This window comes from Oncorhynchus mykiss, chromosome 5, assembly GCF_013265735.2.
Source record: "Oncorhynchus mykiss isolate Arlee chromosome 5, USDA_OmykA_1.1, whole genome shotgun sequence".
In the NCBI taxonomy this organism is placed as follows: Eukaryota; Metazoa; Chordata; class Actinopteri; order Salmoniformes; family Salmonidae; genus Oncorhynchus; species Oncorhynchus mykiss.
Window position 1 is genome coordinate 14,009,891 of NC_048569.1, and position 261,438 is coordinate 14,271,328.

At 42.9% G+C, this 261,438-nt stretch overlaps 9 protein-coding genes and 4 long non-coding RNA genes across 26 annotated transcripts in view; 2 read left to right on the forward strand and 11 right to left on the reverse strand.

Moving 5' to 3' along the window:
• The window catches only part of scai (suppressor of cancer cell invasion), a 39,092-nt gene extending 18,594 nt beyond the window's left edge, over nucleotides 1–20,498 (reverse strand). For 2 of the 3 annotated variants that reach the window (XM_021601772.2, XM_021601769.2), the window contains exons 1-3: nucleotides 20,268–20,498; nucleotides 19,389–19,467; nucleotides 12,887–13,011 (exon numbers count right to left, since the gene is read on the reverse strand). In XM_021601772.2, the coding sequence (XP_021457447.1) occupies nucleotides 12,887–12,993 (107 nt within the window). In that variant the 5' untranslated portion in view covers nucleotides 12,994–13,011; nucleotides 19,389–19,467; nucleotides 20,268–20,498. The remainder of the gene's footprint in view (nucleotides 1–12,886; nucleotides 13,012–19,388; nucleotides 19,468–20,267) is intronic. The other variant, XM_021601771.2, reaches the window with a different exon arrangement.
• Nucleotides 20,499–29,487: 8,989 nt separating this feature from the next.
• On the reverse strand, nucleotides 29,488–42,411 carry LOC110523246 (serine/threonine-protein phosphatase 6 catalytic subunit). Of its 4 annotated transcripts, none has more exons than XM_036976838.1 (7): nucleotides 42,322–42,411; nucleotides 39,598–39,693; nucleotides 39,307–39,372; nucleotides 39,044–39,185; nucleotides 31,758–31,837; nucleotides 31,439–31,648; nucleotides 29,488–31,018 (listed from the first exon to the last, which is right to left on the reverse strand). In XM_036976838.1, the coding sequence occupies exons 1-7, from the start codon at nucleotides 42,394–42,396 to the stop codon at nucleotides 30,770–30,772; spliced, it is 918 nt and encodes a 305-aa protein (XP_036832733.1). In that variant the 5' UTR covers nucleotides 42,397–42,411; the 3' UTR covers nucleotides 29,488–30,769. The 4 variants fall into 4 exon arrangements, with proteins under 4 accessions (XP_036832733.1, XP_021457449.1, XP_036832734.1 ...); XM_021601774.2 differs by lacking the exon at nucleotides 42,322–42,411 and adding an exon at nucleotides 40,867–41,079; XM_036976839.1 differs by lacking the exon at nucleotides 42,322–42,411 and adding an exon at nucleotides 40,717–40,845.
• Nucleotides 42,412–47,674: 5,263 nt separating this feature from the next.
• Nucleotides 47,675–50,826, reverse strand: si:dkey-220k22.3 (uncharacterized protein LOC796870 homolog). Its single transcript, XM_021601775.2, has 4 exons — nucleotides 50,644–50,826; nucleotides 50,081–50,123; nucleotides 49,593–49,646; nucleotides 47,675–49,382 (listed from the first exon to the last, which is right to left on the reverse strand). Exons 1-4 carry the CDS (start codon nucleotides 50,743–50,745, stop codon nucleotides 48,967–48,969), a joined length of 615 nt encoding a protein of 204 aa, XP_021457450.1. The 5' UTR covers nucleotides 50,746–50,826; the 3' UTR covers nucleotides 47,675–48,966.
• A 2,303-nt stretch (nucleotides 50,827–53,129) lies between these two features.
• Nucleotides 53,130–70,724, reverse strand: p2rx4a (purinergic receptor P2X, ligand-gated ion channel, 4a). The gene is made up of 12 exons (XM_021601776.2): nucleotides 70,083–70,724; nucleotides 69,648–69,795; nucleotides 69,158–69,229; nucleotides 61,311–61,383; nucleotides 58,146–58,242; nucleotides 57,963–58,043; nucleotides 56,385–56,526; nucleotides 55,217–55,353; nucleotides 54,957–55,050; nucleotides 54,752–54,817; nucleotides 54,480–54,575; nucleotides 53,130–54,335 (listed from the first exon to the last, which is right to left on the reverse strand). The coding sequence occupies exons 1-12, from the start codon at nucleotides 70,223–70,225 to the stop codon at nucleotides 54,315–54,317; spliced, it is 1,170 nt and encodes a 389-aa protein (XP_021457451.1). The 5' UTR covers nucleotides 70,226–70,724; the 3' UTR covers nucleotides 53,130–54,314.
• A 10,023-nt stretch (nucleotides 70,725–80,747) lies between these two features.
• Nucleotides 80,748–83,017, reverse strand: LOC118964564. Its single transcript, XR_005051645.1, has 3 exons — nucleotides 82,879–83,017; nucleotides 81,722–81,872; nucleotides 80,748–81,001 (listed from the first exon to the last, which is right to left on the reverse strand). It is a non-coding gene; the product is annotated as an uncharacterized LOC118964564 (long non-coding RNA).
• Nucleotides 83,018–92,436: 9,419 nt separating this feature from the next.
• LOC110523249 (prostaglandin E synthase 2) lies at nucleotides 92,437–94,918 on the reverse strand. 2 transcript variants are annotated; one of them, XM_021601778.2, is made up of 7 exons: nucleotides 94,583–94,918; nucleotides 94,070–94,231; nucleotides 93,906–93,961; nucleotides 93,652–93,804; nucleotides 93,206–93,400; nucleotides 92,954–93,071; nucleotides 92,437–92,729 (listed from the first exon to the last, which is right to left on the reverse strand). In XM_021601778.2, the coding sequence occupies exons 1-7, from the start codon at nucleotides 94,907–94,909 to the stop codon at nucleotides 92,598–92,600; spliced, it is 1,143 nt and encodes a 380-aa protein (XP_021457453.1). In that variant the 5' UTR covers nucleotides 94,910–94,918; the 3' UTR covers nucleotides 92,437–92,597. The 2 variants fall into 2 exon arrangements, with proteins under 2 accessions (XP_021457453.1, XP_021457452.1); XM_021601777.2 differs by having other exon boundaries at nucleotides 94,070–94,315.
• A 956-nt stretch (nucleotides 94,919–95,874) lies between these two features.
• On the reverse strand, nucleotides 95,875–118,662 carry LOC110523251 (protein zer-1 homolog). 2 transcript variants are annotated; one of them, XM_021601779.2, is made up of 16 exons: nucleotides 118,517–118,662; nucleotides 117,413–117,751; nucleotides 116,931–117,081; nucleotides 112,747–113,210; nucleotides 112,227–112,394; nucleotides 111,901–112,015; nucleotides 111,511–111,657; nucleotides 111,077–111,250; nucleotides 105,426–105,641; nucleotides 104,061–104,102; nucleotides 103,619–103,738; nucleotides 103,348–103,463; nucleotides 102,850–103,038; nucleotides 102,506–102,603; nucleotides 102,097–102,199; nucleotides 95,875–99,333 (listed from the first exon to the last, which is right to left on the reverse strand). In XM_021601779.2, exons 2-16 carry the CDS (start codon nucleotides 117,577–117,579, stop codon nucleotides 99,276–99,278), a joined length of 2,328 nt encoding a protein of 775 aa, XP_021457454.1. In that variant the 5' UTR covers nucleotides 117,580–117,751; nucleotides 118,517–118,662; the 3' UTR covers nucleotides 95,875–99,275. The 2 variants fall into 2 exon arrangements, with proteins under 2 accessions (XP_021457454.1, XP_021457455.1); XM_021601780.2 differs by having other exon boundaries at nucleotides 117,413–117,754; nucleotides 118,517–118,655.
• Nucleotides 118,663–118,668: 6 nt separating this feature from the next.
• Nucleotides 118,669–132,576, forward strand: LOC110523252 (TBC1 domain family member 13). Of its 3 annotated transcripts, none has more exons than XM_036976843.1 (13): nucleotides 118,669–119,027; nucleotides 119,212–119,258; nucleotides 121,625–121,698; nucleotides 121,854–121,894; nucleotides 122,020–122,081; nucleotides 123,395–123,494; nucleotides 123,670–123,752; nucleotides 124,030–124,189; nucleotides 126,220–126,430; nucleotides 130,357–130,520; nucleotides 130,823–130,980; nucleotides 131,234–131,315; nucleotides 131,431–132,576. In XM_036976843.1, the coding sequence occupies exons 2-13, from the start codon at nucleotides 119,236–119,238 to the stop codon at nucleotides 131,494–131,496; spliced, it is 1,224 nt and encodes a 407-aa protein (XP_036832738.1). In that variant the 5' UTR covers nucleotides 118,669–119,027; nucleotides 119,212–119,235; the 3' UTR covers nucleotides 131,497–132,576. The 3 variants fall into 3 exon arrangements, with proteins under 3 accessions (XP_036832738.1, XP_036832736.1, XP_036832739.1); XM_036976841.1 differs by having other exon boundaries at nucleotides 118,902–119,027; nucleotides 130,820–130,980; XM_036976844.1 differs by having other exon boundaries at nucleotides 118,922–119,027; nucleotides 130,820–130,980; nucleotides 131,258–131,315.
• A 5,965-nt stretch (nucleotides 132,577–138,541) lies between these two features.
• On the forward strand, nucleotides 138,542–219,418 carry LOC110523253 (ral guanine nucleotide dissociation stimulator). Of its 4 annotated transcripts, none has more exons than XM_036976848.1 (17): nucleotides 138,542–140,416; nucleotides 184,938–185,269; nucleotides 189,891–189,959; nucleotides 190,511–190,704; nucleotides 191,310–191,431; nucleotides 192,084–192,299; nucleotides 192,738–192,926; nucleotides 200,722–200,799; nucleotides 207,623–207,709; nucleotides 207,822–207,854; nucleotides 207,961–208,082; nucleotides 208,267–208,359; nucleotides 208,572–208,797; nucleotides 209,104–209,178; nucleotides 215,917–216,174; nucleotides 216,296–216,410; nucleotides 216,733–219,418. In XM_036976848.1, exons 1-17 carry the CDS (start codon nucleotides 140,390–140,392, stop codon nucleotides 216,906–216,908), a joined length of 2,412 nt encoding a protein of 803 aa, XP_036832743.1. In that variant the 5' UTR covers nucleotides 138,542–140,389; the 3' UTR covers nucleotides 216,909–219,418. The 4 variants fall into 4 exon arrangements, with proteins under 4 accessions (XP_036832743.1, XP_036832742.1, XP_036832740.1 ...); XM_036976847.1 differs by lacking the exon at nucleotides 138,542–140,416 and adding an exon at nucleotides 162,673–162,765; XM_036976845.1 differs by lacking the exon at nucleotides 138,542–140,416 and adding an exon at nucleotides 165,215–165,741.
• Nucleotides 160,531–162,584, reverse strand: LOC118964565. The gene is made up of 2 exons (XR_005051646.1): nucleotides 162,212–162,584; nucleotides 160,531–160,989 (listed from the first exon to the last, which is right to left on the reverse strand). It is a non-coding gene; the product is annotated as an uncharacterized LOC118964565 (long non-coding RNA).
• On the reverse strand, nucleotides 212,299–215,455 carry LOC118964566. Of its 2 annotated transcripts, XR_005051648.1 has the most exons (5): nucleotides 215,419–215,455; nucleotides 214,822–214,882; nucleotides 212,592–212,652; nucleotides 212,385–212,506; nucleotides 212,299–212,347 (listed from the first exon to the last, which is right to left on the reverse strand). It is a non-coding gene; the product is annotated as an uncharacterized LOC118964566 (long non-coding RNA). The 2 variants fall into 2 exon arrangements; XR_005051647.1 differs by lacking the exons at nucleotides 214,822–214,882; nucleotides 215,419–215,455 and having other exon boundaries at nucleotides 212,385–212,530; nucleotides 212,616–212,728.
• Nucleotides 219,419–233,163: 13,745 nt separating the features above from the next.
• Nucleotides 233,164–233,845, reverse strand: LOC118964567. Its single transcript, XR_005051649.1, has 2 exons — nucleotides 233,783–233,845; nucleotides 233,164–233,572 (listed from the first exon to the last, which is right to left on the reverse strand). It is a non-coding gene; the product is annotated as an uncharacterized LOC118964567 (long non-coding RNA).
• A 12,064-nt stretch (nucleotides 233,846–245,909) lies between these two features.
• Nucleotides 245,910–249,242, reverse strand: chchd10 (coiled-coil-helix-coiled-coil-helix domain containing 10). The gene is made up of 4 exons (XM_036976849.1): nucleotides 249,044–249,242; nucleotides 248,237–248,474; nucleotides 246,543–246,684; nucleotides 245,910–246,148 (listed from the first exon to the last, which is right to left on the reverse strand). Exons 1-4 carry the CDS (start codon nucleotides 249,088–249,090, stop codon nucleotides 246,129–246,131), a joined length of 447 nt encoding a protein of 148 aa, XP_036832744.1. The 5' UTR covers nucleotides 249,091–249,242; the 3' UTR covers nucleotides 245,910–246,128.
• Between the last annotated feature and the right edge of the window lie 12,196 nt (nucleotides 249,243–261,438).

Below are 261,438 nucleotides of genomic sequence, written 5' to 3' on the forward strand. Positions count from 1 at the left end.
GTGGCTTCTGTCTGACCACTCTACCATAAAGATCTGATTGGTGGAGTGTTGCAGAGATGGTTGTCCTTCTGGAAGGTTCTCCCATCTCCACAGAGGAACTCTAGAGCTCGGTCAGAGTGACCATCGGGTTCTTGGTCACCTCCCTAACCAAGGTCCTTCTCCCCCGATTGCTCAGTTTGGCCGGCGGCCAGCTCTAGGAAGAGTCTTGGTGGTTCCAAACTTCTTCCATTTAAGAATGATGGAGGCCAGTATGTTCTTGGGGACCTTCAATGCTGCAGAAATGTTTTGGTACCCTTCCCCAGATCTGTGCCTTGACACAATCCTGTCTCGGTGCTCTACGGACAATTCCTTCGACCTGGCTTGGTTTTTGCTCTGACATGCACTGCCAACTGTGGGACCTTATATAGACAGGTGTGTGCCTTCCAAATCATGTCCAATCAATTGAATTTACCACCAGTGGACTCCAATCAAGTTGAAAAAACATCCAAGAATTATCAATGGAAACAGGATGCACCTGAGCTGAATTGAGTCTCATAGCAAAGGGGTCTGAATACTTATGTATATAAAAAGGTGTGTTTATTTTTAATACATTTTAGGCAAAAATGTTAAAAAAAATCTGTTTCACTTTGTCATTATGGGGTATTGTGTGTAGACTGAGGATAAAAATGAATGTAATCAATTTTAGAATAAGGCTGTAACGTAACAAAATGTGGAAAAGGGGAAGGGGTCTGAATACTTTCCGAATGCATTGTAATTACAAAGTATTTTCTATTGTGAATGGAAGGGTCCTTATTTACAATGTGTAAAAAGGCAAGCTTTGTTGCATTTGACATGTCTGCAGTTACCATATATAAAATGATAAATCCCCTATGTTATTCATAACAATTCCAATTATTTAATTGAAATCAGACACAGGGCACCAAACAAGCTAAGTCCCAAAGAAGAACTAGGACACTGATCCCAATCTTTGGTCTGATTCTAATAACCAAACCTCTGTAATTAGCGTGGAGGAACAGAGCACTGCAGCAGGGCTGGCTTTGGTTCATTCCAGGATGGGACCAAGCCTCCAGAGACAGGGTCACTGTGCCCCAGATTTCACACGCAGGCCTCGTCCAAAAAGCTACGCTGCCTGGACCCATCAGGATGATAAGAATCCTACCACAGGAGGCTCCATGAGGGGAGGACGGCTCATAATAATGGCTGGAATGGAATGAAGCACGTGGAAACCATGGGTTGGATGTGTTTGATACCGTTTGATTTATTCCATCCCAGCCATTACTCCTCCTCAATGAATTAAGGTTCCACCAGCCACCTGTGAATCCTAACAATTACAAAAGGTTTCCAGGTACAGGGCTACAGGCATCACACTCCATGTGGAACCAAGTCTGGAGCTATAAAAGACAACAGCTGTCTTTGAGCCTTTGAGTTAATGTGATCAAAATAAAAAGAGAGACACCAAAGCTGGAGGGAAATTGCCACGCTCTACAGCAATATGAGTTTGTTTCTTTCTAAATAATTTGCAATCCTATACTGGAAACATACATACTGATCACATGGAGTGCAACTTAAAATAATGTGATTTCTTTATTTTTTAAACATCCATGTCAACATTTAGGCCAATCAATTCCATTAGTTATCGTTCCATCCTCATCTCTTCGCATGAGTCATAGATTCTACGACACACACAAACCCTTGGAGCAGTTTCCCTGGTAACTCCCAAATTCTAAGGTGGAGGCTGTTTGTCGTGTGTTAACAAATCGCCCAGTGTGACGGCTACTATAGGACCAGTGTGCAGAGTAGGGATGGGCATTTGACATTATTTCACTATTCAAATAATATCATATTTTTTTCCAGATATCCGGATAGTCAAAATACACTGAGTGTACAAAATATTAGGAACACATCCCCCTTTCGCCCTCAAAACAGCCTCAATTCGTCAGGGCATGGACTACAAGGTGTCAAGTGTTCCACAGGGATGCTGAACCCATGTTAACTGCAATGCCTCCCACAGTTGTGTCAAGTTGACTGAATGTCCTTTGGGTGGTGGACCATTCTTAATACACACGGGTAACTGTTGAGTAGAGGTCGACCGATTATGATTTTTCAACACCGATACCGATTATTGGAGGACCAAAAACAATCTGATGCCGATTTCTAAAAATGTATTTGTAATAATGACAATTACAACAATACTGAATGAACACTTATTTTAACTTAAATAATACATAAATAAAAATCTATTTTGCCTCAAATAAATAATGAAACATGTTCAATTTGGTTTAAATAATGCAAAAACAAAGTGTTGGAGAAGAAAGTAAAAGTGCAATATGTGCTATGTAAGAAAGCTAACGTTTAAGTTCCTTGCTCAGAACATGAGAACATATGAAAGCTGGTGGTTCCTTTTAACATGAGTCTTCCAATATTCCCAGGTAAGAAGTTTTAGGTTGTAGTTATTATAGGAATTATAGGACTATTTCTCTATATGATTTGTATTTCATATACCGTTGACTATTGGATGTTCTTATAGGCCCTTTACTATTGCCAGTGTAACAGTATAGCTTCCGTCCCTCTCCTCGCCCCTACCTGGGCTCGAACCAGGAACACATTGACAACAGCCACCCTCGAAGCAGCGTTACCCATCGCTCCACAAAAGCCGCGGCCCTTGCAAAGCAAGGGGAACAACCACTCCAAGTCTCAGAGCGAGTGACGTTTGAAACGCTATTAGCGCGCACCCCGCTAACTAGCTAGCCATTTCACATCGGTTACACCAGCCTAATCTCGGGAGTTGATAGGCTTGAAGTCAAACAGCTCAATGCTTGAAGCACAGCGAAGAGCTGCTGGAAAAATGCACGAAAGTTCTGTTTGAATGAATGCTTAGGAGCCTGCTGCTGCCTACCGCTGCCTACCATTGCTCAGTCAGACTGCTCTATCATAGACTTAGTTATAACATAATAACACACAGAAATACGAGCCTTAGGTCATTAATATGGTCGAATTCGGAAACTATCATCTCGAAAACAAGACATTTATTATTTCAGTGAAATACGGAACAGTTCCATATTTTATCTAACGGGTGGCATCCATAAGTCTAAATATTCCTGTTACATTGCACAACTTTCAATGTTATGTCATACTAACGTAAAATTCGGGCAAATTAGGCAGCCCAAACTGTTGCATATACCCTGACTCTGCGTGCAATGAACGCAAGAGAAGTGACAATTTCACCTGGTCAATATTGACTGCTAACCTGGATTTATTTTAGCTAAATATGCAGGTTTAAAAATATATACTTGTGTATTGATTTTAAGAAAGGCATCGATGTTTATGGTTAGGTACACATTGGAGCAACGATACGCACCGCATCGATTATATGCAACGCAGGACACGCTAGATAAACTAGTAATATCATCAACCATGTGTAGTTAACTAGTGATTATGATTGTTTTTTTATAAGATAAGTTTAATGCTAGCCACCTTGGCTTACTGCATTCACGTAACAGGAAGGCTCCTCGTGGAGTGCAATGGAATCAGGTGGTTGGAGCGTTGGACTAGTTAACTGTAAGGTTGCAAGATTGTGATTCTGCCCCTAAACGAGGCAGTTAACCCACCGTTCCTAGGCAGTCATAGGGCAGTCATAGGAAATAAGAATGTGTTAACTGACTTGCCTAGTTAAATAAAGATTAAATAAAGGTGAGGAAAAAAGAAAAGAAAAAAACGGCCAAATCGGTGTCCAAAAATACCGATTTCAGATGGTTAAGAAAACTTGAAATCGGCCCTAATTAATAGGCCATTCCGATTAATCGGTCGACCTCTACTGTTGAGTGTGAAAAACCCAGCAGCATTACAGTTTGACTCAAACCGTTGTGCCTGGTACCTACTTTAATACCCCATTCAAAGGCACTTCAATATTTTGTCTTGCACACTTACCCTCAATTTCACACATACACAATCCATGTCTCAAGGATTAAAAATCCTTCTTTAAAATGTTTCCTCTTCATCTGCATGGATTGAAATGGATCTAACAAGTGACATCAATAAGGGATCATAGCTTTCACCTGGATTCACCTGGTCAGTCAATGTCATGGAAAGAGCAGGTGTTCCTGCTGTTTTGTATAATCAGTGTACATGTGTTTTAATGTATGTTTGTGTTTTAAGTAACTTTAATGGAGACTTGCTTGCACGACTCAAGAGATCCGGTGAGCTACACTCTGCTTGTTTAAGCTGGAAGGTGGAGGGGGTGCGAGAGAGGAGCAGGGGCCGGTGTACGTGACAGTGTGTGGGGCATGGAGGGAGAGAACAAAAGTAGCCAAACCAAATAACACGTTAGAGACAAACTTGTTGATCCCATAGGTTATGAAACCATTCCATCTGGTAGTGCCTGTCGTGAATGCATCAAATCGTTGTAAAGAAGGTTGATAGCTAGTGACCATATCCCCCGTGCATCCCGCAAAGGCGGAGGTGTTGCTAACATTTACGATAGCAAATTTCAATTAACAAAAAAAAAGACGTTTTCGTCTTTTGAGCTTCTAGTCATGAAATCTATGCAGCCTACTCAATCACTTTTTATAGCTACTGTTTACAGGTCTCCTGGGCCATATACAGCGTTCCTCATTGTGTTCCCTGAATTCCTATCGGACCTTGTAGTCATAGCAGATATTCTAATTTTTGGTGACTTTAATATTCACATGGAAAAGTCCACAGACCCACTCCAAAAGGCCTTCGTCCAACATGTCTCTGGACCTACTCACTGTCAGTCATACTCTGGACCTAGTTTTGTCCCATGGAATAAATGTTGTGGATCTTAATGTTTTTCCTCATTATCCTGGACTATCGGACCACCATTTTATTACCTTTGCAATTGCAACAAATAATCTGCTCCTACCCCAACCAAGGAGCATCAAAAGTCATGCTATAAATTCACAGACAACACAAAGATTCCTTGATGCCCTTCCAGACTCCCTCTGCCTACCCAAGTCAGAGGACAAAAATCAGTTAACCACCTAACTGAGGAACTCAATTTAACCTTGCGCAATACCCTAGATGCAGTTTCACCGATAAAAACTAAAAACATTTCTCATAAGAAACTAGCTCCCTGGTATACAGAAAATACCCGAGCTCTGAATAAAGCTTCCAGAAAATTGGAACGGAAATGGCGCCACACCAAACTGGAAGTCTTCCGACTAGCTTGGAACCGTGCAGTCATTTTTTAGTACTATATCTCTTGACACAATGATGAAAATAATCATGGCCTCTAAACCTTCAAGCTGCATACTGGACCCTATTCCAACTAAACTACTGAAAGAGCTGCTTCCTGTGCTTGGCCCTCCTATGTTGAACATAATAAACGGCTCTCTATCCACCGGATGTGTACCAATCTCACTAAAAGTGGCAGTAATAAAACCTCTTGAAAAAGCCAAACCTTGACCCAGAAAATATAAAAACCTATCAGCCTACATCGAATCTCCCATTCTACAAAAAGGTTAGAAAAGGCTGTTGCGCAGCAACTCACTGCCTTCCTGAAGACAAACAATGTATACGAAATGCTTCAGTCTGGTTTTAGACCCCATCATAGCACTGAGACTGCACTTGTGAAGGTGGTAAATTACCTTTTAATGGACAAGGACAAGTTCTGGCCTGGTTTAGATCTTATCTGTCGGAAAGATATCTGTTCGTCTCTGTGAATGGTTTGTCCTCTGACAAATCAACTGTAAATTTTGGTGTTCCTCAAGGTTCCATTTTAGGACCACTATTGTTTTCACTATATATTTTACCTCTTGGGGATGTCATTCGAAAACATAATGTTAACTTTCACTGCTATGCAGATGACACACAGCTGTACATTTCAATGAAACATGGTGAAGCCCCCAAATTGCCCTCGCTAGAAGCCTGTGTTTCAGACATAAGGAAGTGGATGGCTGCAAACTTTCTACTTTTAAACTCGGACAAAACAGCTTGATCTAGGTCCCAAGAAACAAAGAGATCTTCTTTTGAATCTGACAATTAATCTTAATGGTTGTACAGTCATCTCAAATAAAACTGTGAAGGACCTCGGCGTTACTCTGGACCCTGATCTCTCTTTTGACGAACATATCAAGACGGTTGATGTGATCTTCCTGTCTGGGTTGTGGCGGAGATCTTTGTGGGCTATACCCGGCCTTGTCTCAGGATGGTAAATTGGTGCTTGAAGAATCCCTTTAGTGGTGTGGGGGCTGTGCTTTGGCAAAGTGGGTGGGGTTACATCCTTCCTGTTTGGCCCTGTCTGGGGGTATCATTGGATGGGGCCACAGTGTCTCCTGACCCTTCCTGTCTCAGCCTCCGGTATTTATGCTGCAGTAGTTTATGTGTCAGGGGGCTAGGGTCAGTTTGTTATATCTGGAGTACTTCTCCTGTCTTGTCCTGTGTGAATGTAAGTCTCTCTCTCTCTCTCTCTCTCTCAGCCATAGGACCATGCCTCAGGACTTCCTGGCATGATGACTCCCTGCTGTCTACAGTCCACCTGGCCGTGCTGCTGCTCCAGTTTCAACTGTTCTGCCTGCGGCTATGGAATCCTGACCTGTTCACCGGACGTGCTACCTGTCCCAGACCTATTATTTGACCATGCTGGTCATTTTTGAACATCTTGGCCATGTTCTGTTATAATCTCCACCCGGCACAGCCAGAAGAGGACTGGCCACCCCTCATAGCCTGGTTCCTCTCTAGGTTTCTTCCTAGGTTTTGACCTTTCTAGGGAGTTTTTCCTAGCCAACGTGCTTCAACACCTGCATTGCTTGCTGTTTGGAGTTTTAGGCTGGGTTTCTGTACAGCACTTTGAGATGTCAGCTGATGTACGAAGGGCTATATAAATACATTTGATTTGATAGCTAACTAAAGTAGCAAGGCTAATTAAGGCAATTTTGCTGCGCTCCCCTTAGCTACAACAACGCAATTCATATGAAACAGAAGCCTACCTGTTGGTTGGTCATTGTAGCCTACTCCTTCTCACTTAGCCAACCTAATCCCTTATTTTTTTTACTTAATGGTCTATCCCTGTAGGCTATGTAGCAAAGTCACACAGATCATTTTATTTAAATTTAGACATTTTCATTATGCCTATTTTTTATGTATACAGTGCTTTCGGAAAGTATTCAGACCCCTTCCCCTTTTCCACATTTTGTTACGTTACAGCTTTATTCTAGAATGTATTAAATTAAAACATTTCCTCAATCTACACACAATACCCCACAATGACAAATTAAAAACAGGTTTTTAGAATTTGGGCAAATTTATAACACACAAAACAGAAATACCTTATTTACATAAGTATTCAGACCCTTTGCTATGAGACTCAAAATTGAGCTCAGGTGCATCCTGTTTCCATTGATCAACCTTGAGATGTTTCTACAACTTGATTGGAGTCCACCTGTAGTAAATACAATCTACTGGACATGATATGGAAAGGAACACACCCATCTATATAAAGGTCCCACAATTGACAGTGCATGTCAGAGTTAAAACCAAGCCATGAGGTCGAATTAATTGTCTGTAGATCTCCGAGACAGGATTGTTGAGGCACAAACCTGGGGAAGGGTACCAAAAAAATGTTTGCAGCAATGAAGGTCCCCAAGAACACAGTGGCCTCCATCATTCTTAAATGGAAGAAGTTTGGAACCACCAAGACTCTTCCTAGAGCTGGCCACCTGGCCAAACTGAGTAATCTGGGGAGAAGGGCCTTGGTCAGGGAGGTGACCAAGAACCCGATGGTCACTCTGAAAGAGCTCTAGAGTTCCTCTGCGGAGATGGGAGAACCTTCCAGAAGGACAACCAATCAGGCCTTTATGGTAGATTGGCCGGACGGAAGCCACTCCTCAATAATATGCACATGACAGCCTGCTTGGAGTTTTCCAAAAGGCACTTAAGGACTCTCAGACAATGAGAAACAACATTCTCTGGTCTGATGAAACCAAGATTGATCTTATTGGCCTGAATGCCAAGCGTCACATCTGGAGGAAACGTGGCACCATCTCTACAGTAAAGCATGGTGGTGGTAGCATCTTGCTGTGGGGATGTTTTTCAGTGCCAGGGACTGGGAGACTAGTCAGGATCAAGAGAAAGATGAACAGAGCAAAGTACAGAGAGATCATTGATGAAAACCTGCTCCAGAGCACTCAGGACCTCAGACTGGGGCGAAGGTTCACCACCCAACAGGACAACAACCCTAAACACACAGCCAAGACAACACAGGAGTGGCTTCGGGACAAGTCTCAATGTCGTCGAGTGGACATTATTTTTCCAAAATGCTCTCCCAATTAATCTAATACTAACGTCAGTTCAGATATTTTGAATAACAGTGCCCATCCCTAGTGCAGAGAGCTTATTGCACAGTGCAAGATGCTCCAGTCCTTTGGGGTCATTTGGGATTGGTGAAACCATGGTTTGTTGAGTGATAAATCTTGTTGATGTTGGCTTGAGAGGACAAGCACAGGCAATTATCATAAACACACCCCCGTAAAGCCCCCCCATGTCAACACAAAGGGCTTCTATGCAGGACAACGCTGATGCAGTGAGACAGATTTCACCAATGCGTCAGCCAAAACAGTCATGTTTGACAACATTGTTGAGATGCATGTTTCTCAATTACTACCAGCCACAACACTTTTGTCTGACAACACCGTTGCAGTGAGTCGAGCTGCAATTAGAGTATGCAGTGTTTCCCGTCTCTTCTAGGAAAGCGTTTGTTTCATAGTGGGATGCCAGTCACGCCACTTCAGTTTCTAGCCATACATCCCAGGGACGAGCGGAATGGAGAAGTAATGAAGCGACCAATTCCAAGCTCTCAGACAATCATTCAGGCACGCGCTGTTACTACTGTACACACTTGTTAGGGACAGAGGGATAGAGCGGGGGAGGGAGACAGAGAGAGAGAGCGAAGGGAGGCCTGCAGCTACTGACATACCCAGACTAAAAATAGACGAGAAATGACTGATTAACTCAAACACAACCCGTTGGCCACATGGGATATGGCGAACACATGGTCTGACATGAATATTTTTCCATTTTAATGTATGCGTGATTGCATGCGTGTATTCTGTGTATGTGATGTATTGAAAAGAAAACATCTTAACCCAACAGTAAGGGTTGGCAAAACAGACAAAGTGACACATTAGAAATCACATGGTTCCACTCTTCAAATTGGGGTTGATACAAAGAAATTGTGTAATGCAGCTTCATATTTTTATTCACCTTAATTCTAAGTGTGTGGACCTTATTTTCAACACTGATCATTTCAGGTCTAAGAGCCATTTACTAAATATAACGTGTGCAGGTGAGGGATTGGCATTTGACATTTTACTATTTAAATAATATCATGGCATGTTTTTGGATATCCGAAATGCAAAACATTTTTTTAAATAAATATTGTTCAACAAATCAAAACGAAGCAAATGCACATGGCAGAGGTAAATGGGAAAGACTGATTTAATCCGGTAGTTTTGGCTAACAGCAATGTGACAAATTTTAATGCGAATACTCTAAAATCTGCATTAAAAAATATGCCCATTTTCCTACCAGAGGTGTGTTTCAACTAAACTGACCTGGTGCACATAAAAAGCACTTAATCGTATAACGTTTACTTTATCGAAAAGGGAAAAAAAGAAAGTTGTTTCCATTTGATTTTTTATCGCCGTTAATGATTTTGGCACAAAAAGTCTGCCATAAACAGCAAATGTGCCCATGCTGATCTTGGTACTTGAGCTCCAGCCAACCACTTGCAGATACAGTGCAGACGGTACATGACGAGATTATGGATAAGAGCAAGATCATTTTTACTTCTCAATTGGCAGCTAAGCAACGATCATCATTTCACCACCACCTCAATAGTTTGGAAAGGAGCACCAAGCTCATCACTGTGCACTTTCACCACCCTGTGAAGTTGTTCACAACTTCTTTTGTCTGTGGCCTAATAAACTGTTCGTGCTTTTCCAAGTCGCAGTGGGAGGACCACACAACATAACTTGCAGTAACACGATGCTTACTTCGCCGTGATGGTTATGTCAATCTTTGCATACAAAAGCATTTCCACCTCAATTGTAGCATAATCTATTTCCTCAACAAAAACATGATCCCACCTTGTCTACAGTTTTGTTTTGTCAACATTTGGAAAGTTTACCCTCAAATGATCTGTTTCCATCAGGCCTGGCGTGACATTCTTTAACTGACGTACTTTACTTGCAAAAAAAGGTTGGATGGAAACCTGGTTATTGACAAGAGAAGTCTCGGTCTCGAGACAAGACTGCATGGCTAAATGCACAGAAGAAGCTCAATGCACTGTTATAAAAACTACATTCAAAAGTTTATTTTATTATACACTGCTCAAAAAAATAAAGGGAACACTAAAATAACACATCCTAGATCTGAATGAATGAAATATTCTTATTAAATACTTTTTTCTTTACATAGTTGAATGTGCTGACAACAAAATCACACAAATTATCAATGGAAATCAAATTTATCAACCCATGGAGGTCTAGATTTGGAGTCACACTCAAATTTAAAGTGGAAAACCACACTACAGGCTGATCCAACTTTGATGTAATGTCCTTAAAACAAGTCAAAATGAGGCTCAGTAGTGTGTGTGGCCTCCACGTGCCTGTAATGACCTCCCTCCGACGCCTGGGCATGCTCCTGATGAGGTGGCGGATGGTTTCCTGAGGGATCTCCTCCCAGACCTAGACTAAAGCATCCGCCAACTCCTGGACAGTCTGTGGTGCAACGTGGCGTTGGTGGATGGAGCGAGACATGTCCCAGATGTGCTCAATTGGATTCAGGTCTGGGGAATGGACGGGCCAGTCCATAGCATCAATGCCTTCCTCTTGCAGGAACTGCTGACACACTCCAGCCACATGAGGTCTAGCATTGTCTTGCATTAGGTGGAACCCAGGGCCAACCGCACCAGCATATGGTCTCACAAGGGGTCTGAGGATCTCATCTCGGTACCTAATGGCAGTCAGGCTACCTCTGGCGAGCACATGGAGGGCTGTGCGGCCCCCCAAAGAAATGCCACCCCACACCATGACTGACCCACCGCCAAACCGGTCATGCTGGAGGATGTTGCAGGCAGCAGAACGTTCTCCACGGCGTCTCCAGACTGTCACATGTTCTCAGTGTGAACCTGCTTTCATCTGTGAAGAGCACAGGGCGCCAGTGGCGAATTTGCCAATCTTGGTGTTCTCTGGCAAATGGCAAACGTCCTGCACGGTGTTGGGCTGTAAGCACAACCCCCACCTGTGGACGTCGGGCCCTCATTACCACCCTCATGGAGTCTGTTTCTGACCGTTTGAGCAGACACATGCACATTTGTGGCTGCTGGAGGTCATTTTGCAGGGCTCTGGCAGTGCTCCTCCTGCTCCACCTTGCACAAAGGCGGAGGTAGCGGTCCTGCTGCTGGGTTGTTGCCCTCCTACAGCCTCCTCCACGTCCCCTGATGTACTGGCCTGTCTCCTGGTAGCGCCTCCATGCTCTGGACACTACGCTGACAGACACAGCAAACCTTCTTGCCACAGCTCGCATTGATGTTCCATCCTGGATGAGCTGCACTACCTGAGCCAGTTGTGTGGGTTGTAGACTCCGTCTCATGCTACCACTAGAGTGAAAGCACCGCCAGCATTCAAAAGTGACCAAAACATCAGCCAGGAAGCATAGGAACTGAGAAGTGGTCTGTGGTCCCCACCTGCAGAACCACTCCTTTATTGGGGGTGTCTTGCTAATTGCCTATAATTTCCACCTGTTGTCTATTCCATTTGCACAACAGCATGTGACATTTTTTGTCAATCAGTGTTGCTTCCTAAGTGGACAGTTTGATTTCACAGAAGTGTGATTGACTTGGAGTTACATTGTGTTGTTTAAATGTTCCCTTTAATTTTTTTGAGCAGTGTATTAAGAATTTTAAATATCATGGTATAACATTGAGTGGCTGCTGCCAACACACTGACACTGACTCAACTCCAGCCACTTTAATAATGGGAATTGATGGGAAATTATGTAAATATATCACTAGCCACTTTAAACAATGCTACCTTATATAATGTTACTTACCCTACATTATTCATCTCATATGCATACGTATATACTGTACTCTATATCATCGACTGTATCCTTATGTAATACATGTATCACTAGCCACTTTAACTATGCCACTTCGTTTACATACTCATCTCATTTGTACATACTGTACTCGATACCATCTACTGTATCTTGCCTATGCTGCTCTGTACCATCACTCATTCATATATCCTTATGTACATATTCTTTATCCCCTCACACTGTGTACAAGACAGTAGTTTTGGAATTGTTAGTTAGATTACTCGTTGGTTATTACTGCATTGTCGGAACTAGAAGCACAAGCATTTCGCTACACTCGCATTAACATCTGCTAACCATGTGTATGTGACAAATAAAATTTGATTTGATTTGATTTGATATCCTTGAAGGTAAAAATGTCACAAGGATCATTTACATTTAGAGCTTTTTCAATGTTAATATAGGTCTACCATGTACAGCTTTTTCAATGTTAAAATAGGCCTACCATATAGAACTTTTTCAATGTTAATATAGGCCTGCCATGTAGTGCTTTTTCAATGTTAAAATAGGCCTACCATTTATTTTCTTCAAAGATGAACACTCACTCAAGTAATCTAATACTAACGTCCGTTCGGATATTGGATTGATCAGTTAACCGTGCCCAAACCGAACGCATTTTTAAAAAAAATAAATAAAAAAAAATTATACCTTACTGCATTGAATGTCACATAACTTAAGAGTATTCCATTGAGAAGTAAACATTTAGAAACGACTCAGCCATAAATCAAAACACAATACAGAAACCTCAAGAGACAGACAGACAGAGACTGACCTTAGACCATTGAAGAGTTGTTTGGACTTGTCCAGCAGGTAGCAGAAGTCTGTGACCGTCTTCCTTTCACCCAATGGGATGTCATCCTCAGCCCCAGCTCCAGTCATGTCACCTGCTTCTCTCCCCTGAAAATCCACAGAGCATCTATGACTTGATAGAAGCCATAATATGTATGTTAAAACTAAAGAGCATTTTGTCATGTATCATTCTTTGTTGTAGATAATATTCATCTGACAAAAATGGCTGTAAGCTAAAACTAAAATCAAGCCTGCAAATGCCATGTCTGTGGAATACATATTGTTTGGAAGACTACAAAAAAAGGTGGGAACTTGTGTCTTTTAGACAACTGTGGAACAAGGTAAAACCACACCATAGGGAAGAACTGCAAGCCTCATCACAGTGAGTAACCTATTATGAGAGGTTTGGTCCTGGTTAAAATGAAGGTTGTGTGGGAGGCCAGTGGGGCCAGAGGCTAAATAGGCACTGTTCATCTGCTAAGTCATGCAACTGAAGAGGGACAAATCAACATGCACACTGTCCCTCACACAGACACTGAAATATCCTCTGTGTGTGAGCCTTTTCTGCATCACCAGAAAACCCAAGGGCTCTACACTGTCCAACAATTCACTGTCAAGCTCTGGTAATCACACTCTGGCAAACAGCATGTAACTTGCTAACCAGCACATGCATTCAAGGTGTGTGTGTGTAAGATTGGGTCATACACGCACACTGAAATGTAGCATGCAAGCATCTTTTCTGCATCACCATATGACCAAAGGGCTCTACACTGTCCAACACTTAGGCTAACTGCTGTCAAAGCCAACCAGCTCAAGCATTTTACTCCCCCTTTTGCAGAATAGGAGCAACCAATTATAAACAATTTAACAGAAAAATATATTGGATTTTTTAAAAGAAAAAGTATATATAAAGCCACTAATTAATGAACTTGTGCGAGAATACAAGGCTTGCCAAACTCTAGACCAACTGTACTCCACACACAGACGCACACGTCCAAAGCTCTCCCTCGGTCTTAATTTGGCAAATCTGAACATAATTCTATCCTCCTGATTCCTGCTTACAAACAAAAGGAAGCACCAGTGACTCGGTCAATTAGGAGGAGGTCAGATGAAGCAGATGTTAAGCTACAGTACTGTTTTGCTAGCACAGACTGGAATATGTTCCGGGATTCTTATTAGAAAGCTTATAAGAAATACCGCTATGCCCTCCGACGAAACATCAAACAGGCAAAGCATCAATACAGGACTAAGATTGAATCATACTACACCGGCGCCGATACTCGTCGGATGTGGCAGGGCTTGCAAACTACTACAGACTACAAAAAGGGAAGCACAGCCGCGAGCTGCCCAGTGACACGAGCCTACCAGACGAGCTAAATTACTTCTATGCTCGCTTCGAGGCAAGTAACACTGAAGTATGCATGAGAGCATCAGCTGTTCCGGATGACTGTGTGATCACGCTCTCTGTAGCCGATGTGAGTAAGACCTTTAAACAGGTCAACATTCACAAGGCCGCAAGGCCAGACGGATTACCAGAATGTGTACTCCGAGCATGTGCTGACCAACTGGCAAGTGTCTTCACTGACATTTTCAACCTGTCTGAGTCTGTAATACCAACATGTTTCAAAGAGACCACCATAGTCCCTGTGGCCAAGAACACGAAGGTAACCTGCCTAAATGACTACCGACCCATAGCACACACATCTGTTGCCATGAAGTGCTTTGAAAGGCTGGTCAAGGCAATTTGAAACAGATCATCAGATGATGCAATCTCTACTGCACTCAACACCCTTTCCCACCTGGACAAAAGGAACACCTATGTGAGAACGCTATTCAAATGCTGTTCATTGACTACAGCTCAGCGTTCAACACCATAGTGCCCTCAAAGCTCGTCACTAAGATAAGGACCCTAGGACTAAACACCTCCCTCTGTAACTAGATCCTGGACTTCCTGACAGGCCGCCCCCAGGTGGTAAGGCTAGGTAACAACTAGAGGTCGACCGATTATGATTTGTCAACGCCGATACCGATACCGATTATTGGAGGGCCAAAAAAGCCGATACCGATTAATCGGCCACATTTTTTATTTACTTGTAATAATGACAATTACAACAATACTGAATGAACACTTATTTTAACTTAATATAATACATAAATAAAATCAATTTAGCCTCAAGTAAATAATGAAACATGTTCAATTTGGTTTAAATAATGCAAAAACAAAGTGTTGGAGAAGAAAGTAAAAGTGCAATATGTGCTATGTAAAAAAGCTAACGTTTCAGTTCCTTGCTCAGAACATGAGAACATATGAAAGCTGGTGGTTCCTCTTAACCTGAGTCTTCAATATTCCCAGGTAAGAAGTTTTAGGTTGTAGTTATTATAGGAATTATAGGACTATTTCCCTCTATACCATTTGTATTTCATTAACCTTTGACTATTAGATGTTCTTACAGGCACTTTAGTATTGCCAGTGTAACAGTATAGCTTCCATCCCTCTCCTCGCTCCTCCCTGGGCTCGAACTAACAACACAACGATAACAGCCACCATCAAAGCAGCGTTACCCATGCAGAGCAAGGGGAACAACTACTAGAAGGCTCAGAGCGAGTGACGTTTTAAACGCTATTAGCGCGCGCTAACTAACTAGCCATTTCACTTCGGTTACACCAGCCTCATCTCAGGAGTTGATAGGCTTGAAGTCATAAACAGCGCAATGCTTGACGCACAACGAAGAGCTGCTGGCAAAACGCACAAAAGTGCTGTTTGAATGAATGTTTACACGCCTGCTTCTGCCTACCACCGCTCAGTCAGATACTTAGATACTTGTATGCTCAGTCAGATTATATGCAACGCAGGACACGCTAGATAATATCATCAACCATTTTTTATAAGATAAGTTTAATGCTAGCTAGCAACTTACCTTGGCTTACTGCATTCGCGTAACAGGCTGTCTCCTTGTGGAGTGCAACGAGAGAGAGGCAGGTCGTTATTGCGTTGGACTAGTTAACTGTAACTGTTGCAAGATTGGATCCCCCGAGCTGACAATGTGAAAATCTGTCGTTCTGCCCCTGAACGAGGCAGTTAACCCACCGTTCCTAGGCCGTCATTGAAAATAAGAATGTGTTCTTAACTGACTTGCCTAGTTAAATAAAAGGCATAAAAATAATAATACATTTGAAAAAAATCAGCACCCAAAAATACCGATTTCCGATTGTTATGAAAACTTGAAATCTGCCCTAATTAAATCGTCCATTCCGATTAATCCGTCGACCTCTAGTAACAACATCCACCACGCTGATCCTCAATACGGGGGCCCCTCAGGGGTGTGTGCTCAGTCCCCTCCTGTACTCCCTGTTCACTCATGACTGCATGGCCAGGCACGACTCCAACACCATCATCAAGTTTGCCAATGACAACAGTGGTAGGCCTGACATCGACGAGACAACCTATAGGGAGGAGGTCAGAGACCTGGCCGTGTGATGCCTGGACAACAACCTCTCCCTCAACGTGATCAAGACAAAGGAGGTGATTGTGGACTACAGGAAAAAGAGGACCGAGCACGCCCCCATTCTCATCGATGGGGCTTGAGTGGGGCCGGTTGATAGTTTCAAGTTCCAAACTATCATGGTCCAAACACACTAAGACAGTCATGAAGAGGGCACGACAAAACCTATTCCCCCTCACAAACCTGAAAAGATTTGGCATGGGTCCTGAGATCCTCAAAAGGTTCTACAGCTGCACCATCGAGAGAATCCCGACTGGTTGCATCACAGCCTGGTATGGCAACTGCTCGGCCTCCGACCGCAAGGCACTACAGAGGGTAGTGCGTACGGCCCAGTACATCACTGGGGCCAAGCTTCCCGCCATCCAGGACCTCCATACCAGGCGGTGTCAGAGGAAGGCCCTAAAAATTGTCAAAGACGCCAGCCACCCTAGTCAGACTGTTCTCTCTGCTACTGTACCTAAGTCTAGGTCCAGAAAGGCTTCTTAACAGCTTCTACACCCAAGCCATAAGATTCCTGAACAGCTCAAAGGCTACCCATACACCTCTTTTATGCTGCTGCTACTCTGTTTATTATCTATCCAGTCACTTTAACTCTACCTACATGTACATATTACCTCAACTAACCGGTGACCCCGCACATCGACTCTGTACTGGTACCCCCTGTATATACAGTGCCTTGCGAATGTATTCGGCCCCCTTGAACTTTGCAACCTTTTGCCACATTTCAGGCTTCAAACATAAAGATATAAAACTGTATTTTTTTTTGTGAAGAATCAACAACAAGCGGGACACAATCATGAAGTGGAACGACATTTACTGGAAATTTCAAAAAATTTTAACAAATCAAAAACTGAAAAATTGGGCGTGCAAAATTATTCAGCCCCTTTACTTTCAGTGCAGCAAACTCTCTCCAGAAGTTCAGTGAGGATCTCTGAATGATCCAATGTTGACCTAAATGACTAATGATGATAAATACAATCCACCTGTGTGTAATCAAGTCTCCGTATAAATGCACCTGCACTGTGATAGTCTCAGAGGTCCGTTAAAAGCGCAGAGAGCATCATGAAGAACAAGGAACACACCAGGCAGGTCCGAGATACTGTTGTGAAGAAGTTTAAAGCCGGATTTGGATACAAAAAGATTTCCCAAGCTTTAAACATCCCAAGGAGCACTGTGCAAGCGATAATATTGAAATGGAAGGAGTATCAGACCACTGCAAATCTACCAAGACCTGGCCGTCCCTCTAAACTTTCAGCTCATACAAGGAGAAGACTGATCAGAGATGCAGCCAAGAGGCCCATGATCACTCTGGATGAACTGCAGAGATCTACAGCTGAGGTGGGAGACTCTGTCCATAGGACAACAATTAGTATTATATTGCACAAATCTGGCCTTTATGGTAGAGTGGCAAGAAGAAAGCCATTTCTTAAAGATATCCATAAAAAGTGTTGTTTAAAGTTTGCCACAAGCCACCTGGGAGACACACCAAACATGTGGAAGAAGGTGCTCTGGTCAGATGAAACCAAAATTGAACTCTTTGGCAACAATGAAAAACGTTACGTTTGGCATAAAAGCAACACAGCTCATCACCCTGAACACACCATCCCCACTGTCAAACATGGTGGTGGCAGCATCATGGTTTGGGCCTGCTTTTCTTCAGCAGGGACAGGGAAGATGGTTAAAATTGATGGGAAGATGGATGGAGCCAAATACAGGACCATTCTGGAAGAAAACCTGATGGAGTCTGCAAAAGACCTGAGACTGGGACGGAGATTTGTCTTCCAACAAGACAATGATCCAAAACATAAAGCAAAATCTACAATGGAATGGTTCAAAAATAAACATATCCTGGTGTTAGAATGGCCAAGTCAAAGTCCAGACCTGAATCCAATCGAGAATCTGTGGAAAGAACTGAAAACTGCTGTTCACAAATGCTCTCCATCCAACCTCACTGAGCTTGAGCTGTTTTGCAAGGAGGAATGGGAAAAAATGTCAGTCTCTCGATGTGCAAAACTGATAGAGACATACCCCAAGCGACTTACAGCTGTAATCGCAGCAAAAGGTGGCGCTACAAAGTATTAACTTAAGGGGGCTGAATAATTTTGCACGCCCAATTTTTCAGTTTTTGATTTGTTAAAAAAGTTTGAAATATCCAATAAATGTCGTTCCACTTCATGATTGTGTCCCACTTGTTTTTGATTCTTCACAAAAAAATACAGTTTTATATCTTTATGTTTGAAGCCTGAAATGTGGCAAAAGGTCGCAAAGTTCAAGGGGGCCGAATACTTTCGCAAGGCACTGTAGCCTCACTATTATTATTTTACTGCTGTTGTTTAATTACTTGTTACTTTTATTTCCTACTTATCTAAAAAATATATATACTTAACACAATTCCTTCTTAACTTCTTAAATCATTGTTGGTTAAGGGCTTGTAAGTAAGGATTTCACTTTAAGGTCTACTACACCTGTTGTATTCGGCCCAAGTGACAAATATATATTTTTTTACTAGCTACACCTCCTTGTTAAGGGAAGTGTCGATGGTATCACTAATGTAGCCTAGTATATTGTGGCAGCATTGAGAACTTAGCTAGTGTCTGGGGCAATCAAACATAATTGTTGATGTTATTCACATATTAAAGCATGCGATGGTAGCATCATGTTATTGGTATGATTATTATTGCCAATAACTGGGGACAGGACCAAGAGGAGAGTTGATTGTCAAATCATTCTGGTCCATAAGACAACCAAAAGGGGCTGTATGCTTTCAAGGGGCACTGTATAGTCCAAAAAGTAGGTTATATTTAAATGAATGACTCTCTCCCCAGACTAGAGCTGGAGGTAGTGGAAAAATCGTCACAATTTGCTTCATTGCCATCATTTCTTTTCAGTGGACATTTTGGACGCAATTGCATTTCAAATCCCCAGAGTATAACGTGGATCATATCATCATCCAGCTACAGAAATCATATTAAATGTACTCACCTCTCAGAACAGGACAGGCTTGTGTCAAGTCCGAATCCACTTGAAACAGTAGAGGTTGACCCTATAGGTGCCTATACGTCTTAAAATGAGACATTGGTTTGACATCAGTGAAGAGGTATTGATTAAAACGACAATCTGTGCACAAATTAACCGGCCACAGTGACAACGCACTGCCAGTTACTAGCGTGCTAAGCTATCGTAAATTCACGATTTTATGTGGGCAATTTAACGTTGTGCAAAAAACTACATAGCTAGCTAAACAGCTTTTAAGGTATAGGTGCACTCATGGCGGCAGGTAGCCTAGTGGTTAGAGCGTTGGGCCAGTAACTGAAAGGTTGCAAGATCGAATCCCTGAGCTGACAAGGTAAAAAATCTGTCGTTCTGCCCGGAACAAGGCAGTTAACCGCTGTTCCTAGGCCGTCATAGAAAATAAGAGTTTGTTCTTAACTGACTTGCCTTAAATAAAAGGTCAAATAAAATTCAGCAAATTAATAATGCATGTACCTGTAAACTAGATAAATAGCTAGGTAGCTAGTTGGTAACGTTGAGGTGTTAAGGTTATTAGCTAGGTAGATTTGGAAACGTGCATGAATAAAATTGCCTTTCAACTACTTGGCAATGCAAATCCGTTACTGTATCTCGATTCTTTTGTCTTTACAATCAATGCATGTAGTTAGCTAGCTATTAGCAATGCATCAACCTAAGCAGCTTGCTAATGATGTGCAACCAATTTCACCCAGCTACTAGTTAGCTGCGTAAACAGCTGGACAGTTGGATACGTAGCTATTGTAGCTAGCCAGCTAAAGAAAATATAGCTAGCTAGCCATTTCTCGACTTCTCCAAATATACTAGCTATCGTTAGCTAAACTGGCTAACTACCTGACTCAGTCCTGATGTCTCCACCCTGTCGTCCTGAGAGCAACCGTATCCAGGTGTAAATGTATGAACCCTTTTAAGTCAGAGCCTCCAATGCAGTGCCGCACTGTCATTTACAGCGGTTTTACACTAGGAAAAAGAAACGGAACCGTGGTGCACCAAGCCGATGGCAGTCAAACTAACTGCGGGTGGTTGTATATGTGTGTGCTCAGACTGTGGAAGGAGGAGGGTGAATGGAGAAAAAACGTCAACGTTCTGCACGAGGGGCACGTTCAGTCAGTCGTCTTTGCTACCTGGTTAAAAGTCTGTCTGTAAGAGTTCCAGTCATTTCAATAAATGAAATAAACACCTTGATTTTGAAGTACGAACTTGTACTTTCATTAGATACTTGAATTAGTCAAATTGCCGAAGGTTATCATAATCATAAACACAAGGATATAATATATTCCTTTAATTTTGATAGCTTCAAATCATGTATGAAAGTAAATTATAACCAAAGTGTAACTCAGTGTAACCACTGCAGGGCTAAAACCCTGACTTCAAATCAACTGAAGTATGCTAACCACAATCAAAAGAGAGTTCGCACTGTTGCAGGTAGTTGCGCCATCCCACTTCTGACATCCCAATCGAATTGTATTTGTCACATGCTTCATAAACAACAGGTGTAGGCTAATAGTGAAATGTTGAATTAGAGCCCCATCCCTACAAAGCAGAGAACATTTGGAAAAATAATAGAAAAAGAATAACATGAGGAATAAATAACACTCAGAGTAATGATAACTTTGGTATAATTAATATACAAATATATATATATATACACACACACACACACACACACACAAGCTACCTGTACTGAATCGATGTAATTGAGGTAGATACAGTATGTATCCAACTTAGGTTGGAGTCATTAAAACTCGTTTTTCAACCACTCCACAAATTTCTTGTTAAACTATAGTTTTGGCAAGTCGGTTAGGACATCTACTTTGTGCATGACAAGACCTTTTTCCAACAATTGTTTACAGACAGTGAAATAATCTATCACAATTCCAGTGGGTCAGAAGTTTACTTACACTAAGTTGACTGTGCCTTTAAACAGTTTGGGAAATTCCAGAAAATAATGTCATGGCTATAGAAGCTTCTGATAGGCTAATTTGAGTCTATTGGAGGTGTACATGTGGATGTATTTCAAGGCCTACTTTCAAACTCAGTGCCTCTTTGCTTGACATCATGGGAAAATCCAAAGAAATCAGCCAAGACCTCAGAAGAAAAATTGTAGACCTCCACAAGTCTGGTTCGTACTTGAGAGCAATTTCCAAACATCTGAAGGTACCACGTTCATCTGTACAAACAATAGTACGCAAGTATAAACAGCATGGGACCATTCAGCGGTCATACAGTTCAGGAAGGAGACGCGTTCTGTCTTCCAGAGCTGAAAGTACTTTGGTGCGAAAAGTGCAAATCAATCCCAGAACAACAAAGGAGCGTGTGAAGATGCTGGAGGAAACAGGTACAAAAGTATCTATATCGACATAACCTGAAAGGCCGCTCAGCAAGGAAGAAGCCACAGCTCCAAAACCGCCAATAAAAAGCCAGACTACGGTTTGCAACTGCACATGGGGACAAAGATCATACTTTTTGGAAAAATGTCCTCTGGTCTGATGAAACAAAAATTGAACTCTTTGGCCATAATGACCATCGGAGGAAAAAGAGGGAGGCTTGCAAGCCGAAGAACACCATCCCAACCGTGAAGCACGGGGTGGCAGTATCATGTTGTGGGGGTGCTTTCCTGCAGGAGGGACTGGTGCACTTCACAAAATAGATGGCATCATGAGGGGGGGGAATTATGTGGATATATTGAAGCAACATCTCAAGACATCAGTCCGGAAGTTAAAGCTTGGTCGCTAATGGGTCTTCCAAATGAACAATGACCCCAAGCATACTTCCAAAGTTGTGGCAAAATGGATTAAGGACAACAAAGTCAAGGTATTGGAGTGGCCATCACAAAGCCCTGACCTCAATTCTATAGAAAATACACGGGTAGAACTGAAAAAGCATGTGCGAACAGGGAGGCCTACGAACCAGACTCAGTTACACCAGCTCTGTCAGGAGGAATGGGCTAAAATTCACCCAACTTATTGTGGGAAGCTTATGGAAGGCTACCCAAAACATTTGACCCAAGTTAAACAATTTAAAGGCAATGCTACCAATACTAATTGAGTGTATGTAAACTTCTGACCCACTGAGAATGTGATGAAAGAAATAAGCTGAAATAAATCACTTATGCTGACATTTCACATTCTTAAAATATAGTGGTGATCCTAACTGACCTAAAACAGGGACGTTTTACTAGGATTAAATGTCAGGAATTGTGAAAAACTGAGTTTAAATGTATTTTACTAAGCTGTATGTCAAACTTCCGACTTCAACTGTATATGTATGGGTAAAGTGACTAGGAACCAGAATATTTAAATAAATCAACAGTAGCAGCAGCATATGTGATGAGTTAAAAGAGCAAAAAAGGTCCATGCGTAGCTACAGTGCCATCAGAAAATATTCACACCCCGTGACTTTTTCCACAATTGGTTGTGTTACAGCCTGAATTTCAAATGGATTACATTGATGTTTTTGTCACTTGCCTACACACAACTCATGTCAAAGTGGAATTATGTTGATCAAAATTGACAAATTAATTAAAAAAAAGTAAGATGTAAAGCTTAAATGTCTTGAGTCCATTAGTGTATTCAACCCATTTGTTATGACAAGCTTAAACAAGTTCAGGAGTAAAAATGTGCTTAACAAGTCACATAATAAGTTGCATGAACTTACTCTGTGTGCAATTATAGTGTTTAGCATGATTGTTGAATAACTACCTAATCTCTGTACCCCACACATACAATTATCTGTAAGGTCCCTCAGTCGAGCAGTGAATTTCAAGCACAGATTCAACAACAAAGACCAGGAAGGTTTTCCAATGCCTCAAAATGAAGGGCACCTATTGTTAGGTGGGTAAAAATAAACAGACATTGAATATCCCTTTGAGCATGGTGAAGTGAATAATTACACGTTGGATGGTGTGTATTAACACACCCAGTCACTACAAAGAAACAGGTGTTTTTCCTAACTCAGTTGCCTGAGAGGAAGGAAACCTCTCAGGGATTTCACCAGGCCAATGGTGCCTTTAAAACAGTTACAGTTGAATGGCTGTGATGGGAGAAAAGTGAGGATGGATCAACAATGTAGTTACTCAACAATACTAACCTAAATGACAGAGTGAAAAGAATGAAGGCTGCACAGAATACACATTCCAAAGCATGCATCCTGTTTGCAACAAGGCACTAAAGAAATACTGCAAAGAATTTGGCAAAGCAATTCACTTTTTGTCCTAAATACAAAGTGTTATGTTTGGGGCATATCCAATACAACACAGAACCACTCTCCATATTTTCAAGCATAGTGGTGGCTGCATCATGTTGTGTATGTCACTCGTCATTCAGGGCACCTTTAGGTAAAAACTTTTTTTTTTTTTCCTGTTTTGCTTGTTATTTTGGCATTAATACAAGTCACATATCAGTTTGCAAAAAAAATGTTAAAGTCTGAGTTAATAAAGCCGCATACAAACATGGTCTCATTTTTGCTTTCTTGAGTAAGGCAGCTCCAAAATGCAGGTGTTTCAGCCTAGCTCAGTACTTTGTGGTGGTGGGGCTGGCCAGCAGAAAATATGGTGTGGCTTTCAGGATATACAGTGCCTTGCGAAAGTATTCGGCCCCCTTGAACTTTGCGACCTTTTGCCACATTTCAGGCTTCAAACAAAGATATAAAACTATTTTTTTGTGAAGAATCAACAACAAGTGGGACACAATCATGAAGTGGAACGACATTTATTGGATATTTCAAACTTTTTTAACAAATCAAAAACTGAAAAATTGGGCGTGCAAAATTATTCAGCCCCTTTACTTTCAGTGCAGCAAACTCTCTCCAGAAGTTCAGTGAGGATCTCTGAATGATCCAATGTTGACCTAAATGACTAATGATGATAAATACAATCCACCTGTGTGTAATCAAGTCTCCGTATAAATGCACCTGCACTGTGATAGTCTCAGAGGTCCGTTAAAAGCGCAGAGAGCATCATGAAGAACAAGGAACACACCAGGCAGGTCCGACATACTGTTGTGAAGAAGTTTAAAGCCGGATTTGGATACAAAAAGATTTCCCAAGCTTTAAACATCCCAAGGAGCACTGTGCAAGCGATAATATTGAAATGGAAGGAGTATCAGACCACTGCAAATCTACCAAGACCTGGCCGTCCCTCTAAACTTTCAGCTCATACAAGAAGACTGATCAGAGATGCAGCCAAGAGGTCCATGATCACTCTGGATGAACTGCAGAGATCTACAGCTGAGGTGGGAGACTCTGTCCATAGGACAACAATCAGTCGTATATTGCACAAATCTGGCCTTTATGGAAGAGTGGCAAGAAGAAAGCCATTTCTTAAAGATATCCATAAAAAGTGTTGTTTAAAGTTTGCCACAAGCCACCTGGGAGACACACCAAACATGTGGAAGAAGGTGCTCTGGTCAGATGAAACCAAAATTGAACTTTTTGGCAACAATGCAAAACGTTATGTTTGGCGTAAAAGCAACACAGCTCATCACCCTGAACACACCATCCCCACTGTCAAACATGGTGGTGGCAGATTCATGGTTTGGGCCTGCTTTTCTTCAGCAGGGACAGGGAAGATGGTTATAATTGATGGGAAGATGGATGGAGCCAAATACAGGACCATTCTGGAAGAAAACCTGATGGAGTCTGCAAAAGACCTGAGACTGGGACGGAGATTTGTCTTCCAACAAGACAATGATCCAAAACATAAAGCAAAATCTACAATGGAATGGTTCAAAAATAAACATATCCAGGTGTTAGAATGGCCAAGTCAAAGTCCAGACCTGAATCCAATCGAGAATCTGTGGAAAGAACTGAAAACTGCTGTTCACAAATGCTCTCCATCCAACCTCACTGAGCTCGAGCTGTTTTGCAAGGAGGAATGGGAAAAAATGTCAGTCTCTCGATGTGCAAAACTGATAGACATACCCCAAGCGACTTACAGCTGGAATCGCAGCAAAAGGTGGCGCTACAAAGTATTAACTTAAGGGGGCTGAATAATTTTGCACGCCCAATTTTTCAGTTTTTGATTTGTTAAAAAAGTTTGAAATATCCAATAAATGTCGTTCCACTTCATGATTGTGTCCCACTTCATGATTGTGTCCCACTTGTTGTTGATTCTTCACAAAAATATACAGTTTTATATCTTTATGTTTGAAGCCTGAAATGTGGCAAAAGGTCGCAAAGTTCAAGGGGGCCGAATACTTTCGCAAGGCACTGTATATATTTTTTTACAATAAGCACATACGAAAACCTAGTTCAGTCTGTTTTCCACCAGACACAGGTAGATTAATGAATATTTCAGCAGGACAATAACCTAAAAAACAGGGCCAAATCTACAGTGCATTCAGAAAGTATTCAGACCCCTTGACTTTTTCCACATTTTGTTTCATTAAAGCCTCATTCTAAAATTGATTAAATTATTTTCTCAATCAACCTACACACAATACCCCATAATGACAAAGCGAAAACAGGTTTTTTAGTAATGTTAGCAAATGTTTAAAACATTTAAATCAGAAATACCTCATTTACATCAGTATTCAGGCCTTTTGCATGAGACTCATTATTGAGCTCAGCTGCATCCTGTTTCCATTGATCATCCTTGAGATGTTTCTACAACTTGGAGTCCACATGTGGTAAATTCAATTGATTGATTTGGAAAGGCACACACCTATCTCTATAAGGTCCCACAGTTGACAATGCATGTCAGAGCAAAACCTTGAGATTGAAGGAATTGTCCGTAGAGCGCAGAGACCGGATTGTATTGAGGCACAAATCTGGAGAAGGGCACCAAAACATTTCTGCACCATTGAAGGTACCCAAGAATAGTGGCCTCCATTTTTAAATGGAAGAAGTTTGGAACCACTAAGACTCTACCTAGAACTGGATGCCCAACCAGTGAGCAATCGGGGGAAAGGGGCCTTGGTCGGGGAGGTGACCAAGAACTCACTGTGGAGATGGGATAATCTTCCAGAAGGACAACAATCTCTGCAGCACTCCACCAATCAGGACTTTATGGTAGAGTGGCCAGACGGAAGCCACTCCTCAGTAAAAGGAATATGACAGCCCACTTGGAGTTTGCCAAAAGGCACCTAAAGGACTCTGACCATGAAAAACCAGGTTTATTTTGCCTGAATGCCAAGTGTCACATCTGGTGAAAACCTGGCACCATCCCTACAGTGAAGCATGGTGGTGGCAGCATCATGATGTGGGGAGGTTTTTTAGCGGCAGGGAATGGGAGACTAGTCAGGATCAAGGGAAAGAAGTATGGAGCAAAGTACAGAGAGATCCTTGATGAAAACCAAACCGGCTCCTGAGTGCTCAGGACCTCAGTCTGGGGTGAAAGTTTACCTTCCAATAGGACAACAACTCTAAGCACACAGCCAAGACAATGCAGGAGTGGCTTCGGGACAAGTCTCTGAATGTCCTTGAGTGGCTCAGCCAGAGCCCGGATTTGAACCTGATCAAACATCTTTGAAGAGACCTGAAAATAGCTGTGCAGCCACGCTCCCCATCCAACCTGACAGAGCTTGAGAGGATCTGCAGAGAAACTCCCCAAATACAGGTGTGCCAAGCTTATAGCGTCATACACAAGAAGAATCGAGGCTGTAATCACTGCCAAAAGGTGCTTCAACAAAGTACTGAGTAATACTTAAGTAAATGGGATATTTCGGGGGGGGGGGGGGGGGGGGTATACAATTGCCAACATTTCTAAAAACCTGTTTTTGCTTTGTCATTATGGGGTATTGTGTGTATATCGATGAGAAAAAAACGATTTAATCCATTCTAGAATAAGGCTGTAATGTAACAAAATGTGGAAAAGGTCAAGGGGTTTGAATACTTTCTGAATGCACTTGTTGCTTACCAGGAAGACAGTGAATGCTCGAGTGGCCTAGCTACAGTTTTGACTTAAATCTGCTTGAAAATCTATGGCAAGACCTGAAAATGGTTGTCTAGCAATGATCAACAACCAATTTGACAGCGCTTGAATAATTTAAAAAAAGAAAATGTTGCATAATCAAGGTGTGGAACGCTCTTAGAAACTTACCCAGAAAGACTCACAGCTGTAATCGCTTAAGCTAAACACTTATCTAATAGAGATATGTTTTTCAAATGATAGAATCTTTCTTCCACTTTCACATTCAAGTATTTTGTGTAGATCGTTGTAAAAATAAATAAAGACATACATTTTAATCACATTTTGTAAAATTTTTTGGGGGAAAAAGTCAAGGGGTGTGAACACTCTGTAGGCACGGTATTTGGTGAACTATTTAGCAGTGTTATTGCTTGGGGATAGAAGCTGTTCAGGGAAACTGTTTGTTCCAGACTTGGTGCATCGGTACAGCTTGCCATACGGTAGCAGAAAGCAATGACAATTTCAGCATGCAAATCTGGGTGGGGCAAACTCAACAACAATTGATGCATGCCAGCAAAGCCACTAAACAATAAATTAATTGCACTATAGCGGTGACAAATGCTGCCCACACTGTTAGGACCCACATAAAGCTGTCCCAACAGCAGAGCTTTCTTTTCAGCACCACAGAGTGAATCCTTGTCTGGCAGCGAAACAGTTCATTCAGCCTCATTTACTGCCCCCCCCAAAAAAACATGGCTGATTTGCTTAAACAAATGTGGTTTCTACTAACAATTCAGATGTACAAACTATGGCATAAGGGGACAACAAGCGGACAAGAGATAATCCGTAATTTCGATTGATAATGATCGAGCTAGGACGGACATAGTCAATATAACTATTAGTTCAGCACTTTTGAAATATACAGCAATAGAATTCAGAACATGGGCCGTTCTTACAGTATTCTCCCTGTACACCAAGTCAGAACCGTAGGATAAATAAAGGGGGCATATAAGCAATGAAAGCTATTACAATATTTTATGATTACATTTCTCTAAAACAGGCTATAGGCTACATGTGCACCACCAACCAAGTCAGAACAGTAGGCTAAGTTATGTGGGGGAAAGTGACCAAATTATTAGGGTGAGGCACATGGGTTACTAACAGCTTACTACACAACATACACTTAGTATTATTTTCTTAGCTACAGTATACATATCTCCCTGGAATATTACATCATTTATGCAGCAGCAAGACATTTTTGGACTCACCTCACTTGAACAGGAACGTGGCGCAGCGGTCATTCTGGGCAAAATTTGTCAAACTGTCATCAGTCTGGCATTCTCTGGACTTATGGTGCTTTCAAGACAACTGGAAACTTGATGGCAGGGACCTAGCGAGCTCCCTGCCCCAGTGATGTACTTGGCCATACGCACTACCCTCTGTAGTCCCTTGCAGTCAGATGCCAAGTAGTTGCCATACCAAGCGGTGATGCAGCCAGTCAAGGTGCTCTCAGTGTTGCAACTGCAGAATTTGAGGATCTGAGGGCCGATGGCAAATCTTTTCAGCCTCCAGAGGTGGAAGGGGCATTGTCGTGCCCTCCTCATGACCATGTTGATGGGTCTGGATCAGGAAAGAGCCTTAGGGACGTGGACACGGATTTCAGTTTCCCTGCATTAAAATCACCGGCCACTAAAAGCACCGCCTCTGGGTGTGCATTTTCTTGTTTGCTTATGGCCCTATACAGCTCGTTGAGTGTGGTCTTAGTGACAGCATTGGTTTGGTGGTGGTAAAATGGACAGCTACAAAAAATAGATGAAAACTCTCATGGTAAATAACATGGTCTGCAGCTTATCATGAGGTTTGGGGACTCAAGCATGCAAAAACATTAACATTAGAGATCATGCACCAGTTGGTTAACAAAGAGACAGACCCCCCCATCTTACCTGAGGATGCTGACCAGTCTTGACAATGCATGGAAAAGCCAGAAGTATATTATCCATGTTCTTGTTCAGCCAAAACGCCATAAAACATAGAATATTAAAGTTCTTCAGGTCCCGTTGATAGAATAGTCTCAAACGGAGCTCATCCAGTTTGTTCTCTAGTGACTGGCGGTTTATTTGCACACCAACGTATTCTAGTCAGGATGCCAGCTGGTCTGCCACAAATGCAGCAACCACCGTTGGATATTTTAACAAAATAAACAGGTACTTAAGTTAAAGGCTTTTTATTTTCAATTGGTAGGTTGATTGCGGTCTACAATAATAAAATACAACAAATCAGAAAAAAAATAGGAGAAATAATCAATACAATTATTTCAATGTACAAAAGCCTAATCGCCCACTCAGTCCCCAAGACTTATCCCCTCCCCAATCACCCTGATCTGGTTTAAAAAACAGCAGCAGCATACTTAAGTTGCTGTCTTCTGTGGAAATAATATCTGTGAAGAAATTACGGCATGAGGAGAAAACTGTTTTCTTCTATAGATTACAGCTGAGAGTTCATAGTATCAGGTCTGACATGCCTTTAGCGTAATTGCAATATCGACCCAGTTGGAACGATAAAACTCACATCACTGAATTCCATTCAATAGTTAACATGGAATTCTGAGACACAGTGCAATTCAAGGAATTCATTCCGTGACAGCCTATGATAATATCCTTATAAAGAAGCAGAGTAGATGAATGACCGTTGAATGTGCACAATGCTGCAAAAACATATTCATACAAATACACTGTTGGCTACAATTACATTTAATAGGAACAGCGTGTCCCATTTACTCACATCAAATAGAATTTGAGGGAGTAGAAATTAAAATCAGGAGTATTGGGGTGAAGTATAAAGATAGGGCTTCAATTGAAATGAAGGGCCAACAGTACTATTGAGTCAATTCATCCAATGCAACAATGTTAATCTACAAAAACAAATATGCATTTGGCAACATCAAATACTATCAAGGGAATGAGGCAGGACTGAGGTGGGATATTTCAAGAAAGAAAATGTTCAATAACAGATCGAGAAATGCAAGTCCCGTTGGGAGAAGCTTGGGGGGTGGGAGGGGGTTGTTGACAGTGGGGACAATAGCCCAGTCCCAAAACCACTAACCCTTTGCAGATGACAACAAACCAGATGGGTTTAAGAAATATAGATAGATCCCCTAAACGTATTACAAGATTCAGTCCAGAAGCATCAATCACTTAGGTTTTTGCAGATCTAAAGGGATGAGACGGATGTAAACAAACTAGTGACAGCTCAACCTTTCAATGAGGCTTAGGGGAGCTTACATCATGTTGCTTATACACATCTCATTCCTTCAGATCTGTAAACACTGAAGAGGTAAGAGCTATGATTAGTTCTGGACCAGACCAAGGTGAAGCCATTGTATTGTCATTTCTTAGTTACACCTATCCACTTCCTTAAGACTGCAAACGGGAAATGGGTGAGGGAAAGAGGCAACAGGCTATTTTTGGAGTGAACAAAATGGCTCCTGTGATTAGAGGAAATAAGGTGTTGTTGTTCTGGGAGGGATGACCCGCTCCGAGTCGGGCACGGCGCGGAACAGCTTGGGCTCCCGGGTGTTCACGTCTTTGAAGACCATGATGGAGGCAATGTTTCCACAGCGGTAACAGTAGTTGGGCGCGGACCACACCGTCACCAGCTTCTCGTCAAACATGAACTTGTAGCCCTCGTGGACCAGCTGGTGTGCACGGCAAATCAGCTTCAGATTATTGATGTGAACAAACTGAAATGGGTCAAACAGAACCACAGATGAGCTCAGTATTCAACATAGGTCTCTCTTTCAAATTGAAAAAGAAAAAATGCACAAAACAAATAGGGCTTGATCCAGGAGGTGATCGTCTCTGCTATAACCAAGAAGCTTGAGCTTACAAGCTAGCAAGTTAGAGAACCAAATGCATAACTGTAGCCCTGAACTGGAGATAATTTATTTGGCACATCTTAGATAGTTAACTTATATTTTATAAGCAGTGGCGTAGCATGCAAACCCCGAGCATTTTTACTGTATTGAAAATCATACCTTTGGTATTTCAAAATATCCCGGTATACTGTATATACCACCCAAGCCTACCGTCTAGGTCTATTCATATCATCATTATAAGCTGTAGTAGTTAGCCCTCTACTCAGGACAATTTGATGCGTTTACCTCATTAGTGACCTTGGCGCCAAACAGCCAGCCTGCACCTCGCGGACTGATGGCCCAGGTGTCCACATCCTCTGGGTCCGACCACACCAGGTCACAGAAGGCCCCCTTGTGGGGAATCTCTTGGTTGCGCTCGATTGTTCGGATCTGGTCCAGGGTCTTGATGTCAGGTGAAAGACCACCATGCACACAAAGGACCTGCTCGTCTATCAACTGTGGTAAGAAACTCTGTAAGTGATTGATTCATATGTGTGGGAAAATGTAAGATAGATAAAGCACATGTATTCAAAGAAGTGTGAATGGTCATGGTGATTGGACTTACAGCCGCTACTGTTAGCATGTCAAACACTTTAGTGCAGTATCGCCACGCATTTGCATTCCCATATTTAGTTTGGCACTCATCTGCAAAAAATAACAGGTAAAAATCGAGAACACTTTACAAATCTGCCAGCACTTATTTTTATTTTATTTTTTTACACTGAACAAAACTATAAGCATAACACGCAACAATTTCTAAACTTTAACTGAGTTACAGTTCACATTTATGTGTTCCCTAGTGGCACAGAGGTCTAAGGCACGGCATATCAGCGCTAGAGGCGTCACTGCAGACCCTGGTTAGATTCCAGGCTGTGTCACAACCGGCCGTGATTGGGAGTCCTATAGGGCGGCACACAATTTAACCAGCATTGTCCGGGTTAGGGTTTGCTGGGGTAGGCCGTCATTGTAAATAAGAATTTGACTGGAACTGACTGGCCTAGTTAAATAAAGGTTAAATAATAAAATGTAGGGAAATCAGACATTTGAAATTAATTAATTAGGCCCTAATCTATGGATTTCACTCGACTGGGAATACCGATATGCATCCATTGGTCACAGATAACTTTAAAAAACAATTGGGGCGGGGATCAGAAAACCAGTCAGTATCTGGTGTGACCACCATTTGCCTCATACAGTGCAAAACATCTCCTTCGCATCGAGTTGATCAGGCTGTTGATTGTGGCCTGATGAATGTTGTCCCACTCTTTTTCAATGGCTATGTGAAGTCGCTGGATATTGGTGGGAACTGAGACACGCTGTGGTACATATTGATCCAGATCATCCCAAACATGCTCAATGGGTGACATGTTGGGTGAGTACGCAGGCCATGGAAGAACTCCAAGAATTGCAGTGTTCGTACAGACAGTGTCAAATCAAATTCAAGGACTTTTTCAAGCACTAATATTTTCAAGGGCCATCAATTTGTAATACTTAATGTTATAGAATTGTTTCTGGTCACCACCAGATGGCAGTATATCGCCACAACCGCATGAAGAAAAAAAACAACTACCATAGTATTTCTCACTACCCTATAAGTTCTACTCAATAATACATTGTTTCACTACTTATTTACTCAATACGTGAGTGGTAAGTCAGTACGGATTATTTTGGCATCTGAATAGTGACGAATCTACACTTGCCCGGCACTTTAGCCATTGATGTGAGGTTTGGCAGCGTCGAATCAAATCTAATTTTAATAGTCACAGTGAAATGCTTACACAGACTCTTAACCAATAATGCAGTTGAAAAAAAAAAACAGATAAGATTTTTTTTTTTTGTAAAAAGTACTTAAAAAGAGCAGCAGTAAAATGACAATAGCGAGACTATATAGAGGGGGGGTACCGGTACAGAGTCAATGTGCGGGGGCACCGGTTAGTTGAGGTAATATGTACATATAGGTAGAGTTAATAAAGTGACTATGCCTAGATGATAACAAAAGAGATTAGCAGCGGTGTAAAAGAGGGGGAGAGGTGGGACAATGCAAAAAGTCTGGGCAGCCACTTGATTAGGTGTTCAGGAGTCTTATGGCTTGAGGGTAGAAGCTGTTTAGAAGTCTCTTGGACCTTGACTTGGCGCTTCGGTACCGCTTGCCGTGCGGATGCAGAGAGAATAGTCTGACTAGGGTGGCTGGAGTCGAACAATTTTTAGGGCCTTCCTCGGACACTGCCTGGTATAGAGGACCTGGATGGCAGGAAGCTTGGCCCCAGTTATGTACTGGGCCATTCGCGCTACCCTCTGTAGTGCCTTGCGGTCGGAGGCCGGGCAGTTGCCATACCAGGCAGTGATGCGCAACCAGTAACCAGATGCTCTTGATGGTGCAGCTGTAGAACCTTTTGAGGATCTCAGGACCCATGCCAAATAAGTTCAGTCTCCTGAGGGGGAATAGGTTTTGTCGTGCCCTCTTCACGACTGTCTTGGTGTGCTTGGACCATGTTAGTTTGTTGGTGATGTGGACACCAAGGAACTTGAAGCTCTCAACCTGCTCCACTGCAGCACCGTAGATGAGATGCTTGGTCCTCTTTTTCCTGTAGTCCACAATCATCTCCTTTGTCTTGATCACGTTGAGAGAGGTTGTTGTCCTAGCACCACACGGCCAGGTCTCTGACCTTCTCCCTATAGGCTGTCTCGTCGATGGTCAGGCCTACCACTGTTGTGTCATAAGCAAACTTAATGATGGTGTTGGAGTCGTGCCTGGCCGTGCAGTCATGAGTGAACAAGGGAGTACAGGAGTAGTCTGAGCACACACCCGCGGGGCCCCTGTGTTGAGGATCAGCATGGTGGATGTGTTGTTACCTACCTTTACTACCAGGGAGCAGCCCGTCAGGAAGTCCAGGATCCAATTGCAGAGGGAGATGTTTAGTCCCAGGGTACTTAGCTTATTGATGAGCTTTGGGGGCACTATGGTGTTGAACGCTGAGCTGTAGTCAATGAATAGCATTCTCACATAGGTGTTCCTTTTGTCCAGGTGGGAAAGGGCAATGTGGAGTGCAATAGAGATTGCATCATCTGTGGATCTGTTAGGGCGGTATGCAAATTGGAGTGGGTCTAGGGTTTCTGGGATAATGGTGTTGATGTGAGCCATGATCAGCCTTTCAAAGCACTTCATGGCTACAGATGTGAGTGCTACGGGTCGGTAGTCATTTAGGCAGGTTACCTTAGTGTTCTTGGGCACAGGCACTATGGTAGTCTGCTTAAAACATGTTGGTATTACAGACTCGGACAGGGAGAGGTTAAAAATGTCAGTGAAGACACTTGCTAGTTGGTCAGCGCATGCTTGCAGTACACGTCCTGGTAATCCATCTGGACCTGCGGCCTTGTGAATGTTGACCTGTCTAAAGGTCTTACTCACACCGGCTGCGGAGAGCATGATCACACAGTCTTCCGGAACAGCTGGTGCTCCCATGCATGTTTCAGTGTTATTTTCCTCGAAGCGAGCCTAGCTCGTCTGGTAGGCTCGTGTCACTGGGCAGTTCACGGCTGTACTTCCCTTTGAAGTCTGTAATGGTTTGCAAGCCCTGCCACATCCGACGAGCGAGCGTCAGAGCTGGTGTAGTACGATTCAATCTTAGTCCTGTATTGACGCTTTGCCTGTTTGATGGTTCGTCAGAGGGCATAGCGGCATTTCTTATAAGCTTCCGGGTTAGAGTCCCGCTCCTTGAAAGCTCAGTGTGGATGTTGCCTGTAATCCATGGCTTCTGGTTGGGGTATGTATGTACGGTCACTGTGGGGACGACGTCATCGATGCACTTATTGATGAAGCCAATGACTGATGCGGTGTACTCCTCAATGCCATCAGAGGAATCTCAGAACATATTCCAGTCTGTGCTAGCATCTGCTTCACCTGACCACTTTTTTATTGATCTAGACTGGTGCTTCCCGCTTTAATTTTTGCTTGTGAGCAGGAATCAGGAGGATGGAATTATGGTCAGATTTGCCAAATGGAAGGCATGGGAGAGCTTTGAATGCGTCTCTGTGTGTGGAGTAAAGGTGGTCCAGAGTTCTCCCCCCTCTGGTTGCACATTTAACATGCCGATAGAAAATTTGGTGAAACGGATTTAAGTTTTCCTGCATTAATGGCCCCGGCTACTAGGAGTGCCGCCTCTGGGTGAGCGTTTTCTTGGTTGCTTATAGCGGAATACAGCTCATTCAATGCTGTCTTAGTGCCAGCCTCTGACTGTCGTGGTATGTAAACAGCTATGAAAAATAGATGAAAACGCTCTAGGTAGATCATGTGGTCTAAAATACATAACCTTCTGCCCCTTGTCTTACCAGACGCCGCTGTTCTATCCTGTCATTACAGCGTATAACCAGCCAGCTGTATGTTGATAGTGTCATCATTCAGCCACGACTCTGTGAAGCTTAAGATATTGCTGTTTTGAATGTCCCGTTGGTAGCTTAATCTTGCGCCTAGGTCATCCGTTTTATTCTCCAAAGATTGCACATTTGCTAGCAGAATGGAAGGAAGTGGGGGTTTATTCGATCGCCTACGAATTCTCAGAAGGCAGCCTACCCGTTGGCCCCTTTTTCTCCACCTCCTCTTCATGCAAATCACAGGAATCTGGGCCTGTCCCCGAGAAAGGAGTATATCATTTGCGTCTGGTGCATCAGACTCGTTAAAGGAAAAAAAGGATTCTGCCAGTCCGTGATGAGGAATTGCAGTCCTGATGTCCAGAAGTTATTTTCGGTCATAAGAGACGGTACCGGCAACATTATGTACAAAATAAGTATTAAAAAAAACAAAGTCAGTTCAGCCCGAATTAGAATTAGCAAAACCAATACATTTTTCTAATGTTTTTCATAAATGTATTTGAAAAATAAAAACTATAGCTTACCCGCTCCATTGCAAGCTGATCTATCCGCACTAATTGGTGAAGTAATTTAATGTTGGCATAAATAAAAAAGAATAAATCAAATGTTTAAAAGGGAACAGTAAGGAATCTGTTCTCCTCATTTTAATTCAAGTACCAACTTGAGAAAATGTCTGAGTACTTACATTTCAGAATGCCAAATTCACATACTTTAAGCACCTCAAGCTCCTTTTGCAAACCCTGGAATTGTGTACAGATCCTTGCGACATGGGACCGTGCATTATCATGATAAAATATGTAATGGCGGCGGATGAATGGCACGACAATGGCCCCAGGATCTCGTCACGGTATGTCTGTGCATTCAAATTGGCATTGATAAAATGCAATCATGTTTGTTGTCCGTTGCTTATGCATGCCGCTGCCATAACCATAACGCCACCATGGGGCACTCTGTTCACAATCTTGATATCAGCAAACAGCTCGTCCACACGACACCATACACACGGTCTGCCTGGTACAATTGAAACCGGGATTCATCCGTAAAGAGCACACTTCTCCAGCATGCCAGCGGCCATCGAAGGTGAGCATTTTCCCACTGAAGTCGATTACAACACTGAACTGCAGTCAGGTTAAGACCCTGGTCTCAGAAGAGCATGCGGATGAGCTTCCCCGAGAAGGTTTCTGACAGTATGTGCAGAAATTCTTACATTGTACAAACCCACAGTTTTATCAGCTATCCGGGTGGCTGGTCTCAGACGACCCCGCAGGTGAAGAAGCCAGAAGTGGAGGTCCTGGGCTGGCGTGTTTACACGTGCTCTGCGGTTGTGAGGCCGGTTGGAAGTATTGTCAAATTCTCTAAAATGACGTTGGAGGCGCTTTATATTAAAGAAAGTAACATTCAATTCTCTGACAAAAAATCTGGTGGACATTCCTGCAGTCAGCATACCAATTGCACACTCCCTTAAAACTTGAGACATCTGTGGCATTGTGTTGTGAGACAAAACTGCACATTTTAAAGTGGCCTTTCATTGTCCCCAACCCAAGCTGCACCTGTGGGATGATCATGCTGTTTAACGTTTTTGGGATAGGGGGCAGCATTCTCACTTTTGGATGAATAGCGTATCCCAGAGTGAACTGCCTCCTACTCCGTCCCAGATGCTAATATATGCATATTATTATTAGATTGGATAGAAAACACTCTGAAGTTTCTAAAACTGTTTGAATGATGTCTGTGAGTATAACAGAACTCATTTGGCAGGCGAAAACCCGAGAAAAATCCAACCATGAAGTGGGAAATCTGAGGTTTGTAGTTTTTCAAAGCTTGGCCTACCGAATACACAGTGTCTATGGGATTAAGTTGCACTTCCTACTTCTTCCACTAGATGTCAACCGTCTTTAGAAACGGGTTTGAGGATTCTACTATAAAGGAGGGGCACATGAGACCAGTTTGAGTCAGTGGTCTGACAGAGTGTCTCAGGCTCGTGACGCGCGCTCCCGACAGAGTTACCTCTCGTTCCAGTGCTTTTCTTCAGACATAGGAATTCTTCGGTCTGAATATTATTGATGTTTTATGTTAAAAACATCCTAACGATTGATTCCATACATCGTTTAACTTGTTTCTACGACCTGTAACAGAACTTAGAGTTTTTGTCTGGATGAAGTGCTCGCGCTTCATAAAGATAAATTACTGGGCTGAACACGCTAACAACAAGTGGCTATTTGGACATAAATGACGGACTTTATGGAACAAATCAGTAATTTATTGCCGAACTGGGATTCCTGGGAGTGCCTTCTGATGATCAAAGGTAAGTGAATATTTTGTGTGTTATTTCTAACTTCTGTTGACTCCAAAATTGCAGATATTTCTCTGGCTGGATTGGTCTCTGAGTGCCATTCTCAGATTATGCTTTTTCTGTAAAGTTTTTTTTAAATCTGACACAGCGGTTAAGGAGAAGTCTATCTATAATTCTGTGAATAACACTTGTATCTTTTATCAATGTTTATAATGAGTATTTCTGCAAAATCACAGGATGTTTTGGAATCAAAACATTACTGCACGTAACTCCGCAATGTAAACTGAGATTTTTGGATATAAATATGCACATTATCGAACAAAACATGCATGTATTGTGTAACATGATGTCCTATGAGTGTCATCTGATGAAGATCATCAAAGGTTAGTGATTAATTTTATCTATATTTCTGCTTTTTGTGACTCCCATCTTTGGCTGTAAAAATGGCTGTGTTTTTTTGCTTGGCGGTGATCTAACATATACATACAGGTGTTGCATCTCAAGAAGCTGATTAACCTTTCTAGCGCAGGCGTTCCGCTAGCGGAACCCCTCAACAACATTCCACTCGAAATGTAAAAATATTTTTTTTAAATATGTAACTTTCACACATTAACAAGTCCAATACAGCAAATGAAAGATAAACCCATCGTGTCCGATTTAAAAAATGCTTTACAGCAAAAGCACAATGTTGCTGTAAAGCATTTTTGAAATTGGACACGATGGGTAGATTAACAAGAAGTGTATCTTTCGTTTGCTGTATTGGACTGGTTAATGTGTGAAAGTTAAATATTTCTAAAAAATATTTTTGAATTTCGCACTCTGCCTTCTCAGCGGAATGTTGTCGAGGGGTTCCGCTAGCAGAACGCCTGCGCTAGAAAGGTTAATCAGCTTCTTGAGATGCAACACCTGTCTGGTGGATAGATTGTCTTGGCAAAGGAGAAATGCTCACATTGATAGAAATAAGCTTTTTGGACATATGAAGAATTTCTGGAATCTTTTATTTTAGCTCAAGGTTAAATGGTAATTACACCATAATAACTTTACTTAAATTCAGCTACTTGTTTGCTTCTTGGTACCAGGTTAGTTACCAATTGTTCCCTATAACTATGGCACGATACCCTACAAGGATACATATCGTCTTATGTGTTGTTAGTGTTAATGTCCCCCCAGCAATTAGGCATGTTGCTCACCGTAAAAGCCGTACACCTGTGTTATCTGCCTGCTTTCGTGATTTCCTCGTAGAAGCGTGATGCGGTCCGGCCACTTGGCTTTTAAGGCTAGCAGGTACGTGAATGTCTCCAAGCTGTAGTATCCCCTGTCCACAAAGTCTCCCTGGGCAAAACAGACAGGCATTGGCCAGGGTTCAGATCAATCGCAAGTCAGATCCAGCTTATGTTCTAAATTCCATTTTTTTTATGCAGAGCATAACAATATAATACAACTTCACACTTACCATAAAAATGTAGTTTGTGTCTGGAACTTGTCCGCCAGTTCTGAAGAGTTCACATAGGTCATAAAACTGGAGACAGTGTTCAGAAAGAGAATTTCACATTTACTATAAATATGGGGATATTCAGAATGTGCACAGTAGATAGATTTGTTTGATCATTTAAAACAAAACAACCACACATTGGGATAATGCATTTAAAATCATGGACGATGATTTTTAATGTAGAAACAAAACAAAAAAAGTTAAAGAACCAATTCATTTGGGAATGGTATCAAAAAGAACATTGGATATTACCTGGCCATGAATGTCTCCACAAACAGTGACTGGAGTGGATACTGGTTGAACATTTGATTCCTCGAGTAGCAAATCACATACATAATCACATAATCTCTGAGAGGGATGAGACATGACAAAATTATTAGGCTGAATAATAAGGCTTGCACACTGGACCTACTTCTATTTCTAAACGAACATCTTTGAATTGGCCAATTTTCGAATATTTGGCCATATCATCAGAAACTCTCTCTAAATGGGAGGCATCTTCATAGGTATCCAGGTTTCTCAACCCAGTTTTAACAATGGTAGTTAGCTACAACTTCCTGGGCCCTGATTGATACGTCTCACATTAGCTAACCAATACTGAAATAATTTTGTGGTTTCAGGTCACAACGTTACGTTTTCGAAAGACACCAATATTTGCTCTGTACTATACTAAGCTGGCTAGCTGACTATAAATGTATGTGCTGAAAGCTAGTATCCTTCCTATATAGTAATCTGCTACATAGCTAACGCGTTAGCCTGTTAGTTCACAAACCATGGCTGTAACTGACATTAGCCCACGAACGTTAGCTACCATTAACGTTAGTCATCTGCATATCTAGTTCACAGGTTGAACTAGTTAGCAAGATCTCTAATGGCAATAATATACATCTATTCTATCGTGGTTATCCCAAGGTTTGACGTGTTCGGCTAACAGGCAAGCTACTGTACTGGCTAACGTTAGCTGCTTTCATTTAATTGAATTCGGAAATCATGCTAGCTTAGCCAGCCATATTGATGTCGCAATATGATTGATATAGTCAGAGCGAATGTACTAACATATGGGCATTGGTTAAGTACACGAATAAAAATAATATTAATGCTCACCTTTAAGTCGTTTTCTGGTAAATATTTGCACTGTCTTGCAATCTCAACATACTTATCCAAGTCTAACGGCGCCATTTTAAAAACAAGAACTTCAGAAAAATAGGAAGTATATGCGCATCTCGAGCAATGGGCCAGGGTTCCGGTCTAAAGGACGGTTTCGACTGCTCCTACAGTTTTGCTTCGGTACTGCGGTTTAATTGACGCCCGGCCAAGAAATACAATTTCCAAAAACAGTCACATAGAGATTTAAGACACTTTAGTCATCACCTGTGTGCACAAATCATCCATTGAATAATTCAAATAATTGTCGCTGAGGGCGACTTGTTTCCATCACTCACAACCGAAGATGCTAACATTTTATTTTTATCCAATGTCTGCAATGTTTTTGGATGACTTGACAACGTAGACGCTGCTCACCATGCTCCCTGTGCACTGTGCTAGTGCGCATGTGATGTTTGTCTGTATAAACAGGTCTCCCACCAGCAAGTGGCGCTTTTGTTGTTTCGTCCACCAAGTAAGGATTCAAGGAGAGTGTTGAATTTGGTCAACACATTTTTTTGTATATCTTACATGCTACTTGAGGTTTATTTGATCGAATATACGTTTTGCAATGCTTAACTTGTTACGAGTGTACTGATATAAGTAGGCCATTTTGAGAAAAAGCTATTTATATCGGAGTTCTCGCGAGATGGCTATACATATTCATGAATGGGCTAGTAGCATATATTCTCTCTCCATTGAATACAGGCGTTTGACGTCAACAACCCTCATCGCATATTCAAAATGAGATTACAATAATGAGATGTATCCACCAATCCAAAGAAAATAAAGGTATGAGCTGGACAGCCTGCCCGGGGGGCTCGGGTCAGTCTGTCATATCTGGTATGATTCTCTTATCTTATCTGGTGTCCTGTGCGATCTTAAATTAAGTATGCTCCCTCTCTACCCCGTTGCACCCTCTATAACAGTGATCACCAACCCACTATTCAATCTCCAAGGATTTCCTAGTCGATCACCAAACATTTATGTGGGGGAAAAAAAGCCTTGCGTTCCTATTTTTCGCACTATTGGCAGTCTGTGCACTTGATTCAGCAGTCCTAGTGCCGGGAAGGCAAAGTGTTCCCAATTTTAACAATTTCATGTGTCTGAAGGTAGATCTCTGCCTACCCAGCAGGCTCAGAGAGCAAATCATGTGCACTTTTAGGCCTACGGCTACAACCAGCACTGCAGCTGCAAAGAGCTCCGATAAGCTTGCGTTGATATTATTAGCTGCTTGTGTCTTTTTTAATATCGATGAATTGGTGCATGAAGCAGAGATACTCAGTGGTGTGTATTCATGGATGCCAAAGGAAGCCAGGCTTTCCCAAAAAATTGACCAAGAAAATACATTTTCTTTAGTTTCTCTGTGTTTTCATGATTTTCCTTCCAATTCCCAAGAGGCTGAATGTATCTCACAAGAGAAAGCATTCCGAGCGAGCGGGGAAGTTAGTTTGGATTTGCGTTCACTCCTATCATATCGCATCAAGATAAATATATAATTGACAGAAACAACTTGAATTCTTGCATCTCATTGTGTTGTTGTCCTCCGGTGTCTAGCTACCTAGCTAAAAGTGTCCCTTTCCTAAATTAGCCATGGGTGGAGATAGGGATTTGGACTTGTGGTTTTACTTAATTCTCTGTACTGGCCGGTGATTGTAATCCAACCATAAATTCATACATTGTGCCCTTGGATTTAGAGGATGGAAGTTCAATAGGATGGAAGTTCAATATGTAGCTAGATGTAGAAGGCTACAGATTCATGGATGCCAAGGGAAGCCAGGCTTTCAACAAAAAATGACCAAGAAAAAACATGTAAATAAATAAATAATTTACCTTTCCTCTCTCTGTGTTTTCATCATTTTCCTTCAATTCGCTAGAGGCTCGAATGTATTTTACCAGAGAAAGCATCAGAGCGAGCAAAACAGCGCCCCTCTGTCTCTGTACGTGTAGCCCTATCTGATGCACTCTGGTCATAAAGAGTATGACATTGTTGCCACCCATAGCAGAGGGAGGGAGAGTGGAAGCCTCACCACTGTTCCCTCCCCTCACACATGCTTCCTCCCCTCAGACTGACCATCAGATGCAGGCAATACTGCCCTTTCCCACTTGGACAAAAGGAACACGTACGTGAGAATACTGTTCATTGACTACAGCTCAGCATTCAATACCATAGTGCCCACAAAGCTAATCACTAAGCTAAGGACCCTGGGACTAAACAACCCTGGGACTCCCTCTGCAACTGGATCCTGGACTTCCTGACAGGCTGCCCCCAGGTTGTAAGGGTAGACAACAACACATCTGCCATGCTGATCCACAACACTGGGGCCCCTAAGGGGTGCGTGCTTAGTCCCCTCCTGTACTCCCTGTTCACCCACGACTGCGTGGGCAAGCATGACTCCAACACCATCATTAAGTTTGCTGACGACACAATAGTGGTAGGCCTGATCACCGACAAGGATGAAACCGCCTATAGGAAGGAGGTCAGAGACCTGGCAGAGTGGTGCCAGGACAACAACCTCTCTCTCAATGTGTGCATGATAAAGGAGCTGATTGTGGACTACAGGAAAAGGAGGGACGAACAAGCCCCCATTAACATTGATGGGACTGAAGTGGAGCGGGTCGAGAGTTTCAAGTTCCTTGGTGTCCACATCACCAACAAACTATCATCGTCCAAACACACCAAGACAGTTGTGAAGAGGGGACAACAACACCTTTCCTCAGGAGACTGAAAAGATTTGGCATGGGTCTCCAGATCCTCAAAAAGTTCAACAGCTGCACCATCGAGAGCATCCTGACTGGTTGCATCACAGCCTGGTATGGCAACTGTTCTCGGCATCTGACCGAGAGGCAATACAGAGGGTAGTGCGTAAGGCCAAGCTTCCTGACATCCAGGAAATATATACTAGCCAGTGTCAGAGGAAGGCCCAAAAAATTGTCAAAGACTCCAGTCACCCAAGTCATAGACTGGCTATGACTTGGGTGACTGGAGTCATAGCCCTTTGTTTTTACACTGCTGCTACTCGCTGTTTATTGTCTATGCATAGTCACTTTACAAATGACCTCGACTAACCTGTACCCCCGTAAATTGCCTCGGTAATTCCTTTTGTCCAAATTGCCCCTGTACAGAGCCTTGTTATTTTCATTTACATTTATTGTGTTACTTTTTGATTGATTAGATTTGTTTTAAACTTTATTTAATGGCTCAAGATATTTCAGCTTTACATTTTTTATTAATTTGTAAACATTTCATAAACCATAAATCCACTTTGACATTATGGGGTATTGTGTGTATGCCAGTGACCACATTTAAAAAAATATATATATATATATATACAGTGGGGCAAAAAAGTATTTAGTCAGCCACCAATTGTGCAAGTTCTCCCACTTAAAAAGATGAGAGAGGCCTGTAATTTTCATAATAGGTACACTTCAACTATGACAGACAAAATGAGAAAAAAAATCCAGAAAATCACATTGTAGGATTTTTAATGAATTTATTTGCAAATTATGGTGGAAAATAAGTATTTGGTCAATAGCAAAAGTTTATCTCAATACTTTGTTATATACCCTTTGATGGCAATGACAGAGGTCAAACGTTTTCTGTAAGTCTTCACAAGGTTTTCCACACACTGTTGCTGGTATTTGGCCCATTTTGGCCCATTCCTCCATGCAGCCACCACCAACGTCACCATTGGCCTCACATGCTGACCACACCGCTCGCTTTGCAAAATAAATGTACACATACTATTCAATCATGTAATCTAAACTGCTCATGCTCGTCAACGAGCGTATGCGTAGCCAAGCACTAAAATATAACTTGGTTCTATTTTTGACACTTGATGTGGCTGCAAGTCCCACCCATATGGGTGATTGAAAGCTGAACTGAGGTCTACATTCCAGTCCTATTGGTGGTGGTATTATTTATATAGCCCTTCGTACATCAGCTGATATCTCAAAGTGCTGTACAGAAACCCAGCCTAAATCCCCAAACAGCAAGCAATGCAGGTGTAGAAGCACGGAAACCCTAGACCCATTCCAATTTGCATACCACCCCAAGAGATCCACAGATGAGGAAGTCTCTATTGTACTCCACACTGCCCTTTCCCACCTGGACAAAAGGAACACCTATGTGAGAATGCTATTCATTGACTACAGCTCAGCGTTCTACACCACAGTGCCCCCAATGCTCATCAACAAGCTAAGGACCCTGGGACTAAACATCAACAGTGGTAAATCTGATCACTGACAACAACGAGACAGCCTACAGGGAGGAGGTCAGAGACCTGGCTGTGTGGAGCCAGGACAACAACCTCTCCCTCAACGTGATCAAGGCAAAGGAGATGATTGTGGACTACAGGAAAAAGAGGACCGAGCACACCCCCATTCTTCTCGACGGGGCTGCAGTGAAGCAGGTTGAGAGCTTCAAGTTCCTTGGTGTTCACATCACCAACAAACTAACATGGTCAAAGCACACCAAGATAGTCGTGAAGCGGGCACGACAAAACCTATTCCCCCTCAGGAGACTGAAAAGATTTGGTATGGGTCCTCAGATCCTCAAAAGGTTCTACAGCTGCACCATCTGGTTGCATCACTGCCTGGTATGGCAACTGCTCGGCCTCTGACAACAAGGCACTACAGAGGATAGTGCAAACGGCCCAGTACATCACTGGGGCCAAACTTCCTGCCATCCAGGACCTCAATACCAGGCGGTGTCAGAGGAAGGCAAATTGTCTAAGACTCCAGCCATCCTAGTTATAGACTGTTCTCTCTGCTACCACACAGCAAGCGGTACCAGAGCGCCAAGTCTAGGTCCAAGAGGCTACTAAACAGCTTGTACCCCCAAGCAATAAGACTCCTGAACATCTTGTCAAATGGCTACCCAGACTGTTTGCATTGACCACCCCTCCCCTCTCCACACCACTGCCACTCTGTTGTCATCTATGCATAGTCACTTTAATAAACTCTACCCACATGTACAAACTACCTCAACTAACCTGTGCCCCCACACATTGACTCTGTACCGGCACCCCCCTGTATATATTGTTATTTTTTACTGCTGCTTTTTAATTACTTGTTACTTTTATCTCTTATTCTTAGAAACTGCACTGTTGGTTAGGGGTTCATAAGTAAGCATTTCACTGTAAGGTCTACTATACCTGTTGTATTCGGTGCATGTGACTAATAACATTTGATTTGATTTGAAAATGGTGTGCAAAAATAAAACAGCCAGAATGCAATACCATCAACCAACCACACCATGTCAGTCAAGTACCATAAATGAAACCTGTCAATTGGCATAATTGAAACTAAGACATGTTGAAACCTGAACTCAATAACATGAATTCAATGCTGATGACATTTTTTTGGCAAAATTCACAAATAAAACAGGATATATTTTCCTACTCTGTTACATATGCACTATTAGAACCTGGGTGGTTTGAGCCCTGAATGCTGATTTGGCTGACAGCCGTGATATATTAAGCAATAAGACCCGAGGAGGTGTGATATATGGCCAATATACCATGGCTAAGGGCTGTTCTTGCGCACGACGCAACGCGGAGTGCCTGGATACAGCCCTTAGCCGTGGTATATTTGCCATATACCACACCCCCTCGGGCCTTACTGCTTAAGTATACCACAGGTATGACAAAACATATATTTTTACTGCTCTAATTAAGTTGGTAACCAGTTTATAATAGTAACAAGGCACCTCGGGGGTTTGTGGTATATGGCCAATATACCATAGTAAGAACAGCACTTAGCAGCGGTGTATTGGCCATATACCACACCCCCTCGGGCCTTATTGCTTAAGTGTAAAACTGATGTTACAGTCAAAAAGAAGCATAACCTATGAAGGTGCTATGATGACGTTCTGTGGTCAGATCCATGGCACTTGTTGCAAGAAGGGTGTCCTGGCAACATTCCCAACTCAGCCCATCATATAGGGTGTATGATATGTTTTAATACATGCAAATATATATACACTACCGTTCAAAAGTTTGGGGTCACTTAGAAATGTCCTTGTTTTTGAAAGAAAAGCAAAAAAATTGTCCATTAAAATAACATCAAACTGATCAGAAATACAGTGTACAGACATTGTTAATTTTGTAAATTAATATTGTAGCTGGAAACGGCTGATTTTTAATGGAATATCTACATAGGCGTACAGAGGCCCATTATCAGCAACCATCACTCATGTGTTCCAATGGCAAGTTGTGTTAGTTAATCCAAGTTTATCATTTTAAAAGGCTAATTGATCATTAGAAAAACCCTTTTGCAATTATGTTAGCACAGCTGAAAACTGTGGTTCTGATTAAAGAAGCAATAAAACTGGCCTTCTTTAGACTAGTTGAGTGTCTGGAGCATCAGCATTCGTGGGTTCGAATACAGGCTCATGTAGATATTCAATTAAAAATCAGACGTTTCCAGCTACAATAGTCATTTAAAACATTAACAATGACTACACTGTATTTCTGATCAATTTGATGTTATTTTAATGGACACAAATTGTGCTTTTCTTTCAAAAACAAGGACATTTTTAAGTGACCCCAAACCTTTGAACGGTAGTGTATATACACACTGAACAAAGAAGTTTGGAACCACCAAAACTCTTCCTTGAGCTGGCCGCCTGGCCAAACTGAGCAATCGGAGAAGAAAGGCCTTGGTCAGGGAGGTGACCAAGAACCTGATGGAGAACTTCCAGAAGGAAAACCATCTCTACACCACTCCATCAATCAGGCCTTTATGGTACAGTAAGTGGCCAGACGGAAGCCACTCCTCAGTAAAAGGCATGACAACCCGTATGGAGTTTGCCAAAAGGCAACTAAAGGACTCTCAGACCATGAGAAACAAGATTCTCTGGTTTGATGAAACCAAGATTGAACTCTTTGGCCTGAATGCCAAGTGTCACGTCTGAAGGAAACCTGGCACCATCCCTACGGTGAAACATGGTGGTGGCAGCATCATGCTGTGGGGAGGTTAATCCGCAGCAAGGACTGGGAGACTAGTCAGGATCAAGGGAAAGATGAACGAATCAAAGTACTGAGAGATCCTTGATGAAAACCTGATCCAGAGCGCTCAGGACCTCAGACTGGGGTGAAGGTTCACCTTCCAACAGGACAACGACCATAAGCACACAGCCAAGACAACACAGGAGTGGCCCAGCCAGGGCCCATAGCACTCTCTCTCTCACATTTATTATATGTCAATCACTACTAAACAACATTATAAGAATTGGTAAAAGATGGGTGTCAACAGAAGTTGTGTAGTGTGGTCAGGTACTTTATTTTTCTGCAACAATAATTTGTTGAGCATATAAAAATGTTACCTGATATATAAAAGGCGTAGTCAGATTTTTTAGGCCAAATAAAATGCCTTTTTTTTTTTTACTGTAGTCCTGCTATTGAGATGCACCATGCTAGAACCCTTAACCGTGTAACTCTTTTGTCTTCAATCCAGACATTCAGATATTGTGAAGACAAATTAGTCAGCCAAATTAAGAAGATGAAATGAGGTAATTGGCTGGTGGACATCCTTTACCCCCATCCTGCTTGCCCCCCTTCTCTTGTCAGAAACCGTGTCCATGACTGTCACCACTGAGCCCACCTACAGTTTCTCCATCCCCTACAAAAGCATATAAACAAGCCAGCAGTGATGTGCAGACAGCTCATAAAATCACAGGGTTTGTTTTTTTAAGATTCTAATCTCTTATGGAAGGATACACGTCACGTCCTCTCTCCTCGTCTCCCTCTCAAAATCCATTGGAGGTCAGAGGGTAGGGACCTCTGTTTTCTCATCCAATTAGTTTTGAGCAGGGGACCTGAGGTGTATACAATTGAGTCCTTCCCTAGGTCTCTGGTTTCATACAGGTAATTGCCAAAAATAAATGGAAACACTTTGAGTAAATGAGGGATACAAAGCATATTGAAAGCAGGTGCTTCCACACAGGTGTGGTTCCAGAGTAAAACAGCAATTAACATCGCATCATGTTTAGGGTCAAGTAAAAAAATGCTGGGCAGGACATTCATTTGCCCATTATTTTGGCTACTATGTCTAAGCCCCAATAGGATGACAATGCCCCCCATCCACAGGGCACAAGTGGTCACTAAATGGTTTGATGACAATGAAAACGATGTAAACCATATGCCATGGCCATCTCATGTACCAAATCTCAACCCAATTTAACACTTGAGAGATTCTGGAGTGTTGTGTGAGATAGCGTTTTCCACCACCATCAACAAATAAAACAAATGATGGAATTTCATATGGCATCCCTCCAATAGGTCCAGACACGTGTAGAATATATGCCAAGGTACATTAAAACTGTTCTGGCCCAACACCCCAAATAAAACACTTTATGTTGGCGTTTCCTTTATTTTGGTAGTTACCTGTACATACCACCTTAATGGATACGTGTGGCATACAGACACTAACTCAAAAGGTATTAGACATTGGCCCTCTCCTCAGGCTCCAGTTTGGCTAGTCAGAGCATCTAATGATAGTAATGAAGGTAGAGACTGGTCTTCTCTCATAATCAACCCGCTGCCTGTGGCTTGCCATCACAGACAGTCTATTCTCCGGCTCCATCCGCAAAAGGACAGAGAAACTCAATGGGGCGTCTTGCTCCTCTTCCAGCAACTGCCGCGTGTCAAAGGCACTGGCAAACTGGTCCGTACGCTCCTGGTAGGTGAAATCCAGCCGTAGCATTAGGTCCCTGGTGTCATTCCCTGCTGGCAGCTTAAAGGTGGCTTGGACAAAGACCACATACCAGCCTGCCATGGTCACCTGGATGTGGGTCCTGTTCTTGGTCAGGAACATGCTGCCAATCTCCTTCCCCTCCTCTTCCCACTCCAGCTCACCAAATATCTGTTTGGTCTGTTTGGTGGGGTGAGAGGCTGTTGGGAACCAAACAATAGAGACAGCAAGGTCAACAAACGGAAGTAAAAAAATTACTAAAACAATCAAACGGTCTGGGTCAAACAACAACATCCAAGGTAAGTAGAAAAGGGTAAGTAAAGAACATCTGTATTTATATTTTCCTTTTTTAGTTACTTATGAACTGACGCAGTAGGCCTATCAACAATGCAAAGTAATGGCTGGATCACCTTTAAGGAACAAACTGGAATTGGAGGAGGGACTTCTGAGAAATTTCCCCAAGTCTGTGGGACATGGAAGACGGTTTTTGTTAAAATTTTTCACAACAACAAAAGACACAAACATGCTCACTCAAAATATATTGTTCTTCTGCCAATGAGGCTTCATCAAGCTTCCAAAGTATGGGTCATTCCCTAAACTTGAATACTGCAAACAGGTGCATTCACAAAATCTCACACAATCATCAATTGTCACACCCCCACAGTATGATGTAAATATACGCAATCACGCACACACACAAACACTTCCTGCCTTAGTGTGGGGGTGCAGTTTCCTGTAACTCCAGGCTCAGTAATAAACATGTTAAGTGTCAGAGAGGAATGCTGTAGCATCGTTTTGACAATAAAATATCTGTGCCTTCATACAAAAATGATGGTTGTCTTTTTAAATGGCTGTATATATGTCTAACTTTCATTTCCATCCACAGAATGAAGCTTACCATGAATTAGACCTCCACCAGCTCCTGACGGTGATTCAACCGGCTAAAATTAAAAACAGGAAAACCAATTTAACATCCTCTCATGTACCGTTACACCTCAAATAATATAACAATTATAACCTAAATAGGAAAACATGTTGATGGAATATATTGTAGACAATTCTCAATGTTTTCCATTATTTATTTTAAGTGTAACGTTTGAATCAAACTAATCTTTTGATTTTGCTGTTTTGGCATATAGGCTATATAGAACCCTAATCATTTTAACAGATCTGTGCTCAAATACAGCTTTGTATGTCTTGAGTCTGACTCTGGGCTTTGAGATGTTAAAAATAGTTCTCACCTCAAAGCCCAGTCAGGCTTAAGACATGCAGTAACAAAGCTATTTTCTTTTCAGACTGAGCAAAAACAGTAAACTATCCAGCACTAGAGAAGTAACTACATAGAGTAGATACTGTAATACTTATAACCCACTGTCCTCTAATTGAAAATGAATTCAAATAAATATCCGTTCCATGTTGGAAGTATATGGTCTGTACAGCGTTACTCAGCATATAATTTACCTTAGCAGAATAAATCCAGATCAAACATGCTGCATTGACAATCAATGCTGCAAGGACAACCCCGGCAAGTCGAAAGCCTGTGAGACAAGTGTCTTGTGCCATCCCCTCCAGCCAGGCTTTTGCAGAACTGTTGATGTGACTGGAAATGAACCAGTTGTGATCAGGTCTCTGACTTTAAGCTGCTATAGGATTTCCTATTCTGTGTTGGGGATTCCAGTAAGAGAGAGAACTGACGCATGAGGGGGGCGTGTTGCAAGTGTGATCATGTCAAATGCATGGGGGGGGGGGGGGGGGGGTGACTCTTATTTTTTGTATTAATGATGTATTATTTTTTAGTCTTGCGCAATCTGATTGGGTGGGCCTGGCAGGGTCTGTGTCCACTCAGGCCTATGCCCCTAGGTGACTCCAATGCTTCCCACATCTAAGTTGGCTGGATGTCCTTTGGGTGGTGGACCATTGTTGATACACACAGGAAACTGTTCAGCGTGAAAACCCCAGCAGTGTTGCTGTTCTTCACACAAACCAGTGTGCCTGGCACCTACTACCATCCCCTGTTCAAAGACACTTAAATATTTTGTCTTGCCCATTCACCCCCTGAATGGTACACATACACACTCCATGTCTCAAGGCTTAAAAATCCTTCTTTAACCTGTCTCCTCCCCTTCATCTACACTGATTGAAGTGGATTCAACAAGTGACATCAATAAGGGATCATAGATTGACCAAGTGAAAGCTATGTCATGGAAAGAGTGATTTTAATGTTTGTATACTCTGTGCAGACCATGCCTTCAGGGTTGTTCGTGGAACATCTTTCTGGTGAACAATATTTGTTAAAGTTGCCAATGTGGTTAACCCTCATCCCATCAAGAGAATAAGGTCATAACATATCAGTGTCTAAATCTATGTATGACCTGACAGGTGTGGGTGTAAGCAAACACTTGCATCGTACATGTTGTTGTTGGAAGACCGTCACAATGAAGTGACTCATATTGGTCACAACAACCATGTCAACTTTCCCCTCTGGAGGGAATCTATAAAAAGTAACCCACCAACGAAGCCCTTTCTTAAGTAACCCATTGTGGTTTTCCACTTGCTTTTTCCTTAAGTACTCTATAACAGTAGTGATGTCAATAAGCCCGTTCCTGTGATTATTTAAATAATAAACATGAATTTATAACATGCAGGAAGTTACTTAGTGGTTATGAGGCGCTAACCACACAAAACAGTAGATGGGTGGGCTTTGCCAGGAAATAAGATAATGGGGTTAAATGCATTTACACATACAGTGCCTTCGGAAAGTATTCAGATCCCTTGACCTTTTCCACATTTTGTTATGTTACAGCCTTATTCTAAAATGGATTAAGTTGTTTTTTCCGCTCATCACCACACACAATACCCCATAATGACAAGCAAAAACTGGTTGAGAAATGTTTGCTAATTTATTGAAAATTAAAAATTGAAATATGACATTTACATAAGTATTCAGACCCTTTAATCAGTACTATGTTGAAGCACCTTTGGCAGTGATTACAGCACTGAGTCTTCTTGAGTATGACGCTATAAGCTTGGCACACCTGTATTTGGGGAGTTTCTCCCATTCTTATCTGCAGATCCTCTCACGCTCTGTCAGGTTGGATGGGGAGCGTTGCTGCACAGCTATTTTCAGGTCACTCCAGAGATGTTCGGTCAGGTTCAAGTCCAGGCTCTGTCCGGGCCACTTAAGGACATTCAGAGACCTGTCCTGAAGCCACTCCTGCGTTGTCTTGGCTGTGTGCATCTTTGCCTTGATCCTGACTAGCCTCCCAGTCGCTGCCACTGAAAAACATCCCACAGCATAATGATGCTGCTGCCACCACCATGCTTCACCATAGGGATGGACACTTGGCATTCAGGCCAAATAGTTCAATCTTGGTTTCATCAGACAAGAGAATCTTATTTCTCATTCTCTGAGTCTTTAGGTACATTTTGGCAAACTCCAAGTGAGGGGTGGCTTTCCCCAGATCTTCCCCAGATCTGTGCCTCGACACAATCCTGTCTCAGAGCTCCTACGGACAATTCCTTCGACCTCATGGCTTGGTTTATGCACTGTGGGACCTTATATAGATGGGTGTGTGCCTTTCCAAATCATGTCCAATCAATTGAATTTACAACAGGTGGACTCCAATGAAGTTGTAGAAACATCTCAAGGATGATCAATGGAAACAGGATAGACCGGAGTTCAATTTCCAGTCTCATAGCAAAGGGTCTGAATACTTATGTAAATAAGGTATATGTTTATGTTAAATAAATATACAAAAATGTCTAAAAACCTGTTTTTGCCTCGTCATTATACGGTATTGTGTGTAGATTCTGTAGACACACAAGAATGTAACGTAACAAAATGTGTGAAAAGTCAAGGGGTCTGAATACTTTCCGAAGGCACTGTATAACACAACCACTCAATGACTGAAATAATACTATAGGCTACACCAAGGCAGAAACAAGAGTTATAGAAAAATGTACAATGTTTATTAAAGTACAACACAGGTGCACCTGAATGTCCTCAAATAAAGAGGATTGTTATTTGCACTGGGCCTTCACAGCAAGCAGTGAAAATGTTCTCATTAGCTAGGTTTCCATCCAATAGGCGACAGATTTTCATACGAATATTGAAAAATCCACAAAAACAATATGCGCATTTTCCCACCAGAGGTGTTTTCATCAAATTGACTTGTTGCAGATGAAAGGCTGTGTGTGATGACGGAGAACACATAATACCTTCTGTGGATATATTTCCATGTACCGAATTAAAAAAAGAAGTTAAATTTCCATCACATTTTCAACTCTACTGATGGTTTTCTCACAAACATTTTGGCCTTATATAGAGAGTGTGTCCACCATATGCACGCTGTTGGGTAGAGCTCACATTTAGCCTACATGATAACATTATTATGAACAAAAGAACAAAAAATATATATTTGTCAAAATGGCAGCCAAGCATCGATGATCATGTCACCAGAATAAGACCCTCAATATTTATTGGAAAGAAGCATCAAGTTCATCACCGTGCACTTTCACCTCCCTGTGAAGTTCATCGTAACTTATTTCATCTGTAGCCTAATAAATTGCATGCTTTCCCAATCGAGTCGTAGTGAGAGGGCCACACAACATGTAATCGTGTGACTTCAAGTTTACTTTTATATGATGGTTATTATATCAATATTTGAGCATAAAGGCGTTTTCACAGATGTTTCTCGTATAATTGATTTTACAGACACAAAAATATCCCACTTTGTCTAGCGTATTTTGTTTTGGCAACATTTGGAACATTTACAAAAACATTTTCCGTTACCATTAGGCCTGTCATTATGTTTTTTATCCAACATGTAATTTATGCAGAAAAGGGTTGGATGGAGACCTAGTTAATGAGTGAATGTGATGATTCTCGGCTCCAATCAGAGTTGATTTAATAAAATAGAATGCCACACCAAATGTTCCGTCCCTACAGCTCTGAATGGTTTGCCGAAACAAGACATTTTCAGGATCGTTAGCGAGTTGCAAGCCTGTGGAAGACTGTAGTATGTGGATCATGAAAAGAGTGCTGGAATCCATCCAGAAAAATGCAGTTTCACATTTCCATCTTGATGTGCTGTCTACACAGTTGTTTCTGCTCAACATGATTTGTTGTGGCTTTATGGTGTTTCATTTGAAAGCTTAAAAACAGAAAATGTCTATTATAAGGGGATTGAAAAAACAGGACTATAATCAAGTATGATGAATTTTGGCCAAAAGGGCTGAACAGGTACAATTAACAGTATTGAACAGGTCATTCTTAAATTAGAAAAACTATTACTCACCAATTGAAAGTCATCAACATAAGAGTATTTCTCTTCGTTATATATGTTTTTTTTCGTCATGCATGTCAGCACAATCCAATCACAAACAACAGTCACCTTCAAAGAGTATAAACTTGCAATTAATATAAATAAACAATCGTATGCAACGGACCATGTTCTAGTGATACCATCTATAAACCCTTTATAAAGGGTAACATTTTACCCATTTAACATATGTATACTGTTGCCATAACGACAACACATACAGCATGTGATAGAAGTACTATATTTACCAAGCCAAGGAGGGCAAGACCAGCACCAACATTCAGCAGTGTTGGCACTATGTTAAATTTTCCAGCCTGAAGCAGAGACATTTAACCAGTTTAACTAGAATACCAGGATTTTATAACTATAACACCATTTCATTCATTATTTTATGACATTAAAATAATCATATCAAAGTTAAAAATGGCTTAGATTGTTTCTATGAAAGCTCACCTGACCAAAAACCATGACATCAAAACGTATTCCGAATCCTTTGATTAATGTCCTTGTCTCTTCATTGTTACCATTTTTGTAATATTTGGCAAATCTGTGGGAAAAGAAAGGCACACAGAGTGTTGCCAAAAATCGTCTTAAAAAACAAATGGACATCAATATTTACACTACCTATGGTTGTAATAATTTGTGGTCAGAGATAAATCTGATAAATCTATCGATGTGGTTGTAGTCTAAAAACTAAAGTTCAACCCCTATACCTGAAGTTGTATCCAGGCGCCACATTGTTCACTGGGTCCTTGTTGTCCAGGCGACGGAAGGTGTACCTAGGCACACACCAGCTGCTTGGCATGTCCAGATCACATTCCCAACGGATCTGGACACCCATAACCCCACCCTAGACAAAGACAATCAATGTAGATAAGGAGTATACAGTTTACATGGATTTTACAAATGAAAACCAGCTGAGACATAAGATGCTATGATGCATGTTAGATAACTCCACATGCATCAAAATGCCATAAGATATATCATGACATTTTTACTAATATACACTGAGTATACCAAACAGTAGGTACACCTTCCTAATACTGATTTGCAACCCCCCCCCCCCCCCCCCCCCCCCCCTTTTTCCCTCAACACAGTCTCAATTCGTCGGTGCAAGGACTCTACAAAAAGCATGTGGAAAGCATTGCGCAGGAATGTTGGCCCATGTTGACTCCAATGCTTCCCACAGTTGTGTCAAGTTGGCTGGATGTCCTTTGGGTGTTGTACCATTCTTGACACACACGGGAAACTGTTGAGTGTGAAAAACCCAGCAGCGCTGCAGTTGTTGACAGAAACCGCCGTGCCTGGCATCTACTACCAAACCCCATTCAAAGGCACTTCAATATTTTGTCTTGCCCATTCATCATATTAATGGTACACATACACAATCCATCTATCAATTGTCTCAAGGCTTAAAAATCCTTCTTTAACCTTTCTCCTCCTCTTCATCTACACTGATTGAAGTGGATTTAACAAGTGACATCAATAAGGGATCATAGCTTTCACCTGGATTCACCTGGTCATTCTGTCATGGAAAGAGCAGGTGTTCTTGATGTTTTGTACACTCAGTGTAGACCATGCCTTTAGGGTAGTTTGCAGAAAAATATTCTGGTGAACAATATTTGTCAAAGTTGCATCATGTGGTTAACCCTCATCCCATCAAGAGAATACGGTCATGACATATCAGGGTCTAAATCTACGTATGACCTGACAGGTGTGGATGTAAGCAAACACTTGCATCGTACATGTTATGGGAAGCCGTTTTTTAGGCTGAAAGACAGTAAGTAACAATGTTCTTAATGTTTTGTCTACTCAGTGTATATCCCCATTTTACCAAATGTTAAATAACTTGGGAGTTTTTAAAAAGAAGCAGGCACTTACATGGACAGCCATGGTCTGAAAGTCCTCATTGGCCTCTGTGACCATGTCTTTGAGTCTGAAGATCGGGCAGTCTGGGTCAGTGATGCGATTGAATACACATTGTTCCAAGTAGGTCTTGTTGACATAGGGTAAGATATTCCTTCTGTATAACAGACAAAAATATCATAGTTATAGTGTTACATGCAGTTGTTCTGACTGCAATTCCACATGGTTTATTACTGGATGGCCCAATGCAACAAATCTTGGTATTGCTTTATTTGGATAGTCCATCTGTAGATCCTCTACAGACTATCAGTAACATTTCAACTACACTATATATACAGAAGTATGTGCACACCCCTTCAAATTAGTGGATTCGGCTATTTCAGCCACACCCGTTTATGACAGGCGTATAAAATCGAGCGCACAGCCATACAATCTCTGTTGGCAGTAGAATTGCCTTACTGAAGAGCTCAGTGACTTTCAATGTGGCACAGTCATAGGATGACACCTTTCCGACAAGTCAGTTGGGCAGATTTCTGCCCTGCTAGAGCTGTAAGTGCTGTTATTGTGAAGTGGAAATGTCTAGGAGCAACAAGGACTCAGCCGTGAAGTGGTAGGCCACACAAGCACACAGAACGGGACTGCCGAGTGCTGGAGCACGCAGCGCGTTAAAATCGTCTGTCCTCGATTGCAACACTCTCTACCAAACTGCGTCAGGAAGTACTGTTCGTAGGGAGATTCATGAAATGGGCTTCCATGGCCGAACAGCCGCACACAAGCACCATTGGACTCTGGCGCAGTGGAAGCATGTTTTCTGGAGTGATGAATCACGCTTCACCATCTGTCAGTCTGACAGACAAATCTGGGTGTGGCGGATGCCAGGAGAACGCTATCTGCCCCAATGCATAATGGTAACTGTACAGTTGGGTGGAGGAGGAATGATGGTCTGTTTTTTTTTTGTGTGTTTTTTTTTTCATGGTTCGGGCTAGGTCCCTTAGTTCCAGTGAAGGGAAATCTCATCGCTACAGCATACAATGACATTCTTGACGATTCTGTGTTCCTACTTTGTGGCAACAGTTCGGGGAAGGCCCTTTCCTGTTTCAGCATGCACACAGCAAGGTACATACAGAAATTTGTCGAGATTGGTGTGGAAGAACTTGACTGGCCTGCACAGAGCCCTGGCCTCAACCCCATTGAAAACCTTTGGGATGAATTGGAATGATTGGGGGACCAACTCCATATTCATGCACAGGATTTTGGAATGAGATGTTTGACGAGCAGGTGTCCACATACTTTTGGTCATGTAGTGCATCTACTTAGCCTAACCCTAAACTTAACCCTTATCCTAACTTTAACCCTCACACTTATTCTAAACCTAAACTTAACCCTTATCCTAACTTTAACCCTCACACTTATCCTAACCCTAAACTTAACCCTTATCCTAACTTTAACCCTCACACTTATTCTAAACCTAACCATAACCTTAGCAAGCAGTTAATTATCCAGAATATGCAAATAAAATGTGACCCAAATCTTAAATGGAATTTAGCTCGTAACATATTTATCAAGTCACAGAAATGTAAAACCTTGACTTACTTATTGAAGTTGAATTTGGGGTACCGGATGCTGTTCTTTATAAGCACTGTGAAGTTCTCTGCATCTGCCAACATTGGAGGACTAAAGAAAATTATATTGTGAAATTATTAAAACATTCTATATGGATTATGTAAAATGAAAGCAAATACAACCTTTTCCACCTTGGTACTCAATAGTTCTTACTTGGGAGGTTCCTTATCTAACTCCAGCGGGCACCAAGCGAGAACCTCACATGTCTTATCCACAGCTGAGTACTTCACACATTTCCCAGTCTGAACACCTGAGGGGAGACAGTCACTTTAAAGGAGAACGTCAGTGAAAAACAATAATGTGGCTCTCATTCTACAAGTAAGTGGTAGACTGTCTTTAAATCTAATTAACACATTGAGAGCTTGGGACTATAAGGTTCTATCTGCAAAAATATGACTGAGATAATTGGCTTTACATTTCCAATGTTGTCAGCAATTTGTATAATGTATTATTTTGAACTTAACCTGAATTGGGGTATTTAGAGTACTATATATAGTTGAATTCGGAAGTTTACATACACTTTTATACTTTTAAACACAGTTTTTCACAATTTCTAGTAAAAATTACCTGTCTTAGTCAGTTAGGATCACCACTTTATTTCAAGAATGTGAAATGTCAGAATAATAGTAGAGAGAATTATTTATTTCAGCTTTTATTTCTTTCATCACATTCCCAGTGGGTCAGAAGTTTACATACACTCAATTAGTGTTTGGTAGCATAGCCTTTAAATTGTTTAACTTGGGACAAGCGTTTCGGGTAGCCTTCCACAAGCTTCCCACAGTAAGTTGGGTGAATTTTGGCCCATTTCTCCTGACAGGTGGGTGGGATGACCTGAAATATTCTGCTTTTACAAAATGTAATGCTGTTTTCAAATGAAACACAATACCTTGCTCTAAATCAATTCTAAAAGCTTTAACAAGAGCATGGTAGTGTGTTTCATTTGAGTCAGGTTTGTAGGCCTCCTTGCTTGCACACGCTTTTTCAGTTCTACCCACACATTTTCTATGGGATTGAGGTCAGGGCTTTGTGAAGGTCACTCCAATACCTTGACTTTGTTTTCCTTAGGCCATTTTGCCTTTGGAAGTATGCTTGGGGTCATTGTCCATTTGGAAGACCCATTTGCGACCAAGCTTTAACTTCCTGACTGATGTCTTGAGATGTTGCTTCAATATATCCACATATGTTTGAAGGTAGGCCTTGAAATACTTCCAGGTGTATGGAATTTTCCAAGCTTTTTAAAGGCACAGTCAACTTAGTGTATGTAAACTTCTGACCCACTGGAATTGTGATACAGTGAATTATAAGTGAAATAATCTGTCTGGTAACAAATGTTGGAAAAATTAATTGTGTCATGCACAAAGTAGATGTCCTAACCAACTTGCCAAACTTTAGTTTGTTAACAAGAAATTTGTGGAGTGGTTGAAAAACTAGTTTTAATGACTCCAACCTAAGTGTATATAAACTTCCGACTTCAACTGTAGGTAGAGAACATTGAACAGAACAAGGCTATGTCCCCCCAAAATTGTTTTAAAAAAAATGCAGATAGAACCATACAGTGCCTTCAGAAGGTTTCACACCCCTTTACTTTTTCCACATTTTGTTGTGTTAGACTGAATTTTAAATATATTAAATTGAGATTTGGTGTCACTGGCCTACACACAATACCCCATAATGGCAAAGTGGAATTATGTTTTTAGAAATGTAATTTTAAATGAAAAGCTGAAATATATTGAGTCAAAAAGTATTCAACCCCTTTGTTATGGCAAGTCTAAATAAGTTCAAGAGAAAAATGTGCTTAATAAGTCACATAATAAGTTACATGGACTCTGTATGCAATAATAGTGTTTAATAATGATTTTTGAATGACTGCCTCATCTCGGTACCCCACACATACAGATAATTGTAAGGTCCCTCAGTCGAGCAGTGAATTTCAAACACAGATTCAATCACAAAGATCAGGGAGGTTTCCCAATGCCTAGCAAAGAAGGGCACCTATTGGCCGGTAAAAAAAAAGCGTACATTGAATATCCCTTTGAGCATGGTGAAGGTATTAATTACCCTTTGGGAGGTGTATCAATACATCAAATCACTACAAAGATACAGGCGTCCTTCCTAACAGTTACAGAGTTTAATGGCTGTGATAGAAGAAAATTGTCACTAAAGTAAAACTGCAAAAAAATGTGGCAAATAAATTAACTTTATGTTCTGAAAAGAAAGCATTATGTTTGGGGCAAATCTAACACAACACATAAATGAGTAGCACTCTTCATATTTTCAAGCATGGTGGTGGCTGCATCATGTTATGGGTATGCTTGTCATGGGCAAGGACTAGGGAGTTTTACTAAGCACAGGCTAAATCCTAGAGGAAAACCTGGTTCTGTCTGCTTTCTAACAGACACTGGGAGACAAATTCATTTCACCAGGACAATAATCTAAAACAGTGTTTCCCCAACCCTGGTCCTTGAGTACCCCCAACAGTACACAGTTTTGTTGTAGCCCTAAAACACAAGGCCAAATGTACACTGGAGTTGCTTACCAAGACATTGAATGTATGGCCTAGTTACAGTGTTGACTTAAATCAGCTTGAAAATGTATGGCAAGACTTGAAACTGGCTGTCGAGCAATGATCAACAACCAACTCGACAGAGCTTAAAGAATGTGTGCAAAGCTCTTAGAGAGACTTACCCAAGAAGACTTACAGTTGTAATCACTGCCAAAGGTGATTCTAACATTTATTGACTCAGGGGTGTGAATACTTATGTAAATTAGATATTTCTGTATTTCATTTTCTATAAATTTGCAAAAACGACTAAAACATGTTTTCACTTTGTCATTATGGGGTATTGTGTGTAGATGGGTGATTTTTTTATTTATTTAATCCATTTTGAATTCAAGCTGTAACACAACAAAATGTGGAATAAGTCAAGGGGTATGAATACTTTCTGAAGGCACTGTAGTACCAAGATCTCAACATATGACATGGTACTGTAATGATTATTGAATGGTAATGCTCAGTTGGTAGATCATGGCACTTGCAATGCCAGGGTTGTGGGTTCGATTCCCACGGGACCAGTATGAAAAAAGTATGAACATGTATGCAGTCATTACTGTAAAGTCGCTCTGGATAAGAGCGTCTGCTAAATGACTAAAATGTCAAATGTAATGCTACCCTCTAGTGACAACACAAGGCCTTTTTCTTTTACAGAAAGCCTTATGGTCTACATCTCAAACGTAGAACAAGGATTAGATCATAATATATGATAACTCAGATATAGATCAATTACGATTTTCCCAATGTCAAAATCTTAATATCCTTACCATTGCCTCGGGTATCACGTGAGCCAGCCTTGCAGTCCCTGTCTGAGGTGCAGTCAAAACCAGTTTTTGGGACCTGAACGCATGACAGCATGAGTGTAATTTTTTAAAGCTTAAAAATACATCTTAGACACAGTACAGAACTTCAACCTCTATGAGAACCAAAAACGGGTCCCCTAAAAATGTTGTCCAGAAATGACCTCAATGGACAGAAAGACCCTAGACCCAAGAACAAAAGCATGTTTTCCTAAAACAGGATGTGTGATTTAATGAGACACAACATAAAGCTAATAATACATTGCTTATGTATATAAATCATACAGCCAATTTTCTAAGAAAAATTTGACGTAAAACATTTGCAGATAGACAAGTTAAAGATACACTATAGAAATCTATCATGCACATGACTCGAGGGCTGGACTTCATCCAATAGAAAGCATTAGTAATGGTGTCTTTTTGTAGGCACTAAATGGAGGCTTACTCGTTGGCCAAAACCTATAGATTCTGACCGGTCAGATAGCAAACAACAATGACAAGAAGCTGAGGAATCGTAGGTGGCTCGTTTCAGCTCTTATTATTTATACCATGTCTTGTTATGGTGTTTTTATTTATGTCCAGACCCGGTGTCAGAACCAAATCAGTTGGACGGGCATTTGATTTCCAAAGGTGGGCCCGTTTCCATTTCACGGGACCTCCTATGTGTGCACACACTTTTTACATGAGTGTTATAGTAAAGTCCATAGGCAGCTCATGAGTGTTATAGTAAAGTCCATAGGCAGCTCATGAGTGTTATAGTAAAGTCCATAGGCAGCTCATGAGTGTTATAGTAAAGTCCATAGGCAGCTCATGAGTGTTATAGTAAAGTCCATAGGCAGCTCATGAGTGTTATAGTAAAGTCCATAGGCAGCTCATGAGTGTTATAGTAAAGTCCATAGGCAGCTCATGAGTGTTATAGTAAAGTCCATAGGCAGCTCATGAGTGTTATAGTAAAGTCCATAGGCAGCTCATGAGTGTTATAGTAAAGTCCATAGGCAGCTCATGAGTGTTATAGTAAAGTCCATAGGCAGCTCATGAGTGTTATAGTAAAGTCCATAGGCAGCTCATGAGTGTTATAGTAAAGTCCATAGGCAGCCCATGAGTGTTATAGTAAAGTCCATAGGCAGCTCATGAGTGTTATAGTAAAGTCCATAGGCAGCTCATGAGTGTTATAGTAAAGTCCGTAGGCAGCTCATGAATGTTATAGTAAAGCCCGTAGGCAGCTCATGAGTGTTATAGTAAAGTCCATAGGCAGCTCATGAGTGTTATAGTAAAGTCCATAGGCAGCCCATGAGTGTTATAGTAAAGTCCATAGGCAGCTCATGAGTGTTATAGTAAAGTCCATAGGCAGCTCATGAGTGTTATAGTAAAGTCCATAGGCAGCTCATGAGTGTTATAGTAAAGTCCATAGGCAGCTCATGAGTGTTATAGTAAAGTCCATAGGCAGCTCATGAGTGTTATAGTAAAGTCCATAGGCAGCTCATGAGTGTTATAGTAAAGTCCATAGGCAGCTCATGAGTGTTATAGTAAAGCCCGTAGGCAGCTCATTAGTTTTGGGTCGATGGTGGAAGTGGTTGATGAGTTCGAATTAAGCAGCGTGTTGAGTAAATTTGGTAAAGACGAATGTTCTGAATGGACAATAGTAGTGTCGAAAACTGGAACAAAAAGTTAATTGTCTAAAATTACAGTGGAGGATACGTGTTGTGGCGTACAGCAGGTCAGCCACCAGGGAGAGACTCGTCGAGGCCTGGTGACAGACGGAGTATACATCACGAGGCGATGGCTCCCTCTGCTGGACGTGCCAGGTCCTGAAGCAGGAAGTGGAGGCTATGCTGAAGATGGGGGTCGTTGAAGAGTCCCACAGTGCATGGTGCAGCCCCATCGTGTTGTTGCCCAAACCGGACGGTAGCCTGCGCTTCTGTAATGATTTCCGGGGTGTGAACAAAATCAGCTTGTTCGACGCCTACCCCATGCCTAGGGTGGATGAGCTCATCAACCGATTGGGAAAGGCCTGGTACATCAGCACTCTTGACCTGACCAAAGGATATTGTCAGGTACCGTTGGCAGCCTCCTCCGGGGAGAAGACGGCGTTGTCGACACCGGACGGATTATATCAGTACTGGGTGCTCCCGTTCGGTCTCCACAGAGCCCCGCCCACATTTCAGCGCCTGATGGACAAAGTACTTCGACCCCACCAGCAGTACGCAGCGGCCTATTTTGGATGATTTCATCATCCACAGCCAAGGTTGGGAAGTGCTCAGGCAAGCCAGCGAACCCCAAGAAATGCAAAGTTGCGTTGGAGGAGGTGGAGTACCTTGGGTATTTGATCGGATGGGGGAACGTCAAGCCCCAGGAGAGGAAGGTTCACGTGGTACTTGACTGGCCCGTTCCACGCACCAAGACACAGGTCAAGTCCTTCCTGGGACTGGCAGGATACTCTAGCCGGTTTATCCCCAACTTTGTGGCTATAGCTTCCCCCCTCACCGATCTAACCAGGGCCCGCCTCCCGAAAACAGTGAAATGGACGGGCGAGACAGAAGCGGCGTTCAGGCACCTGAAGGAAGTGCTGTGCTCCCATCCGATTCTCGTAACGCCTGATTTCCAGGTGCCGATGTTGGTCCAGACGGATGCATATGACATGGGACTAGGGGCCATTCTGTCCCAGATGCACGATGTGGAAGAGCACCCCCTCATGTACATAAGCCAAAAGCTGATACTCAGAGAGAAAAAGTACTCTATTGTTGAGAGTGTCTACCGGTGAAGTGGGTGCTAGACAACCTCCAGTATTACCTGCTAGGTACCCATGTCACCCTGGTTACAGACCAAGGGGTCTGGGGCACAAACGATCGGGTCACCAAGTGGTTCTTGTCCCTTCAACGCTTCTCCTTTTCTGTTGTGTACAGGTCAGGGGCGAAGCATGGAAACACACTGTACAGGTCAGGGGTGAAGCATGGAAACACACTGTACAGGTCAGCGGCGAAGCATGGAAACGCACTGTACAGGTCAGCGGCGAAGCATGGAAACACACTGTACAGGTCAGCGGCGAAGCATGGAAACGCAAATGCCCTATTGAGAAGGGAGACATATGTCGCACTGATGACAGCCCCCTCCCTGACAGAGCTAAGGGGGGGGGGGTGGAGTACAGCAGGTCAGCCACCAGGGAGACTCGTCGAGGCCTGGTGACAGACGGAGTCTACATCACGAGGCGATGGCTCACTCTGCTGGACGTGCCAGGTCTCGACGGGCTCTCCGGCCAGGACTAATTGAGGCTGATTGTGGTTTGTGAGTAATCAAGGGCTGATTTCTCACCAGCTGGACGAGTCCCACAAAGCTGCTAGAAGGGCAGCACACGGGAGAAGGGACTGGGAGAAGGGACTGGGGGAAGAAAGGTTACTCACGTATAGTTGGGGACGGTACGAGAGATAAAAGTAGAGAGCTCAGTTTTTGTTCCCCACAGGATACAGCAAGACCCGGAGCCCAGAAGACGGTATCCCGGAGAGGGTCTCATATGGGAGACCTACTCTTTTCTTTTGGTTTGTTATTCAAATAAACACCCTTGAAACCGGGCTAATCCTACTCTGTCCGTGTCTGATCTGTGTAAACGTTTTGACCAAACCCCCTGGTCTGCCACAGTGTGTAAATTATAATGAATCGCTTCTTGTTGGGAAGCGGTTGTTGAGTAACTGAGGCTTGGTGAAAGAGCAAAATATGATGTTGGAAAAACTAATTAAATACGGAGGAACTACAGTATCATTCACAATGGATGTAAAAAAACAGACTTTGTTGACTTGTGTGAGGCGAAGAAAAAATGTGTGGTGTATGTGGTGAGTTAAGACAATCAGAAATAAGATATATGCAATGCATTCTGCAGACTCACCATGTCTTCGCCACACCCCCTCCCCTTCTTCTTGATGCAATATTTTAAATTATGCTCAAGACACGTTATCTTCACACGCTTTTCACAGACAGCCACAACTCAAATCAGCTAGACCTATTCAGCTAGACCTATTGCCCAGCGCAATCCCCAAATAGAGGATTCCTAAACACACTTGTGATTTGAAATTATCCACAGCTATTTATTTTTTTAAAGAAGGTAATAATACTATGTGGCTAAGTCATGCTTCCTGGTGAAGTATTTTGAATGATTTTACTTAGACAAGAGTAATTATATATATATATATGTTTGGTGAAACATCACTTTACATCAGGGCAATCCAGCATCCTAACAGTGCACTGTGCACCTGCCAACTTTCTTTTCTAGAGGCTGAAACCAGAGATCTGTATATAATGATGACAAGCTCATGTCTCCGGCATTTGTTCCAAAGGAGGGAAGGCTGGCGACAAGCTTAGGTCTGCATATTATTTCCATAGAAGCCCATTGAGCTTATAAAGGACAGATTTTGGTGCGAGTGAGCCCTCTCACTTCGCCTCTTCCTCTCTGCTGAAACTATATTACTGGAGAAAGCGTCAGAGCGAGTAAAACAGCGCCCCTCCCGTATATTTAGCCCATGAATCTGATGCTGTCTGGACAGAAATAGTATGACATGCTATACTCTTTTGTTCCAGACAGCATCAGATACATGTTCTACACATAACAAGACAGAGGCGCTGCTTTGCTCACATGGTGCTTTAACTGAGATTGATGAGTCTTTCTGTTGGCGCACGTCTTGGCCATCATCGACTCAGTGGGTTTTGTCCAACATGTCTCCGGACCTACACTACAGGTCAAAAGTTTTAGAACACCTACTCATTCAAGGGAATTTCTTTATTTTTACTATTTTCTACATTGTAGAATAATAGTGAAGACATAAAAACTATAAAATAACACATACGGACTCATGTAGTAACCAAAAAAAGTATTAAACAAATCAAAACATATATTTGAGATTCTTCAAATAGCCACCCTTAGATCTTATCTGTCGGGAAAGATGTCAGTTCATCACTGTGGATGGTTTGTACTCTGACAACTTGACTGTAAGTTTCAGTGTTCCTTAAGGTTCTGTTATAGGACCACTATTGTTTTTATAATATATTCTACCTCTTGGTGATGTCATTCAGAAACACAATGTCAACTTTCACTGCTATGCGGAGGACACATCTGTACATTTCGATGAAACATGGTGAAGCCCCAAAATTGCCTACGCTGGAAGCCTGTGTTTCAGACATAAAGAAGTGGGTGGCGGCAAATATTTTACTTTTAAACTCAGTCAAAACAGAGATGCTATTTCTAGGTCCCAAAAAACAACAATATCTGCTGTCGGATCTGAAAATGAATCTTGATGGTTATACAGTCATCTCAGATAAAAAACTGTGAAGAACCTTGGCGTTACTTTGGACCTCTCTCTTTTTATAATCATAAGCTCTACTGTCTGGTTACCCAGATAAAGCACTAAATAAACTTCAGTTAGTGCTAAACACGGCTGCTAGAATCTTGACTAGGACCCCAAAAAATTATCATATTACTCCAGTGCTAGCCTCTCTACACTGGCTTCCTGTTAAGGCTAGGGCTGATTTCAAGGTTTTACTGTTAACTTACAAAGCATTACATGGACTTGTGCCTACAGTACCAATCTCTCCAATTTGGTCCTGCCATACATACCTAAAGGTAGACTACTGTCACAAGACGCAAGCCTCCTTATTGTCCCTCAAATTTCTAAACAAACAGCTGGAGGCAGGGCTTTCTCCTATATAGCTACATTTTCATGGAATGGTCTGCCTATCCATGTGAGAGATGCATGTGAGAGACGCAGACTCTGTCTTGACCTTTAAGTCTTTCCTTATATTTTGTTGTTGTGCTTTTTCCCCTTTTTCTCGCCAATTTCGTGATATCCAATTGGTAGTTACAGTCTTGTCCCATTGCTGCAACTCCCCTACAGACTCGGGAGAGGCAAAAGTCGAGAGCCATGCATCCTCCGAAACACGACCCTGCCAAGCCGCACTGCTTCTTGACACACTGCTCGCTTAACCCGGAAGCCAGCCGCATCAGGAATACATGGCCTGATGACTCCTGGTTGTGCCCAGTCCACCTGGTTGTGCTGCTGCTCCAGTTTCAACAGTTCTGCCAACGGCTATGGAACCCTGACCTGTTAACTGGACATGCTACCTTGTCCCATTAATTTCTCCCATAAGAATGGCCAACGAACCAGAGGTAGAAAATGAAAATTTAAAAAAATTAAATTTTCTAGGACTAAAAGCTGTCCAGCAAAATTACAAGACAACAAAACAATATTGAGTAATGACTAGCTGCTATGAAAACCTTAGGAATGCATACTGTTAGCCAAATAGAGGCTTTCTGTTATCCAAGTCACACATAAAAATGTTGGCTTTAGCCATTGTCCTTGAAAATATCCATTCCGGGTGCACACAGGCACAAGCACTCAGACATTCTCACTTCCCCAAAGTCATTGGACAACTTATCCTAGATCCCCAAAGTCAATTAGAAACTACATTCTTATAGCGCATCTTTAACTTCTCTATCATGCACATGACTTGAGGGTTGGACTTCATCCAATAGAGAGCATTAGTAATGGTGTCTTTTTGTAGGCACTAAACGGAGGCTTACTCCGCTATGGCTCGTTGACCAAAGTATATAGACGAATTGGCTGACCAACATCATGACAATGAAGGCACACATCGATGTGGCCCGGAAGGCGTGTATTGTTATGATTCTGAACGGTCACATAGCTAGCAACAATGACAAGAAGCTGCCATGTGGGGAATAGTAGGTGTCTCGTTTCAGCTCATTGTATCTTGTTATTGATACCATGTCTTGTTTTGAGGCATTTTGACTGACGTCATGTCTATGCTAATATGGCTAAAATTGGCTAGCTAGCTAACCAACAACTGTAATTAAGTATTTGAGAGACAAAAAGTGCTCATTGTACAAATTTATTTAGGTTTTCAATAAACATTTGGACATGAAATATAGTTTACATGTTGTCGAAATTCTAAGCCAACCCTGTCTGTTTTGCCCCATAGCTGTGCACGTGTCGGTTTAGTTGCTAAACAACCAACCAGTCTATTGGGAAATGAATGGGTTTTTGTAGGATTTGGGGATAGGACACCGAAAATAAAGTCTATGGTAAACACAGGCTAGGAGATCTTATATGTTTTGTTCTATGAGATGATCTTAATCAACTAACACCGCTTTTTGTGCTTATTTTGAAGCGTTGAATCAAAATAAGCACAAAGCACATAAAGGCTTCAAAATTCATGAAGGTCATGTTAACTGACTGATATTATCTCATAGAACAAAACATATAAGATCTACTAAGCCTGTGTTAACCTCAGACCTTATTTTCTCTGTTAATCCCAAAACCCATTCTTTCCACATTAATTTCCCCCAAAAGGAACGGCCAACAAACCTGAGTTAGAAAATGCAAAAAAATTTATAATAATTTAGGACTACAAGCTGTCGAGCTCTATTACAAGACAATAAAACAATAGTGAGTTGCAATAAAATCCTTTAGGAATGCATACTGTTAGCCAAATAGAGTCCTTCAGTTATCTAAGTCACACACATACATTTAGGCTTCAGCCATTGTCTTTGAAAATATCCATTCCGTCTGCACACAGGCACAAGCACTCAGACATTCTCACTTCCCCAAAGTCATTGTACAACTTATCCTAGATGTTGTAATAAAATTGAAGTTTTAGATCAAAATGTATAAAGTAGAGCCTTTTCCATTAACATTAACGTATCTTCAGGTGGATGGGATATTCAGTATGTTAGATAGGCCGTCATTGTAAATAAGAATTTGTTCTTAACTGACTTGCCTAGTTAAATAAAGGTTCAATTTTAAAAAATGTCTTACCTCTGGACAGTGCGACTGAGTTTGGTTCAGAGTGATGAGCAGGTTCGTCAACACAAAGAAAGAGTTCTCCTCCTGCCACAAATCAAAAAACTCAAATTACTTCTCTCAAACATACAATCTTCAATGGGTTTGGCCTATTCACATGGCTTTTACTTGAAATAAAGTTAGTAGGACACAGTTGTTTCATCTCTGACACACATTCCATGTTTTAGTCTGAGCAGGGGTATACCACTCCCAATGGATTTTCTATTTTATTTTTGTACAAGGTCACCCCAACTGACCCAAAAGCCCAAATGTGCACAAAGCTAAAGTGAAACAAGCAGGAACCATAAAACACCACTGTGCCAGTGAAGTTGAGGTCACACCCACCATGATGGGTGTCAGTCAGCCTGGCATCAGGTGACTGGGGGAAGTAAGGGTCCCCGTATTTGGTGGTGGTGATTGCAATAGATCAGGCCTATACCTCATCTTCTATACGTATGGGTGATACCTGTGGTGGGATGACATAGTCTGCCACATCCCAGATTCGCAGGCCCAGGTCAGAAGTGTTGGTCAGGGCGATGCCCTTCACCTTGGTCGTGACAGAGCTGAGGACTGCATCCGTGTCCTGGTAGCCTTTGTTCAGCACACAGACATACCTGCATAGGTGTGCAAGGGGGATGCAAAGAGGTGGTCAATGCATTATGGGCTTACTTTTATTCCCAGGTCCATGGGGCTTAAAAGTATAACATGGGGTGAATCACAGAGATATCATTGTATTTTTTAAATATAAAATATATGAAAATAAGTGAAATATTGCCCAAAACATATTGTGGCTATGATGGCAGTGTAGGAATGGGTACTGACGAAACCACTTTGTTTGATTAGTAAACATAGGTCAATATGAAATTGTTAGAATGTCATGTGGTCTTTATGCGACACTTACCCGATCACATATGCAATCACTAAAGCCTGCGTGATTCTGTTGAGGGTTCCAACCTTGAAGCTCCTAATTACAAGAATTTTCGGTGTTGAATATTCGAAAAAACATTGACAGATGGACGCACAACATCCCCTCGTTTTCATCATGTTTGCTGCCTCCGAAAAAAAGGGATTAAAAACGCTATTTTGTATCCTCTTAAAAAAACGAGATAGCCCGACCGGTTTAAGGATATCTTCCCTGTATGTCACGGGTTTTCGAAAAAACAACAGGCAAGTTAAACAACTTTCACGGTCCGTACTACCCGGGATCCTTGGGACGTCCCGAACCCCAGTGAAGTTGAAATGTAAAATGGTTGAGGGTTATGCTTAGGTAGCCTAAAGGTTGTGGTTAGGGTAAGGGTTTATGGTTAAAGTAAGGGTTTAGTGTAGGGAAGTCCCAAGGATCCCGGATAGCACTAACCGAACTTTAACCCCACTGTAATTTCCTTGTCTTCCGCACACGTTTAGATTGAAGCGGTTCCTTTTTTATTTCCCAATAATGAAACAAGCTACTTTGAGCTGACGCATAATTTTTCATATTTAGACCTACCACCTAGTATGGCAAATGCCAAATGAGTTCACAGAGCAGTACAAGCAGAGAGTTCATTCGTTTTTTTAATACTCTGGTAAAAGTCCGACCTTTGGTACCTTTTGCCAAACTGTTGGTGGCGGTAGGCAGGGGCGCCACTTTGGTTTCAGAAGTGGGGGGCACATAACCTGGCGGGGGTTCCTCCTACCGAATTTTTGGGGCCATCTAAAGCTAATTTCCTGCCTGTTTACACAGGCCAATATGCCATCTCCATTTAGAACAAAAAGTAAGCAAAAATGCCCACAGTCATCAAGCTAGGTAGGAGATTGTTATTAAATATGTTTAAGTGGTTAATAAGACTGAACTAGATCAGAGGTAATTCAATAATATGTGTTGCTGTGTTGCACTTTTAACCAATAGCCTAACAAATGAATACCTCTTGAACAAAAAAAAAACTTTGCATGTCTTCATTGAGACAACATCTATATCAAATTTCAGCCAGACCGACCAGCCAGCTCGAGCTGCCTGCACACCCGACCCCCACCAGTCTAGTCAATACCTCAACTCTCTCCCAACACAATTTCCTTCCCAGTTTACACCTTAAATGTTTTTAATTCCCAAGGGAAAGGTTTGGAAACAAAAAAATAAACAAAAAACCCATACACCTAAAATATACATTATCACAAAGAAACATCAAATTCTCAATATAATTAATCTCATAATAGTACTGTAGAGCCATTTTTAATTGCACACAATATTGCTGGGTCGCCCCATCCTGTCCCTAGGGGTCCACCACCCTGTAGCACCTCACTCAGATTTAGGATCTTAGTGAAACATTCAATATTGGTTTTGGGTGTGTTAGGCCAAGGCCAGATTGTCAACCCACAGGACAGCAGACCCCCAAGGCCAAGAATGAGCAGCCAAGCCTCTAGGGATTGCCTACATAGGTATCTCCCCCAATGAGGGCATGTTTTCAATACAAGTTTCTTATTCCATATAAGGCAACCAGACCCTATGAAAGTTGCCCGGTATACATTTAATCTTGTAATAAATCAAATCTAGTAATAAATAACTTGACATTGTGGGAGGAAAACCAACCTTACAACTAATGGCAATGCATTTCTTAGCCGCTATAAATAATTGGTTACACAGTTTCTTCAGATAACAGTCTCCACTATCAACATTTCCAAGTAAACTGAAACAGGGAGAAGGGATAATCTATAGACATGCTGAGATTAAAGAACATTCTCTTTGCCAGAATTCAGCCAGCCTTCACAAGAACATTAACATATGCAAATATGTCACATTTTGTGTTTTACACCTCCAGCAGAGGAATTACATTTCTGAGTGCATGTAATTCAGTTTCACTGACATATAGTACATTCTATGGATGGCCTTAAACTACAGGGATTTATTTCTGAGATGATATGAACATGACTGGTGTCGTGGCTTGACTTTAAGATTAATTTGAAGACTGTTATTTATCTAATAACCTAACTATGTTTAATTGTTACCCGATTAAATTAATAATGTAACAATTAACTCATTAGGATCTAGGGCACCACGAAAGCGGTTCTAGAGTTACCATCTCCCGAATTAAATCCTGAAAGGTCTTTACCTATCACATTCATAAACAGTCAACTTATTAATCATAACCTGCAAAAACCAAAGTCTTACTTATGATTCAGTACTACACAAATTGGTTTAATGATTTATTTACTAACTAATTAAATGGGAACACAGAATAAAAAAACACACTTTGCATCGGTTATTGACTAGAGACTTAATACGCTAAAACAGGTCCCTAGCGGAATGACAACAACATGGCTGCTTGTTAAAGAAGAGATGGAGATCTGATCTGACCTATTTGGATTCTCGTGGACAGTCACGACACTGGACATTCAAACATATCAGTGTCCATTGATCATCATTAGCTTCTACTAGGTCTTCCTCACATTTTTGTTTTACATGTTTTGTGTCATCAGGAAAAGCCTCTATCAACCATAGATACAGTTTGGAAATCAGCTTTGGAGGCCTTAAAATAGCATCTGGCTTGTCCAGTGTTTGCTGCAGAGAGAATACAGTGTATTTGCAAAAATTCACCTCACCTTCATCACAGACGGGTCTTCCCTGACTGCCTGACCCTACTGAGACCCCTGTGATCCTCCTAAAATGAGGCCTTAAAAATAATTAGCAATGGTTCAATAATTGAAATGACCATTATTCCCAGATCCCAGACTGTAGCTTTAAAACTGCTGTACTGTAGCTACTATAGGTATACCCATCAATTCAAGATGGAACTTTGTATCATTCACTGATATTGTTAATATAGGCCTACTGCAAAATTCACATGAGCTCTGTAGACTGGTCTTCCCTGGCTGTCTGATCCTGCTGCGACCCCTGTCACCATCTGACATTACGAGCATAGTATTGTGTACTGACTGCACTAGAGGGCTGCATTTCACATTATTCACAAACTCAGAATTTGCTGCTTCAACTTCAGTAGCTTTCTTCTCCTAGTTGAGCGTGAGAGCTCAGGTGTGCCTAGTACAGCATGTGTGGTCTCATTGACATAGAGTAGGCTGCCTACATGGGTGGAGAATCAAGTGGCAGTTAACTTGAATATGAAATTAACTTAAATACCAATAGACTGTTGTTTACTACAGTGTCTTTAAATAAATAATAAAGAAACTCACTAACATGAGTCAAAGTGCAATCAAAAAATGTAATCATTGAAAAGGAAAAGGCACAACGCGCACATAGTTTAGGCCACTGATTCAGAAGGGTTGTGTTAAATTCAGAAGACACATTTCAGTTGAATGCATTCAGTTTTACAACTGACTAGGTATCCCCCTTTCCCTTAGTATGGTGAGGGAGCATAGTGCCTTTTCATTTTCAATAAATATTGATTACCCATTTATTTCTCTGCATGCAAATCACCCCCCTTAAGGGTAGGCTATATCCTATAGGACTATGCAAAATGTAGCAAATATTGCTGTCATCATTCTTGCTGCATCCAGTTCAGTAGCCATACCTGCGAGATCAGGTGCGAATGTGGTCTCAATTAAATAGAGTAGACTATAGCCTATGCATGGGCGGAGAAGCACGGGGCAGTTATCTTTCCAAGGAAATGTACTTCCTAAATAGGCCTATGATTAGGCTATAGTTCACTACATTGCCCAGAAATAGGCCTAAATATTGATCACCCATATTTCTCTGTCTGAAAATCTTCCCACTCCTAAAAGGTAGGCTATAAAAATAGCTCAAGAGAAAGTGCAAGTCTCTCCAACTCTACTCTCTTCAAACTACATCTAGTATAGTGGCTGATATATTGTATTACTGGGCTATAAGGGCCATGTGAGAATCTCTGGTAATTTAACCTATTTCGTACTTTTTTTGCGCATATTGCCTATAGGGTGCAAAATTGCTAGAACCATGGTTGGCAAGTGAGCTGCATCACATTGCAAATAACATTGTGGTACTGCGATTGGGTTTGGGACCAGGGGTGGGAGTCAGACTGAAAGTCAACAGGTGAAGGCGGGAATTTATTACTGTGTCAGTGTGAAATGTAGGGAATTAGCTATTATTGACAGATCAATAATGTAACATTGCCATACTGACTAACAAAACTCACATTGCACTGAAAAAACGTCAGACTATAAGACTATCAATGGTTTCATCGTTTGATTCAGGTCGAGTGTGATTGGATTGAGGCAAAAAGAATAGCTAACATTAGCCAACTTTTGGCCAGCTCTCTCTCTCTAACGTTACATCAATTCGTGAAAGCTTGCCAAGTTCATTTACTTCTGAAACGGGACAAAATAAAGGCTACAAAACATTTCCATACAAATAACAGCTGTTAGATAGTAATAATAGCCACCTCATATCACTATCTGACAGATAACTACAGGCTAGAGCTGATCTGGCTGTGGTACCTACTAGCTAGCGTAGCTTATTCATTCACCTCAGTTGAGATGGGATGAAACAGTAGAGAGGGGATGAAACATTAGCTAACGTTACATGTCAGTTACAATACTAACTCAGCTCTGTGAATAAACACTAGTTTAGATTTTTTCTGTTAAGTTAAACAGCAGTTACCTTGCCAGCTACATCAGTCAACTAAAGAGTAGCCAGTTTCTGCTCTGCTTGCTTTTACAACTCGGTGAAACAGTGCAACAGATTCACTCTGAACTATGCTCAACTCTCCCGTGCTGGTCCAGCTAGACTTCTAGAAGCTTTGCCTTCACACAGCCTGTCATCGCACAGTCCTAAATCCAGCTGAATGAACATGCCAAACAGCCTACCCGACCGCTCGGAGGCTTCCGCATAGGCCTAAATCACACTGATGCCACACGGACAAAAATACCATTTCTGAATGTGTGGGGACATGAAATGGTTTGTTGAGATCGGTGTGGAAGAACTTGACTGGCCTGCACAAAGCCCTGACCGCAACTCCATCGAATACCTTTGGGATGAATTGGAATGCGCCAGGGAAGGGAACCTTCTGCTAATATTGAAGCATTGCATTTGTTATTTATTTATTTATTTATTTCACCTTTATTTAACCAGGTAGGCTAGTTGAGAGCAAGTTCTCATTTGCAACTGTGACCTGGCCAAGATAAAAGATAGCAATTTGACACATACAACAACACAGAGTTACACATGGAATAAACAAAACATAGTCAATAATACAGTAGAACAAACGAAAACAAAAAGTCTATATACAGTGAGTGCAAATGAGGTAAGATTAGGGAGTTAAGGCAATAAATAGGCAATGGTGGCGAAGTAATTACAATATAGCAATTAAACACTGGAATGGTAGATGTGCAGAAGATGAATGTGCAAGTAGAGATACTGGGGTGCAAAGGAGCAAGATAAATAAATAAATAAATACAGTATGGGAATGAGGTAGGTAGATAGATGGGCTGTTTACAGATGGGCTCTTTACAGGTGCAGTGATCTGTGAGCTGCTCTGACAGCTGGCGCTTAAAGCTAGTGAGGGAGATATGAGTCTCCAGCTCCAGAGATTTTTGCAATTCGCTCCAGTCATTGGCAGCAGAGAACTGGAAGGAGAGGCGGCCTAAGGAAGAATTGGTTTTGGGGGTGACCAGAGAGTTATACCTGCTGGATTGCGTGCTACAGGTGGGTGCTGCTATGGTGATCAGCAAGCTGAGATAAGGGGGGACTTTACCTAGTAGGGTCTTGTAGATGACCTGGAGCCAGTGGGTTTGGCGACGAGTATGAAGTGAGGGCCAGCCAACAAGAGCGTACAGTTCGCAGTGGTGGGTAGTATATGGGGCTTTGGTGACAAAACGGATGGCACTGTGATACACTGCATCCAATTTATTGAGTAGGATATTGGAGGCTATTTTGTAAATGACATCGCCGAAGTTGAAGATCGGTAGGATGGTCAGTTTTACAACGGTATGTTTGGCAGCATGAGTGAAGGATGCTTTGTTGCGAAATAGGAAGCCAATTATAGATTTAACTTTGGATTGGAGATGTTTGATGTGGGTCTGGAAGGAGAGTTTACAGTCTAACCAGACACCTAGGTATTTGTAGTTGTCCACATATTCTATGTCAGACCCGTCCAGAGTAAGTGATGCTGGACGGGCGGGCAGGTGCAGGCAGCGAATGGTTGAAGAGCATGCATTTAGTTTTACTTGTATTTAAGAGCAGTTGGAGGCCACGGAAGGAGAGTTGTATGGCATTGAAGCTCGTCTGGAGGGTTGTTAACACAGTGTCCAAAGAAGGGCCAGAAGTATACAGAATGGTGTCGTCTGCGTAGAGGTGGATCAGGAGGCTGAAGAAATTTGGCTTGTTACCAAAAACACTCACACACTTCTACAGATAAACAATCGAGAGCATCCTGTCGGGCTGTATCACCGCCTGGTACGGCAACTGCTCCGCCCACAACCGTAAGGCTCTCCAGAGGGTAGTGAGGTCTGCACAACACATCACCGGGGGCAAACTACCTGCCCTCCACCTGATGTCACAGGAAGGCCATAAAGATCATCAAGGACAACAAACACCCAAGCCACTGCCTGTTCACCCCGCTATCATCCAGAAGGCGAGGTCAGTACAGGTGCACCAAAGCTGGGACCGAGAGACTGAAAAACAGCTTCTATCCCAAGGCCATCAGACTGTTAAACAGCCACCACTAACATTGAGTGGCTGCTGCCAACACACTGACTCAACTCCAGCCACTTTAATAATGGGAATTGATGGAAATTGATGTAAAATATATCACTAGCCACTTTAAACAATGCTACTTAATATAATGTTTACATACCCTACATTATTCATCTCAAATGTATATGTATATGTACAGTGGGGCAAAAAAGTATTTAGTCAGCCACCAATTGTGCAAGTTCTCCACTTAAAAAGATGAGAGAGGCCTGTAATTTTCCTTATAGGTACACTTCAACTATGACAGACCAAATGAGAACAAAAATCCAGAAAATCACATTGTAGGATTTTTAATGAATTTATTTGCAAATTATGGTGGAAAATAAGTATTTGGTCAATAACAAAAGTTTATCTCAATACTTTGTTGTATACCCTTTGTTGGCAATGACAGAGGTCAAACATTTTCTGTAAGTCTCCACAAGGTTTTCACACACTGTTGCTGGTATTTTGGCCCATTCCTCCATGCAGATCTCCTTTTCACAGAATCGCCCACGCACCATAACTTACAGCAAACCACATGAACTGTGATTGCATTCCACACAGGGAGGGAAAAGTAGTGTTATGCAATAGCTGGATAGTGTTACGTAATAGCTAACAAAGCACTATATTGCATGCTAGCTAGGAAAGCACTGTTGCGTTCCAGACTTTTCCAGTCATGGTATATTGTTGTGGGAGAAGAGCCAGTGCAAGGAAGTTGCAGACAGATCCATATGAATGTAGAAAGCAAAGAATGGACATACCCTATAAGGCGAGACCCAGATTCAGACACAGGAGGCAGATGGTTTGAGTCTTGATATTTATTAAACAATCCAAAAGGGGTAGGCAAGAGAATGGTCGTGGACAGGCAAAAGGTCAAAACCAGTTCAGAGTCCAGGAGGTACAGAGTGGCAGGCAGGCTTGAGGTCAGGGCAGGCAGAATGGTCAGACAGGCGGGTACGGAGTCCAGAAAACAGGCAAGAGTCAAACCAGGAGGACTAGCAAAAGAGAATAGAAGCAGGAGTACGGGAAAAACACTGGTTGACTTGAAAAGCATGCAAGACAAACTGGCACAGAGAGACAGGAAACATAGAGATATATACACCAGGGATAATGTTTTATTTATTTAACTAGGCAAGTCAGTTAAGAACAAATTCTTATTTTCAATGACGGCCTAGGAACAGTGGGTTAACTGCCTTGTTCGGGGGCAGAACGACAGATTTTTTACATTGTCAACTTGGGGATTTGATCTTGCAACCTTTCGGTTACAAGTCCAACGCTCTAACCACTAGGCTACCTGCCACCACATAATAAGCAACACCTGGAGGGGGTGGAGACAATCACAAGACAGGTGAAACAGATCAGGGTGTGACAGTACTCCCCCTCTAGGGGCGCCACCATGGCATCCTACCTGGGCGCATACCTGGTTGACCGGGGTGTCGGCGGTGGAAGTCGGCAATGAGGGCTGGAACCAGGATGTCCCTAGCGGGAATCCAGCACCTCTCCTCCGGGCCGTAACCCTCCCAGTCAACCAGGTACTGGAAACCCCTGCCCCGTGTTCGAAAACCCAAGAGATGTTTCCCCGTGTATGCCGGATGGCCATCAATGTCACAGGGAGAAGGTGGGCCTGGGGACAGAAGACTGAGACACAGGCTTAATCCTAAACATATGGAATGTAGGGTGAATACGGAGGGTACGGGGTAACAAGAGATGGACAGCAGTGGAATTAAGGACTCTAGAGCTGGGAAACGGACCAATGAAACAAGGGGACAGTTTGCGGGACTCTAAAGAGGCAGGTCCCGTGTGGACAGCCAATGTGGTAGCGGGGAGCTGGAGTCCAGCGGGGAGCTGGAGTCCAGCGGCAGTCCGCTGGAGTTGGTCTTGAGAAGTGCTACCCGAGCTCTTTTCCAGGTACGTCGACAGTGGGGGACGAACATCTGGGCCGAGGGTACATTGACTCCCGGTTCTTGTTCTGGGAAGAGTGGAGGTTGATACCCCGTGGAGCACTCAAAAGGTGAGAGTCCCGTGGCTGAACAGGGAAGGGTGTTCCGGGCATACTCCACCCAGACCAGTTGTCAGCTCCAGGTAGTGGGGTTGGTTGAGACCAGGCATCTTAGGGTGGTCTCCAGGTCCTGGTTAGCTCACTCTGGCTGGACGTTTGACTGGTGATGGAACCCGGAATTTAAGCTGGCCGACGCCACAATAAGGGTGCAGAACACCTTCCAGAACTGAGACGAGAACTGAGGACCCCAGTCAGAAACCATAGACACCGGGAGTCCATGGATCCTGAAGACGTGCTGCACCATGAGCTGGGCCGTCTCCTTGGCAGAAGGTAGTTTGGGGAGAGGGATGAAAAGAGCGGCCTTTGAGAATCAATCCACCACTGTCAGAATGACGGTTTTGCCATCAGACGGGGGAAGCCCAGTGACAAAATCCAGAGAGATATGAGACCAGGGACAATGAGGGACTGGTAGTGGCTGAAGGCCAGAAGGAGCTTGCCGTGGAGTCTTGTTCTGGACAACGTGCATGCGGAAACGAAGGCAGCGACGTCAGGAACCATTGTGGGCCACCAGAAAAGTTGTCAGAGGAATGCTAGGGTACGGCGGGAACCGGGATGACAGGTCAGCCTGGAGGAATGAGCCTATTCCAGAACCGGACTGAGTTAGGGACAAACAGCCAGGTTCTCAATGTCCCAACCCACTGAGACTGCAAGGCATGAGGTAGGGAGAATGGTTTCGGAGACTGAGTGTTTGTCAGAGGAACTGTATAGGTGGAAGGAGCGTCAGACTTCACATTCTTGGACCCTGGGCGGTAGGAAATGGTGAAGTTAAATATTGTAAACAGGAGAGGCCACCAGGCCTGCCTGGAGTTAAGGCGCTTTGCTGAACGGAGATATTCCACATTTTTATGGTTGGTCCAGACCAGGAATGGCTGTTCTGCTCCTTCCTCCAGGAGGACGGCAGGGAAATCAGAGACTTGACTTAAGCCCTGAGGAGGCCGTCTCGGAGAATGCTGCGCTGCTTTGAGGCAATGGGAATGGCAGAACGGACTCCAACCCAGGCTTGAACTTGTGGTCCAGTCAATAACGGGGTTGTGTTCTTTGAGCCAAGACAATCCCAAAACAGGAACATGGGGAGACTCAATGAGGAGAAACTGTATAGCCTCACTGTGATTTCATGAAACCCCGCAGATTAACAGGAACAGTGCTGTGGGAATGGAGCGACCGTGCAGTGCTCTAGCGTCCATAGGAACAGAGAGGAGTTGAGTGGGGATACCGTATTCAGAAACTAGGGTAGCGTCCATAAAACTCTCATCCGCCCCAAAGTCAATGAGCACCGGAGAGATTTAGACTGGTCTCCCAACAGCAGTATCACAAAAAAAAGGAGTGCGGTTGATGGGATTTAGATGATTCCCAGTCTGGCTCAGTTAGCTCATCTTTTACCACCTCAGATAATCCGTGAAGAAAAGTATCGAAATGTGTAAAAGTCAACAGCGTAGTCTGCCACACTACGGGAGTCTTGACGTAATTCAATACGTTTTCGGGACGCCTCTCTCCCAGATACCAAAGAACCGAACACATTTCGGTGTTCACCATTTCACACCATTTCACACCATTTCCCTCATTAAAATGCAAGTCAATTTATAACATTTTTGACGTGCGTTTTTCTGGATTTTTTTGTTGTTATTCTGTCTCTCACTGTTCAAATAAACCTACCATTAAAATTATAGACTGATCATTTCTTTGTCAGTGGGCAAACGTACAAATCAAATACTTTCTCCCCTCACTGTGTATTGTTTGTAAACGTTAAACACAGTTTAATAAGTTATTAATTCAATCAAAAACAGTAAAAGGTTAAAACGTTTGATAAAAACAGCTTTTAGAACATTAGAATAATAAGGAATGGATATAAATGTGTTGTACTAACAGGGAGTGTCTGAATTTCCATAGAGAATGTTTTATTTTGTTATTATGTTACATGGTGCATAGTGGCTGAATAACAGATCCAGCTTGATTATTTCACAGAGGACCAGCTTCACTGCACTGTCACTGGAGAATTCAGAAGAACAATCTCAAGATCTTGGGCTTGAAGACCTGCCGTCCATGTTCTCGACCAGCCCTCCAGGTCCTCCAGGGCTCTATCCATCTTGTCCTTGGGGACTTCCACACCCATGATCTTTGGTATCAACAGCTGAAACACAAAGACAGCCTTTTGTCATGTACAACCCAAATGTGTTGGATTCAGAAACATGATATTATGCCATGAAAAATGAGAAGGCATGAGATCAGACAACCTCCTCTCCCAAAATTGAACATAACAAGATACTTGGACACTGAGACACAAAACAGCTCTGTATCAAACGCTTATAACATTGCTTGTTGCAATGCAGAAGAAGAGTGGGATGTCAATTTCCTAACCTGTGAAAATCGAAGAGCCACATTCAATCACACCTGCTTTGGCAATGTGTACGCTGCAGTCTAACCACTGACACACACATCTAACATCGAAAACATTTATCTGTTTAAAATAATACCATTATAATTTAACTAGGCAAGTCAGTTAAGAACAAATACTTTTATTACAATGACCCCAGCCAAATCCGGACGACGCTGGGCCAATTGTGCGCCGCCCTTCGGGACTCCCAATCCCAGCCGGATGTGATGCAGCCTAGATTTGAACTAGGGCCTGCAGTGACACCTCTTGCACTGAGATGCAGTGCCTTAGACCTCTGTGCCACTCGGGAGCGATTACCTGAATCAACTTGGTGCATGACTATTTGACCACAGGAAAAAGGTATGCTTAAACTACTGAGTCAATATTGCTATCCGGGTTTACTGAATGAAGTCCAAAGTTCTTCAAAGTATAATTTGAAAACAACTCTACATTCGATCTTGTAGTAGCGTCACCTACCCTGAGCCAATACATCTTGGAGCCATGCATACGTATTCCCATGTGCTGCCAGGACAGTTCTTCATTGACACGGGTGAGCTTCTGCAGGTCGGCTGGATTCCCGTGGTCTGCGGTCTTGTGCTTCTATGCCAGGTACTTCATAATGGCAATGCTGCAAAGGTGATTGATCAGTTTGTCACTGAAACTCTTGGCCTGGCCACTGTGTTGCAATTGTTACTAAAAATCAGAATGGGGATTTGTTTAGTTACTCTAGGCATCACAAAGGATTTGTTAAGTAGTCTTATTACATTGCCTCATCAAATAAGTAGAGATGATTGATCTCTCAACTGAACTCAATGTTTTCATTCCCACATTTCAGCCGAACAGAGATGATCTGTCCGAAATCTTCTCCATACTGCTCTCCTGCAATGTAGTGAATCACAATACCAACATTGTCCAGTTTTGCTCCCAATGGTTAGGCCTACATCTCTGAAAACACAACTGGGGTGCAATCAAGGGAGTGCCTACTACTGCTCTACAGACTACCTGCATGCAGTGGAGAATAGTAGCCTACCCTACCTGACTTGAACGTCCACCTGAAGTTGTCAGTTGGAAGTTCAAGGAATGACACCTACTTCTGTAAATAACTTTTGTATTCATTAAGCTTTAGATAACCTTTCATTATGTGCACCCATAGGATTAGGCTCACCAGTATGGTAGGCTAAAACAATACTTATAGCATCCAGGCGAATTAGGATGCAGTTTTAATGCATTGTAAGACTTACCCTTTATAATGTCTTTATAATCAATTTTATGCAAAGAACAAAATGTGTCCAGATTCAAAATAAAAAATGTAAAAGTGGAAAGAATTGTGTAGCCTACGCCAAAAGAACAGCCTCTAAAAGAAAGGTTTAGTCTCTCAACGATCGCATTTTTTTGTGTGCAAAATCAACAATTCCCAGTGTATTATGCAAGGGCTTGCAAATGTTACCAATCGCACTATTTCTGCATAAAACAGTCAATCCATCAAAATATTATCACATAAAACTGATCTATCACCACAGTACAAAAAGAGGACTGTCAATTTCAACCATTCACCTCACATTAAACACATAATATGGTTCAATCAAGCCACACATCAACCAATTTTCTCCATCAACTTTATAAACAATACCTACCTTCCATAAGTGAAACAGTTTTGAAATCAAAAGGAATGTTGTTCTCCTTGAAAAGGTCTAAATACATTTCTAAAGCCATCTTCAATAGTCGCTCTCCCAACTGATTCCTTGAATTTATTGGACAGTTCTACCCCTAAACCACATACCACGCCTGTCCCTGGGGCGTGAGAAGAATTCCCGACCCTTCTCCCAAGAACACTCCCTAGAAATCGCATGCAAACCAATGATTCATATTCCAGTCAAAGGTTTGGAGACACCTACTCATTCCCAGGTTTTTCTTTTTTTGTACTATTTTCTACATTGTAGAATAGTAGTGAAGACATCAAAACTATGAAATAACAGATATGGAATAATGTAGTAACCAAAAAAGTGTTAAACAAATCAAAATATATTTGAGATTCTTAAAAGTAGCCACCCTTTTCCTTGATGACAACTTTGTACACTCTTGGCATTCTCTCAACCAGCTTCATGAGGTAGTCACCTGGAATGCATTTCAATTAACAGGTGTGCCTTGTTAAAAGTTAATTTGTGGAATTTCTTTCCTTCTTAATGTGTTTGAGCCAATCAGTTGTGTTGTGACAAGGTAGGGGTGGTGTACAGAAAATAGCACTATTTGGTAAAAGACGAAGTCCATATTATGGCAAGAACAGCTTAAGTAAGCAAAGAGAAACGACAGTCCATCATTACTTTTAGACATGAAGGTCAGTCAATGCGTAAAATGTAAAAACCATCAAGCGCTATGATGGAACTGGCTCTCATGAGGACTGCCACAGTATATACATATGAGATGAGTATGTAAACAAAGTGGCATAGTTAAAGTGGCTAGTGATACATGTATTACATAAGGATACAGTCGATGATATAGAGTACAGTATATACGTATGCATATGAGATGAATAATGTAGGGTAAGTAACATTATATAAGGTAGCATTGTTTAAAGTGGCTAGTGATATATTTACATAATTCCCATCAATTCCAATTATTAAAGTGGCTGGAGTTGAGTCAGTGTCAGAGTGTTGGCAGCAGCCACTCAATGTTAGTGGTGGCTGTTTAACAGTCTGATGGCCTTGAGATAGAAGCTGTTTTTCAGTCTCTCGGTCCCAGCATTGATGCACCTGTACTGACCTCGCCTTCTGGATGATAGCAGGGTGAACAGGCAGTGGCTCGGGTGGTTGATGTCCTTGATGATCTTTATGGCCTTCCTGTGACATCGGGTGGTGTAGGTGTCCTGGAGGGCAGGTAGTTTGCCCCCGGTGATGCGTTGTGCAGACCTCACTACCCTCTGGAGAGCCTTACGGTTGAGGGCGGAGCAGTTGCCGTACCAGGCGGTGATACAGCCCGCCAGGATGCTCTCGATTGTGCATCTGTAGAAGTTTGTGAGTGCTTTTGGTGACAAGCCGAATTTCTTCAGCCTCCTGAGGTTGAAGAGGCGCTGCTGCGCCTTCTTCACAATGCTGTCTGTGTGAGTGGACCAATTCAGTTTGTCTGTGATGCTTTCCGAATGCACTGTAGTTACAACAATGGTTAATGGTTAAAATAAATTACAACGATTTGGTTACCCATTTACTTGTGCTTGTGCTTTGGTTACCCATTTACTTGTGCTTGTGCTTTGGTTACCCATTTACTTGTGCTTGCCAATATCATACAGTCTGGCTGCTTGTTGGCTACATCTGCTGGCCAAATAGGGGAGCAACAGCCTAACAGCCCACACACCTGAAGCATATTATCGTCAGGCAAGCTTTATCAAGCTGGCTCTGCTACTCTACATCAAAGTGATTGATACTGGAGCTCCGAGTCAGATTTCAAAGCGCTATTGATCTAACACAATGTACCGATTTGAAGCTTTGTTTGATCACGTGGTTTTAACCAATCAGCTTCCAGGATTAGACCAACCCATTGTATAAATGGCAATTATAAACTGGGTGGTTCGAGCCCTGAATGCTGATTGGATGACAGCGGTGGTATATCAGACCGTATACCACGGGTATGACAAATCAAGTATTTTTACTGCTCTAATTACGTTGGTAACTAGTTTATAATAGCAGTAAGGCACATTGCGTCGTGCTTGAGAACAACCCTTAGCTGTGGCAAATTGGCCATATACCACACCCCCTCAGGCCTTATTGCTAAACATACCAAGGCTAAGGGATGTATCCAGGCACTCCGCATTGTGTCGTGCCTAAGAACAAACCTTAGCTGTGGTATATTGGCCATATACTGTTGTGTGTTAATGTGACATACATGACGTCACCACGTCATTAAAGGAATGGAGGGTTTGATACACCGACAGTGATGGAGTAAAGACATCTTGAAGTTTACCTCTGAGTCTGGTTGATTCAATTCAGTATCACATCCAAACTTAGCACAATTCGTAAGTATAGGATTGAACATATACCATGATTCAAATAATCAAAGCTTGATAAGTTGGTTATTTTAATCAGTTGTGTAGGCCTAGGGCAAAAACCAAAATGTGCACCCAGTCTCAGGACTGAGTTTAGGAAACACTGTTCTAGAGTGTGGAGTATTTAAGTGATAATGCCCTCGAAGCCGGTGTTTGGAGGAAATATTGGCACAGGTGTTGTTAGGCCCGAGATGAAGTCGAGGTCAGGCAAACCGTGTCGATATATCCTCCAAACACCGGCTTTGAGGGCATTATCAGTTTTATACAACTGGTTACCAACATATTCAAATAATGATTGACATATTTTCATGAAAAAATATATTTTGATGAATTCATTCATAGTATTTCATCCTTCCACAAGATAAAGTCCCGGCACAAATCTAGGGTTGCTACTCAAACTGGCTGGTCGTTCGTTCTATCGGTTCAGTTGCTAGAGACGTGACATACTGGCTGGCAATGTTCGTATCCCTTGCTTGCTAGCTAGCCAACTATGGATAATTTACAGTCATGTGAAACAGTGCAGCCAGAATAACAGCAAATTAGCTGCATTTGCGTTTGTTTAAGCTGTTTTCTAGTGACATTTATTTTGACACATCCATAACAATGAGCTAATGATGCACGATTTCGCGTGTAGAAAATGTGCTCTCTTGTCAGGACACTGTTGTTCAGAGGAGCTAACCAACAACACAGCTAACACAATGACTTCAAGCTGAAGCTGGAAAGACAGCAAACTAGCTGCACTTTGTTTCTTTGACCTGTTTTCTATTGATAGATCTTTGTATATATCAATTAAAATTATTCTGATTCGACTAGCTGAGAAAAGCTGCCTGCCTGTTTGCTCATCCCGACTACTGACATGTTCATTACTATGGGACAGCTGGAGATTAGATTTGAATATTGAAACAATGTTGCAAAAGTCAGAGAGACAGACAGCAAGGTTTATACAAATCTCAGCAGTTGAAAACGTAATGATAGTCTAAAAGAAATGTGAGATAATGTCTAGATGCTTTTTATCATGGAGATCAAGTTCATGGCTGGCTGGGCTGATGAGACATTGGATTGCGCAGTCAGATGGAACAGAGTAAATAGGCATTTTAACGTCATAGATTTAGCCAGTGACAACTTGCGGAATAGACACCGGGTGGAATGCATTTTTAACCAATCAGCATTCAAGATTAGACCCACTCGTTGTATAAAACCTGTTAGTTCATATGCCTTGCAACCGTGATACACAGGCCTAAAGGCAGAGACAATAAGAAGAAGGCACAGAATAAATTCAACCACACCTTTGTTTCATCACAAAACCGGAGAGCAACCTCTGCCATAATCTCCACCCGGCACAGCCAGAAGTGGGCTGGCCACCCCTCATAGCCTGGTTCCTCTCTAGGTTTCTTCCTAGGTTTTGGCCTTTCTAGGGAGTTTTTCCTAGCCAACGTGTTGCAACACCTGCATTGCTTGCTGTTTGGGGTTTTAGGCTGGGTTTCTGTACAGCACTTTGAGATATTAGCTGATGTAAAAAGGGCTATATAAATCAATTTGATATTGCATGTAACAAAACAGTTACATGACCTACAGCATGGTCAAGCAAGTTAATGTTTCCAACATCTTCGGACGACAAAACAACTATTTAGAACCACAGAGAGTTACCGCAAATCGCAAAGAAAACAAGACCTACCTCCACTATTCCAGTACTACTTCAATTTCAACATCATCAAATCACTTATGCTTAGTCTAATACATTGACAACTAAAAGATACCAAAAACAATTAAGTCCAATCAACATAAGCTAAATATGATGTGGCTGTCCATGGTTCTGATTTCTGTGTGCGTGTCTGTGTGTGCGTTCGCGCAAGTAGAAAAAACATATTGCCATCCTCCTTTCTTTCATGTTGACGAAACGGTCTATCACACAGTCATACAGTACATACTTTTATTTTTTGTTGTCCTCCTAGGCTACCTGGCTAAAATGCTTCCTCGCTAGCCTAACTTCCATAAATGGGCAATGTCAGCTAGTTAACATTAGCTTTCTACATCTAGCTACAGTTGAAGTCGGAAGTACATATACCTTAGCCAAATACATTTAAACTCAGTTTTTCCACAATTCCTGAAATTGAATTTAATTGAAATTCCCTGTTTTAGGTCAGTTAGGATCACCACTTTATTTTAAGTGAAATGTGAAATGTCAGAATAATAGTAGAGAGAATGATTTATTTCAGCTTTTATTTCTTTCATCACATTCCCAGTGGGTCAGAAGTTTACATTGTTAGGTTCTTATTTTTCAGAGGAAATAACCCACAGACACTAGAGAAGCTTTAACCAAGTGTAATCATTGGTTCTGTACAGCTGTAATCAGACAGCAAAACATTTCAGACATCACAGTTATATACATCCTACTTAAGACACTCCCTCTCTCCATCCTTAGTTTATGCCCAAGAGAAAGAAGGTAACCAGATACTAACCCTGATTACTCCCTTAAGGGGAACTGACCTCACCCCTCACCTCCTGACCTCAACCCCTCCTTCACCTAATCCACAGCTCTCCTCTCCTCCATCAAACACATTCCAAAGCCTTCTGGGTTGCTACAGACTCTTTCTATTCAAGGCTTCGTCTCTATCATTTATTTCATATCTCAATGCTCAAAGTTTAGCCGATTCCAACAAGGCCAACAGTCAGTGTCCAGAATTCAGTTACTTTATAGGCCAGCAGTCAGTGTCCAGATTTCAGTTACTATATAGGCCAGCAGTGTGTCCAGATTTCAGTTACTTTATAGGCCTGCAGTCAGTGTCCAGATTTCAGTTACTTTATAGGCTTGCAGTCAGTGTCCAGATTTCAGTTACTTTATAGGCCTGCAGTCAGTTTCCAGATTTCAGTTACTTTATAGGCCTGCAGTCAGTGTCCAGATTTCAGTTACTTTATAGGCCTGCAGTCAATGTCCAGATTTCAGTTACTTTATAGGCCTGCAGTCAGTTTCCAGATTTCAGTTACTTTATAGGCCTGCAGTCAATGTCCAGATTTCAGTTACTTTATAGGCCTGCAGCCAGTGTCCAGATTTCAGTTACTTTATAGGCCTGCAGTCAGTGTCCAGATTTCAGTTACTTTATAGGCCTGCAGTCAGTGTCCAGAACTATTACTATTCAATTTAACCCATATTAACTTAAATTAGGACTATTCTGTTTATTCATGGATACAGGGATACTCTTGAATGGGATATCAAAAGTGTATGTACACAGGTTATCCCCAATAAGACCTTAAGTGGGATATGAGCTACTATCCGGAATACTGTGCACGTGTAAACGTGGTCAGTGTGAGTTGCTATGGCTGCGTTTACACAGGCAGCCCAAATCTGATTGAAAAAAATCGGAATTGGGCTGCCCATAGTAATGACCATCAAGAAGAGGTATATCATTGGTAAAGATATTTTTGTAGCTGTTAAGTTGTACGTTATTTTTGTTCTCCAGGGGAAACTAACTTCTAAGGATGTGTTTAGACAGGCAGCCCAATTCTGATATTGTTTTCATTAATTCTTCTTTTGACCAATCAGATCAGCTCTGAAAAAGATTGATAAAATCATTTCACATCAGGTCAAAAGACCAATTAGTGGGCAAAAATATCAGAATTGGTCTGCCTGTGTAAACACAGCCTAACATCCCCTCCCACCATGCCAGTGATAAAGCAAAAGGGAAGGGGACTCTTGTGTGGTCTACTAAATAAAAAAACGTGTCAGTTGGGGATATATTTTGTGGTCCTATAAAAAAAAAGTTGTGGTCTACTACATATGGAAAAACAAAGCAAATTGTTAAAAACAAAAAGATAAAGGTAATCAACACAAAATACCTTTTTTACAATTATCGTAATGTATTTCTTTTTTATTATTTTACATTCTGCTTATTCTCCAATCTTCATGTCATTAATTACAATTCAAATGCTTTATTAACACCCTTAAGAGTTTGACATTTGAAATGAGATGGTCCCAATCCAAAGGCCATGTTGGTTGCTTCAGATAAATACCTTGTTATAAAGGGCCTTGATCTAGCCAATTCTTCAATCATAATCTCAGTACAGTTAACCAGATAATTATGCTACAGTTTGTGTACATCTGTGATGCAACATTTTGTATCAAATGTGAATAAAATCCAGTATTGGAAGAAGGCATGATCAACATGGCGGTAGATGCTAGCCATTATCCTCAATTTGCTCTATCCCCAATTCTAGAGGGAGTCGGCCCCTTTAACAGTGGTGAGGCGCAACTTCTACCAAGCCTTGTCCCACACTATGTGCTGAAATCAACTCTTCTATTGTTGTAATGCCACACTTTAATCAGAGATTTGACTTATACCTGAGCAACTAGTCGTGGCTAAATGTTTCGAGTATGACACAAATATTAATTTTCACAATTTGCATAAACTCCAGAATGTTATGAAGAGTGACCAGATGAATTGCAATTAATTGCAAAGTCCCTCTTTGCCATGCAAATGAACTGAATACCCAAAAAACACTTCCACTGGATTTCAGCCCTGCCACAAAAGGACCAGCTGACATGTCAGTGATTCTCTCGTTAACACAGGTGTGAGTGTTGACGAGGACAAGGCTGGAGATCACTCTGTCATACTGATTGAGTTCGAATAACAGACTGGAACCTTCAAAAGGAGGGTGGTGCTTGGAATCATTGTTCTTCCTCTGTCAACCATGGTTACCTGCAAGGAAACACATGCCGTCATCATTGCTTTGCACAAAAAGGGCTTCACAGGCAAAGATATTGCTGCCAGTAAGATTGCACCTAAATCAACCATTTATCGGATCATCAAGAACTTCAAGGAGAGCGGTTCAATTGTTGTGAAGAAGGCTTCAGGGCGCCCAAGAAAGTCCAGCAAGCGACAGGACCGTCTCCTAAAGTTGATTCAGCTGCGGGATCGGGGCACCACCAGTACAGAGATTGCTCAGGAATGGCAGCAGGCAGGTGTGAGTGCATCTGCACGCACAGTGAAGCGAAGACTTTGAGGATGGCCTGGTGTCAAGAAGGCAAGCAATGAAGCCACTTCTCTCCAGGAAAAACATCAGGGACAGACTGATATTCTGCAAAAGGTACAGGGATTGGACTGCTGAGGACTGAGGTAAAGTCATTTTCTCTGATGAATCCCCTTTCCGATTGTTTAGGGCACCCGGAAAAAAGCTTGTCCGGAGAAGACAAGGTGAGCGCTTACCATCAGTCCTGTGTCATGCCAACAGTAAAGCATCCTGAGACCCTTCATGTGTGGGGTTGCTTCTCAGCCAAGGGAGTGGGCTCACTCACAATTTTGCCTAAGAACACAGCCATGAATAAAGAATGGTACCAACACATCCTCCGAGAGCAACTTCTCCCAACCATCCAGGAACAGTTTGGTGACGAACAATGCCTTTTCCAGCATGATGGAGCACCTTGCCATAAGGCAAAAACTAATTGGCTCGGGGAACAAAACAACAATACTTTAGGTTCATGGCCAGGAAACTCCCCAGACCTTAATCCCATTGAGAACTTGTGGTCAATCCTCAAGAGGCAGGTGGACAAACAAAAACCCAAATTCAGACAAACTCCAAGCATTGATTATGCAATGGGCTGCCAATGGGCTGGCCCAGAAGTTAATTGACAGCATGCCAGGGCAGATTGCAGAGGTCTTGAAAAAGAAGGGTCAACACTGCAAATATTGACTCTTTGCATCAACTTCATGTAATTGTCAATAAAAGCCTTTCACACTTATGAAATGCTTATAACTATACTTCAGTATTCCATAGTAACATCTGACAAAAATATCTAAAGACACTGAAGCAGAAAACTTGTGGAAATTAATATTTGTGTCATTCTCAAAACCTTTTGCCACGACTGTATGTATAAAATATCTGGCCTATGACACAGCTTGACCAACAAAGTGCCAGGGTAATACAACACCAGCAAATAAAACGAGTGAAATTGCAGGTATGCATACGGATAAAATAATTAAACATGCTTAGTGGTCTACTTCGCAGATTCACAAAGAGTGAATAACAGTCTATTACTGCAATACATTAACTGTTAAATAGTCATATATATATATATATACACACACACACACACACATACATTTATTTTAATACATACATAAAATGACTACTGAGCTACCTTTTCTCTGGGAAACTAAGACTGTATCCATAAAGTTGGTGGTTGAAGATATCCCTCTAGTGGTGTGGGGGTTGTGCTTTGGCAAAGTGGGTGGGGTTATATCCTTCCTGTTTGGCCCTGTCTGGGGGTGACCTCGGATGGGGCCACAGTGTCTCCTGACCCCTCCTGTCTCAGCCTCCAGTATTTATGCTGCAGTAGTTTATGTGTTGGGGGGCTAGGGTCAGTTTGTTATATCTGGAGTACTTCTCCTGTCCTATTCGGTGTCCTGTGTGAATCTAAGTGTGCGTTCTCTAATTCTCTCCTTCTCTCTTTCTTTCTCTCTCTCGGAGGACCTGAGCCCTAGGACCATGCCCCAGGAATACCTGACATGATGACTCCTTGCTGTCCCCAGTCCACCTGATCGTGCTACTGCTCCAGTTTCAACTGTTCTGCCTTATTATTATTCGACCATGCTGGTCATTTATGAACATTTGAACATCTTGGCCATGTTCTGTTATAATCTCCACCCGGCACAGCCAGAAGAGGACTGGCCATCCCACATATGCTCTCTCTAATTCTCTCTTTCTTTCTCTCTCTCTGAGGACCTGAGCCCTAGGACCATGCCCCAGGAATACCTGACATGATGACTCCTTGCTGTCCCCAGTCCACCTGATCGTGCTACTGCTCCAGTTTCAACTGTTCTGCCTTATTATTATTCGACCATGCTGGTCATTTATGAACATTTGAACATCTTGGCCATGTTCTGTTATAATCTCCACCCGGCACAGCCAGAAGTGGACTGGCCATCCCACATAGCCTGGTTCCTCTCTAGGTTTCTTCCTAGGTTTTGGCCTTTCTAGGGAATTTTTCCTAGCCACCGTGCTTCTACACCTGCATTGCTTGCTGTTTGGGGTTTTAGGCTGGGTTTCTGTACAGCACTTTGAGATATCAGCTGATGTACGAAGGGCTATATAAATACATTTGATTTGATTTGATTTAAAGATATTTGAAAGAGGCTTTGATTGTACAGAGAACATGAAACATGGTAGACTGTCCGTTCATTCACATATAAAACTGTCACCTGTAACATGTTATGAAAGTGTGCTGACTGGTAGAGAACCTTTGCATCCAGCTGTTCTATGTGCAGTGGTAGCCTGAATCAGCAACCTAGAACTCAGTTATGTCATGATAGTTCTGCAGTGGTTTTATAGGTTCCGACCACCTTGCTCCTTCACTTGTTTCTCTGTGGCCAGATACCACTTCTTCACCTTGGTGTTTTCCATCACGTCGTAAAAGGCCTCCAGGTCCTCCATGGATCGGAGGACTCCATACACCGCCTTCAGAAAGAAATAGTCATTATTTACACTGCTGATAACCTATCAAATAATTAAGTCAAGAGTTGGGTGTCTTGAAAAACTCTTAAAATAAAATGTATTTTTATTACTAAATTGAGGTCCCTTGTCAACAAGTGTATTCAATTTAACATGTCAATCAATGTAAATTGTACCCAACTGAAATGGAATTTCCTTTCAAAATGTCACAACAACCCAACAAATCTTACCAGATCAGCGAGGTTGGGTTTGTCACCACCCATGAATTTCCTCTTCCTCCCAATAGCTGTTATCCACTCATTCACAGCCATGTACAAATCTTCCCTTACATCGTCCTGTAACTTGTACCTATGTGGGGGCAGGAACAGAGGGGAAGACCAGGCACAAACTCACATTGACCAGCATACTGAAGAGAATGAAATTGAAAACATTCCATATAAAATCTAGTAATTTGCAACGATTGACAGCAATCTGAATCTCACCAGATTTTCAGGACCTTGGAGGCCCAGAACATATAGAAGGCCCCTCCGTACTTGGCAAAAGGAACAGAACCAAAGTTGCCCTCACGCACTATGTGGTCATAGGTGGCTAAGGCCTCAGCGGGAGTCCTGTACACATTAGGCTTTATCCGGTTCACTAGCCAGTCATCGGCCCACTGACGCCATCGTACCTCCTCCCTGGAAAAAAAGAACAGAGATTTGCCTAGTCCAAAAACTACCTCTAGCTAGCCCATACCCCCTATGAAGTTACATAGATCTGAAAGAACTGGAATCAATTTGGAGGGTAGCTCCACCCTGTGAAATGTGACATTTTTCAGCTATATTGCTTATACCCATCACTTTACAGTTGTACTCTAGCGCATGTAGAAAATATTGAACAAATCACAACAATCAAATTCTTAGATCAATACAACATAGAGCTAACTTACTTTCTGGCATTTTTAGATGTGTACACCTCAGTGATCTTAATCTCATTCAACATCACCCAGTATTTGTTAGTGTACTCCAGAACTTCATTCCCCCAGGCATTGGTAGACGGGAGTCTCGGAAAGTACTTTACAACCTCTGACATCGTTCTTTCTCTGCAAAGTAAAAGAGAACAGAGGTATAGAAATAAGTGATATTGTAGGGTTGAAATGCAATAGGTCATTCTGCTTTTTATTTAATTACATTATTTACTTACTTGTCAATCATGCACGTCTTCATTGCACTGATAATGACAGATGAGTTGTTCAGTTGCTGTTTGACAAGCAATTAGAGAAAGATGGTTTTATTAAACAAAAGGTCAAAAAATTGAGTACTTGCTTGAAACACTTTTTCTTCAAGTTTGAGATCTACTCTGCTTACCACAATTTCTTTCCCCTCCACCATAAGAATGGGCACCGTTTGGTACTCCGATGACCATTTGATCTCCGTGTGCATGACAGGGTTGACTTCCACAACCTTATATTGAAAACCATAGTAGTCGAGGAATGCCCGCACTTTGCTGCAGTATGGACAGGTCTTGTACTGGTATAAGGTAAACGTTAAGTCGGTGGCAAACGTCAGATCAGAGCCGTGGTTTGTGGGGATGCTATTTTGGAGATTGGGGAGCTGTGGGTAAATATACGATTGCATACAGTGTTTATCCCAATATCATTATTTCTGATCCGTTGCAGCAAAACATGAGACATACTTTCAAAAGTACAGTGCAACTACATCAAGTTTTGTGGACATCCATGGAAAAGCTGTAGACCGTTAGAGAGAGCGACAGATACATTGTAATAAAGAATGCATGAGCCACAATGAATGAGGTTAAACAATGAATTACGTGATATTGAAGAGTTAAAAGTACGAAGCATAAATAGTTGAAATCCTTACATTGGGCAATTCATCCTCTGCAAAATGCTGTTGAAATGAGAATTGTATGGTTTGATACAAGCCGACTCCCCCTCCGAACAAAAAAGCGAACCCAAAGACGCGCCTGTTGGTTGCGCGCAGGGGAAGAATGGAGATGAGTTTGGATCCAAACGTGGTGCCGCCTGTGCTATATGCCCTGGCACTGCACCTCGACGGGACATTAGATAGTGCAACTGCTAGGCTGATTTTGGCTATCGGAACCCGCAAAACATCCCTGCCAGTCCGCCAAAAACTGTTGTAACTTGAGGCTGACATTTTTGGTTTACACAACCTGCTCCCACAATGCATCTGGTCTGACCAAAAACAGCGACAACTTCCGTGTTCGTACACACGTGGTTAGGATGTTATATCACCGGCCACGTTCCATACCGCCTGCAATGTAGTCGTGCTGCGCAACTTATTATGTGTTTCCTGCCATGTTAAACTCTACTTGCGTTTGAAGAAATCTGATACACATCTGATTGGTCCCAGACCTCCACAAATGTAGGTCTAATGTTTGACAGGTACGGCTAAATAAGATTTTACATTCTGCGCAAGGGGACTAGCCTACAATATAGGCAGTTTGGAACGCAACCACCATTATTGCGCTACAAATGTCAGAAGAACATTGTTTCAGATAATGCAACAACTTAAATTTGTCATCTACAAGTAATTAAAATGTTCTGGTCTGGAGTATGACAGCTATTTTTGACATCAAATGAATAACTTTATCAAGAGACATTAGGGCAGCAGGTAGCCTATTGGTTAGAGCGTTGTGCCAGTAACGGAAAGGTTGCGAGATCGAATTCCCGAGCTGACAAGGTAAAAATATGTCGTTCTGCCCCTGAACAAGGCAGTTAACCCACTGCTCCTAGGCCGTCACTGTAAATAATATTTTTTTTCTTAACTGACTTGCCTAGTCAAAAACAACGTTTAAACAAGGTTAATACATCCACACACAGGGCCAGCACAAAAATGTGCATCAACCAAGGGGTACTTTTATATCATTGACATCTCAAACAGCCTGGTTTTCCTCCTCAATTGAATTGCACCCTATGGCCGGGATTCAATCCGATCAGCAGTAAATCTGCGTTAAAGCACGCTGGTCATGTAAAGGTCATTTCAGATTGAGCCAACATATGCAACGTTTACCTTGAATGCAGTCTCCCTGAATGTGGTAACATTACCTTTAAAAGTTTCATAGCCAACCATGCACAATCTGATTTAATCCAGGCCCAGTCTACTATAGACAAAGACAAAGGAGAAACACAATATAACCACTCCAACTTTATTTTGTATTAATCTGAGATGAAAGGAATAAAATGTAGAACTGATGGTGCTATTGAAAGAAAATCAAACTGTGTGAGCATTATGCACATTTTGACCGTAGGTTTCACTTGACACCTCTGTAATATGATATATTGTTATGGGCATGATATAACAGATATGAAGTCATAAAATCTGACTGTAGCTTATGAAAAATAAGTTGACAGTCATGATTAGCTGGGAATTGACTACCTTACCTATAGAGGAGTTTGTGTCAGATGACATGACTGTTAATGAGATATTTAGGCCTATATTTTATAGGCCTAATATTAATATCACTATTATTATGAAGAGGCATCTCTCTTCTGGAGACTTAGAACAGAGATGTCAAATAAGTGTTACCTACATTTCTTCAGATGCTCTACAATTTACAACTGAATAGTGACATTTTTTAAAAACGTATGTAATATGTTAATTTAGTGCTAAAGAGCTGATGCTGCAGCCTAAAATACCTACATAAATCAACCCATCCTCCCTTTGGTGCTATGTAACTCTGCCCATTGATTGAATATTAGAGATTCCAACATCAGTATACTTACTACGAAGTGAGGTTTCTAACAGTATAATATATTTTCATTTTCTATAGGCCTTGCCCATTCTGGCCTCCCATTTGAAAATAAGCTCCCACCATCATTGTGAAAGAACAGTATAAATATAGTTGAACCAGGCATACAAATACAGAATCACATGAAAAAGGCTTTTAAGACAATGTACATGAAAAAGTGAATTCATTAATTTGATATCTAATGGTTCAGAAGGAAAAGTCCATGTCTGAACATGTTGGGCCTTCATGTGAAATGTCAAAATTATAATACCGCTAGACAGGGGCGCAACTTTGGTTTTCAAAGCACAATTTTTTCAAAATCAAAAATCAAAAATGTATCCAGTCGGATAAACACTCTAAAAAGCCTACCCGACCGTTTGGAGGCGTCCGCATGGTCTTAAAGCACACAGTTGCCTCTTTTGGTATCACATTCCAATTACAAAACTGGGGGTGTGAAAGTTGCGTCCCTGCCACTAGTGATCAATCAATGAACAATCAGTCTGGTTTGGAACGTTGTATTTTTTCTAATGACATTTAGATCGACTGACATCAAGTTTTGGACGGGGAAATGAGTGTACAGTTCTGACCAAACCAATGGATATTATCGGTTTTAAGATATATTCAAAAGGGAAGATTGTCAAAGTTGGACGTGTGAGGACAGATACTTGGTGCATGCTGTGTGTTTCCATATCATGGCATTGGTTTCTTGAATGAATGTTGCGTGAACATGCTAGTGTTTGGAGACCAAGTGTACCACTACATCACTTGACTACCTTTGTATCCAAACCATGTGCAAATGTTGGGCCAAATATGTTTTACATGGCAACTAACTCTATTGAAATAAGTAACAGGTTTTCCTAAATGTGTTAAATCAAAATATATGAAATTAGACTTTGTAGTTGAGGACATTGTATCCATATACTCCATACTGTTCAGAAATCAAATTCCAATGCAAATATGACCCATGAGATTAATTACAATTTATACATGACAGACACAAAATCAAATCATGTTTTTTCAAATCCACCTTCAAACGTTCCTTAAAATGTAAGAACATGGGCATATTTTTATAGATTCCAAAAACCCTAACAGTAGTCCTCCCTGGTTTGTTTCTCATTTGGCTTCTTCACAGGTTATATATAGGTAACTGCCAAAATAAAGGAAACACCAACATGTGTCTTAAAGGCCCAGTGCACTCTAAAACATGACTGACCTGTATTATACACATATTTCCACACTATGAGGTTGGAATAATACTGTGAAATTGTGAAAATAATGCCCATTAAGAGCTGTTTGAAAAGAACGCCAGAAATGTCTGCTTATTTTGGTGGGATGGAGTTTTGGCCTTCCATGGTAATATCACCATGCAGTAAATGAGTTAGAGAAATTAGAAATAGTTCAAGAAATGATTTTATATTGAGATAAAAACAGCTGCATTGGAGAAATCCCAAAATCTGGTGTTTTGTTGATTGTGGTGGAAAACGCTGTCTCAGGCGCCGCTCCAGAATCTCCCATAAGTGTTCAATTGGGTTGAGATCTGGTGACCGAGACAGCTTTGGCATATGGCTTACATTGTTTTCATGCCCATCAAACCATCGTGACCACTCGTGTGTGTGGCTGGGGGCATTGTCATCCTGGAAGAGTCCACTCCCATCAGGATATAAATTATTCACCATAGGTTGAAGGTAATCACTCAGAATGGCTGTGTATATATTTTTGCCGTTTACCTTTCCCTCTAAAGGGTTGAGAGGACCTAAGCCATGTCAGGAAAATGCACCCCACACCATAAGAGCCATCAGAACTCTAATTTACTCAAGTGCTTTCTTTATTTTGGCAGTTACCTGTATGTAAAGAATTGGGAACCAAGCCTAGATGTACAGATTAAATCATAGGAGTGTTTATAATCATATAGCATAAAAACAGACAGACCGAAACAAAGATGGGACAGACAACTCCAAATATCTACAACGAAAAACTAAATAAAGTCCTTCACCATGCCACAGGATCTAGGAAGACTTCTGCCGGGGTCATCGTCATGGTTACAGTCCACGGTTACGCTCTCAATCAGTATGGGATGTAGAGGCCTCCACAGACATAGCAACTTCACTGCGCAATAACTGTCCACAGATCAGTGCTGCATGGGATAAAACTAACCACCTTCCACATCTCATGGCGTCATCCATTTAGAATTTCTGTGTCAGAAATCGCTGAGAGGACCAAGGAATCTGAGAAGGATCATGATGGGCATAATGGAGCTCTCTGATGACGCTGTGTTGGAAACTCAGCTTATATAATGGAGGGCCTCTCACTAGACCCAATAGAACAGACTAAGGGGAGAGAAAGACAATAATAACCTCCGTTTTGTTTACAAAGAGGCAAACATCTCCCCAGTGTTTTGAACCTTATTATAAACACATGCACGCACATACGTCCTTTCATACACACTCATACACACGCACTCTAGCATGCTCACATTCAGACAAGGACAAGCACGCACACAAAAAAGCAAAACAAACCAATAAGAGAACACAAATCCATTATACAAATGATGCTTATCATGTGCAACACAAATAAAACACACCAACTCCGTGCACCATATCTCAACCTCCTAATAGTGTCGCATAACAAGGTTCTGTCCAGAAAGGCTGGCCGAGAGGCAAAAAACTGTTGCTCTGCTCTACAGTAAATCGATGCACACAACTGACCCTTGTGGTGAGAAGATAGTAAACAATGGTTCCTATGAAGTTGCCTTTTTGTTTGTATAGCGGTGTTGCTCCCCTGACGTCGACCTCTGCTGATCGTTGTCTACCTCGCCGTTTCCATTGGGTCTTCTTTGAAATTCTCACACTGCTCCATCACTTTCCTGAAACAGAGGAAGGGAGGCGTCAGCATTTATTTAATTCACCCGGTTTGGGCTCCTTTCTAATTCAAGTCAACAGATAAATTAAGGGGAGGGGGATTAGGGCAGTCCTCAATTTATTAACTACATTTCAATTCATTGGACTTTGGGACTGAATAAACTTCTGGTGGCATGTCTTGTGGTGTATCCATGGGTGTCTAAGCTGTGTGCTAGTCGCTTAGACAGCTCTGTGCATTCAACATGTCAATACCTCTCACAAATGCAAGTAGTGCTGAAGTCAATCTCGCCTCTACTTTGAGCCAGGAGAGATTAACATGCATATTATTAATGTTTGCTCTCTGTGTACATCCAAGGGCCAGCCGTGCTGCCCTGTTCTGAGCCAATTTTCCTAAGTCCCTCTGTGGCACCTGACAACAAGGCTGAACAGTAGTCCAGGTGCAACAAAACTAGGGCCCGTAGGACCTGCCTTGTTGATAGTTTTGTTAAGAAGGCAGAGCAGCGCTTCATTAGGTTTTTACCATGGCAGTTTACAATCCAAGGTTACCCCAAGCAGTTTAGTCACCTCAATTTCCACATTATTCATTGCAAGATTTAGTTGATGTTGACGGTTTAGTAAATTATTTGTCCCAAATACAATGCTTTTAGTTTTTGAAATATTTAGGACTAAATTATTCCTTGCCACGCATACTGAAATGAACTACAGCTCTTTGTTAAGTGTTGCAGTCATTTCAGTTGCTGTAGTAGCTGACGTGTATAGTGCAGAGTCATCCGCACACATAGACACATGCGTTTAGTAAAGATTGAAAAAAGGGGCCTAGACAGCTGCCCTGGGGAATTCCTGATTCTACCTGGATTATGTTAGAGGCTTCCATTAAAGAACACCCTCTATGTTCTGTTAGACAAGTAACTCTTTATCCACAATATAGCAGGGAGTGTAAAGTTCTAGCACATACGTTTTTCCACCAGCAGAATACGATCGATACTACGATCGATAATGTCAAAAGCTGCACTTAAGTCTAACAAAACAGCCCCCACAATCTTTTTATCATCAATTTCTCACAGCCAATCATCAGTCATTTGTGTAAGTGCTGTACTTGTTGAATGTCCTTCCCTATAAGCATGCCAAAAGTCTGTCAATTTGTTTACTGTAAAATAGCATTGTATCTGGTCAAACACAATTTCCCCCAAAACGTTACTAAGGGTTGGTAACAGGCTGATTGGTCATCTATTTGAGCCAATAAAGGGGGCTTTACTATTCTTATGTAGCGGAGTGACTTTTTCTTCCCTCCAGGCCTGATAGCACATACTTTCCAGTAGGCTTAAATTGAAGCCATGGCAAATAGTGGCAATATCATCAGCTATTATCCTCAGAAATGTTCAATCCAAGTTATCAGACCCCCTTTCACCTCTTCCACACTCACTTTATGGAATTTAAAATTACAATTCTTGTCTTTCATAATTTGGTTACATATCCTTCGATGTTTGTTGCTGGCATGTCATGCCTAAATTTGCTAATCTTGCCAATGAAAAAAATCAATAAAGTAGTTGGCAATATCAGTTGGTTTTGTAATGAATGAAGCATCTGAATCAATGAATGACGGAGCTGAGTTTGCCTTTTTTCCCCAAAATTGAAGGTGCTCCAAAGCTTTATTTACTATCATTCTTTGTCATCTATCTTTGTTTCATAGAGTTGTTTCTTCTTTTTATTCAGTTTAGTGACATGATTTCTCAATTTGCAGAACGTTTGTCAATCGGTTGTGCAGCCAGACTTCTTTGCCATTCCCTTTGCCTCATCCCTCTCAACCATACATTTAAAAAAAATCTACACCAATCCAAGGGATTTGAACCGTTTTAACAGTCATATTCTTAATGGGTGCGTGCTTATTAGTAACTGGGATAAGCAATTTCATAAATGTGTCAAGTGCAACGTCTGTTTGCTCCTCATTAAACACCACAGACCAACAAATATTATTTCCATCAACAACATAGGAATCACTACAAAAATGATTGTATGACCTCTTATACACTATATTAGGCCCAGCCTTTGGAACTTCCTAGATATGGCCACTATATTGTGATCATTACATCCGATGGATCTGGATACTGCTTTCAAGCACATTTCTGCATCATTAGTAAAGAAGTGATCAATACATGATGATTTCATTCCTATGCTGTTTGTAACTACCCTGGTAGGTTGACTGACCAGGTTGCAGGCACTGGTTACAGTTTGAAGCTTTTTCTTGAGTGTGCAGCTTGATGAAAGCCAGTCAATGTCTAAATCACATACCGCTCTGTTGACATCACATACATTCTCAAGCATTTAACACATATTATCCAGATACTGACTGTTAGCACTTGGTGGTCTATAGCAGCTTCCCACAAGAATGGGCTTTAGGTGAGGCAGATGAACCTGTAATCATATTACTTCAAGAGTATTTAACATGAGATCCTCTATAATCTTTACAGGAATGTGGTTCTGAATATAAAACAGCAACACCTCCACCACTGGCATTTCTGTATTTTCTATAAATGTTATAACCTTGTATTGCTACCACTGTATTAAGGGTATTGTCTAAGTGAGTTTCAGAGATAGTCAGAATATGAATGTCATCTGTTACTAGCAAAGTTATTAATTTCATGAACCTTGTTCCTTAAGCTGCATAAGTTAACGTGGGCTATTTTGAGCACTTTTCTGGGATGATTGCTTATTTTCATTGCTTTACTGATCAGTTCAAAGGTTGGGTGGGTTAATAGGTGAGGTCATACCGCGCCATGTCCTTGGTCTCTTCGTGTGATGTCTGGAGCTCCAGCACCTTCTCCAAGAGAACGATCCCCCCTTCCTTGACCAGCAGAGGGCAGTACTTACTCGCTGAGGGATGAGAGGAAGAAAATAAGTGAGAATCATTTTTTACTAGAAAGCAGAGAGCTTTCCCTGATGAGCGACAAAGTGTGGGTAGTGGGCAGTATTCCCTTGAAAAACAATTACTCCAAAAGTGAATCCACAATTATGCTATAAATAATGCAACAATAAACATAAAATAAGTAACTGACCTCGGAGGTCTCGCAAATTGATACAATGTGGCAAAGACTAATCCCAACGATGACACCAATAAGCGAGTTTACCTGGCAACTTGCTGGTGTCTAAAGCGGGGTTTGTCTTTGTATTGATACTCACGGTAGACTGACACCAGGTTGAAGAGTGCCCACGTGGCCCAATGCTGACTGACTGGGGCGATGCTCTGGGGCAGCAGGCGCAGGATAGGCTCAAAGGATCTGAAAAGAAAAGGGGAGGGAGTGTCAATTCAGAAAATATGAGTTAATTCAAGTGTTCATTCAGAAAACGTATACATGAAAAGTGAAATGCATTTGCATGTCTAAAAGGTTGCTTTACAAGTTCAGCTATAGTTAAATCTTTCCCTGACAATCTACTTAAATCATTTTCTGATGATATATCCAATTGTAGTTGGGATCATTTGTAACTGTCTCCAGAGACTCATCTCCATTGAGTTCTCTGTTTACCTGTAGTTGATATTCCGGCGGGAGGTGACATCCCAGCTCTGGATAGCAGCCATCATCTTGTCCATGACCGTGTCCCTCAGCGGCTCCTCCATTCCCCATGCCTCTGGCCCATCAAACACGATGTGGGACAGCACCCCACACGCGTTATAGGACACCTCGATCCCATCCGCCTTGCTGTCGAGCAGGTCACTGTCACCACAGAACAGTCAGGAAAGCAGAATCCAGCTTTATTTATCCAGGTTAGCCTCAATGAAATAAAATCTCTATCGCAAGACAGATCTGGGACCGTATGTATCAAGCATCTCAGAGTAAGAGTGCTGATCTAGGATCAGTTCCCCATTTAATCGTATTCACTGTGATCCAAAAGGCAAAATAGATCCTAAATCAGCACTCCTACTCTGAGACGCTTGATACAAAAGGCCCCTGGGTCCAAGATGGCAGCAGGATCAGTCAATACTGCATTTAACCATTCAATACAGACAATGGACATTCTCTTGCCTGAAGACAGAGATGAACTGTGGGGTGAGGAGTTGTGGCCGCAGAGCCCTCACTTCTGCCACATTACCCAGCAGCCCCAGCATGTTACGGTGGAGCTCCTGCTTGTCTGGAAACTCCTGAGAGGCAGTGGAGGACAAAAAAGTGATACACAAGCAAGGCACTGCATGATGGGAGAAGGAATTGTATTTATTTAATTTCAGATGGAGTACATTGATTGTATGTTTTAACAAATCACTTGGTGGTTATGAAAAGGTGAGATGCCCTAGCTAACCTTCAGGCAGTCCAGGAAGAGGCTCATGCCCCTACAGTTGAGGAACATCTGACAGTTGTCTGGAGTCTCGTCAGTGATGTTCCACAGTGCGCTCCAGGAGAACTCCATTACCTGGTCACACTGTAGAAAGAGAAACAAAATTAAGTTGGCATATGTTTTTATCCAAAGTGATCTCTAGGTAGACTCATCAGTCAGCCAGGCAATGCCATTCCAGACAGTACACTTGAATTGGCTTAACACATGCAATGTTTTCTTAAGGGTTGCATGTCAAAATACTATTAGGTCTGGAATGAGCTAAGAGCTATGACTCATGACAATATGATTGTGATATGGCTAAATCTAGTTTTCAGGTTCTGCGAGGTCATTTCAGACGAGATGTAGGAAGGAGTCTGCACTTGTGGAATGGTAGGGGTGTTAAAGAAAGAAACAAAACATGACTCACCATCCTGTCCTGTAGCTTTTTCTGTATTAGATTCAACATTGTCTGAAGAAAAAAAAGAAATAACCCAAGAGATGACTTCACAAAACACATCAATGACCTGTGTGTGTGTGTGTGTGTGTGTGTGTGTGTGTGTGTGTGTGTGTGTGTGTGTGTGAATGCGCCAGGGTTTCCGTTAGCCGGTAATAGCCAGCTTTTGGCAGATACATTTTTTTTTTTAATAAATAAAATTGCCACTGGCCAATTGTCCGGGAGAAGAAAAAATCCCATTGCGAAATGCTGCTTTTTGGCCTCTTCAATGATGGAAATACCAGTCAATGTAGTGGAATTAGATTGCCGTATGTGTGCAGTATACTCATTATGCATCCTATTTATCACACGGATACAGAGCCTTTGAGCAGAAAATCTGTCAGACAGCGCGAGAGCTGCTGCTACAGCATCTCAAACAGCAAACATAGGCAACGGAAAGTAGGCGTCATCTGCGCCTCACACACACCACTTTGCAATGAGCCAAAGGCACAAGCCTAGTCATATTAGCAACCCATGCTAGTGGTTGCATATTAGATCTCTTCTCTTTCTAAATTTCAAACTGACATTTTCATCTTTGTCACATGAACCCGTGTTTCACCGCTAATTGCATCATGGAACAAACATTTGCGCGTAGCCTACGGCCTTATGCACATTGCTGCGTTTAGAATGTGAAGAATTAATAGTTAATCAACATTTTAAGCTAAACATTCTGATCTGGTGCATCAGACTTTTATGTAGCCTAGGCCTACTGGTTGTATGAATTTGGGCTGTATCTTCCCACAACGGTCCCAGACTTTGTTTGGAATTGGCTTTCTCTTTCTCTGTAAACTAGCCAATAGAATAGGTCAACTTTTCTGCTATAGGGGATAGCAGAATGACATAGGCTATTGATTTTTCTGTTCGTTACTCATCTTGTCGGCTGTGGAAAAGTACACGTGGACAGTTAATCTAACATACTCAAAGTGCATATCAGAATTCGGTAAGAAGGACCGCACATCGATGTATCCTCAACTTGCATGTTCTGTAAATATGAATTACCATAATATAAATGTGATTTCTGTCATTCTGAGCACTGTGGGTGGCCGACCTAATCAGGTTACACACCCAATGCATATGGGTCCGGTAAATTAAAATGCTGCCGGTCAATGTCCGGCGCCACATTTTCTTTACAGAAACCCTGGAATGTGTGTAAGTGACAAGTGTACCAATTTGTGTATAAGGTCATGGCTATCAATGTGAGTCTTCCCCATCTTGACAAAGCCCATCTTGTGTGCAATGTACAAGTGTGTGTTCGTTCCATTGTTTACATATATCAACCAAAATAGCAGTCTCTCCTACCTTGACGAAGCCCATCTTGCCCACAGCTTCCTTGTGATGGTTGTCCACTTGGCAGACCAGGGCATTGCAGAGGTGCACAGCGATGCGCTGGATGGACTCGTCCTGCCGGGCCGGCTCCAGGATCTTCAGCAGCAGCAGGTTGACCCGGCCGTACTGGAACTCCAGCTCCTCGGGGATGCTGAAGTTACAAAGTGTCAGGCAGCAGTTCCTCTGAACCTGGGGGGAGAAAGGGGGAGGTGAGAGACGAGGGGGGAGAGGAAATGTGAGTGAGGAATATGGTTTAAACAAGGGAAGAGGAAAGGGGGAATGTGAGTGAGGAATATGGTTTAAACTAGGGGTGTGCCGATCTGGCCATAATTGTATTCGAAAATGGACAGTTGATAGATCAGATGATACACTTGATCTGAAAAAAGCTTTTAAAATGCCTAAAGAGAGATGAGTAATGTTTTAAATGCCAAAATAGAAGTTACAAATGTAGCTTACAGTCTCCCTTCACTTATATAGATCAAGAAAGCTGCAGATCAGGAGCAGCAGATGTGTGCGTGTGTTCTCAACTTGCAGCGGCGAGACGAGTTCTGTCACCAAGAACGAGCATCATATTTTTTTCCTAAAGTCACTATACTTGTAAGACATTATACACATTGATAGCTTGCTAGCAAAGGTCCTCGCCATTTGATTTAGTAGCAGACTAGCAGCAGGCAATACTCACCTAAATGTTGCGGATACAATAAAAAAAAATTCTCCCCAATTTTGTGGTATCCAATTGTTAGTTGCAGTCTTGTCCCATTGCTGCAACTACCGTACGGGACTCGGGAGAGGCGAAGGTCAAGAGCCGTGCGTCCTCTGAAACACAACCCAGCCAAGTCGCACTGCTTCTTGACACCATGCCCGACACCATAACCCGGAAGCCAGCCACACTAATGTGTCAGCGGAAACACTGTACACCTGGCGATCGTGTCAGTGTGCACTGCGCCCGGCCCGATAGAGATGGCAGCTTGGCCATCCTTAGGAAACTGTGCAGTATTTCATTTTTTTATGTATTATTTCTTACATTGTTAGCCCATTGTAAACCTTAAATGTTATTACATACAGCCGGGAAGAACTATTGGATATCAGAGAGATGTCAACTTACCAGCACAACCAGCACTACGACCAGGAATACGACTTTCCCAAACCGGATCCTTTGTCTGTACCTCCCAGGGCATTTGAACTGATTCCAGAAGCCGACCCAAAACAACACCGTTGGAGGTCTTCTAGTGAGGCTTCGGATGCAAGCACACCACCCACTGCTTCCGAGTATATTACTCACTAATGCCCAGTCCCTAGTTAACAAAGTTGACGAAATTAGGGCATGAGTTGCTTTCCAAAGAGTAACATACTCAGTTTCACGGAACATGGCTAGCTGGGGACATGCTGTCAGCAAAACAAAATAGATGATTGTGGACTTCAGGAAACAGCAGAGGGAGCACCCCTTTAAACCACTCCACAAATGTATTGTTAACCAAATGTAGTTTTGGCAAGTCAGGACATCTACTTTGTGCCTGACATCTACTTTGTGCCTGACAAGTCATTTTTCCAAAAATTGTTTACAGACAGATTTTTTTCACTTATAATTCACTAATTCATTGACATCATGGGAAATTCAGAAGAAATCAGCCAAGACCTCATAAAAAAATATTGTAGACCTCCACAAGTCTGGTTCATCCTTGGGAGCAAACAATAGTTTGTAGAGAGTATAAACACCATGGGACCACGCAGCCGTCATACCGCTCAGGAAGGAGACACATTCTGTCTCCTCGAGATGAACGTACTTTGGTGTGAAAAGTGCAAATCAATCCCAGAACAGCAGCAAAGGACCCTGTGAAGATGCTGGAGGAAACAGATACAAAAGTATCTATATCCACAGTAAAACGAGTCCTATATTGAGATAACCTGAAAGGCCGCTCAGCAAGGAAGAAGCCACTGCTCCAAAACCACCATAAACAAACTAGACTACGAGTTGCAAGTGCACATGGGGACAAAGATCATACTTTTTGGAGAAACGTTCTCTGGTCTGATGAAACAAAAATAGAATTGTTTGGCCATAATGACCATCGTTATGTTTGGAGGAAAAAAGGGGGGGGCTTGCAAGCCGAAGAACACCATCCCAACCGTGAAACACAGAGGTGGCAGTATCATGTTGTGGGGGTGCTTTGCTGCAGGAGGGAACGGTGGACTTCACAAAATAGATGGCATCATGAGGTAGGAAAACTATGTGGATATATTGAAGCAACATCTCAAGGCATCAGTCAGGAAATTAAAGCTTGGTCGCAAATGGGTCTTCCAAATGGACAATGACCCCAAGCATACTTCCAAAGTTGTGGCAAAATGGCTTAAGGACAACAAAGTCAAGGTATTGGAGTGACCATCACAAACCCTGACCTCAATCCTATAGAAAAATTGTGGGCAGAACTGAAAAAGCGTGTGCGAGCAAGGAGGCCTACAAACCTGACTCAGTTACACCAGCTCTGTCAGGAGGAATGGGACAAGATTCACCCAACTTATTGTGGGAAGCTTGGGGAAGGCTACCCGAAACGTTGGACCCAAGTTAAACAATTTAAAGGCAATGCAACCAAATACTAATTAAGTGTATGTAAACTTCTGACCCACTGGGAATGCGATGAAAGAAATAAAAGCTGAAATAAATCATTCTCTCTACTATTATTTTGACATTTCACATTCTTAAAATAAAGTGGTGATCCTAACTGACCTAGGACAGGGATTTTTTTACTAGGATTAAATGTCAGGAATTGTACAAAACAGTTTAAATGTATTTGGAGAAGGTATATGTAAACTTCCGACTTCAACTGTATATTTGTAAATAACAGCTAGTACACGATATCTAAGGAAGTCTCAAGGTTTTGCTCGCCTGAGGAAGAGTATCTCATGATAAGCTGTAGATTACACTATCTACCTAAAGAGTTTATCTGTATTTTTTGTAGCTGTCTACATACCACCACAGACTGATGCTGGCACTAAGACCGCACTCAATGAGCTGTATTCCACCATAAGCAAACAGGAAAACACTCACCCAGAAGCGGCACTCCTAGTGGCCAGGAACTTTAATGCAGGGAAACTTAAATCCGTCTTACCAAATTTCTATCAGCATGTTATATGTGCAACCAGAGGGGGAAAAAAACTCCTGACCACCTTTATGCCCCACACAAAGATAAATACAAAGCTCTCCATAGCCTTCCATTTGGCAAATCTGACCATAATGCTATCCTCCTGATTCCTGCTTACAAGCTAAAATTAAAGCAGGAAGCACCAGTGACTCGATCAATAAAAAAGTGGTCAGATGAAGCAGATGTAAGCTACAGGACTGTTTTGTTAACACAGACTGGAATATGTTCTGGGATTCCTCAGATGGTATTGAGGAGTACATCACATCAGTAATTGACGTCATCAATAAGTGCATCGATGACGTCGTCCCCACAGTGACCGTACGTACATACCCCAACCAGAAGCCATGGATTACAGGCAACATCTGCACTGAGCTAAAGGCTAGAGCTGCCGCTTTCAATGAGTGGGACTCTAACCCGGAAGCTTATAAGAAGTCCCACTATGCCCTCAGATGAACCATCAACAGGCAAACCGTCAATACAGGACTAAGATTGAATCGTACTACACCGGCTCTGATGCTCGTCGGATGTTGGAGGGCTTGCAAACCATTACCGACTACAAAGAGAAGCACAGCTGTGAGTGACGAGTCCCAGTGACACGAGTCTACCAGAATAGCTAAAATACTTCTATGCTCGCTTCGAGGCAAATAACACTGAAATATGCATGATCACGGTCTCTGCAGCCGATGTGAGTAAGACCTTTAAACAGGTCAACATTCACAAGGCCAGACGGATTACCACGACATGTACTGTGAGCATGCGCTGACCAACTGGCAAGTGTCTTCACTGACATTTTCAACCTCTCCCTGTCCGAGTCCATAATACCAACATGTTTAAAGCAGACCACCATAGTGCCTGTGCCCAAGAACACCATGGTAACCTGCCTAAATGACTACTGACCCGTAGCACTCATGTCTGTAGCCATGAAGTGCTTTGAAAGGCTGGTCATGGCTCACATCAACACCATTATCCCAGAAACCCTAGACCCACTCCGATTTGCATACCACTAACAGATCCACAGATGATGCAATCTCTATTGCACTCCACACTGCCCTTTCCCATCTGGACAAAAATGTATATCTATGTGAAAATGCTATTCATTGACTACAGCTCAGCGTTCCAAAACCATAGAGTTCTCAAAGCTCATCAATAAGCTAAGGACCCTAGGACTAAACACATCCCTCTGCAACTGGATCCTGGACCTCCTGACGGGCCACCCCCAGGTGGTAAGGGTAGGCAACAACACATCCGCCACGCTGATCCTCAACACGGAGGCCCATCAGGGGTGTGTGCTCAGTCCCCTCCTGTACTTCCTGTTCACTCATGACTGCATGGCCAGGCATGACTCCAACACCATCATTACATTTTTTTTTTCCTGTGGACTACAGGAAAAAGACAGAGCACGCCCCCATTCTCATCGACGGGGCGGTAGTGGAGCAGGTTGAGAGCTTCAAGTTCCTTGGAATCCACATCACCAACAAACTATCATGGTCCAAGCACACCAAGACAGTCGTTTATGAGGGCACGACAAAACCTATTCCCTCTCAGGAGACTGGAAAGATTTCAGTCCTCAGATCCTCAAAAGGTTCTCCAGCTGCACCATCGAGAGCATCCTGGCTGGTTGCATCACTGCCTGCTATGGCAACTGCTCAGCCTCTAACCGCAAGGCAATACAGAGGGTAGTGCGTACGACCAAGTACATCACTGGGGCCAAGCTTCCTGCCATCCAGGACATCTATACCAGGCGGTGTCAGAGGAAGACTCTAAAAATGGTCAAAGACTCCAGCCACCCTAGTCATAGACTATTCTCTCTGCAACCGCATGGCAAGCGGTACCGAAGCGCCAAGTCTAGGTCCAACAGGCTTCTAAACAGCTTCTACCCCCAAGTCATAAGACTGAACATCAAATCAAATGGCTACCCAGACTATTTGCATTGTCCCCCCCCCCTTTTACACCGCTGCTACTCTCTGTTGTTATCATCTATGCATAGTCACTTTAATAACTATACCTACATATTACCTCGACTAACCAGTGCCCCCGCACATCGACTCTGTACCGGTACTGCTGCTCTTTAATTACTTGCTACTTTTATTTATATATATAAAAAAAAATATTTAGCTGCATTGTTGGTTAGGGTCTCGTAAGTAAGCGTTTCACTGTAAAGGTCTTCCTTCACCTGTTGTATTTGGCGCATGTGACTAATAAAATTTGATTTGGTGGTGCAGTGCCTTATAGACCACTGTGCCACCCGGGAGGCGCATGGCAGCTGAAAATAACTTATTTTCCAATCACAGATAACAAAAAAATACTCTGATCATAACCATATCCAGAAAATTCCCCAAATATTTTTTACAATACTCCTTTTGCCCGAGTACTCGGCACACCCCTATGATTAAACTCCTTCAGACTAATTTAAACCAATCCAGTCCTTTTAAATTTGTGAAGGGAATTAACTTCGCAGTTTCACTCAGGGGAGAGACTTGACTTTACCGTGACCTCCTGATACTGCTCCATGCCGTTGAGCACCACCTGGATGACCTGCCGGCGTAGCCTCATGCTCTGGTCGCTGCGGTACTCAGTGTTGGTCAGGTAGAAGAGGGCCGCGCTGCCCGTCACCTGGACGCTCTTTTCGTACTTATGACACTTCAGTGCAGCAATCACCAGCTGGGGGGGATCACAACAAGACATCCAGGGGATAAACTGATAATGAACCCCTGAGAGGTAACTCGGTCAAATAAATGAAAGTACAGCTAGCTGTTTTTCAAACTTTATTTGTGTCAGAAGTGGGATCATCCTACAGTATTAAAATGAAAGAGACTTAACTAAAGTAACTTTCCACTTTGATGTCAATCACCCTTTCTAAAGCATTCAAGGTTACATTTTCAAACACAAACACACTCATTTAAATCAAAAAGATCCCTAACCTGCAGTGCCCGCAGTAGCTGGCTGCAGTGCTGTATCCTGGCGATGTCAAACAGCTGGTTGATTGCACGGTGGGCCAACTCCGGGCGGAACTCTGTGTAGGCCTCGATGGCATTCAGGACCTGGTCTTCATTCTTGGAGCCTGTGACCTAAACAGGGACACAATAGAAGTGAAGCATTAAGCACCACGACAACAACACATACACACAGACACACACACGAGAGACATGAAAGCTACTGGGAGTGCAGGTTTTTGGTCTAACCCTATAATAACACAAGCCCAAGGCCTTAATTAGTTGATTCATTTGATGTTCGTGAAGAGGCTGGGGCAAAAGCCTGCATGGCCAGTAGCTCTCCAGGGCGGGAGTTGGAAACCCCTGGTCTAACTTCACCTTGTACGCAGGGATGTGCGTCACATTACAAAGAGTGGTGTTATAGAGCCCCAGAAACTGCAGAGGTCTCTTCAGCTCCTGGAAAGGGTAGATGCTGCTCTTGCAGGGCTCAATGCTGAAAGAAAGACAGAGAGAGAAAGAGAACACATGAGTCTGTCATATTTACATAACATGGGATACGTACACATATTTTTAGAAAGAGAGATTACATCAACCAATCCTACTATTTACATTGTTTAGCAAGCAAGTCAGAACGTATATCATACACAAAGTCTTCATAAGGACTTCATAGATGTTTTACGAATTATGTCACACAAGTGGCTCACCTTGGACGTCCCATGGCCTCCTCGAGGTGTGGGACTGTGCAGTTGTCCAACATGATGTGGCCTGAGATGTCCAATGACACCAGATTGACCAGGCCCTGCACGATGGCCGTCAGGATCTTACGGGTCATTTTGAACTTGGAGGTGCGCTCTCGGGAGATATCCAGGTGCCTGGGGAACACAAAGAGAGAAGGGTACAGACCATTTTACAAGCCTACTGCACAAAGAGTGATGTTTATTTAATTTAGAGAATTCAAGTTGACAAGTTGAGTTATTAACTGATCAACAGTTCTTGATCAATTATTGCACAAAACGGTACATTTGTAATTATCACCTAGGCATGTGTGTGTAATTGGACTGAAAACAATTACACACACAGTATCGGGCAGCATATCTTTAACTCTCAAGTTCCTAAATCAAGCAAATTCTGATGGTTATTCCAGAAACAAGGGCCTCGAAAGAGAAACCAGTTTACTTTACCCAGTTACTGTACCAAGATTAAACCCTGCCCCTCACAGCTCACCTGAGGTGTCCCAGCTCCACCACTGTGTTGACCAGCTCTTCTGACAGGTCCACGTTGTAGAGCACCAGCGAGGCCAGCCTCTCCTTCCACTGGGCCAGGAAGGCAGCCCTGGGCAGCTGCACCCCGGACAGGTCCAGAGAGGTGAGGGCTGGCAGGGGCTTGAGCAGGGCCTCGGGGTCCACCTCCTCAGGCAGACCCCCCAGGTTGAGCAGCCGCAGCCGGTTGAAGCCCTGGAAGCTGAAGTCTGTGTCCAGCGCCTGTCTGGAGGCAGGCCACTGCTGCTCCTCTTCTTCCTCCTCCTCGCCGTCCTCATTGTACGCCAGCGGGGCGCCACCCTTGCGGTAGAAGATGTGGCTGCAGCCGAACAGGCTGAGGGAGACTAGGGTCTGGCGGAAGCTGGCCAGAGTCTTTAGGCTGCGTGCTGATAGGCTGTTGCAGTAGGTGAGGTGAAGCTCTATCAAGTCCTGGGTGAATTGTCGGTTCAAATCAAACATGTTGAATGTCAGTTTCATTGTTTAGCCTATGTGGTACTGACCTTGTATTTAGCGGATATTCTTGTGCGTTTTTTTTTTATTATCTGACCTAGTATTGAGTCTGTGCTCTTAAGTGATGCTATTCTGGACTTTATTTCTTATTTCTTTGATACTGAACATCGCTGAGGAAGAGATTGCTAAATCAGCATTTCACTGCACTGTTTACACCTGCTGTATGCTGTGCACGTGACAAATAAACTCCCCGAATTGGTCATGCAGAAAGGCAAGTGATCCGTTTGGTAACACTTTACCTAAAGGTATAATACTTTAACATATAATAACAGTATATGCCACTTATTGTAAGCATTTATGTGCCTTTATAATGCCATATAATTCAGCAATAAGGCCCAATGGGGTGTGGTATATGGCCAATATACCACAGCCAAGAGCTGTTCTTACATATGACACCACGAGAAGTGATAGGACACAGGCCTTAGCAATGGTATATTGGCCATATATTACAAACACCGGAGGTGCATTATTGCTATTATAAACTGGTTACCAACGTAATTAGACCAGTAAAAATAAATGTTTTCTAATACAGATGATATATGGTCTGATATACCATGGCTTTCAGCCAATCAGCATTCAGGGCTCGAACCACCCAGTTTATAATAAGGCTTATAATATTATCTATGTAGCAACATTAACTGACTCAAAATGGCTGTTTAGTCAGGATCATTCATATGAGATGATAAGGCAGGTTAATACATGCTCTTGACAAGTCTTAAAATACATTATAACTACATCATAATTCATTATACCATTGGACTTGTGTGTATTCAGGAAAATACATTTGTATGGATTGTGCCTTCAATTGTTGAAGGCTCCAGTCATTTGACAGAAAAGTGTTCCAGACATTAAAAGGATACAGGCTGGTTTACGGGAGCTGTAGACACAGCCGTAAAATGAAAGCCTGTTTATGGGAGAGTATTAAAGGAGGAATGTAAGAGCCCTCTATCTCCTCCCCCAGGGCCAGTGTGCAGGACTAGATGGAACACATCCACACAGACACACTGAACAGCTTCAATACTGGTGAAGGGCCAATTGACCTTTTATAAGTACCTGTGAGTATGTGTGTGTGCAAGTGAGACACACACACAGCATTTAGCCTAGGCAGTGTGTGTGTGCCTGCCTTCTAAAAATGTTTTAAGTGAATAGCCCATATATGGCTTGAATACATGGCCATAACCCCTACTACTATATCCCCCTCCAAGATCTGAAAGCCTCGGTTTGGTTTCATAATAATAATAATTATTGGCGGAAATACTACTATGTCTATACAGAAGACTGGGGGCAGTTTGAAATACTACTATGTCTATACAGAAGAATGGGGCAGTTTGAAATACTACTATGCCTATACAGAAGACTGGGGGCAGTTTGAAATACTACTATGTCTATACAGAAGAATGGAGCAGTTTGAAATACTACTATGCCTATACAGAAGACTGGGGGCAGTTTGAAATACTACTATGCCTATACAGAAGAATGGGGGCAGTTTGAAATACTACTATGCCTATACAGAAGAATGGGGGCAGTTTGAAATACTACTATGCCTATACAGAAGAATGGGGGCAGTTTGAAAATGTACTAATTTACAGTGCCTTCTGAAAGTATTCAGACCCCTTGACCTTTTCCACAGTTAAGTTACATCCTTTTTCTAAAATGGATTAAATAAATACAAATTCGCTCAGCAACCTACACACAATACCCCATAATGACAAAGCAAAAATAGGTTCAGAAATGTTGCCTAATTTATCAAAATATTATTAAAAACAGAAGTACCTTATTTACATAACTATTCAGACCCCCAGATTCTCTGGTCTGATGAAACCAAGATTGAACTCATTGGACTGAATACCAAGCGTCACGTCTAGAGAAACTTGGCACCATCCCTATGGTGAAGCAGGGCAGCATCATGCTGTGGGGATGTTTTTCAGCAGCAGGGACTGGGAAACTAGTCAGGATTGAGAGAAAGTTGAACAGAGCAAAGTACAGAGAGATCCTTGATGAAAACCTGATCCAGAGCGCTCAGGACTTCAAACTGGGGCAAATGTTCACCTCCAACAGGACAATGACCCTAAGCACACAACCAAGACACTGCAGGAGTGGCTTCGGGACAAGTCTCTAAATGTCCTTGAGTGGCCCAGCCAGAGCCCGGACTTGACCCCGACCAAAAATCTCTGGAGAGACCTGAAAAGAGCTGTGCAGCGACACTCCCCATCCAACCAGACAGAGCTTGAGAGGATCTGCAGAGAAGAATGGGAGAAACTCCCCAAATACAGGTGTGCCAGGCTTGTACCATCATACCCACCTGCCAAAGGTGCTTCAAGTACTGAGTAAAGGGGTCTGAATACTTATGTAAAATTTGATATTTCCATTTTTTATATTTAATGACTTAGCAAAAATGTCAACTGTTTTTGCGTTGTATTGTGTGTAGATTGATGAAGAAAAAACTATTTATTACATTTTAGAATAAGGCTTTAACGTAACAAAATGTGGAAAAAGTCAAGCAGTCTGAATACTTTTCTAAGGCACTGATTGGAGCTAAGTTATGTGATGCATTCCTCTGGTGGGGTATACGAGGCAGACACCTGTGGTATCAATGATGAATTCTGGCCATACAGTAGCATGTGAAGTGACACGAACAAGCATGAGGCGGTTTGTGACCCAAGATCTTTCTCTTGCCCATCCCCTCATAGTTGTGTTACTATCAACTTCTGCAGTGGAAACTCACTAGTCCATTAGTCTATGTTAACACCTATTGCTGAACTACCCAATAAAGGGCAATAAAAGGCCACTCTAAAATGTGCAGCTTTGTCACACAACGGCACAGATGTCTCATTTTGCTGGAGAGTGCAATTCACATGCTGACTGCAGGAATGTCCACCAGAATTTAATGTTCACTTCTCTACCATAAGCTGCCTTCAACGTAGTTGCAAAATGCATCCTACAGGTATGATTTCTGTATTTTGAAAGTTATATACCTTAAACTTAATTTCTGACAAATACAACATTTTGGGACTATGTCAACAATGGACTAATGAAACAAATACTAAAAAATAGTTTTCCTTTATTTATACTTTTTTGTGTCAGTGCATCTGGATGTGGTATTGGTCCTGATTTGAAATTAGGTATTGTCCTGAATAGAGAGGAGGTATCATCATGGCTTATATCTATAGAGGTTAGCTTGGGCCTAAGGTGCTTGGAGAAACCATTCCAACGCCTTCCATGTTGTTTGTGGGACTTTATGTCCTCCAGAAGAAAAAACTGCCGGCCCACCTATTTCTTGCAGGAAAAACACAAGCAAGAAGGCAGCAGGGGCACTCATGAGCCTTCAAGTGATGGTGAAAACATTAATAAATCCCATCAGTGCCCCAGCTGCCTTTTCTGCCTGTGTTTTTGCTGTATGGCATTTTAGGGTACTCAGTCTACCTGTAACTTGGTCTCGGATCTGTTTGTACTGTATAGCCAACTTATATGGTCCATGTGGGCTATACCATAGATATTGTATTAAATTACTAGAGGGGCTATGTCATAAACCCTCAAAGTTCCAGAAGGTTCAAGTCCATTTTAGTATTCTAATTCCTAATTCTATGGGCTATACAGCACAAAGAGATCTGGGATCAGACCATCTCCACTATGTCCCACCTGTTTCCCAATGGCCTCCAGGTCCCTGTCCCACACAAGGTCCTCCCTCAGCTGCACCCTGGTGAGCCTGGTGCTGCGCGGGTCCGAGAACAGCTGGAAGAAGCCGTCCTGCGGCTCAAAGCTACTGTCCGAATGTACGAGCTCCATGTATCTGTGAAGATGGATACATAAAAAAGCGGAGAAATCATTATTTAAGACATAAGATCAAATTGATAATTTGTCAGAACAAACTATGGTTGGTTGGTTTCATTCATTCATGCAAGATCCAAATCCAAAGCTCACAGCTAATAAAGTGATTGATCACAAAATCATCCTTCACACCTCATAAAACAATAGCAACATAATGTGAAACATGAGGTAAACCAACAAGAAAACAATTGTGCGAAAAATTGTGTTTAAACTACCCTGCTAACTTATTTACAAGCCACATGCTTAATTGACCATTAGGATTAGGACCTGTCCCAAATCCCAATTATACATACGTGTTGACCAGCTTGTCACAGATCTCGCTGGGCAGGAAGACATCTGAGCGCAGGCAGAGCTTGTTCCCGTCTCCCAGGTAGCACATGGTCCTCCTCAGGTTCCTCAGGCAGAAGGCCGTGGACAGCGCCATGAGGCTGTCGGGGTTGTCCCCTGCTTTGGCCGCCATGTCGGATGCTGCTTCTCCCTTCCCCTCTGTTTGACAACAGGGCAAATCGGGTGGCCTCAGGAAGTGGGTGCTGGGATGCTCTCAAAGGGTAGGCATCGGGATACACGAGGTGGTCGCAGAAGAGGCAGAGTGCTCAAAACCTCCCTAATTTAGGGTTTAGGCATACAAGAAGCTGCTGGAGACAAAGTTATTATCATGAGTCATTAGTCTACATGACATTGCTTTGATACACATCTACAATTATACTTCATATTTAGGGAAATGGCAATAGTATGTATGTCATAGCCGTTTGTCAGCTACGTGGCCAAACTAACTGTATTTAGGACTATAAATCAAAATGGCAAAACATGTAATGACAGGCTTCACCTCCATGACATGAATTTGATGTCAATCAATTAGCAAAGAATGTTTGCGGAAGCAAGCTTAAATATTTATGTAACTAGTTTAGCGGCATCTGAAACATTAGTTAGCTATTTTATTTAATTGAATTAGTTAGCTAACTTGCTACTAACGTTAAACACAACGACAAATTGATAAAGTACAAATGATTGTCAACTAGCCGCTAACTAACTGTTGTTTTTGAGATAGCTAATTAGCTAGCCACGTTAGGTAGCTAGCTGAGTTATTACGAATTACAGATGCACTTTTTAGTGGTTAACTAGAGGTAGCTAGATCAAAAGTGTAAAGTAGTAATGTATATTTACAGGGGAACTGTATGTATCATAAATGTTAAGTGTAACCTGCAACCATGACAAATAGTTATTGTGCTAACTAACTACTGTAGCTACATCAAATCCATTGCTAGCTAGCTAAGCTAACGCTAGCACGTAGTTACTGTAGCTAGCCTGCTGGCGAATATATGTTTGGTGATCTAGCTAGCTATATACACGATTTGTCAACACTGCTCATTTGCACGGTTTATCGAACACTATCATACCTTAGCTTTGCACACGGATAGTTCATTGGTTGATTGAATTAATTTATATTTTTTGAATCATTTACGTTCTCTTCTGTTTTTCGTGTTGGCCCGTGTCAACAAAACAACCTCCCTTTCCGGTTCATGTGTTGCAATTAATTGCTTCATGGGAACGGGAAGGTAATGAGAAACACAATTCTCCTTGCATTTTATGAAAGTAGCTAGCTATATGTTGTTGCATGGTCATTGTTAGTAAAATCCTCTCAACATTTGGGATAGGGAGGGTATCTATCTAACTGGTGAGTTATAATGAACTTGTAACCAGATCTGGCATTGAACACAAAATAAATGCACGCACTGCACATAGGTAGTGCAAAAAGCAATTATAATTATTATTTACATAAAATAATGCAAAGTAGTAAAATGACATGAAAATTATTATGCATACATTTGTTGACTGGGCATAACTAAAAAAATATATAGCAGAGATCATCCAACACTGGAAAGGTGATATGCTCGTGAAGTTTACAGTGTGAGTACAATCAGAAATAGCATTTCAGTCCAACTATGATAAGTGTGACTTCAAGAAAATAAACATCGAGTTTTTGTTTTTACATATGTAATTGGAGCATATGAATAAGCCACATAGTCATTTGAGTAGTTTTTACAAAATGTTGTATGTTTCCCCATCGGACTATTTTTCTTGTGGCACACAGGTCTAGCTTTTGGATTCTTCCAACATGTCGAGCTCCTACCGAAGCAGGTGAGGTGTACATTTGATTTATGAATGGACATTGGGCCATAATAACAAATTCGAGGAAATGTCATGTACGTTTTGTGTTTTTTGTCTTGTGGTGCGTTCTCTGTAGCTAATTGTTCGTGTATTATGTGGTAGACTCCAAAAGCTCTGTAAGCTCACTTTAGCCAACTGGTTAGCTAACGTTAGCTAGCTAGATAGCTAACGTTAGCCCGTTGGGAAGACATCTGGTATCAATATCGATGAAAGTGCTCGCTTCTGTATTGTACTACATTGCAGACAATATTACCCCCCATACCCTGCTTGAATGAAATAATTGTTTCGTATCTAGCTAACTATCTATTGTATGGGGATAATATTTTTTTTTGCTCAAGCGTAGACACAACTATCATGTTTGTCTATTTCAGTGACTGTAACTATTAATAGTTAGAATTCAATTTAAACTGAAGGAACCCTAAAGGGCCATTTATTTCGAGGTTTTCAATGAACTAGGTAGTGGCTAACGTTAAACTGTTGAGGAAGGACTGGGCTAAGAGAATGCAGAACTTGTACTACCTAATTCCTCAAATGCAATTATGCAACTTAGGTTACTAACATACCCACATTCTCCACTGATCAAGTTATCACGACAAACTGAGACCACTTTAGACTAGAGACAGTCAAACCTGTGTGTTGTATTCAACTTAATGTCAGCTATTGATAATCCACAAGACAAGGAGAAATACAGAATAGCCTAATCAAGGTACAATGTTGGTATGTTGCATTACATTTGACCTATACAATGCAAATGCTGACAGGACATCCCTTTCAACCCTTGTAAGACAGGGGCAGTTCAAGCAGGACACACTAATTTACTTGATTTGAATCTATTTAGGGGCCTGCTATTATGTGGCTAAATAAAACTGTTCATATGCCTACTATGGTAACCTATTTTCTGTGATGGCTGAAATGTTGTCAAACTTTGGCTATTAATTATTAAAGCTTCCCTTGTTTTTAGGCTACTATTCACTTTTGCTTTTGGACTTTCTTGTTCCAGGAAAATAATGGATCCAATGTTATGAAGGGTAGCCCACTTTAGGGTTTAATTGTAACAGCAAAGCAATTTTACCTAGTATTGAAGTTAGTGATCTGAGGTCAGGACTGGTGTCTCGTGAGGGCTGTTGCTTGATGATAAACAAATTAACTGTATTTCCCTTTGAATAGCACCCAGCAACTTTGCTGATTGTCTGCAGTTTGAGGGAGCCATGACAAACAGGATGTAGCCGTCCAGGAAAAAGATAAATAGCTATTACAGGAGAAAGGCATACTAGATTGATATCATAACTCTTGCTTTGGTTCTCTTCAGTAGGTTAGAACAAAATCAGAACATCACAGATATAGCTAACTCTCTGATGTTGTATATCCAACCCTGTCAGTTCTGCATGCACCTCTTTCTAAAAGCTAACACTGAGCGTTCAGCTTTAGCCAAAGCTCTGCTGTATAGCCTAAGCACTGCTGTATAGCCTAAGCACTGCTGTATAGCCTAAGCCTTTAATACTTTTGGGATAAATCACAACAATCAATCAACCCCAATCTATTTTGATTTCCTCTGGGAGAATCAATGCTTATTTTCCTTTTAGTGATAATGTAGCCTAACCACCACACCAATGGGTACTGTGATTTGCTGATCAGCTGATCATGACAGGAGGACAGACAGTCCGCATTGATCATGAGTTCACATAGGTATCACTGTACCCATGCAGTCCAGCTGTCAGGAGGATGTTTGCACGTATAAACTAGTGGCGGTACTGTATATTTAATGAGTAATTCAAGTGTTACAAACCATTAAAGGGGCATTCTGTCAAAGTCCCTCCATTTAATATGCTTTTTTGTACCATAAGAACAGTTGAAGCTGGCTGTGTTGGTAAATCTGCATTTCAAAGACTGTTACCTGAGCAGCTGTCTGAGGTGGAAGTTGGACAAATCAATTATGTTGTACTGGGGGTTTATGGCTATTGGTACCAAGTTAGTGGGGAGGGGCAATTGGTCAGAACCTCCTCCTTTTCTAGCCACATTAATGGCCACATGACTCCCCAGGGAATGTATAAGGTAAACACATGGAACTGTGCAGCCCTGTGTAGATTGCATCTATCCTTCTTCTCATAGATAAATAATCATGAGTCTACCCACCTACAACACCCTCTCCTGTTTTCGGTCTGCTACATGTGCATAATCTGAATGAGGCATTATGGGACTGTGTCCCTCCTTATTCTTCATGGGAGGCATTAAGCCATGTCTGTATATTTTAAGATTTACATGAATGCAGCACACAATATGCTTCTTACACCACAGCCTATATTGATGTTATTTTTCCCTTTCTTGTACAATTAAAGGATCCAGGAATTCAAGGTGGCCTTGAGTGAAGAGAAGCTAGACTTGAATGCACTCCGGGAACTTTGCTTCAGCGGTGAGAAAAAACTTTGCCTTCATTTCTAGAATGTAATTTTTTCATGTTTTTACTTAGTATGTTATTATGTCTCCTTATTTCACTTTCTCTTGTCCTGTATTCATCTTTTTTTGTCATTCCTCCTTCTCTCCTCCATCCTCCTATCTCTCTCTCAGGTATCCCATTTGAAGGAGGCATCCGTGCACTTTGCTGGAAAGTGAGTTGCTCCACCCCTTTTAATAGACATCTACAGTATGTAGTATTAGTTTCAGCCTGTTTTTCTAATCTTATCTGTGAGTGATTGGGATTCTTATTTCGAGTGACTTGCTTCCATGTTTTCAGGTCCTTCTAAACTACCTGCCTCTGGACCAGACGATGTGGGACTCCTTTCTCAAAAAGCAGAGGTAAAATGTCTCCAGTACTGATGGACATCAATTATTTATCAACAAGAGGAGATGTATTGAAATGGTCAGAATAAGAAATGTGTGCACTTGCAAGACCGGTTTGAAATAGGGCTGTGCGATATGGCCCAAAACTCATATTTCTATTTTTTTCAAACTTATGGAGGATTCACTATATACAGTGTTCAGGCCCCTTCCCCTTTTCCACATTTTGTTACGTTACAGCCTTATTCTTAAATGGATTAAATAAATACAAATCCTCACCAGTCTACACAATATACCCCATAATGACAAAGCGAAAATCCTTTTTTTTTTAAATAAAAAATAAAAAAACTTTTTTGCCAATTTATAAAAAATTGAACAGAAATACCTTTTTTACATAAGTGTTCATACTCTTTGCTATGAGACTTGAAATTGAGCTCGAGTGCATCCTGTTTCCATTGATAATCCTTGAGATGTTCATCCTGTTTCCATTGATCATCCTTGAGACAGGATTGTCCCGTCGATGTGGATAGGGTGCTGCTCCTCTGCTGTTTCCAGAAGTCCACGATCATTTCTTAATTTATTATTTTTTTTAATATTTGAATTTTTACCCCTTTTTTCTCCCCAATTTTGTGGTATCCAATTGTTGTAGCAGCTACTATCTTGTCTCATCGCTACAACTCCCGTACGGGCTCGGGAGAGACGAAGGTTGAAAGTCATGCGTCCTCCGATACACAACCCAACCAGCCGCACTGCTTCTTAACACAGCGCGCATCCAACCCGGAAGCCAGCCGCACCAATGTGTCGGAGGCTACACCGTGCACCTGGCAACCTTGGTTAGCGCGCACTGCGCCCGGCCCGCCACAGGAGTCGCTGGTGCGCGATGAGACAAGGACATCCCTACCGACCAAGCCCTCCCTTTTAGAAAATTAACAAAGGTCTTATAAACAATCTCACAAGCCCACGTGATAATGAGTAGCCAGCTAATATTTAGATTTCAAATTTATTCAACTTGGATCTAGGTATAATTAAACAAGCTCTGAATTCCAGCTAACCAGGCAAAACAGTTGAATAGTTATTAACACAACCTTCTGTCCATCTCCAACTGTTTAAAAGGATGTTAGCCTGTCCACTTTGTTCAGATGTTGAAATCAAGTGGCCTTCCTTAATTCTCAGAATGAGAACAAGTTGCCAATTCCTTGTAATTGTTAGTCAAATTGAACTCCTGAAATGAAGCAATTAGGATTAGCTGACCTCCGATAGTCCCTGACTCTTGCGTTAATCCACGGGTGTCGAGATACAATAGAATACTGTATTTAATTTTGTGCCCACAGGGAGGGTTATTCCCAGTTCCTGAAGGAGATGATTATCCAGCCCGGCATCGCTAAGGCCAACCTGGGCCTCTCCAGAGAGGATGTGACCATGGAGGACCACGTGAGTTCCTCCTCTCCCTCCTTCTTTACCCCCCCCCCCCCCCCCCCAAAATAGACCAATTTCCTACTCTGATACACACCGCTGGGTTGTCTCGGCTAATACGCAGGAACTTTCACCGAATTTTCCCATACATTAATTTTAATTCCGTCTTTCTAAATTTCTTGCAATCTCTCAGCCTCTCAACCCCAGCCCAGAGAGCAAGTGGAACAACTACTTCAGAGACAACGAGGTGCTGCTGCAGATTGATAAAGATGTCAGGTAGGTAGCTTGGCAACAAGCTAGGCACTTCTTTAGCTGACTGTGAAGTGAATATCTTCTTGTATTATTAGTAACTCGTCCTCCAGAGCCGGGGCGAGCATTAATGAATAGTCTATTAATGTATTCCAGTAGCCTGTCATGGAATACCATCTCTAAATAGGCAGAAGGTCAGCAGCAGTGGCTTTTTCTCATGGAAGGATGTCTTCTATTCCACAAAGGAACAAAGAGGATTATAACTATTAAGTGCTAACTAACTAATGTATTTCTGTAATGGCAGGCGTCTGTACCCAGACATGGCCTTCTTCCAGTGGCCCACAGACTACCCATGCCAGCTGATCCTGGACCCCCAGAATGACTATGAGACCCTCAGGTGCCGTGTGGAACAGACCACCCTCAAGGCCCAGACCGTGGACCGCAACCGCAGCGGGGTCACCAACGTGAGTCTGACCAACACAGAGAGAGAGTGTGTGTATGTGTCCGTTTCATTTGGCAGGTAGCCTAGCAGTTGAGCGTTGGGCCACTAACCGAAAGGTTACTGGTTCTAATCGCCGACTAGTTGAAATATCTGTTGACGTGCCCTTGAGCAAGGCACTTTACCCTAATAGCTCTGGTAAGTCGCTCTGGAAAAGAGCGTCAGCTAAATGACTCAAATGCAAAATGTGACGAGGAATACCTGTGTAAGAATGCTGTTCATCGACGACAGCTCAGCCTTCAACACCATTGTGCCCTCTGCGCTCATCACTAAACTCAGGGCCCTGTGTCTGAAACCTGTGCAACGGTATCCTAGATTTCCTGACGGGTCGACCCCAGGTGGTGAAAGTAAGCAACAACACCTCTGCTACACTGACCCTCAACACACTGTACTCCCTTTTCACCCACGACTGCGTGACCACGCACGCCTCCAACTGAATCATCAAGTTTGCTGACGACACAACGGTGTTAGACCTGATTACCAACAACGACGAGACAGCCTACAGGGAAGAGGGGATTGCTCTGGCAGAGTGTTGCCAGGAAAATAACCTCCCTCACAGTCAACAAAACGAAGGAGCTGATCCTGGACTACAAGAGACAACAGAGAGAGCACACCCCCATCCACATCGACACGCCCCCATCCACATCGACGGTGCCCCAGTGGAGAGGGTCAAAAGCTTCAAGTTCCTCGGTGTGCACATCACTGAGGACCTGAAATGGTCAGATCACACCGACAGTGAAGAAATTCGGCTTTGCTCCTAAGACCCTCAGGTATTTCTACAGATGCACAATTGAGAGCATCCTGTCAGGCTGTATCACCACCTGGTAGAGCAATTGCACCGTCCGCAACCGCAGGGCTCTCCAGAGGCTGGTGCAGTCAGCCCAACGTGTAACCTGGTGCACACTGCCTGCCCTCCAGGACATCATCAGCACCTGGTGTCACAGGAAGGCCAAAAAGATCATCTAAGGACCTCAGCCATCCGAGCCACAGCCTACCCTGCATCTTAGGGACTGCTGCCCTATGTACATAGTCACTGAACACTGGTCACTTTAATAATGTTTACATACTATTTATACAGTATATCTACTGCTATTCAAAATATTTGATAATTTAAAAAAATATATTATTGTGCTTGTTTGCATTGATTAATAGGAACTAGGAACATACGCATTACACTGCAACTGACATAACACCTGCTAAACTGTATATGCATCCAAGAATATTTGATTTGTCAATGCTTCCACTCCCATAGGCGGCAGGGTGACCTTGTTTAGGTAACAATAGGGAAAACACTATTCAGTTGGCAGTAGTGCTGACTCTACTACCCTGTGTTATGTTCATTCCCCCACCCTACTCTTCTGCTTTAAGCAATGCGGTCACGATGCACAAGCTGTGGTGAGTATGCAAGGTCTCGGCAAGTTTGGCAAGGGGGATACTACAAAGCAGGATCAATGAGTTGTCCAGCTAACTTGCCGAAATATTCTGAAATATTCTAACTTGAAATGGGCATGGTGTAATTAACTCAAACAACACAAAACACATCTAAGTTTAGCTTTCTTAATGAATTAGAAACTCAATAGTTATTTCTGGTTGTTTATTGAAGTTGATTCTGCTTTGTAGTATACCCCTCCGATATTGGCTTGATAACCCTATTTGACTTATGGGTGTATTCGGCTTGTGTCCATCTCCATTCTATAACAAATAACTAGAATTTGAATTCCAATCTTTGTGGATTCCCCTCACCAATGCGTTTCTTCCATGGCGAGAGCTGTCATGCTGCTTTGATAACTGTTGCTTGTGGATAAGCAATATGGTAGAAATGTTGTCCATATTGCTCATACCCATCTAATCTGTTCAGATCTACACAAGCGGGGGTAGTGGTTGTTTTTGGACTGGGCCTAACCCCCCCCCCCCCCCCCCCCCCCCCTCTCTCCTACCCATTCTCCCCTCTCCTCTCTACACACCCTTTCCCCTCTTTACCTCCCCCCTCTTCAGGTGAGCTCCCCGGGCAAGGCCCTCAACCTGTACCCTTCAAACGAGTACGAGGTGCTGCCCAATGGCTGTGAGGCCCACTGGGAGGTGGTGGAGCGCATCCTGTTCATCTACGCTAAGCTCAACCCGGGCATCGCCTACGTGCAGGGCATGAACGAGGTGGTGGGACCCCTCTACTACACCTTCGCTACCGACCCCAATGACAAGTGGAGAGGTGGGTGGAGGTTTCTTGGGAGCAGAGCAGAAGACGCCTCTGTAGTGTAGATAGACTACTAAAGTACTATTCTGTTGTATTAATGGCAAATATCAGCTCTATTTGCTGCTACTTCTCTCTGATAGTCCCATTGCAAATCAAATCAAATGTATTTATATAGCCCTTCATACATCAGCTGATATCTCAAAGGAGTCATCATGTCAGGTAGTCCTGAGGCATGGTCCTAGGGCTCAGGTCCTCCGAGAGAGAGAATTAGAGGGAGCATACTTAAATTCACACAGGACACCGGATAGGACAGGAGAAGTACTCCAGATATAACAAACTGACCCTAGCTCCCCGACACATAAACTACTGCAGCATAAATACTGGAGGCTGAGACAGGAGGGGTCAGGAGACACTGTGGCCCCATCCGATTACACCCCCAGACAGGGCCAAACAGGAAGGATATAACCCCACCCACTTTGCCAAAGCACAACCCCCACACCACTAGAGGGATATCTTCAACAACCAACTTACCATCCTGAGACAAGGCCGAGTATAGCCCACAAAGATCTCCGCCACGGCACAACCCAAGGGGGGGTGCCAACCCAGACAGGAAGATCACATCAGTGACTCAACCCACTCAAGTGACGCACCCCTCCTAGGGACGGTATGAAAGAGCCCTAGTAAGCCAGTGACTCAGCCCCTGTAATAGGGTTAGAGGCAGAGAATCCCAGTGGAAAGAGGGGAACCGGCCAGGCAGAGACAGCAAGGGCGGTTCGTTGCTCCAGAGCCTTTCCGTTCACCTTCACACTCCTGGGCCAGACTACACTCAATCATATGACCCACTGAAGAGATGAGTCTTCAGTAAAGACTTAAAGTTTGAGACCGAGTTTGCGTCTCACATGGGTAGGCAGACCATTCCCTAAAAATGGAGCTCTATAGGAGAAAGCCCTGCCTCCAGCTGTTTGCTTAGAAATTCTAGGGACATTTAGGAGGCCTGCGTCTTGTGACCGTAGCGTACGTGTAGGTATGTACGGCAGGACCAAATCAGAGAGATAGGTAGGCGCAAGCCCATGTAATGCTTTGTAGGTTAGCAGTAAAACCTTGAAATCAGCCCTTGCCTTGACAGGAAGCCAGTGTAGGGAGGCTAGCACTGGAGTAATATGATCAAATATTTTGGTTCTAGTCAGGATTCTAGCAGCCGTATTTAGCACCAACTGAAGTTTATTTAGTGCTTTGTCCAGGTAGCAGGAAAGTAGAGCATTGCAGTAGTCTAACCTAGAAGTGACAAAAGCATGGATTAATTTTTCTGCATCATTTTTGGATAGAAAGTTTCTTATTTTTGCAATGTTACATAGATGGAAAAAAGCTGTGCTTGAAACAGTCTTGATATGTTCTTCAAAAGAGAGATCAGGGTCCAGAGTAACGCCGAGGTCCTTCACAGTTTTATTTGAGACGACTGTACAACCACTAAGATTAATTGTCAGATTCAACAGAAGATCTCTTTGTTTCTTGGGACCTAGAACAAGCATCTCTGTTTTGTTCGAGTTTAAAAGTAGAAAGTTTGCAGCCATCCACTTCCTTATGTCTGAAACACATGCTTCTAGCAAGGGCAATTTTGGGGCTTCACCATGTTTCATTGAAATGTACAGCTGTGTGTCATCTGCATAGCAGTGAAAGTTAACATTATGTTTTCGAATGACATCCCCAAGAGGTAAAATATATAATGAAAACACTAGTGGTCCTAAAACGGAACCTTGAGGAACACCGAAATGTACAGTTGATTTGTCAGACGACAAACCATTCACAGAGACAAACTGATATATTTCCGACAAATAAGATCTAAACCAGGCCAGAACTTGTCTGTATAGACCAATTTGGGTTTCCAATCTCTCCAAAAGAATGTGCTGATCGATGGTATCAAAAGCAGCACTAAGGTCTTGGAGCACGAGGACAGATGCAGAGCCTCGGTCTGATGCCATTAAAAGGTAATTTACCACCTTCACAAGTGCAGTCTCAGTGCTATGATGGGGTCTAAAACCAGACTGAAGCATTTCGTATACATTGTTTGTCTTCAGGAAGGCAGTGAGTTACTGCGCAACAGCATTTTCTAAAATATTTGAGAGGAATGGAAGATTCGATATAGGCTGATAATTTTTTATATTTTCTGGGTCAAGGTTTGACTTTTTCAAGAGAGGCTTTATTTCGAGTTTATTTTGAGTGTCTCTCTTGATCCTAGGTCCTGGCAGAGTTGTGCAGACTCAGGACAACTTAGCTTTGAAGAAATACGCAGATTTACAGAGGAGTCCGTAATTTGCTTTCTAATAATTATGATCTTTTCCTCAAAGAAGTTCATGAATTTATTACTGCTGAAGTGAAAGCCATCCTCTCTTGAGAATGCTGCTTTTTAGTTAGCTTTGCGACAGTATCAAAAAATAATTTTGGATTGTTCTTATTTTCCTCAATTAGGTTGGAAAAATAGGATGATCGAGCAGCAGTAAGGGCTCCTCGATACTGCACGGTACTGTCTTTCCAAGCTAGTCGGAAGACTTCCAGTTTGGTGTGGCGCCATTTCCGTTCCAATTTTCTGGAAGCTTGCTTCAGAGCTCTGGTATTTTCTGTATATCAGGGAGCTAGTTTCTTATGATAAATGTTTTTTGGGGTGCAACTGCATCTAGGGTATTGCGCAAGGTTAAATTGAGTTCCTCAGTTAGGTGGTTTACTGATTTTTGTCCTCTGGCATCCTTGGGTAGACAGAGGGAGTCTGGAAGGACATCAAGGAATCTTTGTGTTGTCTGTGAATTTATAGCACGACTTTTGATGTTCCTTGGTTGGGGTCTGAGCAGATTATTTGTTGCATGTGCAAACGTAATAAAATGGTGGTCCGATAGTCCAGGATTATGAGGAAAAACATTAAGATCCACAACATTTATTCCATGGGACAAAACTAGGTCCATAGTATGACTGTGACAGTGAGTAGGTCCAGAGACATGTTGGACAAAACCCACTGAGTCGATGATGGCTCCGAAAGCCTTTTGGAGTGGGTCTGTGGACTTTTCCATGTGAATATTAAAGTCACCAAAGATTAGAATATTATCTGCTATGACTACAAGGTCCGATAGGAATTCAGGGAACTCAATGAGGAACGCTGTATATGGCCCAGGAGGTCTGTAAACAGTAGCTATAAAAAGTGATTGAGTAGGCTGCATAGATTTCATGACTAGAAGCTCAAAAGACGAAAACGTCATTTTTTATTTTGTAAATTGAAATTTGCTATCGTAAATGTTATCAACACCTCCGCCTTTGCGGGATGCATGGGGGATATGGTCACTAGTGTAGCCAGGAGGTGAGGCCTCATTTAACACAGTAAATTCATCAGGCTTAAGCCATGTTTCAGTCAGGCCAAACACATCAAGATTATGATCAGTGATTAGTTAATTGACTATAATTGCCTTTGGTATCATGATCTCTATCAATAATGACAGGAATGGAGGAGGTCTTTATCCTAGTGAGATTGCTAAGGCAAACACCGCCATGTTTAGTTTTGCCCAACCTAGGTCAAGGCACAGACACGGTCTCAATGGGGATTGCACTTGTCTGCATCAGAGTGCTAATGTTCTGTGAAGGAATGGGTGTTCTGTGAAGGAATGGGTGTTCTGTGAAGGAATGGGTGTTCTGTGAAGGAATGGGTGTTCTGTGACGGAATGGGTGTTCTGTGATGGAATGGATCAAGCTAACTGATTCAGGACTGCCAGCTAGAGGACAAATGAGGGACCCCCCCTTCTTCCCGATCACTTCTAATTCTCAGATATTTATTGCTTGACCTCCATTTAGAAGTATTTTAACGTCTGTCATATATAGACAGACAGACACAATTGAAACTAGTTAGTGCACGATTGACTGATTGATTGACTGGTTTACTAATTGACCGTCCAACCAATCAGAGCACGCTGAGGCGGACACCTTCTTTTGTTTCACCAACCTGATGTCGGAGAACCGGGACATGTTCATCAAGAGTCTGGACGACTCACAGTGCGGCATCACCTACAAGATGGAGAGCGTCTACTCCATGCTCAAGGAGAAGGACATGGAGCTCTACATTAAACTGGTGAGCGACGGACTCCTGGGCCCAGTCCCAAAGCCATCCCTATGCCCTTTTCCTGGGCCCTTGTTGACTCGTCTTCACGGCTCTGAAAGGATACAAGTTCATAGGGGTATAGGGGGGGGGGGGGGGGGGGGGGGGTTATACATTTGATCTGTTTACCTATTCATTTTCCCCATGCACCTCCTAATCAAAACCAACACTTCATTTGATGAATTCATTTAGTGGGATAATGTAATGATGTTTGTAGTTATTATGGAGGCTAGTTCAATATTTCAACCCCCTAACTCCCTTCTCTTTAACAGCAGGAGCAGAACATCAAGCCTCAGTACTTCACCTTCCGCTGGCTGACCCTGCTGCTGTCTCAGGAGTTCCTCCTGCCCGACGTCATCCGCATCTGGGACACACTCTTTTCCGACCAGGACCGCTTCAACTTCCTCATCCTGGTCTGCTGCGCCATGCTCGTGTGAGTTCCCGTCTGTCCTCCCTAGCCACGAACCACAGCCCTCTGGGCTGGAACACCCCTACCCACAGATTGACCCCAGCCCCAATTCCCCAAGTCTGTTGAATTGAACATGGACAAGAATGCAATGCAATTCTGGTATTCACTTGAATTTGGATGGAATTGGATAGGATTTGGGTGGAATTGGATACTAGTAAGATACGTGTCTGCATCTTACCATATGATATGCATTGTTTGTTATTTCTGTTCTGATTAGCATGCCTGTCCTGTGTGGTTTCAGACTGATTCGAGATCAGTTGCTGGCAGGCGACTTCACGATCAACATGCGACTGCTGCAGGTAAGACCATCTGAAAGGATCTTTTCAAATACAGTGTGGCCAATGTAGGTAATGTTTTAGGCGATTACGGTGGTTTTACTTGACGTTTTGGCTGATTGTCTCTGGTCTTCTTCAGGACTACCCCATCTCAGATGTCCACACCATCCTGGCCAAGGCCAAGCAGCTTCAGGACGGGTCATAGCCACCCCTACCTCCCTTCTCCCTTCCTTGGTTGGGGAGGGGAGGATGCAACATTAAACTGATAACCCTGGGCACAACAAAGGAGGGAGAGGAAGACACCTGGCGCCAGGTTTGGTACAAGGTTGGTCGGAGAAACCAAACTCGGTACTTAGGCTTGTCATCTCACTCTCACGGCCTGACAGTTTTTCCACTGGGAGGGTGTGTGGCCTCAAGCTATTTATTTTTGCACTGAACACTTGAAAAAAAGTGTACAAATCTGCATATATGAAGCAGAGAAACCACAGTAACGATTACAACAGAAGCATCATTATAAAGTCTGCCAGGGCTAATATCACACTCCCAGGTTTTTTTTAGGGTGTTTCTTTTTAGTGGGTTGGGAATAACTTTATTTTTTTTACGGCCAAAGTGACGTTTTTTTATTTTTATCATTAAGATGAAATATAATACTACCTTGTAAAGACTAACCACCACAACAGCAAAAAAAAAATGTTGCCACAGGGTTTGCTTTAAAGTATAGATTGTTATGACATTGGGCCTCAACGCAAGCATCCTCTCTCTCTGTTTTCATGACCGTGCTCAGATATTTACTCTACGCACATGAGCTACACGTCTGGACAGTTTATAGCTGGTTGTAACCTGATTCCGTGTCGATGGAGTCGCCAATATTAATGTATGTTTGCTGTCAAACCAATGGGATGTGAAACTTGTTTTATATTTTTTTTGGTGTGTCATGTAGCAGAAGCTCTTATCCAGAGCGACTTACAGGTGCAATTAGGGTTAAGTGCCTTGCTCAAGGGCACATCGGCAGATTGGTCACCTAGTCGGCTTCTGAATTCGAACCAGCGACCTTTCAGTTACTGTCCTAAAGCTCTTAACCACTAGGCTACTTGCTGTCCGACCCACTAACCTAACTGAAATTGATACATTGATGACGATGATATGGTTGCTTTTGATGTGAGGGCATTACTAAGCAAACAAATCAATCCAATTTAAATTGGGCATTCATTTTTTTATAATATATTTTGACCTATCTCTGGTCGCATTGAGTGTCCAGAATAAACCAGAATACATTAAACATGAATGCCGTCTTGTAAATGAAGCATAACACATTTTGCTCTGCATACTGTAAGATTATTACAGAGAACAAATGATTGATAATAGTAGCTGAATATTTATCATGGATAAATGACTGACATTGAAAGGCTATGATGATAACATTTATGTATTCACATAATGGAGTTGACAGATAAGAGTTGAAAAATTACGGAGTTGATTACTTAAAATCACTATGATTGAATGTTATAGATTATTTTTTTATTTTTTTGTAAACGCTAACACTTACCACAAAGCTAAGACACCCTTGAAATGTATTTACCTTTTCAAACAGTAGGACCTTCATAATAATGTGATACTTTAAAGTACACAGATAATGACTTGCTTTGTTTTCAGCAATATTGTGAGAATGATACAACAGTTACCTTGTTACTGTTTGCATTTCAGTTTTATTACCATTCCCTAGAAATTCCAAGTATCACCATCCCTTTCAGTGGCAAGATGGTATCAGTCTATATTCTTTTCTTTTTACATCTTTTTCTCCCCAATTTCGTTGTCTCTAATTGTCTCATAGCTGCAACTCCCAACTAACTGCTTCTTGACACAATGCCCACTTAACCCAGAAGCCATCCACACCAATGTGTCGGAGGAAACACTGTACACCTGGCGACCGTGCACTGCGCCCGGACCGCCAAAGGAGGCGCTAGTGCGCGATGGGACAAGGACATCCCTGGCGGCCAAACCTTCCCCTAACCCGGACGACGCTGGGCCAATTGTGCGCCACCCCATGGGTCTCCCAGGCCGCGGCCGGCTGCGACAGAGCCTGGACTCAAACCCAGAATCTCTAGTGGCACAGCTACTGTTGCACTGCGATGCAGTGTCTTAGACCACTACGCCACTCAGGAGGCTTCAGTCTACATTCTAACTCTATTTCAGTAACAAGATGGTATTAGTCTAAATTCTAACACTATTTCAGTAACAAGATGGTATTAGTCTACAGTCTAACACTATTTCAGTAGCAAGATGGTATTAGTCTACATTCTAACACAATATCAGTAGCAAGATGGTATGTTCCTACTGAAAAATTGCCTAGACAGGAATTGGTACAAATTGACAGTCTGTGACTAGCGATGGTTCAATGTGGCTTTATTGTACTAAAGTGAGGTAGTAAGAGATACTGTGCTGAGTATTTTGACACTGAATGAAATGGGAACACTCCTAGTTCAAACAGCTTGGCTTGGTCGATCAGTGTGTCTATAATCATGTCTTGATCTTAAAGGCCCAGTGCAGTCAAAAACTTGATTTCCCTGTGTTTTACATATTTCCACACCGAGGTTGGATTCATACTGAAATTGTGAAAATTATGATAATGCCCTTTTAGTGTAAGAGCTGTTTGAAAATACTTCCTGAAATTTCAGCCTGTTTTGGTGGGAGGGAGTTTTGGCCTTCCATGGTGACATCACCATGTGGTGAATTGGTTAATAAAGATTTCCAAACCTCTCTGCCAATAACAGCTAGTTTTCAGTTCCCCCTCCCTACTCCCCTAGTCCCTAGCCTCCCTGACAGTCTTAGCCAAGATCTTGCTTGAGAAATTGCTCTTTGCTAAGAAGCTATTTTTTTTTCTTTTGACCATTTTAATTTCAAACAATCACAGTAAGGTACTTAATTGTTACCTAGAAATAATTTGATACTTGTGTGGGGGAAAAAAACCAAGCTGCATTGAACCTTTTAATGAATGTATATAAACAGTGACAAATCCCCCCCCTTGAAGATTCAGTAATGACAAAAAGGAAAGTCTTGTCTTCCTGTGATTCACAAACGTTTGTTGTCAATGATGAATGGTTTATGGTTCTCTAACATTTTCTCGTTCTTGTTTTGCTCTATCACAATTTTTTTCCTTTCCTTTTTTCCATTTTTCCATGGCTCTTGCCTTTCTCCCACCTCTTCCTCCCCTCCTTGCCCTGTGATTTTTGAGGGCTTGTCCAGGATAGGGCTAGCAGCAAGACAGTAGGCCCCGTGCCACAGTCCGCCTGCCAACCGTCATGCACTGCCATTCTCCCTCTTATCATATCGCTCTGTTTCTCATCCAGCAGACATTCAATTTGTGGACCACAAACTATCTGTTTTACAGCTATATTGAGACTGTTTTAGAAAGCAGCTCACTGCCTCTGGTCTCATCTCTGCCAACCGTTTGACGGTAGACAGCAAATCCTATGTGGCAAAAAGCTACTATAATTGTGGACTTGAGAATAACAGGGCTAGATAGGGAGAATGCATACTCATCATTAAATATAAGAATATATTTTGTAATCCTGCATGTCGATGGCTTTTTCTGTAACATTTATCCTCCGTTGAATTTAACATGGCTGAACAGTCTTTTGTCGTTGTCTGTTTGTTATTCGCACCACATTGTCCTTGGTGTCAGATTAATGTTTGTCATGCCACTGCTACACAGGGCAACAATGTAAATTGTCCAGCGTGTTGTGCTCTGATTTGACATATCCTCCATTGTCTTAAAAATCCTTAACGTCTTTGACTATGTGGAAGGACAACATTGCATTGTTGCCAGTGGCGATTATATAAATCTGTATAGTGATTACATCAGGAATTAGACAATGCTATGTGTAGCCATATTCTTCTCTAAGGGTTCTTCTTTGTGTATTTTCAGGCCCTTTTATAATAAATGCCAAGTGTGCAACAAGTACAGTTTTTACTTTACACCCTTTCCCCGTGGTTGTTTTCCCTCAATTCTCCCATTCTTCTCCCTCCCTCTTTCTGTCCATCTCTCTCCCTTCCTCCCTTCTGTCCATCTCTCTCCCTTCTGTCCAACTCTCTCCCTTCCTCCCTTCTGTCCATCTCTCTCCCTTCCTCCCTTCTGTCCATCTCTCTCCCTTCCTCCCTTCTGTCCATCTCTCTCCCTTCCTCCCTTCTGTCCATCTCTCTCCCTTCCTCCCTTCTGTCCATCTCTCTCCCTTCCTCCCTTCTGTCCATCTCTCTCCCTTCCTCCCTTCTGTCCATCTCTCTCCCTTCCTCCCTTCTGTCCATCTCTCTCCCTTCCTCCCTTCTGTCCATCTCTCTCCCTTCCTCCCTTCTGTCCAACTCTCTCCCTTCCTCCCTTCTGTCCATCTCTCTCCCTTCCTCCCTTCTGTCCATCTCTCTCTTTTCACTCTCATATTCTCCAGCCCCTCAGTGCTGTGGTTTAATGTAGACCACAGAGCCCCAGCATTGTGGGGTTATTAGTAACACATGGGGTTGTTTCCTCCATCTATATTGGTTTTGTAAGGTGAGGTCACCAATGGCTCTGCATCTGAAAAGGGAGCGGAGCACGCTGGCAGAAGAAACATGTGGGGGCGTGAAGCAGTGTAAGAGGGGAGAGAATGGGACACAGGCTCTTCGTTGCAGAACTCTGAAGTCTGTAGACTAGGCCAGGAAGAAAAACAATATTTTGAAAAGTATTAAAATATTTATGAGGTTTATATTGGCTACACCCACCACCGCATCATAGTGAATTTGTAGACGACTGACAGGTCAGAGAAAGTTCAGCTTCTCTCTAAACGGTTTCCGGTGGATAACTGTAGAAACAGTATTTTTGTTTACAGTCATGATGATTCTGATTGCTTGACTGACTGGGGACAATATGGTTGCTCCTCATCCAACAACCATATTTATCAGAGTGCATTGTGGGTAGCTGGTGACCGTGGTGAGTACAGCATGGGGTTGTAGCATGTGTCCACTTGCATGGCACAGCAATGTTTCTGATACAGACTGCTTCCTCTCGTCCCTTCTGTTTAATAGCTTGTGAAATAGGAGGGAAAAGAGAGGTGTCATGTTTAGGTCAAGTTTAGATCGATTGTCTGTGCTTTAAGGGCTCTTAACCAAGGGAGACTTAATCCCAACTGCATCTTCCCTGGTGAACTTGAGTGATTGGCTGAGTTCCAAAGCTTCTAAATCACTTCCTGTCAATGTAATGTCTCCTCCCTCTCCTTAAAGGAAAATTCCACCCCAAAACTATCTTTTGGTATTTGTTTCATTAGTCCATTTTTGAGAAAGTTCCAAAAATGTTTTGCATGTCAGCAATCAAGTTTTCAAGATGTATAACTTTCAATATACAGAAAAACAGCTGGTATGATAAAAAAAATGCATCACACCGGCTGTATTTTAAAAGTTATATATTTTGAAAACTTGATTGCTGACATGCAAAATGTGTTAGCGCCTTGCCCTAGCTCCGACCTCGTGTTCACAGAGCTGAAAGGACTAAACCATGAATCCCAATTTAATTCACTCAATTCAGGTCATAAATTGACCTCAACCCTAGTAGGGAGTGCTCTACAAATCTGTAAAGGCGTAGCAGTACTTTTTGTTGTTGCTTTTTTTTCACTCATCTCATGTGCCTGAACAACAAATGCAAGAAAGAATGATTTGTCTTTTTTGTTTACGTTGTGGTGTATTTTTGGGGGGGAAGGTTTGTAGGGTTTTTTTGGATCCCCATTCGCTTTTGCAGAGGCAGCAGCTATTCATCCTGGGTCCACAAACAAACATGACAAGTAACAAAACACTGATAGACAAGGACAGTCACACAAGGGTGGGATGGTGAGAAAGCGGGTCAGAATGAATGTCTAGCAGATAAATAACTTTTCTCCTAATTTATATATTTGTGTGGCGGAAAACACCAGTCTGGTTATTAACATCAATCTTTACTCTCTCTTTCTAATGGTTATCTTATTGCTACTATGTAACATTTGTATTGCTACCATGTTAAAAAAATATGAACCATGGGCAGCATTGGTCTAAGGGATGTTGTAAACTGAAGTAGCTTTTTCGAGCTGGGATATGAAGCGTCCACATCTGATAAGTTATTTTTCATGTGTACTCTGCTCTATGTATTTTCATCCTTAAACAGTTGAACTCTTTATGAACCGTGTGTGTTTGTTCGTATGCATAAGTGTATGCTGCGTGTGTATGCGTCTGTATGACACTCTTCTCTTGTTTTTTTGCATGACTACATTTTTGTATGGGTATATACAGTATCTTAGTATTGGAGTTCTATACTGGTGTTTACAGTGTTTGCAACTGAACAATAAAAATTTCAACGATGGTTTCAATTAAATAATTGTGAGATTCTGTCAATTGTATCGGACATTTTCACTATTGATGTTCTGCTTTTGACCTGTCTTGAAAAAGTATTACTTTAATTTAATTCAATCACGGCTACATTTGTAATGATGATTCAAATACTTAGGCTATTTTGTATAAATATCTGAACCTTGATGATGGGACTATGGTTGAATGATTGGTAAAAATATATAATGACTTCCAGAATTTAGAAATCCTGCCACATAGTGGTACAGCATCACTGGTTATTAAACTTGGTTTGGTACTGAGCTTTCAGCAGCTTGTTTCCATGGAAACCCCTCCCTTACTTGCACCATAGACCACTTGGTGCCCATGATTCTTTTTCCTCTGTAAGCGATGATAGGTTGTTGTCAACGTTTTATACTAGGCCCATGTTGAATTTGTCAATCTTACAAAATATCAGTCTTATGTTTGACTTGGGAAAGCCGAAATCGTAGCGGGTTACGAGGAGTCTTGTCGCATCTGCCAGACCAGGCATCACGGGAATATTCTGTATATTCTACCTGTCTCTCACACGAGCTAAACACCAAGGGCTTTAAAGAGAGGAATATAACTATTTATAATTTCCGTAAAATAAATGTTAGTTATTTGACAATCGTAGGGTCAGTGTGTGGCTCAGTATTGTATTTGACTAAATAGCCTACATTTAATCTACGATGCATTTGCACACCAGTCTAGCCTATCATATGATGTCACGAAGGCCCCATACTAGGCTATGTGATCACATTTGTTTTTAATGCCGGCTTTGAGCTTTTGGTGACAGCTACACTAGACTACAGCAGGCACCCAATATAGATTATATTCATGTCTGTAATGTAGCTATTTCAGATTGAGGTCAAATCTGCCCTGGCTGGCTGCGCACGCAGAATTCAGCGCGAGTGGGTCGTGAGGTTTGTCAGTATTCCCTCTGTTCTTCATCTCATCGACAACCGGCTGGCGGGGAGAGCGACTGATTATTCTGCCCGACCGGGACTACACCAAGGAACAACACTGGGACAATTTTGAGAATTAATGATTTTATGCTTGCTTCGGGGCTCAGAAATGACAATCCGCTCCGGCGCAGGGTATACTGCGAAATTGAGGTAAAGCCCAAGACACGGGCATCTCAGCCTCGTCAATAACAGCTCGTGGGTACCGAAGCATTCCAATTTCATTTGCTAACATCGTGCGTTGTGGATGCCAGTGATTTTTCGTTTACTTGTACATGTAGTTTATTTGTACATGTCCACCTTTCTCGTTCGGTATTTAAATGCGTCTGCTTGGCTAAGACAGGACTCGCTTCCCACCATGCTATTTATGGGGTTAGTATTTTTTTCTCAACGGAACAGCCAACACCTCAGAGGCATATGAAGGAGGGATATGACAACGATTCCACACATCCCGAAGGAGTCTGCTCAGAGAAGAATATGAAAAAGCAAGACATTGGAGAGACCATCCATTTTGTGTCAGGAGAATATTTTGATGGAGACACTGGGATAATTATAGAAACGGGAGCCTCTGGATATACATATATCGACATGGGGAGCACCCAACTCTGAAAATACATGTTGGGCTTATTAATTGTATGATTATAATGACTATAGGCTAATGGTTGGATCATATCCAAAACAAAATCATAAAATGTGATGGCATCTTGTCGGGAAAAATGCAATAGGAAAAGATGACCCAGAAATCGGAATCGCCCTGTCATCCATCTGTGCCTTCAGCATCATGTTATGAGGTGGAGTGGCTGCGTGAGAATATCAATTGAATTGTACATGGATATCGCTGATTTATAGCCCTATGCCGTTTTTTAAATTCATATTTCATAATGTAACTGACTTACAAATTTCTTTCAAGGCCAACATTGAATTATTGTATCCATCGGGATCGTATCCATTCCACTTGGTCTCCAAGTGTCAAATGAAATTAATCTAATTGAGAATTTAAAGGGCGCAACCTCGATATAATCAAGAGTTATTTTTCGAACCAAGCAAACATCCCGTTTCACACAGGTACCAGTAAACAGAAAAGTCGCTGGTTCGAATCCCCGAGGCGACTAGGTGAAACATCTGTCGATGTGCCCTTGAGCAAGGCACGTAACCTTAATTGGTCCTGTAAGTGGCTCTAAATAATAGCGTCAGATACATTACTAAAATGTAAATATAGATACAGCATATAACTGTCATATGAATATATGGCCTATCCATGCATGAAGTGAAGGCCGTTTGTTTTTTATTCTAATATTGTCCCACTGTGATCTATTTTTTTCAATGTTATTTGTCCAAGCTCCGCCACAGATTTCTGGATAAAAAATCGGACTGCGGGTTTATCACCCTGAATAGAAACCATATGTGGCCCACTTGATTTGAAGCAAGTGTCTTTTCCATTACTGAGGATATTTTTCTTACTCGGCCATTAGTCTAACTTTCAAGTGCGATAAGCTTTTTTTAATGCTTACAGTCTGATTTTTAGTGAGTGCCATCAACAGAGGTGGAATTGATGACACATCTGTACACCGCTGTTGTATTCCGAGGATATTGCACTGTACAAGCCACGAGCACTAGGCTACTACAGTCACGGGGAATTCGACACGTTTCAAGTGCGCTGTCCGTGGGTTTTTGGCTGTTTCGCTCGAAATGTGGAGAGTTTTATTGTAGGAGTGCCTCACGACGCGTCGAGATTTGCCAGGAAAAAGAAAAGGAAGGGGATATGAATCCAAGAAGAAGATGATGATGATGATGCTGGATACACAGGTAACAAAATACTTATAGTTTGCTTTAAGTTATTTTTGGCAAAGGTGAAGTAATTCGTTTTTTTCATCTGTTGCTCTAGTTGAAGTTCTAGGCTACCCGGACAGACATTTAAAGAGACCAAGCCTGATCGCTATAGATAAGCCCTATTTATTTACTTTCTCACGGTAAATGCAAAAACAGCATTCAGAATAAAAACTAAGATAAACAACCTGCTAGGACGCAGTTGCTAGAATGGTTTGGAATGAATTACCATAATAATGCACTATTCAAATAACTTCCCCAGGCAGGGGATCATCATTGTATGGTCTTTACAAAAGAGATTAGGGCCTGGCACAAGGCCATGTCTTTTGTACATCTGTCATGGCATGCAGAACGAGGGCAGTGCGGGGGACATGGGATGGTGTAGTGCACAGCACTGCCCACCCTCCTTCCTCAACATGATGGGTCAGAAAAGTTTGTTATAAAATAGCCTAGAGTACTGTGTATGTGTGAGAGAGAGAATGTGTGTGTTCCCCATACTGAATCCTGAAAAACATTTCATCCTGAGATGCTCTAAAATGTTGATGTGGCGTTTTTCTGTGCTTTAGCAGAAATCATCCTGTAAATGGCAGTCACAGCATGTTAACAAAGCCAATGAGGGAGGTTATGAGGGTATTAAGGAAGTGATCCTCCACCACATTTCCTCTACACTAAAAAATACAAATAAAATAAAGTGTTTTGTCACATACACCGGATATATGCAGTTTTACAGCCATAGTAGTATAGCACCCCTGGATTAGGGTTAAGTGCCTTTCTCAAGATCACATCGACAGACTTTTCACCTTGTATTTGAACAAGCAACCTTTCGGTTACTGGCCCAATGCTCTAACCGCTAGGCTACCTGCCACCAAAGAGTCACTAGAAAGGACCATCAAGCCAAGACCCTCAGCTATTGAAATTACTCCCTGGTATTTAAACTTCATTTAACTTGGCAAGTCAGTTAAGAACAAATTCTTATTTACAATGACGGCCTACACCGGCCAAACCCGGACAATACTGGGCCAATTGTGTCCCGCCCTATGGGACTCCAAATCACGTCCGGTTGTGATACAGCCTGGAATCGAACCAGGGTCTGTAGTGACACCTCTAGCACTGAGATGCAGTGCCTTAGACCGGTGTACCAGCCTGTGATATGATGGAATGTCACAAAACATTTACAAAAGGAATCAATCCAAAGGCAACACGTGTAGGAGACAAGGAGAGGAAGTCACGTAAGCGCATTAGACCCAACCTCATCATCCTCTCACACTCCATCCATGTCATATGACCTGTTGGCCACAGAGTAATACTGTTCCATTTCACCTCCCAAGGCATTCAAAATCCATTGAGATTCCGGCCCTGGAGGCTCCATTTGTTGCACGTGTTTTGGGAAGGTCCGAAGGGGTGAGCACTGGGGGGCCTTGGGGGGCCATCGTTGGTTTGTTTGTTGGTCCGACTCTGGGGGTCGCAGAAGGAGTAGGTGGTTGTGCTGTTCCCTTGGGCCTTGCCTCTACTGCAGAGTTCTCCAACTCCAGGCCTGGAGCGGCACTACCACACCAGTTCTACGAGTTTGGTGATATGAAACTATTTACGACATGTACCTATGATGTAGTTGCACTACCAACCTATGTAATTACTTTATTATCAAGTAAATACAAGGTTTTGGTCCATAATATAAAGTAGAATCCATCTTTTCATAAAATATTTTGTTACTGTGATTTTTGTCAGTATATCTGTTTTTTGTTTGTCACTGCTTACTGTTTGAACTCTCCCGGGTGCCTGTCTGTCTCTCTCTCTCTCTCTGTTTCACCTAGTTACAGTGTATTCCTCTGACTTATTTATTAATCTTAATGCATTATACATTGGTCCGATTACCTTGGAGCTCCTCAAATGCATTTTACCCAGATCTTCCTTTCACTATTACCTGGAGGACTTGTATTTAATGGCCACAAGACATTAGCGGGTGCAGCACTGCAACATTGGATAACCAGCCTGGTCTCATAGACTAGATGTAAATGTAAATCCTGTATGTTACGTTTGGTATGGTTACTAAGACAGATGGTTAATTAAGTAGGGTGGTTGGATGGGTGGGCGTATAACGTAAACTTCTAGCGATCATAAGGTTGCAAGTTTGAATGTTATCACGGCCAACTTTAGCATTTTAGAAACTTTTCAACTACTTAGTGCTTTTTAGCTACTTTGAAACTACTTAACAAGTTAGCTAACCCTTCCCCTAACCCTTTAATCTAACTCCTAAACTTAACACTAAGCTTAACCCTGACCCCTGACCCCTAACCCTTAGCCTAGCTAACGTTAGAATTCATACCATATCGTACGTTTTGCATCAGAATAATACGTAATGCTCTGAGACCAGGCTGGATATTCCCACATCTTGAGGCCTCAGTATGGTAAAGTACACCTTTAACTTGTGGTGCTAATGTTAGGCTAACTCGGTGTGGGAACTGGGAAGCAGTTTCAGTTTAGGTCTCATTCTCTGGCAGTCTGAATGGGAACGAATGGGCTGGAGGCAGTTGTAGGTGTGAGATTGTGAAGTCTCGCTGGGCTTGAGCTAGAGCCAGGTCAATAAATAACAGATAAGAGGGTAGAGTGACAGATGCTGCGTTGGAATGTATCCGGGAGGGATCGATAGATAGACACTTTGTACATTTTCAGAAACTTCATGTCCTCGATTAGCTACACTTCCAATCTCTGTTTCTCTCTGTTCCTTTAGTCTTTAAAGCTACACTCTGCAAGCCTCCTATGACAACAAAAACATGAATGCAGTAGTAGGTCTTCATTTTTAAGCATGACTCAATAAGACAGCTGTACTACTCTGATTATGAAGCTATTTTGAAGTCATATTTTTCCAAATCAAGGGGTGTAGGCTATTTCATTAGTTAAAATTAGTAGAAATCAGGGCCTCCCGGGTGGTGCAGTGGTTAAGGGCGCTGTACTGCAGCGCCAGCTGTGCCATCAGAGTCCCTGGGTTCGCGCCCAGGCTTTGTCGTAACTGGCCGCGACCGGGAGGTCCGTGGGGCGACGCACAATTGGCCTAGCGTCGTCCGGGTTAGGGAGGGTCGGTAGGGTTAGGGAGGGTCGGTCGGTAGGGCACCAGCGACTCCTGTGGCGGGCCGGGCGCAGTGCGCGCTAGCCAAGGTTGCCAGGTGCACGGTGTAGCCTCCGACACATTGGTGCGGCTGGCTTCCGGGTTGGATGCGCGCTGTGTTAAGAAGCAGTATGACTGTGTTAAGAAGCAGGTTGGGTTGTGTATTGGAGGACGCATGACATTCAGCCTTCGTCTCTCCCGAGCCCGTACGGGAGTTGTAGCGATGAGACAATTGGATACCACGAAATTGGGGAGAAAAAGGGGTAAAATTCCAAAAAATTAGTAGAAATCTTACAGACTCTGAGACTGGCTGGGTGGCTCTTTCTGCTTTCCTTCTCTTTCATACGATTTGTCTGATTGGAGATCAGTCTTATTGTGCGGCCAAGCACACCCATTCACCCCAGCCAGATCAGTCTTATTGTGCGGCCAAGCACACCCATTCACCCCAGCCAGATCAGTCTCATTGTGCGGCCAAGCACACCCATTCACCCCAGCCAGATCAGTCTCATTGTGCGGCCAAGCACACCCATTCACCCCAGCCAGATCAGTCTCATTGTGCGGCCAAGCACACCCATTCACCCCAGCAGATCAGTCTCATTGTGCGGCCAAGCACACCCATTCACCCCAGCCAGATCAGTCTCATTGTGCGGCCAAGCACACCCATTCACCCCAGCCAGATGTGTGCGTGCGTGCATGCGTGGATGCATGCTTGTGTCCCGCACGCGTACGTCTGTGTTACAGGAAGCACTGTAGGACCCCCCACTTATAATGTGTTTGTAATTTGACACAGGAACCGGAGATTGACACTGCTGTCTGTGACCCTTAGTAAACTTTTGGTTATGAGAATGAGTGTTCTCGAAAACAGATATATGTGTTTGTATTTGTGAGTGTGTGTGTGTGTGTGTGTGAGTGTGTGTGTGTGCACGCATGTTTCCTAGTACTAGTCTGACTTTAGAAATGGCAGCCTATGTACAGTATAGTGTGAACATAAACTTTAGAGTAGCCCCTATAAAACAGTGTCCTCTGCTGCCCCCTTTGCGAGAGCGTTGCTATGCTAACAGGTTAGACAGCCAAGCCTGTGGACCTAAGCCCCCGTTGGCAGACAGCCCAGCTCGGACCACTGGGGGAAAATGGGGAGTCCTCCAATTCACTTAGCCAGAACTGTACTCACTGCCGTTGCACTGCCTTCAAAAATGAGTGCATTGTAGGAGACGACTTGAAAAGGATGGCTGTATGAAATTATTATGCATTCGTGGGGTTTCACAAATATAGTTTTTAGTTTGTAGGCTATGTGACCATCACAACTTAAATAGCTCCTAAGCATAATTTACACAAGTTAACTATCTACATATCTTCTATTGCTTGGGTTAACATGAGGAAGTAGGTGCTTCAGGTTTTGGTGTGAGTTGGACGATACATTGGAACCAACTGAGATAGAGTTGTGTGACCTGGTATGTCCAGTAGGTGTCTCTGTCACTCCGGTGAATTGTTGCCCGACCCAACTGTTTACAGCTGTGGTTCTCAAACCTCTCCTCTGTGACCCCAGACGTTTCATATCTTTGTTGTAGCCTTGAACTAGCTCACCCGATTCACATTCAGGGTTGATGATTAGTTGGTAAGTTGACTCAGGTGTGCTAACTCTGGAATAGATGAAATACATGGAACGACTGGGGGTCCCTGAGGAGAGGTTTGAGAACCACTGGTTTACAGTGTGAGCTGGTCTTTTCCAGATGTTTCTGCTTGCTGTGCTGGTACTTGTATGCAGGGACTTCTTTTGAAAGCTCAGGAGAAGAATGTTATAATAAGGCTGAAAAAGTTGCACATGTTCACAGGACATGAAACCTCTGCTATGTGAAATGAAAGCAGAGGTACATGAGCAATGGGAAAATAATCATCATGAATACGGTTAATGAACTTCACAGCTTTTCACAGTATCATGCTGATTTGGTGAACGTGATATTACGAATTGTCAGTGAGTTCATTCTATTTGTACATTGTGTACATTTATGCATTCCTTGCAATGGCCACAGAGAACACATATCCAAACAAATTTCCGAATAAGGATGGGATAACTATCAATTAACCAAACAGTCCAAATAGTACACCCAACATGGCCACCAAACCACACATCACGGAACATGGATTTGAATTGTAATGTATTTTATACCCATTGTAATTCTATGGTGTCAGCTCCTCTAGGAAAAGGGCCTGACAGTCATCCGTGCTTTATGGGAAGTCACATGACACACTGCCCTCATCAATCATCATCAACAACTCCCCCAACCAACCACTACAGGGGATGATGTCACAAAGGGCCAGCCAGCCACCTTCCCATAATCCCCCTCCCCTCTCTCTCATTATAATGAACTCAAGGTCAACGATATGAATATGATCTAATTACCAGCAGTGTAGCTGATGAGCAACCACGAACCATGAGCGACACTTGCGGTTCATTGGCCAATGGTCGCACAAAAATGTTCTGTCCGTTACAATCAACCGTTAACATGGTTTCTCGTAGCTGCGCGTGGTCTACTTGTCGAGACCTTTGTTCATGTTTTAGTTTTTTTGCCTCCATTACGCTCATAGGCAGACAAAGGGGTGCAATCATGAAGAACGTGAGGGCGGGTAAACGCCACTTCCTTTGGCAAGGAGACAATACGAGGAGTTGAATGGAGTCTGACCTCTGGTCACCAGCCTAAGGTCACGCTGTCACAATGTGAGGGGACACTAGTTGTTGTTTCTGCCTGGGTGTTAGTGTGTATGACCGCGAGGGGCCGAAGGTGTTGTGCCATCCTCATGTAGGCTAGTAGTGAGAGCTGCTTGAAGCTTAAATGTGTTGTCGTTTTGTAGCCGTCCGTGGAGTTAGCGTAGAGAAGCCTGAAACTGCGGAAAGGAAATAATGTTAAAAGTCTAGTTTTAGCCTAGTCAATGTGTTTGATTGGTTTGGTGTGTTTTGATTGGGTGCGTTTGATTGGTTTGGTTTGGCTTGAATGTGTTATACAGAGTAGTTATGTCACTGGTGACATCTATACACTCACAAATACATATTATTATGCACAGACCCCTCACTCTCACTGATTAACCTTCAATATCAATCACAGAACAAGCAAACATACACACTCTCTCTCTCTCTGTTTCTCTGTTTCTCTGTCTCTCTATTTCGTATTTTTTCTGTCTCTCTATTTCTTTCTCTCTCTCTCGCTCACTTGCTTTCTACTGACGAATAGCCCAGAGACACCGGAAGGATTGTAAAACATTTGCCTGCAGACAGTACTTAGTATAATCTCTTTTGTGTTCACACAGCAAAGAACTTGAAGTCATCAGCCACTCAGCCTTGTTAAAATACTCCAAACCAGAAGGTGGCAGTAGCGTTGTTTGGCAATGCATGTCCTTCTGTGTTGCTTAGTTAATGGTCTAGAACCCAATGTTAGCTTGCTAGCTGCTCTAATGTTGCTATTTTGTTGGAAGCCCTTGTTGATACTAGCCAGATGGCCACAGCTAACTACCTAGCAAGACGACGAAGAAACAATTTAATTCACTCTCCATAATCCTATACTGCCAGTGCAAGTCCATAGCCAAATGTTTAGCTAGCTGTTCCCATAGGAGCTGTTCCCATTTAGCTAGCTGTTCCCATTCCACCTTCTGTGGAAATGGTTCTACATGGAACCCAAAAGGGTTCTACTTTGAACTAAAAGGGTTCTACTTGCAACCAAAAATGTTTTTTCTCTAGCTAGAACAAAAATGGCACCCGCTGCGTGCCGACCCGCTAGCGACGAACCTGGCATTTGCAATTGTAGAATCGCAATGCTCGTCAGTGGCCAATAACTTGACTTTGAGCCAATCAGAGAGCAGAAACTCCCACGTGGGGAGGCCAACAGGAGTGACAACAAAAATAAATGGGGCATTTTCTTTGTAAATACATGATTAAATGTCATGAGCCAGTCATATTTCAAATGAAATGTAGGCTATGGGATTGTAGCTAGCTAAGTGCACAGACACAATGCACACAACACTAAATACTACCTCCAAGCTAGCTAACCACTGTAGCTAGTGTTGACATTATAATTCAATCACAATGAATTAGTTTGCTGTGCAAGCTAGCGAATATGCTAAAGTTAGCTAGCCGAAGAACCCTTTTTTTCTAAGTGTGGTAGTCAGTTCTTCATTTGTTGTGACTATACCTGCTGCAGTGCTCGATCCCACTGCTGACACCAACTGTTGTGTTATTAGCTGTATGGATGAGGCAAAGAGATGTGAGTTAAGATAACATGTTTACTGACAAGATAATGTAGCAACTACCATTTGCATTACTATCCAGGATAGTCTATTTTTTAGTATTGGGATGCATCTCTCTGCACCTCATTCCATTTTCTCACTTTGTTCCTTCCTTCTGAAAAGGCCTTATGTAGTGCTGGTTGAGGCTTCTCCCCCAGCGTTTTGAGCTCATTTGTGCCTCTGTCCCTTGGTTGCTAATTGAATGACAGGCTGCACCTGGTTTACACCCCCCTCACAGACGGTAGGCAATGCCCAACAGAACACAGGTCATTTGCCACTAACAATAGTGTCACGACCGAGGAGCTGTTTGTGTGCCTGTCTGCAGTGCTGTCGCCTTGATTGGCTGTGCATGGTGTTCCCGGACGCCCCAGATGTACAGTGGGACAAAAAAGTATTTAGTCAGCCACCAATTGTGCAAGTTATCCCACTTAAAAAAAGATGAGAGAGGCCTGTAATTTTCATCATAGGTACACTTCAACTATGACAGACAAAATGAGAACAAAAATCCAGAAAATCACATTGTAGGATTTTTAATGAATTTATTTGCAAATTATGGTGGAAAATAAGTATTTGGTCAATAACAAAAGTTTATCTCAATACTTTGTTATATACCGTTTGTTGACAATGACAGAGGTCAAACGTTTTCTGTAAGTCTTCACAAGGTTTTCACACACTGTTGCTGGTATTTTGGCCCATTCCTCCATGCAGATCTCCTCTAGAGCAGTGATGTTTTGGGGCTGTTGCTGGGCAACACAGACTTTCAACTCCCTCCAAAGATTTTCTATGGGGTTGAGATCTGGAGACTGGCTAGGCCACTCCAGAACCTTGAAATGCTTCTTACGAAGCCACTCCTTCGTTGCCCGGGCGGTGTGTTTGGGATCATTGTCATGCTGAAAGACCCAGCCACATTTCATCTTCAATGCCCTTGCTGATGGAAGGAGGTTTTCACTCACGATACACGATACATGGCCCCATTCATTCTTTCCTTTACACGGATCAGTCGTCCTGGTCCCTTTGCAGAAAAACAGCCCCAAAGCATGATGTTTCCACCCCCATGCTTCACAGTAGGTATGGTGTTCTTTGGATGCAACTCAGAATTCTTTGTCCTCCAAACACGACGAGTTGAGTTTTTACCAAGAAGTTATATTTTGGTTTCATCTGACCATATGACATTCTCCCAATCTTCTTCTGGATCATCCAAATGCTCTCTAGCAAACTTCAGATGAGCCTGGACATGTACTGGCTTAAGCAGGGGGACATAGTGTGTGTTGTGTGTTACTGATGGTAGGCTTTGTTACTTTGGTCCCAGCTCTCTGCAGGTCATTCACTAGGTCCCCCCGTGTGGTTCTAGGATTTTTGCTCACCGTTCTTGTGATCATTTTGACCCCACAGGGTGAGATCTTGCGTGGAGCCCCAGATCGAGGGAGATTATCAGTGGTCTTGTATGTCTTCCATTTCCTAATAATTGCTCCCACAGTTGATTTATTCAAACCAAGCTGCTTACCTATTGCAGATTCAGTCTTCCCAGCCTGGTGCAGGTCTACAATTTTGTTTCTGGTGTCCTTTGACAGCTCTTTGGTCTTGGCCATAGTGGAGTTTGGAGTGTAACTGTTTGAGGTTGTGGACAGGTGTCTTTTATACTGATAACAAGTTCAAACAGGTGCCATTAATACAGGTAACGAGTGGAGGACAGAGGAGCCTCTTAAATAAGAATTTACAGGTCTGTGAGAGCCAGAAATATTTCTTGTTTGTAGGTGACCATATACTTATTTTCCACCATAATTTGCAATTAAATTCATAAAAAATCCTACAATGTGTTTTCTGGATTTTTTTTCTCATTTTGTCTGTCAAAGTTGAAGTGTACCTATGATGAAAATTACAGGCCTCTCTCATCTTTTTAAGTGGGAGAACTTGCACAATTGGTGGCTGACTAAATACTTTTTTGCCCCACTGTACATGTCTTTATTAGAAAAAAACACATTTAATTATCTGCTAGATCAACAGCATCAGCTGCTGATGCTTTATTCTGGTCTGGTAGAAAGCAGATACTATTAATGCCTTGTAGTATTTATATCTGTGCCTTTCTTCAGTAACTTATAGCGGTGACATCATTTATTTTTCCCTCGTTGCTATAGAAGCGGTGGGCATGTTTTGCTTCAGTGTGATAATGGTGGTAGATCAGACTCTAGGCCCCTCTGGTCATGGGGTTGATTGGTTATGCCTGGCTGCACCAATCAAACTGTACAATGCTATAATTGTATATAAAGTTTGTGTGTGTTTTCGACATTGATACATATTTTATGTGCAAATTATAGCATTGTACATATGCTTGGATTTAAGGTTGGAGTAGTGAGTGAGTGTAACTGGACAAATAAAGACGGATGGAAAGTTTACATGCATTGTTCCCCTCAATTATATCTGGCAGGGTAAACACTGGTTTATAACTTACTCCTGTTTTCTGTACTAACCCCATAAATGACATGAACCACTATCGCCATGTTTCCCCTCTACCATGCTTCCCTTGCTGAGGGCTCAAGGAAGCACATCCTTTATGACTGTGTACAGCATGGACAGTGTGTGCTGTACAGTACAGGGATAGGGTGTGGAAGCATCCGTCCTGAATTAAGGGTGATGAGAGCCAAATGGAGGAACATTCATGGAGGGGTTGACCAGGTGGGATAACTTGCCGACTATGAAAGGCCAAGGGAGGATGATCATGATATCATACGTCATAAAGGACATAAAGCACCAACCTCCAACCTCCCACTCAACCTTTTTTCAGAGCTAACATTTCAGCTTCTGGCGCCAGACCCTGTGACTTCTCCTCAATGCGCTTGTAATGAAACCCGACAATGGATCTGTCAGCGGTTAGCTGAGAAAAGGTAAACAGATGGGAGTAAAGGTTGGTGGAACAGGGAGGATATATGCTGTTGATGTCCAAAGCCCATCCTGTTTCACTGTGGTACACGAAGTCTCAGAGACAAAGAGCATGTACATTGAGTTATGACACAATAATAGCCACAATTCATCAAAACACGTGTCGCTATAAAGAGAGAGATTGGTCCTGATAGATGTATCATCTTGCACTGCAAATCAGTGAGACAGTGCCAGACCTGTCCAGAAGTCACTTAGGGCTAGTTTGAGTCAAGTCTTTGAGCACAAACCAGAGTCACGAACCATAGTCAACCAGAGTTGAACCGAGTAGCACAGTCGTCTAAGGCACTGCATCTCAGTGGTAGAGGCATCACAACAGACCCTGGTTTGATTCCAGGCTGTATTTATTAAATAAATAAAGTCTCAAGTCTTTGAGGATGAGTCAGACTCAAGTCTCTCAAGGCATCCTATGTCTCTCAAGTCATTGACCATGACTCTGGGACAAGTCTCAAGTCATTGAGCACGACTCTGAGTTGGGTCTCAAGTCATTGAGCCAGAAGTCAAGTCTCAAGTCTTTGAATAAGTCAGTCAAGTCTTGAATCTTAAAGGACGATCATAGTCTCATAATCTGTTGTTGCTGCAAGACACGTCTGTGGGTTGTTGCAGTTTTATGTGTGTCTGTTCTGCCTCTATAACAACCCCTGACCTGACTCCTGACCTTTGGCCTCCCCTGTGCTGGGGTGGCTTGTTAGACTGTTCTGGAGACAGTGGGGATCAGGACATCAGATGGCTGAGAAGCTTCTTGGCTGTGAGCCCATCTCCATCCCTCTGACAGACAGTTGTTTTACACTCTGCCAGTCAGACGCGCCGCTCGTTAATTGTTGAAAGCCTCTCAACGGGGATAAGCTTTTGTGATTCGGCGGCTGGGAGGACCCCCGAGGGGTCTTCCCTGAGACAAAACACATGAATGCGTGTCATATATGCCTCGTCAGACGTGGTAGTATTTATTACATGATGAAGAGTTGACATGAGACATGAAAATGCCTGTAGCTAGAAAGTCAACGTCCCCTTTCTAACAAAACAACTATGTGAATAGCAAAGCTGTAATTACGGGGGCTGCCAATGAGGCCTCAATAAATATCTCTCTGCCTATTGTGTCTTAAGAAGGGGGGGCAGGGAATGGTCACTTTGTTGCCATGGCAGCTGGCCAGTCGCTGCACCTGGCCAGTCAGGGACAGTATGTGAACAAAGGAGGTGGTGTGTGTAGCCTAGCGCTTGTTTTGCCACATCGTCGAATCCCGGTTTAGCTGCTCTTTGACACAGCAACCATTTTCTCCATCCAGTTGAGTAGACGCAGGTCAAACACACACACCTCTCTGTCTCCTGTCGTCTGTCAGAGAGAGGAAGGAGGCTGCTCCATCCCTACATCTGGGCTTCCCTGGAGGAGGCTGCTAGCTCACTGTGATGATGTACTTTTGGATTAAGTTGTGAAGCATATAGCATGCACTTAAATGTGATCCTCTGTGGAGTGTTGACATGATACATGTCTGTATGGACGGGGGAAGATGTGGCCAGCACACTCAGGAAGTGAAATGCAGATAGAAACATATGATGATGGAGCTGTGCCTGACCACCATCATCACACCTCCGTAGGTGTAGGTGGAGCTATGTTCTTATTTTCTACCGAAGGGGTATCAGGCAAAGAGCTGGAGATAAATATGGGACCGAGCATATGACCCACAGGAAGTGGAGTTGACTTATCATCCAGTGAACAGACCCCAGATCCTTCACACTTCCTGTCACATGACATGGAATCCCAAACATGTTGGTCTTCCTAGCCCATGGTACTTATTTTTACTGTAGATGTATGTAATATGCCAGAATCTTACTTGGGCTTTAGGTCATAGAGGTTTAAAGAACATTCCCTAAACATTTGTTCCGGGTTCTCCTTGATGTTCCGGGAACATTTGCTTTTTGTCCAGTGAGCACTCCCTCCTTGTCAGGCTAAACATGTTCAAGACATGAGAGGTGCCTGAAAGGTTTTGGAGAATTACCAACATTTTGTAAAGCAGGATGAGACATTTACCATTTTGGACGTGTCCATCTTGGAGGAGTGCCTTGGTGTCTTGGCCGGCAGTCAAAACTCACACGGGCAGGGCTGGTAGTGCGCATGAGTGCTCGGCTGTCTCCATAACGACGGAAGCTCCGCGGCGTCGGCTGAGTTTGGCTTCTGCATCTTAATATGGGTTCTGCTGCTGCTTCCTAACATACCTGGTGCACAGATTCAGTCTTACCCCCAAGCTCTTGGTTTGTAATTAGTTTGTCTGCGTTCTCATCCATCCTTTGTTTGAGTGCACTTTATTTACTGTCAGTTTATGCATTTCCCCTCCATCTTCTCTCTTTAATCCACCCATTACTGTTTCTGTCCATAAACTCTCTATATATCCAATTAATTATTTGACCTTTTCACCTCAGCTATCCGTTTAGTTTGCCCTCATCATCATAATTGCTATCTATCCCTTGATCCCCATGCTCCTTGGCACTGACTCTCTGAAGTCAAGCCTTGTTTGCCTTCATACTGCCACCTCACGCTCTGATGAAAGGTGAAATAACACAATCCTGACAACCGGCTTTGCGTCAGACTTGATAGCTATCATCCAACGAGGGAATTTGACATTTGTTATGTGATAAGAAAGCGCGTCTGGTCTCTGTGTGATACCGCATTCATCTTAATGTCCACATTTCCTCCGAGGCGGGATATCACACTGATAATCATTAGAAGTGTCTGGCAGAGGCACATTTTCAAAAGAGCAAAGCATTTAGATGGAGTAAGCCTCCTTTATTACAGTCATGTATCACATTCCGGTCTGTGGTAAATCTGAGTCATAACTGGAATAGCACTGTGGAGCTAGTTCCCATCCCGTACATATTCCACTCTGGACGTCCTGGATGCACATCCCAGATCAACCCCCATATTTCGTTCTACCCCGGATGATCCCCCCATATCACGATCCCCCCATATTTTGTTCTACCACGGATGATCCCCCCATATTTCGTTCTACCCCGGATGATCCCCCCCATATTTCGTTCTACCCCGGATGATCCCCCCCATATTTCGTTCTACCCCGGATGATCCCTCCCATATTTCATTCTACCCCGGTCTGTTGTTGTGTCCCAGTTATGCTTTTGTGTAGAATTAACATTCATCACAAATGTACAGAACATTTTTAAGAGCAGGTGAAGTGTACTTAGTGGTGAATTTGCGAGGCACCTTGTCCTGTGTAATTATACTTTAACAGTGACTTCCGAATTCGGTGGCTGGTGTGGTGTTTTATGGTTCAGGCATGCCATCAGGTAACCTTACACATGAGAGAGACGCATAGAACAGGAAAAACAGCCGTGTTAGAGTGCTCTTTTTGTGCTATGTGCAGTGGAAAGAGACTGCTGACTGTATATTCCATGCTCATGCATACATTTCCCAATGCAGTGCTCTTAAACTGGTCAGCCATGGCCCTCAGCACTGTAGGCACACACACACACCAACACACATACATGATTTGTCCGTTGTGTCATAGATGTTTATGTTAGATGATCACACACACACAAAGCATCACCGCTGACCTTGGCAACAGAGGTCCCTTGGAAAAGAAAGCATGTAGAAGCCTGTTTTCTTCCCTCTCTGGTACTCAATCATTAATAGTCCTCTCTCTCTCTCGCCCCTGGCTCATACAAACACCACACACACACACACACACACACACACACACACACACACACACACACACACACACACACACACACACACACACACACACACACACACACACACACACACACACACACACACACACACACACACACACACTCTCTCCAGTAACACTCCATAGCCTTCTATCAGCAGCTGTTCAGAGAGGAGAGCGAGGGAGTGGTGAGTACCTGCTCGCTGATTCGCCTCCTACACCCCAGCACTCCTTTAAGGTTTACAATGTGTGAGTGTCTCAAGGTAGTGGACAGGCGTGCTCTAACGTGTAGCAGCATGTCATAAGGATCTTACAGCGACTTTAAGACCAAGGAAAAGACAAGGAGAGAGAGTGGCGGAGGAGGAGACAACGAGAGAGAGAGACGGAGAAGGAGAAAGAGACAAGGAGAGAGAGAGACAGAGGAGACAACGAGAGAGAGAGACGGAGAAGGAGACCAGGAGAGAGGGAGACGGGAAAGAGAAAGAGACAAGGAGAGAGAGAGACAGAGGAGACAACGAGAGAGAGAGAGACGGAGAAGGAGACCAGGAGAGAGAGAGAGACAGAGGAGACAAGGAGAGAGAGACGGAGAAGGAGAAGGAGACCAGGAGAGAGGGAGACGGGAAAGAGAAAGGGACAAGGAGAGAGAGAGAGACAGAGGAGACAACGAGAGAGAGAGACGGGAAGGAGAAAGAGACAAGGAGAGAGACGAAGAACGAGAAAAAGACAAGAAGAGAGAGAAAGACGGAGAAGGAGACAAGGAGAGAGAGAAGGGAAGGAGAAAGAGACAAGGAGAGAGAGAGAAGGGAAGGAGAAAGAGACAAGGAGAGAGAGACAGGAAAGAGAAAGTCTGAGTAGAAAGAAGAGGCGTCTACTTGGTCTACTTTTGACATTTTTCCCCTTCTTTCATTTTGGAAACAAGTGAGAAAAATAGATAAAGGAAAGTGCAGCAGAAGACTCATAAGGAGAGATCTCTTTGGTTCAGCTTCAGCCTTTGGTTCAGCTTCGCTCTGAGAACTGGAGGACCACAGCCCCAGCCAGGGGCGCCCTGCCACCCAAGCCCAAGCCAAGACTCTGTCCCTGGGGCCGCATGGGGTCCAAGTCCCCCTTCAGCCTCCACCGAGCCCTGGTCCAGCCCATGATGATGTGCATGCTGGATGTTCCTCTCATACTGGACCACCTGGTAGGTGTCTGGTGTGGAGACTGAGAGGGGATCACTGACTGCAGATGTCTGGTATGGAGACTGAGAGGGGATCACTGACTGTGGGTGTCTGGTGTGGAGACTGATAGGGGATCACTGACTGTAGGTGTCTGGTGTGGAGACTGAGAGGGGATCACTGACTGTGGGTGTCTGGTGTGGAGACTGAGAGGGGATCACTGACTGTGGGTGTCTGGTGTGGAGACTGAGAGGGGATCACTGACTGCAGATGTCTGGTGTGGAGACTGAGAGGGGATCACTGACTGTAGGTGTCTGGTGTGGAGACTGAGAGGGGATCACTGACTGCAGATGTCTGGTGTGGAGACTGAGAGGGGATCATTGACTGTGGGTGTCTGGTGTGGAGACTGATAGGGGGTCACTGACTGTAGGTGTCTGGTGTGGAGACTGAGAGGGGATCACTGACTGTGGGTGTCTGGTGTGGAGACTGAGAGGGGATCACTGACTGTGGGTGTCTGGTGTGGAGACTGAGAGGGGATCACTGACTGCAGATGTCTGGTGTGGAGACTGAGAGGGGATCACTGACTGTAGGTGTCTGGTGTGGAGACTGAGAGGGGATCACTGACTGCAGATGTCTGATGTGGAGACTGAGAGGGAATCACTGACTGTAGGTGTCTGGTGTGGAGACTGAGAGGGGATCACTGACTGTAGGTGTCTGGTGTGGAGACCGAGAGGGGATCACTGACTGTGGGTGTCTGGTGTGGAGACTGAGAGGGGATCACTGACTGTAGGTGTTTGGTGTGGAGACTGAGAGGGGATCACTGACTGCAGATGTCTGGTGTGGAGACTGAGAGCTAGGACAGTGGTAGTGTGGGAATCTGTTGTGACTGCTTACAATATGCTTGTGTAATATGCTACAGTTCACCTTTGAATTAAACGCATATGCAAACTGATATGCACTCTATAGTGTGCACGTTATCTGGACAGTGACAGGATTTTTTACTTCTGTACTATTTCTCTGATCCTAGGTCAGTTTACTGTTATGTGGTAGAATCTGTAAGTTAACACCGGTTGGTGGGTAGGAGGTGGGGAGGAGACAGCCTATCAGGTCAGGTCGCTCTTTTAGGCTTTGGTCAGCATGGTTTTGCCATGGGAACAGGTCAGGGTGCCCACTCAGGCAGGTCCTAAGTGAAGTACTTTATTCTTATTGGCCAGGAGAAAGAATGTAGCTGTACAGTTGAAGTCGGAAGTTTACATACACTTAGGTTGGAGTCATTAAAACAATTTTTTCAACCACTCCACACATTTCTTGTTAACAAACTATAGTTTTGGAAAGTCGGTTAGGACATCTACTTTAAGTAATTGTTCCAACAATTGTTTACAGACAGATTATTTCACTTATAATTCACGGTATCACAATTCCAGTGGGTCAGAAGTTTACATACACTAAGTTGACTGTGCCTTTAAACAGCTTGGAAAATTCCAGAAAATGATGTCATGGCTTTAGAAGCTTCTGATAGGCTAATTGACATCATTTTAGTCAATTGGAGGTGTACCTGTGGATGTATTTCAAGGCCTACCTTCAAACTCAGTGCCTCTTTGCTTGACATCATGGGAAAATCAAAAGAAATCAGCCAAGACCTCAGAAGAAAAATTGTATACCTCCACAAGTCTGGTTCGTCCTTGGGAGCAATTTCCAAGCGCCTGAAGGTACCACGTTCATCTGTACAAACAATAGTAGGCAAGTATATGCACCATGGGACCACACAGCCGTTATACCGCTCAGGAAGGAGACGCGTTCCGTCACCTAGAGATGAACGTACTTTGGTGCGAAAAGTGCAAATCAATCCCAGAACAACAGCAAACGACCTTGTGAAGATGCTGGAGGAAACAGGTACAAAAGTATCTATATCCATAATAAAACGAGTCCTATATCGACATAACCTGAAGGCCGCTCAGCAAGGAAGAAGCCACTGCTCCAAAACCGCCAAAAAAAAGCCAGACTACGGTTTGCAAACTGCACATGGAGACAAAGATCGTACTTTTTAGAGAAATGTTCTCTGGTCTGATGAAACAAAAATAGAACTGTTTGGCCATAATGAACATAGTTATGTTTGGAGGAAAAAGGGGGGGGCTTGCAAGCCGAAGAACATCATCCAAACTGTGAAGTACAGGGGTGCAGCATCATGTTGTGGGGGTGCTTTGCTGCAGGAGGGACTGGTGCACTTCACAAAATAGATTACATCATGAGGAGGGAAAATGATGTGGATATATTGAAGGAACATATCAAGACATCAGTGAGGAAGATAAAGCTTGGTCGCAAATGGGTCTTCCAAATGGATAATGACCCCATGCATACTTCCAAGTTGTGGCAAAATGGCTTAAGGACAACAAAGTCAAGGTACAAAGCCCTGACCTCAACCCATAGAAAATGTGTGGGCAGAACTGATAAAGCTTGTGTGAGCAAGGAGGCCTACAAACCTGACTCAGTTACACCAGCTCTGTCAGGAGGAATGGGCCACAATTCACCCAACTTATTGTGGGAAGCTTGTGGAAGTCTACCCGAAACGTTTGACCCAGGTCAAACAATTTAAAGGCAATGCTACCAAATACTAATTGAGTGTATGTAAACTTCTGACCCACTGGGAATGTGATGAAATAAATAAAAGCTGAAGTAAATCATTCTCTCTACTATTATTCTGACATTTCACATTCTTAAAATTAAGTGGTGATCATAACTGACCTAAGACAGGGAATTTTTACTAGGATAAAATGTCAGGAATTGTGAAATACTGAGTTTAATTGTATTTTGCTAAAGTGTATGTAAACTTCCGACTTTAACTGTATTTATGTGTGCACTGACGCTATTATTAACATGGCACAGGGCAACAGCCTTTCATGGATGCTCATTGAATCAGGATTGAGTAGCATTGTAGCAAGCAAGCAACACAATACAAAACATGATCTAGTGTCACTTTGATATAATGATCTAAACCGAAAGTGGCCATTTTACTGTGTAAAACGTGTCACAATGACAAGTTATTGTCGGAACGTTTGAAGTAGGTTCAGAGGTATCTGCCGTGCGTGTGAATCCTTTGCGGTCAACTTCAGACATGTTCTGTGTGTGCTGGTTTGTGTGATGTGTGTTTGTTTTTATAGGTCAGGTCATGTATGATTGATGTAATGTAGTTCTAGAAAGAGAAGGCACTATTAGTGAGTGACAAAACTAAGTAGCAAATTTAGGATAATTTCCCATCTTTCCACAGACACCAGCCAACCAGCTTTGACTGAATTAGTTTCTCCTTGCCCTGTAAGTGGACCCATCACATTAGAAGTCTATGGATCGTTCCATGTCATGACATGCTTGGACCACCTATTGAGATGTGCCTTTTGTTAAGTAAATCAGTTAAGGTGAAAAGGTAAATAAGGTGAAAAGGAGACTGGAGTGCCACTTTAATGGTTTCATGCCATTGTTATATCTGTATTTTGAAAGTTGCATATCTTGAAAACTTGAGCGCTGTCAAAGTAATCATTTTGGGACTGGTATTTCTATTTTGACACAAGTTTGGAAAGTCACTAGATCATTTCCCATCTTACTTGGCTAATTTTCCAGTGGATACTTTTATTTCCTCAGACAACCAGGCTTTTGCCAAAACTCCTCTGCATTTCCCAATTCACAAGCCCACCCGGCCCGGCTATAGTACCAGCCAGGCTCTGTTCCTGGATGTGGTGTCCCAGAGATAAGAGGTGGAAATTGGGAGTCTGTATTGTTGTCAGCCCCCTTGGAGTTCTTATCAGTTCCAGTGTCATTACTCTGTAGTCTCTGTAATTTCCAGTATCTTCTCTGCTCCACCTTTCTAATGACAACTTATTTACACTTCTTAACCAGGAGGGGGAGAAGGAGAGGGGGAGAAGGAGAGGGGGAGAAGGAGAGGGGGAGAAGGAGAGGGGGAGAGGGGGAGAAGGAGAGGGGGAGAAGGAGAGGGGGAGAAGGGGAGAAGGAGAGGGGGAGAGGGAGAAGGAGAGGGGGAGAAGGAGATTTGCATGACAAGTATTTGCATGACAAGTATTTATTGTCATGCAATAAAATGCAAATTAATTACTTAAAAATCATACAATGTGATTTTCTGGATTTTTGTTTTAGATTCCGTCTCTCACAGTTGAAGTGTACCTATGATAAAAAATTACAGACCTCTACTTGCTTTGTAAGTAGGAAAACCTGCAAAATGGGCAGTGTATCAAATACATTTGTCATTTAGCAGACGCTCTTATCCTGAGTGACTTACAGTCGTGAGTGCATACGTGTTTTGTATGGGCACCTGTGGGAATTGAACCCACAACCTTAGCATTGCAAGCGCCATGCTCTACCAACTAAACCACATGGGACGTCTTCACTGGGCAGCTCGCGGGTGGGTTTCCCTTTGTAATCTGTGATAGTTTGCAAGCATTTCCACATCCGACAAGCGTCAGAGTCGGCATGCTAGGATTCGATCTTAGTCCTTTATTGACACGTTGGCTGTTTGATGGCTCGTCAGAGGTCGTAGCGGGATTTATTAGAGTCCTGCTACTTCAAAAGCGGCAGCTCTAGCCTTTAGCTCGGATGTTGCCAGTAATCCATGGCTTCTGGTTGGGATATGTACGTATGGTCACGGTGGGGACAACACTGATGCACTTATTAATGAAGCCAGTGACTGATGTGGTAAACACCTCAATGCCATTGGATGAATCCTGGAACATATTCTAGTCTGTGCTAGCAAAACAGTCCTGTAGCTTAGCATCCTCTTCATCAGACCACTTCCATATTGGGCACGTTACCGGTACTTCCTGTTTGAGTTTTTGCTTGTAAGCAGGAATCAGGAGGATATGGTTTTAAATACATTTTGATATGGTCAGATTTGCAAAATGGAGGGCGATGGTTTGTATGCATTTGTAACAAAGACGCTGAGAGTCGAGAAGCAGGTGGTACGTTTAATAAACCAACGAACATGGAACGAGACAACATCATAGTGGCGTCTTAACATAGATACAGAAACAATACTGACTTGGGAAAAAAAACCTAAGGGAGTGCCAGATATAGGGTAATGGAGTCTAGGTGTGCCTCATCAAGTGCAGGTGTGCGTAATGATGGATGCCAGGACCGGTGGTTAGTATACCGGTGACGTTGAATGCCGGAGGGGAGGAGCGGGAGTAGATGTGACAGTACCACACCCGACGCGCGGCTCTAGCCACAGCGGCAAAAGTGAAAATCAAGGATGATGTTGGGATCCAGATTGTCCTCCACAACCCCCACAACGTTGAGAGTCCAGTAGGGATCTGACGGCATAGGCTGGACCCCCCTTGATGTCCAGGGGGCGGTGGAGGGGTGTCGTGGGGGACAGCATCAGCTAGGGGACCAGGAACCACTGGCCTGAGAAGGGAGACATGAAAAGAAGGTGAGATACGGTAGTCACTTCCATATTGGGCACTTCACCGGTACTTCCTGTTTGAGTGTTTGCAAGCAGGAATCAGGAGGATAGAGTTATGGTCAGATTTGCAAAATAGAGGGCAATGGAAAGCTTTGTATGCATTTGTAACGAAGACGCTGAGAGTCGAGAAGCAGGTGGTACGTTTAATAAACCAACAAACATGGAACGAGACAACATCGTAGTGGCGTCTTAACATAGACACAGAAGCAATATTGTCTGGGACAAGGACCTAAGGGAGTGCCAGTGACCGGTGGCGGTCTGCCTGCTCCTTCTGACGGTGGACGGCACACTGGAGTCTCACGTGAGCGTCGCTCCACACTTCTGAGCGCCTGAACCACTCATCAACCACAGGAGCTTCGGTCTGGTCCGGGGTCCACGGAGCCAGGGCCGGCTGAAAACCCAGAACACACTGGAAGGGGTCAGCCCAGTGGAGGAGTGACGTAGCGAATTATGGGCGTACTCCGCCCATGGAAGGAATCGGGCCCACTCTCCCTGCCGGTCTTGACAGTGACTCCTCAGGAACCTCCCCAGCCTCTGGTTCATCCTCTCCACCTGCCCGGAAGTGAGGCTGACCGTGACCCAGAGTTTCTCCATAAAGGTTCTCCATACCCGGGATGTGAATTGGGGGCCACGGTCGGAGACGATGTCCTCCGGAAGGCCATAATGCCGGGAGACCTGCTGGAGTTGTACCTCAGTGACCTGGAGAGCAGTAGGGAGACCAGAGAGATGGATAAAACGACAGGATTTGGAAAATCGATCCACAGCCACCAAAATGGCAGTGAAACCGACAGAGGGGAGCTCAGTAAGAGCGTACAAAGTGCTGGCTCATTCCATCTGCTGGATGCTGCTACTGTCCGAAAGGTGAGTGCGTACTCGGCAGCCTTCAGGTCCCCCTGCCCTCCGATTGCTGATCGAAGATACATTTGAACAGAGCCATGAACCCCTCATATGAATATAGGTCCTCCTCTCCTCTCTCCAAGACAACAGTGGCACATTCCAATACCCACCCCGTCAGCAGAGAAATAACCGTGGCAACCTTGGACCTCTCGGTGGTGGGGGCTCCCATCTGGTGCGCAAAGTAGAGGGAGCACTGAAGTAGGAAGCCACGGCATTTAGATGGGGTACCTTCATATTTATCCAGGAGGATAAACGGGCATCACTGACCTGAGCTTGTTGCTGAATGGGCTGTTGTGCTGGGTCGACTGGTTGTAGAGTATCCTCTGCTAGTTTACTGAAACACCTCCCGGGTATGCTCAAGATGTTGCACACTGCGAAGAACCTCTTCCATAGCTGTCTCCAGTTGTGCCAGCTGGTCGTGGTGTTGACGAAGAAGGTATCCCTGCTCGTCGACTGTCTGGGAGATATTCTGTTTTCCTGCTGCTTCCATTGTTTGAGTCAGTATTCTGTAACAAAGATGCTGAGAGTTGAGAAGCAGGTGATATGTTTAATAAACCAACAAACATGAAACGAGACACCATCATAGTGGTGTCTTAACATAGACACAGAAACAATACTGACTGGGTAAAGAACCTAAGGGAGTGCCACATATAGGGTAATGAGTGAGGTAATGGAGTCCAGGTGTGCCTCATGATGAAGTGCAGGTGCACGTAATGATTGGTGCCAGGTGTGCGTATAGAAGGATGCCAGGAACAGTGGTTAGTATACTGGCGACGTCGGAGGGGAGGAGCGGGAGTAGACGTCACAGCATTTCTGTGTGTGTAAGTGATCTAGAGTTTTTTGCCTCTAGTTGCACAGGTGACATGCTGGAAGAAATTAGGTGAAACAGATTTAAGTTTTTTCTGCATAACAAAATCTCTGGCAACTAGGAGCGCCGCCTATGTATGAGCATCTTCTTGTTTGAGTATGGCACTATACAGCTCGTTGAGGTCAGTCTTAGTGCCAGCATCGGTTTATGGGGATGAATAGACAACTATGAAAAATATAGATGAAAACTCTCTTGGTAAATAATATGGTCTACAGCTTATTCTAACTCAGGGAAGCACAACCTCGAGACTTCCTTAATATTAGAGGTCACGGACCAGCTATTGTTAACAAAGCTTACCTGAAGTTGTCATTCTGTCCTGCCGACGTTTAGGAAAACCAGAGATGTACATTATATTGTCCTTGTTCAACCACAACTCAGAGGAACATAAGATTTTACAGTTCTTCAGTCTCAAATGGAGCTCCTCCAGTTTTTTTTCAACCAGCTGTTTGAGGAACTGGCTCTCACTACGCAACAGGTGATACCCGGTTCCTGGGGAGCTACCCTTTTGAATGTTTTCACTTCAACCTCAGATGTTACTAACCTGATTCAGTTTATCAAGAAGCTAATTATTAGCCTCACATCAAATATGCGTCTCCGATAGCTGCTGTTGTGTTTGGCTTTGAGTTTGAAATAAGATCCACGGAGACCATGAATGTTTAAAAAAATTATTTTTGCATATCGGGTCTGGGTGGGAAATGCCCGGGTCCATTTCGGAACAGGACCTCTAACTTCCATCATCAATAATTTATTATCATTGTTCAGATTATTCCAATTTAATCATAAAGTGTTTGATTTTAAATCAATTTGATTGAATGATTGATTGAGTACTAGGCCATTTGTGACTTGAGGGCTGTTAGGCGTTAATAGCCAAACTTGCTATCAGCGGCATTCATTTACAGAGCGCAGTTTTGTAGTGGTTACCGTGACTCAACAGTCACGTGGAATTTGACCCATGACCGCTGGTGCGGTGTTAATAGGGTTACCATTACATCCCTACACACACGCGGGTGCACACGCACACGCTCACACACAAAATAAATACATACTATATCATGTTTTATTACAATAACACATTCACATTTCTGCAAAGATACACTACATTTATATTTGAGTCATTTTAGTTATCCAGTCAGCTTAAGATAGCTAGGTGAAGCAACCACATCTCACTTAAATGTTATACTCACTTCGAAACCCACTAATGACCTTAGTTTTTCACTGAAAACAGCAGCACCCCAACATTGTCCCTAGTCAGCCCCAACCCCTAAACCCCCACCCCTCTCTGCTCTCCATTCTCCCTCTTCACATTCCTCAGCCTCCCTGACTTTGTTTTCAGCCTGCGTTTACTGGCAGTGACTCGGGCGGCTCAGCCCACACATAACGCAAAACAGATGTAGAAAGTGGAGCAACCAAAAGGTTGCTGAGGATATGTGTGGGGGCAGCTCAGACTGCCCTGTTCTATACTCAACAAAACAAATGAGTTAGTTTCTGTCTCCTTCAAGTATTTCACATTCACAGCTTAATCTTTAAACTGTGAAAGACATATGTTTTTTCAAACATTGCCTTTAATAATAATAATAACAATAACTTTATTTGAATAGCGCTTTCCAATACAGGTAACAAAATGCTTATCATCGTAAAATAATCAAATACAAGTACTAACAAAGACTGGAGGAAGGAGAATGAAAACATATGAAATATGCATCAATGCTTTAATGTAATATAATATATGTCAGTGTTTCTATCATGAAAGACAGTAAGGAGGCAGGTTATAATGTAGGTAGGCTTAATAGATTTAATAGAAATGATAATGAACAGAAGGTTAGGCAACACATACATACAGGATAGCTATAGCTAGGCCTATATTAAAATTTAGAAAAGCCTAATATTGCTCTCATGGTATGGATACAGATCATATAAATACTTTGGACTCCCGAGTGCTGCAGCGGTCTAAGGTACTGCATTGCAGTGCTAGAGGCTTCACTACAGACCCTGGTTCGTTCCCAGGCTGTGTCACAACCGGCCGTGATCGGCAGTCCCATACGGCGGTGCACAATTGTCCCAGCGTCGTCCGGGTTAAATAAAAATACAAAAAAAGCAAGTGCTATTTGCGAGTTAAAATTTCATGAGACATTTTTCACCGTTTACATTTCTGTTGGTGGCCCTCTCAAACGTATATTTTTGAAGTGCAAGAATACAGCATAGGATGGATAACATAAGGGTGTGAATCGTTTTAAGAGCTGTACAGTTTACGACCTATGTCCTACAGAACGACTTTCTGCCCACATCACGTTGCTGCGAAAATGACATCACCTTCCCACGAGGGGGCAGGCGTTCCTGCGTCGGGGGAGGAGCTATGGACCCGGCTGAATGGGCCAGTTCGTTTTGCATGGCCCGGTGACCCGGTTAACGGAGTTTTTAAAATGTTTAGATCATTCCATTGGTCCTTAAGTTAAATCGCCACTAACCCCGGGAACCGGGCCATGCAAAACGAGCTGTCCCATTCTTTCCAAGCCAACCTCTGTCCCCGCTTCCCGGAGCAGAGCAGACATAAAAACAACAAACACAGAGAGCAGTCAGTAGTAGCCTACATACTCCTCCTGGGTGTTCAGTTTGTCAAGGGCTTTTGTGAGAGAAAAAACAGGACGCCGTTTTACCCGCAAGACATGGGGGAAGACTACCACGGTGTAGGCTTCATATGACATTGTTGCTGTTGTAGTGATACCGACGGACGACACCAATGGTTTATCTAACGGGAGCTCAGTGCGAGGGACGCAGTATCAAGCTGAGTTCCCCTGATGTGATGTTCGATGCCAGCACCTGGAGGATACGCAACATCTGGGACGGGGTGAAACTAGAGGTCGCCGGGGATGCGAGCCCTGTTGTCTTGCATAGCTTCACCCAACTGGACCCTGACCTTCCGCAGTTGGAGGTAACGAAATAACTTATTTACTGCGCACTGTAGCCTTGTGTGCGGTTTTCAATGCGTTTGTTAACTGGTCTGTTATCCAAGCTACCACAAGTGATTGATGAAGGTTTATAGCCTAGGGGTTTGAGAGGATACGGGGTTGTGTTTTGTTGTTTACTTCTGCCTTAGTATCAATGACACAGTTATTGAAGTCCAATACGTTTAAGTGCGCATCAACATTAGTAGGCTATAGTTGTAATCCTTTTGAAATGCATCAACATAGTTTGAGTAGCCGTTTCTTTCCAGAAAAGTTCAACACACGTTGTGAAATCGATATGTTTTATTGATGAAGAACAAACATGTAACTGTTTATTATTTCTTAATATAGCCTGTTTTTATTTTATTTTGTATGTATCCTTTATTTGTACAGGGATCGAACATTGAGACACATGTCTGTTTAGCAAGTGAGCCCTTCAAACAACATAAGTACCATGATTTTAGTTTTTAGTACAACTAATTAGTTAACAATATATTGGTCCACAATGCATAGACACTGAACAAGAAAATCGTTATAGTCACTGTTATAATTTTACTAAAGAAATTGCTCAACAAGTCTATGCTGCTTATTAAATGAATACCAGTCATAAATAATCATCCATGAAATCCCTTTTGAGGACAAGGTTATATGAGTTGGAGCCATCATCAATTTGATTTTAATGTTTTAAAAACACTATTATTGTATGGAACAGACACAACACCCGTCACTAGTTGTTTTCCCCCCAAATGGTACAAGACAGCTTTTAAAACGAAGCCAGTGAACCAGTCACAATAATCGTTTCAATTGGATTTCAATACGTCACAGTGTTGACTGTTGTCCAAGCAGTATGTTTTCTACTTTCCAAATAACACACTGCCTCGCTGGTGATGTCAGTAATAGGCTATGTCCCTCAAACTCAACTCTGGACTTCGAAGCCAGTTCCACTGCATTTCTTCATTTTCCCCCTTGAATCAGGGACTGATTTTAGATGTGGGACACAACCTGTCTGGCAAGGTCGTGTTTCGGAGGACGTATGGCCCTCGACCTTCGCCTCTCCTGTGTCCATACGGGAGTTTCAGCGATGGGACAAGACTACCAATGGGACAAGACTACCAATGGGACAAGACTTTTATTTTTTTTTATTTATTTTACCTTTATTTAACCAGGCAAGTCAGTTAAGAACAAATTCTTATTTTCAATGACGGCCTGGGAACAGTGGGTTAACTGCCTGTTCAGGGGCAGAACGACAGATTTGTACCTTGTCAGCTCGGGGGTTTGAACTCGCAACCTTCCGGTTACTAGTCCAACGCTCTAACCACTAGGCTACCCTGCCGCCCCAGACTACCAATGGGACAAGACTACCAATGGGATAAGACTACCAATGGGACAAGACTACCAATGGGATATCACGAAATTGGGGAGAAAAAGTAAAAATTGGGGTAAAAGTAAAAAAAAATAAAAAAATATATATATATGTATGTATGTATGTATGTATGTATGTATGTATGTATGTATGTATGTATGTATATATATATATATATATATATATATATATATATATATATATATATATATGTATATGTGTGTGTGTAATTTACAGTACCAGTCCAAAGTTTGGACACACTTACTCAATACAGGGTTTTTCTTTCTGTTTACTATTTTTTTGCATTGTAGACAGTGAAGACATCAAAACTATGAAATAAACACATATGGAATCATGTAGTAACCAGAAAAGTGTTAAACAAATAAAAAAGATATGTTTTATATTCCAGATTCTTGCCTTAATGACATTTTTTGCACACCTTGGAATTCTCTCAACAAGCTTCATGAGGTAGTCTTGTTAGGTCATTTGTGCAGTTTCTTTCCTTCTTAGCGTTTGAGCCAATCAGTTGTGTTGTCACAAGGTCACAAGGTATACAGAATATAGCCCTATTTGGTAAAATACCAAGTCCATATGTAACAATATAACTTTAGACAGTCTCCTCGCCCATACCCGAGCGCGAACCAGGGACCCTCTGCACACATCAACAACAGTCACCCACGAAGCATCGTTATCCATCGCTCCACAAAAGCCACGGCCCTTGCAGAGCAAGGGGAACTACTACTTCAAGGTCTCAGAGCAAATTACGTCACCGATTGAAATGCTATTTATCGTGCACCACCGCTAACTAGCTAGCCGTTTCACATCCGTTACACATATTATGGCAAGAACAGCTCAAATAAGTAAAGAGTAACGACATTCCATCATTACTTTAATTTATGAAGGTCAGTCAATCCGGATAATTTCAAGAACTTTGAACGTTTCTTCAAGTGCAGTCGCAAAAACCATCAAGCGCTATGATGAAATTGGCTCTCATGAGGACCACCACAGGAAAGGTAGACCCAGAGTTCCCTCTGCGGTAGAGGATAAATTAATTTGAGTTACCAGACTCAGAAATAAATAAAAACCCAAATGATGTCAAGTAACAGACATCTCAACATCAACCGTTCAGAGGAGACTGTGTGAATCAGGCCTTCATGGTCAAATTGCTGCAAAGAAACCACTACTAAAGGACACCAATAATAATAAGAGACTTGCTTGGGCCAAGAAACACGAGCAATGAACATTAGACCGGTGGAAATCTGTCCTTTGGTCTGATGAGTCCAAATTTGAGATTTTTGGTTCCAACCACCGTGTCTTTGTGAGACGCAGAGTAGGTGAACAGATGATATCCGCATGTGTAGTTCCCATCGTGAAGCATGGAGGAGGAGGTGTGATGGTGTGGGGGTGTTTTGCTGGTGAGACTGTCTGTGATTTATTTAGAAGTCTAGGCACACTTAACCAGCATGGCAACCACAGCATTCTGCAGCGTTTCGCCATCCCATCTGGTTTGCGCTGTTTTTCAACAGGGCAATGACCCAACACACCTCCAGGCTGTGTATGGGCTATTTGACCAGGAAGGAGAGTGACAGAGTGCTGCATCAGATGACCTGGCCTCCACAATCACCTTACCGCAACCCAACTGAGATGGTTTGGGATGAGTTGGACCGCAGAGTGATGGAAAAGCAGCCAACATGTACTCAGCATATTTAGGAAATCCTTCAAGACTGTTGTAATAGCCTTCCAGAGTGTGCAAAGCTGTCATCAAGGCAAACGGTGGCTACTTTGAAGAATCTTGAATATAAAATATATTTTTATTTATTTAACATCATTCCATATGTTTTATTTCATAGTTTTGATGTCTTCACTATTATTTTACAATGTAAAAATAAAGAACCCTTGAATGAGGGTGTGTGGGCAGGGGATGTGGCTGTGTGTGCACTCTGTCGACAGCTGTGTGTGTGAGTCACTACATCTTTCTAATTCTCTCTCCTGGCTCCAAGGCGGCAATAAGATCAGGGGTTTTCTAAAGCTCAGACAGGTCAGACTGCCTCCAACCCACAGCCTCTCTGGTGTCCAATCTCAGTGTACGGGGTTGAAATCCTTCAACTCCACACTCTTCCCCTATTATAACCAATTAACTAAAATAACCAGAGAAAAAAACTGGATGGGTTTGGGAGAAGCAACATGTATTGAAGTAGTCTCATACTGAAATATATTTTATGTCTGTGGGGGAAATAATGCCTCTTAAATGACTGAAACGTTCCTGTACAGTAATGACCTTTTGTGAGTAGTGTGTGACTGTGAAGCGTGTCGTCCATCCATGGATCTTCGAAATCTTTGTTAGAATCATTTTCTTTGTTCAAGTCTTCTTCCTCGTGTAGTTCTGGAGGGGGGTCGGGGAGAGTTGGCTAGCTGAATAACTCCACTGCTGCTTGTCCTTTGGGAAAATAATGGCCTCAGCTGAATTTTACATCTGCTGTTTCATTGAGCAACAACTATACTTCCTCCACCCATACTGTACTGTACAAAATCAGAGGAAGCTTGAGCGAGAGCAACTGGCAAATTTCGTGCCAGGCTCTTAGTTATAGTGTGCTGGCAGAAGGAAACAGGTGTATCGTGTTCACTGACACACTCTGTAGCCATATCTTATGGCCCTAAATCATCAGCAAAACTTGGTCAAAGAGGAGAATAGAAAGTGACCACACTGATTACTCTCTGCTTGAAGTAGTCTGCGCATTAGGAATGGAGGTGTAGTAGTTTGGACTGAATATTACCTGAACGATAGGGAATTCAATTGAACCTTGAATACAGTATTTAGTCAGTAGTAGAGATGTAGGATCTTACCTGGACCTGTATTGGTGCAGCAAAATAATTCTGCAGCGTTAGGATTTTAACGTTTTGTCTATCTGTAGATATGCAGCAGTTTGCAGTAAAAATGAGATTAAGTCACATACACATGGTTAGCAGATGTTAATGTGAGTGTAGCGAAATGCTTGTGCTTCTAGTTCCGACAGTGCAGTAATATCTAACAATTCCACAACAACTACCTAATACACACACATCTAAAGGGATGGAATAAGAATATGTACATAAAAATATATGGATGAGCGATGACTGTGCAAGATGCAAGTCATCGCTCATCCATCATGTAAGATGCAATAGATGGTATAAAATACAGTATATGAGTAATATAAGATATGTAAACATTATTATTAAAGTGACTAGTGATCCATTTATTAAAGTGGCCAAGGATTTTGAATCTCTATGTAGGCACCAGCCTCTCTGTGTTAGTGATGGCTGTTTAACAGTCTGATAGCCTTGAGACTGAAAAACGGCTTCTGTCTCAGTCCCAGCTTTGATGCACCTGTACTGATCTCACCTTCTGGATGATAGCGGGGTAAACTCGGGTGGTTGTTGCCCTGGTTGTTGTCCTTGTCCTGGAGGGCAGGTAGTTTGCCCCCGGTGATGTGTTGTGCAGACTGCACCACCCTCTGGAGAGCCTTGTGGTTGTGGGCGGTGCAGTTGCTGTACCAGGCGGTGATACAGCCCAACAGGGTGCTATCAATTGTGCATCTGAAAAAGGTTTGGGAGAGTTTTGGGTGACAAGCTCTGTTGCTGTTGCTCCTTCTTCACCACACTGTCTGTGTGGGTGGACCATTTCAGTTTGTCCTTGATGTGTATGCCGAGGAACATAGTTGTTTTCCAATAAACTAACAGAATGGTTTTGAGTAGGCTACTCTAGATTCCATATGGACTCCGCTCGCACGCATTTCAGAACTGTTCAAGAATAAGACAGGTGTGTGTGCCCTGCCGGTAGTCAAGAATAAGACAGGTGTGTGTGCCCTGCGGGTAGCTGTAAACAAAGATACTGAATACACATTGCTTAAACAGATTAGATTTGATTGTAGTTTCCATTATACTATAATGATAATATTACAGACCATAGAGATCTTCACGGTAAAAACATTTTGTTCATCCAGCATTTCCCCCCCGTAGACACAGTGGGACGTAGGTCTCAGCCGGCTGACACATTCTTTCCACGGCCAACTTTCCCTCCAATAAACATAAATAGACCAAATCGAGAAGGAAAAAGAAGTGACCAGCCAGTCACTCTATTTGAGCAATTTATGTGTTCAACCTACTTTTCAGTACTTCTCAGTCTGCAAGAGATATAGTACTAGACCATAGTGTGTTGAAATGGTTTGCCTTGGCCTGTCAAGTACAGTTTAGTAGTTCATGGAAAGGGAAATATTAACACACATACAACAACATCCATGTCTCTCAGGTGCTTACTGTATACCATTATTTCGTAAACAGAAAAAAACACTAAACTGTGTCACACATAGCAGAGGTCTGTTAAGGCGTCTGCATGCTTCCTATCCGGAACAGTTAATGCATATATTATGACGACATTTTGTGATGTTTTGGTTTTTGGCAATGTTTTTTTCGACTGTACGTGCACACACAAACATTTCTCGAGGCAAGCCCAAGTTCGGAGCCGAAGTCTTCGCCCCTACGTCGGTCATTGGTCAACAGTAGGGATTCTTCAGTGAAGTGTTTGTTTTTTATTCAGCGATAGACAACTCATTTTCATTCACACTTTTTCACTTGAGAAATACTGCACCAAACATCTTAGTTAGATGTAAAATTACGCAACTAAGATCTCCTCTGCAAAAAAAATTAAATTATTGACAGATTTCTTAAGTTATCTTAGATTCATTCTGACTATTTTGAGGAAGTGTATACTGGCTACGGCGTCTCAAGATGGACAAACAGCACTTTTGCCGCTTTTTCATATTTTTCAGGCGAAGGTCTTTTAAGGGAGTATGCGAGTACACTGAAGCATGCAGAAGCCTTTAGCCCCCTGTCTCGATAACCATCCGTAGTCAATAGGTCTACATTATGTTTTGAAGAAATTAAAATGATTTTAGCCTTGGCTGAGTCCCTGTTTCTGAAATCCCAAACTGACAATATATAAATCTACTCTATATCTTCCTCTAAATGCAGAGGATGACACGAGGCTATCGAACAAGCATGGTGTTTGTCTCATGATTCCTGTTGATCAAGGTGGGGATCAATCCCCGAGCTGACAAGGTCAAAATCTGTCGTTCTGCCCCTGAACAAGGCAGTTAACCCACTGTTCCTAGGTCGTCATTGTAAATAAGAATTTGTTCTTAACTGACTTGCCTAGTTAAACAAAGGTAAAATATATGTTTTTTTAAAGGCACGGAGTGGCAAATTTTCAGCTTGGCATTTTGGGAATCTGCATGCGTGTATCGCCAATGCTGGTCACGTGCCTGGAGAGTGGCGGTACTGTGCCTTCATCTAATCCCTCCAACTCTTAATCCTGTTAGTTGATTAAGGCTAATCAGTCTTCTCACTCCAGGGCACTCGCCGCATACACACACCACTGCAAACCAAACACACAAGCTCCTCTTTGGCCTTCAAGAACCATCGAGAGAGCCAGCTTCTGCTGGGTGGCTTTTTCATGTTAGTATTATATTTTGTTTTCGTCTGCAAATTGACTGTGAGTTTGAGGCAAGAATTTCAGGCCGTTTATCTCATTTCTGTAAAATAGAACAGACATTTTCAAAGAATGGTTTGTTTGACGCATGCCTGTTTTATGTTTTCTTTGGTCCTCTAGAAAGCGGAGAATGTTACATTATGGCATTTCTGTCAAATTGAATGTCTCCCAACACTCACTTTATAGACCCTATTCGGCCTTTTCACTAGACATATAAATCCTCTCTGTGACCCTCAGTGAAAGTGAAGGCCCTCCCTTCCTACCACAGTCCTAATACCCTCATTGTGATTAGCTAACTTCTATGTCAGGTCCCCTCTTCTCTTCGATTTTAAAAGACAGGCCTCTCATACCCAATTCGTCTTACACCACTTTCTCATTGGGTTTAGCTCAAGACATTCTGAAGATACATTTTATCAGATGCTCTTAACTGCTCCCGTTAGTCGCTCTGGATAAGTGCCTTGCTCAAGGGCACATTGATTAGATTTTTCACCTAGTTGGCTTGAGGATTTGAACCAACAACCTTTTGGTTACTGGCCCATTGCTCTTAACCACTAAGCTACCTGCACACTCACTCTCCACGCCTGTCTTGAGGCCATAAAAGCAGATGGTGTTCAACTTCAGGCCCAGTTTTAGCTTTGATACCTCTGGAGATGTATTGATCCTCGACTGTCTGTATTCAGTGTTTTCCTGGAAACCCAATACCTGCCTTCTCCCATCTGATAGTGTGTGAGTGGTTGTGTAATCGTAGGATATTGAGCCAGTCTGGGTTTGAGAGAGGCTTCCCCAGAATCCTGTAAACACTCTGTCTCCACGTGTCTGTTTCCTTCTACCTACATTCTCCATCAGTCCCTCTCTTAATCTCTCCTCCCTCTCTTTTCATCCATTTTCCTCCCTCGTTCTCCATGTCCCTCCCTCTTTCTGCCCTTCCTTTTAACCTTCCACTAGGAAATTCAATTAAGATGCTCCCAGCGAAGGCTATCAGATCGATTCCACTCATCTACAGTTGATGATGTCATGCATCCAGCACTACTACTTAATTCCTTGTTATCCTCTGGCCATAAACAATAACATGATGTTCTTCTAGGTCACAGCACTAAAGCGAAACGTATTTACGTGATTAGACGCCAAAGAGTCCGGGTCGTTAAAATGGCTCAGGGAATGCAGGGCGAGCCGAACTTCACTGTTCAAAACACTGGATGAGATTACTCTGCTGTTGGGTTAGAACGGTTGAAAAAGATTTTGAATACCTCAAAAGAAATTCAGGATAAGGCTTTAGTTTCAGAAAGATTCAAAGCGTTATTGAATGTCTTTTAAGGTTCTGCTTTTATTATAAATGCTACGTCATTCTTCTTATGGTCAGGTCAGCTTTCTGTCATTTCTGTATTGCTTTGATATTTTCAGTTTGAAACTCCTGTGTTAGCTCTTGCAGATGAGAAAAATAACACTGTTGTTAAGCCTGTTCTAGTATGTTCTATAGGTCATGCCTATAGATAAGGACCCAAACAGCTGAATGTAGTTGTTACCTTATCCTTAGGTCATAGGATCAGGGAGTTAATGGATTGCATATCACAACACATTGACAACATTACATCTTTTTCTAGGTCATATAAAGAAAAGGGAACATCTCTGGTTTTGGCTGGTAGTTTTGGTTTTGTGCTGTGGTGGAAAAATTGTCATACTTGAGTAAAAGTATAGATACCTTTTTAATAGAAAGCTCCTCAAGTAAAAGTGAAAGTCAACTGGTAAAATACTACTTGATTAAAAGTCTAAAAGTATTTGGTTTTAAATATACTTTAGTATCAAAAGTAAATGTAATTGCTAAAGTATACCTAAATATCAGAAGTAAATGTATAAATCATTTAAAATTCCTTATATTAAGCAAAGCACAGTACTTTACACCACTGGTTTTGTGTGTATTCAATGTCGAGTTCTCTCCGATCAGAGGCCTATAGTTCAGACATGACAAACCAAAGCAGAGTCTGCCCGGCACGGAGTCTGATAGACACAGAGCTCCTTGTGTTGTCGTCACGGCATTGTTGTATTATCGATTGAGAGAACACTGAACAGCATTGAATGACAAAAAGGGCTGGACAATAGAAGGGACAGTGATTTAGAGTTGGGAGCGAGAGAGAGAGGGGGGATTGATTTAGGGCAGTGAAAAGGAGTGAACGGGAGTGCTGCTATAGAGGAAAGGAGATGTGAGAGCAGGGTTTGAAGAGGGCAGAATTGCAGAGGGATGTGAATGGAGGCCATATTGTGGTGACAGGGCTCTCTAAAGGGAGACTGAGGCTCAAGCAGTACAGTACTACAGCTGCACATCTGGACCCCATCAGGCCTAGTTCTTTATCTCCCTGTTGTCCCTTTAAACGTCCACCCCCACAGAGCTCTGGCAGCCAGAGCTAGGTGTTGATTTACGGCCATTGAGAGAACATAATCATTTCAAAAACAAGTTTACGTTACGCTCGATCTGATTATCAGCCGGAAAAGATGACTCTTAAGTCTGGGGGAATTTACGGAACAGGGACAAAATATTTGCTAGCAATATGAAAATGTAAAATAAAGATTGGTCAACCCTGTGGTACCCCTTTTCCCCCTTAGTTACTTCCAGTCCTCATTCCTCTCCTCCATATTGTCATAGTAAAGTGCGACAGTGTTATTCTTACAGATTCCTGCACAGAGGAATGTGTGTGTCTGACCCAAAACAGAAGACGCAGGCTAGCAGCACACAGTGTTGTCTCCAATATTATCCTATTATCTTACACCTTCCCAGTCATAGCCACAGCAATGAAGGAACTTGACCTTCTTCACCGACACCAAACAAAGGAGGGTGAAACACAAAGACCCAACCTTGGGCTTGCTCCGGTTAGATATCCAATGGCCAGTCTGTGCTGTTTTAAAGGGAGTTCACTTCTGGTGATAGCATTACTCCTCCATGCTAACACTGCTCTAATAAATTGTTTTTGCGTGGGTGTCTTGCAGACAGACTCGCTCCTTTGGTCAGCTACAGATTGACAGTATCAATCCTTTCAAACCTAACTCCCACTGCTAAGAAGACTGATGGTGCCTTTTGGGTGAAATAAATACAGAGAGGATTTTCAGAGAGCCCAACTTTTCAGGTCTCTGTAAGCAAATGGGCACTAACACCCTCTTTTATTTATTCTACATTGCTGAAGTATTGATTTGGAATATTGCGTGCCAAATTATTTTAACTAGCCCAAAATACATAAATGAGGACAAAACAAGAGTTGTCATAACAGACTGAATTAGATGAGTTTCTGCTTTGCTCAGTCCTCCCCTGGTTTGCGTAGGTGTCCACCTGATGTTTCATGTGCTGACTCTCACTGCTCTGTTAAAACCAGCAGCAACGTGCCAGAACATACCAGGCCAGATATCCTGCTCCAACTTCGGACCAAAGCACACATTTATTTAATTGTAGGGTAATCATTTCCTTAGGAGATGAAGGGCTAGTGTGTGAGATGGAAAATGAAAAGAGAGTTAAACCCTGTGACCCTTTGTTACCGTAGTACAGGATACATGCGTTTAGTATGTTCCCTCACAAAATAACAGTTTATAATATATATATATATATATATATATATGCATATGCATCCAGCACTACTTCTTATATATATATATATATATGGGTGTTAAAGCTATGAGCCTAGGGTCCTCACAGGACTTTAGAGATGTCACAGCAGACGCTACCGGCATTAGCCACCAGCATTAGCCCTTTGCCAAAGAACTTCCCCTCTCTATCGCTCTCCTTACTCTCTCTCTGGCCTTCTCCTCCACATATCCTCTGTAGCATTCTCTAAAACCAAGAATTGATTCCATTAATGATACTTTGCCCACCCATACTGTACATTCTACACGTACCTGGATGGATAGTAGAAGGAGTGTCCTTATTATAACCACATTAATACATTATAAACTGACGGGGTTCGATCCCTGAATGCTGATTGGCTGACAGCCGTGGTATATCAGACCGTATACCATGGGTATGACAAACATGTATTTTTACTGCTCTAATTATGTTGGTAACCAGTTTTTAATAGCAATAAGGTGTTTGTGTTATATTGCCAATATACCACAGCCTAGGGGCGTTGCGACGTACCTAAGAATAGCCCTTAGCCGTGGTATATTGGAAATATACCACACCCCCTTGGACCTTAGCTTAATTATAGCAACCATAAAGTAATCCTGAGAGACTTGGCTGAATGAGAAAAGGAGAGAGGAGGGATTGAATGTGGCAGCCGTGGAGGGACTGAAGGCAAGATATAAACAATCGCCCGGGCCGATCAGAGATCTAAGTGGCACATGATATCATCGCTTCACTTCAGGGGCCATCAGGGTTCGCGAGAAGGGGGGTAGAGAGTGACTGTTGGCCACTGAGACATCAGTCTCTGGCAGGGAGGGCTGTTCTGTCCCCGACATACACCCCCTTGTTTGGTTTTTGGTTCAGTCCATTCGTAGGTTGGGTGTAAGTGTAGTAATGTTAGGGTGATGTTGGCAAGAGGCATTCCAAAAATGTGTCCCAAAATGCAATCCCTAACCTTAAGTTAGGATGAAGTTAGCCAGCTAACTTAGATAAATGTTCAGATATACTGTAGCTCTTGATAGTTTTCTGGTTCATTAATAAAAGCACAACTTTCATATTGTTTTTTGTTGGGAGTGTTGAGTCAGTTATAGCATCCCAAAATATGAAGTTATTTCACAAAAGGAAAGTTAGGGCCAATGAATTGATTCTGTGTTGTGACATACCCCAAAGGACAGAGTATGTGGCTCTAAAATAAATACATACAGGGCCTTCGGAAAGTATTCAAACCTCTTGCCTTTTTCCACATTATGTTAGGTTAGGTCAGAGCAAAAACCAAGTCATGAGTGAGAAGGAATTGTCTGTGGAGCTCAGAGACATGATTGTGTCGAGGCACAGATCTGGGTAAGGCTACCAAAATATTTCTGGGGCATTTGAAGGTCCCCAAGAGCACAGTGACCTCCATCATTCTTAAATGGTAGAAGTTTGGAACCGCCAAGACTCTTCCTAGAGCTGGCCGCCTGGCCAAACTGAGAAATTGGGGGAGAAGGGCCTTGGTCAGGAGGTGACCAAGAACCCATTGGTCACTCTGACAGAGCTCAAGAGTTCCTCTGTGGAGATGGAAGAACCTTTCAGAAGGACAACCATCTCTGCAGCACTCCACAAATCAGGCCTTTATGGTAGAGTGGCCAGATGGATGCCACTCCTCAGTAAAAGGCACATGACAGCCTGGAGTTTGCCAAAAGGCACCTATAGATTCTCAGACCATGAGAAACAAGATTCTCTGATGAAACCAAGATTGAATACTTTGACCTGAATGCCAAGCATCACTACTGGAGGAAACCTTAAAATCCAATAACATTTTATTGGTCACATACACATGGTTAGCAGATGTTATTGCGAGTGTAGCAAAATACTTGTAGACCTGGCACCATCCCTACGGTGAAGCATGGTGGTGGCAGCATCATGCTGTGGGGATGTTTTTCTGCATCCGGGACTGGGAGACTAGCCAGGATCGAGGCAAAGATGAACAGAGCAATGTACTCGATTAAAAACCTGCTCCAGAGCGCTCAGGACCTCAGACTGAGGCAAAGGTTCACCTTCCAACAGGACAATGACCCTAAGCACACAGCCAAGACAACGCAAGAGTGGCTTCGGGACAAGTCTCTGAATGTCCTTGAGTGGCACAGCCCGGACTTGAACCAGATCGAACATCTCTGTAGAGACCTGGAAATAGCCGTGCAGCGACACTCCCCATCCAATCTGACAGAGCTTGAGAGGATCTGCAGAGAAGAATGGGAGAAACTCCCCAAATACAGGTGTGCCAAGCTTGTAGCATCATACCCAAGAAGACTCTATGCTGTAATCGCTGAGTAAAGGGTCTGAATCCTTATATAAATGTGATATTTTAGTTTTTTATAATTTTGCAATAATTTCTTAATGTGTTTTTGCTTCATCGTTATGGGTTATTGTGTGTAGATTGATGAGGGGAAAAAAAAAGTTTTAGAATAAGGCTGTAACGTAACAAAATAGGGAAAAAGTCAAGGGGTCTGAATACTTTCTGAAGGCTCCATATATAAACAAAATGTTTCTCAATAAACTAACTCTTTTGACAATGTTATGATAACATGGTCTTTTCCACCACCAGTGCAGTCACATTTGTTGCAAGCTGTTTTCTGTATAGTTTGGGCAGGTTTTTGTCCTGTTTTCTTTCCAGTGCTATTTGGTCTGCAAGTGCAGGGATTTGTGTGCCTGTGTGTAGGAAACTGGGTACTTGAGCTGATGAACACTCTTAAGAAACACACAAACATTTGCACACACACACACACAAACAATTTTAGACTAATGGGGATTACGCTCAGTGTGTGTGTGCATACTTGTGTGTTCTATGAGTGTTCGTGTTACGTGCACGAGCCCCATTGTGGTTATGCTTCCAGATTACATTGAGGGAAAGGAACCAGGTGAAGCTTGGAGTGAATAGAAACTTTAGAAGGAAGAGAAAGAAAGAGCGATGTGGACAGAGAAGAGAGACTAATTCCAGATGTGTCTTACAGAGGGAGAGAGGAGATAATTAGGGAGGGGAAGAGAAGGAGAGGAGAAAAGAAGGAGGGAGAGGGGGAGTGAGTGGTCAAAACACAGCTGTCTGGCTTTCTAGACTTACAGGAACATTGCAACAACAAGGGAAATCCGTATAGTGTCCTTATCGAAACACTTCCTTACAGGAAGTTAATACTCTAACAGCATTTTGTTATTTACATTTGGTGGATTGCATCATGGGCTAAAACTCAACAAAACATACACTAGTGGTTTGTATTGGCACCTAAACAAAGTTTGCTCAGTGTCAACATGGATCCTTTCATGTGTCCATTACACCACCCTGTTGCATGTTGCTACCCATCCATTCACCATCCATCTGTCCCTTCGTGTGTTTCCCTTTAAGTCCAGAGGAAGGATGTCATCCCTCTCTCTTTCCCTAGTACAGGACACACACACACCACTTGTCAGTGCTGATGAAGTAGACAAATGCAGACAGGCATAAGAGATTCTCATTACTAGAGCCATGAGTGTGTGTGCAGTGTGTGTGTATGTGTGAGGTCCTGTCTTCCCATCTCACCCCCCTCTTTTAAGTCCCCGCAGAGCAGAGAGAAGTGCCTAAACTTCAAGCCTCCACTTGTAACCCCCCTGGGAAGTCTGTGTGTGTGAGAGAGAAAGATAAACCTTCCTGGAATAGGCCACAATAACCCCCAGAATGGTCTCACATCAGCACAACTTTGTCTTAGTACCACACACACACACACTGATTATACAGTACACATGCACAAAGGTCCTTATTCCCTTTAGTTAACATCCTGTTCCCCTTACTCCCTTTGTCTGCCCTCTTTCCTTTTCATCCTCTGTCTATTCCCCCCCCCCCCCCCCCCCCCCTACCATCTCTCTCCCTCTCTCGATGGCGGCAGGCTGAGACGGCAGGCTGAGACGGCCTGTGGAGCGCCAGTGGAATGTCTGTCTGTAAATAATAATAATGAGAGGAATCACACAAAAGAGACGGAGAGATTGAGAGATGGAGAGATAATGTCCAAGTAATCCAAACGCTTTCAGGGTTGTCAGTTTGTTGTAGTTACTAAGGAAAGTCAGTTGGTCATTGTGAATAATGTTCTGTGTGTTTCTGTGGTGCTGTGTGTGAGTAAGCCAATTCCAAGCTAACTGTGGGGTCCTAGCGATCTGGTGTCTCACCCACTGGAGCCTGTTGATTGACAACCGTTTCTTCATGTGCCTTTTCTTTGCCTGCAGTGGGTGTGTTTGTTTGTATGCAGGATCTCCCTTATGTTGTCATAGTTACGTCCTAAACAGACCATACATGTATGTGTAGGTAAGTGTAACCAGCTGTGGGTGTATCCTCACTGCATACATCCTATTCTGAAAGCAGTTGAAGCTCTTGACATACTCTCATATCCGGTACTCACACACAGTCAGGGGAAGATCTGACTGACTGTAGGCACGTAAGGTACTTCACACACACACAGACACACAGACCCCTGTCTCCTGAACTAGGAAAGTCCCCTGACGGTTACTGCTATGTGTGTGTTAGACAGGAGGTTGGGGTTGAGGGGATAATAATACCATCCAATACGGAGCACTGGGCAATAACTTCTAACAGCTAACCGACATGGTTATGGAGACGAGGGGTGTTTTATGACCCTACTGTCACCCCAAGGGTAGACACACTGACATTTGGAACTTAGGAACCGCCTTTAAACATGCCAAAATGGAACGATCCATCTACTGTGGAGTGTGGACAGCCAGCAACAGATTAGAGTAAATAAATGTAATAACAGGCAGATAGCTGCTTTTCAGAACAACGTTCTCTCAGACACACACACGCATTTTGTTCTTCTGTCCTCGTGGGGACCTAAATTCCATTCAAAATCCTATTTTCCCTAACATTAACCATAACCCTAAATCTAACCCTAAACCCAACCCCAATTCCTAAGCTTAAAATAGCCCTTGTCCTCATGGGGACATGGGGAAATGTTCCCACGAGGGGGAATTTTCCTTGTTTTACTATCCTTGTGGGGACTTTGGGGGATTTTAGGTCACCACAGGGCTAGATGAACAAGACCACACACACACACACACACACACACACACACTGGAGTTGACAACTCTAACTCTCTGTGGAGTCAAAGTTATCTGGTGTGTGTTAGGTGACATGCCAGAACAGCCAGACAGGCCGGGGCCGGGACCAGACTACAGGGCAGACAGCCAGACAGCGTCTTCACTCTCTCTCTCCCTCTAGCTGACAGCGTCTTCACTCTCTCTCTCCCTCTAGCTGACGGCGTCTTCACTCTCTCTCCCTCTAGCTGACGGCGTCTTCACTCATTCTCTCCCTCTAGCAGACAGCGTCTTCACTCTCTCTCTCCCTCTAGCTGACAGCATCTTCACTCTCTCTCTCCCTCTAGCTGACAGCGTCTTCACTCTCTCTCCCTCTAGCTGACAGCATCTTCACTCTCTCTCCCTCTAGCTGACGGCGTCTTCACTCTCTCTCCCTCTAGCTGACGGCGTCTTCACTCATTCTCTCCCTCTAGCTGACGGCGTCTTCACTCTCTCTCTCCCTCTAGCTGACGGCGTCTTCACTCTCTCTCCCTCTAGCTGACGGCGTCTTCACTCTCTCTCCCTCTAGCTGACGGCGTCTTCACTCTCTCTCTCCCTCTAGCTGACGGCGTCTTCACTCTTTCTCTCCCTCTAGTTGACGGCGTCTTCACTCTCTCTCTCCCTCTAGCTGACGGCGTCTTCACTCTCTCTCTCCCTCTAGCTGACGGCGTCTTCACTCACTCTCTCCCTCTAGCTGACGGCGTCTTCACTCTCTCTCCCTCTAGCTGACGGCGTCTTCACTCTCTCTCTCCCTCTAGCTGACGGCGTCTTCACTCTCTCTCTCCCTCTAGCTGACGGCGTCTTCACTCACTCTCTCCCTCTAGCTGACGGCGTCTTCACTCTTTCTCTCCCTCTAGTTGACGGCGTCTTCACTCTCTCTCTCTCCCTCTAGCTGACGGCGTCTTCACTCTCTCTCTCCCTCTAGCTGACGGCGTCTTCACTCTCTCTCTCCCTCTAGCTGACGGCGTCTTCACTCTCTCTCTCCCTCTAGCTGACGGCGTCTTCACTCACTCTCTCCCTCTAGCTGACGGCGTCTTCACTCTTTCTCTCCCTCTAGTTGACGGCGTCTTCACTCTCTCTCTCCCTCTAGCTGACGGCGTCTTCACTCTCTCTCTCCCTCTAGCTGACGGCGTCTTCACTCTCTCTCTCCCTCTAGCTGACGGCGTCTTCACTCACTCTCTCTCTCTAGCTGACGGCGTCTTCACTCACTCTCTCCCTCTAGCTGACGGCGTCTTCACTCACTCTCTCCCTCTAGCTTTTTTCACGTCTGTGCATCAAGAAAACTGACAGTCGCAGCAACTTTCTACAGACATTCCACCGGAGTATAAATGAAATGTCGTTGTCACGTTCTCATTGTCTACAGACATGTCTTTAGACCAAGTATAAACTGGCCTTAACATATCAAATTCTCCCAATCAAAATCTTGAATAAAGACTATGGTTAGTTTATTAGTAAAATTGTTACTGCTTGGCTAGAATAAAAGGATAAGATTGCCCATCTTCGCTTTAGCATGTGAGATAAGTTCTGACCCATATAATAGCTCAAGGAGCGTATCAGTCATGAGACTGACTGTTTATATAGTCATAGACACCACAGCAGGATAACATCTGTTCTAAGATCAGCCCCTTGGCTGACACTGATACTGCATGTGCAACACAGCACAAGCTCACGTTTGGGTAAATATTTATACAACATGTTTTATGATATCTAATATTTTCCAGACGAGTTTCAGTCCGGCTCAAAACTTCCTCAACACGACCCAGAAAGGGAACGCAGGCTGTCTGCCTTCAACTTCAGACTGTTGACCCATCCGATTGCGTGGGTGTCCCCTATCCGTGGTTTAATGAAATTACATAGTTGAATGAGTGTCTTGGCAGTGGCTTTTGACATTGTGATCAAAACTTTCCATTGTGAAAAGGGACAACGGCACAGTCAATCAGTGCAACCTCAGATAAATGCAATCATCAATTTATTTAAACCATTTTTGAAGTGCCGTGAAACAAGTGCTGTGCTGGAAAGCCTAAAGCACTAGCAGCTACTTTAACAACTGGACTATTTTTAAAATATCACCCAGTGTGTCAGCAGGCAGTCATAATGTCCATCCTCTACAGCACAGCTGTTCGGTCCTCACTCTGTTTACGTCTGTCCGCTTCTGCTATCAGGCCTTATCCACATCCTGTATGCCATCCGATAAGAAGGCCGTGCTCTGTGCTCTGCCCTGTGTTGTGTTGTGCTGGCGAGGCGAGCAGCTGGCCGAGGAACCAAAAACTACTGGGAACATGTCGTGGCATAACGTTGCGTGCCAGAATTGTTTTTGGCCTGAGACTAAGGGGCTAGTTCAATTTTGAGTGTTATTGCGTTGGACTAAAAATAACCCATATTGAACAAGTGGGTCACAGGATGATGGAGTGAGTATTGTTTGGCCAGACTGGTATGGGTGCAACAAATCAACAGAAGGAGTGGGACCAAAGGCGCTGTGATGGTCTGTCACTGGGAAATGGAGTTGTTATAGCCTAGACCAGAGGCAAATAAAATCAATTCCTTCTAAAACTGTCTCGCAATAATACCAATAACATGTGGCGGGGAATACTCCAATACTGTATTACACAGCAATAATCTAATCAATGGTTATGTACTGTATTACACAGCAATAGTCTAATCAATGGTTATGTACTGTATTACACAGCAATAGTCTAATCAATGGTTATGTACTGTATTACACAGCAATAGTCTAATCAATGGTTATGTACTGTATTACACAGCAATAGTCTAATCAATGGTTATGTACTGTATTACACAGCAATAGTCTATTAATCAACGGTTATGTACTGTATTCCACAGCAATAGTCTATTAATCAACGGTTATGTACTGTATAACACAGCAATAGTATATTAATCAATGGTTATGTATAACACAGCAATAGTCTAATCAATGGTTATGTACTGTATTACACAGCAATAGTCTATTAATCAACGGTTATGCACTGTATTCCACAGCAATAGTATATTAATCAATGGTTATGTATTACATAGCAATAGTCTATTAATCAATGGTTATGTACTGTATTACACAGCAATAGTCTTAATCAGTGGTTCTATGTACTGTATTACACAGCAATAGTCTATTAATCAATGGTTCTATGTACTGTATTACACAGTAATAGTCTTAATCAGTGGTTATATGTACTGTATTACACAGCAATAGTCTATTAATCAACGGTTATGCACTGTATTCCACAGCAATAGTCTATTAATCAACGGTTATGTACTGTATAACACAGCAATAGTCTTAATCAGTGGTTATATGTACTGTATTACACAGCAATAGTCTATTGATCAATGGTTCTATGTACTGTATTACACAGTAATAGTCTATTGATCAATGGTTCTATGTACTGTATTACACAGTAATAGTCTATTAATCAATGGTTCTATGTATTGCATCGTTCAATGTGTAACTAAAGTAAAAGCCAGCTCCAATCTTTTAGAGAAAAAGCTAAATTAGTATGGACCAGGCTTCATTTGGTTTTCATGTGTGTCATAGCCTCTGGAAGTAAAAAAGATTGAGTATCTAACCCTCTCTCTCTCTCTCGTGCCCTCTGTCTTCCAGAATACGACCCAGGAGATCGGTGAGGAGGTGGAGGACGGGGCGGTGTACACCATCACCCTGCGGAAGGTTCAGATGCTCCACCACCACCACCATCCTGGCCATCACAGTGGCGGCAGCGGGGCTAGTAAGGGCCAGCGCTGGCTGGGTGTAGAGACGGATGCGGCCCTCAGCCTGTACGAGACGTGCAAGGTGCGCACCATCAAGGCAGGCACGCTGGAGAAGCTGGTGGAGTACATGGTCCGGGGCAACGATTCCACCTACGTCACCATCTTCCTCTGCACCTACCGCTCCTTCACCTCCACCAAGCAGGTCCTGGACCTACTGCTCAACAGGTGAGTAGAGGGAGGGCGGAGAGACAGAGGTCGGGATAGATGGATGAATTGACAGATGGATGGATAGATCCATTGGTTGATTGGTGGAAGAAATATAGATGGATGGAAAAGCTGGGTGGATGGAGATACACATAAATGAGAGGATGGATGGGTCGATGAGTGGGTGAGTGGATGGATGGATGGGTGGGTGGAGGATGGATGGATGGTGGGTGGAGGAGAGGATGGGTGGATGAGTGGATGGATGGATGAGAGGATGGATGGATGATGGGTGGAGGAGAGGATGGATGGATGGGTGGATGAGAGGATGGATGGATGAGAGGATGGGTGGGTGGATGAGAGGATGGATGGATGATGGGTGGAGGAGAGGATGGATGGATGGATGGGTGGATGAGAGGATGGATGGATAGATGGGTGGGTGGGTGGAGGAGAGGATGGATGGATGGGTGGAGGAGAGGATGGATGGATGGGTGGGTGGAGGAGAGGATGGGTGGATGGATGGAGGAATGGGTGGGTGGGTGGAGGAGAGGATGGATGGGTGGGTGGAGGAGATGATGGGTGGGTGGAGGAGATGATGGGTGGGTGGATCGATGGATGGAGGGGTGAGTGGGTGGAGGAGAGGATGGATGGATGGGTGGAGGAGAGGATGGATGGGTGGGTGGGTGGAGGAGAGGATGGATGGGTGGGTGGAGGAGATGATGGGTGGGTGGAGGAGAGGATGGGTGGATCGATGGATGGATGGATGGGTGGGTGGATGAGAGGATGGATGGATGAGAGGATGGGTGGGTGGATGGATGGAGGAATGGGTGGGTGGGTGGAGGAGAGGATGGATCGGTGGGTGGGTGGAGGAGAGGATGGGTGGGTGGGTGGGTGGAGGAGAGGATGGATGGATGGGTGGGTGGGTGGGTGGGTGGGGGAGAGGATGGGTGGGTGGGTAAAGGAGAGGATGGATGGATGAGAGGATGGTGGATGGATGGAGGAATGGGTGGGTGGGTGGAGGAGAGGATGGATGGATGGATGGATGGATGGATGGGTGGGTGGGTGGGTGGGTGGAGGAGAGGGTGGAGGAGAGGATGGATGGATGGGTGGGTGGAGGAGAGGATGGATGGGTGGGTGGGTGGAGGAGAGGATGGATGGGTGGGTGGGTGGGTGGAGGAGAGGATGGGTGGGTGGGTGGAGGAGAGGATGGATGGGTGGGTGGGTGGGTGGGTGGGGGAGAGGATGGATGGATGGATGGGTGGGTGGAGGAGAGGATGGATGGATGGATGGGTGGGTGGGGGAGAGGATGGATGGATGGATGGGTGGGTGGAGGAGAGGATGGGTGGGTGGGTGGAGGAGAGGATGGATGGGTGGGTGGGTGGAGGAGAGGATGGGTGGGTGGAGGAGAGGATGGATGGATGGGTGGGTGGGTGGGTGGGGGAGAGGATGGGTGGGTGGGTAAAGGAGAGGATGGATGGATGAGAGGATGGGTGGATGGATGGAGGAATGGGTGGGTGGGTGGAGGAGAGGATGGATGGATGGATGGATGGGTGGGTGGGTGGGTGGAGGAGAGGATGGATGGATGGGTGGGTGGGTAAAGGAGAGGATGGATGGATGAGAGGATGGGTGGATGGATGGAGGAATGGGTGGGTGGGTGGAGGAGAGGATGGATGGGTGGGTGGATGGATGGAGGAATGGGTGGGTGGGTGGAGGAGAGGATGGATCGGTGGGTGGGTGGAGGAGAGGATGGGTGGGTGGGTGGGTGGAGGAGAGGATGGATGGATGGGTGGGTGGGTGGGTGGGTGGGGGAGAGGATGGATGGATGAGAGGATGGTGGATGGATGGAGGAATGGGTGGGTGGGTGGAGGAGAGGATGGATGGATGGATGGGTGGGTGGGTGGAGGAGAGGGTGGAGGAGAGGATGGATGGATGGGTGGGTGGAGGAGAGGATGGATGGGTGGGTGGGTGGAGGAGAGGATGGATGGGTGGGTGGGTGGAGGAGAGGATGGATGGGTGGGTGGGTGGGGGAGAGGATGGGTGGGTGGGTAAAGGAGAGGATGGATGGATGAGAGGATGGGTGGGTGGGTGGAGGAGAGGATGGATGGATGGATGGATGGGTGGGTGGGTGGAGGAGAGGATGGATGGATGGGTGGGTGGAGGAGAAGATGGATGGATGGGTGGATGGATGGATGGATGGGTGGGTGGGTGGAGGAGAGGATGGGTGGGTGGGTGGAGGAGAGGATGGATGGGTGGGTGGGTGGAGGAGAGGATGGATGGGTGGGTGGGTGGGTGGAGGAGAGGATGGATGGATGGGTGGGTGGGTGGGTGGGGGAGAGGATGGGTGGGTGGGTAAAGGAGAGGATGGATGGATGAGAGGATGGGTGGATGGATGGAGGAATGGGTGGGTGGGTGGAGGAGAGGATGGATGGATGGATGGGTGGGTGGGTGGGTGGAGGAGAGGATGGATGGATGGGTGGGTGGGGGAGAGGATGGGTGGGTGGGTAAAGGAGAGGATGGATGGATGAGAGGATGGGTTGGTGGATGGATGGAGGAATGGGTGGGTGGGTGGAGGAGAGGATGGATGGGTGGGTGGGTGGAGGAGATGATGGGTGGGTGAAGGAGAGGATGGGTGGATCGATGGAGGAATGGGTGGGTGGGTGGGTGGGTGGATGGATGGGTGGGTGGATGAGAGGATGGATGGATGAGAGGATGGGTGGATGGATGGAGGAATGGGTGGGTGGGTGGAGGAGAGGATGGATGGGTGGGTGGGTGGAGGAGAGGATGGATGGATGGGTGGGTGGGTGGATGGATGGGTGGGTGGGTGGGTGGGGGAGAGGATGGGTGGGTGGGTGGGTGAAGGAGAGGATGGATGGATGAGAGGATGGGTGGATGGATGGAGGAATGGGTGGGTGGGTGGGTGGAGGAGAGGATGGATGGATGGGTGGGTGGAGGAGAGGATGGGTGGGTGGGTGAAGGAGAGGATGGATGATAGATGGGTGGATGAGAGGATGGTGCGATGGATGGGTGGATGAGAGGATGGATGGGTGGGTGGAGGAGAGGATGGATGGATGGATGGGTGATTGGAGAGGATGAGTGGATGGATGGATGAGGGGATGGGTGGGTGGGTGGGTGGAGGATGGATGGATGGATGGGTGGAGGATAGGATGGATGGATGGGTGATTGGAGGAGAGGATGAATGGATGGGTGGGTGGAGGAGAGGATGGGTGGATGGGTGGGTGGAGGAGAGAATGGATGGGTGGGTGTGTGGATGAGTGGAGGAGAAAATGGATGGATAGATGGGAGGGTGGATGAGATGATGGGAGGATGGGTGGGTGGAGGAGAGGATGGGTAGATGGGTGGATGAGAGGATGGATGGATGGATGAGAGGGTGGAGGAGAGAATGGATGGGTTGGTGCGTGGATGGGTGGAGGAGAGAATGGATTGATAGATGGGAGGGTGGATGAGATGATGGATGGATGGGTGGGTGGATGAGAGGATAGGTGGGTGGATGAGAGGATGTATGGATGAGAGGATGGATGGATGGATGGGTGGTTGGAGGAGATACACATAAATGACTGGATGGGTGGTTGGAGGAGAGGATGGGTGGGTGGATGAGAGGATTGGTGGGTGGATGGCTGGAGGAGAGAATGAGTGGATGAGAGGATGGATAAATGGGTGGATGGATAAATGGGTGGGCGGGTGGGTGGGTGTATGGATGGATGGGTGGATGAGAGGATGGAAAATATGGATGGATGGAGATACACATAAACGACTCGATGAGTGGATGGGTGGGTGGATGAGTGGATGGGTGGGTGGATGAGAGGATGGATGGGAGGATGGAGGACAGGATGGGTGGGTGGGTGGAGGAGAGAATGGATGGGTGGGTGGGTGGATGAGAGGATGGGTGGGTGGGTGCGTGGATGGGTGGAGGATGGGTGGGTGGGTGGATGAGAGGATGGATGGGTGGGTGGGTGGATGAGAGGATGAGAGGATGGGTGGATGGATAGATGGGTGGATGGATGGATGGGTGGGTGGAGCAGAGGATGGGTGGGTGGATGGATGGATGGATGGATGGGTGGGGGCATGGATGGGTGGAGGAGAGAATGGATGGATGGGAGGGTGGATGAATGGATGGGTGGATGAGAGGATGGGTGGGTGTGTGGATGGATAGATGTGTGGATGGATGGATAGGTGGATGAGAGGATGGAAATCTGGGTGGATGGAGATACACATAAATGACTGGATGGGTGGATGAGAGGATGGGTGGTTGGAGGAGAGGATTAATGGGTGGGTGGAGGAGAGGATGGATGGGTGGGTGGGTGGAGGAGAGAATGGGTGGATGAGAGGATGGATGGGTGGATGGATGGATAGATTGGTGGGTGGGTGGGTGGGTGAGAGGATGAAAAATATGGGTGTATGGAGATACACATAAATGACTCGATAAATCGATGGGTGGATGAGAGGATGGATGGATGGGTGGGTTGAGGAGAGGATGGATGGATGGGTGGGTGGAGGAGAGGATGGGTGGGTGGAGGAGAGGATGGGTGGGTGGATGAGAGGATGAATGGGTGGATGAGAGGATGGATGAGAGGGTGGATGGAAGGGTGGGTGGATGGATGACTAACAAACTGATTACTGTGTTCAGGTATGCCAAACTCCAGCTTGGATCAGAGGGCCACAGACTGACTCACGACGATCGTACAGAACTGAGGAAGTAAGTTTATCTGACTCTGACACACATTGTGGACAATACATCTTACCCAAATAGCCTATTTTAAACACATGCTGTACAGTAACAGAAGACCTTGTTAGACTGTTTGCTTAATTTTCACATTTTTTTGCCTGGAATTTGTATTGCTTGCCTTATACCTATCTATTCAGAGGAGGACACTTCACAAGTCGTGACATCCACCCTACAAACGTGTACCTCTTTATCTCTCCATACCACCAGTACTATCCTGCTGGCATAAGCAGTTCTGCCATTGGGAACATTGGATATGTTTCTATTGTGTTCATATGGGTGTTGTATCGCGTTACAAAGTTCGTCATTGTCCTATATTTTGTGACCCATATCCTCAGGGAAAACATTTTTTATGTATCTCTTTCCTATCCTTCTCCGGTTTCATGGTAGCTAGTCCCTTTATCTACTGTATCTTTCCTACCTCTCCACTCTCTTTTTTTCTCATTTCCACCCTCTTTTTTAACATTATAAAAGGTAATATCTCTCTTTCACTCTCCTTTTTTGTCTCTCTCTCTCTTCCTCAGCACAATATCCTCCATCTTGGGGGCGTGGCTGGACCAGTATTCTGAGGACTTCTGGAAGCCTCCGGAGTACAGCTGTCTGCGACGACTAATCTCCTACCTGCACCTCAACTTCCCAGGATCGGACCTGGAACGCCGCGCCTGCAACCTCCTGACACACTTCCACCGCCGACAGCTCCAGGAGCCCGAGCACGAGTGTAAGATGACCGGCCGACTCCCAGCTGAACTTTTGACCCTGACCCTCAACATGAGCATGGAGAGTCCAAAGTATTAGTGGAAGGCCACAGATGTTTCCGGTGGTACTCCAAATCAGATAACACTGTTGTTAGTCAATCCCTTAGGGAAAGTGTTACAGACAACCAAGAGCTTGTGTGTGTGTGTTTTTATTATTTTACCTTTATTTAACTAGGCAAGTCAGTTAAGAACAAATTCTTATTTTCAATGACGGCCTAGGAACAGTGGGTTAACTGCCTGTTCAGGGGCAGAACGACAGATTTGTTGTCAGCTCGCAACCTTCCGGTTACTAGTCCAACATTCTTACCACTAGGCTACCCTGTCGCCCCAGTGTGTGTGTGAGAGAGAGAGAGATGTGGTCGTGGGTGTCAGGAAGCAAAGTCGAACCAACACAGTCAGATGCTCTAGTTTAGTCCAACCTGTATTGTCTTACAATACTTTGATCCACATCTTCCACGAAAGGTATATCTGAGTCTGTGGGCCCTCACATCCCTACATTAAGTAGTTTACTAAACCCAGCCGTGTGTTTCATGTTCTTTTGCTAATGAGTGGTGATGTTATCCCTCAGTGCTGGACCATGGTGGCTATTCGTTCACCCTACTGGAAGAGAATGGCTACGAGGATGAGCAGCTGGACTTCTTGAACTTTGACCCGGCGGTGGTGGCCGAGCAGTTCACCCTCATGGACGCGGTAGGATGCCAAAACATTGCAAAACTCAGAAAACTTTAGTCCCAAATGCACATATTTGTGTACTAACAACATATAACAACATATCCTAAATAATAATTAACTCTGTCTTTGTTTGAGTTTTCTATGAAATTGTTGTCTATTATTTTCCATCATTTTCCATAGTGGTACTTCATAGTTTGAGTTGCTCTCTCATTGTTTTCACAAAGTTCATGTGTATTTTTCCATGCCAGCAAGTCTCCTTGGATTTGATCGAAAATGAAAAATGAAACACTGTAACTGTGTCCTGTTGGAGCCAAGGGGCTTCCTTGACCGGTCTTCAGGGGCTGTTAGATAAGACAGGAAGTGAGGACAGAAGACAGAGGGCTTTAGGCCCACACTGCTTGAGTTTCCGCTCATAAACAAATGTTACTCCAAAAGCTTCCTTACCGGCATTTATTAGGAGACTTGTGTACAACAGGCAATTTTATCAATTGTCCTCAAAGCCTTCTGAAGAAGTATCTGCCTGTTTCTGATTTCTCGCTCGCTTCTGCATAGGAGTGAAAACATGTTCATCTCATCCAAAATACATCTCTGGTTGCAGCAAGAAACCAAGCCTCCATTTTGTTTGTCTTCCTCCAAACCCCCTCTTCTTTACTCCCCTTTTTCCTCATAGGAGCTCTTTAAGAAAGTGGTTCCCTACCACTGTCTGGGGAGTATTTGGTCGCAGCGGGACAAGAAGGGCAAGGAACACCTGGCCCCCACCATCCGTGCCACCGTCACCCAGTTCAACTGCGTCACCAACTGTGTCATCGCCACATGTCTGAGCGAGCGCTCGCTCAAACCCACGCAGCGCGCCAAGCTGGTGGAGCGCTGGATCGAAGTGGCTAGGGTGAGACACTGTTGTTAGCAGGAGTTGGTGTGGGATTACTTTTGAATTAATAGTCATTTAGCAGACACTCTTAGCCAGAGCAATTTACTAGTGAGCTCATACATTTTCATACTTCTTTTTCATACTGATCCCCCATGGGAATCAAACCCACAACCCTGGCGTTGCAAGTGCCATGCTTTACCAACTGAGTCACACGGGTAGAGCATGGTGTCCTTCCCCTTCAGTCCTGCAGAGGTGCAGTTTGTGCTGTGTAGCATGATGATTACAGTACCCATAATGCTCTGTTCCAAAGACTTGGTCTTATTTGAGTAAAACAATTCTGAAGCTTATCTAGTGGTGTTCTGTCTCCTTACCAATACATTGGATTGATTTGCCCCTGGTGCTGAAATGAGTCCATTGATATTCATCTGAATATTTACTGTCTTTTTTTCTCTTCAGGAGTGTCGAATCCTGAAGAACTTTTCTTCACTGCGGGCTATCCTCTCTGCTCTGCAGTGCAACCCGGTCCACCGGCTGAAGAGGACATGGGACGAGGTGTCCAGGGAGAACTTCCGCATCTTCCATGAGTTGTCAGAAATCTTCTCTGACGAGAATAATCATTCGCTCAGCAGAGAGCTGCTCATTAAGGTAGGTTAATGAGCAGGTGTGTGTGTGTGTGTGTGTGTGTGTGTGTGTGTGTGTGTGTGTGTGTGTGTGTGTTAGTGAAGGAGTACTCCTAGAGGGGTGTGACCCCACACAAGGGAACCTATATCACTCCACTGCCTGAAATCAGAGGACTACTGTAGTCAGAGCAGTGTGTGTGTGTATATATTTAGTTTGCTAATGCTTTATTGATTGTGCGCCCCAAACACAAATGCGCTCTCACACACACACTCTGATTATAGTAGTGCTATGATTTCAGGCAGTTAGAGTGATGGGATTTCCCCTGTGTGAGGTCACACTACTCTAGTGGTACTCCTGCTCTCACACAGACGGTGTCATCACCCAAGATGAGATGACAGTGTTACACTGCAGTAGATTCCTGGTGTAACAGGGTGTGGTCACACACTACCCTGCAGTAGCATCATGGGGTGACGGGGCATGTGCATGTGAGAGTGACGCACTTGGAGACGGAATTAAAGGACATCCTGAAAGTAATTTCCAGCACATAAAAACACAAAGTGAAAAACAAAATATGGGATTTTGTCATCTGGAGTTTCCTATCTTGGTTGAATATCTTGGTGAGATATTTGGTCATCCTCCCAATGAGAAGAGTTCTTAGCTAACAATGTATTGCACTTTGGACACTTGGCAACATGATTCATATAGCCAATTCATTATCAACTGTTATGGACAGCATAGAACACTACAGAACAGAACAGTATAGCAGTATGGAACAGAACAGTATAGCAGTATAGAACAGAACAGTATAGCAGTATAGAACAGAATAGTATAGCAGTATAGAACAGAATAGTATAGCAATATAGAACACAATAGTATAGATGTATAGAACAGAACAGTATAGCAGTATAGAACAGAATAGTATAGAACAGAACAGTATAGCAGTATAGAACAGAACAGTATAGCAGTATAGAGCAGAATAGTATAGCAGTATAGAACAGAACAGTATAGCAGTATAGAACAGAATAGTATAGCAGTATAGAACAGAATAGTATAGCAGTGTAGAACAGTATAGCGGTATAGAACAGAGCAGTATAGAACAGTATAGCAGTATAGAACAGAACAGTATAGCAGTATAGAACAGTATAGCAGTATAGAAACAGAATAGTATAGCAGTATAGAACAGAATAGTATAGAACAGTACAGAACAGTATAGCAGTATAGAACAGAATAGTATAGCAGTATAGAACATAACAGTATAGCAGTATAGAACATAACAGTATAGCAGTAGAGAACAGAACAGTATAGCAGTATAGAACAGAACAGTATAGCAGTATAGAACAGTACAGAACAGTATAGGAGTATAGAACAGTACAGAACAGTATAGCAGTATAGAACAGAACAGTATAGCAGTATAGAACAGAACAGTATAGCAGTATAGAACAAAACATTATAGCAGTATAGAACAGTACAGAACAGTATAGCAGTATAGAACAGAACAGTGTAGCAGTATAGAACAGAACAGTATAGCAGTATAGAACAGAATAGTATAGCAGTATAGAACAGTACAGAACAGTATAGCAGTGTAGTACAGAACAGTATAGCAGTATAGAACAGAACAGTATAGCAGTATAGAACAGTACAGAACAGTATAGCAGTATAGAACAGTATAGCAGTATAGAACAGTGCAGTATAGAACAGAACAGTATAGCAGTATATAACAGAACAGTATAGCAGTATAGAACAGAACAGTATAGCAGTATAGAACAGAACAGTACAGAACAGTACAGAACAGAATAGGAGTATAGAACAGTACAGAACAGTATAGCAGTATAGAACAGAACAGTATAGCAGTATAGAACAGCACAGCATAGCAGTATAGAACAGTACAGAACAGTATAGCAGTATAGAACAATACAGAACAGTATAGCAGTATAGAACATAACAGTATAGCAGTATAGAACATAACAGTATAGCAGTATAGAACAGAACAGTATAACAGTATAGAACAGTGTAGCAGTATAGAACAGAACAGTATAGCAGTATAGCAGTATAGAACAGAACAGCATAGCAGTATAGAACAGAATAGTATAGCAGTATAGAACAGTACAGAACAGTATAGCAGTGTAGTACAGAACAGTATAGCAGTATAGAACAGAACAGTATAGCAGTATAGAACATAACAGTATAGCAGTATAGAACAGAACAGTATAGCAGTATAGAACAGTGTAGCAGTATAGAACAGAACAGTATAGCAGTATAGAACAGTATAGCAGTATATAACAGAACAGTATAGCAGTATAGAACAGTGCAGTATAGAACAGAACAGTATAGCAGTATATAACAGAACAGTATAGCAGTATAGAACAGAACAGTATAGCAGTATAGAACAGAACAGTAAAGCAGTATAGAACAGAACAGCATAGCAGTATAGAACAGTACAGTACAGTATAGCAGTATAGAACAATACAGAACAGTATAGCAGTATAGAACATAACAGTATAGCAGTATAGAACATAACAGTATAGAACAGAACAGTATAGCAGTATAGAACAGTGTAGCAGTATAGAACAGAACAGTATAGCAGTATAGAACAGTATAGCAGTATATAACAGAACAGTATAGCAGTATAGAACAGTGCAGTATAGAACAGAACAGTATAGCAGTATATAACAGAACAGTATAGCAGTATAGAACAGAACAGTATAGCAGTATAGAACAGAACAGTAAAGCAGTATAGAACAGAACAGCATAGCAGTATAGAACAGTACAGTACAGTATAGCAGTATAGAACAATACATAACAGTATAGCAGTATAGAACATAACAGTATAGAACAGAACAGTATAGCAGTATAGAACAGTGTAGCAGTATAGAACAGAACAGTATAGCAGTATAGAACAGTATAGCAGTATATAACAGAACAGTATAGCAGTATAGAACATAATAGTATAGCAGTATAGAACAGTACAGAACAGTATAGCAGTATAGTACAGAACAGTATAGCAGTATAGTACAGAACAGTATAGCAGTATAGAACAGAACAGTATAGCAGTATAGAACAGTACAGAACAGTATAGCAGTATAGAACAGAACAGAACAGTATAGCAGTATAGAACAGTGTAGCAGTATAGAACAGAACAGTATAGAACAGAACAGTATAGCAATATAGAACAGAACAGTATAGCAGTATAGAGCAGAATAGTATAGCAGTATAGAACAGAACAGTATAGCAGTATAGAACAGAATAGTATAGCAGTATAGAACAGAATAGTATAGCAGTGTAGAACAGTATAGCGGTATAGAACAGAGCAGTATAGAACAGTATAGCAGTATAGAACAGAACAGTATAGCAGTATAGAACAGTATAGCAGTATAGAAACAGAATAGTATAGCAGTATAGAACAGAATAGTATAGAACAGTACAGAACAGTATAGCAGTATAGAACAGAATAGTATAGCAGTATAGAACATAACAGTATAGCAGTATAGAACATAACAGTATAGCAGTAGAGAACAGAACAGTATAGCAGTATAGAACAGAACAGTATAGCAGTATAGAACAGTACAGAACAGTATAGGAGTATAGAACAGTACAGAACAGTATAGCAGTATAGAACAGAACAGTATAGCAGTATAGAACAGAACAGTATAGCAGTATAGAACAAAACATTATAGCAGTATAGAACAGTACAGAACAGTATAGCAGTATAGAACAGAACAGTGTAGCAGTATAGAACAGAACAGTATAGCAGTATAGAACAGAATAGTATAGCAGTATAGAACAGTACAGAACAGTATAGCAGTGTAGTACAGAACAGTATAGCAGTATAGAACAGAACAGTATAGCAGTATAGAACAGTACAGAACAGTATAGCAGTATAGAACAGTATAGCAGTATAGAACAGTGCAGTATAGAACAGAACAGTATAGCAGTATATAACAGAACAGTATAGCAGTATAGAACAGAACAGTATAGCAGTATAGAACAGAACAGTACAGAACAGTACAGAACAGAATAGGAGTATAGAACAGTACAGAACAGTATAGCAGTATAGAACAGAACAGTATAGCAGTATAGAACAGCACAGCATAGCAGTATAGAACAGTACAGAACAGTATAGCAGTATAGAACAATACAGAACAGTATAGCAGTATAGAACATAACAGTATAGCAGTATAGAACATAACAGTATAGCAGTATAGAACAGAACAGTATAACAGTATAGAACAGTGTAGCAGTATAGAACAGAACAGTATAGCAGTATAGCAGTATAGAACAGAACAGCATAGCAGTATAGAACAGAATAGTATAGCAGTATAGAACAGTACAGAACAGTATAGCAGTGTAGTACAGAACAGTATAGCAGTATAGAACAGAACAGTATAGCAGTATAGAACAGAACAGTATAGCAGTATAGAACAGAACAGTATAGCAGTATAGAACAGTGTAGCAGTATAGAACAGAACAGTATAGCAGTATAGAACAGTATAGCAGTATATAACAGAACAGTATAGCAGTATAGAACAGTGCAGTATAGAACAGAACAGTATAGCAGTATATAACAGAACAGTATAGCAGTATAGAACAGAACAGTATAGCAGTATAGAACAGAACAGTAAAGCAGTATAGAACAGAACAGCATAGCAGTATAGAACAGTACAGTACAGTATAGCAGTATAGAACAATACAGAACAGTATAGCAGTATAGAACATAACAGTATAGCAGTATAGAACATTACAGTATAGAACAGAACAGTATAGCAGTATAGAACAGTGTAGCAGTATAGAACAGAACAGTATAGCAGTATAGAACAGTATAGCAGTATATAACAGAACAGTATAGCAGTATAGAACAGTGCAGTATAGAACAGAACAGTATAGCAGTATATAACAGAACAGTATAGCAGTATAGAACAGAACAGTATAGCAGTATAGAACAGAACAGTAAAGCAGTATAGAACAGAACAGCATAGCAGTATAGAACAGTACAGTACAGTATAGCAGTATAGAACAATACAGAACAGTATAGCAGTATAGAACATAACAGTATAGCAGTATAGAACATAACAGTATAGAACAGAACAGTATAGCAGTATAGAACAGTGTAGCAGTATAGAACAGAACAGTATAGCAGTATAGAACAGTATAGCAGTATATAACAGAACAGTATAGCAGTATAGAACATAATAGTATAGCAGTATAGAACAGTACAGAACAGTATAGCAGTATAGTACAGAACAGTATAGCAGTATAGTACAGAACAGTATAGCAGTATAGAACAGAACAGTATAGCAGTATAGAACAGTACAGAACAGTATAGCAGTATAGAACAGAACAGAACAGTATAGCAGTATAGAACAGTGTAGCAGTATAGAACAGAACAGTATAGCAGTATAGAACAGTATAGCAGTATAGAACAGAACAGTATAGCAGTATAGAACAGAATAGTATAGCAGTATAGAACAGTACAGAACAGTATAGCAGTATAGAACAGTACAGAACAGTATAGCAGTACAGAACAGAACAGTGTAGCAGTATAGAACAGAACAGTGTAGCAGTATAGAACAGAACAGTGTAGCAGTATAGAACAGAACAGTATAGCAGTATAGAACAGTACAGAACAGTATAGCAGTATAGAACAGAACAGTATAGCAGTATAGAACAGAACAGCATAGCAGTATAGAACAGTACAGAACAGTATAGCAGTATAGAACAATACAGAACAGTATAGCAGTATAGAACATAACAGTATAGCAGTATAGAACATAACAGTATAGCAGTATAGAACAGAACAGTATAGCAGTATAGAACAGTGTAGCAGTATAGAACAGAACAGAATAGCAGTATAGAACAGTATAGCAGTATAGAACAGAACAGTATAGCAGTATAGAACAGTACAGAACAGTATAGCAGTATAGTACAGAACAGTATAGCGGTATAGAACAGAACAGTATAGCAGTATAGGACAGTACAGAACAGTATAGCAGTATAGAACAGAACAGTATAGCAGTATAGAACAGAACATTATAGCAGTATAGAACAGTGTAGCAGTATAGAACAGAACAGTATAGCAGCATAGAACAGTATTGCAGTATAGAACAGAACAGTATAGCAGTATAGAACAGAATAGTATAGCAGTATAGAACAGTACAGAACAGTATAGCAGTATAGTACAGAACAGTATAGCAGTATAGAACAGAACAGTATAGCAGTATAGAACAGTACAGAACAGTATAGCAGTATAGAACAGTACAGAACAGTATAGCAGTATAGAACAGTACAGAACAGTATAGCAGTATAGAACAGAACAGTATAGCAGTATAGAACAGTACAGAACAGTATAGCAGTATAGTACAGAACAGTATAGCAGTATAGAACAGAACAGTATAGCAGTATAGAACAGAACATTATAGCAGTATAGAACAGTGTAGCAGTATAGAACAGAACAGTATAGAACAGTATAGCAGTATAGAACAGAACAGTATAGCAGTATAGAACAGAATAGTATAGCAGTATAGAACAGTACAGAACAGTATAGCAGTATAGTACAGAACAGTATAGCAGTATAGAACAGAACAGTATAGCAGTATAGAACAGTACAGAACAGTATAGCAGTATAGAACAGTACAGAACAGTATAGCAGTATAGAACAGAACAGTATAGCAGTATAGAACAGAACAGTATAGCAGTATAGAACAGTATAGCAGTATAGAACAGAACAGTATAGCAGTATAGAACAGAATAGTATAGCAGTATAGAACAGTACAGAACAGTATAGCAGTATAGTACAGAACAGTATAGCAGTATAGAACAGAACAGTATAGCAGTATAGAACAGTACAGAACAGTATAGCAGTATAGAACAGTACAGAACAGTATAGCAGTATAGAACAGAACAGTATAGCAGTATAGAACAGTACAGAACAGTATAGCAGTATAGTACAGAACAGTATAGCAGTATAGAACAGAACAGTATAGCAGTATAGAACAGAACATTATAGCAGTATAGAACAGTGTAGCAGTATAGAACAGAACAGTATAGCAGTATAGAACAGTATAGCAGTATAGAACAGAACAGTATAGCAGTATAGAACAGAATAGTATAGCAGTATAGAACAGTACAGAACAGTATAGCAGTATAGTACAGAACAGTATAGCAGTATAGAACAGAACAGTATAGCAGTATAGAACAGTACAGAACAGTATAGAACAGTACAGAACAGTATAGAACAGTACAGAATAGTACAGCAGTATAGAACAGTACAGAATAGTACAGCAGTATAGAACAGTACAGAACAGTACAGCAGTATAGAACAGTACAGACCAGTACAGAACAGTATAGCAGTATAGAACAGTACAGAATATTACAGCAGTATAGAACAGAACCGTATAAAGGTGGTTGTTCTGGTGGGTGGTCTTGACTTGGGCGTGGGGGTGTGAGACTGTGCAGGTGTTATGTAGGGGAGATAGCAACTAAGCCCACTTACACACACATAGACATCAAACCCTGACATTCCCCAAATTCCAGAACAAACACACACATACATACGTCAGGGTATCTAGATGTTGGCCGCTATGTGTGTTTGGGGGGGGTGCAACTTGGGAATATATCTCCCCTGCCTGATACTCTGCAGTAGAATGGGGGAGAGTGTATGTTCACCATTTGATAGCTTGATAAATGATAAGCTCGGTGCGCATTCCAGGTAAAAGTGGGTATTCTTTCATTTAATTGAACAGAAACTAGTGTTATCTGATTGCTGAAATAGGGGCTTAGGCTTTAGATCTCACTGTGAATGTTGTCCGTTATTTTTTCTGTTTAGGAAGGCACGTCCAAATTCGCCACCCTGGAAATAAACCCCAAACGAGCCCAGAAGAGACAGCAGCAACCCCGAGACCTGGTAAGGACATTAAGAGAGAGGCAATATAAGAAAGGAGGGAGGGAGGGTAAGATGGAGTGGACTTAGAGAGAGACAAAATACTAGAAAGATTGAAGAGGAAGAAAAAAGTGGCTTTTACAAAAATGGAGGATGGCATGAAAAGCAGAGAGAGATGACATGGAGGATGGCATGAAAAGCAGAGAGAGATGACATGGAGGATGGCATGAAAAGCAGAGAGAGATGACATGGAGGATGGCATGAAAAGCAGAGAGAGATGACATGGAGGATGGCATGAAAAGCAGAGAGAGATGACATGGAGGATGGCATGAAAAGCAGAGAGAGATGACATGGAGGATGGCATGAAAAGCAGAGAGAGATGACATGGAGGATGGCATGAAAAGCAGAGAGAGATGACATGGAGGATGACATGAAAAGCAGAGAGAGATGACATGGAGGATGGCATGAAAAGCAGAGAGAGATGACATGGAGGATGGCATGAAAAGCAGAGAGAGATGACATGGAGGATGGCATGAAAAGCAGAGAGAGATGACATGGAGGATGACATGAAAAGCAGAGAGAGATGACATGGAGGATGGCATGAAAAGCAGAGAGATGACATGGAGGATGGCATGAAAAGCAGAGAGAGATGACATGGAGGATGGCATGAAAAGCAGAGAGAGATGACATGGAGGATGACATGAAAAGCAGAGAGAGATGACATGGAGGATGGCATGAAAAGCAGAGAGAGATGACATGGAGGATGGCATGAAAAGCAGAGAGAGATGACATGGAGGATGGCATGAAAAGCAGAGAGAGATGACATGGAGGATGGCATGAAAAGCAGAGAGAGATGACATGGAGGATGGCATGAAAAGCAGAGAGAGATGACATGGAGGATGGCATGAAAAGCAGAGAGAGATGACATGGAGGATGACATGAAAAGCAGAGAGAGATGACATGGAGGATGACATGAAAAGCAGAGAGAGATGACATGGAGGATGGCATGAAAAGCAGAGAGAGATGACATGGAGGATGGCATGAAAAGCAGAGAGAGATGACATGGAGGATGGCATGAAAAGCAGAGAGAGATGACATGGAGGATGGCATGAAAAGCAGAGAGGGATGACATGGAGGATGGCATGAAAAGCAGAGAGAGATGACATGGAGGATGGCATGAAAAGCAGAGAGATGACATGAAAAGCAGAGAGAGATGACATGGAGGATGGCATGAAAAGCAGAGAGATGACATGAAAAGCAGAGAGAGATGACATGAAAAGCAGAGAGAGATGACATGGAGGATGGCATGAAAAGCAGAGAGATGACATGAAAAGCAGAGAGAGATGACATGGAGGATGGCATGAAAAGCAGAGAGATGACATGAAAAGCAGAGAGAGATGACATGAAAAGCAGAGAGAGATGACATGGAGGATGGCATGAAAAGCAGAGAGAGATGACATGAAAAGCTGAGAGAGATGACATGGAGGATGGCATGAAAAGCAGAGAGAGATGACATGAAAAGCAGAGAGAGATGACATGGAGGATGGCATGAAAAGCAGAGAGATTACATGAAAAGCAGGGAGAAAGCAGAGAGAGAGAGAGAGAGAGAGAGATGACGTGAAAAGCAGGGAGAAAGCAGAGATGGATGACATGAAAAGCAGGGAGAAAGCAGAGAGAGATTACATGAAAAGCAGAGAGAGATGACATGAAAAGCAGGGAGAAAGCAGAGAGCGATGACATGAAAAGCAGGGAGAAAGCAGAGAGAGATGACATGAAAAGCAGAGAGAAAGCAGAAAGAGAGATGAAATGTTCTGACAGACAGAGGCCGTATAGGGGAGGTCAAAAAATGAAGACCGAGTGAGAGCCAGAGAGCCTTACAAGAGCGAGAGATGACAGTGCATTCATCTTAAGATAGTTAGTTTGGTGAGGGATAGCTAGAGGGACAGAAAGAGGGACAGCGAGACAAAGAGGGAAAGATATAAATGAAAGAGAGAGAGAGAGGTGACAGATGTAGTCCAAGCACCCCCATCTTGGCCCTGTAGATTAGACAGGCTGGAGTCATTGTTTTTTTTAAGCCGTGTCAGGAAGTGTTCCAGCGGGCAAGACGCCATAGAATAGAAAACAAGCGGTCCCTCTGTCCTCACTGAACTCTGCTGACACGCTCACTCAAACACACACAGTCACACATGCTCCTATTGCCATGTTTTCTGGTTCGAATCCCTGAGCCGACTAGGCGAAGAATCTGTCTGTGCCCTTCAAGCAAGGCTCTTAACCCAAATTGCTCCTGTAAGTCTCTCTGGATAAGAGCGTCTGCTAAATTTTATGGATCAATGCTCTCTCACCCTTTCACTCTCACTCATCTGCTCCACTTTAAAATCACTCCCTTTGAAATTGACCCACTTTGTAGTAAATGGCTGTCATGGATGCCTCTAATGAAAATAGCTTAGAGGTGCAGTATTTTGCTGTTCACAATAAGGGGATTCATGTCATTGTTCTCTCTGTGGTGTATAGAATTAGAATGAATAAGAAGGGACACACCGCCCTCTAGTGGTTGTTTGGGGAATCAATCTGACTCGCAAAATGCTCACAGCTCACTCTAGTGGTGATATGCAACTTTACAGCTTAATTTGACTGTAATTACAATGTAATCATATGACAATTGCGCATTTATTAAACTGGGAACAGCAGCCAGCTGTAGATAGCTCATTTATATAAGCAGTGTCCACAGAGGGAGATGCAGATATTCAATTATTGATTTCCATATACTTTTTTCCCCCTGATGAAAAATGTATGTTACTCCTTATTTAATCACTAGCAAAGTCATGCATGCACACGTACACACATACACACACACACACACACACACACACACATAACATCGACAAGCTAACCACCTCCGTCATCGGCTTAATTAGAAAATGCATCAGTGACGCTGTACCCACCGTGAGGGTTCGCTGCTTCCCCAACCAAAAGTCCTGGATTAACACCAAGGTTGGCACTAAACTAAAGGACAAGGCTACCGCACACAGAGCTATTGTAGACAACCCTGAGGCTATGGCCGAGGACAGGAATAAGTACAAGAAGTACCGCTATGACCTCCACAGAGTCCTCAAACGAGCAAAAAGACAATATAGGAATAAGGTGGATTCATACTACACAGGCTCCGACGCCAACCGCATGTGTCAGGGGCTACAGTCCATTACGGATTACAAAGGAAGACCCAACCGTGATCTGCCCAACGATGTCTCTCTACCAGACCAACTCCATGCATTTTATGTACGCTTTGACATCGATCCGGGTGCGAGTGCTGTCACCGACCCGGGTGTGAGTGCTGTCACCGACCCGGGTGTGAGTGCTGTCACCGACCCGGGTGTGAGTGCTGTCACCGACCCGGGTGTGAGTGCTGTCACCGACCCGGGTGCGAGTGCTGTCACCAACCCAGAGGACTAATCTCGCTCTCCAAGGCCGACTTGAGAAGGGTCTTTAATCAGGTCAACAGCTGCAAGGCCGCGGGCCCCGTCGGTATTCCAGGGCACGTTCTCTGCATGTGCAGAACAGCTGGCAGGCATTTTCACGGTCATTTTCAACCTCTCCTTGTCCCAGTATGTAATCCCCATGTTTTAACATGGCCTACTGAGATCTCTTAAGGATTCATGCCACAATGATTACCGCCCTGTTGCACTCACTTCTGTGAAGTGCTAATGAAGTGCTTTGAGAGGCTGGTTATGGCACACATTAACTCCACCATTCCAGCTACCCTAGACCCACTCCATTTTGCATACTGCCCCAACAGACCCTTAGACCCAATCTCAATTGCTCCCCACACTGCCCTCACCCACCTAGATAAGAGGAATAACTACAGTGCATTCGGAAAGTATTCAGACCCTTGATTTTTTTTCCACGTGTCATCCTTATTCTAAAATTGATTTAAATCGTTTTTTCCCACTCATCAATCTACACACAATACCACATAATGACAAAGCAAAAACATTTTTTTAGAAATCTAAATCTGCAAATGTATTACAAATAAAAACCGGAAATATCACATTTACATAAGTATTCAAACCCCTTTACTCAGTACTTTGTTGTAGCACCTTTGGCAGCGATTACAGCCTCAAGTCTTCTTGGGTATGACACTACAAGCTTGGCACACCTGTATTTGGGAAGTTTCTCCTATTCTTCTCTGCAGATCCTCTCAAGCTCTGTCAGGTTGGATGGGGAGCGTTGCTGCACAGCTATTTTCAGGTCTCTCCAGAGATGTTCGATTGTGTTCTAGTCAGGGCTCTGGCTGGGCCACTCAAGGATGTTCAGAGACTTGTCCCGAAGCCACACCTGCGTTGTCTTGGCTGTGTGCTTAGGGTCGTTGTCCTGTTGGAAAGTGAACCTTCGCCCCAGTCTGAGGTCCTGATCGCTCTGGAGCAGGTTTTCATCAAGCATCTCTCTGTACTTTGCTCCATTCATCTTTCCCTCGATTCTAACTAGTCTCCCAGTCCCTGCTGCTGAAAAATATCCCCACAGCATGATGCTGCCACCACCATGATTTACTGTAGGGATGGTGCCAGGTTTCCTTCAGATGTGATGCTTGGCATTCAGGGCAAAGAGTTCAATCTTTCATCAGACCAGAGAATCTTGTTTCTCATGGTCTGAGAGTCCTTTAGGTGCCTTTTGGCAAACTCCAAGTGGGCTGTCATGTGCCTTTTACTCAGGAGAGGCTTCTGTCTGGCCACTCTACCATAAAGGCCTGCTTGTTGGAGTGCTGCAGAGATGGTTGTCCTTCTGGAAGTTTCTCCCATCTCCACAGAGGAGCTCTGTCAGAGTAACCATCGGGTTCTTTGTCACCTCCCTGACCATGGCCCTTCACCCCGTATTGCTCAGTTAGGCCGGGCGGCCAGCTCTAGGAAGAGTCTTAGTGGTTCCAAACTTTTTCCATTTAAGAATGTTCTTGGGGACCTTCAATGCTGCAGACATTTTTTGGTACCCTTCCCCAGATCTGTGCCTCGACACAATCCTGTCTCGGACATCTACAGACATTTCCTTCGACCTCATGGCTTGGTTTTAACTCTGACATGCACTGTCAACTGTGGACCTTTATATAGATGGGTGTGTTCCTTTCCATATCATGTCCAGTAGATTGTATTTACTACAGATGGACTCCAATCAAGCTGTAGAAACATCTCAAGGTTGATCAATGGAAACAGGATGCACCTGAGCTCAATTTTGAGTCTCATAGCAGAGGGTCTGAATACTTATGTAAATAAGGTATTTCTGTTTTGTATGTTATAAATTTGCCCAAATTCTAAAAACCTGTTTTTACTTTGTCATTGTGGGGTATTGTGTGTAGATTTGATGAGGGGGAAAAATTATTTAATACATTTCAGAATAAAGCTGTAACGTAACAAAATGTGGAAAAAGTCAAGGTGTCTGAATACTTTCCGAATGCACTGTATGTGAGAATGTTGTTCATTGACTACAGCTCAGCGTTTAACACCATTATCCCCTCCAAGCTCGTCACCAAGCTTAGGACTCTGGGTCTGAACACATACCTCTGCAACTGGATCCTGGACTTGACGTGCCGACTCCAGGTGGTAAGGGTAGGCAACATCACCTCCACCACACTGACCCTTAACACAGGAGCCCCACATGGGTGTGTGCTGAGTCCCCTCCTGTACTCCCTGTTCACCTACGACTGTGTACGACTTCAACGCCATTATCAAGTTCACTGATGACATGACGGTGGTAGGCCTGAGCACCGGCGACAATGAGTCAGCCTACAGGGAGGAGATCAGTGTGGTGCCAGAGCAACAACCTCTCCCTCAACGTCAGCAAGACCAAGGAGCTGATCGTGGACTATAGGAAATGGGGGGGTGAGCACACCCCAATCCACATCGACGGGGCGGCAGTGGAGCAGGTCGACAGCTTCAAGTTCCTCGTGTCCAAATCACTAAAGACTTCAAATGTCCAAACACACACGTAAAGTCATGTGTAGAAGGAGCTACTGCGCCTCTTCCACTCAAGAGGATGAAAAGGTTTGGCACGGACCCTCAAATCCTGAAAAGTTCTACAGCTGTACCATTGAGAGCATATTAACTGACTGCATCACTACTTGGTATGGCAATAGCACTGCCTTCGATCGCATGGCGCTACGTACATCACCGAGAACGAGCTTCCTGCCATTCAGGACCTCTATATCAGGCGGTGTGAAAAGAAGGCCCGGAAAATCGCCAAAGACCCCAACCACCCAGGCCGTAGACTATTTTCTCTGCTGCCTCACGGCAAGAGGTGTGTCAGGTCTGACCCCAACATGCACACATAATATGCACATACATTTATACTGACTCTACACACCCGCACACACCCACTCAACTGCAAGCTGCTGCTACTCTGTTTATCTTCTATCCAGTTGCCTAGTCACCCCTGTACATATCTACCTCCATCACCCCAGTATCCCTGTCCCCTTACCCCTATACATATCTACCTCTGTCACTCCAGTATCCCTGTCCCCTTACCCATATACATATCTACCTCTGTCACTCCAGTATCCCTGTCACCTTACCCCTATATATATCTACCTCCACCACTCCAGTATCCCTGCACATGTAAATATGGTATTGGAACTGACTTTTTGAAATATTTCCGGTATATAGTATGTTTACTTCCTTACCGGTACTTTATTGTGTATTTCAAATGTCTTATTCTTATTTCTCGTGTGATTTTTTTTTTTCCTAGTAATATATTGTTCTTGATTATTGCATTGTTGGGTTTTGATTTCACAGTACTTGTGCATGTGACATTAAAACTTGAAACACACGCTAACACCAGTCTCTGCCTGCCTGTTTGTTTATTTCAGAGTGTGATGCAGGGGACCATTCCCTACCTGGGCACTTTCCTTACAGACCTAGTCATGATGGACACAGCCATGAAGGACTACCTGGACGTGAGTGGCACACACACACACTCACACAAACACACACTCACACATCCCCTCTTTCCTCAAAATTACACACAACCCAATTTCTGTTCTGAATAACATATTTTCTTGTTTACAGGGAGGGCTGATCAATTTTGAGAAGAGGAGGAAGGTGAGAAATGCAATATGAATTGAAAGTGTGATGATGATTATGGTGATTACAATGATGATGAAGATGTGAGTGCATATTGATCATTTTCTTTCCTCTGGCTGTATAGGAGTTTGAGGTGATTGCCCAGATCAAGCTTCTGCAGCTGGCCTGCAACAACTATAACTTCACCCTAAACAAGCGTTTCCGAGAGTGGTTCTCCGGTGTGGACAAACTCACAGAGGCTGAGAGGTAAGAGAGAGAACAGATGTTACAAATACATGAAAGAGTATTTTCACACGGCACCAGAAATAGATTGTTGTGGGTGTGAGGAACAGTAGGGGGGGAAGAGAGGGAGACTTTGAAAAAAAAGGAGGAGTAATGAAAGACCGGAACACACAAACACATGCTCTTCTTTGTGTGTTTTTTCCCACAGCTACAGCCAGTCATGTGAGATCGAGCCATTGTCAGAGTCAGCCTCCAACACTCTCAAGAAGAAGAACACAGGAATCATCAAACGCTGGAGCGAGTAAGTCAATAAATATTATTGCAGGCAGTTATTTCTGTTCAATAGGTGCTATATATGATTTACAGTCTATTTGTGTCAATGTGTTTTAACTCATTATTCACCCTCTTCTTTTCTCCCACTCTTGCTCTCAACCTGCATTTTCTCTTCCATCTCTCCCCTCTCTGTCTCTCTCCGTCCCTCTCTCCCTCCCATTTCTTCACTCCCTCTCTCAGTCGCCAGCCTGCCAGCTCGGAGCCAGGCTGCAGCAGTGCGGGCAGCTCCCACTCCAAGTCCTTTGACCAGCTGCGTTACGCCCCCTGCCTGGGGGGCTCGGGTGGAGGTGGAGGGGGTGATGGAGCGGACTCCCTGAGCGTCACCTCCGCTGGCTCCAGCAGCTCCGATGTGGAGGAGATCAATATCAGCTTCATCTCCGACTCACCCGATGTCCACGAGCGAAAGGTGTGAGAGAGAGGAGATCTTCTATATATCTATTTATTTCATTTATACAGGAAAGTCGATTAAGAATATATTCTTATTTACAATGATGACATGTCAGTGGACAGGGATGTATTACTACGAGTGTGTGTTGACATCTGTAAGCTGGAAGTTGCCCCACCATGTGTGATGGGGATGTCAAAGACCATGATACCTGAATGATCACTATAGCCATACTACTGTCTTAGCATAGTATAACTCTTCCATCCCACAAGAAAGAGCTCATGTGAGGCCCACTGGTGACTGTAGCTCTTCATTCCTTTTCTGTAGACCTCCACGCCTTCCGTAAAACATTCCAATTCCACGTTAGGGAAGTGCGGCCCCTTGCCTGACCTGGCACCCACGGTACTATTTAATACTTACTGTCACCATCACATCACCCCTGTAGCCATTTTGTGAATGGGCGAGAACGGTGTGTGTGTGTGTGTGTGTGTGTGTGTGTGTGTGTGTGTGTGTGTGTGTGTGTGTGTGTGTGTGTGTTGAGTAGTTTCCGAATGTGTGCAGGTGTTGATTTATTCATGTGATTTGATCACCGCTGCACCTTGACCTTTTTTGTTTTGACTGATTTTATTTGTTGTGTCTTTGGTGAAGAGTTCATCTTGTATCCATAGTAACAGTTCACCTTGTATCCATACTACTCAGTAGAAGTAACAGTTCACCTTGTATCCATAGTAACAGTTCACCTTGTATCCATACTACTCAGTAGAAGTAACCGTTCACCTTGTATCCATACTACTCAGTAGAAGTAACAGTTCACCTTGTATCCATAGTAACAGTTCACCTTGTATCCATACTACTCAGAAGAAGTAACAGTTCATCTTGTATCCATACTACTCAGTAGAAGTAACAGTTCATCTTGTATCCATACTACTCAGAAGAAGTAACCGTTCATCTTGTATCCATACTACTCAGTAGAAGTAACCGTTCACCTTGTATTCATACTACTCAGTAGAAGTGACAGTTCACCTTGTATCCATAGTAACAGTTCACCTTGTATCCATACTACTCAGTATAAGTAACAGTTCATCTTGTATCCATACTACTCAGTATAAGTAACCGTTCACCTTGTATCCATACTACTCAGTAGAAGTAACAGTTCATCTTGTATCCATAGTAACAGTTCACCTTGTATCCATACTACTCAGTAGAAGTGACAGTTCACCTTGTATCCATAGTAACAGTTCACCTTGTATCCATACTACTCAGTAGAAGTAACAGTTAATCTTGTATCCATAGTAACAGTTCACCTTGTATCCATACTACTCAGTAGAAGTAACAGTTCACCTTGTATCCATAGTAACAGTTCACCTTGTATCCATACTACTCAGTAGAAGTAACCGTTCACCTTGTATCCATACTACTCAGTAGAAGTAACAGTTCACCTTGTATCCATAGTAACAGTTCACCTTGTATCCATACTACTCAGTAGAAGTAACCGTTCACCTTGTATCCATACTACTCAGTAGAAGTAACAGTTCACCTTGTATCCATAGTAACAGTTCATCTTGTATCCATACTACTCAGAAGAAGTAACCGTTCATCTTGTATCCATACTACTCAGTAGAAGTAACCGTTCACCTTGTATCCATACTACTCAGTAGAAGTGACAGTTCACCTTGTATCCATACTACTCAGTATAAGTAACAGTTCATCTTGTATCCATACTACTCAGTATAAGTAACCGTTCACCTTGTATCCATACTACTCAGTAGAAGTAACAGTTCATCTTGTATCCATAGTAACAGTTCACCTTGTATCCATACTACTCAGTAGAAGTGACAGTTCACCTTGTATCCATAGTAACAGTTCACCTTGTATCCATACTACTCAGTAGAAGTAACAGTTCACCTTGTATCCATAGTAACAGTTCATCTTGTATCCATACTACTCAGAAGAAGTAACCGTTCATCTTGTATCCATACTACTCAGTAGAAGTAACCGTTCACCTTGTATCCATACTACTCAGTAGAAGTGACAGTTCACCTTGTATCCATAGTAACAGTTCACCTTGTATCCATACTACTCAGTATAAGTAACCGTTCACCTTGTATCCATACTACTCAGTAGAAGTAACAGTTCATCTTGTATCCATAGTAACAGTTCACCTTGTATCCATACTACTCAGTAGAAGTGACAGTTCACCTTGTATCCATAGTAACAGTTCACCTTGTATCCATACTACTCAGTATAAGTAACCGTTCACCTTGTATCCATACTACTCAGTAGAAGTAACAGTTCATCTTGTATCCATAGTAACAGTTCACCTTGTATCCATACTACTCAGTAGAAGTGACAGTTCACCTTGTATCCATAGTAACAGTTCACCTTGTATCCATACTACTCAGTAGAAGTAACAGTTAATCTTGTATCCATAGTAACAGTTCACCTTGTATCCATACTACTCAGTAGAAGTAACAGTTCATCTTGTATCCATACTACTCAGTATAAGTAACCGTTCACCTTGTATCCATACTACTCAGTAGAAGTAACCGTTCACCTTGTATCCATAGTAACAGTTCACCTTGTATCCATACTACTCAGTAGAAGTAACCGTTCATCTTGTATCCATACTACTCAGTATAAGTAACCGTTCATCTTGTATCCATACTACTCAGTAGAAGTAACCGTTCACCTTGTATCCATACTACTCAGTAGAAGTAACAGTTCATCTTGTATCCATAGTAACAGTTCACCTTGTATCCATACTACTCAGTAGAAGTAACAGTTCATCTTGTATCCATAGTAACAGTTCACCTTGTATCCATACTACTCAGAAGAAGTAACCGTTCATCTTGTATCCATACTACTCAGTAGAAGTAACCGTTCACCTTGTATCCATACTACTCAGTAGAAGTAACAGTTCATCTTGTATCCATAGTAACAGTTCACCTTGTATCCATACTACTCAGTATAAGTAACCGTTCACCTTGTATCCATACTACTCAGTAGAAGTAACAGTTCACCTTGTATCCATAGTAACAGTTCACCTTGTATCCATACTACTCAGTAGAAGTAACCGTTCACCTTGTATCCATACTACTCAGTAGAAGTAACAGTTCACCTTGTATCCATAGTAACAGTTCACCTTGTATCCATACTACTCAGTAGAAGTAACAGTTCACCTTGTATCCATAGTAACAGTTAATCTTGTATCCATAGTAACAGTTCACCTTGTATACATACTACTCAGTAGAAGTAACAGTTCATCTTGTATCCATACTACTCAGTAGAAGTAACCGTTCACCTTGTATCCATACTACTCAGTAGAAGTAACCGTTCACCTTGTATCCATACTACTCAGTAGAAGTAACCGTTCACCTTGTATCCATACTACTCAGTAGAAGTAACAGTTCACCTTGTATCCATAGTAACAGTTCACCTTGTATCCATACTACTCAGTAGAAGTAACAGTTCACCTTGTATCCATACTACTCAATAGAAGTAACAGTTCACCTTGTATCCATACTACTCAGTAGAAGTAACAGTTCACCTTGTATCCATAGTAACAGTTCACCTTGTATCCATACTACTCAGTAGAAGTAACAGTTCACCTTGTATCCATACTACTCAGTAGAAGTAACAGTTCACCTTCTATCCATAGTAACAGTTCACCTTGTATCCATAGTAACAGTTCATCTTGTATCCATACTACTCAGTAGAAGTAACAGTTCACCTTGTATCCATAGTAACAGTTCACCTTGTATCCATACTACTCAGTAGAAGTAACAGTTCACCTTGTATCCATAGTAACAGATCACCTTGTATCCATAGTAACAGTTCACCTTGTATCCATACTACTCAGTAGAAGTAACAGTTCACCTTCTATCCATAGTAACAGTTCACCTTGTATCCATAGTAACAGTTCACCTTGTATCCATACTACTCAGTAGAAGTAACCGTTCACCTTGTATCCATACTACTCAGTAGAAGTAACAGTTCACCTTGTATCCATAGTAACAGTTCATCTTGTATCCATACTACTCAGAAGAAGTAACCGTTCATCTTGTATCCATACTACTCAGTAGAAGTAACCGTTCACCTTGTATCCATACTACTCAGTAGAAGTGACAGTTCACCTTGTATCCATACTACTCAGTATAAGTAACAGTTCATCTTGTATCCATACTACTCAGTATAAGTAACCGTTCACCTTGTATCCATACTACTCAGTAGAAGTAACAGTTCATCTTGTATCCATAGTAACAGTTCACCTTGTATCCATACTACTCAGTAGAAGTGACAGTTCACCTTGTGTCCATAGTAACAGTTCACCTTGTATCCATACTACTCAGTAGAAGTAACAGTTCACCTTGTATCCATAGTAACAGTTCATCTTGTATCCATACTACTCAGAAGAAGTAACCGTTCATCTTGTATCCATACTACTCAGTAGAAGTAACCGTTCACCTTGTATCCATACTACTCAGTAGAAGTGACAGTTCACCTTGTATCCATAGTAACAGTTCACCTTGTATCCATACTACTCAGTATAAGTAACCGTTCACCTTGTATCCATACTACTCAGTAGAAGTAACAGTTCATCTTGTATCCATAGTAACAGTTCACCTTGTATCCATACTACTCAGTAGAAGTGACAGTTCACCTTGTATCCATAGTAACAGTTCACCTTGTATCCATACTACTCAGTATAAGTAACCGTTCACCTTGTATCCATACTACTCAGTAGAAGTAACAGTTCATCTTGTATCCATAGTAACAGTTCACCTTGTATCCATACTACTCAGTAGAAGTGACAGTTCACCTTGTATCCATAGTAACAGTTCACCTTGTATCCATACTACTCAGTAGAAGTAACAGTTAATCTTGTATCCATAGTAACAGTTCACCTTGTATCCATACTACTCAGTAGAAGTAACAGTTCATCTTGTATCCATACTACTCAGTATAAGTAACCGTTCACCTTGTATCCATACTACTCAGTAGAAGTAACCGTTCACCTTGTATCCATAGTAACAGTTCACCTTGTATCCATACTACTCAGTAGAAGTAACCGTTCATCTTGTATCCATACTACTCAGTATAAGTAACCGTTCATCTTGTATCCATACTACTCAGTAGAAGTAACCGTTCACCTTGTATCCATACTACTCAGTAGAAGTAACAGTTCATCTTGTATCCATAGTAACAGTTCACCTTGTATCCATACTACTCAGTAGAAGTAACAGTTCATCTTGTATCCATAGTAACAGTTCACCTTGTATCCATACTACTCAGAAGAAGTAACCGTTCATCTTGTATCCATACTACTCAGTAGAAGTAACCGTTCACCTTGTATCCATACTACTCAGTAGAAGTAACAGTTCATCTTGTATCCATAGTAACAGTTCACCTTGTATCCATACTACTCAGTAGAAGTAACAGTTCATCTTGTATCCATACTACTCAGTATAAGTAACCGTTCACCTTGTATCCATACTACTCAGTAGAAGTAACAGTTCACCTTGTATCCATAGTAACAGTTCACCTTGTATCCATACTACTCAGTAGAAGTAACCGTTCACCTTGTATCCATACTACTCAGTAGAAGTAACAGTTCACCTTGTATCCATAGTAACAGTTCACCTTGTATCCATACTACTCAGTAGAAGTAACAGTTCACCTTGTATCCATAGTAACAGTTAATCTTGTATCCATAGTAACAGTTCACCTTGTATACATACTACTCAGTAGAAGTAACAGTTCATCTTGTATCCATACTACTCAGTAGAAGTAACCGTTCACCTTGTATCCATACTACTCAGTAGAAGTAACCGTTCACCTTGTATCCATACTACTCAGTAGAAGTAACCGTTCACCTTGTATCCATACTACTCAGTAGAAGTAACAGTTCACCTTGTATCCATAGTAACAGTTCACCTTGTATCCATACTACTCAGTAGAAGTAACAGTTCACCTTGTATCCATACTACTCAATAGAAGTAACAGTTCACCTTGTATCCATACTACTCAGTAGAAGTAACAGTTCACCTTGTATCCATAGTAACAGTTCACCTTGTATCCATACTACTCAGTAGAAGTAACAGTTCACCTTGTATCCATACTACTCAGTAGAAGTAACAGTTCACCTTCTATCCATAGTAACAGTTCACCTTGTATCCATAGTAACAGTTCATCTTGTATCCATACTACTCAGTAGAAGTAACAGTTCACCTTGTATCCATAGTAACAGTTCACCTTGTATCCATACTACTCAGTAGAAGTAACAGTTCACCTTGTATCCATAGTAACAGATCACCTTGTATCCATAGTAACAGTTCACCTTGTATCCATACTACTCAGTAGAAGTAACAGTTCACCTTCTATCCATAGTAACAGTTCACCTTGTATCCATAGTAACAGTTCACCTTGAATCCATACTACTCAGTAGAAGTAACAGTTCACCTTGTATCCATACTACTCAGTAGAAGTAACAGTTCACCTTGTATCCATAGTAACAGTTCATATTGTATCCATACTAGTCAGTAGAAGTAACAGTTCACCGTGTATCCATACTACTCAGTAGAAGTAACAGTTCACCTTGTATCCATAGTAACAGATCACCTTGTATCCATAGTAACAGATCACCTTGTATCCATAGTAACAGTTCACCTTGTATCCATACTACTCAGTAGAAGTAACAGTTCACCTTGTATCCATAGTAACAGTTCACCTTGTATCCATAGTAACAGTTCACCTTGTATCCATACTACTCAGTAGAAGTAACAGTTCACCTTGTATCCATACTACTCAGTAGAAGTAACAGTTCACCTTCTATCCATAGTAACAGATCACCTGGTTGCACATTCTTCTGTCCACATATTTCATTGTGTTTTCTACATTTTATGTGCATGTCATGTTAGTTGCAGGCACTCTTGGGGATCCCATTAGAGAAAAAAAGACCAGCCTCAATTTCAGTGTTCCCAAGTATTTGTCTTAATTCATTGGAATTCATTCAATAGATCCCAGTCATGTTAAATGATCATGTTTAATATGCATTGCTTAACTTGATTGCATCTCAATATTCTTAAGTGGCACTGTAATCTAACCTGTGCCTACCCCCCTTCTCTCTCTGTCTCTCTCCAGTTCTGGGAGTCTACCTCTCTGTCCTCCTTGGATGCCTCTGGTCTGGGCTCTGGCTCGGGCTCCAGTAGCGCCTCCTCCTCCTCCATGTCCTCCACGCCTGTGGCGGGTGCGGGCTCCCGCTCACACAAGCGCTCCGTGTCGGGCGTGTCCAGCTACTCGTCGCTGTCACTGCCCCTCTACAACCAGCAGGTGGATGACTGCTGCATCATCCGGGTCAGCCTGGACGTAGACAACGGCAACATGTACAAGAGCATCCTGGTGAGCTGCTGCGTTCGTTTTGAATATGATAGATTAGAAAAGAGAATTTCCCTGCCAATGTGTTTAGTGGTTGTGAGGTCTGGTTGAGTCAAATTTCTTGTGGTCATCACATGATCTCCAGGTGACCAGTCAGGACAAGACGCCGGCGGTGGTCAGGAAGGCCATGGTGAAACACAACCTGGACCGGGAGAGAGCGGAGGATTACGAACTGCTGCAGAAGATCTCTGAGGAGAAAGGTCAGTCAGCTGTTTGTCACGTTCACTCAGGACTTATAGTAGAACCTGAAAGATACAAACCTCAACGTTCATGCATTTTGAACTACATTTCACACTTACAAACATTTCAGTTTTCCCCACACCCTCCATTCTGGACCTGTTCGTATCTCTGGTCACTGTCATTTTTATAAATACCTGCATACGCCTTGTCTAACAATCTCTCCTTCCATCTTCTCTAACAGATTTTGACATTCTCTCTTGCCTGTTGTTTCAATGTGCCTTTTAACCATGCCAATGTTTCTTTTGCACCCCCCCCCCCCCCCCCCCCCCCCCCCCTCCACAGAGCTGAAGATTCCAGACAATGCCAACGTTTTCTATGCCATGAACTCTTCGGCCAACTACGACTTTGTCCTGAAGAAACGCGGCTTCCCCAAGGTGGGCCGGACCAAGCACGTGGCCAGCTCCACCCTGCCGCGAATGAAGCAGAAAGGCCTGAAAATCGCAAAGGGCATCTTCTGAGGGGTAATGCCATGTCACCAGAAACCCTCACCCACCTCCCTGCTTCCTGCTGGGCTTTCTGGGTGCCATCTTTGAGTGCCACCCCTGCTGTGCCATGGTAGAGGGACCTGTTGCCAGCTAGGCTGTGTTCAGCATCTGAGCGTGAAAGCCTCAGAGGACTAATAAAGCTGAATGGAATGGAAATCCCTATTGGCCAATGAACTTGCACTCAACTCCATTTTGCGAGGCAGGTGACTGTCCTTGTGGAAGTAGTGACTCTGTGTGGATGCTGTGTATGCTTACCCACATCTGACCCCTCTCCCAGGTGTTTCCTAACCAGGCTACAACCCATGTTCAGGTCACTTCCTGTGAGTCCACATCACTTCCTGTTAGCTTCACAGCTCTCTGTGGATGCCCTAATCGAGAGGGGAAAACCCAAGTAAAAATATAACTATGTCATCTAGGTGCGTAGGAAAATGAATTCCTCCCCTCTAAAGGAGTTACACTCCCTCTAGTTTCTACAGACCTCTCCCTCAGCAAAGGTTCAGGTACTATTTTTTTACACTCCTTTCTAGACTACCATCAACTGCGTCTGTTTCTTCGATGTTCCGCGACACGCGGACTGAGACAGATGGACAGATGCTCAGTACTGCCAGCTAGCGGAGGGAAACGCGTTCCAACGAACCACTAAAAGGATTTTGGGAGAGAAAGGCCCCTACTGGATAGATACATTGGGTTGTTAACCAATCATCAGAAACTTTACTCCTTTTAACTCCTCACTGCTAATGGGAACATGTCCAGTTTGTTAAACTAACACTATTCACACAAATAGGGCATTATTATTACTACAAACATTCAATAATAGCTCATTTTGTCACTGCTTTGATGCGGCGGCACTCTGCATTTGTGCATTGCGTCTTATTTCTCCAAGTGGTGCTAACAGACAATGAAATGCTACAGCCAGCCCGCTCCCTCCCTCCCTCCCCTTTTATTTCATGCCTGATGTCGTTCAGTTTCACACTAGAGTTTGAGAGAGAGGCTCTCTCCTGACATGAAGGAGTAGGCAGCCATGAGGGCTCAATGATGATGGTTCATGGAAATAGTGCAACTGAGGCATCCAGCATCCATTTTGGTTCAGTATTTGTTTTAATGGGTGCATTTCTGGGAAGCCAAAAAAAGCGATGTGGCCAGTTAGAGTACATTATGGTGACCTGAAATGCACAATGTCAGGCGGCCATTGCGGCTCAAACACGATGGCACTAAATGGCTTCTCCTCGATTGGCAATGCCTTAGAGAGTAGAACTGCCTACATGTGAGCCGAATGGCACAAAATGGCTGTTGTTGGCATGGTGACCACTCCCTCAGATCATCAAGAAAGTTAGCTTTGAGCCATTTGATGGACCCCAATGTGTGTTAGACCCTCTTGTCAATGACTTGCAGGAGGAGAGAAATGTATGTAAAAGGACACTGTGCTCCCTTTTAACTAGAAGTGCGTGTGTGGAAAGTACTATAGCACTCGGAGAGAGAGATGTATGTTGTATTGTGAAACGAAGCGTGGTTTTTAAATGTCCAGTCTTTTTGTTCCCTATAGTGTAAAGAAGAAGAAACGAGAATGAAAGGACTGTCCCTTTTGTTTGCTCCCTTCCTTTCATCACAAGGCCTTTCATCCTTGTGTACCAGGGTTGGATGTCAACTTCAGTTCAATTCAGTTAATTCAGCAGATAAATGAAAAAGAGGAAGAGAAAGTACAACTCAACTAAAACATTGTCAACTCCACGTGTGCCAAAGACCGGTGGACTATGATGAAGTATGAGGTGGTTTCGGGAGCATTGAGATTTGAAGTGGAGGGAGTGAGTTTGCCTGCTGTTGAGAGGTTCAGAAGTTGTGATTCTTTCTGTATGAGATGAGTCCTTGGTTTGTAGTACCCCATGTCTATCCATTTCCTACAGTATTGCAGCACTTTGGATCAAACCTAATATCCCTATTTAACAGCAGCCATGACAGTAGTGTTGTGGATTACAGTGTTAAAACTCAAGCCTTTGCTCAAAGAGTTTTCTGCAACTAGTGACTTTTTGACTGTGACCGTGTCACACTGAGTACGGTTACATGCACACAATAATACAATTATAGTCAAATTAATATAATAGTTTGATTAAAACGTTTACATGCTTTGCGAGAATAAATGATTTCCCTCATAATTGTGTTTACATGGAGCCATCTGAAATCAGACAACCTGGTGGGACTTTGATGAATGCAGAATATCGGCAATCAAAATAAACGTTCTACCACAGCGACCATGCTATTTGAGAAGCATAGTTGATTCTGAGTTCGGACATACAACGTTTATGTGAAAACGACTTCTAAGATGTGTACTTTAAGTTTTTCCTAACTCACTTCACTCGTGTAAAAGAAGGAAGCTCGCCCTGCTTGCGCTAACACACACACACACACACACACACACACACACACACACACACACACACACACACACACACACACACACACACACACACACACACACAGAACAAACACATCGCTAAAACTGATTAAAGCATTTACATGTCCTAAAATGTTGAAAGATGGCTCAGAAAATCAGGTGTTTTAATTGGCGTATGCTTACTTTGAATATGACCGTATGCCGATTTAAGATAAGCAGAGTAAGGTGTTTACATGACTAATGCCATATTCAGCCTTCTGCCATAATCAGTTTAACATCAAATTATTAATGTGCATGTAACCGTACTCAATGTGTCATGTGCAAGACAGTAAATGTTCTAATAGGGACATGGGATTGCATCTCTATCAGAGGGCACATCTAAACTGGCTATACTTCACTTTTATAGCCTTTTTACACTATTGTGCTAACCTGAACCGTAGTGTGCTGGCTCGATCTGATATTTTCTTTTGACATGGTACGTAACCAGGCCAACGCAGTACAGCTTGGCTCAGCTCAGTACAGTAAAAAAGGGTATGTCAAATGCCACATAAATCCTATAACACGCCACAGCAGTCGTCAGACTACATTTCACAACAAACGCTTGATGTGCCTAACAGTAAAGCCATGGAAATGGTTTCATGTGCTATGATGATCGTGTTTCACATGTCAGTTATCAGAAACATGGGTGGTCATATTTATCGCATGTTAGTACTGCATTATGAATGCATTACGGCAGTATAATATAAGTGATTTTCATGCTTTCAAGTGTGCTGGTTGGTGGTGGTGTTGAAAAGGACGCTGTATGTTTGTGGATGTTGGGGTCCGGTAGTCTACTGTGATTACATGTGATTTGCTGGACTTCATATTAGTGGTGTTGATGGAAGTTGCCCCTAAGCCCTGATTCAAGGTCAGTGTCTATTTCTACATCCTATGAACAAGATTAGGATTTGTGTTGGGAAAGCTGAACCTGGATCTGCAGTTAAATACTTTTTGTGGTTGATCAATGAGTGAGAGATGGATTCTTTAACTGGAGATCCTTAAACTTTAGTGAAAAATCATGCATTTGTGTCAATGGGAGATTTACACTTAAGTTTCCAGTTAATGTCAGTAAGCGTTCATCCCGGAATGTGTGCTTATCTTTATTTTTTGCTAATGTCTTTGTGCCCTCCCCAGCTACCCAGCCTATCTACACTGAGTGTACACAACAGTAGGAACACTTACCTAATACTGAGTTGCACCCCCCCTTTTGCCCTCAGAACAGCCTCAATTCGTTGGGGCATGGACTCTACAAGGTGTTGAAAGCGTTCCACAGGGATGCTGGCCCATGTTGACTACAATGTTTGTCACAGTTTCAAGTTGGCTGGATGTCCTTCTGGTGGTGGACCATTCTTTATACACACAGGAGACTGTTGAGCTTGAAAAACCCAACAGCGTTGCAGTTTTTTGACACACTCAAACCGATGCACCTGGCACATACTACCATACCCTGTTCAAAGGCACTTAAATATTTTGTCTTGCCCATTCACCCTCTGACTGGCACACATAAACAATAAATGTCTCAATTGTGTCAATGCTTAAAAATGCTTCTTTAACCTGTCTCCTCCCCTTCATCTACACTGATTTGAAGTGGAGCTTTCAACTGGATTCACAAGGTCAGTCTGTCATGGAAAGAGCAGGTGTTCTTAATATTTTGTACACACAGTGTATATATCAGAGGTTGGAGAGGGGGATCTGACAAAAAGATGTCAGCATTTCAGGTTTCACAAATGCTAGTCTGTGTGTGTAAGTGACACACACACACACACTCTTCTGTGTCTATTGTAAATGAAGGGCCAAAGACTGCACCTCTCCCTCTAAGTTAGTCCCTCTCAGAAACCCAGATTGATCAGGAATATGTCACCTTGCCTCTCACAATGATCATCCTTAAAACCTTTGTGCCATCGCTCTCCGTCACTGTCAAAGGCTCTGAACTTTCTAACGATTACCTGTTCAATGTTTTTTCTATGTTCTTTTTGTATTTTTTGTATATTAAAAGACTCAATGTCCTTTGTACTTTAGATTATTTTCTTCATTTTCCTGCTTTGTGTTTGCTGGCTTTATTTATTAACTTGTAAATACTTTTTTGTAGCATTGTACATTGTTTCTTTTCCCATGCAATTACAAATTAATATATATGTAAATATAAATATATATGCGAAGTTTATACCACAGTATTTGTGGATCAACTTGTCTCCATATCCCGTTGACTTTGGTTGCTTTACATCAATCCTCTGTCGTTTTTGTATAATGGTCAGTTTTGATATTGCTTTCCCCCTTATTGTGTTTAATGTTGGAGAAAAAACACCTAATAAAAACTTACTGTGTGTCAAAACATTTGCATATGTCTTCGCTGGCGGAGTAGAGGACCTTGTGCATTTCGGGTAAAATATCAACTAAATTTTTATATCCCAGGACAAATTAGCTAGCAACTCCAGTACAGCTCGCATTCCTCCAGTACAGTGCCAGACACTTGTAGAATCTATGCAAAAGCACATTGAAGCTGTTCTGGCGGCTCTTGGTGGCCCAACGCCCTATTAAGACACTATGTTGGTGTTTCCTTTTATTTTGGCAGTTACCTGTATCAATAAACAATACATTTGACAACAAATCAAAAGCAAGCTCTGTGTACAGATACAAGACATCAGTACAAATGTCCTGTGTGTCTAGTACAGCTAAAGAGCAGTGACTCCTGTTGCCAGAAACTCAGTAACTCTTCTCTGTTAGACATGTGGGCTTCTTGCTAGTTCAAAGACTAATTCAGTCAAATCATATTCAACCAAGAGCAGTGTACTGAGGGGTATCTCCTCTCACAAGTTGTTGTTACTCTGTCTTCTGTCTGATGCCCATTAGCCACACAAGTCATTGACGCTAAAGGCCGGGGTTCAATCCGATCACGCATTTGGAAAATGCCTTTAAATTATGCATTGCTGACACAAAATATTGCCTTTAAAAAATATGCATTGCTGATCTGATTGAATCCTGGCCTGACACGGAACCCAAACCGGCAAGGTACGTGCGCCATCGTGCATAAATGTATTTTGTCCCCCCACACCAAACGCAATCACGGCACGCAGGTTAAAATATCAAAACAAACTCTGAACCAATTATATTAATTTGGGGACAGGTCGAAAAGCATTAAACATTTATGGCAATTTAGCTTGCACTTGCTAGCGAATTTGTCCTATTTAGCTAGCTTGCTGTTGCTAGCTAATTTGTCCTGGGATATAAACATTGAGTTGATATTTTACCCGAAATGCACAAGGTCCTCTACTCCGCCAATTAATCCACACACAAAACGGTCAACCGAATCGTTTGTAGTCATCTCTCCTCCTTCCAGGCTTTTTCTTCTCTTGACTTTATATTGCGATTGGCAACTTTCATAAATGGGTATAACCAATGAGGAGATGGCTGCTTCTATAAACCAATGAGGAGATGGGAGAGGCAGGACTTGCAGCGCGATCAGCGACAGAAATAGAACCGACTTCTATTTTAGCCCTTGGCAACGCAGACGCTCGCTGGCGTGGGCGAGCAGTGTGGGTGCAATAATTGAACAAGATGTATGTCTAAATGTATTTTGCAACGCTCGCAGTGTAGTCAGCCTGTTAGGCTATTCCCATAGATTTGCTCCTTATAAATATAGTAGCACCTGTCGACAATTGTGTCTCTATCTTCGCTATTCCTTGTTTCATAGGATGACCTTGGTTACGTGGTAATATGTTCTAAATTACAGTGTCTACACAATGTTACAATGTAATGAGTGCTTGAGTAGTTCTTTGACCAAATACTATTTTACACTCAAGTAGTTTTTAGAAAGGCTACTTTTACTTCTTCTTGGGTGACGGTGCCTTTGTAAGGACTCCTTCGTATTGAAGCATTTGCCCCTACCATGGCGCCTATAGAAATGTTCACTCGGTTTTCAGTGGGACTTTTTTTATGTGTGCCTAATGCACTTGATGAAATATAGCATTTTCTACATACAGGGCACACATAGGATTTATCCCCTGTGTGAGTCCTCATGTGAACTGTCAGAGAAGCACGAGCTGCGAAATTTCTTTCACAAAAACTGCAATTAAGAGGTTTCTCCCCTGTGTGCCTCCTCATGTGCACTTTCTGTTCTATTATAAAGCCTTCGTGTTCCCGTCTGTTCTATTATAAAGCCTGTGTTCCCGTCTGTTCTATTATAAAGCCTGTGTTCCCGTCTGTTCTATTATAAAGCCTGTGTTCCCGTCTGACCTATTATGAGCGCCGCGGTCGGCCAATGTGTCAGACTCAGAGCTCTCTGTGTTCATAATCCTTGCTGGTGAGACTGTGTTGGAAACATTTGAAACCTTAACCTTCATATTATCGAGAAATAATTTTACAAATACAAAAGATAAGAGTTTTTAACACCGAGTCCCAAGACACTTTTTGAACTAATAGAAGCTGGGAAGGGAAAAAAACTATCTTGGATCAAATCTGGGTTACACAAAATACCACATTGGGAATCTGTGTTAAAACAGTTTACAAGTGTACCCTTTGTAGGCTATTTGTACAATTCTTTCTTGATATTAAAATAGTTACAAAAGGTGTCTAAAACTGTATTCACAAACAAGGATTATTAATGTCTTCAGACAGAGTTTTGGGTCTGTTTACATATTGGCCGGCCCAGGCACACATAATTCTACCAACGGGAACCCAAACGCTGTGGGTCGTTATCGGCTGCACGACCTGTTCAGGACACCTTTTCTCATGCACTAATGCTGCATTCATGACATGTCGGAAACTCTGAACCTCCTAGTTAAAATAAAGGTAAATTATTTGTGTACAACTTCCTACTGATACATTCCAAGTGGGAAACTTGAGAATCATCTTTGTACAACGAGTCATGTATAGCCATAACAGATTTTCATGACCTTTTGTGTCTGCTTTTGAGACACAGTTCGAATCCCACCCTAGGACAATAGATGTTGAGTAATTACAATCACAATACAGTAACTATTGGTCACTTTATTATGTATTATTGTAATATGTATTCATTATAGAATTCTGTCAGTTATTAATGATACACCTATAGCTTTTTTAACTGCACTGTAGAGAGTTGCACTGGAGAGAGTTGCACTGTAGAGAGTTGCACTGTAGAGAGTTGCACTGGAACTCTGCACCAATACCACAAGTATTTAACTTATTAACACAAACCAAAGACGGTCATTTAATATGAATGCACTTTTATTGCAACACTGAGGAAAACATTTTTTTTTTAACTCGGACAAAACCACACAGAATTTTCCCAAGAACTGTACACATTAACAAGCAATACTGTATTACAATATTATCAATCACATTTTGATTTGATAGATATTGAGTCATTATTTAGATATGTATAATGGATATGTAGGCCCAGATATCACCAATCTTCAAATAAAATGGAGCATACATAAAATAAACAAGGTATTACAATTTATATACATTGGGGTGTGTGTGTGTGTGAGAGAGAAAGAGAGAATGTTGTGTTTTATTTTTTATTTTTAGCTACCCATCTCTGCTTTTCTGCTTCATAAAAAGCTGAGGCCAGGAACTTCCTCCAGGTCATCTTTCTTTCCATTCCTTGGCTTTGGTACATCAAAAATACTTTTGCAGGACAATAAACATATTTGCCTGTCACTCCTGGGAACGCTGTGTGTATGTGAGGGCTGTTGGGTAAATGAAGTACCACAGAGGACTGCTGTGACTGCAGCTGAACTGCTGGGGGTGGCAGATTTAAAAGAGAGATGCACAAAGTGACAATAAATATACAGCTCAACAACGTGTTTGTGAGTGAGTGAGTGCACTTACAGTTGACCAGGGAAACTCTAGCAGGGCACACATTTTACGAACTGACTTGTTGGAAAGGTCGCATATTATGACGGTGTCACGCTGAAAGGCTCTGAGCTCATTCTGCTGCCAATGTTTTCCTATGGAGATTGCATGACTGTGTGCTCAATTGTACACACCTGTCAGCAACATGTGTGGCTGAAATAGCCAAATCCACTCATTTCAAGTGACGTCTACATACTACTGTAGTGTAGTTCCAAAGGTGTTCAAAACCGTATTCGCAAGAGAGGATTATTAAGTATTTATGCTGCAGTAGTTTATGTGTCGGGGGGCTAGGGTCAGTTTGTTATATCTGGAGTACTTCTCCTGTCCTATCCGGTGCCCTGTGTTAATTTAAGTATGCTCTCTCTAATTCTCTCTTTCTTTCTCTCTCTCGGAGGACCTGAGCCCTAGAACCATGCCTCAGGACTACCTGACATGATGACTCCTTGCTGTCCCCAGTCCACCTGGCCGTGCTACTGCTCCAGTTTCAACTGTTCTGCCTGGGATTATTATTATTTGTCCATGCTGGTCATTTATGAACATTTGAACATCTTGGCCATGTTCTGTTATAATCTCCACCCGGCACAGCCAGAAGAGGACTGGCCACCCCACACAGCCTGGTTCCTCTCTAGGTTTCTTCCTAGGTTTTGGCCTTTCTAGGGAGTTTTTCCTAGCCACCGTGCTTCTACACCTGCATTGCTTGCTGTTTGGGGTTTTAGGCTTGGTTTCTGTACAGCACTTTGAGATATCAGCTGATGTACGAAGGGCTATATAAATACATTTGATTTGATTTGATTTAACGTTTTTAGACAGCGTGTTGGGTCTGTTAACATATCAAATCAAACTTTATTTGTCACATTCGCAGAATACAAGTGTAGACTTTACCGTGAAATGCTTACTTACAAGCTCTTAACCAACAGTGCAGTTCAAGAAGAAAGTATTTACCAAGTAGGCTAAAATAAAAAGTTACAATAAAAAGTAACACAATAAGAATAACGAGGCTATATACAGGGGGCACCGGTACCAAGTCAGTGTGCAGGGGTACAGGCTAGTTGAGGTAATCTGTACATGTAGGTGGGGGCGAAGTGACTATGCATAGATAACAAACAAACAGCGAGTAGCAGCAGTGTACAAAAGGAAGGGGGGGGGGGGTCAATGTAAATTGTCCGGTGGCAATTTTATGAATTGTCTAATGGCTTGGGGGTAGAAGCTGTTGAAGAGCCTTTTGGTCCTAGACATGGCACTCCGGTACTGCTTGCCGTGCTGTAGCAGAAAAAACAGTCTATAACTTGGGTGACTGGAGTCAATTTTATTGGCCGGCTGCGGCATGCATAATTGTACTGATGGGAACTCAAAGGACGTGTGCCGTTATAGGATACAACTCAAGGTGTCATAAAAAAAATGCACCCCCCACCCCAATGTTACAAATATTTTCAAATTACCCTCTCCTTGTACTGTAACAAAACAATGTGAACACCTTCCCCACTCAAATAACTAACTAATAATAACTGTAGGGACCCTGTGTTTAGAACCGTGGATATCAACTTTGCCACTTCAGCATGCTTTTGTGTCACAGCTAATGCTATGTAGGGCTACAGGCCTAAAGGTTGAGGTTTCCCTGAGCACCACGCACAAGCTCACTCTCCCTGACAGTTTCATTTACACTGCAATCAGAGCAGGCTACAGACAATGATTAGCTAGGGTAAAATCAGATTTTCAACATTTTGATGCCATATTTATAATTATGTAAAATATAATGCACAGTTTGCAATGACATACAACTACACTACCATTCAAAAGTTCTGTGTCACTTAGAAATCTCCTTGTTTTTGAAAGAAAAACTCATTTCTTGTCCATTAAAATAACATCAAATTGATCAGAAATACAGCATAGACATTGTTAATGTTGTAAATGACTTTTGTAGCTGGAAACGGCAGATTTTTTTATGGAATATCTATATAGGCGTACAGAGGCCCATTATCAGCAACCATCACTCCTGTGTTCCAATGCCACGTTGTGTTAGCTAATCCAAGTTGATCATTTTAAAAGACTGATTGAAAATCCTTTTGCAATTATGTTAGCACAGCTGAAAAGTGTTGTGCTCATTAAAGAAGCAATAAAACAGGTCTTCTTTAGAAAAGTTGAGTATCTGGAGCATCAGCATTGGTGGGTTTGATTACAGGCTCAAAATGGCCAGAAACCAAGACCTTTCTTCTGAAACTCGTCAAACTATTCTTGTTCTGAGAAATGAAGACTATTCCATGCAAGAAATTGCCAAGAAACTGAAGATCTGGCACAACGCTGTGTACTACTCCCTTCACAGAACAGCTCAAACTGGCTCTAACCAGAATAGAAAGAGGAGTGGGAGGCCCAGGTGCACAACCTGAGCAAGAGGACAAGTACATGAGTGTGTCTAGTTTGAGAAACAGACGCCTCACAAGTCCTCAATTGGCAGCTTCATTAAATAGTACCGACGAAACACCAGTCTCAACGTGAACAGTGAAGAGCCGACTCCGGGATGCTGGCCTTCTAGGCAGACTTCCTCTGTCCAGTGACTGTGTTCTTTAGCCCATTTTAATCTTTTTATTGGCCAATATGAGATATGGCTTTTTCTTTGCAACTCTGCCTAGAACGTCGAGACTGGTGTTTTGCGGGTACTATTTAATGAAGCTGCCAGTTGAGGACTTGTGAGGCGTCTGTTTGGATCGGAAAACCAGTCCGTATCTGTTGTGATGACCATTTGCATCATGCAGTGACATCTCCTTTGCATAGAGTTGATCAGGCTGTTGATTGTGGCCTGTGGAATGTTGTCCCACGGTATCTCTGTGCACTCAAATTCCTTATGCCTGCCTATACCATAACCCCATCGCCACCATGGGGCACACTGTTCACAACATTGACATCATCAAACCACTCGCCCACAAGACCTCATAAACGCTGTCTGCCATCTTCCCGATCCAGGTGAAACCGGGAGTCATCTGTGAAGAGCACACTTCTCCAGCGTGCCAGTGGCCATCAAAGGTGAGTATTTTCCCACTGGGGTCAGTTACGATGCCGAACTAGAATTAGGTCCTTGTGGAGGACAACCTTGGGGAGGACAACGAGCTCGCAGATGAGCTTCCCTGAGACCTGGTTTCCTGTGCAAACCCAGTTTCATCAGCTGTACGGGTGGCTGGTCTCAGAAATACCGCTGATAAAAATCTGGATGTGGAAGTCCTGGGCTGGCGTGGTTACACATGGTCTGCGGTTGTAAGGCCTGTTGGACGTACTTCTAAATTCTCTAAAACGATGTTGGATGCAGCTTATGGTAAAGAAATTAACATTCAATTCTCTGGCAACAGCTCTGGTGGACATTCCTGCATGCCAATTACACGCTCCCTCGAAACTTGAGACATCTGTGGCATTGTGTGACAGAACTGCACATTTTAGAGTGGCCTTTTATTTACCCCAACACAAGGTGCACCTGTGTACTGATCATGCTGTTTAATCAGCTTCTTGACATGCCACATCTGTCAGGTATTATCTTGGCAAAGTAGAAATGCTCACTAAGAGGGATGTAGACAAATGTGCACAAAATGAGAAAAATAACCTGTATGGAACATTTCTGGGATCTTTTATTTCAGCTCATGAAATATGGGACAAACACTTTACATGTTGCGTTCACATTTTTGTTCAGTGGAGATCCAGACACATTACAGAAAAGAATTGGACCCTTTTTTCCAATTTCATCTGTGACCTCCAGATATTTCACAACTTTGTTGTAGCCCTGAACTAGCTCACCTTATTCACCTCATGTAAGGCTTGATGATTATGCTGTGTTCATAACCAAGTGTGAATTTACCACACGACTGGGAAAAATCCAACTTGTAATTACTAGAAGGAAACTCATCTATCGTCCTGAGCTCACACTTCTCCCACATCTAACATCACCTACTAACGAAATGACATCGACAACAGCATATTCAGCAGTTAAATGTAACAAAACATTGTTTTTAGGAATAATCTATTAATTTATTGTTTGAACACTATAATTTGTTAACAAGCATGTTCGCTGTACTTTTAGTTTATGGTTTATACTGCTTGTTGGCCATTTAGCCAATCTGCATTTCTCAACGAGGTCAAAGCACGTGAATGCATCAACTGGTATTTACGACTTCACAACTGGTAAATTCCCACCTCCCACTTGGTTACGAACGCAGCATTAGTTGACAAGTTGAATCAGGTGTGCTAACTCAAATACATGGATCGGCTGGGGGAGGTTTGAGAACCGCTGGATAAAGGATGATCTTTATCAAGTTGTCATAGCCCCCCATCAGTCTGCAAACTCAGTGAAGTGCCTATTTCCAAATTGATCTCCCTTTTCACTTGTGGATATTGGATAATAACCAAGATAGTAAATATCCAGTCCACCTTTCCCATGCTGGCTTCTTGGAATTGTAGGTATATTGCTCTTCAGTGCAGGGGTCTAATTTAGACGGGCAAAAGTCTCTTCATGAGCCATTACAATATGTTAGATATGGGCCTCCCGAGTGGCGCAGCAGTTTCAGGCATTGCATCGCAGAGCTAGAGGCATTACTACAAACCCGGGTTCATTCCCGGGCTGTGCCACAACCGGCCGTGGCCGGGAGTCCCATAGGATGGCACACAATTGGTCCAGCATCGTCCGGGTTAGGGGAGGGTTTGGCCGGTGGGGCTTTACTTGGCTCATCGTGCCATAGCGACTCATTGTGGCAATGAGTTGCAGCGATGAGACAAGATTGAAATTGGGAGGGATAATAAAAATGATGTTAGACTTTTCCCACATTTTGTTATGTTACAGCCTTAATCAGTTAGCAATCTACACACAATAGCCCATTATGGCAAAGCGAAAACAGGTTGACATTTTTGCTAATGTATTAAAAATAAATAACAGAACCTTATTTACATAAGTATTCAGACCCTTTGCTATGAGACTGAATTGAGCTCAGGTGCATCCTGTTTCCATTGATCATCCGTGAGATGTTTCTACAACTTGATTGTAGTCCACCCGTTGGAAATACAATATATTGGACATGATTTGGAAAGGCACACAACTGTCTATAAGGTCCCACAGTTGACAGTGCATGTCAGAGCAAACACCAAACCATGAGGCCAATGGAATTGTCCATAGAGCTCTGAGACAGGATTGTGTCGAGGCACAGCTCTGGGGAAGGGTACCAAAAACTGTCTGCAGCATTGAAGGTCCCCAAGAACACTGTGGCCTCCATCATTCTTAAATGGAAGAAGTTTGAAACCACCAAGACTCTTCCTAGAGTTGGCTGCCCGGCCAAACTGATCAATCAGGGGAGAAGGGTCTTGGTCAGGGAGGTGACCAAGAGCTGACAGAGCTCTAGAGTTCCTTTGTGGAGATGGGAGAACCTTCCAGAAGGACAACAATCTCTGCAGAACTCCACCAATCAGGCTTTTATGGTAGAGTGGTCAGACAGAAGCCCGTCAGTAAAAGGCACCTAGACTCTCAGACCATGAGAAATAAGTTTCCCCGGTCTGATGAAACCAAGATTGAACTCTTTGGCCTGAATGCCAAGTGTCTGGATGAAACCTGGCACCATCCCTACAGTGAAGCATGGTGGTGGCAGCATCATGCTGTGGGGATGTTCTTCAGAGGCAGGGACTGAGAGACTAGTCAGGATCGAGGGAAAGATGAATGGAGCAAAGTACAGAGAGATCCTTGATGAAAACCTGCTCCAGAGCACCTTCCAACAGGACAATGACACAGCCAAGACATTTCAGGAGTGGCTTCGGGACAAGTCTCTGAATGTCCTTGAGTGGTCCAGCCAGAGCCCGGACTTGAACCCGATCGAGCATCTCTGGAGAGACCTGAAAATAGCTATGCAGCAACGCTCCCCATCCAACCTGACAGAGCTTGAGAGGATCTGCAGAGAAGAATGGGAGAAACTACCCAAATACAGGTGTGCCAAGCTTGTCACCTCATACCCAAGAAGACTCGAGGCTGTAATCGCTGCCAAAGGTGCGTCAACAAAGTACTGAGTAAAGTTTCTGAATATTTATGTAAATGTGACATTTCAAATGTTTTATAATTAAATTAGCAAACATTTCTAAAAACCTGTTTTGCTTTGTCATTATGGGGTATTGTGTGTAGATTGAGGGAATAAAACAATTTCATCAATTTTAGAATAAGGCTGTAACCTAACAAAATGTGGAAAAGGTCAAGAGGTCTCAATTCTTTCCGAAGGCACTGTAGATAACTTATGCCAAGAGCAGCATACCACGCTGCATACCACTGCTGGCTTGCTTCTGAAGCTAAGCAGGGTTGGTCCTGGTCTGTTCCTGGATGGCAGGATGTCCAAATGGTAGTGATTGGGGACACTGCCCTGTGTAGGGTGCAGTCTTTCGGGTTGGACGTTAAACGGGTGTCCTGACTCTCTGAGGTCATTAAAGATCCCATGGCACTTATCGTAAGAGTAGGGGTGCTAACCCCGGGGTCCTGGCTAAATCTGGCTCTCAAACCAATAAGGTCACCTAATAATCCCCAGTTTACAATTGGCTCATTCATCCTCCTCCTCTCCCCTGTAACTATTCCCCAGGTTGTTGCTGAAAATGAGAATGTGTTCTCAGTCAACTTACCTGGTAAAATAACAGATAAATTAAATGAAGTGTGCATGAAACATTACAAATATGACTGTTTGTTTTCATTGAGTCAGATTATAGTTGAGTTGTGCAAGTTATCATTCACAGCATAGATAAAATGGTATGATCATGAAACACATGCTCATGTGTCTCATGTAGAAACTCTTCTGAATGTAAACAAGACGTTTATTCTGTGATACCTTCTGGACAATTACAACCTCTAGGTGCTAAGTACAAAAATGTATAACATACAGTGGGTACATTTTTAGACCACAAGAACAATACGCATAGAACTGTACATGAAAAAGTAATGTGCAGATTAACACCAACACACAGCACCCAGAATCAGATGGGTCCATGCACGCAGGATTTGTTCTGGGCTTTCAGATTATGCTTAATGATGGGTACTGGGCAGTGACTCCTGTTGCTCAGAAATCCACTAAATGATCTGTTTGACATGTGGGCTTCTTACGATGTTCCGCTAGTTAAAAAACTAATTCAGTCTCATCTTATTCAACCAAGAGCAGTATACTGAGGCATATCTCCTCTCACAGATTATAGCTACAATGTCTCTCTCAGTCCTCAATGATGCTGTTTTCCCCCACAAAGCATTTTCATTTATTCCCACTGATGCCTTCATTAGGACTCCTTTGTAGTGAAGCATTTGCCACAACCATAACACCTACACGGTTTTTACTTTTAGTATGGCGCTTTTTGTGGGCCTTTAAATTACTTGCTGATGTAAAGCCTTTTTTGCATAAAGGACATATGTAAGATTTCTCCCCTGTGTGAGTCCTTGTGTGAACTGTCAGACCAGAATGACTGCTAAAACATTTATCATAAAGACTGCAACTATATGGTTTTTCACCTGTATGGGTCCTCATGTGCACTTTAAGATGAGGGCCATTGCTAAAAGACCTGCCACATACACTACAGCTATGTGATTTCTACCCTGTGTGAATCCTCATATGCATACCCATATGGGCACTCTTGAGTAAACCCTTTGCCACAGTCGGGACAGTGATACGGCTTCTCCCCTGTGTGACATCTGATGTGTTTTTTCAGATTAGATTTACAGCTGAAACATTTCTCACAATCACGGCACTGATAAGGTTTCTCACCTGTGTGGGTCCTGATGTGTACTTTCAGATTAGCTGCACTGTTGGAATATTTACCACAAAAAGGGCATGGAAGTAGATTCCGCCTGTGGCACCTCATATGCATTTTCAGTTTACTACTCATAGTAAAACATTTACTACAATCATCACAAGAAAACCTAATGTCAATATGAGTTTGGAGGTGATCTTGCATACTCTCTGTGGAATCAACGTTTTTTTCACACACACACCACTATCGTCTGCGTCCTTCGCATGCATTTTCATATGACAAACTAGAGAACCCATGGAGTTAGCTACAGAACAGTCTAGATTAATTGCAGCGAGGGTCTGGGAGTCACTGGTTGGTTCAAATAATCTGTAGTCCTCTCCATCAGATTCTGTGTTGATCTGTTCATTTGAGGTGCTGGGAAAATGTGAGGTCCAACTTGAAACCTGATCATAGTGACTTTTCACAAAGGCAGGAGAGAATATGAACTCTTCCTCCAGCCCTTGAAGCTGCTTTTCCACTTGACTGGTCCGGAGTTCTTCCTGTTCCTCTTTTACCTCCTGCCCCAGATTGGGGCTCCATTCCTTCTCACAGTGTTGCTGCTCAGGGGGAACCGCTTCCTTAGAGACAATGAGCTGCTGGAGGTCTGGAGAGAAAAAAAAAAAAAGAGGATGAAACCACAAACTCTGGATTTAGGCCTAGGCCTGTACTAGCCCAATAATGGACTACCCTACCCTTACTCCTTTTAGTCTTATAATTATTTGGATCCCCATTAGCTTTTGAAGAAACATCAGCTCGTCTTCCTGGGGTCCACAAAACATCCCTTCATATTACATCAAAATCAATTTTACAATACCTGAGTGGCGCAGGGGTCTAAGGCATTGCATCGCAGTGCTAGAGGCACCACTACAGATCTGGGTTCAATCCCGGGCTGTGTTGCAGCCGGCCGCGACCGTGAGACAATTGGCCCAGCGGTGTCCGGGTTAGAAGAGGGTTTGGCCGGCTGAGATGTCCTTGTCCCATCTTGCTCTAGCGACTCCGTATGGTCGGCCGGGCGCATGCACACTGACTGGTCGAAAGAAGCAGTGCGGCTTGGCAGGGTTGTGTTTGGGAGGAAGCATGACTCTTGACCTTCGCTTCTCCCGAGTCCGTACGGGAGTTGTACCGAACTACCGATTGGATTTCACGAAAAAGATAACATTACAAAAAAAAAATATATGCACTTACTGTACACTGTTCAACAACATTTGTGGCATCCGTTTACACACAGATGATCAGACACAGATAACAGGTTCTGCTAATTAGCTTTCCCTAAACAAGCATTGTCACATGGGAATATGTTTTTTTTATTTTTATTATTCAAGCTGATATGAAATATACTGTACATTGTAGCGGTATTTATTAGAGAGGGGTAAAGAAAGCTTTTGTTCGGGCGCCAGGCAGGTATTAACCATGCCGAAAGGAAAAGAGTAGAATAGAGAGAACCACTACCAGACCCACACACATCAGCAGAAGAGACTGCCTAGAGTGTAGCCTGTTTACCAGATAGCCAGTGGAGAGAAAAGAGAATACACACCATATAAAACCCACATCACAGCACAGGGGTAACCCAAACAAGAATACCTCATACAATAATACTAATACTAATAATGGCAGAGCAATTCAACAGCAACTTCATACAAGAACGAACCCAGTCATCAACATAGGATTTGCAATAATCTGTATTATTTTCTAGTAGATGAGTGCAGAGGGTATGAATGTGGGGGGTGTTCATCGACACAACAAAGGCCTTAAAAATGTCCAGTCTTCTCGGCCACATGTCATTAGTACATCTCAATACAGTTCACATAACAATACACAATTGGCAAGCAACCTCCCTTTTAACTAAAATGTCCAAATACTTCAGGCAGGGCAATAATAGTCCAGCTCTAATGCACTTCAATGGGAAGTGCATTGGAAAAATAGAGAGTCTGTTTCAGGGTAAAGCACTGGAACGATAGAGGGAAGAGAAAAAGAGAAAGAGAACAAGAGAGGTCTTAGCTGTGGTCTTCAGGCGTGCAGGTGTACTGTCTGACTGTCCGATGGTTTGTATGTTAAAGCTTCGCAACAATGTTGCTACTAATCCATGCGATCCATAACGGGCGTGGTCCCAAACAAAAACAACCACGACCTAGAGCGATTACACCGATGATTGAGTTAAATACTCTATAAACTACACACGCTGAAAACAAACAAAACTTTTGCAGCACAGCACACACAATCAAACTGTCGCGCCACCAAAGAGCCCCTCCCCAAAGAGCTGAACGAGCTCTCTTTATATTCTTCTTCCTTACTGCTCATGCGCTCTTAAAGTGGCAGTGCACGGTGAAGGCTCTGTGCAGATTTCGCCACACTCCTCCCCCCATGAAAAAACAATGCCTGTAGAAACAGAGAGGATGCAGGCTTTGACAGGTTCATGTTCCTGCTACACAAAACCAGGGAAGTCCTCCTCATCAGAGTCCTCCACGAAGAGGTCCTGCAGGTGTTGCTTTTGCCTGCGATCCAGCTCTTCTGCCGTAGGGTAGCAGGGCTTTAGGTCAACAACATGCACTGTCCTGACATCTTCCCCAGTGTCCTCCAAACAGACCAAGTAGTTCACTGGTCCCAACTGCTGCACTACACGGTATGGACCTTTCCATCTCGAAGCTAGCTTGGCAGTGAACTTCTTAGATGCCTTTGACAGATGATGTGAACGTACCCAGACACGAGACTGGGGTGGAAAACACACGTCTCGTCTATGTTTGTCATAGTTTCTCAGCTGTCGTTGTTTGGCTTTGGTTTTGCTGGCCTCCACTCTGGCTAGCAAGGTGTGGTGGTGTTGTACGGCATCAAACGCTGGGCAGTCAGGTGAAACATTCGAATTTTGCAAGACCCTGTCCATCGGTCCTTTTAGTGGTCTTCCCAGGTGGAGTTCGGCGGGAGTGACCCCAGAAGTCTCCTGCACGGCAGAGTTCAGTGCAAAGCGAAATTCTGGAAGATGCTGATCCCACCTTGTGTGCTGATCCCCCACGAATGAAGCAATCATCCCCTTCAGGGTTCGGTTTACCCTCTCGGTCAGGTAGGTCTGAGGATGGTAGGCTGTGGTCAACTTGGCAATTACACCCCAGTAGGTACAGAGCTCTTTGTATATTCCTGATATGAACTGCGGACCTCGGTCAGAGAGGATTTGGTCCGGAATTCCGAATCTGGTAAAAACCTCCCTTCGCAGAATTAGAGCAATGGCTGATGCAGTGGCTTTGCGGAGGGGAAACAACTCCACCCAGTGTGTGTAGTAGTCCACTACCACCAATAGAAATTCATTCCGTGTCCCCTGGCTGGGAGGAAAAGGTCCCATGAGGTCAATTCCCAACATTTCATTTGGATGGTTCACCACGGTCTGCTGCATTTTCCCGGCAGGTCTGCCAATGTCTGGTTTGTATTTCTGGCAGACTTCACACTGCTGTACAAACTTCCGGGTATCAACCCACATGCCTGGCCAGTAAACCACATCTTGTAGTCTTCGATAAGTTTTAAAAACTCCAAGATGGCCACTCATGGGATTGGCATGATAAGCTTGGATTATCTGGTCACACAATGTAGAGGGAATGAAGACGCGATAATGGGTGCTGTGTATTCCATCCCCTCTTGGAGTTTTCCGATACACTTTATCCTGAATTATGCTATACTTATCATTGAAGCGACTCTTGGAGTCTTCTTCAGACAGACTCTTGTGGATCGCCATGATGGCAGCATCCTTCTGCTGTGCTCTCCATACACTCTCATCATCCAGAGGAAAGGAATCATCCAGACATTTAGCGGTAGTATAGGTACTGCACAAGGGAGGACAAACATTGGCAGTCTCTGTAATCCGAGAAAGGGCATCTGGTACAACGTTCAGTTTTCCTTTGCGATACTCAATGATGAAGTCAAACTTCTGCAGTCTGATAGACCAGCGAATAAGACGGCTGTTGGTCTTGCCTGATGCCAGAACCCACTGCAGAGCAGCGTGGTCTGTGACAACGGTGAAGATCTTTGCCTCCAAGTAGTAGCTCCATTTCTCCAAAGCCCAGACCACAGCGAGGCATTCCCTTTCAGTCGTTGAATAATTCCTCTCGGCTGAATTAAGGGTGCGACTTGCATAGGCAAGAACTTCTTCTGTTCCAAGTCCTGTTTGTTGAGCCAAGACTGCTCCAAGTCCTGTTTGACTTGCATCCGTGTACACAATGAAATGAGCATTCAGGTTAGGATGTCCAAGCACTGGAGGAGTAATCAGACTGTTTTTGAGTGCTTCAAATGCACCTTGGCATGCAGGGGTCCATTGGAATTTCACACCTTTCTTCTTAAGGTGATTGAGGGGTTCGGCTACCTTTGAAAAGTCAGGCACAAACCTGTGGTACCATCCAGCCATACCCAGAAACCGCTGAACAGCCTTGAGGGATGTGGGAATTGGGAATTCCTGCACGGCTGCAACTTTGTCTGGATCTGCATGGATACCTTCAGCATTAACCACATGACCAAGGAACTTGAGTTCTGGCAGACAGAAACGACACTTCTTCAAGTTCAAGGTCAAACCTGCAGCCTTTAGTCTGTCGAAGACGGACTGAATGTCTTGCAGATGTTCCGCGACAGAGGAGGAGTAGATTATGATGTCATCCAGATACACAAGACAATTTCTACCCCTCAGATCTCCCAGGACAGTCTCCATCAACCTTTGGAAGGTTGCTGGAGCATTCTTCAAACCAAAAGGCATGACTTTGAAGGAGTACAAACCAGCAGGGGTGACAAAGGCAGTCTTGTCCTGACTAGCGGGATCCATTGACACCTGCCAATAGCCACTGTTCAGATCCAGATTACTAAAGATGGATGCTCCTGCCAGAGATTCCAGTATGTCATTTATGTTTGGTAGAGGGTAGGCATCACTTTCTGTTATGGCATTCGGCTTCCTGTAGTCCACACAGAATCGATATCCACCATCTTTCTTAGGAATCAGGACAACCGGAGAAGCCCATCCAGAAAAAGAAGGTTCCACAATTCCATTCTCCAACATGCTTTTGAGCTGTTCATTGAGAATTGCCAGTTTGGCGGGGGACAGCCTGTAGGGACGCTGCTTAATGGGGACCTCATGCCGGGTATAGATTTTATGTTTGAAGACGGTTGTACGGCCGAGTGTAAGAGTACAGACCTCACTGTTCACTTCCAACATCTGGGATAGCTGCCACCTTTCATCATCCGACACACATGCCTGTTGCACCGCTTGTTTGATGTAGAAATCAGCATCAGGTTTGCTTTTGCTCTCTGATAGAAGGGGGGGTACAGCGGTAATCAGGGTGATAGTTGGGTTCTCAGACTTCACTGGTGGAACATGTTTTTGTCTTTGTCTCTTTATATTTTCTCTGTCTCTGACTTGACCTTGTCCGGACTCTGCATAATGTAGCAGGCTCCAACCTGAAATCAGTGCATTACCAGGTTGAAATGGATGAGGCTGAGAATAGTCAGAGTGCAGCCGATAGGAGGGTTCGGACATCGAGATGGTCAGTCCACTGAAGAACAGGAAGTCTAGGCCAAGGACTACAGCAAATGCAAGGCTTGAATCTGCAAGAATTGCCACAGGAAGGTTAATAGTCTCACCATGCAGTTGTATTATTATACTAATCCAGCCCAAGGGAGTGGTAGGTTCTCCATTGGCCAAGTACAATGGTCCCTCCTCCCATGTTCGTAGCTCCTCATGAGGTAATGCCATGTTCTGCCACAGGGCCTCTTGCATCAGGGTGTAAGATGCCCCTGTGTCGATTATGGCCTTCCCTCTCCAGTTCCTAACAGTCAGAGGAACCAATAGTTGTTGCGGAATAGGAATAAGACCGCTAGCTGTGCTGTCTAAAGGCTTCATGGTGGGCATTAAGGCTGACCCAATTGTATGCAAGCCACCACGCCTGTCTAGACTTTCAGTCTTCGGTCCTTTCCGACCTTTTCCTGAATCCTGACGCTGGACATAGAGCGGGCAAGAATCTGGAGGATGTTGGACTTTACACCTCCAACACATAACTGGACTTTTGTCCTGGATCTTGGGTACAAATATCTGAGACGGTTTAGCCCCAGGAGAGTTATTGGTATACTGGGATGAGGGAACCGGGTTTTTAGTTTGGAGGTGGCGCTTCCAGTCCTTCTCAAACTGAGTCCCAAGCCGCACCAGATCATCCACATTTTGCACACGTTCTCGAAGTTGACTAGCAAGGCGGGGAACCATGTTCTTAAGAAGGAGTTTGACCATCTCCTGCTCAGTAATGTCAGCCTTCCATCTTCTACATAGAACTCGATAGGAGAAGGCAAAGTCCCGTATTGGCTCTGCTTCACCCTGGACTCTGTTACGAACACGTTCCGCCAGGTCATCCCCATAGTCCTCTGAGAGGAAGGCTAAGAGGAATATTTTTTGAAACTCCTCCCAGGTTGACACATGTTCACGGGCTATCTCCCACCAGTCTCTTGCTGTACCATGGAGAACACTGCGGAGGGTGGCAAGAACCTCCAAGTCAGTAAGGGGCCGGATAGAAAGAAAATCATTACACTTAGATAAGAAAAACAGTGGATCAACATCATCTTCTGGGCTGCCAAAAGTGGGGAAAAGTAGTTTGATAGGGAGGGAGCGCTCTAGAGGAGGCATGACAGTGGCAGCGGGAGTTCTGTTGTTTAACAGTATCTTCAGAGGGGTTTTTGTAGTACTACCTGTTCCTATTACCTTACTGGCCAAGCCAGTGGCAGAGGTAAAACCTGAGGGCGGTGCAGAAGATTTGTCCAGAAGGGAAAAGCACTGCATTACCTCCTGGTGCAGCCCTTCCAGTTGAAGGTCTGTGGCCTTCTGTGCTTTTTCCATCTCATTAACGGTGTCCTTTTGAGTCTGTTCAATCAAAAATCGTAGTTCCCCTGAGAGAGAGTTCTTCATGTCCTCCATAACTTCCTTCAGATAAGAACACACTCCCTTCACAACAGAGGCTGACTCCTCTGCTCTCCGTTTTTGTTCGTCCTCAAGAAAGAGTATGACTTGATGATGGTTAGTTTCCATTTGTGTTTTGAACCAGTGCAGTTTTCCTTGAATATCCTGCTTCAGAGAATCTTGTAAATATTTCTGTCTCTGAACAATTTGTTGTTGGTTTTCCTCCATTTGACAGGGAAGGTAATCCAACCTCCGCTGCATATCTGTCTGATGAGCCTCCACACATTCACCGAGTTTGCGAATGGCATTCTCCTGCATTGTCAAACTATGATTGGTGTGTGTCCATTGATGTTCCAGTTGTCCAGTGATCACAGAGACACCTCTCCCAGTCTCTCTGGACAGGGTAACCGGAAGGGTTTGAGGGGAGGGTAATGGTGGAGATGTTATAGGTGAGCCAGAAACCTGGGAATTAGGGTCAGTGCTATCCAACTCCATTAGTTCATTAAGTCCTTCCACAATGAAAGAATCCCGAACATGATTACCATCAGGTGTGTCCACATTGACACAGTATGGGGTTCCAACAAAAGACATGATTCAACCTTGTGTGGATGGTGTCATGGGTGTTTCTCTTCAAGTCCCTGTTTGGGCGCCAATTCTGTAGCGGTATTTATTAGAGAGGGGTAAAGAAAGCTTTTGTTCGGGCGCCAGGCAGGTATTAACCATGCCGAAAGGAAAAGAGTAGAATAGAGAGAACCACTACCAGACCCACACACATCAGCAGAAGAGACTGCCTAGAGTGTAGCCTGTTTACCAGATAGCCAGTGGAGAGAAAAGAGAATACACACCATATAAAACCCACATCACAGCACAGGGGTAACCCAAACAAGAATACCTCATACAATAATACTAATACTAATAATGGCAGAGCAATTCAACAGCAACTTCATACAAGAACGAACCCAGTCATCAACATAGGATTTGCAATAATCTGTATTATTTTCTAGTAGATGAGTGCAGAGGGTATGAATGTGGGGGGTGTTCATCGACACAACAAAGGCCTTAAAAATGTCCAGTCTTCTCGGCCACATGTCATTAGTACATCTCAATACAGTTCACATAACAATACACAATTGGCAAGCAACCTCCCTTTTAACTAAAATGTCCAAATACTTCAGGCAGGGCAATAATAGTCCAGCTCTAATGCACTTCAATGGGAAGTGCATTGGAAAAATAGAGAGTCTGTTTCAGGGTAAAGCACTGGAACGATAGAGGGAAGAGAAAAAGAGAAAGAGAACAAGAGAGGTCTTAGCTGTGGTCTTCAGGCGTGCAGGTGTACTGTCTGACTGTCCGATGGTTTGTATGTTAAAGCTTCGCAACAATGTTGCTACTAATCCATGCGATCCATAACGGGCGTGGTCCCAAACAAAAACAACCACGACCTAGAGCGATTACACCGATGATTGAGTTAAATACTCTATAAACTACACACGCTGAAAACAAACAAAACTTTTGCAGCACAGCACACACAATCAAACTGTCGCGCCACCAAAGAGCCCCTCCCCAAAGAGCTGAACGAGCTCTCTTTATATTCTTCTTCCTTACTGCTCATGCGCTCTTAAAGTGGCAGTGCACGGTGAAGGCTCTGTGCAGATTTCGCCACAACATTCCTTAGGTTTTCAAAACTGTACCGCAAGCAATGTGTGTTAATGTTTAGAGCAAGTGTCGAGGCTCTTAAATCTCCCCCGGCCATAAGAAACTATCACAGAGTTTCTAAACATACAGTGGTGCTTAAAGGATGTCACGCTGCTTGCTTAGCGGGTATCAATTTGCCTACAAACTGGTGTAATTCCTGTCTAGAGGAAATTTCGAGTGACGCTTTCGGGAAAACAGGATTATTTACAGAAAATTACAGTTAAAGCGACAAACCTGCTCGGTGTACCTTAATTTCAGGTTTAATAACGATATCCAGCAGTTTCTGTAGACGGTCGTTCTCCTTCTTTGTACGGACAAATTCTCCCTGGTACTCTGCTATCGTTTGTTCAACTACCTCGAATATCTCCTCAGCAGCCGCTTTTAATCGCTGGTTAAGAAACACTCTGAACAACAGTATTTTAGACATGTCCAGGGAATGGAAGTTTAGTTTGCTAGTTACCTGAATTACGAGCTTGCTAGCACTGCGCTATTTATGAACTGACCCTGGTTGCTAGCGCTGGAACAAAAAAACAGCGTCTCGTTAGCAACACTAAAAAGGCGAATCGCAACCAATTGACAGGTACACCGCCGCCAACTGGAATGTGAAGCCGGTCACGACATATGTTCTCTTAACTAACCTTAATCCCGACAAACCTCACTACTCCCGTCACCCCCATGTAAAATACCGCCCACTCCCCATTCACTTCCGGGTCACGGAATTTAAGGCATTTTCTGAGTAGAGCGTTGTGGGAATTGTGTTGTGAATGCATAGTTTATGCACTTCTCAAGATACACAAGTATAGTTTTGTAGTGTTCACTAGGAAAACAGTAGTATTTACAGTAGTAATCAGGTAAGTACAGTATTTTTACTACTTGATGTTGGTAGTAAATAAGTAGTCAAAACACTACAGCTTTACTACACAAGCTTATCAGCAGTAATCAGGTAGTTTTTACTACTTGTTTGCAGTGGTGTAAAGTACTTAAGTAAAAATACTTTCAAGTACTACTTAGGTCGTTTTTTGGGGTAACTGTACTTTACTTTACTATATATATTTATGACAACTTGTACTTTTACTTCACTACATTACTAAAGAAAATAATGTACTTTTTACTCTATACATTTTCAAATCAAATTTGATTTGTCACATACACATGGTTAGAACCCTTTTCCCTGACACCCAAAAGTACTAATTAAATGGACACTTTATTGTCGACACTGAGCCCCGCCAATCCATCACGACTGGTCTGTCGACGCAATCGCCTGATGTGGTCTCAACAGGCTATTCCGTTACAATGTCGCCAAAGAACCATCTGCTAGCCCCGGCCCTCTAGCTTTCTGAATGCCGTGTCCGCCACTCGCCTAGCGTATTAGTGACTACCGAACGGCCCCTGATTCACCTATTGCTGTTCACTGGGCCCTTTGATCACTCGGCTACACAGCTGATGCCCCCTGGACTGTTTCAATAACACGGTACCTCATTTTGTTTATCTGTCAGCCCCAGCCTTGAACTCAGGGCCTGTATGTACCTAACTGACCCACTCTGCCAATTCATCGCCATTTACCCGTTGTTGTCTTAGCTCTCCCGATCAACACCTGTGATTGCTTTATGCCTCTCTCTAATGTCAATATGCCTTGTCTACTGCTGCCTTGGCTAGTTTTTATTATTTTATTTCACTGTAGAGCCCTCAGTTCCGCTCAACATGCCTTAGATAGCTCTTTTATCCCACCCCACAGACATGCAGAGACCTTACCTGGCTTAACTGGTGCCTCCAGAGACGAAACCTCTCTCATCGTCACGCAACGCCTAGGTTTACCTCCACTGTATTCATCCTACCATACCCTTGTCTGTACATTATGCCCTGAATCTATTCTACCACGCCCAGAAATCTGCTCCTTTTATTCTCTGTTCCCAACGCACTAGACGACCAGTTGTTATAGCCTTTAGCCGTACCCTTATCCTACTCCTCCTCTGTTCCTCTGGTGATGTAAAGGTTAACCCAGGCGCTGTAGCCCCCAGTTCCACTCCTATTCCCCAGGCGCTATCATTTGTTGACTTATGTAGCCGTAAAAGCCTTGGTTTCATGCACGTTAACATCAGAAGCCTCCTCCCTAAGTTTGTTTTATTCACTGCTTTAGCACACTCCGCCAACCCTGATGTCCTAACCGTGTATGAATCCTGGCTTAGGAAGGCCAACAAAAACTCTGAAATTTCCATCCCCAACCACAACATTTTCCGCCAAGATCGAAATGCCAAAGGGGGCAGAGTTGCAATCTACTGCAGAGATAGTCTGCAGAGTTCTGCCATGCTATCCAGGTCTGTGCCCAAACAGTTCAAGCTTCTACTTCTACTAAAAATCCACCTTCCAGAAATAAGTCTCTCACTGTTGCCACCTGTTATAGACCCCTCTCAGCCCCCAGTTGTTCCCTGGACACCATATGTGAATTGATTGCCCCCCATTTATCTTCAGAGTTCGTACTGTTAGGTGACCTAAACTGGGATATGCTTAACACCCTGGCCGTCCTACAATCTAAGATAGATGCCCTCAATCTCACACAAATGATCAAGGAACCTACCAGGTACAATCCTAAATCCGTAAACACGGGAACCCTCACAGATATCATCCTGACCAACCTGCCCTCTAAATACACAGCTGCTGTCTTCAACCAGGATCTCAGCGATCACTGCCTCATTGCCTGCGTCCGTAATTGGTCCGCGGTCAAAAAATGTTAGCCCTTGGTTCACTCCAGACTTGACTGCCCTTGACCAGCACAAAAACATCCTGTGGTGTACTGCATTAGCATCGAATAGCCCCCGCGATATGCAACTTTTCAGGGAAGTTAGGAACCAATATACACAGTCAGTTAGGAAAGCAAAGGCTAGCTTTTTCAAACAGAAATTTGCATCCTGTAGCACAAACTCCAAAACGTTCTGGGACACTGTAAAGTCCATAGAGAATAAGAGCACCTCCTCCTAGCTGCCCACTGCACTGAGGCTAGGAAACACCGTCACCACAGATAAATCTATGATAATCGAGAATTTCAATAAGCATTTTTCTACGGCTGGCCATGATTTCCACCTGGCTACCCCTATCCCGGCCAACAGCTATGCACCCCCCACAGCAACTTGCCCAAGCCCGCCCGCTTCTCCTTCACCCAAATCCAGATCCAAACCCAAATCCAGTATGGTCTGAGATCCCTAAAGATTGGAAAGCTGCCGCGGTCATCCCCCTCTTCAAAGGGGGAGACACTCTAGACCCAAACTGTTACAGACCTAAATCTATCCTGCACTGCCTTTCTAAAGTCTTCAAAAGCCAAGCTAACAAACAGATCACCGACCATTTCGAACCCTGCCGTGTGTGGACAACTACAAATACCTAGGTGTCTGGTTAGACTGTAAACTCTCCTTCCTGACTCACATTAAGCATCTACAATCCAAAATTAAATCTAGAATCGGCTTCCTAAGCCTCCTTCACTTATGCTACTAAACATACCCTCGCAAAACTGACTATCCTACCGATTCTTGACTTCGGTGATGTCATTTACAAAATAGCCTCCAACACTCTACTCAGCAAATTGGATGTAGTCTATCACAGTGCCATCCGTTTCGTCACCAAAGCCCCATACACTACCCACCACTGCGACCTGTATGCTCTCGTTGGCTGGCCCTCGTTTCATATTCGTCGCCAAACCCACTGGCTCCAGGTCATCTATAAGTCTTTGCTAGGTAAAGCCCCGCCTTATCTCAGCTCACTGGTCAGCATAGCAACACCCACCCGTAGCACGCAATCCAGCAGGTATATTTCACTGCTCATCCCCAAAGCAAACTCCTCTTTTGGCTGCCTTTCCTTCCAGTTCTCTGTCAATAACTGGAACGAATTGCAAAAAATCACTGAAGCTGGAGATGTATATATCTTCCTCACTAACTTTAAGCATCAGCTGTCAGAGCAGCTTACCGATCATTGCACCTGTACACAGCCCATCTGTAAATAGCCCACCCAACTACTTCATCCCCATATTGTTATTTCTCTTTTGCACCCCAGTATCTCTACTTGCACATCATCATCTGCACATCTATCAGTCCAGTGTTAATGCTAAATTTCATAAAAGCTTTATTTCATAATGTATTTAATATTTAAAAGAACACATTAATTACATTTGGACATAGAAAAATGCATTATGTTAATTGTCTTTCATCTATACACCCACTTGGATACCATCACCTGCTGTACCTGCCCAGTGTCCTCATCTGAAGCACTTAATTCCCAGGGTCATTTTAAGAGATGGATAACCACGGTATCTGACCATCCTTACTTTAAGTAAGTGAAAGACTAAACAGGCCTCCAGCAGAAAGTAAACCAGCAGCTCTTTATTTCACAATATCATATACATTACCAAAATAATCAAACAACACACATTTCCTTACATGTCAACAAACATAATTTCTTTCTTGTAAATAGTGGAGAGTTAGTTGAATAGAGTTTATTTCATGACCGAGTGGCTCATCTGTCTACAGTAGGTATTTATCCGAACATGGTGTCTTGTTTTGACTCGCAACATCCTTGCTCAAACCAGTGATGTCACACCTGAAGGAAAAACAACCAAAGACAAGGTCAATTCATTTGTAAAATAACAATCTGCAAATCAATCATATTCCAAAACAGTTAGGGCTCAGAAAAGGATAAATACTAAGTTGACTTAAAAATGAAATAAAACAAGCACATGCAAGACACTGAACAAAGCAAGCACATCCATGTCTTGTGTTGAAATACGCAAATACAAGTCTTAACTTCTGATCTTCTAGATCTGACAAATACTGTATCTTATGGTTATACCACAGAATTATAGATCACTCCTTTGAGCAGAAATTGAGTAGACTTGCATGTTCTATTTATTCTAAGTCATTGGTTTAACCAAGTGTCCTGTGATACAATTGGGTGTTCATAATTCCTAGCTAACAATCATTAAGGAGAGCCTTACCGTGTGAGCCCTTGCACTGTTTGAGGGCCTCGTTGAAGCCCTCACACAAGCTGAGGTCAGCCTGAGTGGTGGCGCAGTCCAGGAACTGTCGCACCTCAAACATGCATGGGCCCGGCTGGGATGAGGCAGGTCGAGGGGCCTCCTGTAATGGCACAGACACACACACTTAATAAGTCACCTGTCAAAGGTACCGTTCAAAGGTACTGTATACATCTGCATTACCATTAACAAGCACTGATTTGACTACAGTGTGACAGACATGATCTAAATCTCCATGCCATCTCAGGTACATTACGCAAGATTTCCACCTGCCCTTTATATCTATGATACAGTAGTGATGAAGTGCAATTGTTTGATCGAATAATTAAAATATTAAACACTGTTGAAGCTATAAAAGTGCTTGTTTACTGAAGAGTGACTGGTTCCGAGCTATATTCTTTCATGTAAAATCATTTCTGCATAGTTTCACCTTTAAACTGATTCTGCATAGATTTCATAGGACAGTATTGACAATCTTAAAAATGTTGTTTGTGTATCTAGAGCCTTCCTATGGCTAGTCCTACATGATAGTCAGCATCCAAAACCGCAAGGGCAGGTTGACATGATTTAATACTTAACGCAGTCAAATCCATAAACTATAACATAGAATCAATACAACAACCACTTTTTGGAGTCATGTCACTTTTCAAGACATCCCATGCTTCCTTTAAACAATAGATCCTTCATTGTTTGCAACTATTAGGCATAGGTATTGTAACACTGTCAGCGCCAGATGACACTCTGTTTTCGTCTAGACTCAACGTCTGACATCAAGGAGTCTAATGTGACTATTCTTGGGTGGCAGGCAGCCTGGAAGCTAAGAGCGTTAGGCCAGTAACTGAAAGGGTGCTGCTTCGAATCCTTGAACCGAATAGGTGAATCTGTCTGTGCCCTTGAGCAAGGCACTTAACCCCAATTGCTCCTGTAAGTCAGTCTGGATAAGAGCGTCTGCTAAATTACTGAAATGTAAATGTAGCTAGCATGAGCTCACTTAGCTCAAACTCCTTTCTTCAGCTTTCTAGGACAGGTCTAGTTCTATTTTCAGAAATGCTATCAAGAAATCAAACTGCAACATATCAAACTGCGACGTCACATTTTTAAATACCCAAGATCCCCCCCCCCCCCCCCCCCCCCCCAATCTGTTTTTTTGCACACTTAGAGTTCTTTCAGTTCTTCAACCACACAATACTGAATGTCCAACAATGTTGTTAGGTTAAATTTTAAAATGCCATTTGAAAGCTGAAGGGTCAAATCACTTAGGGCAGTAGCTTATCTTCACCATGGCTGCCAAAGTCAGTAATGCCTCTTAGAGACATCCTCTGCTGTCCAACGGCCACACCAAATGTAGTACTGTCAGAACAGACAGAAACAGTACATCTTATTTTGGGCTGTTGTTCTTTCCAGACAACATACCTACATTCAATTTGTTTGACAAAAATGTAGGAATTTGGAAAGACCTCACCAGTACAATGTCCCAACCTGAATAGACCAAAACTTATTTCTAGTCCATTGCTTTGGTGAAAGCAATAGCCTACGGTGAAAACTAATCTAGTTCTATCCCGTCAATGTTTCTGAAGAATAGAAAGCCATTTAGGAGTATTGTAATACTGCCTATTTCCGTTTACAGTTTCTCAACAGCCCCCTGACCTGCTCACCTGGTATGTGCTGGCGGTGGGTCTGGCTGTCTCAGGGCTGCCACCACTGAAGGCACCGGTGAGGGCACTGCCCATGACATGGCCCATGGCAGAGCCCACTGCCACCCCGGCCGCGGTGGTGGCCATCTGGGCCATTAGGCCGGGTCCTTGGGGTGCGGCAGGAACAGCCAGGGCTGATGGGGCTGGAGCGACTGGGGCCGGGGAATTTTGGGACGGGGGATGATAGGTCGGAGCTGAGCTGAAAATAAATTTAAAAAACACAATAAAGCCAACATAGCCTCTAAAACAGAACAGCTACATAACTATAGGGGGAGGGGGGGGGGGGGTCAGACTGATGCAACAAAATAACAATTGTAATTTGTGCAAGTGATGTCAGAGCGATGATGTTGCATCAGGCATCCCTGCACATCACCTGATACATTAGTAAGCAGCTGAGTTCTAATCATATAAACCCAAATAGATTACCATAATCTAGGATGAATACATCTTCTGAATGACAATAAGAAACATTTATTGAAGTTGAATGGCATAACTTGGTATTTGGCTTGTGCAAACTTCACTAGGAAATGTTGACCTACCCAGTGCCCTTGGGGTCAAGAACTGAAAAATGACAGGACCTCTGCTATTAGGAGAAGTGTAAAAGTGATTTGGCAGTAGTTTTAGGCTGTATTTCTAAAACAGTTGTGTGTCATCCAATTACAATAGGTATATACTACGATAACCAGTCAAATGCTACGCAAACAAGGATATAACATTGTAATTAAACCGTCATCTGAATCGGTTGCATAATCGTTGAAAACATATTACCTGGCTGGTGCCGAAGAATGACTAGCACTGCGACTTCCTCTTGCCATTTTTTATGCAGATGTTCTTTACCACTTCAAGCTGTTTCTGCCAGGGTAAACTTGTCGTCGTTTATATAAAGAGTCGTCTTCCAAAGGCTTTTGTAACGTGATTGGGTCTTGATGACAGCATGCACACTTGCCAGTGACCTTGTGTGGATTGTCTGGAGCGCATGCGCATTTATACGAGTAGGTAAAAGTAAAAATAACTTTAAAATGTGATTACCGATTTCCTGGAGTTCAGTACCACGATGCATTTTTTTTTATACAATCACGTTACAAACAAAATAGTTACTTTGTTAATTCTTAATTTTAAAACTCTGACAACAGTTGTAGAGAACAGGTAAACAGATTATGAAAACTTTCTAGACGTTTCTCTGACTGAATGCATAATAAGATTAGGCAAGCATGAGAAGCTTTCAGTGACGTTCCAGTGTCCCCAAATCTCTGTTGAAGTAGCCAATCCCTTACAAAAAATGCAGTTTTGAAACTGCCGTAAAAGTGCAGTAACTGCAGTCGACTGTAGTATTTTGTACACAGTAACTGCTGAATAACTGCAGTTGAACTGCATTCTAATTGCAGTACACTGCAAAATTACTGCAGTAACAAAAACGGTGTTCTTTTGGACGCAGTATATTGCAGTTATACTGCACTCTGACTGGTCAACAAAGTATCTAGCTACACATACATTTTCATCAGAACCACATGCACACTAATAATTTGATATTAAATTGATTATGGCAGTAGGCAGATTATACAATAGTCATGAAACCAATTTACTCTGCTCATTTTAATCGGTGTACAAGCAACATCAAAGTAAGCATACACCGATTAAACACATGGTTTTCTGAGCAATCTTTCTAATTATTAGGACATATAAACACCTTTAATTGGCGTTCCAGCAGTGTATTTGATCTGCGCATGTGCTAGCACCAGCTGAGCGAGCCTCCCTCTTTAACAGGATCAGTGGGTCCCCCGCGGTACAGTTGAGCTAACATAGGCTAATGCGATTAGCATAAGGTTGTAAGTAGCAAGAAGATTTCCTAGGACATAGACATATCTGATATTGGCAGAAAGCTTAAATTATTTTTAATCTAACTGCACTGTCCAATTTGCAGTAGCAATTACAGTGAAATAATACCATGCTATTGCTTGAGGAGAGTGCACAGTTATGAATTTAAAAAGTTATTCATAAACCAATTAGGCACATTTTGGGCAGTCTTGATACAAAAATTATAACAGAAATGCAATGCAATGGTTCATTGGATCAGTCTAAAACGTTGCACATACACTGCTGCCATCTAGTGGCTAGAATCTAAATTGCGCCTGGGCTGGAATAATACATTATGGCCTTTCTGGTACAAAAAAACGTGTGCTTTTTTCTTTGTAATATCTTTTACCAGATCTAATGTGTTATATTCTCCTACATTCATGTCACATTTCCACAAACTTCTAAATGTTTCCTTTCAAATGGTATCAAGAATATGCATCTCCTTGCTTCGGGTCCTGAGCTACAGGCAGTTAAAATGTGGGTATGCCATTTTAGGCGAAAATTGAAAAAGGGGGCGGATCCTTATTAACGCGAGTTCGGAACATTTGAGCTATAATAAGCTTCCTAACAAGTGATTGTATGCGTTTTAGAAGTAGGTTTCACATATAAACTTTGTATGTCCGAAATCAGAATAAAATATGCTTCACAAAAATAACATGGTCGCTGTGGTAGAACGTCTATTTTGATTGGCGATTTTCTGCATTTATCAGCGTGGCATCAGGTTGCTTGATTTCAGATGTGTCCATGTAAACATGATTATTAGGGAAATCGTTATTCTTGCAAAGCATGTACACGTTTTAATCGAGCTATTATATTAATCTGACTATCCACAGTAATCGCATTATTTTGTGCGCATGTAACCGTACTCACTTTACTGTAGTCAAATAGGAAAATCTTCAATCAGTCATTCGCTGATGTATTTATTGCCTTTGATGGCCACTTGATGACGCTGAAAGTCTAGCGGAAAATAAGTCAACCCTCAGCAATTTATCAAACTGTGATTAAACGAAAGAATATGCCATTTCAAGGTTCTGTAATATAATAACAACTCCCAAGTTGTTAATTATCACTTATTTGTAATATGTGTGTTCTGTAAAACCCTTATTGAAGCATATCAAATTGTATTTGTCACATGATTCGTAAACAACAAGTGTAGAGGGACAACGAAACGCTTACTTACGGCCCTTCCAAACAATGCAGAGAGAGAAAAAATAGAAAAATAATAACACGAGGAATAAATAGACAAAGAGTAACGATACATTCGCTATGTAGACAGGGTACCAGTGCCGATTAGATGTGCAAGGGTAAGAAGTAATTGAGGTAGATATGTGCATATAGGTAGGGGTTAAGTGACTAGGCAGCAGGATATACTGTATAATACACAGTAGCAGCAGCATATGTGATGAGTCAAAAGAGTTTAATCCATCTCAATTAAGCACTTGTTTTGTTTATAGAAACCTATAATGAATGTGATGTTTATAGTGTGCTGTACTGCAATCTTGTCCAGACAGAAAAATAACTACAGTAAGCACATATTGTATTTGGAGGAGGTAGAAAGTATGGTTCAGTATAAACACAAAGAGTGATGAAAACAAAGCGTTCCATTAAGGCTTAATCTTAAGCATGGATAGCTTGTAAATATTTTTCCATACATTCTTGCAATTTAAGCCTCTGAGGTGGTGGTGAATGCCTGGAGAGAGTCGTCGCCATAGGAGACACATTAATTAAACATCAGTCGGGTATCGTAAGCAAATTGAACCTGTGGGCTGCAGGAAAAACGCACAAGCAGACAGAACCATTGTTTGATGTGTTTTTGGTACCGAGCAAACCAGCTTGTTTGCCTCTCATCTATAATGACGGTGGGTAATTGGTGTCTCTGTGTATGTGTCTCTGTTTATTTTCTTTGCGCTGTGGTTATGTATTTACAGGGGCCCAATTCCATAAGAATTGACCTCTTTATCCCTTTGCCCTATTAATTTGCCACTTGAGTCCTGTTTGTGATTTTGATGAGGAGCACAACTACAGTTACACAATACCCCCAAGGCTCTTAGAGATGTAATATTGATACTGATAGTAAGCCAGGCACTTTTCTTAAATTCCAAGTCAATACACAGCACAAGGTCTGTGAAAACAAGGGCTGAAGACATGGCCTGTCTATTTATGCATTAATTTAGAACTAGCAGCACAGATATATCCGTGCAGCATTTAATGTAAGCTCACGGGATCAGTCGGCTTTGCAAGGCTAATGGGATTGGTGATTCAGGGAATTTATTTGAGGCTGTTACATCTCTTATCAGGTAGACGTGCTTACTCATCTCAATGACTTGCAGCTGGGCTACAGCATTAAAGCTACAGTCTGTGAATCGAAAAACAACAAAATGGGGTCCCCACCATGTACTTGTTTTGGTACGCATCCTAAATCCCAGACTGTACAGATATAGGATCTTCATTTGTGCCAGTTTGCTACAGCAAGAAAATAATGCATCAGGATCAGAACATTTGAATTATTATGTGGATTATAATGCATGGACATATTTGTAGGGGTTGATACCTTTTCTCGTAAGGGAAAATGTAGTCTGAAATTTCAAAGTAGAAATTAGAAACTTCAGAGGCCTTTTTAAACCTCAAATATACCAGACATTCTACATTTCCTGCATTACAAGAATGTTCTCCTGCAATAGGGTGATCAAATTAAATTGTACATCTGTACACAGCACAAGGTCTTTATTTAGAATGAGTGTCCAAAGTTACTCTGTGGTTATGTAGCCTATAACTGGACTAGTTCATTTCTTCTCAGTGTGTGGCATAGCTTGGGGTGTTTAATCGAGGAGGAAATTAGTATGATTCACCCACTTTTAGTTTTCTGAGGTTTGGGATGGGATTGGTGATCCAGAGCATTTATGTGAGACTGTTACATCTCTTATCAGGTAGACGTGCTTACTCATCTCAATGACTTGCAGCTGGGCTACAGCATTAAAGCTACAGTCTGCTATTAGAAAAACAACAAACTGGAGTCCCCACATCACACTTGTTTTGGTACGCATCCCAAATCCCAGACTGTAGCTTTAACCAAACGCCAAGATCACAAGTGTGTTGAACCAAGACCCAGTGGTGCTATATGGAGTGTGACCAAAAACATCCCCTTGTGTGCGATATCAAATGCTGATGTTGATAAGTTTGCTTAAACCAGCTATATCACAGGTGCTGAGTTTCACAAGTGATATGTTATCATTAGAGAATAATCCCATTCCCTTCACATGACCACAGTGCCTCCCCACAGAGAATGACTCACAAAGGCTTACAGGCTAATAAAATAGTCAAAAGGCCCATAAGCCATCTCTTTCAGTTAGACCAGCCAGTGGTGACCAACTCCTGGCCATGAGACCACCTGGTACAAAAGAGAGAGAGCAATTCTGGTAATAAATAACTGAGGGACTTTTGATGTGTTGACCCTCCATATGAGTAAACCTCAAAGATTCCCCCATGAAGGGCAAATGGGGAAATACCAAAACATTGAGAGATGAAGACAACAGTTAGCCTACTGCAGCACATGATTGATGAGCTTCAGTGGACCATAAAAGACTTCACTAAGCATATTGTATTCCTCACTCCCTCCTTGGTGGACAGGAACGGCATTGTATTCACTGAAGCACTAAACAACAGAAGGTGCTTAAGGCCATACTGTGACATCCCTCCTGGAAAAGTATGTGTACTGTACTATATGTGCCACTGGGGCTGCTTGCCTGGGTAACATCTTTTCATGATCACAGTGTAATAAAATAATCATGCCAAATTCACAATCCTATTTTTTGCCATGGACCACTACCGCTCCAGCTGAGCGAGCCAGCTGCACCCCGAATCTGTACCCAGGCCCCACATCCCCTCCCTTCGTCTCAGCCCAAAGTCCTTTCTTGTGGTCAGCGGCACACAGGCTGACTGGGGAAGGGGAGTGGGGCCAGGGGGGTGATTAGATCCTCAGGGGCGAACTTTCATGTTGGAGCCCATTCCCTGTTTTACTGAGCCTCCGGGGGCTGGTTGGAGCGGCGTCTGTGGCGGGACCACTCTCTTATGGTCTGGCTTGAATTTGAGAGAGCATGGAGACCCCATGTCATTAAAAAGGGCTGACATTGACACAAAGAAAAAAGACACTGGCTCTGTGCAAGGCAGCGAGAACCAACTCACTCTCAAAGCAACACCTCAATGAAAGGTGTCCTGATTTGGCTTAATGGTAGTGGGAAACCTCTCCCTACTCATCTCAAAGCGACAGTGGAGGCTGCTGAGGGGAGGACGGCTCATAATAATATCTGGAACGGAGTAAATGGAAACCATGTGTTTTTTTAATGTATTTGATACCATTCCACTGATTCCGCTCCAGCCATTACCATGAGCCCATCCTCCCCAATTAAGGTGCCACCAACCTCCTGTGCAAAGTACAACACTTATGGGTGGATACCTGGTGGACACACACACACTTACTGCCAAACAGAAACACCAACAAAATAATGGGAAGAATGCATGGGTCCTTTGTTGACGTTTTATAAGCAGCATCACATTAACACAATAACCTAGAGGTTCTTGCTCCCGGTTGGATGTGGAAGTTACAGCCTTGTTATTTCGTCACAGGCTCCTGACCGATTAAAAAGCTTTATGTGAAATGACAGCTTCCGGTAGCTGTTTTGGTAGCATTTTGCCCAATGTCCTCCAGCACAGTTTACATTGTAAAACTCCACCTTTTCTCTTGACCTGTTTACCTCCATTTATAATGACTTCAGAACAGGAACAATTTATAGGTCTGAAGTTATTTCTTTGCAAAGTCTTATGTTTGTGTTTTCTGCTCATTTCTTTGGCAGACAGTTACAGGCTCAATCTTCAGATAAAATAATAGAATTCCACCAACCTAGGCTAATCCCCATGTCAAGCAACAGGCTCCGAGGCTCGTATGACCCACCAAACCCCTTCAGATAAACAGTCTCTTCTGTAACTGAATCCCGTATTGCTGCACCAAAGTTGATATGACACATAGGCTTCCCTTGGATAAAGGGTGAATCAAGGTTGATAAATAGTTTAAAGGTGCTACTCTGAATTAAGACAGTATTAGGGAAAAGGACCAGAGGGTGTTGAATAAGGGAAATTCATGTCTTTGAAGACTGTCTGAAACATAATTAATTTATCATACCCTTGCCTCCATTATCTCATCTTTTTATGACTTAATTTGAGAATATTGATCCCAATGAAATACATAAACCGTCAAATGAATCCAATGCAGATGGCAAGCTGTGGCATTAGACCTGAGACCCGTTCCTATTACAAACTGATTTGCAGGTTAGTTGTAAAGTGTCTGAAATACCATATTTGATGGTATTTGGTATCATAGCCACTAAAGTCAGTTCATGAAAGGTCTCATTTGATGACAGTTAACACTGAATAGATAAACTTGAGGGTAACGTCTAAGATCACAGGTGCAATTTACAAGTGTCCCACATGAATCCATAGTAATCAATAGGTCTCTTGAAAAATGTATTTTATTCCAGAGACTAATAAATGTTGAATAAACAGTGCAACATAATAACAAACATAAAACAAAGTTGTTTCTAAGATAGGGTATGGGAATTATACCACACTTGTCTCACTTCAACTGTGTAAAACAAAATGGATTCCACAGCGCCATGGGACCGATTTATAAGCTTTTATGTGTCTGTAGGATATGACATTTGTGAATCACTTGAACTGCTATTACATGCATTGGCACTTTTTCTGAACATTCCCTCTGGGATAGCCCAACAGAAATATGTCCAAAAGAGACCGGATGGAAAAGACTCTCAAATCCTCAGCTTTGGGTATCAGATCAATCATTTTAAAAGCAAAAGCCTCATGCTTTATTGGATTTGGTGCAATTGGTCCCACTATCGTTCTAACAGTTGTTTCCCCTCCTCTCTTCCTTTCTCTGTCTCTCTGTAATTGTGTAGGTAGAATTACAACTATGTTTACCTGCACAAAGGGAATTCACACAGGTGTCCTGTGTGAATTTAAGTATGCTCCCTCTAATTCTTTCTCTCTCCCTCAGGACTACCTGGCATAATGACTCCTGGCTATCCCCAGTCCACCTGGTCGTGTTGCTGCTCTAGGGAACCCTGACCTGTTAGCCGGACGTGCTACCTTGCCCCGGCCTGCTGTTTTCTACCTTCTCCTCCTCTCTACCGCAACTGCTGTCTCGACCTCTGAATGCTCGAGCTATGAAAAGCCAACTGACATTTACTCCTGAGGTACTGACCTGTTGCACCCCCTACAACCACTCTGTGATTATTATTTGACCCTGCTGGTGATCTATGAACGTTTGAACATCTTGACTAACAATCTGGCCTTAAATGGCCATGTACTCTTATAATCTCCACCCAGCACAGCCAGAAGAGGACTGGCCACCCCTCAAAGCCTGGTTCCTCTCTAGGTTTCTTCCTACGTTCCTGCCTTTCTAGGGAGTTTTTCCTAGCCCCTGTGCTTCTACATCTGCATTGCTTGCTGTTTGGGGTTTTAGGCTGGGTTTCTGTATAACACTTTGTGGCATCTGCTGATGTAAAAAGGGCTTCATAAATACATTTGATTGATTTATTTTATTACTTGCATGATCTGAATGAAAATAACTCTCAGATAACTGAAAACTGAAAAGTCGGTTGGTTTGCATTTCAGAAAACCACTCATCAAGTATACTCTCATCCAAAGCATTATTACTGTAATAATAACCACATATTTAAATTATAACAATATGTGCTCTGTTTGAAACCATTTTTCAACCAACACCATCACCCGGATTCATGAAGCTGGGCTGAAGAAACCCTTCAGAAGGCAACCTTTGGTTTTATGACCTTGTAACTTAACCCAGGCATTAGGAAACGTCATCCACAGCCTGGTCTGTGGGGGACCATTATCTCAATAAACTGTGCCTTTGGAACTGGATGGCAGCTATTAATAGTTTTTCACTGTTTGTCACTATTGAGACGTTCAGGGGAAACCCATCCCTACAGGCTCTTTACCTACCTACCTATGTGATCTGCTGTGTGTGTGTGTGTGTGTGTGGTGCAACAAGATAGCTACAGCAGGAGGAAGACAATAGGAACATCTGTATCAGCGATAATACAGGTCTATTTTGCAATATCACGCCAAATGAGATTCAACGATATGATATATGACATGAATAGGAAACCTTTACATCTTTTGGGAACCTTTTGGTGCTGTCTTTGTTTTGCCAATCCTCTTTGGGAAACACAAACACAGTTAATTGGCAGTAAAATGACATCCAGGTGTGAAGGTGTATGTCCAATCCACTGTTGATGATCAATGAACACTGAAGTGGACATAGGGCTGGCTTGGAGAGGTGTGATTAACATGTGGTCAGCTTTAAGATCTTCTGATGAACAACACCTAGCCCGCTGGAGGAAGTTTATGGATGTCTGATGACTATAGAAAGGCCATTGAGGTCGGTCCACTAGCCACCTTGACCTGGTTGCCCCCCCATTCTAACTCGTTAGCCTGTTCTTCACTGTTGAACTATCTCTGGACGAGGCATTGCTTTGTGAGGTCTTGATTGGGCTTAATCGGTGCTTGAACATTGCACTAATGACCGGCTGGCTATTATTTGAGTCAAGTGCAGCCAAAGCCAGGTGCGGGTGAATCACACAATTTATTTAAAAATGAGTAGATGGCAGTTGAGCAGCATGATGGAGCACAGAATCTAATGTATATAACAATATGATTCTGTATCATGGTGATTTTTGATGGAACTACAATGACCTCACTATTTATCTATGGCTTTGCTTGAACTTTGCGACTGCATCAGTCAAAGGAGGATGGATTTCCTACTCTGTTCTCCTTAAGGCTTCTTTTAAGAGGATGAACTGAGCCTTTTCGTAGTTAAAGTTTCTATGGGACAAAACAAAACAAACTCCCAACTAAAGGTTTTATGGTGGATTGATGGCTTTTACACAGTTCTGACAGAGGAAGAGGAACCTTGAACCAAACTTACCACAAACTACTGTGAGGTTACCTATCCAAACATCCAAAGAGTTTGCGGGTCTGGTATTTACCAACCCCCTCCACCCCTGCTGGACACGCACCTGGTTCCCCAAGAAAATATAAAACACTTTTGTTTTTTCTCCTTTTAAACTGGTTATCGAGTCAACCGGTAATTTGAGATTACTCAACTTTAGTGTTGTTCTCTGAAAAAAAAAGAAGGATGTATGTCTTTTTAGGAAAATTTGCCAGCGATTAAGCCGGACAGCATTCCTTTTTGCTCTACCATCCATTTGGGCCCATAATTGACCATAAGTGGGTCCTTATGGGTGAGGGGTGTTGCGGGGCAGCTTGCCTGTCCGTCTGGCTTTGTTGTGGCTAGCAGCCCCAATACATTCCCAGGTCCAGCAGCCCGATCCAGGGGATTGGGGTCAGGGGAGAGAGTTGTGTGTGTGTGGGGGGGGGGGGGGGGGGGGGGGGGTAAAGAATGACAAACTGGCTTGGCTGATTAACCCAAATCTGCACCTGACAATAAAGGGCAAGAAAACCATTCATTAACCACAGGCCAGGGTGACTCAGGGGTGCGATTTCAACTGGGTCTCAGTTACTAGGGCATCCATTTCCAGAGGGGTGAGGGGGAATTTAAGAGGACAGACTCGTCTGAGTTGCCACTGGACCATCAGTTGCATTTACTCTGCAACCAAGAGGTGGTGCTGGCTTGCAATGATAACATATCAGTAGTGAGGTGATGGTGGAAGGAAAAGGCTTCTGGGGAGACACAGACAAGGAGGAGCACAATAACCTATTCTTCTGAAAACAAGGTTCACTATACCGCCCTTCTAGCCTTTAGCCCCCTTGTTGCCACACCACTCTAAAGTGTGGATCCACTTCAAGGTTTTAACAAATCAAATCATAGTTTATTGGTCGAGTACACAAATTTGCAGATGTTATCGCAGGTGCAGCGAAATGCTTTGTTTGTAGCTCCAACAGTGCAGTAACTAATAGCTAGCAATCCAAATAAATCCAAATAAAAACACAATACACACATAATACATTTAAAAAAGAAAGAAAGAAAGAAAGAAAGAAAGAAAGAAAGAAAGAAAGAAAGAAAGAAAGAAAGAAAGAAAGAAAGAAAGAAAGAAAGAAAGAAAGAAAGAAAAGAAAGAAAGAGCAATGTCAGAGTCTGGAATATAATGTATTTGTATAGACATTATGGACAGTATCATATATAGAAAAGGTGTGTACAGCAGTGTTCCTACAACAGTATGTAAACATGGTTAAAGTGACCAGTGTTCAATGACTATGTACATAGGGCAGCAGTTTCAAAAGTGCAGGGTAGAGTACCGGGTGGTAGCCGGGTAGTAACAGTGACTAATGTTCAGGGCAGGGTACTGGAGGCCGGATAGTGGTGACTGTTTTAAACAAAAGTTGAGTGATGCACCGGTGTGTCAATCTAAAAAACATAATAAACAAATCCCCATCAACATCCGTCAGTTTAAGCTAGAGATATCTGAGATATCGTCTCAATCCACCACATCAGCCTATGTCACACTTCCTCATCTGTGGTGAAAGGTGGCAGAGCTATAGCCGTGTTAGTCAGACCATGAGACATCCTGAAAATTGGTCTGTAGTGTCCGAACAAACTAATATGACCCCACTGTAGAAAGGGGAGATTCTCACGAACACAATGGTGTTCTCCGTTTTGATCTACGACCCCCACAAGTGTCCCACCCCCCAGCTTTGATGCACCTGTACTGTCTCCACCTTCTAGATGGCAGCGTTGTGAACAGGCTGTGGCTCGGGTGGCTGAGTTCCTTGATGATCTTCTTGGCCTTCCTGTGACACCGGGTGCTGTAGATTCCTCTGGGCTCCTGAGTGGCGCAGCCTGTCTAAGGCACTGCATCTCAGTGCAAGAGGCGTCACTACAGTACCTGGTTTGAATCCAGTCTGCATCACATTCGGCTGTGACTGGGAGTACTATAGGGTGGCGCGCAATTGGCCCAGTGTCGTCTGGGTTTGGCTTGGGTAGGCCGTCATTGTAAATAAGAGTTTATTCTTAACTGACTTGCCTAGTTAAATAAAGGTTAAATAAATAAAATGCATTTAAAAAATCCTGGAGGGCAGGAACTGTGCTGGGCTGGCCAAGCCACCCTCTGGAGAGCTGTGCGCACGGTGCAACTGCCGTACCAGGCGGTGATACAGCCCGACAGGATGCTCTCAATGGTGCATCTAAAGATGTTTGTGAGCCTCTCAGAGGCCAAGCCAAATTTCTTCAGCCTCCTTAGGGACATGACGGATTGCTGCTAATAATCGAACCGGCCTCGAACCATAAAGACCAGGTAATAAACTCTTAACCCAGTGGCCTGTTTGTTAGAGAAGAAAAGAGTTGCCTTCTCCATTAGCGGACATCTCAAGATCATACAATCACAGGGGGAGATTGATTGATGAGTTCGATGGGGAGGCCCATGTCTGGTTTGTGGTGTGACTGGTCTGTGGTCAGGGTTCACCAGCCAGACAGAGAGGGAGGTGGGGGGGTTAGGGTTAATCACTAAAGACCCTTGGCAAGCCGGAGTCCATACAAGACCAAGAGAAGAAGAGGACACAGCTGACCTAGTCTTGACATGAGCAGAAGAACATTGTAAACAATGTGTAGTCTTTTTGTAGTCTTATTGTTCCCCAGGGGTTTTGCTTGCTAGCTCACCTCCATTGGACAGGGCTTGGGCCCCTGGGGACGTTAGGAGGACTGTATTTAGCCTCTTTCTTACAGCACAGAGGGAATGTGGCAGTTACAATACAGTTCAGTTTCAATTAGCCTTTGTTTCCAGTAAAGATATCCTCTCAGCACAAGGATTCTATTGGATTTGAACATCGTCTTGAACAGTTTAGTGATATCCACTGCCAAGAGCAATATGAGATCAATTAGAAGTTTGTATCTTGGCTTGCCGCGAGTTGTAAATTTGGTCCCCCTCACCCCCTACACTTTAAGTCTGCATCCAGACGCATGCTGCATAATTACACAAGATCCTTTGTTAAAATGATATACAAAGAAACAGCGTTTGATTAGTGATTTGGCTGGGGTTCTGAAGAGGGAAATTGATATAATTTGATTTATAGGGGGTTAACACCAAATTCTCGATTGTAACGCTAAACCTCATGGTATAATGGGGCAGATTGGATTGACATAAGTCTGACTGTCACTGAAAAACTTGATGCTGGTTCCTTTAAAAATGTTATAGAAACTTTTCATGATACTGTAGTGATCCTCAGCGGGCAGGGTGTGCAAGCTGGCAGCATCAGTCATGAAA

Bases quoted from the DNA above. Each gene is read 5' to 3' on its own strand.
- LOC110523246 (XM_036976838.1), bottom strand. From the start codon at position 42,396: ATGCTTTCTCTGGTAAAATACATTCGAGCCTCTAGCGAATTGAAGGAA. The intron at 39,694-42,321 runs GTAAATTATTTA...CATCCCTCTCAG, and splicing joins AAAACACAGAGAGAGGAAAG to AGATTATGTGATTATGTATG. The intron at 31,649-31,757 runs GTAAGTCCAATC...TTCTTACCACAG, and splicing joins ACATGCTAACAGTAGCGGCT to TTGATAGACGAGCAGGTCCT.
- si:dkey-220k22.3 (XM_021601775.2), bottom strand. From the start codon at position 50,745: ATGGCACAAGACACTTGTCTCACAGGCTTTCGACTTGCCGGGGTTGTC. The intron at 49,647-50,080 runs GTAAGCTTCATT...CATGTCCCACAG, and splicing joins TGGTGGAGGTCTAATTCATG to ACTTGGGGAAATTTCTCAGA. The intron at 49,383-49,592 runs GTGATCCAGCCA...GGTTCCCAACAG, and splicing joins TTCCAGTTTGTTCCTTAAAG to CCTCTCACCCCACCAAACAG.
- p2rx4a (XM_021601776.2), bottom strand. From the start codon at position 70,225: ATGATGAAAACGAGGGGATGTTGTGCGTCCATCTGTCAATGTTTTTTC. The intron at 69,230-69,647 runs GTATCACCCATA...GATTTGTGGCAG, and splicing joins ACTATGTCATCCCACCACAG to GAGGAGAACTCTTTCTTTGT. The intron at 58,243-61,310 runs GTAAGGATATTA...GTCTCCCCTCAG, and splicing joins ACGTGATACCCGAGGCAATG to GTGTTCAGACTGGGAAATGT.
- LOC110523249 (XM_021601777.2), bottom strand. From the start codon at position 94,909: ATGCATTGTGGGAGCAGGTTGTGTAAACCAAAAATGTCAGCCTCAAGT. The intron at 94,316-94,582 runs GTAAGGATTTCA...ATTTACCCACAG, and splicing joins CAGAGGATGAATTGCCCAAT to CTCCCCAATCTCCAAAATAG. The intron at 92,730-92,953 runs GTAAGATTTGTT...TTCTTTCTGAAG, and splicing joins AACCCAACCTCGCTGATCTG to GCGGTGTATGGAGTCCTCCG.
- LOC110523251 (XM_021601779.2), bottom strand. From the start codon at position 117,579: ATGGCGGCCAAAGCAGGGGACAACCCCGACAGCCTCATGGCGCTGTCC. The intron at 112,395-112,746 runs GTGAGCTGTGAG...TGTGTTCCCCAG, and splicing joins GTGGAGCTGGGACACCTCAG to GCACCTGGATATCTCCCGAG. The intron at 111,658-111,900 runs GTGAAGTTAGAC...GTCCCTGTTTAG, and splicing joins CGCACATCCCTGCGTACAAG to GTCACAGGCTCCAAGAATGA.
- LOC110523252 (XM_036976841.1), top strand. From the start codon at position 119,236: ATGTCGAGCTCCTACCGAAGCAG. The intron at 123,495-123,669 runs GTGAGTTCCTCC...GCAATCTCTCAG, and splicing joins ATGTGACCATGGAGGACCAC to CCTCTCAACCCCAGCCCAGA. The intron at 126,431-130,356 runs GTGGGTGGAGGT...CCAACCAATCAG, and splicing joins CCCCAATGACAAGTGGAGAG to AGCACGCTGAGGCGGACACC.
- LOC110523253 (XM_036976845.1), top strand. From the start codon at position 165,550: ATGGTTTATCTAACGGGAGCTCAGTGCGAGGGACGCAGTATCAAGCTG. The intron at 192,300-192,737 runs GTGAGACACTGT...TTTTCTCTTCAG, and splicing joins GCTGGATCGAAGTGGCTAGG to GAGTGTCGAATCCTGAAGAA. The intron at 216,175-216,295 runs GTGAGCTGCTGC...CATGATCTCCAG, and splicing joins ACATGTACAAGAGCATCCTG to GTGACCAGTCAGGACAAGAC.
- chchd10 (XM_036976849.1), bottom strand. From the start codon at position 249,090: ATGGCAAGAGGAAGTCGCAGTGCTAGTCATTCTTCGGCACCAGCCAG. The intron at 246,685-248,236 runs GTGAGCAGGTCA...GTGCCATTACAG, and splicing joins CCACCGCCAGCACATACCAG to GAGGCCCCTCGACCTGCCTC. The intron at 246,149-246,542 runs GTAAGGCTCTCC...TTTTTCCTTCAG, and splicing joins ACAGTGCAAGGGCTCACACG to GTGTGACATCACTGGTTTGA.